This window comes from Gopherus evgoodei, chromosome 10, assembly GCF_007399415.2.
Source record: "Gopherus evgoodei ecotype Sinaloan lineage chromosome 10, rGopEvg1_v1.p, whole genome shotgun sequence".
Taxonomy (NCBI): Eukaryota; Metazoa; Chordata; order Testudines; family Testudinidae; genus Gopherus; species Gopherus evgoodei.
The window spans coordinates 35250599-35538956 of NC_044331.1; the positions used below are offsets into that span (position 1 = coordinate 35250599).

The 288358-nt window shown below is 43.5% G+C and overlaps 5 protein-coding genes and 1 pseudogene across 12 annotated transcripts; 3 read left to right on the forward strand and 3 right to left on the reverse strand.

The window, feature by feature from the left end:
* The first annotated feature begins 18069 nt into the window (after positions 1-18069).
* IDH3A (isocitrate dehydrogenase (NAD(+)) 3 catalytic subunit alpha) lies at positions 18070-40331 on the forward strand. 2 transcript variants are annotated; one of them, XM_030576700.1, is made up of 11 exons: positions 18070-18187; positions 21913-21975; positions 24112-24195; positions 27480-27594; positions 29503-29690; positions 29959-30092; positions 31703-31805; positions 31884-31948; positions 34941-35025; positions 35695-35847; positions 38636-40331. In XM_030576700.1, the coding sequence occupies exons 1-11, from the start codon at positions 18161-18163 to the stop codon at positions 38717-38719; spliced, it is 1101 nt and encodes a 366-aa protein (XP_030432560.1). In that variant the 5' UTR covers positions 18070-18160; the 3' UTR covers positions 38720-40331. The 2 variants fall into 2 exon arrangements, with proteins under 2 accessions (XP_030432560.1, XP_030432561.1); XM_030576701.1 differs by having other exon boundaries at positions 21913-21951.
* ACSBG1 (acyl-CoA synthetase bubblegum family member 1) lies at positions 40118-164330 on the reverse strand. Of its 4 annotated transcripts, XM_030576694.1 has the most exons (15): positions 123983-124205; positions 120853-120945; positions 110603-110685; positions 79092-79309; positions 76754-76842; positions 75094-75214; positions 71465-71545; positions 68215-68364; positions 64930-65106; positions 63886-64067; positions 59768-60001; positions 57031-57248; positions 49501-49640; positions 47689-47935; positions 40118-42633 (listed from the first exon to the last, which is right to left on the reverse strand). In XM_030576694.1, coding segments are annotated over exons 1-15 (2112 nt in total). In that variant the 5' UTR covers positions 123985-124205; the 3' UTR covers positions 40118-42556. The 4 variants fall into 4 exon arrangements, with proteins under 4 accessions (XP_030432554.1, XP_030432557.1, XP_030432555.1 ...); XM_030576697.1 differs by lacking the exons at positions 120853-120945; positions 123983-124205 and adding an exon at positions 164118-164330; XM_030576695.1 differs by lacking the exons at positions 120853-120945; positions 123983-124205 and adding an exon at positions 136018-136261.
* DNAJA4 (DnaJ heat shock protein family (Hsp40) member A4) lies at positions 163361-172117 on the forward strand. The gene is made up of 8 exons (XM_030576699.1): positions 163361-163492; positions 163785-163922; positions 168043-168223; positions 169155-169259; positions 170026-170253; positions 170437-170667; positions 171326-171426; positions 171515-172117. Exons 2-8 carry the CDS (start codon positions 163791-163793, stop codon positions 171728-171730), a joined length of 1194 nt encoding a protein of 397 aa, XP_030432559.1. The 5' UTR covers positions 163361-163492; positions 163785-163790; the 3' UTR covers positions 171731-172117.
* A 3631-nt stretch (positions 172118-175748) lies between these two features.
* WDR61 (WD repeat domain 61) lies at positions 175749-189226 on the reverse strand. 4 transcript variants are annotated; one of them, XM_030578222.1, is made up of 11 exons: positions 189142-189226; positions 185955-186000; positions 185845-185872; positions 184262-184367; positions 183704-183876; positions 182295-182443; positions 181450-181543; positions 180406-180499; positions 178908-179000; positions 178132-178210; positions 175749-176247 (listed from the first exon to the last, which is right to left on the reverse strand). In XM_030578222.1, the coding sequence occupies exons 2-11, from the start codon at positions 185964-185966 to the stop codon at positions 176158-176160; spliced, it is 918 nt and encodes a 305-aa protein (XP_030434082.1). In that variant the 5' UTR covers positions 185967-186000; positions 189142-189226; the 3' UTR covers positions 175749-176157. The 4 variants fall into 4 exon arrangements, with proteins under 4 accessions (XP_030434082.1, XP_030434081.1, XP_030434083.1 ...); XM_030578221.1 differs by having other exon boundaries at positions 189101-189209; XM_030578223.1 differs by having other exon boundaries at positions 189168-189191.
* A 32556-nt stretch (positions 189227-221782) lies between these two features.
* CRABP1 (cellular retinoic acid binding protein 1) lies at positions 221783-236739 on the forward strand. Its single transcript, XM_030578397.1, has 4 exons — positions 221783-221941; positions 222610-222788; positions 225752-225865; positions 236427-236739. Exons 1-4 carry the CDS (start codon positions 221872-221874, stop codon positions 236475-236477), a joined length of 414 nt encoding a protein of 137 aa, XP_030434257.1. The 5' UTR covers positions 221783-221871; the 3' UTR covers positions 236478-236739.
* A 15424-nt stretch (positions 236740-252163) lies between these two features.
* Positions 252164-273154, reverse strand: LOC115658802 (annotated as a pseudogene).
* Positions 273155-288358: the final 15204 nt, after the last annotated feature.

Consider the following 288358-nt stretch of genomic DNA (forward strand, 5'->3'; position numbering starts at 1 on the left):
CTTTGACTCCAGTGAGATCAGCATAAAGTTATAATGGAAGTTTGAGAATCCTAGCAAAAGAAACCATAACATGGATTCTCATTCTCCATTGTGCTGACTAGTGTGCATATAATCCACTGGTCAGTGTGTTACTTGTCCCCCTCTGTGCCCAGTGCATCACAGAGGGTGTGTCATGTAACACACACTGACCAGTGGTTTCAGAGTAGCAGCCGTGTCAGTCTGTATCCACAAAAAGAACAGGAGTACTTGTGGCACCTTAGAGACTTACCTGAGGCATTCAAATACAGTGCACCAGAACAGGTAGCAAAAGGTCACACAGGGCTTTTTTGCCATAGACAGGTTCCCCTTAGTGGTAGCTCTTTAGCTCAAGCTGTAGCAATTCATCCTTTTAGCTCCAGAAGTCACTGGTTGAATCCCTGATGCATCAGACAAGATAGCAGCAGGCACGTAAGTGGGAGCTTGCCCAGTATTTGAACTGCTCTGGACCTCAGGTGCTTGGGAAACACTTCCTCAGACATGAGGAAGTATGAAGTTCACTGGTCAGTGTGGTTTAGGTAGCATATCCCCTGTTAGTTATTCAGAGAGGGGGAAGGGTAACACGTACTGACCAGTGGATTACATATACAGAGCAGCTTTCTATTCTACACAACAGGCATATTCCTATCTGCTACTGTGCAGCACTTAATGCTTGTGTATATGTCAGGTGACACAGACCCTTTGGAGGTCATGCACTCCCATTCCAGTTTCCATAATAAAGTAAAATATTAGCTGGGATAAAAGGACTCCAGGAGAAGCTAGGCCCCAGAATTCCCTGCAAACCCAAAGAAACTTGATAGAGAACACCTGAATCCCTTGGTTTACAGTGCACTGTAACAAAGGGCTTCTAAGGGGATGGCAGGCTCTAAGGAAATGGGCTAACTCTCTGTATTTTTGCAGGAAGTTTAAGGAGACCTGCTAATCAAATTTCTCACTCTAGATTGCTTTGTTTGAGAAGCCAGTCTAGACGTATGCTTTGTTTGAGCTTATCTCAGTCTAATAAATGAGACGTTTCAGTGAGGTATAGCAGTGTACACATGGGTGATTACTGTGCAGCAAGTTGGTGTGCTCTAGATTCACACCCTGGCTTCTGTGTAGTAACTTGCCAGGTCAACAAGAACTAAGTCAATGCCACTGGACTCACTGAGGCAGGGCCTAAAAGAATTTCAGTAAATTTTAGAAACATATCTTGACTTTCTAGAACCCCTGATGTTCCCAGTGCACTGATTTAGAAAAAGGGGTATGAACTTGTCTTCTAAGGGTGCAAAGAATGTGGTTATTGAATCAAGAACACAGCTGGCAAAAGGGGTGCAATTCTATTGACTTCAGTGCAGTTGCCCCACATAAAGCAGGCCTGAATTTGGTCCTTAGGTGAAGGATGTTCCAATAATTCTCTGCCTTCAAATGAAATGTGTCCTGGGGTTAATTCATGAAAGCTAGAGAAATTGTATCTCTGGGGCTTCTTTCCACAGTCTGAAGAGTCTCTTCATGTATGCAATAATAATTAATAAATAATAATAATAATGATAAATATGTAGATAATTATTTAAACAAAAGAACTCACAAACTGCAGAAGCGGTGAAGTCCTATTGTATTAGCCATCTCTTCTCAAGTATCCTATTCTATAACACTGCCACCTGTTTCATCATTGCATAGTTATCTTGCTACATTAACTGGGTAGGTTTTACAGACTTTGGCATAAGGTACAAACTTCTTATCACTCCCTCTGTTTGTATGTACCTAAGAGGGCTTTAACTGGTCATTTGGACTATTATGCAACATTTATCTCTATTTGTAATGAGATACTACATGAAATCAACATACTTATGTACATAAGGCTGAAGCTGTATAGTGTTATCAATACATGTCTTTCATTACACACTTTTTCCAGTTTAGTATCTTTAAAATATTTGCCAAGTAAATTGTCTTTAAACTATCTAGCAAGGTAAAGTTTATCAACCACAATCAAACTTGGAAAGTGCCATCAGCAAACATAACTGAAAAGAATGGTACATAGAATAATCAACTTACAAACATTTATACTGCAGAGCAGAGAGCATTAGTCATCTGTTTTAAAAGTTTCACTCATTTATTCAGAGAGCAGAAAATATACTACTTGTCTACACATATACCGTGAATAGCAGATAACTAAAGTTAACAGCAAGTAATTAATGTTCTTTGATTGTACAGTGCCTACCACAACGGAGTCCCACACCATGATCAGCGCTCCTAGACGCTACCACAATATAATTAATAAATAATAGTAAAATAATTTAAGCAAGCAGTTACAAATAACCTAGAATTTGAAAATTATTCATCCAAACTATTTATTAATACTAACAAATTCTGATGACAGTTGCAAAAGTTAGGATCTGTTAGGATTTGCAAATTCAACAAACTCTGGCAAACCTGGATGCTGTTCAGTCTCACTCAGAGTAGAGTATGATGTGTTAATTATAGTAGGTCTTTTAACAGCCTGTATCTCTTATAAGACAATGCCATGCTGGGGTGCACTGGTTTGTGCGTACTGGAGGGAACACACTAAGCAGTGCCTTTTGCTACACCTTTTGAAAAGGCATAGCAATTCACAATTTGAGTTAATTACATATTGCAGCATGCACCCCTGGCTAGTGGTAAAACTTAAGGTTATTTTTCACAGTCTAAGGCCTTGTCTTCACTAGGGGAAAAAATGTTTTTTAAATTGAACTAGCTAACGTGGTAAAATCCTAGCGAGGACAAGACAGTTTGTAGTTTCCACACAAGTAAGCAGGTCAACCATAGGCTCCCTCATAGTCTTTATAACTTGATCTACTACTAATTTGTCTAAACAAACCGCCTTGTCTTCAGTGAGATTTTGCCACGTGTTAGCTAATTCAAGGTAAGATCACATCTTTGTTCTTAGTGAAAATGCACCCTTCAGCTTTAACTCCTTAAAACCACATGCACAGTAAAACCTGGTCCCTTCCATTACACTATATTAACATAAATGTGTAGGTTACAACTTTTCTGTCTTCAATTATGCTGATGTATTCTCAGTTTTCTCACAAGCTTAGTTTTATCATGCAATTTCCCCTGACAAACATATAAAAGAAAAATAGGGCTTCCTTTTCATGGTAAGAGATACCATCAGATACCGTGATTGGATAGTCTTGTTCTCTCTCCCCTGGCAACAGAAATCAGTAGAAGTGTCAGAGGAGCAGGCAAAGTCAAATCCAGGTGCATCTAAGCTATGTTGTTAAATGCGGAAACATCAGAACCTGAGGTACAATAGGATATAGGGCCATTAGACCCACTATTCCATGAATTTCTCTCCCATCCTTCTCTTCCTTGCAGAATTATCTCTTCCATGCAAGGTTTCATCCTGCTGACAAATTCTGTTGGGTGGCCCTGCGAAAGAACAGTTTTGATTTAGAGAGACTTTTTGTATATTTATCCTGTCCCTACTTTACCACAGGATAAACAGATCACAGACAAGTTTGATATTCTTAGATAGACACATGGCATTGGGGTGATAACATGAAACATTACATTTCAGTTAGGGATACTGTCCATCGAATCACTGTCCACTAGCACAATTTACAGGGCACCTAGAAGCCCTGAAATATATACAGTACAGTCTGGTAATGATTACTGGATTTAAGAACAAAATTACACTTCTCATACTATAAAGCAAGGGTTCTCAAGCTTCATTGCACTATGATTCCCTTCTGATAACAAAAATTACTACACAACCCCTGTCATAAACAGATAGCTAAGGGTTAATGTCTCTTTCACCTGAAACACCTGACCAGAAAACCAATCAGGAAACCGGATTTTTTCAACTTTGGGTGGAGGGAAGTTTGTGTAAGAGGTCTTTTGTCTGTCTGCCTGTTTTCCTCTGAGCTTTGGAGAAGTAGTTCTATTTTCTAGTCTTCTGTTTCTAAGTGTAAGGACAAAGAGATCAGATAGTAAGTTCTATGGTTTCTTTTCTTTGGTATTTGCATGAATATAAGTGCTGAAGTGCTTTGATTTGTATTCTTTTTGAATAAGGCTGTTTATTCAATATTCTTTTAAGCAATTGACCCTGTGTTGTATCATCTAAATACAGAGAGCGCATTTGTATGTATTTTTCTTTCTTTTTATATAAAGCTTTCTTTTAAGACCTGTTGGAGTTTTTCTTTACTTCAGGGAAATTGAGTCTGTACTCACCAGGGAATTGGTGGGAGGAAGAAATCAGGGGAGAGCTGTGTGTTGGATTGCTAGCCTGATTTTGCATTCCCTCTGGGGGGAATAGGAAAGTACTTTCTGTTTCCAGGATCGGGAACAGAGAGGGGGGAGTCTCGGTGTAGTTTCACAGAGCTTGTGTCTGTGTATCTCTCCAGGAGCACCTGGAGGGGGGAAGGGGAAAAGGATTATTTCCCTTTGTTGTGAGACTCAAGGGATTTGGGTCTTGGGGTCCCCAGGGAAGGTTTTTCAGGGGGACCAGAGTGCCCCAAAACACTCTAATTTTTTGGGTGGTGGCAGCAGGTACCAGGTCCAAGCTGGTGACTAAGCTTGGAGGTTTTCATGCTAACCCCCATATTTTGGACGCTAAGGTCCAAAATCTGGGAATAAGGTTATGATATGGTGTGCAGCGTTGTGGGAAAGATACAATCCAGAAGCCAGTAGGAATATTATATTTTTCTTTTCTCTGCTAGGGGCTTTTTAGCAGAGAGAAACAGTTTGGTTTTAAAAGGGAACCAGAGAGAATTTTTTTTTCTGCTCTCTAGCAGTTTGTGGTTTGCATGTTAAGCGAGAAGCCATTACCAAACTGTTAAGGGTCTTTTGTCATGCAAAACCCTCCCATAAGGTGGCAAGTACCAGCACTTATATGCATGCAAATAAAGTGGTTTTTCTGGTTTCCCTTCATTGAACATTAGCTAGAGAGAGAAAGGGAAAAAAAGTACTGTTGCTAGGCAGACTCCAGGAGGGAACAGAGCCTGCAGTTCAAAAGAGAAACACCGGAGGGCACCCCAACACAAGAAAACAGGAACCATGTCTACCAGGACAAAAATGGAGGCCGAAGACCAGTTCAAAGAAGCTGAACACAGGCGAGAGATGGAAAAACACAAACAGGAACTAGAAATAAAACAAAAAGAGATGGAGATAAAAGAAAAGGAAGAAAGCCTCAAACTGGCAGCCTTCCAAAGAGAACAGGCAGCCCAAGAGGCAGCACACAAAAGAAAACTAAAAGAAGAAGAGGTGGCCCACCGCCGAGAAATGGAAAAACAACAAAAAGAAATGGAAAAACAACAAAAAGAGAATGAAGAGAAGGAAAAACAGAGAAAACATGAACTGGAGTTGGCAAAAGCTGGGCTGCATGTGCCAGCCAACCCTAACAACCCGGCGCCAATTATTACTCCACAGCACAGGAAATTTCCCACCTACAAGGCAGGTGATGACACCGAGGCCTTCCTGGAAAATTTTGAAAGAGCCTGTCTTGGGTACAGCATCCCCGAAGACCAGTACATGGTAGAATTAAGGCCACACCTCAGTGGACCTTTAGCAGAGGTGGCAGCTGAAATGCCCAAGCCGCAAATGAATGACTATAAACTTTTTCAAACCAAGGCCAGATACAGGATGGGGATAACCCCAGATCATGCCCGTCGGCGCTTCAGAACCCAAAAGTGGAAACCAGAGGTGTCATTTCCCAAACACGCCTACTACATTGCAAAAAACTATGAGGCCTGGTTAACAGGAAACAACATTCAAACCTTGGAAGAAGTGAACCTCCTCATACAAATGGAGCAGTTCTTGGATGGTGTTCCTGAAGACATCACACGGTACATACAAGATAGAAATCCCAAAACTATCGCTGAGGCGGGGGAGATTGGAGCCAAATGGATGGAACTGGCAGAAAGCAAAAAAGCTACTGTCAAGGGGAACGATTACCCCAGGGGGCACACAGACCATAAACCCTACAACCGAGGACAGCCAAAGACCCTACATACCACCCAAGTAAAGCCACAGATACCCTACTCTTCAACCTCACCAGTCTCCAGTAACTCACCTCGGCCCAGTGACCCATCAGATGGAAGATGCTTTAAGTGTAATGAACTGGGACATATCAAGGCCAACTGTCCCAAGAACACCATGCGAGTGCAATTCATTACACCACCATCACCCCAAAGATCCCCAGGCCCAGATGCCTCTCAAATACCCTTGGAGCGAAGGGAAAATTTGAGAGTGGGCGGAAAGAAGGTTACTGCGTGGAGAGACACGGGGGCACAAGTGTCAGCTATCCACCAATCCTTCGTTGACCCCAAATTCATCAACCCAAAGGCCAAAGTTACAATTTACCCCTTCATGTCACAAGCTGTAGACTTGCCTACAGCTCAACTGCCTGTCCAGTACAAAGGCTGGTCAGGAATGTGGACTTTTGCAGTCTATGACAATTATCCTATCCCCATGCTACTGGGGGAAGACTTGGCCAACCAGGTGAGGCGGGCCAAGAGAGTGGGAATGGTTACCCGTAGCCAAACCAGGCAAGCTTCCAGACCCATTCCTGTTCCTGAGCCGTCCACAGAGGCCCCGTCTGTGTTACCAGAGACCCAGACAGAGGTAGTGGACCCGGATTCCATGCCTACCACTGAAACAGCCACAGCATCTCCAGTCCCAGGCCCGGAACTGGAACAGCAACCAGCACCAGCAAGTGCAACCACATCTTCAAACTCAACGCCAGAGGGCGCCAGCGAGCCAGAACTGGCAGAAGCACACGACAGCCATACCCAAAAGGCTCAGCCAGAGCCTGAAATACCCTCAGGTGCACCAGCGGAGAGCGGTTCACCAGCAACGGAAACAACCCCATCACCTACATCGCTTCCAGAGGGACCAAGCCCAAGTCCACAGTCTGAGGAAGAACTGGTGACCCCAGCCTCAAGGGAACAGTTCCAGGCTGAGCAGGAAGCAGATGACAGCCTTCAGAAAGCGTGGGCGGCGGCACGGAGCACCCCACCGCCTCTCAGCTCTTCTAATCGATCCCGGTTTGTTATAGACCAAGGACTTTTATACAAGGAAATTCTTTCTGGTGGACACCGGGAGGAATGGCAGCCGCAAAAACAGTTGGTGGTTCCAACTAAGTACCGGGAGAAGCTCTTAAGCTTAGCCCATGATCATCCCAGTGGCCATGCTGGGGTGAACTGAACCAAGGACCGGTTGGGGAAGTCCTTCCACTGGGAGGGGATGGGCAAGGATGTTGCCAAGTATGTCCGGTCTTGTGAGGTATGCCAAAGAGTGGGTAAGCCTCAAGATCAGGTCAAGGCCCCTCTCCAGCCACTCCCCATAATTGAGGTCCCCTTTCAGCGAGTAGCTGTGGATATTCTGGGCCCTTTTCCAAAAAAGACGCCCAGAGGAAAACAGTACGTACTGACTTTAGTGGACTTTGCTACCCGATGGCCAGAAGCAGTAGCTCTAGGCAACACCAGGGCTAACACTGTGTGCCTGGCCCTAACAGACATCTTTGCCAGGGTAGGTAGGCCCTCCGACATCCTTACAGATTCAGGGTCTAATTTCCTGGCAGGGACCATGGAAAAACTGTGGGAAACTCATGGGGTGAATCACTTGGTTGCCACCCCGTACCACCATCAAACCAATGGCCTGGTGGAAAGGTTCAATGGAACTTTGGGGGCCATGATACGAAAATTCATCAACGAATTCTCCAATAATTGGGACCTAGTGTTGCAGCAGTTGCTGTTTGCCTACAGGGCTGTACCACATCCCAGTTTAGGGTTTTCACCATTTGAACTTGTGTATGGTCACGAGGTTAAGGGGCCATTACAGTTGGTGAAGCAGCAATGGGAGGGGTTTACGCCTTCTCCAGGAACTAACATTCTGGACTTTGTAAGCAACCTACAAAGCACCCTCCGACACTCTTTAGCCCTTGCTAGAGAGAACCTAAAGGATGCTCAAGAGCAAAAGGCCTGGTATGACAGACATGCCAGAGAACGTTCCTTCAAGGTAGGAGACCAGGTTATGGTCTTGAAGGCGCAACAGGCCCATAAGATGGAAGCATCATGGGAAGGGCCATTCACGGTCCAAGAGCGCCTGGGAGCTGTGAACTACCTCATAGCATTTCCCAATTCCTCACTAAAGCCTAAAGTGTACCATGTTAATTCTCTCAAGCCTTTCTATTCCAGAGACTTACAGGTTTGTCAGTTTACAGTCCAGGGAGATGATGCTGAGTGGCCTGACGGTGTCTACTACGACGGAAAAAAAGACGGTGGCGTGGAAGAGGTGAACCTCTCAACCACCCTGGAACGTCTGCAGCGGCAACAAATCAAGGAACTGTGCACTAGCTTCGCCCCATTGTTCTCAGCCACCCCAGGACGGACTGAACGGGCATACCACTCCATTGATACAGGTAATGCTCACCCAATCAGAACCCCACCCTACCGGGTGTCTCCTCATGCCCAAGCTGCTATAGAACGGGAGATCCAGAACATGCTACAGATGGGTATAATCCGCCCATCTACCAGTGCCTGGGCATCTCCAGTGGTTCTGGTACCCAAACCAGATGGGGAAATACGCTTTTGCGTGGACTACCGTAAGCTAAATGCTGTAACTCGTCCGGACAACTATCCAATGCCATGTACTGATGAGCTATTGGAAAAGTTGGGACGTGCCCAGTTCATCTCTACCATAGACTTAACCAAGGGGTACTGGCAAGTACCGCTAGATGAACCTGCCAAGGAGAGGTCAGCATTCGTCACCCATACGGGGGTGTATGAATTCAATGTCCTTCCTTTCGGCCTTCGAAATGCACCCGCCACCTTCCAGAGGCTGGTAGACGGTCTACTAGCTGGACTGGGAGAATTTGCAGTTGCCTACCTCGATGATGTGGCCATTTTTTCAGACTCCTGGCCCGAACACCTACTTCACCTGGAAAAGGTCTTTGAGCGCATCAGGCAGACAGGACTAACTGTTAAGGCCAAAAAGTGTCAAATAGGCCAAAACAGAGTGACTTACCTGGGGCACCAGGTGGGTCGAGGAACCATAAACCCCCTACAGGCCAAGGTGGATGCTATCCAAAAGTGGCCTGTCCCAAGGTCAAAGAAACAGGTCCAATCCTTCTTAGGCTTGGCCGGATACTACAGGCGATTTGTACCACACTACAGCCAAATCGCTGCCCCATTGACCAACCTAACCAAAAAGACCCAGCCAAATGCCGTTAAGTGGACTAATGAGTGTCAAAAAGCCTTTACCCAGCTTAAGGCAACGCTCATGTCTGACCCTGTACTCAGGGCCCCGGATTTTGACAAACCATTCCTAGTAACCACAGATGCATCTGAGCGTGGTATAGGAGCAGTGCTCATGCAGGAAGCAACAGATCACAACTTCCATCCTGTCGTGTTTCTCAGCAAGAAACTGTCTGAGAGGGAAAGTCACTGGTCAGTCAGTGAAAAGGAATGCTATGCCATTGTGTACGCCCTGGAAAAGCTACGCCCATATGTTTGGGGACGGCGGTTCCAACTACAAACTGACCATGCTGCACTAAAGTGGCTTCATACTGCCAAGGGGAACAACAAAAAACTTCTTCGTTGGAGTTTAGCTCTCCAAGATTTTGATTTTAAAATTCAACACATCACAGGAGCTTCTAACAAAGTTGCTGATGCACTCTCCCGTGAGAGTTTCCCAGAATCCAGTAGTTAAAAAGTGTTCTTAAAATGTAAAAGTCTGTTAGTTATATACTTAGTAGTATATGTAAAGGTGCATGTGTTGTATTAATCTGTTTATTTTCAAGTTCTAGAAGGAAATTGCCGCCAGTGAGCTTCCCCACTGTCTGCAATTTGGGGGGCGTGTCATAAACAGATAGCTAAGGGTTAATGTCTCTTTCACCTGAAACACCTGACCAGAAAACCAATCAGGAAACCGGATTTTTTCAACTTTGGGTGGAGGGAAGTTTGTGTAAGAGGTCTTTTGTCTGTCTGCCTGTTTTCCTCTGAGCTTTGGAGAAGTAGTTCTATTTTCTAGTCTTCTGTTTCTAAGTGTAAGGACAAAGAGATCAGATAGTAAGTTCTATGGTTTCTTTTCTTTGGTATTTGCATGAATATAAGTGCTGAAGTGCTTTGATTTGTATTCTTTTTGAATAAGGCTGTTTATTCAATATTCTTTTAAGCAATTGACCCTGTGTTGTATCATCTAAATACAGAGAGCGCATTTGTATGTATTTTTCTTTCTTTTTATATAAAGCTTTCTTTTAAGACCTGTTGGAGTTTTTCTTTACTTCAGGGAAATTGAGTCTGTACTCACCAGGGAATTGGTGGGAGGAAGAAATCAGGGGAGAGCTGTGTGTTGGATTGCTAGCCTGATTTTGCATTCCCTCTGGGGGGAATAGGAAAGTACTTTCTGTTTCCAGGATCGGGAACAGAGAGGGGGGAGTCTCGGTGTAGTTTCACAGAGCTTGTGTCTGTGTATCTCTCCAGGAGCACCTGGAGGGGGGAAGGGGAAAAGGATTATTTCCCTTTGTTGTGAGACTCAAGGGATTTGGGTCTTGGGGTCCCCAGGGAAGGTTTTTCAGGGGGACCAGAGTGCCCCAAAACACTCTAATTTTTTGGGTGGTGGCAGCAGGTACCAGGTCCAAGCTGGTGACTAAGCTTGGAGGTTTTCATGCTAACCCCCATATTTTGGACGCTAAGGTCCAAAATCTGGGAATAAGGTTATGATAACCCCAGGCCGGGGCACTGAAGCCTGAGCTCACCCTAGTTCCCGCCACCCTGGTGGGAGAGGGGCAAAACCAAAGCCCCACCGCCCTGGGTGGAGGGTCCCAAAGCTGAAGCCGAAGGACTTCAGTCCCAGGCAGCATGTAACCTAAGCCCCACTACCCAGGGCTGAATCCCTTGGGCTTTGGCCCCAGGCAGTGGGACTCAGGCTTCAGCCCTGAGCCGCAGCAAGTCTCAGCCAGCCTTGGCAACCCCATTAAAATGGGGTCCCGACCCACAGTTTGAGAACTGCTGCTATAAAGGACTGTACTAGTAAGAATGCATGAACAAGAAAATTCTGTGGAGATAAAACAAGATCTAGTGATGCACTGAAGAAAAACAGTGTTCTCTTTTTAAAAAGCTGAAAAGGAGCAGATGGCATTTTACTATATATTAGTGCACAGTAAGGAGAAGGAATAAAAGGAGAGATAGGAGTGACCTTTGTCTAGTGGTTACAATAAGACTGGAGTGGAGGCGGGGACTCCCAATAGACTTCTTCTATTACAGCATCCACTCCAATCTTACTAAAGTCATACTGACTTACTGAAGTCAATGGGAGCTACTTGTATCCTGTGGCTGGGGAGAATAGGGTCCTTAGGTTCTATACCTGTCTGTGTGACATTGGGGAAATTTAGTTAACTTCTTTAGGCCTTAGTTTACCTAGTTGTCTCTTCTCTGTGCTGCTATTTGCCTATTAGTAATTTGGGGATAATAATATTTATCTCCCACAAACAGCTGTTGTGGGACTTAATTCATTAAAGTTTATGAAGTGCTTGGGAATGTCTCAGAAGGTGCTACAGAATGGCAAAGCATTATTATTATTGTACAATTATACATCAAAGTTTGCTTGCATCTATTAAATTATATCATACAGTAGTTTTAGAAATGAGGTGTGCACAATCAAACATCATCATCAAGGTCTTCTAGGATTTAGGCAGCAAAGCAGACTTTTATGATTGCATCACAGAGCTGAGGAGTGATTTCCTTGGAACAAACTGAAAGGACAGTAAAATTTGTGAGCAGAAACAGAGGATAAATGAAACAAGTATCTTCCCAGCAACCATTTAAAATGAGATTCAGAGACACACTTATGCTGCAAATGGCGCACAAAAAACAGGCTTTAAACACACACGATCCCAGAATACAAACTCAAAAATATGTAAAAGAAATGTTAAAATATCAAGAAATGCTTCACAGAACTGAATCCTGGTTAAAAGGTACAGAAGGAGAATCTGAAAGAAAAAAATCTTGCACTGACATGGTCTTTTGGTTTTGAAAATCCTCGGGATATAGTCCTTATATTCCTAGCGTAAATAACTGATGAATGAGACTAGGAAAGGTATTATCATAAGCAATGCAAAAATCATAACTTCTAAAACAAAGACATAAGATAACTGACTGAATCCACAAAAGAAACTGAAGAGAATAAGAAGCATCTCACTCTGCCCTATGTTGATACAGGCAATAGCTATACATGCTGCTCCCACACTGCCATTACAATGTGCTTCAACACTGATTGGAGAAACCATGTCTAAGGGTAAAAGGCTAATTCGAGCTCCATGACCATTCAGATACTTGACCTTTCTAATGATACTGCTACCAAAGGTTAAAATTGTGATGGCTATGTCTGAAATGTGGAGACCTTTCCACTGGAAATTGGACTGCAACCTTCAAATTCATTTCACACAGGCAGGGTGCTTACCAAACAGCTGTCACACGAGAACAAACTTTCAGTGACTACTGATCTAGACTGCATTTAAACCAGCGACCTGCAGGAGAAAGACCCTGTGCCATTACCAATCCCCTGAGCCCTGCTTAAATCAAAAAGAAAGAAGCCAAATTTCAGAAGTTTAATCCCAGAAAACTCTCTTGAATTATGTAAAAATGTTTACCACGGTAGTGCTTAACATACCTATATAAGGAGATCCAGGTTTCCCACTCCCCACCAATGATACAAAAGTAATGAAACTTTATTTTGCTATTGGATGATTGGTAAATTGTGTGGTTGTAAGATTTCTGTGATGGTTTTCCCCTTTTTATTATTAATAATTATTTATGTAAAAACCCCTCTGTTTTCACATAACATTAGATATGGCAAATTGACATTGTGATTGAAATTTAGAAATTCACTGAAAGTAATCTGCAAAAGAATGTTATAGGAATAGCATGATGCCTCTTTACATGTACTAGGGAACAGGGCAAAAAAGGTCCTAATTCACCAAAATCAGGGTGTGACATTCCCCAAGATGCAATCTGAACTGCTTCTGTCCACTGAGCTCTCCAACCTGTGATGCCTTTTACACTACTCTGCTGGTGAACAGCAACCCCTCCAGGCTCTGCTCACACACAACCAGTAGCAAGTGAAATCACTCCCAGCTGAACACATGAATGCTATGCCCAGCCATCCATAAATTACATACAGTTACTCCTGCATATCCTCAGTCCCAGCCCTATCCCCCAGAAATGTGCACTTTGTACTGTCCAGCACACTACTGAACAATACAAGCTCATAATAAGTCTGTCATTTCAACAAAGGAAAATGTTTATATGCACCAGCTTTGTTGACCTGAATAGATTCCCAAACACTTCAACCAAAACAATATTATATTTTTATTTAGCTATTATCTAATATTTTTATTAGATAAAACAAACAAGTTTATTAGATAGAGATTCTAGTGACTATAAGTGATAAGGCATAAAAGTTAGCATTGGTTACAAAAGAAATAAAAGGATAAACACACAAACTAATTCCCAAATTTAACCATGGCTAATAGGTTTAAAGGCAAAAAAGGAGTTTTTTTGCACTAAAAGCTTGCAGCATCTGTTCTGGCTGGAAGATCGTCAGGCAAGGACCACTCCCTAAGTTCAATGATGCTTCTTTTGTCTTTCAAGCAATCTCGTTGCCGTAAGAAGAGATGGAGGGGAAGAGGTGAGGATTACCTCCCACCTGAGTGCAAACAGTCTCCCATGTACATGAGGTTTGAAGCATTTTTTTGAGATTAAATGTAAATTCTTTGTTATACCTTCTGTCTTTCTCCCCTCCTCCCCCCTCAACTGGTGGATGACCAGTTAAACAGGTAATGGCTAACACCTTGCTGGCATGCTAGTGCATCTTTGTCTCTAAGAAAATGGTTTGTGGGCATTACCCAGAATTACATTTCAATAATAATCATATACCAAAAATCACATAATTTGACATACAGTGATGTTACACACATTTCAGCAGGATAATAATATTCAACAGATGAGTTTTCAAATACCACTTCACAGTGCATACTTTATACACAATATATCATAACTATATAAAAATGGTGAACATAGAGTACAGGGTGTTGTACAAGGATGTAGCCTACCAAGAAACAGCAGTTTGTGAAGAAAAATCCAAATGTACCAAATTTTTCATATGTGACCAGTTCCTTGTTCTGCCAGTGGGAGGCTTTCCAATGATTTCAGTCAGACTAGGATCTGACCCACAGTCTGAATTTAAGTTAGCAGTAACCAGCTACCATAGTGAAAAAGAATATATTATGGATTCAGAACTGAACCCACTAGCCAAATATTTATTCACAATTTTAGAAATTATCATGGATTTTAAGGCCATAAGGGGCCATGATGATCTAGTCTGAGCTCCTACATAAGAGAGGCCATAGAATTTCACTCAGTAATTCTTGTATTAAATATCTAGAAACATCTTGCTTCTCTCAGTATTCATTCTCTTGACTGGTTTCTTTGTCTGCTCCTTCCATTCTCTACAAAGGGTTTTTTTCTCTTGCTGTGTTCCATATCTGGAACTGTCACTGACCCAAACACCCTCCCTTTCCTCCTTGCAATCCTTCTATAAAATTCACTTCTCTTGTAAAGCCTTCTTATGTTAATCTACTTGTCAATGTCTCCTTGTGTTGTTTCCCTCCTTTCTTGTCTTTTACAAGGTTTATAAAACACTATGTACACTTTAAGATGCGCAACAGAGACTGGGAATGGTTGGATCATTACACTAATTGAATCTATTTCCCTATGTTAAGTTCTCCTCACACCTTGTATGGGTCATCTCAATTATCACTTCAAAAGTTTTTTTTCTCCTGCTGATGATAGCTCATCTCAATTGATTAAACTCTTCCTGTTGGTATGCATACTTCCACCTTTTCATGTTCTCTGTATGTATAAATATCTCCTGTCTGTGTGTTCCATTCTATGCATCCAAAGAAGTGAGCTGTAGCTCACGAAAGCTCATGCTGAAATAAATTTGTTAGTCTCTAAGGTGCCACAACTGTTCTTTTTGCGGATACAAACTAACACGGCTGCTACTCTGAAACCTATAAATAATAAATTAATGAGTGAATTAAAATATGCAAACAAAATAAGCTAGACAACCTCCCACTAGGAAGATTTCAGGCTGAATCTGCTGTAGAAAATGCTTCATTGCTACAGAATGTACTACATAGTGGGTATAAGATCCCAGGTTTCAACCTGCTTGGTGGCCATATATAGCAACTAATTTTCCAGTGCATATGGCACTGTGTACTCTATATATTGGAGGACAGAATCAAGTCCTTACTGGGTGTCGCATACAAAAAAACTAATGATTATGAAAAGGAAGTCTAGCTACATTGTTGTTCTCCTTATATGGATGGAAAATATTTACTATGTAAACTCTACTGCAGTTTCAATTATTTGGAACTTCTATATTGGCCTTATATGCTAAGCAGATATCAGAGTAAGTAGAATGGTAGATTTTGTGCCAAGTTTTTTGTCTTTTACAGTAATTCTCATCTGGCCTAATAAAATTCACTACATTATCTTGTGCTTTGACTGCACTTAATTAAGCCTAATTCAACCATAACATTTAATGTAAAATGTAACATTGTTTTGTCCCTGGGGCCAAACACTTTCTTGTGCAAAATATCCTTTAAAAAATTACAGATAAAGTCAATGGTTGCCCAAAGCAGACTGAATTTGTTATAAGTTCCGCACCTAATGATGCCCTGAATGCAATGGTCATTAGAAGAAACTATAGCTCTCTCTCCACTGGGATTTTTTTTCCAGGGAACCTCCTACCACTGTTGCACAGTACTGCCATTGGCATAGCTGCACCAATGCTAGCAACTGCGGAAGTGCAAGGACAGACCAGCCGCTGGAGCTTTTACCACCATGTTGTTTAGCCTTATTCAGAGCAGATATGTTGTTCTACCCTAGAACTCCTGTTGCTGATGCCACTGCAGCACTGTGTGAGCTCCCCACGACTGTCAACATAATAAGCCCTTCTGGCCAATTCTGCTCCCAGTAAAATGCATCGTGTAAAAAAAAAAAAAAATCATTGGATGCTCACGGAAAATAATAAACTGAACATGTAAAAGCCTGTTTTGTTAGCAGGAAACTATTTGGATCCCCACTGCCGCTCTGCACCTCAGAGAAAGTAGCAACTGGCTTGCTTTCCCCATGAAGGCAGGTGAAATCATAATTATGTTTGAATACAGAACTCCTTCTGTGTTTTTTCTATTCATTCACACTCACAAATAGCCCTACTTCTTTTAGGACAGAACTTTAAGGCTGACTCCTTAAGCACATGTAGGATGGGATGGGGGGAAAAAAAGAATTAAAGATGCTAATATAGTCTTGCCAAGGCCAAGCATTCAAAAACCATGAATCAGGCCCCAAACATAGCATGAGATTGTAAAAAAACAACACATTTTAGGTTCTTTTTGTTTGCGTTCTAAGTTTTTGAGTATTTAGGATGCATTCCTATGTTTTCAGGCTTTTCTCTCAACCTTTGGGGCTAAACACATTTTAAATTAAATGAAGGCTGAAATTCTCAGTCACATGACTCCAGGACCTTGGGGCTTTGAGAAAAATAACCAAATATCATGTAGTCCTGATAAAATTCCAAGCAGTGTGAACACTCTTTGATCAAGGCCTGACTGTGTTAGGCATTGTAAGAATTGTCCCCCAGCCCAAATAGCTTACAGGTGCGAAGGAACTGTGAGTTGGTTGTAGAATCTTGTGGGGGCACAGATCCTGGTCTCACTCTAGTCCTCAAACCAACCCAGGGCCTGTTCGTGTTCCAACTGGTGGATCCCAGGCTCAGTTCATTGCCAGGGGTCACTGTAAGGTGGTCCAGGCAGGGGCTCCTAATCATTATGTTGTCAGTACTGTACCATCCCATTTTTCCTGCTGGCTGGCAGGAAAGCTAACTCCCTACAAGCAGCTGAATCAGCCCAATACAGTGATTCCTTCAATAACAGCAAGGCAGAATCCCCATACCTACCTCCCCACTGTTGGAAAAAAACATGTCATTAGACTAATTTCGCAATGTCACATGGTTATTTAAACATAGCTTTACCCATGGATAAACCCTAGGTCAGGGCCTTTCACAGGGACCGTGTGCAAGGCTGTGCAGTGCTGCTCTCCGGTATGGCGGACAACCACATTTAAAAAACCACAAGTTAGGCCCTTAAGTGTCTTACAAATTATGAGGTTTAAAAATGACATTTGGATTGTTTTTATGTGCTGTCTGGATTGGGACCCTGCAGGACTCTGTTTTCAAACTTTTGTCGCACCCAGGAAGGCTTGAAACTCACTTTTTTTGTTGTTTTAAATGAAAGTGAGCTTCTGCGGTAATGAGCTGAGTCCAGGAGACAAACTCCAGCTGTTGTGAGGTTTGCACTAAGTCACAGCAAATCCCTGAGCCAGGCCCTGGTCTCTCACAGCCCATAGCAGCCCGGCAGGGCCTGGGCCCGCTCCGTGCCCGTGGCTGGGTGGGCTCACGGGGCAGAGGCTCTCTGACTGCAGCTGCACCTTGCGCGGGGCTGAGAACATCCTGGGTGCTCATTAATAACAACACTGGGCGGAGCCCCCGCTGGGGGTTGCCGCTGGCTCGGGCCGCCATTCTCTAGGCCGCTGACCGTCTCCTGCCCACCCTGCGCGAACCGGCTAGTTCTGCTGCGGGAGAACAGCCTGCGCCCCCCCCCCGTTACCCCCACCAGCGCCTAAGCAGCCCCGCGCTGTAAGCCCCGCCGCACTCTGGGCACCGCGTCCTGCCTGGGCGGGACTGACGCGCTCGGTCAGGCGAGACAGGCCCCCCAAGGCGCTCTCTCTTTGCACTGTGCTGGCTGACAGACCAGGGGCCTTAGGCGGCGGGAACACCGAGACCCCCGCGCTCTGCGAGAGGCGTTGGTTGGTGGGGCCTCAGGCTGCGTCACTAGCCCTACCCGGGCATCATCCATTGTCTGACTGACAGCCTCGCTCTGGGGCGGGCGGCGTTGCGCTGGGCGGGTCAATTGGCGGTGGGTGGGCGTGTCCTCCGAGGCGGGGCCGGTGCTATTGCGCGTGCCGATTCCGGCCCCTCAGCAGCGGGAGCGAGCGGGGAGGGGTCGGCTCTGTCAGCGCGGCCGGAGAGCGGAGCAGGCGTCATCATGGCCGCCACCGCATGGATGCCCACGGTAAGCGGGTCCCTCGTGCTTGCCCTCTCCGCTAGGGGGGCCGTGATCCCGGCGAGGGGGGGGGGGAGTGACCCCGGCCCTCCTGCGTCCCGATGCTCCCCTGGCTGCTGCCGCGCGCGGGGGCCTTGTCCGGATGCCGGGGGCGCGGCCCAGTGCTCACGCTGCGCTGCTCCTCGGCCCGCTGTCCCCAAATCTCCGCCGTTGGGGGAACGGGGCCCCAGGCCTGCTAGTGCCCTTGAGTCCCCGGTGCAGGGAGCTGGGAAGCCGCAGGCCCGGCGGGTGGGAGCGGGAAACGGGCCTGGCTCGGCTTTCGCGGGGGGGTGTGCACGGTTCTGAGATGTCAAACGCCGCGGTCTTTGGTTCAGTCCAAGCAGAGCCTGTTTAGTGCCCTTGAATCCCCTTGCCGCATCTCTGGGTGGAGGGAGCTAGGACGGCGGTGACCTTTCCACCCTGCACTGTAACGCGACAGAGGGAGCCAGACAACCACCCCGCTACCTGCTTCCCCGCACCTGCAGATCTTTACAAGAAGACGTTGGATATTTTATTTCATAATTAGCTTATTACTGAGACGAACACTCTTACCTGCCTATTGAGCTGGACTTGCTTTCCTTTCGCCTCCTGATTGTATCTTACAGTACTTACTTTTGTAAAAGCCATTTGTTCTCAAGTTAGTAATGACATTGTATTTCCCATTCTTTATCCATTACAGGCCAAGGTCCTATTCCCTACTGTTTGTGGCCATTAGCCAATGGTTTTCTGAGAGGCTGCTACACTTGGACAGTGTGGGGCTTCTGAAGCATGGCGGTGTTGTCCATGGACACACACTTGGTTCTTGCCAAAGTTAAATGTTTTTAGGGCTGCTGTACCTAGGAAAATTGCACTGTTAGTATATAGGGAATCTTCAGCTGATATTTTAGCTATCTGTCAGGCATCAGAGGGGTAGCCGTGTTAGTCTGGATCTGTAAAAGCAGCAAAGAATCCCGTGGCACCTTATAGACTAACAGAAGTTTTGGAGCATGAGCTTTCCTGGCTGAATACCCACTTCATCAGATGCATGTCACATCTGACAAAGTGGGTATTCACCCACAAAAGCTCATGCTCCAAAACGTCTGTTAGTCTATAAGGTACCACGGGATTCTTTGCTGCTTTAGCTATCTGATTCTTGTAAATTTGCATACATTGGTGTTTGCAGGTAACAGAGCAGTAAAATCCTTATTCTTCAAACTAGCAGCAATGCAAATAGAGTTCATCTTACCTCTGATGTGCCTCATATTTTAGCAGTAAAATGGGAGATAATTAGCTTTTCCTGAAGTTCAGTAATGTGCATTTTTAATGCATTTACTGCTACGTGTGTTTTTGAATAAGCTACTAACAACTTGCTCCCATATACTCCTTTTATTTAATATTTTAGCGTTAGACTAAAAATGGATTCTAGTGATAGGACCACTTTCACAATGCATTAATGTTATCTCTTTCATTCTGGAGTCTGGAAAAAAAACAAGCTTATTAATACTTTGTATTTATATTCTAACTTGCAGTCCTCTGCACTCATGTCCACCAACACTTTGTTTTTTGAAAATTGTAGTTATTCTGGAAGCTGTTCTGCAGAAACGGTAAATTGTGTTATACAAACAAGAAAAAAGTTCCTCTGATCTTCTTGAAAGATGCCCAGCCTATACTTAATAGCATCCATTTACTGTCCACAACATAGTGAGCAATACTTTTCAGTATTTTCCAGCAAACAAACTTTTACTATCAGACCTGCATTCAACATAGCATAGGCTGGATCATTGAAAAATTCAACTTCTTTGTGTCCTCTGTTAAATTTTTACTAATTTGGACAAAAACAGTTCTAATTCATTGAAACATAATTAAGGCCATAACAGAACAATCTGATCATCTAGTCAAAGGCCCTGTTTAACACAGGCTATAGAATTTCACTATGTGAATCCTCTGTCAGGCTCATAACTTCCAGTAAGCGCAGGTCTGATTCCCAGTCCCCTTCTCCAACTGCTATACTACACTAGCTGTCTATAACAGAGTCCTGTCTATAATTTTCACTTGTCTCTAGAGTTATCCTTTGGTACCACAGGCAAGAACTATGCCATGAAGACACCCTGGTGTTTATGTAGCTAAGCCAGTTCACCTTTTCTATTGTGCCTGCTTCTCTCTCAGGTGTGCAGCTTGTTATGATATGCAGCACTTGCTTGCTGTTATTACATTGTAGGTTTCATGTTCAGTTACAGGTCAGAATGAATTACCTTTTCTACAACATTCATTACAATATCCTAGATGAGAACTACATCATTTCTAATCATTTTGCTTACACTCCGTAGTCCTTGTCATACAGTTATGTTCTTAATGCCAACTCAGCATAAGTGTCAAAAGACCTATGGTGGGAGGTTACAGTAGTAAGTTTCGGGTGAAATGTGTCTGTCTTTTATCCAGTCCTTCCAACTGATACTTATATCAGTATGACACGATGTATCTATATTTTAGTCTGCCAATATACTACTTTTTACAATAAATTAGTTGTTTTTCGTTTGAAAAAGAACTATCTCTTTAGTATACATCCTTCTTAAGAATTGTCTAAGTATCATTGCATCAGCTACTTTACTAATAATATCACCACATTTAAAATGGACTTGTAATTAAAATTTCACCATATTCACGAGTGCAATCCAGATATGAAGATGCCAAGAGGGCATTTACAGAAGTGCTTACCATTGGCCTGACTTTGCTCCCATTGAAATCAGTGGTAAAACTTCCATGGGCTTCAATGGTGGTAAGGCCAATGCTGAGTGCCTTTGAAAATCCTATCCCAGGTATTTACGTGCCATCAAGGCTGCTACTAATCAAATCTTGCAGCAAAATCCTTGGGCTATATTTTCAGTACTTGTAACACTTCAGTGTTTTCATATTTCATGACTTGTTCTGTTTGTCACAAATTTTGCTGTAAGTTTCATTGCAGCTTTGTATCAGCTCTCCACTTGAAGGGATATCTTCAGCTTATTGTCTTATGTCCTTGTACTCTTCCATCTGTATCCATCTGTTGTCTCTTTGGGGCAGGGATCATCTTTTTATTCTGTCTATGCAGTGCCTAGCACAACAGGGTCTTGGTACTTAACTAGAACTATTAGGTGCTACAGCCATACACACACAAAAAAGTAGTCAATCATTATCCATATAACTAAAATTATTGCATCTTTTGGTCCAATGTGTAATATCTGAGTGTGTTCCCTTCATTTCCATGGCTTTCATGGACTGTGCCTCTACAAATTTTTGTTCTTATAATAAATCACAGTTTATTGGATACAAGGACAAACATTTAATGGAGGTTCTAAAGTTCTCTTATTTTAGATTTAGAAATCCACATAGTGTTTGTGGTGGAATTTACTCTTTTCCTAACATTCAGTCAATATATTACAAGCTCATTGTCAAAATTCATAAAGAATGGAAGAAATATTTGTTGGTAGCAGAGTGTACATTTAAAACTCTTGCAAATACAAGAGAAGATAATTAAAATGTTTGCAAACTGAAAGTTTTGGTCATCTGAAGAAAATATTTACATACTAAATGTATGACAACTAATGTTAGCAAGGACACTCCTAGTATAAAATATGAACTGAAATAAATGTACTATAAAATGCAAACCTGCTGCAGTGTTATAAATTTAATATTACCTTGCTTTCTGTTCACACACTAAAATATCTTTGTTTTTACAGGTGTCTCGGTTGCTAGGAGTTTTCAAAAACCAAAAACAGGTGACCAGATGTTTTAGTAGTGCTGTGAGTATAATAGTGTTTTCTTTTTCTTTTGAGAAGTTTCTCAATAAAAGTACTGGGCAACTTACTGAATAAGATAGGGTTGCTACATTACCTTTCAACACACTTTTAAAGATAAGCTGCAAGTACAGTGGCCATATGCTCTTATGCCATGTTGGATTTCTGTTAACTAACTTTAACACCAATATCTTTTGACAATTTCACATTCAAAAGAATTATATATTCTTAGACTAATAATTTGAATGACCCCTTATGAAAAATGATAGCAATTGCACAGAAAATTCACATCATTTGATCACATTAATAGGATAGCAATGACTTAGAAATCAACCCTTCTGAAACTTTTACAGAAACTTCAATGGCAATGTTGTTGAGAAGCTTCCAAGCATCTTTTTAATTTTGCGAACTTTTCTATAAGCAATAGACTTATTGCTGTTTAGCAAATGTCTTGTAGCTTCATTCAAATCTATACCTATGAAGTCTTTAAAGAATTCTGTAAACACTTTTATACCAGTATTAATATTGACATTTAAAAACTGCTGCTTTTAGAATATCTAGACATCTGCCCTTTTGAAGTCCCTCTGTAATGCTACATTTTAGTTTACAATATGATTGTGTGATTTTTCTCTTGAGCTTGTTTTTGTAAGTGATTTGATTATATTTGGGTTTCTTACCCTCTGTGTGTAAGTACAAAATACACATAAACATGCTCTTGAAGCCTCATTTAAAGAGGCTTTTGAAAACTGCTCTGGCTGATGTATGTATCAATGCAATGCCTACTCTTTTATGGGTGGTGTGAATTTCAGGAGAGACTCTGGCTTTTAATGCTATCATTATAGCTCTCCACTGTGCGTTATAAAACATCTGGGAAAAAGAGAAACCAAGAAGTTGCCCATGGCTTGTATATTAGTGAAATAATTAAGAATGAGTGTTGCACCTCAGGCTCTATGTACACTAAAGTTGGCATTTCAGACTTAATGCAAGATCTTACATCCTTCTTTTGACTGTACTACAGCCACACATTGCTATGTAACCAGTTATATCAGTGGGGGAGAAAGAAAACACAAGCATAACAGCCGAGCAGTCAGCTGAAGTGTCAGAGGGCATGGCAATTCTTGAAGGCATTCAAATAATTGTGTATCTGACATAACTGATGAGCCTTATAAATAGCAGTCCTCACATCCCCATTAGTTTGTTTCCTTTTTCTGAATCTCCACTTTCTCTTTTCTTTATAGTTAACCTCAATGACTGTTTCATTCAAAAGATATTCAGATATTCACCATTTCAGTGTATATTTTGTATCTTGTGTGACCAACTGGGAAACACGTTTTGTGTTTTCACAGTTGATCCTAATCAGGACTTTTTCAGATAACGTATCTGGGGCTGCTTTTATTGATTTTAAAAGACTCCTATGAAGGTTGGTCTGAAAACTAAATGCCTATTTCTAAGATTCAAAAGGAATGGTAAAAGTAAACCCAGAGTAGCAGTTCTTAGATCTTTAAACCAAGTTTGATCATTTGCTTCCCTAGATACATGATGAGTCCAAGCTGTGCAGTCAGTTTCCTCTGCTTCAGGGATTTCATCAGAAACAAAGTGCTGGGGACACTCAGCAGAAATTATGGTGGAAAAATAACTTCATTTTGCTAAAAATAAGTTCTAGAAAGCTAAATAAGTGAAGCTTTTTTAAAATCAATGTTTGACTTCACAAAATTAGGAAAATAACCTTCGAACAAAATCTTCTCTAGGAATAGCTTAGCATGACTGGAGCCTGTTGTAGTGCAGGACATAACTGGACAATGCTATCTCCTGTACAAAGTGCCAGGAAGAAATAAAATACCTGTATTGTACTGGGGAGAATTGTGAATAGGAAGGCTGCCTTTCCATTAGGTTAGCCACCTTTGTATTTCAGAAAGACTGAGGCACCAGGTGGATTATTTGGAACACTGTGCAAGATGTTTGTCTGGGAAACAGATTTCCTGCTTGCACTCCTCTTTAGTGCAGTGCCATCTTTTAAAGTGATTTTGGCAATTGAGTGATTGTGCTCTGTTCTAGCAACTAGCTTGATTTTCACCAAAAACACTTGTAAATGCTCTGATAAATGCAGTGTTCCTTAGGTGTACTATCTGACTTCTTGCATAGGTACAGACAGTAACCTTAATCCCAGGGGATGGCATAGGACCGGAGATTTCTGCTGCTGTTATGAAGATTTTTGATGCTGCTAAAGTAAGCAATTCATTTGCCTTGTTAATCATGTACATTACAACGTGAAGTGAGTTGAATACTACTACTTCAGCTTACCATATGCTGTATAGAGATTTTACTTGTGACTCCTGTTCAAATTTGTGGTGGTTCCACTTTGGAATTTCACCAAATTTTCAAGTGTCTGGGTTGTATCTTTAGCCAAAGAGAGAGAAATTACTGAAGCTTCATATATATAACATAACAGAGTGGTTAGGTTGCAGTATCAAGACTGGGCCTGTACCTCTTGGGAAAGGAATGGGAAGCTCACAGCACATACTGTGTTTTTAATTCTTAGAAATATAAGCTACAGTATTTCGTGTGAAATAATTATCTAATTGAGTAAATATGCAGCTACTGATAGAAAGGTGTCCTTTTGTCCACTTTGATTTGTGGATACAAATAAAAGAAAAGCGTACGTTAAAAAGATTGGCTTGTTCTTAGCAGTGTATCTGAAATTAATCCACTATTGCTTTAAATGAGGGCTGTCGATTTAATTGCAGTTAATTCACCCGATTAACTAAAAAAAATTAATTATGATTAATCACGCTGTTAATAGAATACCAACTGAAGTATATTACATATTTTAGATATATTTGAAAATGTAGAAAAACATCCATTTCAATTACAACACAGAATACAAAGTGTACAGGAATCACTTTATATTTTTATTACAAATATTTGCACTGTAAAAATAGTTTTTTTTCAATACACTTCATACAAGTACTGTAGTGCAATCTCTTTATCATGAAACTGCAACTTTCAAATGTAGGGTTTTTTTGTTTTGTTTTTGAGTGCAGTTATTTAACAGTGTAAAACTTCAGAGCCTACAGGTCCACTCAGTCCTTCTTCTTGTTCAGTCAATTGCTAAGAGAAATCAGTTTGTTTATATTTACGAGAGATAATGTTCCCACTTCTTAATTACAATGTCACCTGAAAGTGAGAATAGGCATTCGCTTGGCGCTGTTGTAGCTGGCGTTGCAAGATATTTATGTGCCAGATGCGCTAAAGAATCATATGCCTCTTCATGCTGCGGCCATCGTTTCAGAGGAAATGCTTCCATGTTGATGATGCTTGTTTAAAAAAAAAGCGTTAATTAAATTTGTGACTGAACTCTTTGAGGGAGTATTGTATGTCTCCTGCTTTGATTTACCCACATTCTGCCATATATTTCATGTTATAGCAGTCTCGTATGACGACCCAGCACGTTTGTTTTAAGAACACTTTCACTGCAAATTTGACAAAATGCAAAGAAGATACCAATGTGAAATTTCTAACGATAGCTACAGCACTTGACCCAAGATTTAAGAATCTGAAGTGCCTTCCAAAATCTGAGAGGGATGAGGTATGGCGCATGCTTTCAGAAGTCTTAAAAGAGCAACACTCTGATGCAGAAACTACAGACCTCAAACCCCAAAAAACAAAATAAACCTTCTGCTGGTGGCATCCGACTGATGATGATGAAAATGAACATGAGTTGATCTACCCCGCTGTGGATGGTTATCAAGCAGAACATGTCAACATGGGTGCATGTCCCCTGAAGTGATGGTTGAAGCATGAAGGCACATATGAATCTTTAGTGCACATGGCATGGAAATATCTTGCGACACAAGCTACAATGGTACCATGCAAATGCCTGTTCTCACTTTCAGATGACATTGTAAACAAGAAGCAGGCAGCATTTTCTTCTGCAAATGTAAATAAACTTGTCTGAGCAAACTGGCTGAACAAGTAGTAGTACTGATTGGACTTGTAGGCGCTAAAGTTTGACATTTTTTTTTTGAATACAGGATTTTTTTTGTACATAATTTTACATTTAAGTTCAACTTTCATGATAAAGAGATTGCACTACAATTCTTGTATTAGGTGAATTGAGAAATGATTTTTTTTACAGTGCAAATATTTGTAATAAAAAATAGTGAGCCCTGTACACTTTATATTCTGTGTTGTGATTGAAATCAATATATTTGAAAATGTAGAAAACATCCAAAAATATTTAAATGGTATTCTATTATTGTTTAACAGTGCAATATATTGAGATTAATTGCTTGACAGCCCTACTTTAAACCTATTTATCTTCTCAATATGGAAACCTAACATATCCAAAGATTTCTCTGCATATGTACTATAACACTTACTCAGAATTTGAGAGAAGATGCATACAAAATCAAAATGTACCTCTTCTGAAATAATCTTGGTAAGCTAAAATGGTTCCTCACCATTCAGGGCTTTGGAGTTGTGCTCTGGTTCTGCTCCAGGTCCAGGCAAAAACCTGCAGCTCCACATTCCAGCTCTGGTCTCCGCTCCAAAGCTCTGCCACCATTGGTACCAAAAAGGAGTTTATCCTTAAAATTCTACTTTCCACTACAAGATATCTAACATTGAAAAAGGCTTAGATTAACTATTCTTGATTATATGGGGTACAACTTCATATTAAGGAGCTCATATGTAGTTCAGTTTTGAGAGGCAGGGAATAGACTTAAATACAACAGTGATAAGATTTTATATAACACCTGAGAGAGATTGAAAGGGAATGTCTAATTTGGATTACTCCTGATAGGAAATCAGCTGATTCAAGATTAAAAAAGCATGTTAACATAAACTGGAAATTCTCTAATTTGTTCAGTTTCAAAGGTGGTGGTGGTTTAATGAGCATAACATACAGTTATATTGTTCATCTATGACAGCATAATTGTATCTTTCCTTTACACTCCTTCCTTAAAAAAAAAAAAAATAACCTGTGGTAACCTTTTGTAAGAGGGAGATTCCCTAGATAAATGAAAATTAAGACAGTACTGATGAGTGGAACTGACTGAAACATTCACAGCATTCTATTTAGACATGCAGCACAGTCAGGTCTGTTCCTCTCTGTTAGGAACTTTTGATGATCTTGTTTAATTACTAAGTTTAATTTTAAAAGTCTTTTTTAAAATTCATTTTGTATTTCTTGAAAATATCTAACATGAGAGAGATCACCATACTAAAAACACAAGCTGAAAGTGTTAGTATGGTGGAAGTAGTTCTAATGATACAAGTCTGCAAAAATATTATAGTAGGCGTCTCATAGTGCCTTCAGTAGTTAGTTACATTGGGACTCTCCTTTAAAGAGTTAGCCCATGCTTGTCAGCTCAGAGATAAATTACTGTGGGAGGTCTGAGTAAAATCCCTTCAGCATTTCTTCTTGTAAGAAATTAGATATAATATGCGCACACACACACACACTTACAAAATTCCTAATGCAGAAGATAATGTGGAACAAATGTGTTTAGGTTCCTATTCAGTGGGAAGAGAGAAATGTTACAGCTATCCAGGGACCAGGAGGAAAGTGGATGATTCCTCTAGATGCTAAAGAATCCATGGATAAAAACAAGATGGGACTGAAAGGTACTGCAGGGTTCAATGTTGAGCTATTAAAAGCAACCGTTGCTTGTACTGTGGGGAAGGTGTTCTTGGAAGTATGTGTGGCAATGTAAAAGACAAAGTACTGTACACCATAATAGAATGGTTAATTCTAGGGTACACATTGCATGATAGCAGTCGTTTGAAACGTCAAAGCATGACTTTATTTCAACTTTTAGTGCAGCTTTCTCATTTAATGAGTGAACATACCTACACATTAGCCAATTCTGGCTAGGAGAATATCCTTTAAGTTTCCCTGTGTGAAACCCACCCACACCATTTCATAAATGGCATTGCATTTCAGTAAATTAACATAGCAATTGGGGTGTGTTGAAGAGCTGAGTCACCGGTGGCATTACCCTTCACGACTGGGCATTGCATACCAGGCTTTCTTCCTCTAGTGCTCCCTGTCAACAGCTGCTCCAACTCTAGTGGTCTGCCACTTCTCATGACTTAGTACTCTGACCAGGTCACTTATAGTCCCCCTTCCAGAGTAACAGTCCAACAAACAAAAGTCCAGTGTCCTTACATCAGGTCTTTCTCCCTCCAACTCTGGGCCCTGAGGTCCTTACACTCATCTCAAAGTTTCAGAAGTCCATATTCCCTTGTAAGGGGGCTTCATGCCACCTTCCCTGGCAGCGGAACCCAGGCCCTCGTGCACCTTTAGGTTCCAGCTCAGGGACTGTTTAGTGAGCAGGCAAGGTCTGTCAATTCTGACCTACCCCCTGCCACCACTCTGGGTTTCCTTCTGCCCCATCAGAAGGAAACCCAGCTCCTTCAACAGCTCCTTGGCTGAGGTGCCACAACTTTTCCATCTCCCTAAGCTACATGACCTCGCAAGGTGCACTTTTTTTTTCTTTTAAGGGCCATGGCTTGGAGTCTCCCAACAAATCTCAACTGAAAAAAATAAATGTAAGCCAACTTTTGCCATCCTCAAGCTTGACCTTTTTGTTCAGTTTTCCCTGTGCTCCATTCCCCAGTTAAATGCCTCCCAGGGCTCTGTTCCAGGAAATCTAGACCCTGCCCTTTTATCAGAGTTGCTCCACCATGTCTTTGTGTCCTTTGCCAGATCTTAGGAGAGGATCCCAAGACCATCTCTCCTCCAAGTCTCCTCTTCCCTCTACTGCCCTGAAGTTCTTCCCTGGACCAGCAGACCTCTCTAAGTTCTTCCCTTTTCTTCCTATAGCCGTCTTCTGTTCTGAGCTTCCTCTTTTTAGTAACCATCCAGCTCTTTCCCATCTGGGACTCATCTTTAATTGAACCTGACCCACCCTGCAGGTGCATTAATTAAGCTCTCTTTAGTTAATGCTTTTGGTCTCAGTGGGGGTATCCCCCCTCACATGGTGACATTTTGTGAAAGCCCAAATGAAGGTGCATGCCATATGTGAGTCAGAGCTCTGTGGAGGCTCAAAAGCTTGTCTCTCTCACCAACAGAAATCTTCAATCTTTACTGTCAGACTTTTCATGGGTTCACTAGGAGGACTATTAGAGATGGGAATATTAGTATTAATAGAACCCTGAACTGGAGCCCATGTCTAAAACAGCACAAACCAGTTCCCCTGCTGCTGGAATACTTCCTAGCCAGAATGTGATACCTGTTGTTCTCATTGAGTAATACCTTACTCCCCAAGTAGTCCTATTGAATTCAGTGAGAATGCTGGTGGTGTAATTGCTACTCAAATGAATAGAGGGGTCACAAATTGGCTCTTAAACAGCAGAATCACTTCACTCTTTAATGGTCTTCAGCCTTTCAGCTCCAGCCAACACAAGACCCTAACAAGGGAAGCCAGGTCTCCCATGAGACTGTGCCTAGATCTCTCTCTGATGGTTGTAGGGAATTTAAACTCTAGATTGGTGCTTTTCTATCTCACTCATTCCTGTTGTGTATTATAGGACCTTTAAAAACACCAATAGCTGCTGGACACCCTTCGATGAATCTGCTGCTGCGTAAAACCTTTGATCTTTATGCAAATGTTCGTCCCTGTGTTTCAATTGAAGGATACAAAACCCCTTACACAGATGTAAATATTGTCACAATTCGAGAGAACACAGAAGGAGAATACAGTGGAATTGAGCACGTGGTATGTTATTGGGAAACAGTTCATTTTCTGGCAGGTTTTCTTTCCTCTGCGAATTGCAATCTTGTATGGCAAAATTAGGGAGTATTATTTTTTAAATTAACTCTTCTCATTCAGAATTTATTTTTAATGTGAAATACCTTGTGTACAGTACTCTGCAGAAACTTGCCCATCAGAATTATGATGCTATTCCAAATCTTCACACTATCAACTCCTGCTTTATAAACCAGCTTAAGTTTTTACTTGTGATGACTGTCTATCTGTTTTTCAGATTGTTGATGGTGTTGTACAGAGTATCAAACTCATCACAGAAGAAGCAAGCAAACGTATTGCTGAATTTGCTTTCGAGTATTCCAGAAACAATCATAGAAGCCATGTTACTGCAGTGCATAAAGCAAACATTATGTATGTTGACATCATAAAGTAACAAACTCTTACGAATGGATTTTAAAAACTATGGATTTTGAGCTTTTAAAGATGCAAAGTAACGTGTGAAATCTCCCTCAGATGTGTAATACCCATTAATGCTAGTGGGGGAAAAACATAAGCAACATGGGGAAAATTGACCCAGTGTTGATGGGATTGCATTAATTACATATTCGAATCACTGACAAGTTAGTATGCTCCTTCTCTCTGTGCTGTTACCTACTTTAATAGTAAATGTAAGAATAAAAACACTAAAAGTGAAACTTGCATATATAGGCCTGGTCTGCACTTAAAAATTAATTCAACCTAGCTGTGTTGCTCATGGCTGTGAAAAATTTTGCACCCTGTGCAATGTAGTTAGGCCAGCCTAACCTCCAGTAGAGGCATGGCTAAGTTCACAGAAGAATTTTTCCATTGTCTTAGCTATGGCCTCTTGGAAAGGTGGTTTACCTGCAGCAATGGAAAAACCCTTTCCGTAGGAAGCAGCTGGGCAACAGTGGCGCTGCTACAGTGCTGTAGCTGTGCTGCTGTAGACAGTGACTTTCACCCAAGGATTTCAAAGCACTTCACAAGAAGCCTCAGAACTGAGTCACAATACGTATGGAATTATATAACACTTCTTTGTCTATTTGTATGCACAGGCTTTAATTACAAAAGTGTCACTTTTGTTTGCTTTAGTAGTGCATACCAGAGGTGGATATTAAAGTGTTTTGACCAAAAAAACACGTACTTAGTGAAAAATGTGCTTGTTGGGAGGATGTACTTTTCCACATCTAATTTCTAATTACTGTCAGTCTCACTTCTGTCTTCGATGCCACTGACAAGTGCAGTTCAGCTCACTGAGGTGTCAGTTCAGATCAGTTTTGACAACCTAGCTCTCATTCTGTATAGTAAACATTTTTGAGAAGTTTGATGTGTATATTAAAACAAAACAAACCTTTGCTTCCAAACTGTCAAAGATAAGGACAAAGACTTTGCTCTGAACATATAGCAAATTGTAAGAATGTTTGTAATGCAATGAAATCAGAAAAGTTAACATGTGAAGTAATTTTTTGATCTATTGCTAAATTAGACTGTTAGGGCCAGATCTTGGCTTGGGGTGACTCTGGTTTGAGTCATGACATAAAACAGCCTTATAGCTGCTTTAACCAGGTAGCTGGGAATCCCCCCGCATGTGAGAGGAATTCCCAAGTGGTGTAAGGCTGGTGGAGCCAACTCTGTGCCATCCTTTTCATACATGCACTTGCCCTCCCAAATAGGGGTAGTGTTGGGTGCAGGAGTGGGCCATGGTCAAACATGCTTCTCTCTGGCTATTTCCAGCCTCCTAGGGGGCCATTACAAGCCAGCCCAAATTAGAAACTGCCCTCATTTGCTCAACAGTTGAACCAGCTCTTGGCTGACTCTACAAACAAGGAAGTGAAAAGCCATCTTTGGATTCCCCAGTGGTTCCTTAGTGAGAATCTGGCCTATATTTTTCTATTTATTCCTTGTTTCCAGAGGTACAACCATACTTACCTTGATGCAGTTGCTTTTTAAAACTTGTTTACTCAGCCATGCTCTATAACATTCTTCTCTTTGTCTAATTGCAGGCGAATGTCTGATGGGCTTTTTCTGAGAAAATGCAGGGAAGCTGCAGAAAACTATAAAGATATTAAATTTAATGAAATGTACCTTGATACTGTGTGTCTGAACGTGAGTACCTAATCCATTATATCCAGCTTTTTATAGTTACAATACATGACCTTAAAATTAAAACAATTTTCTTCCTAGATGGTACAGGATCCATCACAATTTGATGTGCTTGTTATGCCAAACCTGTATGGTGACATTCTGAGGTAAGCCGAAGTGAGCTGGTTATAATGTAACTCTTAAAATACCATCACTTTCAAGATTACCATTCAGATTAAATGTTAGCCAATTGGGTGTCTGTTTTCAGCATCCAGAAGGTTAAAACATAACCCTTTCAGATTCTCAGTTTCCTAGAAAGAAAAGCTGCAATTGAGAACCAACACAGAATAACTTAAGTATCGAGGGAGCTGTATGATGAGGCTGTGCTTTATGGCATAGGAAGGGATGGTGTTTGTCTATATACCATGTAAATGTGATTCAGATATAAAATGGAAGGATGTGTGTGAAATGAACGTCTGTATAAATACTCACTAAGGTTTCTTCAGTTACTGTTTTCTCAGACAACGTCATTTTTGAGGAATGTTGACACTTAACACTCTGCCATCAAAACAATTAATTTGACTTGTGAAATCAACTGCCAGACCTATTTGCCATAAAACACTTACTTAATTGAATTTGAGGCTGTTCTTATCACCTAGCAAAAACTAGTGTCTTTAATCTGAATTCTTAAATGTGCGTGCATATAACTATATAAGAATTTGGTCCTTGCTTCTCTTGTATCATCCAGGAAATCTCATAATGTTGTTTATCTTACTTTTCAAGAGTTTGACCTGAATCAAAATATCTCTCTGCAGTTCTAGGTGTTAGAATGTGTTTTAATATATGTGATCCTAATACAAACAAATAACTGCAGTCACCCCAGAACCAGAATGGGGGGGGGGGGAGGGAACCCACTCCAGTCACAGCCCTCAGTGCACTTTGCCGCCCCAAAAGCCTTGGAAAAGAGAGAGGTTTACTACAGAATAGCTTACTTCCAGATGTGGTTGGAATATGTACTCAAATGTGCATACACTTCAGAACTACAGATTTTCTAGACTACAACTGACATACAGTAAAGTGAAAAACACTGAATGGAGGATTTAAGCTCCTTACCAATCATAAATAAATGAAAATTATTTTTAAAACATATTTGTGTATGTGTGTAAAATACTTTAAATAAACTCCTAGGATTGCAATGATTTCTCAGCCTGTTGCTATTTGAGTTGCATGTGGCTTCATAGCCTTGTATTGGTTCTCTTCTAAGTATTAAGAAAGGAATCTCCTGGGTCCAGATTCACACAGGTGTTTAGGCTCCTAACTGCCATTGAAATCAATGGAAGTCAGAAGCCTATATATCGTTGTGGTTCTGGGCCATGATGTCTTGATTGTGGGATGGCAGTTGCCTCAGGGAGAACAGAAATACCCACACAGGTGTCAGTAGCCAGATTTCTCAGAATTGGTATGAGGTGTTAACCAAGGTTCCCTCAATGGATCCTAGTACTGCTCTGGCTGTAATTTTGTTTTAGCTGTGTAGATGTAATTAAGGAATTAATTCAATGTGTTTGTTACAGGCATTTTTGCATTTTAAATAGGTTAAATTCTTTTTGTGGCTCTTGGCGTCCCCCTGCAATGACGAAGTGGCTTGGCTGTGGCAGTTGAGTAAAGCTGGTGTAAATACCATTGTGAACTAATTCATTGTAGAGTCCATCTTTCACGTTCTGTACAGATAGTAAAGAAAAGACCACTTAGCTCAACAAGCAGCTCTCCTTTAGGTACCTAGAAGCACACCATTTTTTCCTTCCTACTATATTCCCTAATCACCTTCTGGTTGAACAAAATATAGAGCTCAAACTAATACTACGTGCTTCAACAGCTGGTAGTATTTTCTCTGTAGTCGCTGTTGAAAGTTTCTGCCTGATAGCTCTGCTTACTTTCCTGAGGTTTAGCTGGCATCCTAGTTTGATTCTCCTCAACATTGTTGCTTATGTTCTTTTTACTTAGTATAGATTTCACGATCAATTTGAGGTCTAATGAAAGTTCCTTAAAACGTTTTACATTTGTGCTCAGTTTTGATCAAGCACGGTTTCTTCATAAAGGTAGGTGGCTCCACCACACTCACTTCCCCGTAAACTGGTTCTCTGCTGTTATGGCTTTTTGAAAGTGCCATATGACATAGTGCCCAAAATGTTCTACCCTCTGAGTAGATATTGGATGACATTCCCTACCTTGAAGTGTGTAATACCTAAAGTGACAAACGAAGGATAGAGGACGGGGATACAACATACAGGCAAAGCTAGTACCTCTATTTTAAATTTTAAAAAACTGTTATATAGACTGTTCCCCACTTCCTGTTTGTTTAGCACTTTTTGGGTGGCTGATTTCTTGTAGGCATTGGTACAGAAGTGGGTTTTGAATAGTTTTCTAAATATCAACATTTGACAATGCTGCTTTAATGTCTTTCCCTTTCAGGATTGTGTTTTATGGGCACTTGTTGGCTTAGCCCTTGCTCACATTGCTCTTGGAGGAAACCCCTCTAAAACCAGACTTTTGTGTTGCTTTCTTTAATTCTTTCACAGATCATATAGGCTGTTTGGTAATGAAGGAACAAAGCAATCTTGCGTCATTTAACATCTGTTTCCTTCAGTTTTGCATAATAGTTGTTAGTAATTCAGATTTCTTGTGAGCAAAGTTCTGGCATCTTTATAGGCAGCTCTCATAAGGAATTTCTCTAATTTATTGGGGAAAATGTTGGATTATACATTGAAAGACTTCCAAATAATTACATAAAACCCATAAACTGTTATTTCTTTGAATTTTTGAGATTTGTAATGGTATCATGGAGGGGGGGGTTAAGTTTGTAGTATTTTCCACCTTGCCGTATCATTTTGGTAAGCTCTGTCTTGGAATTTGAAGTTCCCCTGTCATTTTCCTCATTAAACTGTTTTTGTTGGTCCTGCTTGTCTTCAAACATGCCGCTGTAGTATAGCTAACTTATTACGTGTCCTTTTTGCCACAGGGTTAAACACATTAACCACTGGCTGTGTTGGCAGACAAACTTTGTTTTATTAATATGGAATAAACTATTAAAATAATCTCTGTATACCTTGTTGGCAGGAGGTTGTACCTTTTGTAATTTACATGAAGAATTTTTTCTTCCAGTGACTTGTGTGCTGGATTGATTGGGGGCCTTGGAGTAACACCAAGCGGGAACATTGGAGCTAATGGAATCGCAATCTTTGAATCTGTAAGATCTCTTTTGCGGGAGGGAATTCTATTAACTAACTTTGCCTAGAAACCTAAAACTACAGGATAATCCTGTAGCCATTACAGAAATACATTCTCTGCAAAATGTCCAACTGCTTAAATTGTGAAGCTTACTTACATTCTGCATGAAAAGAGACGTTACTTTTAAAATGATTAGTTATTTCGATTGGCTTTTAACAATCAAGGAAATAATGCAGTCAGTGCAGTGTTTTAAACCAAGATTTCAAACACAATAGTTTTATAGGAATTGTAAAATATTTATTCACCTACTTTAGAAAGACTCTTGAATAATTTTTCGTTTTATGGGACATCACCTTTTAGGATATCCATGTCCTCTGGATTTTTAGGGGAAAGACTTTTGAAGAGTACGAAGGAGGTAGGTGTCCAGTTCCCAGTGCAAGCAAATGGGAACTGGACACCTAATTCGCCTTTCTTTGTCTTTGAAACTCTCCCCCCCATCTTAATCTATTATGGTTTTGTACTCTGATTGGATGAATACGCTTTGTTCAGAAGAATTACATTTGAAGTAGCTTACAATATTAACTCAGATTAATTTTTCAATTGTCTAAATTACTTTAGACAACAAAACAGACACTAAACACTTGATGTATCGGCTTCATAATACAGCTAATTTCATTTTTATCTGTAGGTTCATGGAACAGCACCAGACATTGCAGGAAAAGATTTAGCAAATCCAACTGCCCTTCTTCTGAGTGCTGTGATGATGCTGCGTCATATGGGACTGCATGAATATGCCTCAAAAATTGAGACTGCATGTTTTGAAACAATTAAAGCTAGAAAGGTATTCTCAGGGTTTACAGACAAAGTATTACCTTATCACTTTTCCTATCTCTACAATAATTAATATAGAACACCAAAGCCTAAACTACAGATTATGAGGAGGATGCAGAGGCTCACTGTCTCAGCAAGAGTGGGCACACTGCCTTGGGAAACGCTGGGGGAAATGTAGATTCAGCTGTCTGAAAAGAGCACTTGCACTCCCCGAAAAGGTGCAGTGTCTCTCCACCCTCATGTTGGGACAGACTCCGCTTATGAAGTCCTAGAATGGAGATTGGGCCTGGCCCCTGTAAGCACAATGGAGGAGTTGGCTTTAGTTGGCCCCTATGGAATCTAAATTATAAAATACAGATTCTTTCTGTGTGTATATTTGGTGCTCAAGAAGGTAAAGGAATCGATTTTTCTGTCTGTGGTTGTCTCTAGTGTTGTCTGTATGTCTTGTATAGGCGTCATCACGCAACTTTCCCAAAGCATTTCATTCATGACCTATACCACCTTTGTTCCCATTCTGGACTCAGGTCTTTTCTGAACTTCTTCCCTGCAACCTCATTGACTTGGTAGGGTTACTTAGGGTGTAAACGAGGCCAGAATTTGACACACAAGCTAGATTTTGCTCAATTGTGTTCATGGCTTGTCTTATGCTGTCAGTGCAGGGGCGGGCAAACTTTTTGGCCAGAGGGCTGCATCACGTTTCATAAATTGTACGGAGGACTGGTTAGGGGAGGGGGTTATGGCCTGGCCCCCAACTCCTATCTGCCCCATCTAACCCCTCCTGTTCCCTGACGGCCCCTCTGGGACCCCTGCTGCATCCACACGTCCCTGTCCCCTGACTGCCCCCTGCCACCCCATCCAACCCCTCCTTCTTCCTGACTCCCCCCCCTCCAGGACCCCTGCCCTCATTCAACCCCGTTCCCCCTGACCGCCTCGTTCCATCCACACCCCGACCACCACCTCACACTCCCCTGCCCTCTATCCAACCCTTCCCCCACCCGCTCCGTGCTCCCTTAGCACGCTGCCTGGAGCGCTAGTGGCACTACGGCAGCGCTACAGCCACGCCACCTGGCTGGAGCCACGCCATGCCACCGCTTCTGCCACCACGCAGCGCAGAGCACCAGGTCAGGTCTGGCTCTGCATCTGCGCTGCCCCAGGAGCTTACAGCCCCGCCCCCACAGAGCACAATGGCAGGGCGAGCTGAGGCTGTGGGGGGGGGGGGGGAACAGCAGGGGAGGGACTGGGGGTGAGCCTGCCATGCCAGGAGCTCAGGGGCCAGGCAGGACGAGCTGGGCCACGAGCCATAGTTTGCCCACCTCTGAGTTAGTGTCTAAGATTTGGAGACCATCAAATTGATTTTCACTTGTAACTTGAGTAAAATTTGAATTCATGTTTCCAGAAGTTGAGCCTTAACAACTCTTTTCACTGCCATCTTGGCTTTCATCTTTTTAAAATGCAGGTAGGTGGAATCTAAAGATTGTGCTTAAAAAAAGGAACATTACTTAGCCACGCTAGTGACATTTCGTTGGTCCAGCAGCATAGGAGGATGTTTTGTAATTCCTCATAAGTGGATTTTTATGCAAATATTGAACAGGATAAAATGAAAAGATGTTTATTTTATAAGCCTGTTTGTGGAGGCTGCCATACTGTACATAGGAGACACTTACAAATCCTATTTAAATTACAAGTAAATATGAAATGCTTCTGAAAAGCACGAGATCTGCTGTCTGGAGTGGAAGTCCTTTATCTGTAAATCAGCAACACAGTGGTTGATAGAACAAGCATTTGTTTGCTAATGGCTCACTATGTGATGGCTATATATGCTCACAATGGAGAGAACTCAGCTTTCACTTAGAAATTGTGCAGTGCAGTGAAAATGACAAAACCCTAAAATTATAAATTGTCCTCTCTTGTGCCTGCAGGTCCCTCCATACACACTTCTTTAGGATCTTGCTGTATATGTCCGAGACCATTAGTCTCTATCGTGCAAATTGCCCCATTATTGTGCCTTACCAAAGGGGCCAGGCAATGCCATTATCCCACATTTGCCCACCATTGTATCTAGTCAGCACCTTTTTCCCATCATTTAACTTTTTGCATTCTTCCCCTTCCCAATTAAAGATCTTACTCCTTGTAAGCTGGCGTGGCCTTCCCTCCAAATTCGCCTCTGAGGGAGGCCACATCTCCATGCAGTCTGGTCTGCTAGAGTACTCTCAAAAACAAGGAATGGGGGAATTAATGGTACTCAGTGGGCCCCAGCCTTCAAGCAGGGCAGGGCCACAAGCAGTCTGGGCTCTGGCTTGCAGTCAGGCAGAGCTGTAGTACCAAGCACAGACTATGGGGCTCAGACCGAGGCGAGCACTAGAGACAGTCTGTGGGGCTCAGGTGAGAACCAAGCACAGTCTATGAGAACCAAGCACACTAATCATAGAACCATAGAGTTAGAAGGAATGGCAAGGGTCATCTAGTCTACCCCCCTGCCAAGGTGCAGGATTTGTTGTGTTTAAACCATCCATGACAGATGGCTATCCAGCATAATGCTGCTGCTAAAGTCTTAGCGTGTGCTAACCTACTACTATGATGAAAACCTGCTGTTTGAATTTGCCTTCTGTCCGTGCTGCAGTTTGCAAGCTCATTTCTGTTAAAATTGTTGTATTACAGAGAACCTCAGACAGTTAACATTGTTCCCTTGCATGCATAGTATCTCATACTCTGTTCGGAATGTAAAATTAATTTAGAAGCTGCAATAGTCAGATTACATTTTTTTTTAAAATTAAAATGTCTTTTTTTTTTTCTCTCAGGTCCTAACAAAAGATTTGGGAGGTAACGCTAAGTGTTCAGACTATACAGCAGAGATCTGTCGCAGAGTACAGGATATTGACTAAAGTTTCCTCATATCACTAATGTTGCAGTCACTCCAAATGGACACATTACAAATACATTATATAGTCATCTGCAATTCATATACATTTGGTTTGCCTATCTCAAGAGAGCAAACTTTTTAGATGGGGCTATTTTGTTAATAAATTTAGCCCAAATGGATACAAACAACTCTTGTGCCTGCTTTCAGTGGACTTTTTACAAGTGGTTTGTTTTATTTATTATTTGTCTCTGGTGAAATTTTTTTGTATAAGTGGATTCCTTTATTGTATCACTTGCAATTGTTTACCATTTTACATTTCAATTAAGTGGTTTTTACTTCTCAAAAGACTTGCTGTAAATATCAAGATGACTGAATTAGCATGATTATAAAAGCACCTTTAAAGAAAGCTTAAAATCTATTTTATTGGTCTTAGAATGGAACAAAATAGGCTTTTCGGCCTTAAAATAGCACAAGATGACACTTTTGTAAACAAACAGGTATGAAACTTAGGAATGTTGTATCAAAAGCAATGAAAAGACACTTTCAGGTGCCCTGAGGTTCCAAGAAAAACAAAGTTCTCTCAATGCATGAATAAAGACCTAAAACTCTACAGATATTTAATGTTAGAATATTTTTCTATCTAAAAATCAAGGCACCAAAACAGGTGTGAGAAATAATACTAGTAAAGTAAAATCATATGAAGCTATGTATCCAAATATTCTTGTAAGGTGGCTCTGAGAGGAAGTCTCTTATTTATTTTATGATAGAGCTGTTCTAATGAGTAGATAAAATTCCTTGACTTCCACTCTATAGTGTGAGGGGGAAATATAAATTTTCTGTAGCTTTGTACTACAATTTTTCTGTTGTACTTTGTTTTGAGATGTTTAAATGTACTAATTAGTAACTTTCTCAGATTCTGACTGTAACTGACTAGATAACAAGGGATTGCTATAGAGCTTGAAACTGGGTATTATCTAGTACAGTGATCTATAATTTTGGCTCTGATTAATATTTCTGGAACCTATAATCTGTCTTCACTGTATGGATGGATATGAGGTTTCCAGGCGTTTGCTCACTAAGCCTAGCAAAGACCATGAAGTTAAGTCCCCTTCTTATCTCCATTTGGTGATATTATGGCCACACATAATAGATACAGACCTAAATACTGTACAACCTTTAACATACATATAAATCAAATTTCCTGGCTATGGTTCTGATCTGTGCTCCAACTGTAGTCATCTTAATTCTTTCTATAGGTCCCATACTACTAATTTAATTTATTTCCTCATTCAGTCTGGTGGTTTCCAAAGCAAAACCGAGTGATGCAAAGTCACTTAATTTTGCCCTGCAAAATAAGCATCCCAGCTTTTGTTATACCTCTGCTACCCTACGGCAGGGATAGGGACAAAGATTTTTTTTTCCTTGTGCATTAATAACTGCTTCTAGTGATAAAGGTACTTTTTCTTCTCTTGGCTGTATCACAGGACAAACTCAAACTCTTGGGAGCAGAGGTTGAGTGTGATTTGAATGTGCATAGTGTGGTTGCTTCTCCCTTGATTCATTTGTATTATGCTAATTGAGCAACTGAGTTACTATTACGCACAAAGTGAGAAAATAAAGACTTCCCAAAGTCATACCATTTGTTGTTTTTTTATAAGTCTAGGCTGCTGACTTGTTTAATGCTTTGAGTACATTACTGAAAATCACGTTACAGCAAGTAGGTTGTAAGAAAACATGCTCAACTGTACCTCCTCTGTACATACATCTTATTGCAAATATCAGTTAAGGACAAACTTTTTGTAGAACTTTGAGTTGCTTCAGCTCGTGCTATCTTCTTCCATTTGATAAGGACTAGATATCAAAATCAGGCTCTTTAAGCAATTTGGTTTGGTGGGGAGGAGGAGCTGTACCACAGAGGTTTGTAAAGATACAATATGTAAATAAGATTTCAAACTCTTAATAAGCACATGTTTAAAACAAACGATGTTGTTGTTGGGACATAGTAGCCAAACACACACACCTCAAAATCCTATTTGTAGGCATTTGTGAAGTGCTGCAAATAGATGAAAACTTCAAGATGCCTGGTATTCCAGTTAGTTTTCTGGCCTATCTGCGCAGAATTGATTGAGTTAAATCACTGATTTTAATTGTTTTGCCTTAGTATTTCAGTTATTTTCCTAAAGAACGGGTGATTCTTGTTGGTAACCATTAAAACATTGATTCTCAAATAGAACCTTTTACTCTAAACTTCCTGCTTCTTTTTGCTAAGCAGGATACACTAGCTGTACACTTAAGCAGTTGCATTGTTTAATTTAATCAGATTCTTAAATTTTTACTTGCAATTTGTGTCAGAATTTATTTAGATGGAAATTAAAATTCAATTAAATTCACAAATAGCAATTTAATATTTTTACTAAACTACCTTGTGATGGGTGCAAGCTTTTTTTCTCGTCAAAACATGTTTTGCATTTAAAATGAACCATTTATTAAACAAAGGAAGTATCTGTAATTAGTGAATTGAACTCATTGTTTCTAGTCACCATGAGCATCAAGATTTAAGTACTAGCAGAGCTCATCCTCTTACACCTAGTTTTTAGTCAGACTGGAAAAGGAAAACAAGTTTTTGTTTTGTTCCCCCCCCCACTTCCAATTAGTTTCTTAACTTTGAATGAATTAGTCATTAAACTGAACTAGCTGAATAAACAGAAATGAAGAAAATATTCCCTCTACACCTGCAGAAAAGACTACTGCTGTCAAAATCTGGTTGAGCATTTTAACAAACTAGTTCCAAGTACATAAAAAGAAATTCCCACCAATTCAATGCTTTGATTGTCTTTAAAACTCAACAGCAAGTGTACTGCTTTGTTTTTAATTTAAATGATTTATAGATGCATTCAGGCTTTAGTGGCTGTCAATCTCAAATTTAATTTTAAATAGTTTTTTTTAATAAACCATTTATTTTTTTTTAAATCATTACCTTTATCCACTCTGATTCAGGTCCCCTGCATTGAGTGAGACAATCTTTGCCCTGGTCTAGGTTTTGATCTTGGGCTGTTATTTCTGATCATGCCCACCAACTGTCATCACTTGACTCTGGGAAATGCTAAACTAAAGTGTCTTTCAGCATGAACCAAAGATTGAAAAAATCTTCATTTTTTTTTTTTGGGGGGTGTGGGGATGGTCAATCCAGAACTCGCTTGACAAACTACAAGGCTGGAAAGAGGAATTAATAAAGCCACACTGTGTAGAATTTCTTTTGGTACAAGACTATTTAGATGCTCCTCACTGAAGACATTCTAGAACTGTTGATCTTTTAATTTCAGTTAGGGCTCAATGGCCATTGATACTACGAGGATGTAGCAGTTTCATTAAGCAGTGCCACTTGATTAGTTATATCTACCAAACGTTTGAACTATAATCAATTTAGCCTATTACAGAACTATAAAAACTGTAAGGAAATATCAATTAGGATGTTGATTAGTCTTCTCTTATTCTTTTACCCAACTTATAAGAATGTGAGCTATATCTTTACTATAAACAGTTATACCCACATGAATGTCGTTAAGTTTAACTCATTTAAGACCCAAAGTAAAATATTCACAATGACAGGGCTGTAGGAATACTTATCTGTATCAAGAAATTTTATTACTTTGCAGGCAGAATTACAACTAGATCTTTATATGGATGTTTCTCTTCTAATGTCTGTTGCATAGGGTGCAAAACAAATGGTAGGGGTGCCAGCCTAGAACAGTAAATCCTCAAATGCATTTGTTGGGAGCTGTTTCCTGCAACACAGAGTTGGTGAATTTGTTTTGCTTCTTGGGAAACTTGCAGACAATACTTGGCATGAAGTCTAGTTTTATTCTTTGTAAAATGAATTAATTTCATCTTTGTATTTTTCAAGCACAGCTGGTCGTTTTAATTTCATCGTAGGGCCTAAAACAAAAAACATACCACCAAAAAACAAAAAAACCAAAGTTGATTACAAGAGGAGAGAGAAATCACAGCAAAGTTTCCTAGCTGGAGGATTAATGAGTCCTAGTACATCATTCCTCCAAAGGGACTGACTAGTAGATGTGCCTGTAGCTTCAATGGCTGATCTCTCATAGGAACTGTAGAATAGCTGGGGCAGAAACAGAAAAGTTCAGTCCAAATGACTTGTGGACAAAGCAATGTCAGGCTTCATGAGCACAGGTAACAAAGTAGCTACTGCCCAGTTTAGTAATACTTTAAGAGGACTAATTGAGCTTTCTCCCTTTATGTCCTCAGTTAAAGAACCCTCTCTTATGGCAGGCCTACACTACTGCTTAAGTCAATCTAATTTGTATTGCTCAGGGGTGTGAAATCCCCCTGAGTGATGCAAGTTACAGCAACCTAAGTGCTGTTTGCACCAGCACTATGTCGGCAGAGATGCTCTCCCACTGACATAGCTTCTGCCTCTTGCGGAGATGGATAATTATGTCGATGGGAGAGAACTCTCATCGGCATAGAGCATCTTCACCAGACGCACTACAGCAGTGCAGTTGCACCAATGAAGCACTTCTGGTGTAGACTTGCCCTTAGCAATGTTGTATCTACTTATTACAAGAGGCCTGGACTTGACATAACCTGCAGCCATCTGTGCACTTAGCCAATGTGGGCTGGAAGTGAGGACACCACATAGCGAGAAAGACTTTGGCCTTGCTTAGGCAGACAAAAACATCTGCACAATTGCAGTGCTACTAAAGGATAGCTGACCTTGGTCTGCGTGCCTGTCTGCAAGGTGTTTTTTTTGCTAGAGTTGCTTTACTGATAAGAAAAAATTGAGAGTTCTTTGTTGTTGCAAGGAAACGGTCAGCCTATTGGGGGTTATTTTGAGTTATGCTTTGTTTTGAATTACATATAAGAGTTTAGTTAGTGTGTGTACTTTGGAGAAGTTCTCCTGAGAAGATTTCTATGAGCTTGCAGTGTGACAGCTACCTCTCCAGTGCCTAGGAGGAAGGCCAGCCGTCAGAAACCTGCTGCTGTACACTGGATAACACCTCAGGCTTCAGATAACTATATTTGGGGGGTGATCTAGGTTATTTCTATTTTAGATGTGTGCTTTGTACTCAATAAAAACAAGGATTTTGGGGTGGAAGCATTTGTGTGTGTACCAATCATTTATCAGAGGGAGGTGCTATCCCCCCCCCCACCACCACCACTGATTTGTTTCCTGACACCACCTGGGAAACTGAGATTAGTTTTGGGTTCAAATAACCCCAAGTAACATACAGGGTCTTCTCAAAAACTGCATCTTGCTTTGGGTGAAGTTTTTTTTTTTTTGGTTAACTTTTCTCTCTAGCCCCTCCCCCCCATCTTGTGTGCTATGCATTAAAGACAAAATCATAATACTGAAAGGAGCAAGGAATGTAATAACTCAGCATTACTGTAGTCAGGGCTCAGATGGGTGTTGGCAGATATAGGCTTACTCCAGTCATGGGGCTATAGGGGATAGCTGAGTCAGAAGGGTTAGAGAGAAGAAACTGAGTATGCCCTCAGCTACGCTGGTCAGGAGCGTGGAAGGACGCAGATGCAGCCATAGCAGATACTGCTATGAAAAAAGGATCCAATCTTACACGCATGGGATGCATGCCAAGAGTACAATTGGTGTAGATAATCATTGATGATATAAGTACAGAGCCTTAAAGGAGAAGCATTGAGACAGAATGAGTCAAGAAACTATTGGAGGGATTTAAGTCAGTGGGATGAGATGTAGTGGACAGGGAAGGTAACTATAGCTACAGTGTGGATGGATTTGAATGGAAAAAAATTAGTCATCAGGGCTGTAGAAGTGGATGCATTATTCCCCAAACAACTGCCTCAACTTGCGGTAGGCCCTACTAGACGGGCCCCACAATTCATTTATACCCAAGACACTTTATTTAAAAAAAATCAGCTTCTTGGAAAAAGTCATATCTATCTACTTCGTAAATGTGAACCCCGTTCCTATAAAGCACACTCCACTGTTATAACCCTATCTGGTTAGAGGAAGGACGACATGCTGTCTGCAGTACTAAAGAAATAGAATGTAATGGATACCACACTGCTATTTTTCTGACATCTCAGTTCAGCCACAAACTAGAATATGGAATTTTGCTGTTCTTAAATAATGTTGTGGGTGAAGGAATCAAGGCCTCAAACTTTTCATCCACCAGCACAGTTCAAATTCACTTGATAGACTCACTCTGGTATTGGACAACTGGCACTTGACTTTGGCACTTTTGAAACTATTACCCCTAGACAGTATCCAAGATGCTGCTCAAGGCAAAGTTTATAACCTGGAAGAAACTAACATTGACAAAAACAAGCCCCCACATGTATATTAGCCTATCGCCTTTGACATGTTCCCTTTCTTCCTTTACTAGATGTTCTGTGTATTTGGCAACAATGTAAATCTTTCATACAATATGTGACACTGTGGCCAGAAAGGGTTAAGCATCCTGCAGGATAAATGACCTAAACTGAACCTTTAGAGACATGTTAGAAAAGTATGTAAATATTCATTAGGGCCACTCTATGTCAGATAGGCTAGAACTCTGAAATGCAAACCTGTATTGTTAGACATTAGAGGTGATACTAATTGTATGTGTTTACTTATATCTTATTAGAGGTTAACAATGTAACCAAATGGTTCCCGTCTATGCTGTATTCTGTTAATTCAGAGATCAAATGGAGATCTTAACATTCAAATGATCTGTAAACATAGCAATATCACTGCATTCATCTCTCTTTGAAGGATATAACAAATCGTCCATTAATATTGGAAAACGGGCAATTGCTTTATGTTAATCCATGTAGCTAATTACCAGTGATGCTTAGGAAACAAGTCTACTTCTAAGTCTCTATGATTGTCTATTGTTCTCCTAAGGACTCCATGCTGTGAAGAGAAGGCCTGAAACTTATGAAGATGTCTCGGGTCCTGATCCTTTTTATGTCAGATATGCTTGATGCTTTATGCAGAGAATCTTGAGTCATAAGACAGATCTCCAGTCCCACCTGGATCGCCCTGAATATGAACACTGGACTAATTCTGAACTACCATGCTCACAATCTCTAGTATAAAACTAATCTCAGAATGGTACTCATGTCTGTATGTATGCTGATCTTTTAACCTGAGGCAGCCAACTTGAGCCTAAGAAGGAGCCAGAATTTACCAGTGTACATTGCCAAAGAGCCAAACTAATATGTCAGCAGCCTCCCATCAGCTTCCCCCCACTCCAACCTGCAGCGCCTCCTGCCCGCTGGCAGCCCCACCAATCAGTGCCTCCTGCTCCCTCCCCACACCTCCCGACCACCGCGATCAGGTGTTACGCAGTGTGCAGGAGGCTCTGGTTGGGAAGGGGAGAGCGAGGGCATGGCAAGCTCAGGGGAAGGGGTGGAGTGCGGGGAGGGACTGGGGCAGAGCAGGGGGTTGAGTACTGAGCACTCCCCAACACATTGGAAAGTTAGCACCTATAGCTCCAGCCCCAGAGTCAGTGCCTATGCAAGGAGTTGCATATTAACTTATGAAGAGCCACATGTGGCTCTGGAGCCATAGGTTGCCCCCGCTGTTTTAATAAATTTTAGTTTAGTTAATAAGGATTGGCTGTAAGCGTGTATTTGGGGAAGATCTGGAATATTCATTAACCTGAGAGGTAATGTGTCTGATCTTATGGGATTGGTAGAACTTTCTTATATGATTAATAAGATTTTCAGTAATCCCCATCATATTTGACTTAGGTATCTCAGTGGAGGCCACAGGCTGGGTTACTTTAAAGCAGTGTTTCCCCAACTTCGGACGCCACCTGTGTAGGGAAAGCCCTTGTCAGGCCAGGCCGGTTTATTTACCTGCCTCGTCCGCAGGTCGGTCGATCGCGGCTCCCACTGGCTGCGGTTCGTTGCTCCGGGCCAATGGGAGAAGCTGGAAGCGGCACAGGCCGAGGGATCTACCAGCCGCCACTTCCAGCAGCTCCCATGGAGCAGCGAACCGCGGCCAGTGGGAGCTGCGATCGGCCGGACCTGCGAACGCGACAGATAAACAAACCGGCCTGGCCCACCAGGGGCTTTCACTACACAAGCAGTGTCCCAAGTTTGGGAAACACTGCTTTAAGGGAACTGTGTTGTTGGTTTCTGGGTAACCAGTGAGGTATTATAAAAGCTGTTTTGTGCTGGCTTGGTAAATCTAAGTTTTGGAATATCCACCAGCTTTGGGGATTGCCTGCCCCATTCTTTGCAGTTTGCCCAAACTGAGCAACCTCAGTGTGGCTCCCCTGAGATCCCGGTCACACAATATATCTTTAAATACTTACAGGAGTCCGCATAAATATTCTGTATTTCATTAGTTAGAAGTTTGGTGAAGCAAGAAACTAGAACATCTTTCACCAACAGATCTTTAATTATTGCTCATAATTTTCCCTTCCCACAAAAGACAGGCCCTGGCTGCCAAATGACCTTGATTTCCTGGTTAATTTTTATGCAAGGTTTACAATAAGATTTTGTGTTCTCTGATTAAACTGACTTCATTTGACTTTCTTCTAAAAAGAGAAAAAGCTGTGGACACAATTAATGATTATTAAATAATTTGGCATATAGATTATTTTTTTTTTGTATTTTTGGTTTTTTCTCTGGCACTAAAATTGCAGGACTTGTTGAATTTCTTAATTTAAAAAAACTGAACAAACATAACTTACTAGTATGTTATATGAAGGTTTTTATGAAGCTCCCACATTTCACCAACCATAGTTTAAATTTCAAGTTGTAATATGAATTGTTTTTATCTTGGAGTGGTTGAGATCCCTAAGATTGTAACAATATCATTATTCTGTAATCTGACTGTGAATTGTTATCAGATAATTGCCACTTGTTTGGGAAGAGCTATATAAGTCCCATCTCCATCATTCCTGAGAAATAGTCACCCCAAACTTACAGTACTCAACACCCCTCCTGTATTCACTAAGTATCTCACGATAGGTTAGTATGCAGAGGTCTTACCAAATTCTCCACCAGAAATGGAGAAATCTCTTTCCAGGAGTGTCCATTTCTGAATATGCTGAACACTGGCAGTGGACTTCATGTTGACTCTGTCGATTCCTTCTTGAATGGCCTGGTAAACAGCCTGATCTCTGGTTGCCACAATCTCTGACACTGTAGTGGCTTTGCTGCCAATTTTCTGGCAGAATTCTCTGGCTTGCTCAGTCAGATTGTCAGTAGGATCGGATGTATCTGGGTCCAGAGTACTCTACAATATGAAGTGACAGAGTTTCAGTATTAATGGCTTGCTCCTATAGGGCACTAAGTGTCCTCAATCCCTGCTCAAATCAGCAGGATTTGAGGGCAGCTCAGAATATCAAAATTTAAGTGAAACAGTGCAAACTGCAGTCCTAAGTCTACAACATGGGACCATTTGTAGACTGTTGCTAGATAAGATATTTTGACAATTTGGCCACATAATGCGAACATGCTGGCTAATATGTGATCGTCATATACGTGATGTGATCACATTTGAAACATGTCAAAATATTTAACATAGAAAAATCTCTCTATATACTCTGAATAAGTTACCACTGTGGGTATGTCTACACTGCATTAAAAGTCCTAGCCTGGGTCACCTGACTTGGGCTTGCAGGGCTCAGGCTGCTGGGCTATGAAACTTCAGTCTAGACATATGGGCTTGGGCTGGAGCCCAGCTTTGACACCCTGTGAGGGAGAGGGAGTTGCATGCCCTGGGCTTCAGCCCAAGCCCAAACCTATTTTTAATCCCTGCAGCCCAAGCCCTGCTGCCCAAGTCAGCTGATCTAGGCTCTCAGACTGGGTGCTGTGAGGTTTTTAATCACACTGTAGACATATCCTGTGTTTTTCCAAATCAATTGCATTGTTATGTCAAGAAATGTATTCAAGATACTATTTACAAAAATGGATTACTGAAAATTGTATAATTCTGTTTGATCTCTCAAGATAGGGCTGCTGTTTAAAATTAGAAAAAAAATTTTTTACAATTGGTGGTGGGGAGGAATCAGTGACAGAGATAATAAATGTAAAGGGTGACTAATGCTGGGACACCTGAGACAAGAAGTATTACATAATAACATACAGGGCCCTTGTTTTCATTCTGTTACTATAATATTTGCATTTTAACAAAGGATGATCTTTCAGCTGGGCTTCATCCTATAGGTCAGCTATTCATAATCTTGTTCCTAAATTCATTCTTAGATTTCTTCCCAAAAGGAACAAATAGGTGGAAAATAGGGTCTGTTAGAACGCAAACATTCTCTGTCTTAAGCATAAATTGTAATGAGCAAACATGGCCAAAAAAGCCTCTTGTGTAAGTAGCTATGAAACTGTGTTGCCTTTTGTTTTGTATGTATTGAGACTTTAAACTTCTAAGGCCTCTGCCTGTCCAGAGTGACAACAGGCAGTATGGAAAAGGCAAATGCTGTACTCTCTGATGGAGACTTCACTTCTGCTCTTTCAGGTTTTTCTTAATGAAAGTGAATTTGAATTTTAGACTGAAAGTAAGTCTTTTTTGTTTATGGAAGAATATTAGAAATGAATGTGAAGTATTTCTTCTGCTATACCGCATAAGGGTTAAATCCTGCTTGCTCACAGCAAATCTACCCATGTCAGTAAAGCCAGCACACTTAGCTCTGTAATTTGAACATTTTTCCCAATGTGGAACCCCCCCCCCCGCCACACACACACACCCACACACACACACACACACACACACACACACACACACGGTTTAATATATCAGGAGTTTAGTGGGGTGTGATTTTGTCGAAATCAACAGTAAAAGTAGTTTACCTTTAAGGTCAGTAATATTGATAAGAACTTCTTTTGATCTCCAATCAACATAGCATTGCTAACAATGGGCAGTTCCTTTTTGACCTCATCTTCAATTGGGATTGGAGGCACATTTTCACCTCCAGCTGTAATAATTAACTCTAGGCATGAAAAGAAACTTATTAGTTGAATTCAAATAATTTCCTCACAACTGTCTAAGTGGTGGGCCAAACCATTTACCACATTCCTGCTAATAGAAGATACCAGGAATACCAATAGCTTTTAAAGAGAACAATACTTGTTTAGATGTGAAAATTAACCTTCCTGAAAGACAGATATATCCTTTGCAATATCTCTAGAGGGCTCTCTGGCTCTCTTTCTCTCTCTCTCTAATAAACACAAACACACACTATTGTGTATACAAAGCAAAACCCTTTATGCCAGACTTGATTAACTGGAGATTAATTATGACTCTCAAGGTGTTACAGATAACCTGGGATTTTCAGCAGTTAAGCTCCCTTCAGTGCTATCTGGCATTCATTCTCTTTGTGCTCTAGTGTTGGTGAGCTGCGAAAATAAAGCCCTTTTACAACTGGCACCATAATAAAAAGCAACCTTAAAACGACCAAGAGGGGGCAGGCCAACACAAGCAAGCACATGGAGAGGGATCTTCAGAAGAAGCAGATTGTACAGAACAGCCAGGGAATAATTGAGGCAGTCCAGAGTAGGGCTGGATGAATAATAGATTTCTTGGTTTGCAACCAATTAAATAAATAATAATTAATAATTGTTTAGGGTAAAATGAACAATTAATTTTTTTGAAATTTTCAGTGAATCAAGAAGTCAAAATGTCATTCCACTCTGATATTTCATTTCTTTCAAAATCAAAATGACTTGTTTTGTTTTTGACCACTTAAAAATGTTTTAATTAGTTTTATTTGAAAAGCAAAGGACATTTTAAAGTGAAGAGTCATTTCAAATTAAAAAAAAAAAAGATTTAAAACAGTCTGTGACATGGCCAGAAAGGGTTAAGTAGCTTGCAGGCTAAATGACCCAGGGTCAACCTTTAGAGACATGTTAGATAGGCTAGAATTTTGAAATGCAAACCTGTATTGTTAGAAAATTAGAGGTGAGACTAATTGTATGTGTTTACTTATATCTTGTTAGATGTTAGCCATGTAAACAGACAGTTCCTGTCTATCACTATAGCTATTGATTCAGTGATCAAAAGGGAATATTAACATTTAGATGAATCTTGGGTGAAATAATGTCATTGTCTATATGTCTCTTTAAAGTTTGTGGTAAAATGTATATGAGCTGTTTAATGGATAAATTACCTTATGTTAATCCATGTAGTTGATTACATGATGTTTGGGAAACAGAAGGTTACATTAAAAGCCTATTGTTCACCCAGGATTGTATGGTGAAGAAGATGCTAGAAAACGGTTTAAAAGACTCTTGGGACCTGATCCTTTCATCTCAAATCTGCTTAATGCTTTATGCAGGGGAAGCTTGAGTAATAAGACTGAGATCTCCAGTCCTTCTGGATCACCCTAAATATGAACACTGGATTATACCTATGGACTAATTCTGAAAAAACTCTGCAACTACAAAGCTCACCATCTCTACTATGAATCTGATCTTAGAACTGTACTCATGTCTGTATGTATACTGATCTTTTAACTAATATTCTCTCACTTTTCTTTTTAAATAAATTTTAGTTTAGTTAATAAGAATTGGCTGTAAACATGTATTTGGATAAGATCTGAAATATTCCTTAACCTGGGAGATAATGTATCCGATCTTTTGGGATTGGTAGAACTTTCTTATATGATGAATAAGATTTTCAGTAATCATCACATTTGACCTGGGTGTCTGGATGGAGGCCTAAGGCTGGGTTGCTTTAAGGTAACTGTGTTTTGGCTTCTGAGTAACCTCTAAGATATTATAGAAACTATTTGAGGCTAGCCTGGTGGATCTAAGTACTGGAATGACCACCAACTTTGGGATTGTCTGCTCCATTCTTTACAGTTTGCCCTAATTAAGTAACCTCAGTGTGGATCCCCTGGGATTCCAGTCACATAGTTTATAAATGTTTTGCTTTTTCAGAATTTGGGGGTGGGGGAGGTTGACCAAAACAATTTGTCAAATTTGACAAAATTCACAGAATGTTTGTGTTGCAAATCTGTATTCTAAATAGAAAACAAAGTTTTGACTGAAAAATTGCACTGAGCTCTAGTCCAGAGGACCAGCTCTAATCCAGAGCAGGGGCGGCTCCAGGCCCCAGCACGCCAAGCACGTGCTTGGGGTGGCATGCCACAGGGAGCGCTCTGCCGGTCGCCAGGAGGGCAGCAGGCAGGCTTCCTTCGGCGGCATGCCTGCGGAGGGTCCTCTGGTCCCGCGGTTCCGGTGGACCTCCTGCAGGCGTGCCTGCGGAGGGTCCACCGGTCCCACCGCTCCACCGAAGCCTTAGGACCAGCAGACCCTCCGCAGGCAAGCCTGCAGGAGGTCCACCGGAGCCGCGGGACCAGCGACCGGCAGAGTGCCCCCTGCGGCATGATGCCGTGCTTGGGGCGGCGAAATTTCTAGAGCCGCCCCTGGTCCAGAGGAGGGTGGTGCTTGCCTTCACAGCATGTGTAAAAATAACTTTAAAAATACCAAACAAGTGCAACATTCTTGTGCTATTTTGCTGATTCCTCTTGATAAGGAAGGAGTGTACATTTTTATTTGAATATCTGTCAATTAAAGTAAAATTCTTTGACTATTACAATTCTTAATACATTGCACCATCCTGTAAGCAAACTACGAGTGCTCCACTGCATTAAACTTGTGTCCTCTGCCTGTACCTAAAATAAATTATGTTCTTTTAAATATATTAAGAAATAATGTACTCAGTACAGAACAGTGCAGACAAATGGACTTCTGTGTATTATTGTAACTGAAAGTCATACATTAAGGGACCTGACCCTGGAAATACTTATATGGAAGTACTCAACTTACGTACTTCTGTCATGGTATAATCCCCTACTCTGAACCTTAGCATCCAAAAGATGGGGTACCAGCATGAATTCCTCTAAGCTCAATTACCAGCTTAGAACCTGTAGCGCTGCCACCAACCAGGAATTCCAGTGCCTGGTACACTCTGGTCCCCACAAAACCTTGCCCAGGGACCCCCAAGACCCAGACCCTCTGGATCTTAACACAAGGAAAGTAAACCCTTTCCTTCACCATTGCCTCTCCCAGGCTACCCCTCCCTGGGTTACCCTGGAAGATCACTGTGACTCAAACTCCTTGAATCTTGGAACAGAGAGGAAAATCCACCTTCCCGCCTCCTTCTCTCTCCCCGTCCCAGACTCTCCCTGAGAGAGAAAGTGATCCTAACACAGAGAGAAAATAACCTTTCTCTCCTCCTTCCCTCCTTTCTCCCCACCAATTCCCTGCTGGCTCCAGACCCAGTCCCCTGGGGTCTCACCAGAATAAAAAAACAATCAGGTTCTTAAACAAGAAAAGCTTTTAATTAAAGAGAGAAAAACAGTAAAAATTATCTTTGTAAATTTAAGATGGAATATGTTACAGAGTCTTTCAGCTATAGACACCGGGAATACCCTCCCAGCCTAAGTATACAAGTACAAATAAAAATCCTTTCAGCAAAATACAAATTTGAACTCCTTCCAGCCAAATACACATTTGCAAATAAAGAAAACAAACATAAGGCTAACTCGCCTTATCTATCTACTACTCACTATTCTGGACATATAAGAGACTGTATCAAAGAGATTGGAGAGAAACCTGGTTGCACATCTGGTCCCTCTGAGCCCCCAGAGTGAACAACAACCAAACACTAACAGCACACACAAAAACTTCCCTTCCTCAAGATTTGAAAGTATCCTGTCCCCTGACTGGTCCTCTGGTCAAGTGACAGCCAGGCTCACTGAACTTCTTAACCCTTTACAGTCAAAAGAGACATGAAGTACTTCTGTTCTATTAACCCTTAACTATCTGTTTATGAAAACTTCCATTTAAGTCAATGGTACTATTGCTGCATGTGAAGCTAAGCAAGTAAGTATTTGCTGAATCAGTTTCTTAGTTGCCAGTAACATATTCAGTATGAACTAAAAGAACGAGGAGTACTTGTGACACCTTTGAGACTAACAAATTTCTTTGAGCATAAGCTTTCATGGGCTAAAACCCACTTCATCAGATGCTTAACTAAGAGGCTTCTTGTCTGTATTTTAATTTGGTTCCTTGCCAGAATCTGTGGTATTGAATACAATAAGATGATAGAGACTTGACTAACTGTTTCAGTGGAATTATGTTTTTCTAGATTATCAGAATTTGCATATTGAGTAGATATTAAGTGTGGCATACAGATGAGTCTAAGAAGGAAACAGAGGAAATGAGATGGAAAACTGATGTGTCTTATTTCTTACAAGAAACACTAGATTGTCTGACTCGTGTGCTGTGTTATGGTAAAACTACCATTTGGCAGTGAGTTGTGAGATAGGGAGAAAGTAGAATAGAGAGGAGAAAGAGGTTACCTCTGATGTTCAATGTTTACTTTTAAACTTATTGCTCCTTACGCATCCTCTCTGAGATATCCGATACTTCATGGATCAGCATTTCTTTCAAACTCCCTAACCACGATAATCTGTTGTCTTAGTGTTTTAACACTCTCTGATACAAAAATAGTTCATCTTTATTAAGTTTTTTAAAAATTTGAATGGGGGAAAGCTTAACAAAGGTAGCACAATTCAATAGCTTAGTACCTGATCCCATTTGTTACTGAGCTTTATTCAATTCAGTGGCACTTGAGGGAACTTAGGGGAAATTGTTACTCACAGGTTTGGGTCCTAACTTCACTAGTGTTCAGCAACAGCTTTGGACACTATAGGGTCTATGATATACTTTCCCTGCCCATATGTATTTTATATACAATAGCCGTCGACTAAATCCACATAAATTGGCACAGTCAATACTGCACAATTATTTTCCTGGATAATATGATGTGTGTACAGAAATATTTTATGAAGTACAATTTATATTTCTAGGATGAGAGATTACACTAGGCTTTATCATATCTTAAATGTATGACTACCCTTCCACAAATCAGATGTTGATCTAAACTTTAGAGATTTCCTCCTCCTCCTCCTCAACTTTTCACTCAACTTTTCCAAACCCACCAGAGCGCCTGTAATTTTATGACTGCTTCTGCCCCACCCGCAATGAGGTTTCATTAAGGGGGTTGTCTTATCTAGCTGTCTCTGATATGCGACTATTCACATTTTAAGAGCCACTCTGGCTCAGAGATATCACAAAATAGCATAATTTGTCCCTCTCATCCTTGATGCATTGAAAGTCCTGTCAGAACTCATGAAAACTGAAGACACCAGCCAGACCTGCTGAGATGGATGTCAGCAAACGGAGGAGATCTGTTTAAGACTCAAGGAGAGATGGGGGGTAGGGGGATTTATCTGAACTTCCAACATATTTTAAATGGTTTAGACTTGGGTTTGAAGTTTGCATGGAAATTCAGGCAGTATTTATTTTATCCAAACTGGCTCACTTAGCCTTAATTTATCTTTAATTTACAGTATTTATTTATGTTTTAAATGGCACTCCCATCACTGAAGATATAAGTGCAATGCAAACATTACGATAATTGAACTGGGCCACTTTGTTAAAGAATAACAACGGGGGGAAAGGAAAAGTAACCAGAAAAGGAAAAGGCAGAGAATTAAGGGAGACCAAAATGATCACATTCAGTGCAGGCTAATTATAGCATCTAATAAAGCCCACCAGGACTGACTGCACATGGTAATGTTATCCTGTTACAAATTCACCAGGAAGTACAGCTACTTCCCTCATGATTCATCTTGTCTTCTGGGGTTACAGTTACTCATTACACAAGATAGTTTAGGAAGCATCTGAACTCTGACAAACTTTCACCCATCTGAGCACATATCTTGGAAGAGAGCGTCCAGGCAAACAAATTACCAAAACCTTCCCATGGCTACATTTCAAGCAAAATATTGTCACCAGACCCAACTATTCTTCTTTGTTTTAACTTATCCTTCTACCCTCAAAAATTAGAAGAATATTGTTCAAATGGTCTGGAAATGCAGAGCTTACAGCCATCTCAGATGTCCAGCTCCCACATGGCAGTAAGAGTGCAATGAGTTTTCCTATTTCACTAGGCACCCTCTTCTAGCATGTAGCCCCATGATTCATAACTTAATACAAAACATAGTGATTGTCTAACATTATTGTCTGAATATTTTGATCAGTAAGTCAAAGAATTTAGCAAGATTCAAATCGGGATTGAACATTTACATGGATAACAAAATATCCAGAATTATTGTTAATGCTAACAAAATGAATATTGGAAGGGAGATTGTTAGTGTCACAGACCTAAGCAGCTTTTGCCCTGGCCTCCATGTTCAGGAAACGAGCATGCACGTACTCTCAAGCGAGAAACATTTCCGAAAGTTACCGTTGGGGTTAGGCAAATTTTGTGGTCAGCCATTTCCAGGAACCCCCCCCCCCAAGGGTGGTAACGAGGCACCTGTAAATCTCCTAATTAGGAGAAACCTGGCCAAAAAACTGAACACATCATTACCCTTATAAATTGCCCACCGTGCAAGGGTGGGCAGGGAGAAAACGCAAAAAGCTGTACCTGTAACCGAGCCTGATCAACTCGAAGTCTCCCTCGGCTACGTGTTCTCAGAAGCCTACCCGTCTGCTGGTGATGATGAAACTTTTGTGGTTTGTGTGTGTGAGTATGCCTAACTGCTGATTTTGTTACTTCTGCTATTTTTGCTAGCTAACTGAGCCTGTAATCATGTTGTAAGCCGGAGTCTCACGGCAAGCTTTAGTTGTCTTATTGCATTTTGTTTTTATTTAGATGAGTAATTGCATTTATGCTTAATAATAGCACCAATAGCACCCTTACTAACCCTTGGAAGGACCTGAATAACTACTGGGACCTAGAGCGGTACCAGGGTCAGCTTCTGTTTGTAATTGCAGTATTTTTGTTATTTGTTCTGGTATTATATTGTAAGCCCAAGTTGTAACTAGTATTAAGTTGTTCCTCATCCTCACTTGTGACCCATTCAATAAACCCTCAATTTTAACCCCACGACTGATTGTTTGCGTTATCCCCACTGCTACCTTCGGAGCACTTGTCACCCCTCCTGAGGACATCCAGTGATCGAACCTCCGCCCTATCCCAACGCTCATTACCCGGTAGATAACGGGCATCTTGTGACCATATCAGTGGAGCGAGGGGCGAGAGTAATCGGTAATCAACAGAGATGAAACTTCATGTTGCAATGAGTAAGCCAATCTCTAAAGATGAGACCTTCCTGGGAGCAGATTCTCTCATATCTACTTTTTGTGAGGTTTCCGCTAAAGCACTTGGTGCTGCAGTTGGAGGCACTAAACCAGGTGGACCACAAGCCTGATCCAATAAGGCATTCCTATGTGCTTATCTGTTGTATGACTGAACAACACTGAATAGTTACTTTAAAATGTTGGGAGGAGACTGCTTTTTACCTTTAATTCTTCCAGTAACATAGAGGAAGCCGTCCTTGTCTAATCTTCCCAAGTCTCCAGAATGCAACCACCCATCATCATCAATGGCTTCTTTTGTTTTATCCTCCATATTTAAATAACCCATGAAAACAGTTCTTCCCCAGAAACAAATTTCTCCATTGCCATCTGCATCCTCATTCACTAGTTTTACTTTGCAGCCAGGAACTGCTTTGCCACAGCTACAAGGGAACAAGAAAAAAAAGATTCATATGGAATGCTAGAAAAGCCAGATAAATTATAGAGCGAACCTTTACAATAGCTCCTCTCTAAAACCTTGAGAAGGTATAAACAAACACATTTCCATCATTGTTAGAAAGTTATGGGCCAGAATCTCAGCTGATGTAAAGCAGCAGTGTAAGTGGAGTTCTGCACATTTACATCAGCTGAGGATTTTGCCCTGTGTTGCTACTTAAGTGGACTTTTTGTTTCTTTTGGAGGATTAAAACACTTCTCTGTTTGAAATTTCACATTTGCACATTATTCCCTCCTAAATAGGCCAGCCCTTCGGTTTAATAGTTGTGCTCTGCACAGCATGCAAGAGACTGGGTTTGACTGACACCCTGGGCCAAAGTGCAGTGGAAGCAACATGCTCAGATTCTGGCATGAAGTCTATCTTGAGCTGGAACACAGAGCCTTGAAGATGGGGAAGCAAAGAAAAGACCAAAGAGAACCTACATCTCCCAAGTCTCAGTCCAGCACTATATCCACTGGACAACACTACTTCTCAAATTCAAGGCTCAATGGACACTGTATCAAGATGAATCTAAATTTTACAGCAAAGCAACCTGGAAATACTGTAGCAGCTTTTCATACATTAAAAATAGAGTATTTTACTGAATTGCATATATATTTGATATTCAGTTCATTCTGTCTTTTCCCAATTTTCTGTTTTCAATTTGTTGCAGATTTATGTAGTAAAAATGCATAAATATGTGGCAGAAATTGACAAGGGTGAAACTAGAAGTTTTAGCAGCTGGGTCCAGTGCAATAAGGGCTTTTGCCACCTAAGTAGATGTGGAAGGCAACTTGGGACTGTGGGATAAGAGCACATTGACGTTTCTGTCAAAATGATCAGCAATGAAACAGTTAACAGTCTCAGTGTTGGAATTGTGCCTCTTTAAATTAATCAGTAGGAGGGTGAGAATTAATACTCTGGAGAAACTACAGAGTCCTTGATAGTTGTGTGGATATGCATTAGCCAGAGCTATAAATAATTACGAATGCAGACTGAGTATCAGCTCCAGATTTTTTCAGAATTTGCTGATGAACTACATTGTTGCACACAACTTGACTGCACTCATCTCTTCTTGACAGAGGCTAAAGAACATTTCTACTTTGGAATCTGGTATCTGCTAGTAATTTATATATCAAAAGCCTGATTCTGCATTCACTGTACACTCAATTTCTCTTGGGCAACAAAAATGTATAGCAGTGCTGCATTTGGACTGAATCTTTCCTGAAGTCTGATATTCATATGCTAGTGAACATCATATAAAACAGAATATCCAGAATATCACCCCACATTCATTCTAATCTTTCATTTACATTTAGGATAATTGGTTGGTAAAATAAGGTTCTAGGAAGGCGCCTAGTTCACAAATCACTCAGCAGCATAAATCACGCAGGACTCAATTCCATAATCTCGCGTGAAATCTGATCAATCAGGCTTTGCGCAGCTGCCCTGTTCAGGAAGTGGAGGGAAAAATGCAGCCTACTCCAGGCCAGTCTCACCCTTTTCTCTTCCTATATGAGGTTCTTGGCCAACTGAACCTGGGAAGAAAGACCCAGTAGCTTCTTCCACTATCCAGCCCAACACTCTTTTCTGTATCAACATATTCAGGGCTGGTCTGCTCACATCCTGGGCCTGCAACCCCTATGCAATCATTCTACTTAGGTTCCTCAAAGGTTGGGCAAGTGTTTGGAGTGAAGGACGAGTACCACCTATCAAACTTTTGTAAAGCTAGTATAGCAAACCATGTGTTAGCCTTTTAATAATGGGTCTGTTTTAACTTCACAGATGTGTTATTGGGTCTCAACAGTTAAAATTACAGCAATAATAATCATACATGTAACAGAATGATTCAAATCTGCATTAATGCAGGGCTTCTGCAGCATGCAGAGCCTTCTGCCAAGGGGTGAATATCATCCATATAGGATTAAATCTAAGCAGCTTGAAGATTAATAATCATCCACCTGGTGTTACTGCTTTAAACAAGGTTTTCATATTAATATTTATATGAAAGCTAGATAAAATCAATACTGTCTTTGCAAAGGTATTACAGACAGGTAAGCTCATTGTCTGGGTGCACACAGCATTCTGGTTTTTACAAAGAACTCAACAAAGCTGAATGCTGAGGAAGAATCAAGAGCCCTGGTTTAAGCAAGGAGGATACTTGCTAGCCTTATAAAGAGTGTTTCATAGGATGTGGTTTTTATTAGACTGTATTTATTTACACTGTGTATTTATTTACACTGAAATACACAGATTTTGACTCTAAAAGAGAAGACAAAGACTTGGCAAATTCACAGAATAATGTGTAATTCTGTACCATAACTTAATTACCCAGAAACTGCCATAAAAACAAGGAGGTGAAAGAGGGAGTAGGAAAGAAAAACAGTGGGAACAGGAGGCATCATGGGCATTCTCATGTTGACGGGATTGTTTGGTTTCTGCGTGTAAAAGGTTCTGTAAAATTACCTGCAACGTCTGTAAACATATGGCCCAGACATGCAGTGTGGGCCTGTGGTCTCGCTCATCCCATACGCCTGGTACAACGGGATGTTCAGACTCAAGAAGAAATCCAGAGTTTCTGTAGTGAGAGGAGCAGCACCAGAGAAATGCTTCTGACAGTGGGAAAATCCCAGAGCACTGCGGATTTTTGCAAGTACTAAGTAGTCTGCTAATCTTGTTCGAAAGGGCTTCAAGTCACTGCTGAGTGGAAAACACACAGAGAAAGACAGGGGAATTCAGAGGAAATGTAAATAATTTCCAAAACAAACCAACGTTGTGTTTCAATTACATGTTCATCACTTGATTTTGGATGTCTAGGCACATTATTTCCCATTTGTATCATTTACAGGATGTCCTTCCCTGAATGCTAACTCCAAATACCAGGGTTGTTCCAATTTTGCATTCACTGATGAAATGCATTATGGAGATCACTATTTTCACTATTCCTTGATTCTTTACCACTTAAATATGTGCTAATTCCACCAAAATCTATGATCATTAAGATAACAAGAGCCTCGTTGTTTGGGAAATTTGAGAAACCTATCTGGGAAACTGAAAAGTCATACAAGTACATCAGTACAGACATGCAATGCTTTTTGAAATCTCTATGGGCATGTGTACATGCAAAGAAAAACCTGCAGCTGGCCCATGCCATTCAACTCAGGCTCGTGGGACTCAGGCTGAGGGGCTGTTTCATTGCTGCGTTGACTCCAGCTGGAGCCTAAGCTCTGGAATCTTCCCACCCCTTAATTCTAGAGCCTGGGCCCTAGACCCGAAGTCTATCCAGTAATGAAACAGTCCCACAGCTGAGCCCCACGAGCCCAAGTTGGCTGGCATGGGCCAGCTGCGAGTTTTTCTTTGCTGTGTAGATATACCCTACAGGATCTTCTCCTCTGCTGTACATAAATTCATAATCAAGTGCTATCGTGCCTCCGGCCTCTATAAAACTGTTTCTTTTTGGTGGGGGAGTGGAGTGATTAATCCTCAGGGCTCTGTAGATAACATAAAACATTAGGAACAGCCATACTGGGTCAGACTTATGCCAAAAGCAGACTCCCTCAGGGAACTGATGGGCAGGATCCACTGGGAGGCTAATATAAGGGGGAAAGGAGTCCAGGAGAGCTGGCTGTATTTTAAAGAAGCCTTATTGAGGGTGCAGGAACAAACTACCCCGATGCGCAGAAAGAATAGCAGATATGGCAGGTAAGCAGCTTGGCTTAACAGAGAAATCTTCGAAGTGCTTAAAAACAAAAAGGAAGCGTACAAGAAGTAGAAACTTGGACAGATGACTAGGGAGGAGTATAAAAATATTGCTTGAGCATGCAGAGGTATACTCAGGAAGGCCAAAGCACAATTGGAGTTGCACCTAGCAAGGGATGTGAAGGGTAACAAGAAGGGTTTCTACAAGTATATTAGCAACAAAGTAGGGGAGGGATAGCTCAGTGGTTTGTACATTGGTCTGCTAATCCCAAAATTGTGAGTTCAATCCTTGAGTGGGCCACTAAGGGCTCTAAGGCAAAATCAGTACTTAGTTCTGCCTAGTGAAGGCAGGGGGCTGGACTCCATGACCTCTCAGGGTCCCTGCCAGTTCTATGAGATAGGTGTATATCTCCATATATTAATATAAGGTCAGGGAAAGTATGGGACCCTTACTGAATGGGGGAGGCAAACTAGTGACAGATGATGTGGAAAAAGCTGAAGTACTCAATGCTTTTTTTGCCTCAGTTTCACAGTTTCAGTTTCAGACAAGGTCAGTGCCCAGACTGCTGCACTGGGCAGCACAGTATTGGGAGGAGGTAACCAGCCCGCAGTGGTGAAAGAACAGGTTAAGGACTATTTAGAAAAGCTGGACATGCACAAGTCCATGGGGCCAGATCTAATGCATCCAATGGTGCTGAGGGAGTTGGCTGATGTCATTGCAGAGCCATTGGCCATTATCTTTGAAAACTTGTGGTGAGCGGGGGAGGTCCCAGACAACTGGAAAAAGGCAAATATAGTACCTATCTTTAAAAAACGGAAAAAGGAGAATCCAGGAAACTACAGACCGGTCAGCCTCACCTCAGTCCCTGGAAAAATCATGGAGCAAGTCCTCAAGGAATCCATTTGAAGCACCTGGAGGAGAGGAAGGTGGTCAGGTAGAGTCAACATGGATTCACCAAGGCCAAGTCATGCCTGACCAACCTGATTGCCTTCTATGATGAGATAACTGGCTCTGTGGATATGGAGAAAGTGGTGGATGTGATATATCTTGATTTTAGCAAAGCTATTGATAAGGTCTCCCACAGTATTTTTGACAGCAAGTTAAAAAAGTATGGATTAGATTAATGGACTACAAGGTGGATAGAAAGCTGGCTAGATCGTCAGGCTCAATGGGTAGTGATCAAGGGCTCAAGGTCTAGCTGGCAGCTGGTATCAAGTGGAGTGCCCCAGTGGTCTGTCCTGGGGCCTGTTTTGTTCAACATCTTCATAAATGATCTGGATGATGGGATGGATTGCACCCTCAACAAGTTTGCAGATTACACTAAAATGGGGGGAGAGGTAGATATGCGGGAGGGTAGGGATAGGGTCCAGAGTGACCTACACTAATTGGAGGATTGGGCCAAAAGAAATCTGATGAGGTTCAACAACGACAATTGCAGAGTTCTGCAATTAGGACAGAAGAATCTCATGCACTGCTACAGGCTGGGGACCAACTTGCTAAGCGGCAGTTCTGCAGAAAAGGACCTGGGGATTACAGTAGACGAGAAGCTGGATATGAGTCAACAGTGTGCCCTTGTTTTCTAGAAGGCTAATGGCATATTAGGCTGCGTAAGTAGAAGCATTGCCAGCAGATCGAGGGAAGTGATTATTCCCCTCTATTCGACACTGGTGAGGCCACATCTGGAGTATTGCGTCCAGTTCTGGGCCCCCTACTACAGAAAGGATGTGGATAAATTGGAGAGAGTCCAGCGGAGGGCAATAAAAAGATTAGGGGGCTGGGGCACATGACTTATGAGGAGAGGCTGAGGGAACTGGGCTTATTTAGTCTGCAGATGAGAACAGTGATGGGGGATTTGACAGCAACCTTCAACTACTTGAAGGGGGGTTCCAAAGAGGATGGAGCTTGGCTGTTTTCAGTGGTGGCAGACAACAGAACAAAGAGCAATGGTCTCAAGCTGCAGTGGGGGAGGTCTAGGTTGCATATTATGAAACACTATTTCACTAGGATGGTGGTGAAGCACTGGAATGGGTTACTTAGGGAGGTGGTGGAATCTCTATCCTTAGAGGTTTTTAAGGCCTGGCTTGACAAAGCCCTGGCTGGGATGATTTAGTTGGGGTTGGTCCTGCTTTGAGCAGGGGGTTGGACTAGATGACCTCCTGAGGTCTCTTCTGACCCTAATCTTCTGTGAGTCTACGATTCCATCAAGCCCAGTATCCTGTCTTCCAGAGGCAATGAACAGAACAGGCAATCATCAAGTGATTCATCACCTGTCATCTACTCCCAACTTCTGGCAAACAAAGGCTAGGGACACCCAGAGCATAGCATTGCATACCTGACCATTTTGGCCAATGACCATTGATGGACTTATACTCCATGAACTTATCTAATATTTTTTTAAACTGCATTATAGTTTTGGCCTTCAAAACATCACCTGGCAATGAGTTTTAGGATCCTGAAAAATCAGAGAAAATGCATTGATATACTGGGAATGGATGCCAAAGCCTGAAACATGCATGCAACAAAGGTGGAGAAAATCTCCAGTGGAAAACTATAGTAAAGCCCAGAGCAGAACCTTGGATGCAAGACATGGGATAGTTTGTGCCAGACACAAAACCTATCTTTAAAAATCCAGTCAAAACTAGATACCCCAGCAGACACTGAATCCAAGATCAGTTTTACGAGATTCTATTGAACATCTTTTGTCGCCATTGATTTCTACCAAAATATAAAACTACAGTGCTGAATGCAAATTATCAGGCAAAATATCTGTGCTAGTGAGAAAAGAAAGGCAACCCCCCTAAAGTCAGTAGGGCTACTTTGGAATAATTGAGGGCAGATAAAGTTCTTTGGGCATCACTAAAGTAGTGTTTGTTACTAATTATACCTTCCTGAGCAGCTTAGGTTCCTCTCTAAGCTAATGGACATGGCCCATGATAACATTTTCTTTTTCATAAATCCCGACTGAGCACACATGTCCTTTAATTTCTCCATGATTTTCTCCCATACTCGTGGAACTCCCATATGAGATGTTGGCTGTGCTTCTTTCAGTGTATTGACCAAGCTGCCCTGTTAAAATAAGAGAATATATTGTAAAGGTCAGGATTGGTGTTATGGAGGTTTTTTTCTTCCTAATGGATTAAGTCTTGCAGCATTTATATGTATAATATCATTGAAGTCAGAGCCTGTTATTTCAGCTAGATCCCTAGGTGAGCTAGACCAGTGCTTGACACAACTGTGTCTGTACTGGGTGTGTGTGGGAGTGCGCACAGTTGGCTTTACTCCTCCTTTCTATCCCCTCTGTTCCTGCCTATCTGAAACAGCGCTTACACTCCCTCCTGTGCCAGGGGAATCCTCAAGCTGCTGCCTTAAAAAGGGCTCAGGTTCTGGCCATGTTATTTTTTCATTTTATAATGTAATGAACTAACTTTGTGTATAGAGGGTAAGAGACCCACTATTACTACCAGTTACACGAACTCTTCTTTAGCTAAAGGAGGGATGGATAGCTCAGTGGTTTGAGCATTGGCCTGCTAAACCCAGGGCTGTGAATTCAATCCTTGAGGGGGCCATCTGGGACAAAATCAGTACTTGGTCCTGCTAGTGAAGGCAGGGGGTTGGACTCAATGATCTTTCAGGGTTCCTTCCAGTTCTATGGATAGGTATATCTCCATATATTATATTATAAAGTGATAGACAACTGTGATTTTGGAGCTGACGAACCAGAGTTCTAGTCATGGCTCAGGGTTAGGGTAAAATGGGGCCTTTGGCCACTGGAATACTGGGCCTACATCTCCCATTGAATTCACTTTTCCAGAATGGTTACACAAAACTTGCAATTATCTTGTGCATCTCCTTAAAACCAAATGCTCTATTTAGTGCTTCTGCTGGTGAAAAAAATAACTTAAATGTAAATGTAAAGTACTACAGGTACCTTTAAAGCATCTGGCTCAGCAAAATAAACTTGCTCTCCCCACTTGATTCCAGTCCAGAGGTCATATATCTGAGCAGCTATGTGGCTGAGCGGGAGGTAACTGACTATAGTCTCCTGTTGGATTTCTGCTGGTTGCATATCCCCTGCTCTGCTGGCATGTGCTGCCGTCCAGGTTATCTGTTCACATAAATAACAAGATGTTAAATATTATTTTTGTTTTATTTTAATACAATTTAAGCAGCCAGTCCTGGTATATTAATAAACTCTGACTCTGTCTGTATAATACACATGTATTATTAGAAGCGACAAAGAGTCCTGTGGCACCTTATAGACTAACAGATGTTTTGGAGCATAAGCTTTTGTGGGTGAATACTCACTTCGTCAGATGCATGTCATCTGTTTAGATATATCACTACCTCTAATAACATGTAGATTGTCACTCATCTATAAAACCTATTTAGAGCAAATGAACTGCGAGGAATATAATGAAATGGTGGCAGTCTGTTTTTCCCCTGGCAGCACTGTGAGCACTACAGTTCTTGCCTTACATATGCAATTGGTATTGCTGATACAATTAACCTCACCAGAGGGGCCATGGACTGAACAGATAAAGGAACTGAACTACACCTTCATAGGACTGGAAGGGACCTTTATAGGTCATATAGTCCAGTCCCCTGCACTGAGGCAGGACTAACTATTATCTAGACCATCCCTGACAGGTGTTTGTCTAATCTGTTTTTAAAAACCTCCAATGACAGAGAGTCTACAACCTCCCTAGGTAATTTGTTCTTGTGCTTAACTATCCTGAAGATTAGGAAGTTTTTCTTAATACTTAATCTAAATCTTCCTTGCTGCAATTTAAGCACACTACTTTTTATCATGTCCTCAGTGGTTAAGAACAAGTTATCACCCTTCCCTTTATAACAATCTTTTATGTACTTGAAGACTGTTATGTCTCCCCTGTCTTCTCTTTTCCAGACTAAACACACCCAATTTTTTCACTCTCTCCCCGTTGGTCAGATTTTCTAGACTTTTAATCATTTTTGTTATTCTCCTCTGAACTTTCTCCAGTTTGTCCTCATCTTTCCCACAGTGTGGTGCCCAGAACTAGTCACAATATTGCAGCTGAGGCCTTATCAGTGCTGAGTAGAGTAGAAGAATTACTTTTCGTGTCTTGCTTACAACATTCTTGCTAGTACATCCCAGAGTGGTATTTGCTTTTTTGCAACAGTATTACATTGCTGTCTCATATTTAGTATGTGATCCACTATAACCACCAGATCCTTTTCTGCAATATTTCTTTCCAGGCAGTCATTTCCCATTTTGATTATTCATTCCTAAGTGTACTACTTTGCATTTGTCCTTATTGAATTTCACCTGTTTATTTTAGACTATTTCCCCATTTCACTCCTAAAGATGGCCCTTCCCAGTCAGGCTTGAGGTAAACTGGGAGACCCATGAAGGGAAGCTTGCACTGTCCCTGCTCTTGCTGCTGTCCCATAGGCGCCAACTCTATGGATGCTGCACGGCTGGAGCACCCACAGGGAAAAAATAATGGCTGCTGGGGACCCACCGGCAGCCCCCCTATCAGCTCCCCCTCAATCCCCCCAGTGCCTCCTGCCAGGTGGCAGGCCCCACAGATTGGCGCATCCCACTCCCTCCCTACACCGCCTGCCTAACGCAATCAATTGTTTCGCAGCATGCAGGGGGAAATGAGTGAGGATGTGGCACGCTCAAGGGAGGGGGCAGAAGTAGGCAGGAAGAGGCAGGGGTGGAGGGGGGCCAGAAGAGGCGGGATGGGGTGGGGATAGGACCTGGGGCAGAGCTGGGGGTCCAGCATGCCCCAACATTTGAAAAGTTGGTGCCTGTGTGTTGCCCTGCTATTGGTAAAGAGGACTCCAGTGTCCAGGAAGGTCAGTCTGTTACCTTTCATCAGCAAAGCATTTCTAGGATGCAATTTGAAACAAAATAGCAATAAATACTATAGAACAGTGAGTTCACATGACAGAAAGGGGAATTTACCTACACAAAATCATTCAGTATCACCAATGGTATTTAGCATCGGGAATACTAGCCATCGTGTATAGGTTCAGGGAGGCTGACCTAGGTGCAGAAGGCACTATTGGGCAAGTGCTTGTGGAAGAAGAGTACACAGAGGCTTGACAAGATATTTTCTAGATATGTAGCTGCATTACCTGCTTAGCATCCAAAAATCCCTCAACACAGTTATGTTTACACATCAGTTCAGGGTGGGGATGAAGGGGATGAATGTCTGACCCAGCACAGATTTAGAATAAGGGCAGAGGGAAACGTCTTTTGTCTAAAGAAGGCAGCAGCACAGTTACAGGCAAAGGATGTTTTCCACTGTGTTGATCAGCATAAAAATAGCCTGCTTGTGCACAGTAGCCAGAAATAGTTTGACAGCAAAATAGAAACTATACCAGATTCCTTTGAGACAGAAGAACACAGGATTTGCCATACCAGATCAGAGCTTTGGTCCATCATGTCCAGTGTATCCTACTTCCAGATATTGCTCTGCCTACTCCCTACTTTAAGATGAATCGCTCTCAGTATCAGTTCCTGTGCTCCATCAAGAGCAGAAGCTGCAATTCCAGCCAGGTCCTATTATGGGCTACACAAGTGTTCATGCAAGTTCCTTAATCCTTTCCCGCACTGCATAGCCATGTAAGGGCCAACCACATTCTAGCCCATGGTGAGCAGACTTTTGTGTAAAGTCCTTTTTTCAGTGGACTTTTTGCCTCCCTTTGGACTAGAGAGTTGGCTGTTTGCAGCAACATAGACTCAGATTTTGTGAATAAGAGGGCTGTAGAATATACAAAACTTTTGCTATTCTTTACTAAATTGGGAAGAACCAAAATGAATGTAATTGGAAAGGTAATAATGTTACAGATAAAGGGCCAAGTTTAATAAAACCTTGCAAAAGCTTCTAATATCAGGCTGCTGTGACATTGGCTGGCTAAGGTGTATGATTCTTCTGAAGATGATCTTGAGAGGTCATTTGAAGATATTTGTGGTAATAGCATTTTATCACACAATCAACTGCATGAACCCAAAAATGTCACTTATATATTCAGCTATGAGAAGAGCTTGTAGTTTTTCAGAAATATATAGTTTGGATATAGTTTCTTTTGCTATTGTGTCCTTAAAACAGAGTGCCACAGTGCTTGGAGACTCCACCATGATCCCATTTCTTTCCAAAGCACAGAAATAAACACCCTCATGCTTTGAGAATCTTTATCATAAAGCTGTGTCTGGAGTACATACATTGTCATGACTCAGCATGGCTCCTTTTGGCTTCCCAGTTGTTCCAGAAGTGTATACTAGCACACAGCATTGGTTTGGCTTTTGAGAGCTAATAATGTCATTGAGTGTAGCATCTGGTATCTCATTTCCCAACTCCATAAATTCTTGCATCTACAAAATGAAATGGGGAAAAACAATTAAAAGAGTCAGCTAATAGCAAGTGTGGAAATTGCAACATTTTAAGAGTCTGGAAAAAGGACAGAAAAATTAAGATTGGCCTGGTTCTTCTGACCTTTCTTAGGTAAAACTCCCATTCAGGTAAATTGGAATTTTGCCTGTCTGAGGGGTCTAAGCCCAATATAGGACCACAGTTTTGATCTGTATGTCATACAGTCCCTTCTCTACTAGTTATCCCAAAAGTTTGTGAATCAGCACCACTAACATACAGCTATTAGAAGTGGAATGTGCAAAAGCAGTGAAGTTTTATCAATTCTTTTGGTGACTACTTAGAGAATAACATTCCTATTCACTTTTCTAGTCAAGTGGGCTGAAAATGTGATTCAGACCTCACGTTAGAAATGGTTTTGATTCATAAATAAAGTAAATTGTATCACAGCTTATAATTAAAACACCAAGCAAACTGTCCAATTCTGTTGGGTTTCCAATAAATTATTTCTTGTCTATTCTATATGTAAAGCACTTTGAGATTCTACAATGAAAGGCTCTATGTAAATGCTAAGTATTCTTATTATTTAAATGTATGAACAATGGCCTTAGTTCTCCACTGCCTAGGGAAGACAAGCAGATTCAGGAAGCTGGCTGAAGCTCTCTGATTCAGGGCTGTCCAGTCCCTGAACAAGGGAGAACATGAAGGGTTCTAGTCTAACTTATGCTGCAAGCATATGGTCACTTTGTGCAACCCAAAATTGTCTTAGCAGAATGGAGAATCTGGGCCAATATGTTCTATTGATTACTATCAGATATGTCTAGGTAGAATGCATTTATATGGGTCTGAAAGTAACACAAAAACATTAAGATCCCATTATTTCAATGTTAATAGGTGATGGAGTGAGGTAATCACAGCATGTGGGAAAGAGAACCAAAAGGGGTTGTTTTCCCACTGAGACTGGATTATTCATATAATGTTTACACAGCTCTACATGAACAGTGACTGAGGGCAGCACCCCAGTTCTATACCTGGCAAGGAATCTCCCCACTACAGTCTTAGGGCCAAATCTTGGACACTGCACCAAGCCTGTAATCAGCAACTGGGCTATAAGGTGGCGGTGCCAAGGGAGAGTTTACATAGTTGAGAAGAATGGATCCTTCCCCTCAGGATATACTCTGTGATTAATACCTCAGTATTTAACCTTCAGTATTCTTCATGGCAGAGAAGCTGCCCCTCCATGGGAGAGTCTGTCTTGGGATTCCTTTTTAATCACTGACACACCAGTCATGCTCCAAACCCCCACCTGTAAAAGCATGCAGGAGCCCACCACAGAGCACAGTTTCATGCATATAGAGGGTGTGGACCCCTTCATGGTTTCTTCACATCCTGCTCCTTCCCACATAGTGAACTGTATCAATTCCACTGGCAATGTGCAGGCTCGGAATTTATTCCTATATGACCTGACTCTTCATGCTTTGTATTCTTGACCTTCCTCTCTTTCATACCACAAGGCATTAATCTCTGTGCGCCTGTTGCCTAGGCTTTGTTTACTTGAACAGCACCTTCACTAGGATAGTGTTTCCATTCCACAAAGACTGAAGGGTAAAGTCTGCCGTAGCTGCAGCAACTGCTCATTACTGTACGATTATCTCAACTTTCAATATATTACACAAAAACCTTTTCCTATCATCCTGTGTTTTATGTGACTAGATTTGTATCAAAGCTAACAAACAACTATCTCTACCATTGGTGATTCGATCTCTGAGTGTCTCTGTACAGAATACAGACATGGCAACTGCTAATTCTTATCATCACAACTGATGTAAAAATTATCCTCTCGCTGAAAAAAGGTGGCAGATCTGTCACTGGATCAGTAGCATTTTCAGTTACATTTTGTCCTCCACTGTTAGAAAATATAAACCATGTCATTTATCTCTTTCAAAGTTCTCAGACACTTGGAACTCAGTGTGAGTTAATCTCTAATGTTTACTGTTATTTAATAACAAATGTATATGATTAAATAAGATCTTCTTTACACCGCAAATTAATTTTTCTTATTATTGCACTGCATTTTATATAGCACACTCTTGATATCTATGTGCCTTTGTATAGTTAAGTGTTTTATACTATGAAAATCAATACAGAGAGAAGGAACAATGTTGGCATAAATATGTTAAACATTTTCTCCTCACTTCTGTTACTAGCAAAATACTTTCTGTTTTGATATCTGAACCCTTAAGAGATTTGTTTACTATTCACTCTCTACTGAATGCTGTGTATTCTTTCTGCAATTCATTCAGTGTGGGCAATGAAACTAAGCAGGGGATTTCCACTGTTAATTCACAGTCAGTTCCAAGCACCATGCGGATTAGACATGTCACATTAGAAAATTGTCTTCAGTGACATTTTAAAAATAAATAATGAAAATTCTTCTACACAAATTAGGCTTTGTAAAACCCTATTTTTAAACCTAAATTTGGGGCCTATAGCTAACAGTAAGTCTGATCCTTAATCTTGTCCCAAATCTTGCTGTCTAAGTATTGCATGGGCTAAGGAAGACCCTGAATACACTAGAACAAGTGTTTTATTCTTTGCATATGTAATAGTTGCTTGTATTCAACAGTTGCTTGTGGATAGAAATATTTGCTACAAATACAAAGATTAGCAGAATAGGAGGTTCCATAGGACAACAAAATATTGACAATGGATTGTGGGAGCACAAGCATTTTCTAGTTCCCAGATAAAGCATAAAAGACCACAATTCACTAGAGCTGGGCAGACAATCTATTAACAATACAACAACAACAAAAGATCTGCAAGTATAGTCTCACCAGAACTCCGGTAAATATTATGTTAATCCAATCCAGTAACTGAAACAATAACACATGACCAAGCCAGCCAACCAATGCAGCTCTAATTTTGAATATCAACTATGAAACAAACTGCAGAGTAAATGAAATTAATGAAAAATTACACTGAAGTATATTGAAGAGCAAACACATACGAAAACATTGTGATCCTCTGGCAGACATTCCACAGACAGAAAAGAAGGTGAAATACATCAAATGAATGAATTGTTACACTGCTCTAAAATTCACATACCGTATATATATTGGGATGTCTCTCTGGCAAAGAGTCATTGTATAGCACAACTGCTTTCAAGCACGGTAGATGACTCCAGATCTGTTGGGGTTTTAAAATACAACAGCATATAATTTATGATTCACTTGTTTCTGATTTAATTAAAAGTGTCTATCAAAAGATTCCAAAAATTGAATTAGACTGATATCCACAAAAACCCTCAAATCCACCACAAATAATACCCCTCCCTAAAGCTACTCAGACCCAGTTCATCCCAACACCCCTGGGGAAACACACAGGCCTTGCAGCATGCTCTGGAGGAGACTATACCCATGCTATGTTGGGCCAAGGTGCTCCAGCTAAGGTCCCTCCTGAGTTGAGGACCTTAATTTAAAATGACCTGCCACCAGCCTCTTTGCATTTCAACCAGTGAGAGTAATGCTTTTAGGGTGGGATGTGAGCAGATTACAGCTGCTCTGGTTATCACATGAAGACAGAGATGGTCTCTAAAGTAGCCAAGCCTTGGTTACGTTTTTTATAATGTTCTGCCTCATTTTAAACATATATAATTTTAAAAAATAACAGCAATTTGGCAATTTCAAAGAAATAGAAAAAAATTGAAAGAGCGCTATTGTATCTGAATACTTAGTTGGTGTGTTTAGCTTGTAAAAATGTTAGGTTCACCACTAGATGCCAGTGCTGCTGCTTTCACTTCCCATGCTGTAGTTTTGCCTATCCTTGTCAGAAGCATTTAATTGCATCATGGTGCACTGCCAGCCAAAGCTGCACCTATATTATTGATCTGAACTATGGATAGCTGAACTGGTGAAATTGTACCTGTGTGAATAGCAATGGTTAGTGTGTGACGGGTTGGATCACAAAAACCCCCTTGGGGCTGCCAACTGATGTGCCAAGACTACTTCATTCCTTTGTCGAGAAGCTGACCAAATGCTTTACTAAGGCTACTTAGAAATCAAGCAAGTACACAGCCAATATTCATAACTTCGAACACAAAAATGACACATACCTACAAATAGGGATGAATAGATTCAGTAGATCATAACCTTTGCAGAGATATGTTAAATAGCATATGTAGCATAAAACATATTCCAGTTATGTCATATATACATTCATAAGCATATTTCCATAAAGCCTTATGGGATGCAACATCACATCCTCCTCCTGAAGTTACTGCCAGAGACTTGGACACTGACAATGGCGGACGCAGTACATGTAAAATCCCTGTTTGTCTTTGGTCACACTCCCTTTCAGTACCTTTAAACCATATGATGTCATATTCATCAGAAGTATGTTTGACAAGACCCAGGGATATGTTATCTCTGGCCAGGCAGAGTATCTTGGAGTATCCAGAAAAGGGGTGAACTCCATCAGAGGCAGAGCAATCAACATTTCATTTTCAGCAAGGGGACTTCAGGGACACCTCTCCTCCTCCATTCCCAAGAGCCTCCTCGAGCATATCACCGAAAGAAACACCTGACCTAATGCTGTTCTTCACTTGGGCTCAATCCAAAGCCCACTGAAATCAGTGGAAAGATCACATTGTCTTCCTGGGTCATTGGATCAGGCCCCACAGGGAGAAGCAGCATAGTCCCATTTGTAGCCTCCAATGAGTTTTGCCAAAATTGTGACACGTTCATTTTAAATAAAGAGCTTCCAACTCTGTCCATGTGTTTATATAATGTTAGTCACCATGATATTGGATTGAGGCAGGTATGAACTGCAGTAGTTAACATTACAAGCAGGAAGAGATGTTCTGGAGAGGGAAGATTCAGTCTCTAAACACCAATATCTTGAATAATTGACTGGATGTCTGTTATAAAATGAATGCACTTAAAATTTTCCTCCAGTATGATAATCCCTTCTTTTACCAATACTTCATTTGCTCATTGGAGACCAATTGGGTTTACCACAGAGTTCAATGCAAACTGAAACTGTCTCAGTCTAAATGGAATAAATTCACTGGGATTGAATGGAAGCCCTGGTCTGTTTCATTGCTCTGCAATGTGCAAGTTGTAATTTCAGTTACAGTGAGGTAAATCTCCAATGATAGTGAAGTTGTGTTGGGAAATTGTAACTTCTCTGTAAGAAGTCACCATTGTGATGCCTGAAATCCAGATCCAAATAACATGAAATGCGTCAGCCCATAAAAGGTCACCCTGCTAACCAGAACTCAGCATTATTACACTAGTTAACAGGGCCAGCTCTAGGCACCAGCCCAGCAAGCAGGGGCTTGGGGCGGCCAACGGATAGGGGCTGCATCTCTGGCTCTTCGGCAGCGGGTCCCTCACTCCTTCTGGGAGCGAAGGACCAGCAGCCGAATTGCCACCGAAGACTCAACCAGCGGTGGTAGTGCGGCAGATAGCGCTTTTTTTTTTTTCTTCTTTTTGCTGTTTGGGGCAGCAAAAATCCTGGAGCCAGCCCTGCTAGTTAATCCTATGGTGAAACCATTATTGCAATGAATTTTTGCCATTCTAATCACTTGCATTGAAGCAGACTGTGATATTCCACTAAGAATTAAGATATGATGCTCATCATCAGAAAATGGCTTGTCAGATAACACTGTAATAAACTGGCTAGTGTGCTATCTACTGCATAGAGTGAGAACTTGGCAGTTGCATGTCAGAGGCACTGTATTTTTTTAATAGCTATGGAGATTATCCTTTAGCCAGGGCCGGCTCTAGGTTTTTTGCCACACCGAGCAAAATAATTTTTGGCTGCCACTCCCCCCACCCCGCCCTGGGCTCTCTCTCCTGCCCCCTACACCTCCTGCCACCCCAGCCCTGGGCTCCCCCCACCAGTGCTGACTCCGCCTGCTCCCCCCTTGCCTCCAGCCAATCCGGCGCTGGCAGGGTCGAGGTTAGCAGTGGGGCACCCGGGTCGTGCCTCAGCCCAGGGTCCCACCAGCCAGGGCTCCCGCCTCCTGGACTGGCTGGGACCCGGGAGGGCAGAGCTGGGGGACCACCCCAGCAGGGGGTTGAGGAGCCAGGGCAGGGCAGCCCCAGAGGGAAAGGAGCCCCGGAGAGCATGACGCAGGCGCCACATGGCAGCGCCCCACCCTCGATGGCGCCACTGCTGCTGCTGCTTCTGGTTACCCTGTTGCAGTCCCTGGGCAGCTTTGCCCAGCCCCAGCTGTGGCACTGGGGGGAGGCCGCCCTGCGGCACCTGCAGGCTGCTCCATGTGCCCAGTGGGGTGGCCCCCAGCCTGAGTATCCCCCGCTCAGAGCCTGCCCGGTCCAGTCAGAAGGTGCAGTGCTGCTCCCCCGCGGTGTGAACCACAGCAGCCCCAAGGCGCCCCACACACACAATGCGCTGCTGCTGCCAGGGTCAGATCTAGGCTTTTGCAGCTGGAAGCAAAAAAAAAAGGATGGCCAGAATGCCACCCTTGAAAATGTGCCACCCCAAGCACGTGCTTGGTTTGCTGGCGCCTAGAGTTGGCCCAGCCTTTAGCTCAAATATCTCAAGTGGCAGAGGCCTGTGATTTCAGGACAAAAAAAAAATTAGTTCTGTCCCTAGTTTTATGAGACGTTCCAAATGACCATTATACAGCTAAAATATTTGATATTTGGCCTTTCACAGCATCATGAGCAGTGGAATTACACCTCAGAAGTTACAGAAGCAACTCTCCATACCTGCATTATCTTGTCCAATTGTTTTTTATTTTCTACCACAATGATATTGGCTTTGCAGTCATAAGCAATGTAGTGGCAGACCTCAGGAGAGTTGGTTGTATAGATGCCTGTGACAATTCCTCTGTTAACAAAAAAAGGTGAACTGGATGGACAAGCAGAAAAACACAGAGCATGATACACTTTCCCCTTCATACTACAGTTAAGAGGTGCTGACTTCCCTAGTTCCTGGAGGTGTTTGATCCCCGTTTTGCCCCAGGCCCTGCCCCCACTCCACCCTTCCCCAAAACTTTCACCCCCACCCCACCTCTTCCCACCCCCACTCTGCTCCTGCTCCTCCCCTTCCCCCAGCATCTCCTGCACACCACTGAACAGCTGATACTGGTGGGCAGGATGTGCTGGAGGAGGAGTGGGAGGAGCTGATCAGTGGGACCCACCAGGTGACAGGAGGGTTGTGGGGGAGGGAGAGGAGATGATCGTTGGGGCCTGCCAGTGGGCAGGAGGGCTGGGAGGAGAGGGGAAGGAACTGATATGCCGGGCTGCCGGTGCGTGCTGAGCACCCACTATTTTTTTTCTGTGGGTGCTTCAGTCCTGGAGCATCACTGGAGTTGGCACCTTTGCTACAGTTGTTCAAAAGGGAAGAAGAATTTAAGATTGGATGAAACCCAGTGGAGTGCATAGGGGGATGGGTACACACACTGTGCAGCATAGATGTGGCTGTCAGGCTTGCTCCAGGTATTCTGCACAGCTAACAGTAACAGACAGAAGAAAAGAGTTCAGCACTTAGTCTGAAAAACAGCACCATTATGTGGTGGTGTGACTATCAAAGCACCTAAGGCCTTGTCTACGCTAGGGAAATTCATAATGGATGCAATAATAGCGGAGGCTGTAGCGTAGGACTCAGCACTTTTGCCTAGAGTAGGCTTAGACCATGCAGTGGAAAAATGCCTGAGTCCTCTTTACAACAGGACATCCCCCACTATTTCTGCCACTGACAGAGCTGCACTGATGGTGAATTACCAGTTTGAATTTTGCTGGTGTAGGTGCACCCTCAGAGAGACCAAATTGAGAAACTGATTATTGGAATTAGACAGACAGACACTGCGACAGACAGAATTCTGCTGGTTAGTGCTTTGCTTGTCACGTCATCAATGTATTCTGCACTGGAATCAGGCCAGGAATCAGTTCATGGGCAGGCTCAGCTGCACTAACAGGAAATTAGTGGGCTTTGATCCATATCACTCAAGGAACAGAGATAAGAGACAATACAGTATATTGTGTGTCTAATGCAGTTGGGGCTTTAGCAAAGGGGCTCATTGTGTGAGGTTTTGGATTGCTTTACTTTAGATACAGGGAAAGTAACAGGTCCCCACCATGTGACTGAACATACTTATGAGATGGTAATATTTGCAAATGAAACAATACTACCGGTCATAGTTTACTAGGTCTTTAACTCACCCCTGGAGGCACTGTGAGACACGATAGCTCTAATATGTTTAGTGGCGTAAAGAGAAAAGAGGTAGTTTATTTGGAGTGCAAGAAGAGCATGAAATGTGATTTCTCTCCTCCCCTTTTCTACAGGAGGGGATGGTCGCACTCCACAGAACCAAATGCTACACTGGAAAACATTCATTACTAGACCTAGCACTAATCCAAAACTTACCCAGCAAAAATAGCCCCAACAGCTGAAATGAACCATTCTGGAGAGTTAAATCCAAGTATTGCTACGCTGTGGAATCGTTCAAGACCAAGCTTAAAACAAAAGAGCAAACACTGAGATATGTAATGCAGGCATATTAGAGAGAAAGATATAGTGAACACAAAAAATAGATTTGGAACTCTTTATTATTTATGCATTTAAAAAATGGACCCATGCATAGCTCTAGGCATTTATACAAAATGTATTAATAGACCATATACACAATACAAATGGAACTACTGTCTGCAATTAACACTCCCTAAGTTCATGCAAACATAAGAGTCTCCCATCCCTCACACCCAAATTCCCAGCCCAGCCCAGTCCCTCAAAGAAGGTCTGAAAAACAGAAGGGCTTTGCAACAAGAACCAAAGTTCAACAAATATTAGACTTATCCCACACTCAGAATCTTTACTAAATACTTTTCACCCTGCCAGGTTAGTTTTGTTTAGTTATACTTAGGGCCAGATTGTGGACTTAGTACATAGCCCGGAATGAGGAGTGTTGCATAGCTGTATGGCCCTGGGTCAGCTCTGTGAAGGATTAAACTTCAAGTTCCCTGGAGAACAGGGAGAAATATGCATGCTGCTCTATCCCTTCAGAACGTTTTTCCTGCATGCCCAGCCCTCTCTGTGGGCTTGTGCAAGGTGGCCCACGAATCATCCCCCTCTATGACCCTCTATGTCAGTGTTTCCCAAAGTGGGACGCCACTTGTGTAGGGAAAGCCCCTGCTGGGGTGGGCCAGGCCAGTTTGTTTACCTGCCATGTCCACAGGTCCGGCCGATCACGGCTCCCCCTGACTGCGGTTTGCTGCTCCAGGCTGCTGTATGTAATTTGCAGCCCCAAGGAGTTAGTCCCCATTCTCAGGAGCACCAGGTCTGAGACTGTATCCTTTCCCTACCTTGGGCCATACATGAGGAGAAGGTTCTGTGTGCCCTCCTCCTGTGGCCATGAGGAAACAGAGAACAACCTAGGGTGCTCATGTAGCACTGCATTGTTACTATCTATAGAGACAGATGTCACCAGTGCCAACTTTTGTTGGCATTATTTTCTTTTGAACTCTTTCTGAAAAATATGCACTAGTTTCTAAAACATAATGAAAACTAACTTACTTGACATTTTAGCATCCAAAGATAATCTAAAGGCCATGCCAACAATCTGCATCACAGGCTCTAAAAAGACAGTCACTCAAGACGCCTGTATTGCACCTCTGTGACTACCATCCATGTCTCCCTGATTGCAACTGCTTTCACAAGCAGAGTCTCACCTATTGACTTTGCCACTGTTTCTGCCAACACCTTTGCAAGCACAGGCATCAGTGCCATCTGCTACCCTTGAAAATACTAGTATTTGTCTAGTATACAACTAAAATAATATAATAAATATAATTATAACAATATAATGTATTAAATAGAAATATTTACTAATCTGCCTCTCATTGCCTTGGTCAATCATAAAAAAGAAAATTGCTAGGCAATTCAGAAATTTATGAGACACAACTTGTTGGGGTCATCAAATATACTGCACTTAAAAGGAAAGTAAATCCCACGAGGCATTCCAGGATGACACTGATCCTCTACTATGGATTGAGAGGGTCTCATTAATATTTGAATGGTACAGTTACTGGAGATTTACCACATATACTCGTTCATAAGTCGAATATTTTTGCTAAAAAAGTGACGCATCAAAGAACAGGGGTTGGCTTATAAAAGGGTCTACACCAAAATTTGATAATTTTAAACTCTATGAAATCGCTGAATTGAGTATCTAATACATTGTCATTTTGTTTTCCTGGAGCATCTGCAGGCATGGAGCTCCTCAGCTCCCTCTGGCCGCAGTTCACCATTCCCAGCCAATGGGAGCTGTGGGAAGCGGTGCCACTTCCCACAGCTCCCATTGGCTGGGAGCAGCAAACCGCCACTGGGAGCTGAGGGGCTCCATGCCTGTGAACGCTCCTGGTAAACAAAATGTCCAGGCACGCTAGCAGCTTACCCTAACGGGCCAGAAGCCAAAGTTTGCCAACCCCTGAAATATAGGGTCAGCTTATGAAAGGGTCATACAGTTTTTGCTATTTTTACCTATCCATCTTCGGGGGTCGGCTTATAAATGAGTTAATGAACAAGTTAATGAACAAATATATACGGTACTTCAAAAAAGGCTGTGTTGCAGATTCTAGCAGTCACATGTGATTGCTACTCTTCATAAGGACTGCAAACCCACAGGAACGTTTTCGTGCTATGATATGTAATAAAAAAAACTGTATAACAAATCTGAGTTTGGACTGTTGTTTTTTTAAACACTTACCTTCAAAAAGCTTTTGGCTGCTTTCAAGGAAAGATTGTAATACTCTGCAAATGTGATTTTTTCCCATTCTCCATTCTTTTTGCTGGCCATAGCATTGAGAGGCCCATATTTATCCACAGTCTCTTTGAACATCTGATGAACTGTTATTGGAATTTGTGAACATGAGTGATCTATTCTGAGCTTGACCACACTATCAGCAAATGTAGTCCATAAAGGTTCTGAAAGGCAAGTTATTATCAAGATAGTAGATCAGTGAAAAAATAGTGTGTGATCATGTAATTAAAGATTTTTATTATAAAGCATATGCACAAAGGATCAAATTAAGGTTGCACGGGCAACCTTAATTTTGGCATTTCTAAACTTCTGCATGCTTGACTTTGCAACCTTACAGTTCTTTTAACATAGGGTATTTTTTTTAAAGTATAATTTCCTAATTTTTTAAAAAACTTAAAAATTGGAATAAAAGGTCATAATGTAGAACCATATTCACCCTCCACATGATTCATCATCAGAGTTGCAATCTTTAGAGCCAAAGCATAGTCCATTACGACATTCGCTAATGGAGTAAGTGGTAGCACTAGATGGCTGTACGTGGACATGAAAGTAGAAGGGGATGGACACACACTTTGGATTTAACTACACAGGATTCAGTCAAAGCTTTTAGACGAGTCAGGTAACTCGCAAATTTAAGTCACACCTATAGTGTGCACACAGAACACCTGTTCCATTTTCAATTCACATAGTGTGAATACATAGCAGTGGTTTGCTGAGAACTGAGGGCATAATGTCCTCAGTGAGTATTCCATGGTCCTTTATTTCACAGCTGTGATTTGTGGGAAGCCAGGTGATTTCAATTTTTTTTTTAAATCCCATGTTTCCACTGTCTTCCCCCCATACATCCTTTCTCGGCAGTTTCACACCATTTTTTAAATTGCTATCTTCTAGCATGGACCCAACAATGCTCCGTATTGTTATGGTGACAAGCACATATGCAGAGGCTAGTTGGGCTGTATTATAGCAGTTAAAGCCAGACATATTCAGCAGTGGACTTTGCCCAACACACCACTGAGCAGATTATGTGGGAGCAGGAAACTATTCTATGGCAGCCATAGCAGCTTCTCCAGCTGCAGAAGAACACCGTGAGGTGATGGCAGCAGGATGAAGAAGAGGACAATGTCAAGTTGTTGGAACTAGAACACTGGTTCCTGGATCCGCCACGTGGCATTTAGCACTGTTTCAGGGCCTGGGAAACCAGCATGGATTGGTGGGAGAGGATCGTTCTGCAGACCTGGAACAACCAGCTGTAGTGAGAGAACTTCAGGGCAGGAAGGATTACCTTTTTTGTGATCTGTGCAGAACTGACCCAGAGCTGCAGCTACAAGTACTATAGTACCAACATGCAGTGTGCTATCCCATAGAAAAGCAGTTCACCATTGCCATCTGGAAACTGGCCACCCCAGAATGCTACTGGTCTGTAGCCAGTTGGTTTAGCATGTGGAGATCAACTGCTGGGGCCAGTCTCATGCAGGTTCTATGACACCAATAAGGTGCTGTCCAGCCAGGTCAAAGCTAGGTAGCGCTCCAGAGATTATTGATGGCTTTGCATGCATGGGTTCCCAAACTCTTCTGGGGCAACTGACAGAACCTATGTGCCAATCATTTGACACAAACACTCGGGCATGCCTCCTCCTGTCAGGATGCAGAATTCATAAGCAAGAAAGAGGTATTTAACCATGGTGCTTCAAGACCTGTTTGACCACCACAGTAGGTTTACAGACATAAGTGCAGGCTGGATTAGAATGGTCCACAATGCTAGGATTTTTCAGAACTCAGTTCTATTTAAATTAATAGGAAAAGGACTGAGGACATTAATGGTGTAAACAAATATATAGAAATATACCTCTCTCACAGAACTGGCAGGGACCCTGAAAGGTCATTGAGTCCAGCCCCCTGCCTTCTCTTGCAGGACTGAGTACTGATTTTTGCCCCAGATCCCTAAGTGGCTCCTTCAAGGGTTGAACTCACAACCCTTGGTTTAGCAGGCCAATGCTCAAACCCCTGGCTATCCCCTCTCCATTAGATATAGGTCCAGTTATTCCTGGGAGACCTGACTTATCCTCTGATGCCCATTATGGTCCTTTGGATGATAATTTAAGTGAACTAGAACATACTGTCATCAATGATATATAGTCTGTGGACATCATATCTCGATGCCACTGTCATGCTGTCTGGAGTAGCTCACAGCTGTGAGTGCCTACCTCAGGGCAGAGTGTCAGAAAACAGGACAGATGCCCCAAATTGGTGGTGTATTCTATAATTAGATTTTCCAAGCTAATAACAACTGTGAACTCCTGGACCACTATAGCAGTCTTACCATGGAGTCACAGACAGTCCTCTTAGATGCTCCAGTCTATCTTTCCACTGAGACAGATGGGACTTAGTGATAAATGGTCACTTACACCAAAGATCACATCACATTTAGGTTTCTTCCAGTCCCAAAAGACCAGTCACTTACCCCAGATCAACTGGTACTCTAGATCTTACACCAAAGACAATACAGGTAGCCAGTCCCATAAAAAACTATCTAAAGGTTTATTAACTAGGAAAAAGAAATAAGAAAGTTATTTACAGGTTAAAGCAAACATATATACACAAATGAGTTATCTAAATCCTAAGAGTGCCAGAGTTTTAGTGATCTGTCAATTGAAAGTCTCTTTCAGGATGGACCCAAGAGGCAGCCCCAGGGAATCTGTTTTCAGTTTGGTGTCTCTAGCCCTGTGAGAGTTCAAACAGCCAAAAAGATGGAAAATTTTCATGTGACTTTGTTTTATTTCTTTCATCCAGCTTCTAAGACACAGGGCACATAGCATTTCCTGGCCATTAACCAATCTTTTTTATTGCAATATTCCTTGATGGCCCAACTGATTTTGATAGTCCTTTTGGATGGATAGGGAACAAGTCCTGTGCCTGGGTTCACAAGTTCAGAGCAAACATTCTCAAAGTCATAAAGCAAAAGTTACATGTTTTCTTATAGCATAGAATACTGACATTATATGTGAGATTAATAGATGCAGCAACTCACAATCATTTCATAGAATCTAAATACTAAATATATTCTTATGAGATTAATGCCTATTTTGAGCAAAATTAACATACAGGTGAACTGATCTGGTTTCCAGCTATAAGTTTGTTAGGTCTTAGCTAATGCCTGCAGTCTGGTTGGCAGGTGGCTTGCCAGCATCACAGCCTCCTCAACAGGAGCTATTTCATGTCGGTTAGATTTGAAGTCAACTCTAAGAGGAAGTATCTGATACTCATTTTGGTTTTTTATATACTATCAAACAAGATTCAGAGAATGGAAATTAGTTTGCTCTCTTCTTAATACTAGGTTACGTTTGGCACAGGCCAGTAAACAATAGGTTGCTATTTGGCATGAATTATTATAAATCCTAACACTCTGCTAGCAATTTTTGTTATAAATACTTCAAAATAAACAAAATGAGCTCTTTGCACATGCCAGAGCTTTAATGCTTTTGCAGTTTGATTGCTTTGCAAAGAAACAAAGGAGAAAGCAAACCTTAAGCTAGCTTGCACGACTTATTCTGAAACTTTGAGCTTTTTTTCCACAATACTGCCTCATAACACAATATTAAGCTTCAGGGCCAAAAAAAATGAGTTTATTATCTCATATATCTTGGCATCTGGAAAACTGCCAGAAGGTGGAACAGCCCAGCACAAGCACTGACTAAGCAGGGCCTTTCAGTTCCCTGACAGCAGGATATATTACCACTCCTGTGCTCCAACTGCTGTAATTGAATAATCTATTTTTTTATTTTCACATCAAATATCATTTGGGGTTGCCAAAGAACTGACCTATCCTTTTAATGGGAAAGTCACAGATCTAGCAGTTGATGGGGTCAGGGGAAAGGGAGGCAGAAAAAGATTAAGCTGTGACTGTGTTCTTCCATAGTTCTTGCACAGTTGTTTCATTCCCAACAATGACTCCGCATATGCCAAATTTGAAGCTGACATGAAGTCTGTTTCACAGTCTGGACATGATTGCTTCAGAAACAACATTTGTGTACACAGCCAGATATGTCCAAAAATGGGTGGGAAAGCAATCCACAACAGTGTAAAGATGCCTTAAAGCTGGCAGAGTTTGTATCCTGAATTTTCCATAGCATAAGGAGATTTCCCAGATGTGGTAGAGTCAGTGTGGAAGTCATAGTCTGAGAAAAGAGGATGTGGCCAGAGAACAGCTGCACTCTACTGCTGGGGAAGCTGGGAGCAGTCCTGAGCCCTGGGGCTGTTCTAAATTGTGTCACAACCAAACCAGCCTTCAAAATGCCTTAAGATAGAGAAAAATGTGGGACAAAGATCCAAAATGAGGGGCACATAAAATTATTCTTGCAGAAAACTTAAAATGTTGAGGGATTCATCCCTTTAGTGTAAACAGGCTATAACTTCAGTTCCATGATTCTTTAGTTCTGATGTAAATAACTTTCAGCAATAAAAGTGAGGGGACACCAAATAGGTATGCAGCATAGCTAGCTTGGGAACTAAAATGAGCAATGCCTCTTGAAACAAAGTACAACTGATATATACGGATTGAGGAGCCACAAAGGTCGCATAAAAGTGACTTTGCCCCCTTGGTTCCACGCTGAGCCCAGATTAATCAGACCAGAGGATCCAGCCCAGCTGTAGAGAATTATAAAAATTACAGATAAAGGTAGTAGAGAATAAAGAAAGACTGCAAAGGAAATTAAGTTAATGAGAGTTTTCAAGTTCACAAGAAGTGAAAGGTCACTGATGGAGACATGGGGCCTGAAAGAGAAGTCAGCAATCACTGCCTGAAAAGTGTTAAACATTGCTAAAAAGTTAGTCATTTGCCACAGTGTTAATTTAATATACTGTTTCTTCTTCTTCCAAGAACAGTGTATCACTTCTGACACCAGTGTCACCTCCTGCTTGGCAGGAGCAGATACACCAATATCCAGTTCCCAGGAAGCTACTTTGTCTCAGGAATTGGCTCCAAATAGAGAGTAAAGAAGAATGAAAACTGTCTGTTATCTGCCACAGCTTCTCTCAAAGGACCACTACATAACAAAACAACACAACAATACAGCATTTCTTGATTAGAAATGTGCTCTCATTCTAAGAAAAAAAGCTTGAAAGACTATGTCTAACAGTACCAACTGATAACCCCTGCCATAATATTTAACTAACATATCCCACATTAATCATAAGGCAGCACCACACAACTGTGTCATTTCAATTTATGTAAGAACATAAGAACACCTATACAGAGTCAGATCAATGGTCCATGTAACTCAGTATCCTGTCTTTCGACAGTGGACAGTGCCAGGTGCTTCAGAGGGAATAAATAGAACAGGCAGCCATTGAGTGATCCATGCCCTGTCATCCACTCCCAGATTCTGGCAGTCAGAGGCTAGGGACACCCAGAGCATGGGATTGCATCCCCGACCATCTTGGCTAATAGCTATTGATGGACCTATCCTCCATGACCTTATCCAATTCTTTTTTTAACCCCATTATATGTCTGGCCTTCACAACATCCCTGGCAATGAGTTCCACAGGTTGACTGTACATTGTGTGAAGAAGTACTTCCTTCTGTTTGTTTTAAACCTGCTGCCTCTTAATTTCATTGGGTGACCCCTTTCTCTTGTGTTATGTGAAGAGGTAATAACACTTCCTTATTCACTTTCTCCCCATCATTCACGATTTTGTAGACCTCTATCATATCCCTTCTTAGTTGACTCTTTTCCAAGCTGAAAAGTCCGAATCTTTTTAATCTCTCCTCATACAGTAGCTGTTCCATACCCTTAATTATTTTTCTGCCTTTTCTGTACCTTTTCCAGTTCTAATATATCTTTTTTTTTAGATGGAGTGACTAAAAATCATTGGAGAATTTTAAAAGCTGGTTACACAAACACCTGTCAGGAATGGTCTAGACAATACTTAGTCCTGCCATAAGTGCAGAGGACTGGACTAGATGACTTCTCGAGGTCCCTTCCAGTCCTATGATTCTATGAAAAGAGAACACTGTATTCAAGGTATGGGAGTGCCATGGATTTGTATAGTGGCATTATGATATTTTCTGTTTTATCATCTATCCCTTTCCTAATGGTTCCTAACATTCCGTTAGAGTTTTTGGATTGCTGCACCACATTGAGTGGATGTTTTCAGAGAACTACCGACAAAGACAATAACAGAGGAGGAGAAGGACCTTGGAGTATTGGTTGATCACAGGATGACTATGCGCTGCCAATGTGATATGGCCATGGAAAAAGCTAATGCGGTCTTGGGATGCATCAGGTGAGGTATTTCCAGTAGACACAAGGAGGTGTTATACAAGGCATTGGTGAGACCTCATTTGGAATAGTGTGTGCAGTTCTGGTCTCCCATGTTTAAGAAGGATGAATTCAAACTGGAACAGGTACAGAGAAGGGCTACCAGGATGATCCGAGGAATGGAAAACCAGTGTTATGAAAGGAGACTCAAAGAGCTCAGCTTTTTTAGCCTAACCAAAAGAAGGCTGACGGGAGATATGATTGCTCTCTATAAATATATCAGAGGAATAAATACCAGGGAGGGAGAGGAATTATTTAAGCTCAGTACCAATGTGGACACAAGAACAAATGGATATAAACTGGCCATCAGGAAATTTAGACTTGAAATTAGATGAAGGTTTCCAACCATCAGAGAAGTGAAGTTCTGAAACAGCCTTCCAAGGGGAGCAGTAGGGGAAAAAAAGACATATCCGGCTTCAAGACTAAGCTTGCTAAGTTTATGGAGGGGATGACATGATGGGATAGGCTAATTTTGGCAATTAATTGGTCTTTGACTATTAGCGGTAAATATGCCCAATAGCCTGTGATGGGATGTTAGATGGGGTTGGATCTGAGTTACTACAGAGAATTCTTTCCTGGGTGTCTGGCTGGCAAGTCTTGCCCACATTAGCTGATTGCCATATTTGGGGTCGGGAAGGAATTTTCCTCCAGGGCAGATTGGCAGAGGCCCTGAGGGTTTTTCGCCTTCCTCTGCAGCATGGGGCACAGGTGACTTGCTGGAGGATTTTCTGCACCTTGATGTCTTTAAACCACAATTTGAGGACTTCAATAGCTCAGACATAGGTTAGGGGTTTGATACAGGAGTGGGCGGATGAGATTTTGTGGCCTGCATTGTGCAGGAGGTCAGACTAGACGATCATAATGGTCCCTTCTGACCTTAAAGTCTATGATTCTGTGACTCTAAGATCTCTTTCTTGAGTGGTAACAGATAGTTTAGAGCCCATCATTTTGTATGTATAGTTGGGATTATGTTTTCCAGTGTGGATTACTTTGCATTTATCAACATTGAATTCCATCTGCCATTTTGTTGCCCAGTCACTGTTTTGTAAGATCCCTTTGTAACTCTTTGCAGTCTGCTTTGGATTTAACTATCGAGTAATTTTGTACGTCTGCACATTTTGCCACTTCTTTGTTTGCCCCTTTTTCCACATCATTTATGAATATGTTGAATAGCACTGGTCTCAGTACAGGTTTCTGGGGGACACTGCTATTTACCTCTCTCCATTTTGAAAACTTACCATTTATTCCTACTCTTTGTTTCTTTTTAACCTGTTACTAATGTATGAGAGGATCTTCCCTCAACGCAAAACTTCTTACTTTACTTAAGAGCCTTTGGCAAAGGACCTTGTCAAAGGCCTTCTGAAAATCCAAGTATGCTATTTCCACTGGATCACCCTTCACCACACATTTGTTGACCCCCTCAAAGAATTCTAATGGATAGGTGAGGCATGATTTCCCTTTACAAAAGCCATGCTGACTCTTCCCCAACAAATTGTGTTCATCTGTGTGTCTGATAATTCTGTTCTTTACTATAGTTTCAATCAATTTGCCTGGTTCTGAAATTAGGTTTACTGTAATTGCGAGGATCACCTCTGGAGCCTTTTTTAAAAATTGGCATCACATTAGCTATCCACTAGTTATGTGGTACAGAGTCTGATTTAAATGATAGGTTACATACCACAGCTAGTAGTTCTGCAATTTTATATTTGAGTTCCTTCAGAACTCTTGAGTGAATACCATCTGGTCTTGGTGGCTTATCACTGTTTAATTTATCAATTTATTCCAAAGCCTCCTCTACTGACACCTCAGTCTAGGACAGTTCTTCTTCGAGTGATTGCTCACATCCATTCCAGTTAGGTGTGCGCGCCGCGCATGCACGTTCGTCGGAAACTTTTTACCCTAGCAACTCTAGTGGGCCGGCAGGTCGCCCCCTGGAGTGGCGCCGCCATGGCGCCCAATATATATCCCTGCCGGCCCGCCCGCTCCTCAGTTCCTTCTTACCGCCGTGTCGGTCGTTGGAACTGTGGAGCGCGGCATAGCTGTCCTCCACGTCCCTAGCTCTCCTAGTTATCTATCGTTATCTATCGTTATCTCTAGTTCCATTATAGTTGTTAATTAGTTTGTTAAGTTGATAGTTAAGTTAATTAGTTGTAAAGTACTTCTTCGCCGGGGGCTTAGCCCTTCCCGGCACCCGGCACCGGGCTCATGCCTGGTTCGCCGGGCTTCAAGCAGTGTGCGGCCTGCAAGAAGCCCATGCCTACCAGCGATCCCCACGAAGCGTGCCTGAAGTGCCTCGGGGAATCGCACAGATCTGACAAGTGCCGCATCTGTAAGGCCTTTAAGCCGAGGACAAAGAAGGAGAGGGATCAAAGGCTCCGAACTCTCCTAATGGAGGCGGCACTTGACCCGACGGCTTCGCAGGCCGTGGTATCGGCACTGGCACCGGATCGCTCCGGCACCGAGAAGACTCCTCGGCACCGACCCTCTCCGGCACTGGAGCCAGAGCCAAGGCCGTCGAAGTCTAATACTCCGGCCAGGCAGACCCGGCTAGAGCGCCCGGCCTCGACATCGGCCGCGGCGCCGCCGGCACCGTCAGCACCGTTGACTCCGGGCCCGGCGGGTCCGTTGAGTCCGGTGCCGCCGAGCTCCCCCATGAGATCTGGGGTTGAGATAGTGGTCCCATCCACACCGGAGACCTTCGCCTCGGCTCGGGACCTTATTGCCCTGACTGAGCCTACTCGGCTGCCACCCCCGGTACCTCCGGTGCGGGTCGTGTCCAGAGGCAAGCCCATGATGTCGGCACCGCCCAGAGACAGTCGTTCCCGATCCAGGTCCCGACGTCTTGGGCGCTCCAGATCCCGACGCCGCTCGCAGTCCCGGCACCGCTCCCCTCAGCGGTACCGGTCGCACTCGCGGCACCGGTCGGCATCGAGACGGTCGCGGTCAGGCTCCAGTCGACACCGGCACCGCGACTCCAGGAGCAGGTCCCGACGCTACTCGCCGCACCGGTCGACCTCCCGGCACCGAGCTGGTGGCAGGTCCCGGTCCCGGTCTCGCTCGACCTCCCGGCACCGAGCTGGTGGCAGGTCCCGGTCGACCTCCCGGCACCGAGCTGGTAGCAGGTCCCGGTACCGAAGCGGCGCCCGGCACCGAAGCGGCGCCCGGCACCGATCAGGCTCACGGCACCGTGACAGATCCCGGTCCCGGTCCCGATCCCGGCACCGATATGACTCCCGGCACCGGTCCCCGGCACCGAGACGATCCTCCGTGCCGGCCCGCGCAGACCCGTACCATCCAGGGTCGGCCCCACCGTGGCCCTCGAGACAGCCGTCCGTATCCTCCCAGACGGACAGCGGCTATGCGCTGGGCACCGACCGGCAGGCGGCGCTGTTTGGTGATCCGCCGCTGCAGGACCAAGGCCCACAACAGTGGGGATTCTGGACACCCTGGGCGTACCATCAGGCCCAGGGCCCCCAGCAGCTCCCTGCTAGGCCGGCGACTGCGGAGCGTAGGGCCCCTGAAGCCTCCTTGTCTCGCCCCCCTCCCTCCCCGGAAGGGGACGAAGGGTCCAAACAGCAGGACTCCGCTGTGGCTCCGGAGGCAGAGGCGAGGGCTGAGGAAGACCGTCAGTTGGACACTATCGTGCCTGGGGTCTCATCATCCTCCTCCCCGGATGAGGCGGTGGCGGGTACCTCCTCCAACAGTCCCCCCCCGCTGGATCTCAGGGCGCACCAGGACCTCCTCAGGCGATTGGCTCAAAACCTGAGTCTGCAGGCAGAGGAGGTCTCGGAGATAGAGGACCCAATTGTCACCATCCTCTCTTCTGATGCTCCCACCAGGGTCGCCCTGCCCTTCATACGGACCATCCAGGCCAATGCCAATACTATCTGGCAGTCCCCGGCCTCCATCCCTCCGACAGCGAAAGGAGTCGAGAGAAAGTACATGGCCCCTTCTAGGGGCTATGAATATCTACATGTTCACCCGACTCCCGGTTCACTGGTAGTGCAATCGGTGAACGATAGGGAGCGTCACGGCCAGGAGGCTCCGGCCCCCAAGTCCAGAGAGGCCAGGCGGATGGACCTCCTTGGCCGTAAGGTGTATTCGGCTGGGGCGCTGCAGCTCAGGGTCTCCAACCAGCAGGCCCTGCTGAGCAGATATGCCTTTGATTCCTGGGTGGCAGTGGACAAATTTAAGGAGCTGCTGCCACAGGATGCTCGCCAAGAGTTTACGGCCATCTTGGACGAAGGCAAGAAGGTCGCACGCACGGCCTTGCAAGCCTCCTTGGACGCTGCGGACTCGGCTGCCCGTACCCTTGCGTCAGGAGTTACGATGCGTCGCATCTCCTGGCTGCAGGTTTCCGGCCTTCCGCCGGAACTCCAGCATACTATACAGGACCTTCCTTTCGAAGGCCAGGGCCTGTTTTCTGACAAAACAGACCCCAGACTCAAGAGTCTGAAAGATAACCGAGTCGTTATGCGGTCCCTCGGGATGCACACTCCCGTGACGCAGCGTAGACCCTTCCGGCCACAACAACAACAACAACAACAACGCAGGCCGTTTTCCCAGTTCCGCCAGCGGCAGGACCTTTACAGGCGCCGCGGCAGGAACGGGAGGCGCAGGCAGTCGGGGAACCAAGGGGGGCAGAACCAAGGCTCCTCAAAACCCCCGCCTGGTCCTAAGCCTTCATTTTGAAGGTGCGCTCGAGGGCGCAGTAACAGTTTCCCCTATGGATCCTTCCCCCCCGTTTTCCAACCGCCTTTCGTTTTTCCTCCCGGCGTGGTCCCAAATAACATCAGACCGCTGGGTCTTAAGCGTGGTGCAGACGGGATACCGCCTGCAGTTTGTTTCGTTTCCTCCTTCCCGCCCTCCTTCCTCGTCCCTCTTCAGGGACCCCTCTCACGAGCAATTCCTTCGGCAGGAGGTGCAGACGCTCCTCAGCAAAGGAGCTATAGAGGCGGTTCCGAAAAACGAGAAAGGCAAGGGGTTTTATTCCCGCTACTTTCTGATCCCCAAGGCCAAGGGGGGCCTCAGGCCTATCCTCGACCTGCGAGAGCTCAACAAATACCTCGTGAAGTTGAAGTTCCGCATGGTATCCCTGGGGACCATTATTCCATCCCTGGATCCGGGAGACTGGTACGCCGCCCTCGACATGCAGGACGCGTATTTCCACATTGCCATTTGGCCGCGCCACAGACGCTTCCTCCGCTTCGTTGTGGGGGCTCGTCATTATCAATTTGCAGTCCTCCCGTTCGGCCTGTCCACGGCCCCGAGGGTGTTTACAAAATGCATGGCAGTTGTCGTGGCGCATCTTCGGCGCAACCGTGTCCACGTGTTCCCTTATCTGGACGATTGGTTGATTCGGGGCACGTCGGAACAGCAGGTGAACAGCCATGTCCGCGTGATCACCGGCATGTTTGCGAGTCTGGGCCTCTTGATAAACACAGACAAGTCCACCCTGAGGCCCACTCAGAAGGTGGAATTTATCGGGGCCGTCCTGGACGCCACTGTGGGCAGGGCCTCGCTGCCTCTGCAGCGGTTCCAGACCATGGCGGTGGTCGTTCAACGCTTGCGGTCAGCCCCGTTGACGTCAGTGAGGACATGTCTAACCCTGTTAGGCCACATGGCGGCGTGCACCTTTGTGACCGACTACGCTCGGCTCCGCATGAGGCCTCTCCAGCTGTGGCTTATCAGTCATTACAGGCCAAGGCAACCGTTAGACATGTTAATCACAATCCCCCAGAAGGTCTTAGATTCCCTCGGCTGGTGGTTGGACCAGTCCGTATTGTGTGCGGGTCTTCCCTTTCACCCGTCTCAGCCCTCGGTATCCCTGACAACGGATGCCTCAGATCTAGGCTGGGGGGCCCACCTAGGGACCCTGCGGACGCAGGGCCTGTGGTCCCAGGAGGAGGTGGGGCTACACATCAACATGAGGGAGTTGAGAGCGGTCCGCCTTGCTTGCCAAACGTTTTGTCATCAGCTTCAGGGTCGTTGTGTAGCCGTGTTCACGGACAACACGACGACCATGTATTATATCAACAAGCAGGGCGGCACCAGGTCCTCCTCCCTGTGCCTCGAGGCGATACGACTCTGGGACTTTTGCGTAGCCCACTCCATTCACCTCAGGGCTTCCTTCCTTCCCGGAGTACGGAACACGCTGGCGGATCGATTGAGCAGATCCTTCCTGTCACACGAGTGGTCCCTTCGCCCGGACGTCGCTCTCTCCATTTTCCGGAGGTGGGGTTATCCCCGGGTGGACCTCTTTGCGTCCAAGGGGAACAGGAAGTGCCAAGCGTTCTGCTCCTTTCAGGGCAGGGAGCCGGGGTCGATAGCGGATGCCTTCCTCATCCAGTGGTCGACCCACCTGTACTATGCGTTTCCTCCGTTCCCTCTGGTTCACAAGGTCCTCCTGAAGGTGCGCAGAGACAGGGCTCGTGTGATCATGGTGGCCCCGGCATGGCCCAGACAGCACTGGTACACCATGCTGCTGGACTTGGCCGTAGCCAACCCAGTTCCCCTGCCCCTTCATCCGGACCTGATTACCCAGGACCACGGGTCTCTCTGTCACCCAGACCTGCAGTCGCTGCACCTAGCGGCGTGGCTCCTGCGTGGCTAACTGGTTCCGAGCTGCGCTGCTCCACGCCTGTGAGAGAGGTGCTCTTGAGCAGCAGGAAACCGTCCACAAGAGCCACATATTCGGCGAAATGGAAACGCTTCTCCTGTTGGTGCGTAGAGAGAAATCTCCGCCCTATGGAAGTTTCGGTAACCGAAATCTTAGACTATGTTTGGTCCCTCAAAGAGCGAGGTCTGGCCTTATCGTCGTTGCGAGTCCATCTAGCAGCTATCTCCACCTTTCACCCGGGTGCGGACGGTCGCTCCGTTTTTTCTCACCCGACGGTGTCGAGATTCCTTAAAGGGCTGGAACGGTTATTCCCTAACGTCCGTCCCCCTGCTCCAACCTGGGATCTTAACCTGGTGTTGTCCCGGCTCATGGGGCCCCCCTTTGAGCCGTTAGCTACTTGCTCCCTGCTTTACCTCTCTTGGAAGGCTGCCTTTCTAGTAGCTATCACCTCAGCTAGACGGGTGTCGGAACTCCGAGCCCTTGTGGTAGACCCCCCATATACGGTCTTCCACAAAGACAAGGTGCAGCTTAGACCACACCCTGCCTTTCTACCCAAGGTGGTCTCAGCCTTCCACGTCAACCAAGAGATTTTCCTCCCGGTTTTTTTCCCAAAACCTCACTCCTCAGGCAGGGAGCAGCAGCTCCACTCGCTGGATGTCCGTAGAGCTCTCGCGTTCTACATAGAGAGGACCAAACCCTTCCGCAAATCCCCCCAGCTTTTCGTGGCGGTAGCGGACCGTATGAAAGGGCTTCCTATCTCCTCCCAGAGGTTATCCTCGTGGGTTACGTCCTGTATCAGGACCTGTTATGACTTGGCCCATGTCCCTACGGGCCGTGTGACTGCGCATTCTACCAGGGCGCAGGCGTCGTCGCTGGCTTTCCTTGCCCGTGTGCCCATCCAGGAAATCTGTCGGGCAGCGACCTGGTCATCGGTCCACACCTTTGCTTCCCACTACGCCCTGGTACAGCAGTCGAGAGAGGATGCGGCCTTCGGAACTGCAGTGCTCCATGCCGCGACTTCTCACTCCGACCCCACCGCCTAGGTATGGCTTGGGAGTCACCTAACTGGAATGGATGTGAGCAATCACTCGAAGAAGAAAAGACGGTTACTCACCTTTGTAACTGTTGTTCTTCGAGATGTGTTGCTCACATCCATTCCACACCCGCCCTCCTTCCCCACTGTCGGAGTAGCCGGCAAGAAGGAACTGAGGAGCGGGCGGGCCGGCAGGGATATATATTGGGCGCCATGGCGGCGCCACTCCAGGGGGCGACCTGCCGGCCCACTAGAGTTGCTAGGGTAAAAAGTTTCCGACGAACGTGCACGCGCGGCGCGCACACCTAACTGGAATGGATGTGAGCAACACATCTCGAAGAACAACAGTTACAAAGGTGAGTAACCGTCTTTTCCTCAGATTTGTCACCTAAAAAGAATGGCTCAGGTGTGGGAATCTCCTTCATATTATCTGCAGTGAAGACCAATGCAAATAATTCATTTAGCTTCTCCGCAATGGCCTAAGCTTCCTTGAATGCTCCTTTAGCACATTGATCATTCAGTAGCCCCACTGATTATTTGACAGACTTCCAGACTCTGATGTACTTAAAAAAAATTGCTGTTAGTTTTTGAGCCTTTAGCTAGATGCTCTTCAAATTCTTTTCTGGCCTGCCTAATTATACTTTTACACTAGACTTGCCAAAGTTTATGCACCTTGCTATTTTCTTCTGTAGGATTTAACTTCCAGTTTTTAAATGAAGCCTTTTTGTCTCTAACCACTTACTTTGCTTTGTTATTTAATGATGGTGGCACTTTTTTGTCCTCTTACTATGTTTTTTAAATTTGGGGTATACATTTAAAATGAGTCTCTACTATGGTGTTTTTAAAAAGTTTCCATGCAGCTTGCAGGCATTTCACTTTTGGGACTGTACCTTTTAATTTCTGTTTAACTAGCTTCCTCGTTTTTGTGTAATTCCACTTTCTGAAGTTAAATTCTACTATAGTGGACTTTTTTGATGTCCTTCCTATCCATAAGGATGTTAAATTTAATTATATTATGGTCATTATTACAAGGTGGTTCAGCTATATTCACCTCTTGAACCAGATCCTGTGCTCCACTTAGGACTAAATAAAGAATTGCCTCTCCCCTTGTGGGTTCCAAGACTAGCTACTCCAAGAAACAGTCATTTATGGTGTCAAGAAACTTCATCTGTGCATCCCATCCTGAGGTGACATGTATCCAGTCAATATGGGGATTGTTGAAATCCCCCATTATTATTGAGTTTTTTATTTTTATAGCCTCTCCAATCTCCTAGAACATTTCACAATTGCCATCACCATCCTGGTCAGGTGGTGGGTGTATATTCCTACTTCTATATTCTTATTATTCAAGCATGAGAATTTCTATCCAGAGAGATTTAATGGTACCATTTGATTCACTGAAGATTTTTATTCTATTTGATTCTATGCTTTCTTTCACATATAGTGCCATTCCCCCCACCAGCATGACCTACTCTGTCATTGCTATATATTTTGTACCCTGGTATTACCATGTTCCATTGCTTATCATTTCATCAAGTTTCTGTGGTGCCTATTATGTTAATATTCTCACTCATTTTACTGTTTCCTTGTCTCTCTCTCTGTCTCATGTCCTTATCTAACTATTACATGGTACTAATCTCTAACAAAGGGAGCTCATATGTCTAGTTTTTAGAGTAGGGGAAGGACATCTGAGTTCTATTCCTAGTTCTGTCACAGACACACTTTATGACCTTAAGTAAGTTGTTTAACCTCTATGTGCCTTAATTTCCCCGTCTGTAAACTGAGAATAATAATCCTTATACCTCAGAGATGTTGAGATGTAATTAATTAAAGCTTGTAATGTGCTTTGAGATCACTAGGTAAAAGGTACCAGAAAAATTGAAATTAATAATCAAAATGAAGATTGATGTCAAAAATTTCAACTGTAATGAAAAATGGAAAATCAAGGTGAATAATGACCAATACTATCCCCAAGGATACACCTACCACAGGCTATAATAAAATAAAAAATATGAATATATCATCTAGTGGTTATAGTATGTCTGGACTCCTAGGTTCTCTTTCAGCTCTGCCAACTAACTCACTACGTGACATTGGGTTTAACCTCTTTGTGGTTGGGTATATCTGTAGAATGAAGATAATATTATTTGCCTACCTCAAAAATGCTTTGACATCTTCAAAGCATGGATGCACAATAGAAGTACAAAATATCATAAGGTTGTCCCTTAGAGCGCAGAAAAGTTCATCTTCAATTATTCATTTACATTTTGTGCTGTTACTCTTGCAAAGTCTATTATTGCCTGAGACATAATTGTGAATCTGTGCGCTGGCAATGTTTATTTTCAGTCTGATGTAGTAAGTTAGTATGCATTGTTTTTTGCACTATCTGCTGTACAAATATCAACAGAATAGAAAGTGTTATTCAAAGAGAAGACTGGAAATTCAAATTAACGTTACTTTGAATAAACAACAAGACTCCCATAGATTTGTGCCCCCATGCTTCACTTGGGACGCTCTTTCCAGAGATGGCTCTGACACAGCTCTATGAAGCAATGTTCCGAAGACTAATACAAGAGCAGAAGGAAGTAGGAGATAGAGAGTCACTCATAGCACAACAATTCCAATGTCCTCTGTTCAGTTCTGACAAACTCTTCTTAGAGCATCCAACACTATTAGACATTTTATGGGTATTCATTACAAAACCAAGTATTTAAAAATTGGGTAGGAAGTCCTCCATTACAGCTTGCTGTAGAAGTGCCATAATCTGGAAAAAGCGAAAGAGAGTCCTGTGGACCTTATAGACTAACAGAAGTATTGAAGCATACACTTTTGTGGGTGAATATGCACTTCATCAGATGCATGTGGTGGAAATTTCCAGAGACAGGTATAAATATGCAGGAAAGAATCAGTCTAGAGATAATGAGGTTAGTTCAATCAGGGAGGATGAGGTCCTCTTCTAGCAGTTGAGGTGTGAAAACCAAGGGAGGAGAAACTGCTTTTGTAGTTGGCTAAGCCATTCACAGTCTTTGTTAAATCCTGAGCTGATGGTGTCAAATTTGCAAATGAACTGAAGTTCAGCAGTTTCTCTTTGGAGTCTGGTCCTGAAGTTTTTTTGCTGCAGGATGGCTACCTTTAAATCTGCAATTGTGTGTCCATGGAGGTTGAAGTGTTCTCCTACAGGCTTCTGTATCTTGGCATTCCTAATATCTGACTTGTGTCCATTTATCCTTTTACATAAGGATTGTCCAGTTTGGCCAATGTACATAGCAGAGGGGCATTGCTGGCACATGATGGCATATATTACATTGGTGGATGTGCAGGTGAATGGACCGGTGATGTTGTGGCTTATCTGGTTAGGTCCTGTGATGGTGTCGCTGGTGTAAATATGTGGGCAGAGTTGGCATCGAGGATTGTTGCATGGATTGGTTCCTGAGTTAGAGTTACTATGGTGCGGTGTATGGTTGCTGGTGAGAATATGCTTAAGGTTGGTGGGTTGTCTGTGGGTGAGGACTGGCCTGCCTCCCAAGGCCTGTGAAAGTGAGGGATCATTGTCCAGGATGGGTTGTAGATCGCTGATGATGCGTTGGAGAGGTTTAAGCTGAGGACTGTAGGTGATGGTCAGTGGAGTTCTGTTGGTTTCTTTCTTAGGCTTGTCTTGCAGCAGAAGGCTTCTGAGTACATGTCAGGCTTGTTTGATTTGTTTCCTTATTTCCTTGTGTGGGTGTCGTAGTTTTGAGAATGTTTGGTGAAGACCTTGTAGCTGTTGGTCTGTGTCTGAGGGGTTGGAGCAAATGCGGTTATACCTCAGCACTTGGCTGTAGATGATAGATCATGTTGTGTGTCTGGGATGGAAGCTGGAGGCATGACGGTAGGCATAGCGGTCAGTGGGGTTTTGGTATAGGGTGGTGTTAGCATGGCCTATGCTACATTGAGGACATCATCTGGACCCATGGGAAGGAGACTCTGGAAGAATTCCACCACAATTTCAACAGCTTCCACCCCACCATCAACCTCAGCCTGGACCAAGCTACATGGGAGGTCCACTTCCTAGACATCATGGTACAAATAAGTGACGGTTATGTTAATGCCACCCTATTCCTGGAGTCCTGGAGTCACTAAATCATAAAATAGTGTCAAATCATTGCTGATACCTGCTAAAGATTAAGCATGATTTGCAGAATGCGTAAACTCTTAGTCAAGTATCAGAGAGGTAGCCGTGTTAGTCTGGATCTGTAAAAGCAGCGAAGAGTCCTGTGGCACTCTTTGCTGCTTAAACGCTTAGTGACTTCCAATATGATACCCATGCTCTTTGAATGGATTGGATGACACATAAATCCTAAGAGCATCTTGACATCCTGCAAGGGCAGAACAATCCTGACCCAGGAAACTTCAGGAAGCAGTTAGCTTGATGAACCATCTGCTTAAGCTGGACATTCTAAATCAATAGATGCTCTTGTACTATATACTTGAACCATCAGGGAGAACACTGAAAGATACAACCTCATGTCTATGATGACAAGATGCAAGACTCAAGGTTTCTTCTCCACCAGTCATAATCTTTATTGTCAGTCTAATTCATTTCTCCTATCTGTTGGAGTTGGCCACTTAGGAAGTTGTTGATTATGCAATTATGGGTCTCCTGCTGCTACATATCACTAGCATATAGGAGAAAGAACAACTATACTGTGTTCTGGTTTTCAAGCAGGTGAAGAAGAGCTGGATTTCTGGAGCAGATTGATTCCTTGCTGGAAACAAAATTAGACAATACAGAGCCAGAATACGTTTTTTCTAATCTATTGTATTCACAGAGGTAGCACATCTTTAAGGGAAGAGAACATGTTAGCAACACTTCTAGATCTGTGTCTCAAAAGAATAATCCAAATTTCTACTCACTGCAGACATGGTATGTAGCTCAACAGTTCTCCAAAAACAAGAGTTAAATGTCACATTACTCTCTTTATTATCCACACCAATTAAAATGTATTTCAGAATATTACCAGGACTCATTTTGCTTTTACTTGTACAAGTTTTACACTGGCTTTGGTGGGGTCACTTCTGATTCACACCAGCATAACTGAGAACAGAATCAGGCTCACTGAGATTAAGCTGAGTCACTGCAGTGCTATGACATATTCTAAGGACCCAGGGACTGGAAACCAGGTCTGCAGAGCCTGGGGTAGCTAATATTTCCACAGTGCCACCAAGAGGCCATGGTCAGGAGAATAGGTGCTGCAGGAAATACCACCTATGAGACCCAGAGTGACTGTATCCTGCTGCCTTCTGATTGGTCAAGTGCCTCTACTTAACCCCAGGAGTTGCCCCAGGAAGTTGTCTGGATAATCACACAGACCTTGGCCTGTTGCAACACCAGACTTTGCCTTGTCTACTGATCTCTGACTTTAGCTTGACTTCAACCCTGATTCCTGCCTTTTGACTGTAACCTGATACTACCTCTGATCTCCAGCCATAGGTGACTGGTAACTGCTGATTGGGGACGGGGGACACAATGGCAGAACCTCCCTCCCCTTGCCACCCGAGCTACAGTCAGCTTACTGGTGACTGCCAAGTAGGGTGACCCGATGAGATGAAGAAAATATTGGGACACATAGGAGGGGTGTCCGCCAGCAGAGCAAAAACAAACAAACAAACAAAACAGTGCTGCCGGTGGAGCGAAATATCGGAACAACCCAAATATCAGGACGATACTGATTTTACCGGGACATCTGGTCACCCTACTGCCAAGGTACCCTCCAGCAACACCCTCTTGACCCTGGCACCCCCATAACCACATCATCTTTGGTGGTTGCCCGCCCTTAAGACCAGCCCTGCCAAGGTTGGTCTTAGGGAAAATGGCATCCTGGGCAAACTTGTATTTTGACACCCTGGCCCCCACTGCCTCCCCCAGCCCCCCAACCATCCCCCCTCATAGTCCCTGGCCCCTGCTGCCTCCCCTAGCCTCTTACCCATCCCCCAATCATCCCTGGCCCCAACATTCCCTCCCTGGGCTCCCTACCCAACTCCCCATTCCTCCAGCCCCCGCTGCCTCTCCCAGACCCCCACCCATTGCCCCTGGCCCCTGCTACCTCCTTGGGCTCCCCTCCCACCCCTAGTTTCCCCGGGCCCTACTGCCAACCCTCTCCCATTGCCCCAAGTGACTCCCTGAGCTCCCTTCTGTGCACTCACAGCAGGCTAGTCCAGACACATACTCAAGCAAGTAACTGTAGCTGCAGGCTTCCCTGTGCCCTCTCTGGCAGAGAGCTGTGCTGTCAGTCCGGTCTTGCTTCCCTGCTCTGGGAGACAACTAGTAGGACTCAGCAGGAGCGCTCACGGCTAGTGCCTTTCCCAGGCATGTCCCTTTAGCATTGCTCAGCCCAACTCCCATCCTGGCAGAAATCTGGGGTGGCATGTGACCCCATGTGTTGCCTATGCCAGTCTCTGACCCAGGCCTCTGACCCTGCCTCTTGTTTATGGGACCTGACCTTGCAATTCCTCCAACTCTGGCCTGGTGATGCCTGTCTCTGGTGGGTAGGCTTGAGCCATTTGTGCCTGTATCTCGGTCCCTTATACGTGTATACAGGATAGCTATATGAACTTGAATACCCTTTCAGTGTCTGTAATGTGACTGCCTATAGAAAAAGAAAAACTGAAAATAGTTCTGCATGCTGGAAATAAACCAAAGGATTCTAAAGGAGCTGATTTTATTCCATTTCCTACATGGCTTTGTAAGAGCAGCAGCAAATGAAAACAACTTTTCTGCTCTCACATAGCAGAGGCATGTGGTGACAGAAAGAGCCTGGGAAGGAACTACTGGCTAAAGGCTGAATGTGATGATTATTCATTTTCAGAAAAGCAAAGTAAGTACCACGCATAGCTGAAAAACTACTATGCATAGTCTGAAGATCAAATTGAATTAGAGGTATAGACGGGTGATGAACTCAGAGCTCTAACTGAAACCAATGTGGAACTAAAAAACGACCCTTTCATATTGTTTTTTTTTAAATGCACCATGACATAGCAAATTGTACATGTAGATACATTGAGCACATCAGCAAAGTAAATGACCTTTTCATCTCAAAGGGGTTAACACAACTAAGTGCAGCCTAAAATTCCTTGGTGCAGCAGATGGAAAGGTTTTTGTGCCCTCTTCTTGCAGCTCTGATTGCTCCTACCCCCTTTGGCACTTATCTATGTCACTTTTTCCCTACTGAAGCATGACACTGATTAAGATTACTTGTTTGGATTCTGGGCGCTGCTGGCTGAATCATTCACTGCATATTAGAGCTTGTCAGAATTTTTTTTTCCCTATAGGAAGGATTTTTCCCCCAAAAATATTAGAAAAAATATTTTGATTCAGATATGCCACTGCGGTGCTTTATAGGAACTGCAGTTTGGATGCCTCATGCCCCTTCCCCCGCCCCATTCTCCACTGTGGGCTGAGCTCCCTGGTTGGATTAAATTTCCTGGGCTGTACCCTGGTCTCTCCTTCCGGTGGGGAGGCAGTGCTTCATGGAAGCCTGATCCTAGAGGTGAATGGGAGACATAAGGCAAATGAACTGCAGCTCTCAAGGCACCACAGTGGCAGATCCATTTACAAATATTTCCGTTTTCAGGCAGTTGGTTTTTCAACAAAAACAATAATAATTTCCCATGTAAAGCAGATGCTTTTTATGAAAAATGCTGTTTAGCTGAAAACCCAGTTCTCCAGTGAAAAACAGTTTCAATAAAACAAATTTGAACAGCCCTCTAAATTACGTATTTTCTGACCACAAATACTAGATCCCCATGCACATGCTTGTCAGTTAGTGAAATGCCTTTAAGATTAAAAGCACTGCATATATAATAGTACTTTGTACACTTATATAGGAGTGGAAGGATTCAATTTTTATCCGTACAGTTAACAAACATCATTTCACTGTACACGCACAAACCAATGACAAAATATTTCCATCAATGATCACTGAAATTTACAGACAGGCAAAGTAAGAAATTATGCTTGAGAACATATCAGAGTCTAATTTAAGGCTATTTACTTTGTCTAGTTTGACATGTGATGTAGACAATTTATGTTGTAATGGTTATAAATCTTTAACTTTTTGAATCGCAACATCAGTCATTAAATAATTGTCTGACTCTTTCCCCGCCTTAGTTCCTGCAACTATGAAAATTTAAAAATAGAAAAAATGCTTAAAAATAAACATTGATATTTCTATTGAAATTACAGTATAACATCAGAGGTAGGAACTGACTGGTCAACCACACACCTTATTTGGAAGTGGCAAAGACAAAAAAAGCAAATACAGGACAGTACTGTCTTAAACATAAACTACTAAAAAAATAAAGGGAAAGCAGCATTTTTCTTCTGCATAGGAAAGTTTCAGAGCTGTATTTAGTCAATGTTCAGTTGTAAACTTTTGAAAGAACAACAATAATGTTTTGTTCGGAGTTATGAACAACCTCCATTCCCAAGGTTCTACTGAATAAAAGAATAAAAATCTAATTCTGTCAAGCCTATATTTACAGCAGCTTTAATCCAAGGATCTCAGAGCATGTTACAAGCTTTAATTAAGTTGGACTGACACACCTGGGGAATAAGAATTATCCCGTTTTATGGTAAGGGAAACTGAGGCCCGAGAGAGCAGTAAGAACAGGATCAGGCTGTTAAAGTCAACACATGTTTTGGCATTGACTTGAATAGGAGCAGTATCTGGCCCAGAGGGACTGGCTCAGCTTCAAACAGGAAATCTGTGATGGAGCTGGCATTAGAACTGAATTATTGTTACTCCCAGAACTGAGACTTAACCAAGAGACCATCCATTCTCCTTTAATATGGTCTGACCAACAAAACCATAAAACCCACTACAACAAAGCATGAGGCTTAACAAGCTGGCAAAGTGTTACTTCCCTGGTTGAAATTTCTCTTAAGACCTTTTTACTAACTGTGGCCCTCATGAAAGAATACTCTGTTCTGTACTTACCAGCCCTTATCCTTCCCTCAAGTTGCTGCTTGTCTCTGTACCACTCCTTTTAGCCCCTACTGCTATCTTATCAATCCTCTCTTTATAAGCCTGTAGCCTGGAAAATTAAAACAGAGGTTTTTCTAGCCTCCAAAAGAAAATATATTTAACAAACAGCAGACATCATTTTCAAGTAAGCTAAAAGTACTAAAATATTTCAGCATGTGAAACTCCCTTATATCTATTTCTGTGGGGGAAAATGCAGCATTAGCAAATTATAATAGAATGCATTGTTCACTAACTGCAGTGAACTACTACTAAGGCAAAGGTTGTCTGTAAGCATTGAAATAAAGAAATCCCTTATAGAATGCCTCATTTGGACTCTGCCATTAAGTAGCCCAGTGATTTTCAAACTTTTTGTATTGGTGACTCCTTCTACTCAGTAAGCCTCTGTGTGTGACACCTCCCCCCTTATAAACTAAAAATGGGGAGAGGGTAATTTAATTTAATAGGGGTTTGGGGCTATCAGCCCCACAGAGCTGACAGCTCACGACCCCACTGTAACCATCTTGCAATCCTCTGAGGGGTCACGACCTCCAGTTTGAGAATCTCTGTAGCCCTATGAAAAAAGGGAAATTGTGAAGGGATGCAAATAAGTTAAAAACAAATCTTATAATATTATATTAGTCAAGCTGGATGGCTTCTTACAATTAAGACAAATTTTAACTGGATCTTGGTCCCACTTTGAGATAAATCAGTAGTAACTCCATTAATGTCAATTATGTTACACCAATGTAAAACTGGCATTCGTGAGAGGATAATCAGGCCAATTATGTTAGAATTGGACCCCATTCTCATTCCACTTACATACATTTTAAGCCAGTAAGCAACTCTCACTGACTTCAGTGGAGTTACTTGGATTTACATCGGTTCAGTGGATATCAAAATCTGGGCCTGGCCCCAAACCCTGTGGGATTGGGAAGACAAGATGGAATAGATCTGCTGGCTCAGCAATAAAAAATGAATCCGTCTTTTAATCAGCAGTTTTATCCCTCAAGGTTATAGCTCTGAACTTTCAGTGTCCACTGATTATAACAAGAGAAAAACTCACCAAAGGGTTCTACTGAAAAACAAACAGGATTCCCTCCTACTCTCTAGGTATACAACCTAGTCCTAGACTGTAACAACTGAGTGTGGTGCTCTCCCTTCTTAAAGGCTTCCTTCTCTTACTATGTGACTGTCATTATAGTTTTTTCCTATAAACTTCTGAGAACATTCTTGAGCATTCAGTCCCCAACCTTGCCTTGTCACTCAGCACTTGTACTTGTTATGATCTCAAAGCACGAAGTTTGTTATCTGTCAAACAGAAAGTTAACATGGACTCTGGACCCTGCTACAGGTTCATTGACACAAATGGAAGAACAAAGCTAACAAAAATTTAGATAAGACCCTGATTCAGCAAGGTATATGGACAACTTGTGCTTAAAGTCAGGAGCATGCAAAGTACATGGCTAAAGCAGAGCCTTAGTAAAAGACGGTTACTCACCTTTGTAACTGTTGTGCTTTGAGATGTGTTGCTCATACCCATTCCAGTTAGGTGTGTGCGCGCCGCGTACACGTTCATCGGAAAACTTTTACCCTAGCAACACTCTGCGGGTCGGCTGGGTGCCCCCTGGAGTGGCGCCACTATGGCACCAGATATATACCCCAGCCGACCCGGCCACCCCTCAGTTCCTTCTTGCTGGGTACTCCAACAGTAGGGAAGGATGGTGGGTTTGGAATGGATATAAGCAACACATCTCGAAGAACAACAGTTACAAAGGTGAGTAACCATCTTTTCTTCTTCGAGTGATTGCTCATATCCATTCCAGGTAGGTGATTCCCAAGCCTTACCTAGGCAGTGGGGTCGGAGTGAGATGTGGCAGAGTGCAAAACTGCTGAGCCAAAGGCTGCATCATCTCTAGACTGTTGGACCAGAGCATAGTGCGAAGCAAAGGTGTGGACCGAGGACCAGGTAGCTGTGCGACATATCTCCTAGATTGATACATGGGCCAGGAAGGCGGCTGATGAAGCCTGAGCTCTGGTAGAATGTGCAGTGAAATAGCCCGAGGGAACATGAGCCAGGTCATAGCATGTGCGTATGCACGACATCACCCAAGAGGAGATCCTCTGGGCGGAGACAGGAAGGACTTTCATCCGGTCAGCCACTGCAACGAAGAGTTGGGGGGATTTCCGGAAGGGCTTTGTCCGATCGATATAAAAGGCAAGCGCCCTACGGACATCTAAAGAGTGTAACTGCTGTTCCCGTCAAGATGAGTGAGGCTTCAGGAAGAAGACCAGAAGGAAGATGTCCTAATTGGTATGGAAGGCCAATACCACCTTAGGGAGGAACGCTGGATGTGGTCGCAACTGTACCTTGTCCTTGTGAAAGACAGTATACAGTGGGTCCACCGTGAGCGCTCAAAGTTCAGAGACCCGTCTGGCCGATGTAATGGCTACTAGAAAAACTGTCTTCCAGGACAGGTATAGCAGCGAGCAAGTTGCCAACGGCTCGAATGGTGGAAGCATAAGCCTATTTAGGACTAGGTTGAGGTCCCAGGTAGGGGCAAGGCGGCATACGTGGGGGGTAGAGGCGCTCTAGGCCTTTAAGAAATCTGGTAACTAAAGGGTGGGAAAACATGGAGTGGCCACTTTCTCCTGGATGGAATGTGGAGATGGCTGCCAAGTGCACCCTCAAAGAAGATATTGCCAGGCCCTGCTGCTTAAGGGACCAGAGGTAGTCCAAGATAGCGAGGATCGAAACTTGAGAGGGAGCAGTATTCTGTGTTTCATGCCAGCAGGAGAAACGTTTCCACTTGGCCAGATATGTTGACCGAGTGGAAGGTTTTCTGCTACTCAGGAGTATATGTTAACTCTGACCTGTTTAGCCACGCAGGAGTCATGCCGTGAGGTGAAGGGCCTGCAGGTCCGGGTGACGAAGATTGCCGCGGTCCTGCGTTATGAGGTCTGGGTGGAGAGGCAGGGTAATTGGGTTGTCTATGGACAGATTGAGCAGTGTGGTGTACCAGCGCTGTCTGGGACACGCTGGCGCGATCATGATTAGGTGTGCTCTGTCCCTGCGGAGTTTTATCAGGACCTTGTGAACCAGTGGGAACGGAGGGAAGGCATAGAGCAGCTGGTGCTTCCACGACATGAGGAATGCGTCCGCGATCGATCCCGGTGAAATACCCTGGAAGGAGCAGAACGCTTGGCATTTCCTGTTTGTGCGAGAGGCGAACAGGTCTATGTGGGGAAAGCCCAACTTCTGGAAGATGGAATGAATAACGTCTGGTCTTATTGACCATTCGTGGCAGATGAAGGATCTGCTCAGCTGATCTGCTAGAGTGTTCTGAATCCCTGGGAGAAAGGACTCTACCAGGTCTATCGAGTGGGCTATGCAGAAGTCCCAGAGTCAGATAGCCTCCTGACAGAGGGGGGAAGATCGAGTCCCTCCCTGTTTGTTGATATAATACGTGGCCGTTGTGTTGTCTGTAAACACTGAGACACAACGGCCGTGTAGATGCTGCTGGAATGTCTGGCACGCCAGGCGGACCGCTCTCAGCTCTCGGACATTTATGTGCAGCGTCAGCTCCTGTGATGACCAAAGGCCCTGGGTACAAAGGTGTCCGAGGTGAGCCCCCCATCCGAGAGATGACGCGTCCGTCGTCAGAGACAGTGAGGGTTGTGGTGGATGGAACGGTAACCCTGCACATACCAGGGAGGGGGTTAGCCACCAGTCGAGGGAGCGTAGGGTGCTCAGGGGAATGGTGACTATTGTGTTTATTGAGTCCCTGCCCGGACGGTAGACCGAATTGAGCCACGTTTGGAGGGTCGGAGGTGGAGCCTAGCATATTTGATCACATAAGTACAGGGGTTGCCATGTGACCGAGGAGACCAAGACAGGGGCAAGCTGAGGTTGTCGGGAAGTTCTGCAGACCTCGAATGATCGTTGCCATTGCCTGGAATCGTGGCTTGGGTAGGTAGGCCTTGGCTAGATTGGAGTGCAGGGTAGCTCCTATGAAGTCTAGCCTTTGTGTGGGGACCAGTGTGGATTTCTCCATATTGAGCATCAGGCCTAAGCGTGTGAATAGGTCACTGATGATGCCTATATGCTGTCTGATCTGTGCCTCGGAGGTCCCTCTGATGAGCCAGTTGTCCAGATACGGGAATACATGTATCTGATGGCAGTGGAGGTGTGCGGCGACTATGGCCATACACTTTGTAAACACCCTTGGGGCCATGGAGAGGCCAAAGGGGAGGACCGTGAATTGGAAGTCCTGGTGGTTGGCTACAAAGCGAAGGTACCTCCTGTGTGGAGGAAAAATGGCGATGTGAAAGTACACATCCTTCATCGAGGGCAGCATACCAGTCTCCAGGATCCAAGGATGGGATAAAGGTCCCCAAGGAGACCATGCGGGACTTCAACTTTATCATGAACTTGTTGAGGCCTCGCAGGTCAAGGATGGGCCTGAGGCCTCCTTTTGACTTGGGGATCAGAAAGTAACAGGAGTAAAACCCTTTGCCCCTTTTGTCTTGTGGTACCTCCTCTATTGCTCTTATGGCGAGGAGCATCTGCACCTCTTGTAGGAGGAATTGCTCGTGAGAAGGGTCCCTGAAGAGGGACTGGGTTGGAGGGTGGGAAGGCAGGGATGAAACAAATTGGAGGTGGTATCCTTGTTTCACTGTGCATAGGACCCAGAGGTCTGAGGTCAATTGGGACCACGCCGGGAGGAAGTAGGAGAGAAGGTTGGAGAAGGGAGGAAAAGGATCCTGTCTTGAAACTGGTACGCTGTCCTCGGGCGTACCTTCAAAAGGCAGACTTAAGCCCCGCTGGTGGTTTTGAGGGGCCGTGGTTCTGGCCCCCTTGGGGTCTGGACTGGTGTCTACGGCCACCCCGCCCGCGCCGTCTGCTAAAGTCTTGCCTGTGTCTGGGCACAAAGTACGGGCAGTGAGTCTGGGGATGGAAAGGTCTGCGTTGGGTCACAGGTGTATGCATGCCCAAAGAGTGCATGATGACCCTGTTGTCTTTCAAGCTTTGTAGCTTAGGGTCAGTATTCTCCGAGAACAGACCCTTACCATCAAAGGGTAAGTCCTGGATGGTATATTGCAACTCAGGCGGGAGGTTGGAAACCTGTAGCCATGAGATGCATCTCATGGTGATACCAGAGGCCAGAGTTCTGGCTGCTGAGTCGGCCGCATCTAGAGAAGCCTGGAGGGAGGTTCTGGCCACCTTTTTCCCTTCCTCTAGGAATGCAGCGAATTCCTGGCGAGAGTCCGGGGGGAGTAGTTCTGTAAATCTACCCACTTCCGCCCAGGTGTTGTAGCTATAACGGCTCAGTAGAGCCTGCTGATTTGCCACCCGGAGATGTAGGGCGCCTGCCGAATACACCTTGCGGCCGAGTAGATCCATTCGCCTAGCCTCCTTTGACTTTGGGGCTGGTGCCTGTTGGCCATGGCGCTCCCTCTCGTTGACCAATTGGACAACTAGCGAGGAGGGAGGAGGGTGGACATATAGATACTTGTACCCCCGAGAGAGTACCATGTATTTGCACTGGACCCCTTTTGCCGTAGGGGGGAGGGAGGCTGGGGACTGCCATAAGGTGTCTGTATTGGCCTGGATGGTCCTGATAAAAGGCAAAGCCACCCTAGTGGGGGTATCTGCCAACAGGATGCTCACTACAGGGTCGTCGACCTCCAGGACCTCCTCCACCTGGAGGTTCATGTTGAGCGCTATTCTCCTGAGGAGGTTCTGATGGGCTCTTAGGTCTACTGGAGGCGGCCCCGAGGAGGAAGTCCCTGCCACTGCCTCGTCTGGAGAGGAAGAAGATGAAATGCCGGGGACGAGCGGGTTCTGTATGGCCTCTTGCTCATGCACCAGTTCCTGCTCCAGCGGCACCGGGGAACCCCGTGGGTGGACTAGTGGCTCCTCCATCTCGGGTGGAGGAGGACGGCTAACTGTGGCCTCTGGTGCTCGGTGCTCTGATGAAGCGGAGCGGGCCGGAACTAGCGGAGCATCTTGGGCCTGGTGGTACGCCCAGGGTGTCCAAAAGGACCACTGGTGAGGTCCTGGGTCCTGACGCCGGGCTTCTTGGAACACTCCAGTGGGCACGTAGGAATCGCGGTCTTGGCCATAGTAGCTTCCGCGTGGGAGGACACCGACGTATGTCTGGATGGCCATGGAGGAGCGGAAAAGCCTTGTGCAGATGTTCCAACAGACCTGGTTCCCCTACGAATCGGGGACCGGTGCCAGGACACATATCAGTACAGGGATCGAGAGCGGGACCTGCGACCAGATCGGTGCCGGGAGGTCGACCGAGATCTCGAATCCCGGCATCGTGACTGGCTTCGGGAGGCACGGTGCCTGGAGCGGTGCCAGGAACTGGAGTGGTGCCGAGAGCTGGAGCGGTGCTGCGGGTAATGAGTCAGTGAACAGGAGTCCAACCAGTGCCATGACTCTGACCGGTGCCGTGTAGTAGAATGGTGCCGGGACTGCGAGCGGCGTCGAGAGCGGGAGCACCGTCTGGACCTGGAGCATCTGCGGGACCGTGAACGTGAGCGGTATCGGTCCGCTGCTCTGACAGAGGGTGGTCTAATCAAGGTCGTCTTGCCTATGGAGTGGATTACCCTCACTGGTGGTGCCGGGGGTAGAGGAAGTGCCGAGTCTGTCAAGGCAATCAGGTCCCGTGCCGCTGAGAATGCCTCCGGCGTGGATGGCATGGTGAGCTCTACCACGGCACGCGCCGGGGAGCTAACAGGCGCCGGACTCGATGGCCCTTGTAGGACTGGAATCAACGGTGCCGATTTAGTCGGTGCCGCAGTGGATGTCGGCGCCGGGCGATCCGACCTAGGTGTACTCTCTGGCTGTGGTGCGGGCGGTGCCAGAGCAGCAGGAGTCTTGGCCTTCCTTGACCTCGGGGAGAGGGAGCGACATGGAGCCGACTTCAGCACTGGCAACGACCGGTGCCGTGAGTCTTTGGGTGTACCGGTACGGTCCGGTGCCACGGAGGCACTTCTGCTCACCGACTGACTAGCGCTCGGTGCCGAAGGTGGAGGGGTGAGAGCCGCCTCCATGAGGAGCTGTTTAAGCCTGATGTCCCGCTCCTTTTTTGTTCGTGGCTTGAAAGCCTTGCAAATTGGGCACTTAGCTGTCAAGTGCGATTCCCCGAGACACTTCAAACAGGAGCCGTGCAGATCTCCTGTTGGCATCGGCTTGCGGCAGGCCGAGCACGGTTTGAAACCTGGTGAGCCGGGCATGGGCTCCGGTACTGGGTGTGGGGAAGGGGCTACTCCCCGAACCCCGCTAACTATTACTAAACTAAACTAACTATTTAAGGAAGAAACGTATAACTATATATATATATAAAGAATTATAACTATATACACGATAATAAGCTAGAAACTACGAGTAGCTAGGGGAATGGAGGTCAGCTAAGCCACACTCCACTGTTCCAACGACCGACAAGGGCGGTAAGAAGAAACTGAGGGGTGGCCGGGTCGGCTGGGGTATATATCCGGTGCCATAGCGGGGCCACTGCAGGGGGCGCCCAGCCGACCAGCCGGATGTTGCTAGGGTAAAAGTTTTCCAACGAACGTGCACGCGGCACGCACACACCCAACTGGAATGGATATGAGCAATCACTCAAAGAAGAACTATCTATACATGTAATGTGTCCCAAAAGGTCCCATCAAATACTTCTGAACTGTGAACATTGGACAGTTAGGGACCACATTTGACTATTCTTGTTTGTTATTGGCTTTACAGAATGAATCTGCCAGCTGTCCATGCCTTTGTTAAATAAAAAACCTTTTGTGTGAGCTTAGAATGGCTTTTCTGTAGCTAAAAGTCTGCATATAAGATTCCTGTGGAGCATTGTAATTCTTCATCTTACAGCCTAGTGTCATTGCCTAACACACACAGTTCTACAAGGGTTCCCATTATTTCAAAACTTGTGAACAGGCTGCCGTGGTAAAGCTAACAGGGGACCCCTGTGAGATTCTGCCTACAATTAGATTAGTTTTTTCACTTTTATACAGTAATTCTCTCAAAGCCAGATGAAGGCCACTCTAGAGCCTGGTGAAATTGGTCTGGTCACGTAGGTTTACACAAACCTCCAAGCAGTTTTGAGTCACTCTGATTTACCGCAGTTCAAGTTTTATTTTCATTCTTCATCACTCCCCACTACCCTATCAGCCATGCACGTCACACCCACCCTTGAACTTTATTCAATACAGTTTGCAAGAATATACAAAGGCCAAATGAACACACTAGTAGGAGACTACTACAAAAGGATCCCTCAAACAGACCTTAAATATGGAGCAGCTACCACTACCCATAATATGCTACTAAAGCAAATTTCTCTCTCAATTCAAGTTTCTTTCCCTATTTAATAAATCATGCAGAATATCATGACTTCCCCAGTCCCTACTATCACTGGAACAACTGAAATAAGCTGTAATGACCCAAGTTTTCAAACAAATATCCTTTATTTGCTTACCTGAGGGTTCTTTGCCTTTATCTTGGATCTTCTCCGAATAAGTCAGTGATTCTTTTGAGATGTTCTGTTTATCTGTCAGTGTTCTAAGACAGAAGACACAGTTATAAAAAAGTTATCTATAGGGTACCTTTAAAAGTCAGCTAGTAAATACTACATACTACAAAATGGAGAGATTATATGGCTCCTGGGAATGGAGAGCCTTTTCACTTCTTGGTCACTGGTTCTAATATGACCATATTAGTGACTGAAAGCATTTCCTATCTGATGGCTGATATTCTCATTTCACATGGTGTAGATTATGAAATCTCAGTCCAAATCTACTGAATAAAGTTAATATCACCAAATACATCATCACACTGGGCTCTAATTGACCTGTTGTTGGCAGTCACGGACATGAATTGTATGAGTATAAATTTTGAGCATGTTGGCGATACAGTATGTGGAGGATTTCACTGCTGATATCCGTACTATACCTGTTAAAGGGATTAGAAACAAGGGGAAGAGACTCTTAGTTCCAAGTTCTATTAATCTAGCACCTGTTACAAACAATAAAAAAACACTTTGTCAAAGCAACAGAATCTTTATCACAAGGATGAAATTCACCCCTCCACAGAAGTTTGTTGCAAGGTTGCAAACAACATATACTCACCTTTGCACACATGTAAAACACAATGGCCACCAGAACAAAAACCAGCTGGCTACTTCAAGTATTTAGGGTTTATTTGAGCCTTTAACACTCTGCTCCAGGAGGCACTGTGACTGACTCAGGCCTGGTCTACACTACACGTTTAAACCGATTTTAGCAGCGTTAAACCGATTTAATGCTGTACCCGTCCACACAACGAGGCCCTTTATATCAATATAAAGAACTCTTTAAATCGGTTTCTGTACTCCTCCCCAATGAGAGGAGTAGCGCTAAAATCGGTATTACCATATCGGATTACGGTTAGTGTAGACGCAAATCGACGGTATTGGCCTCCGGGCGGTATCCCACAGTGCATCATTGTGACCGCTCGGGACAGCAATCTCAACTCAGATTCACTGGCCAGGTAGACAGGAAAAGCCCCGCAAACTTTTGAATTTCATTTCCTGTTTGCCCAGCGTGGAGCTCTGATCAACACAGGTGACCATGCAGAGCTCATCAGCACAGGTAACAATGCAGTCTCCTGAGAATCGAAAAAGAGTTCCAGCATGGACCACACGGAAAGTACTGGATCTGATCGCTATATGGGGAGAGGATTCTGTGCTAACAGAACTACGTTCAAAAAGACTAAATGAAAAAATATTTGAAAAAATTTCAAAGGCTATGATGGAGAAAGGCCACACCAGGGACTCAGTGCAGTGCAGAGTGAAAGTTAAGGAGCTCAGACAAGCCTACCAGAAAAGGAAAGAAGCAAACGGAAGGTCCGGGGCAGGGCCAAAAACATGCCGCTTCTAAGCTGAGCTGCATGCAATTCTAGGGGGGTCCGCCACCACTACCCCACCCCTGTCCCTGAATTCTGAGGTGGAGGTGGTAATCTCAGCCGTGCCTGAGGATTCTGTGGACGGGGAAGATGAGGAGGAGGAAGAGGAGGACGAGCTTGCAGAGAGCACGCTGCACTCCGTTAGCCCCAATAACCAAGAGCTTTTTCTCACCCAAACGGAATTACCCTCCCAGCCCTCCCAAGACACTAGCCCAGATAATGGAAGCGACCTCTGGTGAGTGCACCTTTGTAAATATAAAACATGGTTTAAAAGCAAGCATTTTTAAATGATTGATTTGCCCTGAGGACTTGGGATGCATTCACGGCCAGTACAGTTATTGGAAAAGTTTGTTAACATGTCTGGGAATGGAGCGGAAATCTTCCAGGGACATCTCCATGAAGCGCTCCTGGAGGTACTCCAAAAGCCTTTGCAGAAGGTTTCTGGGCAAGGCAGCCTTATTCCGTCCACCACGGTAGGACACATTACCACACCATGCATGTAGCAAGTAATTGGGTATCATTGCATGACAAAGCATAGCTGTGTATGGTTCCGGTGATTGCTGGCATTCAAGAAACATCTGTTCTTTATCTCACTGTGTTATCCTCAGGAGAGTGATATCGTTCATGGTAACCTGGTTGAAATTCAGGAATTTAAGTAAGGGGACAGAGATGGCCATTCCTACTGAGCTGTTTGTCTGTTGCTTAAAAGAAATCCTTCCTTGCACATAGCCAAGCCGGGGGAGGGGAATAGCGCTGAGCTTTTCCGCGTTTGGCTATCATGCGTGGTGGGGGAGGGAGGAGGGGGGTAATTAGCAGTGATCTTCCATGATACAAGCCATGCGGTGGGTGGAGGGGTAAAGCGATCATCCCACAGAATTGGAGGGGGGGTGGCTTCTGCTGCTGCATGTTAACAGGAAAGAAGCATCACTGAACGGGATTTGCTTGGTATTTGGGAAAGGAGGGCACTGTGTATATGAAGGCTGCAGAAGCCGAAACACAGTGGCTTACCATGGCCACATGCAAGCTGAATTCTGATGCCCGGGCCTGCGTCTGTGAGATCTGTAACACCAGAGCCGCAGGCACTCAATATTAAGATGCAAAATGCGACCTTGTAGTGAAATCACATGTGCTATGTAAGGTGAATAGTGTTGTTCACTGTGAAAGAGTATAACCATTGTTCTGTAGAATGTATCTTTTAAAATACTTCTCTCCCTTTTTTCCCTCCCTCATGCAGCTGCACATTTTTCAAGTGTCTCTACTCCATCCCGAAGGTTATCTCAGATAAGGCGGAGGAAAAAGAAGACACGAGATGAAATGTTCTCGGAAATCATGGAAGTGTCCCGCAATGAAAAAGCTCATCTGAATGAGTGGAAGGACTTGGTATCAAATTACAGGAAAGATGCCAGTGAACGTGAGGACAGGAGGGACGCTCGAGATGAGAGGTGGCGCCAGGAACATGAGGTGTAGGCAGGAAGATATGCGGTGGCGGGATGCAACACTGGGGCTCCTGCGTGATCAAACTGATATCCTCCGACGTCTGGTGGAGCTTCAGGAAGAGCAGCGGGGTCACAGAGTGCTGCTGCAGCCCCTGTGTAACCACGCTCACCACTCATCATGTTCCATATCTTCCTCACCCAGACTTGTAAGAACGCGTGGGGGAAGGCTTAGTGCACCCGCCCACTCCACCCCTGTGGATAGCCCAACCAAAAGGCTGTCATTACATAGAAATGTTTTTAGTAGCCTTTTCCTTCCCTCCTAATCTCCTCCCAAACCACACCCGGGATACCTTGTCATTTCTCTCTCTCTTTTTATAATGACTTTTAAAGAAAGAATACATGATTTTTAAATGATAGTGACGTTATTTCCTTAAGCAAGCTGTAATCGAAGGGGGAGGGTGGGTTGCTTACAGGGAATGAGTCAATCAAGGGCCGGGGGTTCATCAAGGGAAAACAAACACAACAGTTACACCGTACCATGGCCCGTGATGAAACTCATTTTCAAAGCTTCTCTGATGTGTACGGCTTCCTGGTGTGCTCTTCTAATCGCCCTGGTGTCTGGCTGTGCGTAATCAGCGGCCAGCTGATTTGCCTCAGCCTCCCACCCTGCCATAAAGGTCTCCCCCTTACTCTTACACAGATTGTGGAGCACACAGCAAGCAGCAATAACAAAGGGGACATTGGTTTGGCTGAGGTCTGAGCAAGTCAGTAATGTGCGCCAGCGCGCCTTTAAACGGCCAAATGCACATTCTACCACCATTCTGCACTTGCTCAGCCTTTAGTTGAACAGCTCCTGACTACTGTCCAGGCTGCCTGTGTATGGCTTCATGAGCCATGGCATCAAGGGGTAGGCTGGGTCCCCCAGGATAACTACAGGCATTTCAACATCCCCAACTGTTATTTTCTGGTCTGGGAAGTAATTCCCTTGATGCAGCCGTTTAAACAGAGTAGTGTTCCTGAAGATGTGAGCATCATGAACCCTTCCTGGCCATCCCATGTGGATGTTGATGAAACGTCCCTTGTGATCCACCAGTGCTTGCAGCACCATGGAAAAGTATCCCTTGCGGTTTACGTACTGCATGCCCTGGTGCTCCAGTGCCAAGATAGGGATATGGGTTCCATCTATCGCCCCCCCACAGTTAGGGAATCCCATTGCAGCAAAGCCATCCACTATGACCTGCACATTTCCCAGAGTCACAACCTTTCGTAGCAGCAGCTTAATGATTGCTTTGGCTACTTGCATCACAGCAGCCCCACAGTAGATTTTCCCACTCCAAATTGATTCCCGACTGACTGGTAGCTGTCTGGCATTGCAAGCTTCCAGAGGGCTATTGCCACTCGCTTCTCAACTGTGAGGGCTGCTCTCATCTTGGTATTATGGTGTTTCAGGGCATGGGAAAGCAAGTCACAAAGTTCCATGAAAGTGCCCTTACGCATGCGAAAGTTTCGCAGCCACTGCGAATCGTCCCACACTGCAAACTATGCGGTCCCACCAGTCTGTGCTTGTTTCCCTGGCCGAAAATCAGCGTTCAATAGCTAGAACCTGCCCCATTACCAGCAGGATCTCCAAAGCGAAGGGGCCCGCGGTTTGACAGAATTCTGTGTCCATGTCCTCATCACTCTTGTCGCCGCGCTGCCATAGCCCCTCCTTCTCCTCGCCTGGCTTTGCAGGTCCCGGTTCAGCATAGATTGCATGAGAATGCCCGAGGTGTTTACAATGTCCACGATTGCGGTATTGATCTGAGCAGGGTTCATGCTTGCTGTGCTATGGCGTCTGCCCAGTTCACCCAGGAAAAAAGGCGCAAAACAGTTGTCTGCTGCTTTCAGGGAGGGAGGGGTGAGGCTGTATCCAGAACCACTCGCAGCAATGATTTTTGCCCCATCAGGCACTGGTATCTCAACCCAGAATTCCAAGGGGCGGGGGAGACTGCAGGAACTATGGAATAGCTACGGGATAGCTACCCACAGTGCAACGCTCCAGAAATCGACACTAGCCTCGGACCATGGATGCACACTGCTGAATTAATGTGCCTAGTGTGGCCGCATGCACTCAACTTTATACAATCTGTTTTACAAAACTGATTTATGTAAAATTGGAATAATCCCATAGTGTAGACGTACTCTGCACAATGAGATGATCCTCCATTGCCTCACACTTGTGTAGTCCATGATGCTTGTGCCAGGTGGATGCACAATGCTACAGAACCAGAATTCTCCCTTCATTACCCCAGTGATAGAATTGTAAATGAGTGGAGGCTTTGAATTTGGGAGCTTTTTATGCCCACATTGCACAGGTGTAAATGATGGCACAAGCTGCAAGGCACTGGAGAATCAAGCTCATTGCATCACACTTGGAGAAGTTGCAGGATCTGCTCTCCTATCTGCCTAGCCTGATCTGCTGGCTGGCATAGTTGGTATAGTGCAATACTTTGTAAAAACTGATGTCAGCAACAATGCTCATATTTATACTTAAAAAAAAAACAGACAATCCAAATTGGGAGCAAAAGGCTTTGGTGTCCAGTGATTCATGAACATCACTAAAATGGTTTCAGAAACATTAGAATAATGCCAGTAAGTATTACTTTTCTCCTAATGCCAGATATTCCAAGCAGCAGTGCAGGATTCCCATCTCTTTCTCATCACATAGAAAGAGCTTATGTAGTAGCTAAACCTCAGCAGCCTGCAGGGTCTCCATGAGCAAAACTCTGAATGGTCAATGAGTGGAGCCTTTCTCAAATGCAGCCTGTCATGGTATAATTCCCCACTCTGAACCTTAGCATCCAAAAGATGGGATACCAGCATGAATTCCTCTAAGCTCAATTACCAGCTTAGTACTTGTAGCGCTGCCACCAACCAGGAATTCCAGTGCCTGGTACACTCTGGGCCCCCCAAAACCTTGACCGGGGACCCCCAAGACCCAGACCCTCTGGATCTTAACACAAGGAAAGTAAACCCTTTCCCTCACCGTTGCCTCTCTGAGGCTTCCCCTCCCTGGGTTACCCTGGAAGATTACTGTGATTCAAACTCCTTGAATCTTAAAACAGAGAGGAAAATTCACCTTCCCCCCTCCTTCTCTCCCCCCCTCCCAGACTCTCCCTGAGAGAGAAAGTAATCCTAACACAGAGAGAAATTAACCTTTCTCTCCCCCTTCCCTCCTTTCTCCCCACCAATTCCCTGGTGCATCCAGACCCAGTCCCCTGGGGTCACACCAGAATAAAAAAACAATCTGCTTCTTAAACAAGAAAAGCTTTTAATTAAAGAAAAAAAAACAGTGAAAATTATCTTTGTAAATTTAAGATGGAATATGTTACAGGGTCTTTCAGCTATAGACACTGGGAATACCCTCCCAGCCTAAGTATATAAGTACAAAGTAAAATCCTTTCAGCAAAATACAAATTTGAACTCCTTCCAGCCAAATACACATTTGCAAATAAAGAAAACAAACATAAGCCTAACTCGCTTTATCTACCTAATACTCACTATTTTGAACTTATAAGAGCCTGTATCGGAGAGATTGGAGAGAAACCTGGTTGCACGTCTGGTCCCTCTGAGCCCCCAGAGTGAACAACAACCAAAAACTAACAGCACACACACAAAGTTCCCTCCCTCAAGATTTGAAAGTATCCTGTCCCCTGATTGGTCCTCTGGTCAGGTGACAGTCAGGCTCACAGATCTTGTTAACCCTTTACAGGCAAAAGAGATATGAAGTATTTCTGTTCTATTAACTCTTACTTATCTGTTTATCACATAGCCACCAGCAGTTTTTCACAGTAACAGATTCCTGGGCAGTGATTTGCAGGGGCAAAGCAGAGGCAGGGCCAGCTCCAGGTTTTCTGCTGCCCCAAGCGGCAAAAATAAAATAAAATAAAATAACCCCGCAGCAGTGTGATTGTGTCGCTCCACTCTTCGGCAACCATTCAGCGGCGGGTTCTTCGCTCTGAGAGGGACTGAGGGACCCACCACCGAATTGCCGCTGAAGACCCGGATGTACCACCCCAATAGCAGTGGAAGGGCCACCCCTTGGTATTGGCTGCCCCTAGTACCTGCTTCTTTAGCAGTGGCTCCTCCTCCAAGGCCACCAGCAGGGGTTGGGCCCTGCCCCCCTCTGGAGCCACAAACACCAAAGGAGCAGGGAGCTAGTGTGAATTCTTCATCTTCCTGGGAACAGTGGAGCTCAGGCTTCAGGTTTCAGCTCTGTGGTGGTACGCTCCAGCTGCCAAGCCCCAGCCACATGGTGGCAGGTGCCACCATTCTGGCTCTGGGCTCGCCCCTCCCAGCATCACTTCTGGCCCCATTGCCTCTTTCAGCCATGGGACCCCATCCCCAGCCATGGGACCCCATGATCCGATCATGGCTTCTGACTCCAGCAGGGCTGCCCAGAGACGGGGGGCAAATGGGGCAATTTTCCCTAGGCCCAGGCCCCACAGGGGCCCCGCTAGCCCTGGCCCAGCAGCGGTCCGGGTCTTCAACGGCATTTTGGCAGTAGGGGGCCCTCCAGTGCTGCCGAAGACGCAGAGCGAATGAAGAGCCCCCTGCCACTGAAATGCCGCTGAAGACCCAGACCGCCGCCAGGTAAGTACAAGTGCCACAGCTCCCCAGCTTTGCCCCAGGCCCCCTCAATCCTCTGGGCGGCCCTGGACTCCAGACCCCAACCACAAGTCCCAACCCTCGGCTCACCACCCCACCCCATCGCTCCTAGCCCCTGCTGCCTCTTCCAGCCCCTCATTGATTCTCCCATGGCCCTGCTGCCTCCCTACCCACCTCCCCAGCTCCCCCTAGGCCTTAATTTGTCCCCAAGCTTGATGGGGCTCAGTAAGTCTGCTCATGAAAATTGATATTTGTATGTTTGTTAATATCCCTCTTCACAGCAGACTTAGTAGGTAGCTGAGAGGCTGTGAAAAGTGATATTAAAAAACATACATATATCACTTTTCACAGCAGCAGACTTACCAGCTAGCAAGTTAAAAAAGCAACCAAAAAAGCTAAAGAAACAAGAACAACACAAAAGACAAGAATGTGGCAAAGCACCTTATTTGTGTTTCTATTCGTTTTAGGTCCAGTGAAGACTAAAGACAACTGTATATTATTTTTATTATTGAGTCTGCAAAAAAATACCCTGCATAAATAAATTATAATGATTTGGACATGTATATGTATGTATATTTGTTTTTCCTAAAGTTAATTAAGAATTTTAGGAAAAATTGTCAGAGCTGCCACCAGCAAGAGTTGGTGGCTCCACTTTGAGGCTACCAAAAAATCTGTTGTGAGAACCCCTGCTTTAGAAGTGACTGACTGCACAATGCAATACATTACAGAAAAATTTTTAATAGCTTTATTGTATTTCCGATTTTATTAATATTTCAAATTCTAAACTAAACCATGTTACTAAGAATCTCTTAACCCTACTCCATTCTCACTCTCTGGACAGATCCACTAGGGGAGCACTGAAGGAAACACAGGCTAGTTTTTTAGAGGAGTAGCAAAAACCCATTCCTCTGTATTCACACACCCACATCCACAAGCCCTGAAAGCAGTATGCACTGTACAGGCTTAGCTCCTCCCACCACTGCAGAAGCACTGGAAGTGCTTTCCACCCCACATGACACTATAATTTTGTTTTAAAAGTCAAACGAACAAAAACAAAACAAAAAAGCCCACCAACAATTCATGAGTGAATTTCAGATACCCCTGTCATGTAGCACCGAGCCAATGTTCAGTCCTACTGTTCACTGCCTATCTCAGTGACTAATATCGTTTATGTTGATAATCATACTTCATAGTACAATGAACAACCATATGATAAATAGTAATAATGATTTCCAAGATTATCATTCACAATGAGTTAGCATTTAAATACTTCAACCAGGGTGGTCCTCACTGTACAAACATATAAGTGAAAGCTCCTATCTTGGAGTTTATCATTTAAAAGACAAGCTATAATAAGTGGATGAGACAAAGAAGCAGACCAAGATGTGAGAGACAGGTTAAGAAATATCATAGAATCTGTGTCCAATTCTTTGCTGTCAGTATTAGTGATCACAGCTCACTTCCTCCTTAGCCATTTGCAGTTTTCTATACGTACACAGCAGAGGTGAGTTTTAAGGAGGGACTTTGAGAATAAGGAAGTGGCTTTATTAATTGTTTATTGACTGGGAGCTTTTTTCCTACTCTTAAAGAGCAACATGTGAGAAAGCATGAAAGGACTTGTCTGAGAAGCATGGGTATCCTCAGCTGCACAAGGTGGGAGATGCTATGATAAGGTCAGATATGTATGGTGGGACTAGAGTGTGGAAGGCTTTGAAAGTAGAGATTACAGATTATATGAAAGAGGGGGAGTCCATGGAGGGACTTAAAGAAAGAGGGGAGGAGGTTACATATATAGTTGGGTGAAGAAAGGTACTTCCATTTTGTGGATGATTTGAATATTTAGAGATTTGGTTTTATCCTGGTAAAGAAGAAAAACCAAAAGTTTCAAAATTTTTCCCAAAAAGAAATGGAACCCCTGCTCTGCAGTCTGCATGGTGGGCTGCTACAAAGTCTAAGACCCTAGAAGCCCAAGTTGACGAGGTGCTGGGCTGGCAGGAAACCAGGCAGGTTTTGAATCAGAACCATGTCTGGGTTGTGTGGGAACTCTGTCAAAATAGAACTGTCTTCACAAAATATTTTTGTTTCAATGAACCAGCAAAAATCCCAACAAAAAATATTTTGTCAGAATTTTTCCAGCCAACTCTAGTTACATAAACAGAGTGATGGGCCAGGAAGATGACTGTAGCAATTTAAACATATGTATTTAAAAACTAAGAATAAGGAATAAACTATTTTTAAAATATGTATATTACTATAATTTCAAAACATCTAAAATATATTGCTGATACAGTTCTTTTGTTCTCACATTTTAACAAAATATTTTAAGTTTTAAAATGTTGCTCAATAAAATTTCTTTTATATTTAAATATATTTTGAATATTAAGATCTTTTAAACCATATTTATTTTACATCAAGAAACAAAATTTAAACAAACGAAAACTAAGTCTTAGTAAAAAGGTAATTGAATGTTACAAATGTTCCTCATTATTGCATAAACCAATACCAAAAAACATTCAGAAAACACAGATCTGAATAGCAGGATGTCAGAAATACCAGGCTAAAAGGAAATTAGATTAAGAATCAAGAATCAGGTGTTCATTAGAAATAGAAGAGAGGTTGTAATGTATCGCCTTGGTCTGTACATCTTGTAGTTCACTCCAGACCTCCAAACCAAATGTGAAAAATGATCCTCTTTGTAAATTACCTTCTTAGTATATTTATTCCTTTCGGCTGCAATGTGTTCAAAATGATATTTCGAACATTCACAATTCCAGCAAGTAGAAGTCTTTTCCGGAACCTAAGATTAATGTCAAAGCAATAGATATTAGAATGTCAATAGCTTTTGGGGGGCTGGCACCACAGATGCTAGGTAGCACTGCAGATTTCATCTATAGAATTTGGATACCCAAATCATTGTCTCATCTGTGGACCCCTAAGTAATTAAACACCTACCTTGTTCCAAGAGCTTTGGGATGTAGTTGCTAAACAATGACTTTCTGCTTAACTTTGTGTCAAAATAGTATTTTGTACCTATTCAATGCCTCATTTCAACTTCTGTTTCAATTCTATTTAAGATTCATAACAACCATCATTCTCAGGGATCTTAAGTGTGGGAAGCCCTTTTTTGGGGCAGGTCACTTTTTGCTCCTGCCTGTTTAATACAAGACACTGTCCAGATTTACAGTATTTTCTCTAGATGATTCTTATTATACTAGAAATGTCAATCAACAACTATTGTCCAGATCCTTGGACCTGCTCCTCCATTACCTCAGCATGCAAACCTGCCTTGTCTTTGTGATGAGCTACATGCATCTAAAGGACAGAGTGGTGCTAAGTTAAGTAGCTCAATGACTTAACCCAGTTGCTCTCCCTTTTTGGTAAGTCCTAATTTGAGTGTTTTTCTATTCTGAAAAATGCAGTTGTAAAAATGGCATTCTCCTATTCAAAAACATCTGGTGTGTTTTCAATGTCATAGTTGCTGACTTTAGAATAGAGACATGGTTACTGCTCTTACTTCTTTTAACCATGCCTAACATTATTAAGGGCTTGTCTTCACTATAGAGTTAACTCAAGTGTTGCTCCTTACTCAAGTCCTGTCCACAAACAAAAAAAGCTTAATCTGCATGTGCTGGCACTTCTACCTTGAGCTGGCAGGTCCATGGTAGGGTTTAGGCTAAAGATTGAGTAGCACTTGTCGGTTGTTAACACAACCACTGTGTTGCTTAAGTGTTACTGCAGCATGGCTGCTCTCACCTGACCTAGCTCAAAAAAAATAAGAGATAACTTGAGTTAACTCTTCAGTAAAGACAACCCTTCTTTCTTGTGCCTAACCCACAGAATAATTAACAAAGTTCTAATTAGTTAGTTACACTTGTGCAAACCCTGTGCATACTCAGGGAGGACAATGGATTGCACAAGTGTAACTGATAGCTCAAACAGTCCTTTAGAACCTTTGGTACTGATGATGATATGCAAGAAGGAAAATATGCAGCATGAGTTTGGAGGGCTAGCAATTTTCAAAAAGGTGATTTAAAAAAAAATCTCATAAATTGAGCACATTTGGTGGACTCAGTTGCAATATGTAAAACCTTGCAATACTGTTTTTAGAGTCACTTCAGACTAGAACAGCACTTTAATGAGTCTGATGAAGTTCCAAATCATTCCATCAGTCCTACTGTATGATCATGTTGGTTGGCTGAATTATATGCATCAGAAGGTCAGGATTAGTTTCTACTACTATAATACCAGTACTAAGGGTCTGATTACAAGCCCATTGAAGTCACTAATGAAGTGAAGACTCCCACTGATTTAAAAGGGCTTTGGTTCAGGCCCTTGGTTCCCATAGATTCTGGATTTCTTTCCTATCCTGTGTTTTTGATTTCTAAGTAATTCTCTTTTCTCCCAATCAAAATAAAACAGATCTCTAAAGCAGTCAGGTCATATGTTCTCTTCTAACTTTCCCCTTATAGAAAAGTTCTATAGTGTATAGGGATCAAAACCAAAACATATCTATGCACATAAATCTAAAACACTAATCACAGATAGATTTTGACACATTCATTTAGATATGAGGTTTTATAGAGATTCCATCTTTTAAAAAAAATGCATAGCAGAATGTCCTAGAGAATTCTTTTGAGTTTTAATTTGAGCAAACACATTATAAATAATTGTACATTTCTAAGTTCAACCTGCTTTCTGATTTTGACTTATTTTTGTGTACTGCAGTTCCCAATATCTGTGCATAATAAGCACAAGATAAAAAGAACTGAACTGGTGAGACAGCATAGAGGAACCCAATCCTGAATTAAAAAGAGCATTGCTGCTGCGTGCCAGTTATTGCAAGACATCAAAAAGGAGTGGGTTGCTAAGCACCTTGGTTTGCATGTTGAGTATTGCACTTTAGCCTCGTAGCCCGCCACCATTCCTGTTCTCTTCCCATATCCTCATATTTATATAACTTTGCAAGAGCTATACCAATTTATACCAGCTGAAGATTTGGCCCTATACATCTAATGTTACAAATTAAACAACCATGACATGCAACTTTCTATAAACTGTCAAGAATATACGTGTGTTTACAGGTGCTAAATACCTAATTGTATTAAACGTTATGTTAATGTAAAACTGACAGTGTCGTAGTTACCTAAAGCTTCATGATATTTAATTGTAACTCCTTATATATATACCCCAACACAATACTGGTCACTATTGGTCAAATTCACCACCCTTCACACAAAGACCAAATAAATAGATTTTGTATGAGAACTCTGCAGGAGTTTGAGGCTTTAATCTACCCCCCCAAACCATTAGTATTCTGAGCCATACATTGATCAAGTGGTCCTTATCTTGTGTCATAGACAATGCTAGCCTCTACACCAGCTGATTTGGACCCAGCATGAAGTGCCTCACATCCCCAGCATTTAGGTGATATAGAGGCTTCCCTCCCCAGCATAGCTTCTCCACTCACACCTCCCGATGTCTGCATACTGCCCACAGTTCAGAAGGCATTGATCCTGTTTTACTTAGCTGTACTAAGTTGACATATTACATACATATGTTATTGGAGAAAGAGATATTATAAGGTCTCATTTCAATAGTCCCCACTGTGTATGAAACAAGCAGAGTTGAGGCTACATGGTCAACCATAACATTTGCATTTCCTAACTGCTGAGTTCTAACTAGAGTAACTTTATCCTTGCACTAGTGTGGGGATTTTTTTGTTGTTTGTTTTGTATTAAATTACATTACCCTGAAGATGGGTTAAGACGGAAAGTGCGAGCTTCTAGTGTGAGGTCTCTCAGTCTCCCAGTTCACAAATTTCTTCTATCACTCACATGTTTCTTCTAGAAGTGATTCCGTTTGCTCCTCCTGGGGGACAGTTGCTTCTCCACTCAAAGATTTGCTTGTGTTTTGCTCACATCAGGTTCCACAGTGCAGCAGCTCTTTCATTTACTCAGCAGCACTTGCTGCTAGCTCATTTACTGTCTCACCCTACAATCTGCTTTCCTAAAGGCAGTAAGCTTTTGACTACTGATTGCTATATACTGTTAACAGCAAGTGTACCTCCTCTGCACTAATCACTCCACTCCCTTATCGTACCTGAGTTATTGTGCAATGTCTAGTTGTTTGTCTTTAGTAATTTAGGATTGGATCCTGCAAACTTCTACTTATGCAAATAGTTTCGTCATATGTGCATTCCTGTTGCCTTCAGTGGGGCTCCCTGCATGAGTGAGCATGTGCGTATAACTTGCCTAGTAATGAATGAAACTAAATTAGAAAATATGCCATTTTTATCCATTACAGAACTTTTGGATCAAACATGGCTTTCCTATCCCACTGCTTTCTTCTCTTGAGGACAATTTGAAATATTAAGTCTCTCAAATTGTTCAGAAACCAAAATGATTTAAGAGACCAATACTAGAATACATGAAAAAGATTCTCCCATGAACCCAATTTCCCTGGCCGATGTGTCCTAATACAGCAAAAGATCAATTCTTAAGAAAATATCATTTGACATCAGCTAAGCTCCTAGTACATATGTTCCCCAACATTTATTGTCTATGTCCATTCCACTATTCACAGTCCAATAGATTCAGGTAGAATATCTGGGGCCAAACCTGCAAGGTCTGTAGTGCCTCCCACCAGATAGGGATGAGCAAATAATTGATTTTTTGGTTCGGTGGTTGAACAGAAAAATGTAAAAGAATAAATATTTTAGTTAGTTTCAAACCTAAACTGGATTTAAAAAAATTTTTTGTAGAAACAAAAAAAATAAAAATAAAAATACTAATTTGAGTCAAACAAAATATTCTAAATATTGATTTGAATCAACATTGTCAAACAAGTTCATTTAGAAAAATTTTGGAAACAACCTTTTGACATTTCTGAAATTTTTCTTCCCAGTTTTTTTCAGCCAAAAATATTTGCCAAATTTTACCCAAAATGCAGATAAGTTTCAATGCCCCCCAAAATGCATTAGTTCTAACTAGAGTACTGTTGTGGCAGAACAAGGGACAGCCTTAGTTCCCTTTTCTTCAGAGTCCCCAGTAACTCCACAACAGCTCCCTTGCCTCAATACTTCCCCTCTTTGGGAATAGTTTATTATTAAAAGTCCTACACATAGTCCATAGTCTCACAAAACTGAGTGATTGGGCAACAAAATGGCAAATGAAATTTAATGTGGATAAATGTAAAGTAATGCACATTGGAAAAAATAACCCCAATTATACATACAATATGACAGGGGGCTAATTCAGCTACAACGAGTCAGGAAAAAAGTCTTGGCGTCATCGTGGATAGCTCTCTGAAGATGTCCACGCAGTGCGCAGAGGCGGTCAAAAAAGCAAACAGGATGTTAGGAATCATTAAAAAGAGGATAGAGAATAAGACTGAGAATATATTATTGCCCTTATATAAATCCATGGTATGCCCACATCTCGAATACTGTGTATAGATGTGGTCTCCTCACCTCAAAAAAGATATTCTAGCACTAGAAAAGGTTCAGAAAAGGGCAACTAAAATGATTAGGGGTTTGGAGAGGGTCCCATACAAGGAAAGATTCAAGAGGCTAGGCCTCTTCAGCCTGGAAAAGAGGAGACTAAGGGGGGATATGATAGAGATATATAAAATCATGAGTGATGTGGAGAAAGTGGATAAGGAAAAGTTAGTTACTTATTCCCATAATACAAGAACTAGGGGTCACCAAATGAAATTAATAGGTAGCAGGTTTAAAACAAATAAAAGGAAGTTCTTCTTCACATAGCACACAGTCAACCTGTGGAACTCCTTACCTGAGGAGGTTGTGAAGGCTGGGACTATAACAATGTTTAAAAGGGAACTGGATAAATTCATGGTGGCTAAGTCCATAAATGGCTCTTAGCCAGGAAGGGTAAAGAATGGTATCTCTAGCCTCTGTTCATCAGAGGATGGAGATGGATGGCAGGAGAGAGATCACTTGTCCATTGCCTGTTAGCTTCACTCCCTCTAGGGCACATTGCATTGGCCACTGTCAGTAGACAGATACTGGGCTAGATGGACCTTTGGTCTGACCCAGTACGGCCGTTCTTATGTTCTTATGTTCTTATTTCTCACACCCAGTTTATGCAGTCCTTAAAATCCCACAATCTTTACACTATTGTCAAAGCCAGGACTGGCTTCAGAGAAAATGGCATCCTGGGTGAACTTGCATTTTGGTGTATCAGCCCCCTCTGCCTCCCTAGAGTCCTCACCCAGCGCACCCCCATAACCCCTAACCCTCACTACCTCCCCAGATTCCTCATCCACCCTGCCCCTGTTGCCTCCCTAGGCTCCCCACTCATCCTCTCCATCCACCCCCTCTTGCCTTCAACCCCTGCTGCCTCCTCCAGTCCCACACCGATTGTCCCTGGACCTGCTGCCTCCTCTGGTCCCCCCACCCATCCCACACATCATCCCTGCTCCCCACTCATCCTCCCTGGCCCAAGATGCCTCCCTGGATCCCAGTGCTTAATTTGTAATGCAAGAGGTGCCAGGACTACAGCAAGAAGTCCCGAGGCTCGAGAAGTTCCTCTGGCCGCTGAGTGATGTGTAACTGACAAGGCAAGCCCAGAGGTGCTGGGGCTAACTGCCAAGCCTAGAGGTGCCAGGGCTCAGCCCTGGCAAGCCCTGGAACAAATTAAGCTCTGTGGGCTCTCCACTCATCCCCCCCTCACCCCCACTGCCTTCTCAGGGCTCCCTAACCCTCCACTGCCCCCAGGCCTCACTACTTCCCTTGCCCCATTGCCCTAAGCTCCCTTCCACAGCCTTGCAACTGAGGTCCACCCCAATCTTGCCTCTGGACCATGGCACTCCCTGACCATAGTGCCAAAGACAGTCACCCATTTGTGAGGCCAGCCCTGGACAAAGCATCTATCAGGCTCCAGCATCCTCCACCACAGGTGGGCTCTTCTTCAGTCCTCTCCTATCTTTCAACCAGGACCACGAGTGCTGAAACAATTTTTATAACTGGGATACTGAAAGTCATTAAACCAAACAGTAAACTCTGTATATAATGGAACCACTTCAAGCCAGGGAGTGCAGCAGCACCCCTCACACCCTTAGTTCCAGGACCTATGACCAGGACAGCCACCTCAGCCCTTCCAGGTGCATTGCAACCTGCTCTTCTCAGCAGGAACCATCACAGCCTCTCTGCTGGAGCTCATCCTCACCAGGGGAGCATCTCTCACCCTTCCTGTCCTTCAGCTCTCCCACATGGAGACATCAGTGGCAGGGGTGGCTCTAGGGATTTTGCTGCCCCAAGCACGGCAGGCAGGCGTGCCTGCGGGAGGTCTGAAGCCGCGGGACCAGTGGACCCTCAGCAGGCACATCTGCGGGAGGTCCGCCAAAGCCACGGGACCAGAGGATCCTCCGCAGGCAAGCCGTCGAAGGCAGCCTGCCTGCCTCCCTTGTGGTGACCAGCAGAGCGCCCCCCCCCCCCCCGGCTTTCTGCCCCAAGCACATGCTTGGCATGCTGGGGCCTGGAGCCGCTCCTGATCAGTGGATAAATATCTTCACTGTTCTCTCTGACATCAGCCCTCTCCGGCCCTCAGCTTTGGCTCTCCAGCTTAGAAGTCAGCAGGCAACTTCCTCTGCTGCTCTCTGGCCTTCAGCCATCTCCAGCCCTGGTTGGCCAGCCTTTGCTAAGAGGTATCAGCCAGCAAACCCCTCTGCTGCTCTTCTACCTTCAGCTTTCCCCCAGGGGCCTCCTGCAGCTTCTTTTTATAGTCTCCTGGCTCTCACCTGCCAATCTCTCACCCCCATGAAGCTCTCACCTGCCCTTCTCCAGACTGAACTCTCCACTTTCTCAGTCGATCCCCATTTTTATGGCTCAGATGCTATCCCTTGAAACTCAACTGGGAAGCAGCTGATGAGTCAAAAGGCCATTTCCACCCTGTAACAATGCATTTTTCGGTAAATTTACTATTCACCAAACATTCTCAACTGCCACTGAGGCAGGATTGAACCCTTAGATACATTAAATAAATACGCAAACATGTTGGAGTCTTTAGATAATATTAAGGATTCAATTGTGCCCATCCTTATGAAGGTACAAGTAGTGCAAGGTGCAATTCCAGGAGGAAATGTGACTAAATCATCTTGAATTCTTCTTGGTAATTCCTGTTGTAATGTTAGCCCCTCCTGCAAGGACTGTGGTTTAAAGACCACAAGTTTTCAGTAAGAATTCTAAACACTCAAGACAGCAGAGTCACCCTAACTTTACACTAAGGCGAGATGAGAATATGACTCTGAGGCTGCCAAGTTGTATAACCCCTTATTTGTGTCTCATCACTGGATATATAGACTCCACGTCATTAAAATGGGTTATGGTACCAGAGAATACACTCTCAGGATGTGGAAAGCTGTGAATGCACCCACTTATGCCAATGACTGAACTCACTGGACATTATGTCGTGATGGGTTCGGTCACAGAGACCCCCTTGGAACTGTCACCTGATGTGCTGAGATTACCCCTGAGCCTGTTCTCCTTGCTAGCCTGGGACTTCAGAACCCTGCCTTGTTGAACCATACATGCTAGCCTGTTGCAACATAGACCCAGGTCTGGTCCATGCCCTCAAAGCTGTAGGCTTTAAATGAAAACAGCTCAGCAGGCCACCTAGCTCCAGCACAGGGATGTACAGTTCCCAATGGGATCCAAACCCCAAATAAATCCATTTTACTCTGTATAAAGCTTATTCAGGATAAACTCATAAACTGTCCACCCTCTACAACACTGATAGAGAGATATGCACAGCTGTTTGCTCCCCCAGGTATTAATCACTTACTCTGGGTTCATTAATAAACAAATGTGATTTTATTAAGTATAAAATGTAGGATTTAAGTGGTTTCAAGTAATAAACAGACAGAACAAAGTAAGTTGCCAAGCAAAATAAAGCAAAAACACACAAGTCTAAGCCAAATACATTAGGAAACTGATTACAGATATCTCATCCTCAGAGATGTTCCAATAAGCTTCTTTCACAGACTAAAATCCTTCCTAGTCTGGGCCCAATCCTTTCCCCTGGTACAGTCCTTGTTATTTCCAGCAGACATCTTAGGTGGAAAGCAGGGGTGTTCTCATGATTGGCAGCCACCTCTGTCCTGCTTCACCCCTTTTTTATAGCTTTGGCACAAGGTGGGAATCTTTTGTCTCTCTGGGTCCCCACCCCTTCTTTTAAATGGAAGAGTACCAGATTTACAATGGATTCCAGTATCAGGTGACATGATCACATGTCCTGTGAGACCCCAGCTTCCATTCTTCCTGGGCTGGCCCACACATACACAGGAAGGTTTGTAAGTAAACAGAGCCATTTACAACCTATTGTCCTAGTCAATGGGAGCCATCAAGATTCTAAACCACCGTTAATGGCCCACCCTTCGATAATTACAATAGGACCTCAGAGTTATACTTCATATTTTTAGCTTCAGATACAAGAATGATACGTACATACAAATATATTCAGTAGGTTATAACCTTTGTTATGATACCTTACAAGAGACCTTCTGCATAAAGCATATTCAAGTTACCTCATATTCACATTCATAAGCGTATTTCCATAAAACATATGAAGTGCAACATCAAAATGTAATGGAGGAAACCCACATATTGGCCACAAGATAAATAAATGATAAGAAATCCAGCTAGATTCTACAGAGGAGACAAAGTTATGCTAAATAGGCTTCTCGCACACTTGCACTAGTCCAAAGAGCCACCCCTACTAATCCTAACTGCCAACTGTCTCAGCTGATTTACAAGCTAGGAGGAGAAAGAGGAGTATTTACTGCTGACTGTGCAAACTTGTTTTTCATAAATACTGAACCAAACTTTCTCAAACTACTAATGTAATTTAAAAGCCACATTAAGCTTAAAGAACAAAATACAATAAAAAAACATTACTGCCTACTAAAGTTCACAGGTAGCTGATAGTTTTTATAAAAGGGTGGCCGCTAATCATAGGCATAGTTTGACTTCTATATTTGAGGGGGAGGCACGAGCCACCGCTCCCCAGCAACCCCCCTCTGAAGGCAGTGCTGCCGCCAGCAGAAATTTAGAGCTGGGCAGCTAGAAAGTGGTGACTGCTGGCTAGGGTGTTCATGTGTTTGCGGCATGGGAGGATTATATTTTGAAGCCCACTCCCACCCAGTCCTGGATTGATTCTTGAATTTTTATCTTGCTCCTGCAATTATGGCAGCGGGTCCTGCAAGATCCATGGGATCCCAGTCCCACTGCAGGGCTCTACCTCACATTAGGAATTAAAGGTGCATAGAAAATGTTTTTTTTTTAAATCTGAATTGTAAACTATTGAAAAAAATCATTGTATATAGTTGGGGGGGACAACACCTCTGCATACCCTCCAAATCTACACTCCTGCTGCCAACAATAGCCTTTCCTGAAGTGGAAATGGCTATCTTGACTTGCAAGAAAAGGACCAAAATCTCTTTTGTAGTGACTAAATATAATCAAGAATCAGTTGACTTTTTTCCTTTTAGTTTGGTAAACAGACAAATTTAGCATATGATTAAAAACTATATGAGAACATGGAGAAGTAGGAATAATACATCAAGCTTTTTAGTCAAAAAAGACTTTACTCAGCAGATACAGTGTATGACACAACCCTAGAATGATCTTGGAATAGACTAGCTTGCTTCCTTCCGACCTATATAGCAGAAATCCAGCTCTCCATTGGAAACTTTCTAGTAATCACTTCTGTATGCCATTTGTAGAGGATACAATGAGGCTGAGTTGGATAAAATTCATTCTACTTTTTTCTCTCTTTCCCATCCTTGTTCAAGTAACTCCAGTCCAGTTTCCAGACTCAAAAACATGTCACAGAATGTATTTTTTCCCTCCATAAATTCTGTACTTTTTCATCTTCCTTAATATCAGAGTTCTGTTTCTAGATATCATATCAGCCTAGAACCCTGTGTCCAGCATACACATGGCTATGTATATTATTTAGCTGCCCAACTCAAGCCCATGTACATGGATTTGATCGGATCAAAAGTACTATGCCAGTTTATTTATAAACGCCACCACAGAAGCATATCTATCTCAAGTATTTCAAATGACTATCTCCAGTCCTTGAAACTCCAGTGTCACCAATATCCTTTTAACAGAAAATCAACAAAGACCAAGCAAAACTCCCCTTTGCCAAAATGAAAACAAAATTTGAGAGGGTTGAACTGCCCACACAAAGTCCAAGGGTAATATAAAAAGTCACAGATCAGCATCTTTTTCTTTTGATCCATCTCCTTTAGTATATATCTATTGACCAGTGTGAAGAAAATCTCTTTGCTTATGTATCAATATCCCTGACATCTGTTGAGTAAAAGTATGCAAAGACTGAACAAGTCTTTATCTATAATTTGCAAAAAGCACAGATTTTATGAATAATCTATAATATGGATATTTGCAAAAGTCACAAACCTCTTATTTTTATTTTTTGACAAAATATAAATTAAGAGAGAAATTCCTGGTTTAGCTACATTAAGATTCAAGAAGACAATCCAATTGAAGGCCCATGAACAGGTTATCAATATTACTTGTCAGCGCAAAAGGTTAATGTGTAGTTTGCCCTTAAGAGAATGTATAATTTCTGAATACATATTATCCTTGATACAAGAAGGCACTAGCCTGAAAATGGTCCAAATTAACAAAATTACCTTTGATGGTAAAGTAAATCTACCTGGCCACATGAGCACACAAATTATCATCTAGAGTTTTACACTTATGTTTAGTGGATGACAGAGGAAATACAAAGTCCCATTTAATTTTTACAGGAAAGGTGAGGCTGTTGTTCTAATAAAATGTTGTGGAATTCATATTCGTGAATTCCATCACTTTATTTTAAGCCTGTAGTGGTTACAGTAATGGACTTTACAGAAAATAATAGTAAAATAAATAATTAGTACAGTAATAATATAAACACTATGTTAAGAAAATGTCTTCAGTGTGGTTTGTGCTTATATTACATACCTCCCAACCTTTCCAACAGATAAGCAGGATTTGGTCACTGTCAATCCCTGTGGGCCCATCTGCACTGCAGCCCCTGGCTACAGTGCCTCTTTTACCATGTCCATGCCAAACTCAGCCACCACTTTCCAGCCCACGCAGGTGCAATGTCACTTCCCATCTCTGAGCTCCCTGCAACCATTGAACATGCCCAGGAGCAGCTGAAACCACTTCCCTCTCTAGCTCTGCCCCTGCCAATGATACGCACCATATGTACGGCTGTGGGTGCCACTGAATGCAGGAAAGGATCTACTTCAACTAGGACATGGAGTTTAGTTGGTCAAAGTGGGACAGTCCCATGGAACCCAGGACTGTTGGGAGGCATGCCATTATTAATTACTAATAATTATTACACATACTTCCAAAGAGTCTGGAGAAAGAGAGAGAGAGATGTATTCCAGAAGAGCCTCATTACAGTAATAGTAACAGTAGTAATTATTCCCTTCTGCTCTGACCAGACAGGAAAAGAGGTAATGACTAATAATAGTTGGAATAGTCCACCGTCTTTAGTGGGACACAACAAACTTCTAGTAAATGTCACTCATTTCACAATCTTCTCTTAAATTAAGTTTCAAATTTCCCCATGAAATCATAGTAACAAGTCATAAAACAGAGACTGGTGAACTAAAATTAATAAACCTGAGGTAAAATTCTTAGGATGCCCTTGTTGTCTTTTCTTATATGCAATTTTCCCATCCAAGAGATGGATCAGTCTGTCTGCTCCTGTTCTACTGCAGGCAGTGATCTTGGTGCCAGTCTACTAAAAGTCACTAAAATCCCATTACTTGTGATCAATTTGCAAGAGTTGGCAATGCTGCCTTCCCCTGGCTGCTCGGAGGGGACTCCCCTTACCCGCCTCCACCACCATGCTGTAGGAGCTGGCATCCAATCCCCTCTATTTCTCACTTCATCATTCTCTGCACCACAACTTCTCAGCTTCCCTCCTGCCCCACATCCCCCTGCATCATGTTGCTGCAACCCCTAAATCTGCCTCCGGCTCCCCCTACTGATCCCTTCCCCTCATTCTCTTCATTTACCTTTCAGTGGCTCTGCGCCTCCTCAGAGTCCATATCCCATCTAGCCCCCTAAACTGTACAGTGACAGCCATTTTGCCTGTAAGCATAGCTTCAATCTCATTGAAAACAGTGAGAGGTGACAGACAGCTTTATTAAGGGCAGCCTCACTTCTACAAGCGATAAACTGCAGGGGAGTGGTGGCAATCTTGCTGGCTTCAGCCCCATTGACAGTAATGGGAGATGGTAGCCATTTTGAATATGTGAAAATTCATGAGTTAGCAAGCTTTCCTCATGTTTTCACATGAAAAAATCACCCCAAAATTGCTAGAGTTGTGACAAAAATCACAAGAGCTGGCAATACTGCATCCTGTTAGTCACACATCATAACACTCTCAGAGAATCATATATTCACCCATATCCCCATCCACTCTGTAGACATTCACAGAGGCCCCAGTTCAGCAAAGCACTTAAACATACACTTAAATTTAAGTATGTACTTATGTCCCATTGACTGTAATGTTAAACATGAACTTAACTGCATTGCTGAATACAGAACAAAATCCAAAATCAGGGCTCATTCATCTAAACAGGCAAGATGGGAAAGGTCTAGTTTAAGTTTATCCACAGTCACAGTCTGGATATTTCCAAAGGTCCACATTCAAACCAGAAAAGTATAGGAAATGTAATATGTCTACCCCAATAAATATGGACTTCTCATAGAGTGGAATAGGAGGGATTCAAAATATTCCCAGCTGCTATTATATAAATCAAAGATACATGAAAATGGTACAGGTGCACAGTTAAGGTTTTCTGGACTGTCTTAATTGTGCATTTCCTATTTCCAGAAACTTGGAAGTTGAGTTTAACCTCATTAAATGGTCAAAAAGTCAGAAGATTTTCAGTGCAGGGCTCTAATAAAGATTCTTTTACCAAATTAATTATACAAACTTATTTCCATTTTACTGAAATTTTTGATCTGGGAATTTCACATAGAATTATATACCTTTGTCTAGCAGTTAGCTATGAATTTCTGCAGTTGACTATCTGAATCATAATTGAATTTTTAGAACTGTTAGACTAAGCTATTGATTGTGGGGAAGTTTCTGTTTTGTTTTGTTTTTTACAATGCAATGTACTGAGTTGCTTTCCATTGCCAGAAGTCAGCACCTGATGACAGGGTATAGATCACTCAACAATTGACCTGTTCTGTTCATTCTTTCTGAAGCATCTGGCACTGAAGACAGGATAGTGGGCTAGCCAGACCACTGGTCTCACACAGGATGACCATTCTTATGTTTTTATGCACTGAGTTATATTTCCTGGATTTTGTGCCATTCATTTGGTACATTTGTAATAGACCTGAACCTATAGTTTATTTACTGAATCCCAAGTCCTCTGCATCTTCATGGAACATGGGTAAATATTCTGAATACAGTAAAGATAGCCTTTTTGCAAAATGTCTTTAAAACCTTACTTCACATTAAACATTAAATGCATTGCACCACCAAGTTGTCTAATAAGAAGCGTATTGAGAATGTTGTGGCTGGATGGTGATTTCATCCACCCTTGAGACTAAGTCCCTCATGTGATACGTCTAATGCCAGCTTAGAATATTTAAGTCCACTGATAGGTTCCTAACCTGAATTTCCTTCCAATTATATTTAATCAAGTGCTTGTTGCCATGGCAGATTGGTGTGAAATTCTGTTCCTATTAAGTCAATGCCAAAACTTCCATGGACTTCAGCAGAACCAGGATTCTACCCTACTCACTTATGTACAAATTTAAAAACACAAGTTACATTATAAGTTACCACAGAAGGTACTCCAATGTCAAGTGTGAAATAGAGAGAACCACTGCTTCTGCCTCTAGAAATATTAGCAGTCATGTATTCTAGATGAAAAAGAAATAAGAACTTAAGGGGTGGGAAGAAAAATAAATCTTAAAAGGGAAATACAAATGGATCTTATTTAAACAAAGTTTTAAGGTGCTGATAATGATTTGTCAATGCTTAGTGTGAGTCTAGAATAAGGTGTCTATCAGGAACCAAGCTTTCTCATGTACTGGAAAAATCAAGAGAATTAATTTCAAGATTCTGAAATTAATTGATATTGGCTGTTGCTTACCCTGAGCAGGCTGCTAGTTCAACAGTACTATTTGCCTCGCTTTACATATATGTATGCTGAAGGAGAAAAAAAATCACATTACGCTGAGAGTGACTGCTGCCCTGAGGTTGAAGTAACTTTTAAGCCATTTTTCAACTCAATACTCTTTTTTTTAGAAATGTTTTGAGTTTTTGTAGAACTACAAATCTTCACGTCAGTATTCAGATCACTGCTTTCCCCCAATCACTGCTGCACCCATTTCTGGATTTAACAGTTTCTGTCTTATGCAGTGAACACTATGCCACTGGACACAGGTGTTAAAATAAAAAAGCCAGAGACTGTGCAAACTGACCATTTTTGTAAATAAATTCACAATATACACTACAAAGGGACATTCTGCATTACTTCCAAAATAGAATTGGTAAAATTTTGACAATTATGATACTGTGGATAGGACATAGTCTGAACTGAATAATGCTAGTAGCAATAAAATTCAGACAGTCTATGGACTAGCAAAGGAGATTGTCAATTCAGAATCATTGGCACAGTTTTCTTGCTTTCTAGTTTCAACAAAGGACTTTTGTCATTCTGCATTAAATAGTAAACTTAGCATTGAGTGAATATGGTTCTTATTGATTTTCGCAGTAGCAGAATCAGGTCCCTAGTTTTAAATTTTGTGGACTAAAGATATTGTTTGTTAGTATAAATTCTCAAGTTACTTTACCTGGTTTTGTGGCTTTCTGCAATTTCATTTTCATCTTGCAATTTTTTCTTAAGAGTCTCTTCGCTGCCAGCCATTCTGACAAGCTCTCCACAACAAATATGCTAAAAATTTATCTGGATCAGGCATAAATAAGCTACGGAGACCATTTAAGAAATGAACAGTAACAGGATACTTGTTCAAATAAAGACGTAATGCAGGAGGAGGAGACTAAAACTTCATTTCTCTCTGATTTTAACATGCTTGAAACGTTTCAGTGCCTGCCAGTTGCTTACTGTTAAAACTTTTCTTTTTTTATACAGTTTTCTGTAATTATACGTGAGAAGAATTTCAATGAGACCATAGTTCTTTAAGATGCAAATTTTCTCTTTTGCTAGGATATCTAACCAATCAGTTCACAGCTTACAACAACTGAAGCAATTCTTATTAATTCTAGTTTCAAAATAGAGCATCCAAGTAAACTATTTTCTCCAGAAAATGCAGATTAATTAAATTAGGATATGACTCTGACTTTCAAGTCAATCAGACATAAGAAACCCTTTCCTGTAAGTGGCAGAGTGCCAACAGCTCCCTTTTACTTCAATTCACAGGACCAGGCCTACCATATATATTGAAAAGGATTCTATTCATCACTAAACTAACATCCCGCCAGAATTTAAGAAAACTGTGTTTGGCCACTTGGTGAATAAATGTATATTGACCCTTTCCTAAATTTATATTATCTCCTTTGCTAAAAGTGTATTATTCCTGTAATACATCCCCAGCACATTGACAATGCAGCACAGTATTCAGCATCATTCTATCAAGTGCCATTTGAAATGGGTGGCGGGAGAGAAAACCTTGGAGGTGGGTCCCAAGATGTCTCATCCTAACCACCCCCAGAAATTTGTTTGAAAACATGTAATAGCACAATATAAAACATTACAAAGGCAAAAAAGTGTACATTTATGGGGCCCAGGATTCAGAAATAAGTATTTTTGTCCAGAGTGATTAAAATCCGTCAGTGCCAGAGAAATCTCCCTACTTCTTCCTTCAGTTTGGTGACCGTTTTCAAAAGGGCTCCTGTAGGGCACTAGAAAGCCCACTTAAGTTTATTACTGGTTTTCCTAAGCATTACAAGGAAAACGTACATAACCCTGGGCTGAAACCTTATGTGTTAGTTTCAGCTTGGATAATTTTTATTGTAGAATGTAACAAAGCAGCAGGTCATTGCAGACTAAGTGGGCCCTTTGCTTTTGATTGTGGGTGTTCAGCTTATTAGAATCCCAGAGTCAAGAGGAATAAATTCCAGACATTTTTTCCCCTCTAAGCGTAATTTTTTCTTCCTCTTATCACCTAAAATTTCTTATCTTCTATGGGAAGTGAAGGAGTCCTGCTAGCTGGAGGATCACTGGCTTCTATGGGTGTCTGCTGTCTGTAGTTTTGAGTAGTCCAATGACAGGAGTGGACCTCATAGAGGGAGCATAAGTTCTGATTAGAATGCTCTGAAACTAGTCCTCTGAATGAGTGCTAAATTAAAAAAAAGAAAAAAAAGCCACCTCAGAGATCTGGTCTTTAAAATATTTTATTTTCTTCGGGTCAGAAGAATAACAGGGAAAACTTGATAAGCATCCCCAAATTAAAAGGAAAATACTGTACTTGGGAAGGAAGCTAAGGGCTTAGTGAGTGGCGAGGGTGAAAGGAACCACAGACTTGTCAAATACTTGTTCTTTTCCCAAGCTCAAGCCGTGAGAAGCACAGTGACAAAGGTAGCTAAACCACTACAGTAGAGAGGATTTGTCTGTTTGTTTATTTGTTTGAGAGGTATTTGGTAGAGAAAACTTGTTTTTCTATGGGAAATATAATTGGACTGTATAGCTTTATAGTAACCTCTGCAAATTTCTTGCAGTCTCCAGCTAGAGAGGGACCTATGTCAGAATTGCCAGGCAGGCAGCTGAGGCAGGAACAGATATAAGATGGAACAGGCTGGATAGCATGGGAAAAGGAACAGGCTAGAGAGTAAGAGCAGGCTGAAGCATCAGCAATGGTGCAGAGCAGTCTGTCAAAATTGCTAGGCAATATGAGTACTCCCAGCCAAGTAGCAGGGTGGATTTGATTTAAATCATGATTTAAATGACTAGTCAGGAAGACTTAATTTAATCATGGATTTCTACATAAAAGTGCATTCTTGTTGGTTGTTATAATCTTAATACATATTCTTCACAACTCAGAGATAGATGTAGGTTTCATTTTTAGAAAGTACACACTATACATTTTTAAGTGATTTATTTTGAACACTTTTCAGATTAGTTTTACAGCTATATTAGAAAATAAATTATTGTTTTGTTATTTTATTTACCAAAGGTAACTGAAGCAGATATTTATGAAGTCATTAGGAGGTGAACTATCTCCAATTCAACAGGTTAATCAGTAATATTTGGAGGATTTTCTTGCTATGCTGTATTAGGAGGAGAACATCACCAGACAGACATTTAAATTGTTTTATTTAACAAAAACAATAATGTTATGTATTCTGGATTTTTTTCTTCAACAGCAAACATATAACATTTTAACAAAACAAGTACATAATTTTTTGAATTTAGTTAAACATTCAAGTTTTTTAAAATCAGGTTTGTTTTTGTTAAAATTGTTTTAAACTAAAATAGTTAAATGAAATTTAAAAAAAAATTAAATTGACTATGTCAGCCAGGTCAACATGAGAAACTTAAAATATTGGCTTCTGCAGCTAACTCAGTTATCTTCATCTTCATTTTCCTTTTTGTTCATAATCTGGAAAAGAAAAACAGGCTTTCCTGCTTTTTCAGGTCCCAAATGATTTCTCAATTTGGAATGAATTACTCCAAAGGAAGAAAATATCTTTCCACACTGGCAGAAGAAGCTACTGCTGTTAAAAGTGAGATTATCATTTTAACAGTCTCTGAATCCAAGTGCTTAAATGATTTCCACCAGTCCACTGGTGTGACTTTCTTTAAAACATCATTAGCAAACATATATTTCTTGAATGGTTCATCCTTAGCTCTGAAGTTTAATATAATTGGCATTATGGAGGGATGATTGCTGAATGTCCATGTCATAGCCAACTCCTCTTCTTCAGCAGTTAAGGTTTGACCCTGATACCGAGTAGTATTGAGAATATTTGCAAGAAAATGAGCTGGAGATATTGCTTGTCCCATTCGTTTTTTTAATGCTTGTAATTTAACTCTGTCATTGCATATTTTTCTTTTTAAGATCTCATTCAGTTCCCTCCAAATTTCAACAGTGTCAGCAATAAAACAGAATACTTAGCATGCGTTCAACATTTCTGTTATGCCCAATGTGGAGAACTTTGGCTGTGACAGTGCCATCTATTTTTTTCACGATTTTGTTCACAAACTGTCATCAGATTAGGCCAGTTCTTGATATACTGCTCAAAACAGTCCACTAGTGACTTGCATCGCACGTCTTACAGGAGAGTTATCTTAGTTCCTCCCACTTTTTTCAGAGCAGCTGCTGCAAAGTGGTTGTTAGGGAAGTATTTTGCAATTTCAGCAACATTAGCCTTTATTTCTGGAACACTGAAGTCTTTGGCTAGGAGATGCATCAAATGAGCACTGCAACCGTATGTTATTAGCTTGGGACTCTCTTCACTCTCTTCTAAATTTCTTCTCATCTTGGATATATTTGCAGCATTGTCTGTGACCAAGCTGCATACTAGACATTTGAAATTTTTTTTCACAGTTCGTTACAGCTTTTACTGCTACTTCTTTTAAGTATTCTTCTGTGTGTGCATTTCCTGATGTATCAATTGTTTCTGTAAGGAAGACATTCCCTTCTTATGTTATTACACAAGCACATACAACAAGATCATTGTGGACATTGCTCCACCTATCAAGACTAAGGTTAACAATTTCACCCTCATAGACTCATAGACTCTAGGACTGGAAGGGACCTCGAGAGGTCATCGAATCCAGTCCCCTGCCCTCATGGCAGGACCAAATACTGTCTAGACCATCTCTAATAGACATTTATCTAACCTACTCTTAAATATCTCCAGAGATGGAGATTCCACAACTTCCCTAGGCAATCTATTCCAGTGTTTAACTACCCTGACAGTTAGGAACTTTTTCCTAATGTCCAACCTAAATCTCCCTTGCTGCAGTTTAAGCCCATTGCTTCTTGTTCTATCATTGGATGCTAAGGTGAACAAGTTTTCTCCCTCCTCCTGATGACACCCTTTTAGATACCCGAAAACTGCTATCATGTCCCCTCTCAGTCTTCTCTTTTCCAAACTAAACAAACCCAATTCTTTCAGCCTTCCTTCATAGGTCATGTTCTCAAGACCTTTAATCATTCTTGTTGCTCTTCTCTGGACCCTCTCCAATTTCTCCACATCTTTCTTGAAATGCGGTGCCCAGAACTGGACACAATACTCCAGTTGAGGCCTAACCAGCGCAGAGTAAAGCAGAAGAATGACTTCTCGTGTCTTGTTTACAACACACCTCTTAATGCATCCCAGAATTACATTTGCTTTTTTTGCAACAGTATCACATTGTTGACTCATATTAAGCTTGTGGTCCACTATGACCCCTAGGTCTCTTTCTGCCATACTCCTTCCTAGACATCTCTTCCCATTCTGTATGTGTGAAACTGATTGTTCCTTCCTAAGTGGAGCACTTTGCATTTATCTTTATTGAACTTCATCCTGTTTACCTCAGACCATTTCTCCAATTTGTCCAGATCATATTGAATTTTGACCTTGTCCTCCAAAGCAGTTGCAATCCCTCCCAGTTTGGTATCGTCCGCAAACTTAATAAGCGTACTTTCTATGCCAACATCTAAATCGTTGATGAAGATATTGAACAGAGCCGGTCCCAAAACAGACCCCTGCGGAACCCAGGAACCCTCTAGACCTTTTGCTCACTGCTCAATTTCTCTTTCATACACTTTATCCAGAAATTTGCCTGCGACATTTGCTGTGTTGGGTGGACTGTATCCTGGTCTTAATGACTGAACCATGTTAATGAAGTGTAGGTTCTCAATCATACGGAAAGGAGAGTGTGTTGCATAAACAAATGGGGCAATTTTTTCATCAGTTATCTCTTTTTGTAATCTGCTGGTTCTTATCACAAACTTATCTATGGTTGTTTCTGGATGATGGAGATTTTTTTTTCTTTTTGCTACAGGTGATATACTGTGGCTATGTGACATATATGATGTGACTGAAACACAATCATTGGCAGATAACTCTGAAACTATAAAAAATGATGATGATCTTGAAGGCGGATAGTCTTCAGAATCCTGTATGTTGAGGATGGATTCTCCTAAACAAAATAAGTCAATGCAGTTATTTAATTATTATTACCATACTGCTCATTTAGTATTACTTATTGTATTCACTGACACTCAGTACTACTTTAAAGGTGAAATTATAAAAGGAAGATCTGACTATTTCAGCTATTTTTTTTATCACAACTGCATCTAAAATGGTAGCTCCATAGAGTAACAACTACATTTTTTGCTCAAACATGAGAATTCAAGAATAGTCCAGAAGGAAGACAAGCAGTCCTTAAGGAAGAAGTATGAAATAAAAAAAGTGTACCAACCTGAAGATCCTGCATGTTCAGACATGTTCCTTTCATCATCTTCAATGCAGCTTCCTCCTGAGAAGGAACACTTCCCATGATGTTATTTCATTTGGGCAACCAGGCCTTGCATTTCTTTGTTGCACTGTTTGCATTTTGCACACATGCCTGTCTTATCCACAAGTAGAGGAACTTCATTAAAATATTCCCAAACTGGGTCTCTTTTACAGCCTGCTGCCATTATAGGTTTTCCCTTCAAGTGAGAGAATGGTATGATAGATCTCAAATCAATGAAGGCTACACTCAGAAAGACCTCAAGACTTCTGGAATATGCTGCTCAAACAGTTTCACTTTTGTTTCTACTGCCTGTCCCTTCTTTCTCACATTTATTTCCATACTTCATCTCCTTGTCCAGATCTATTCTATCCCCAACAATCTTCTAGTCATTGAACTTTTAGAAACTTTGCACTTTTAGAGAGAGGTACACAAATTTGCAGAGGGACAATAGGGTTGAGGTCTGTTATTTCTCACCTCTATATATTATTTATTTATTTATTAAAAACATTTTTGCTGTTAACAAGCATGTTATCTCTGGAGACACAAATCCACAGTTTTAGAACTGCAAAACTAAGTATCTCTGATGGTAGCTTCTAGACTGAGCAACTGAATCCTATTGGGTAGACATAAAGATTAACCTAAAATAATCTATACAGAAGCCCCTGAAGCCCCATAAAATTGAGTCCCTAATCCATGAACTATTGGAATTCATTTACAAAACTTTTCTTAAACATTACACTAATATATTGTCTCATACTATAGAATTAGAATTTATAATCCCTATTCCATAATGAGATATCTTTGAGCTATAACGTATCTTAATAAAAAATATCTTTAGATAGGTGTTTTTGCTTAAAAAGCATTTTATCAAAAAATCTGATTTAAATAAAAAAATTAGATTTTTTTTTATTATTATTATTTTTAAATAATTGATTTTTTTCCACTCCACCAAGTAGTCACATTTGAGTAGCCTAAAGAGACTGTTTCCGTTGGGATCACCTGCCCTGAGGGGAGACTGGGTGAACACTGGTTGAATGGGGAAGGGTCTATCACAAGAGCTGCAGGTAATTGCCTCTAATGACTCATCACACTCTCTGGCTCTAGGATAACTCTGAGGCTTAAGCAGATTTAGGCTGAGAGGTAACTGAGGGATGATTCACCAGGTTTAAGACAGCTCAGGCTCAACAGATAGCTCAGGTTTAAGAATCTCACAGCTTGTCTACACTTACAGGGCTACAGCGGCATAGCTGCAACGTTTAGTGAATATGCTATCTATGCCAACAAGACAGCTTCTCCCATGAACATAGGTATTTCTCCACCTCCTTGAGAGGCAGTAGATACGTCGATGGGAGAAGACCTGCCATCGACATAACACTGTTTACACTGGGTGTTAGGTCAGTATAACGGTGTCACTCAGGGGTGTTAATTTTCCACACGTCTGAGCGATATAGTAATACCAACAAAGTTTGTAATGTAGACCATGGCTCTGGCTCAAAGGTAATTCGTCACATCCTGACAGCTCAATCAGAGTGTCATGAACATGACCATGTAATAGTATGAACAATACAAATCTGTACTTAATTTGCTAGTGTAGTTCATATACCATATTTCTAGCTCCTCTTCCAGTTGTACTAAATAATACTTCCTTACAAACAAGGGTAACCTGAAGCTTTCAAGTTAGGACCTGTACCTTCACGCTTTACATGCAACAGTCTATGTTATGTGACTAGCTTGGTCATTTTGTTGTATACCTGTATCTGTCCATTTTAGATATTTCCAAGGCACTTATTTTAGCAACTTGATAGCTAAACAACAGACATCAGAATAAAATGAGAGTTATCCTACATGCATCAACTGCAAAATAGACTCTTGGACTGCTTTATGTACATCTGTGAAAGCTATAAAGAGAGACATTTGGGGAGACAGACAGGGCCAGTGCAAGGATGTTTCGCACCCTAGGCGAAACTTCCACCTTGCGCCCCCCTGCACCCTGAGGCAGCTCCCCCACCTCCACCCTGAGGCACCCCCCTTGCAGCAGCTCCCCATCCCCCACCCTCAGGCACCCCTCCACTCCAGCTCACCCCTGCTTCATGCACAAGCACCCTGAGCATGCCATCACTGCTTCACTTCTCCCACCTCCCAGGCTTGTGGCACCTAAGCTGATTGGCACCGCAAGCCTAGGAGGCAGGAGAAGTAAAGCAGCTCACCCCTGCCCCACCTCCTCCCCGAGCACGCCATGGCTGCTTCACTTGTCCCGCCTCCCAGGCTTGCAGCGCTCAACAGCTTAGGCGCCGCAAGCCTGGGAGGCGGGAGAAGGGAAGCAGCCACGGCATGCTCAGGGAGGAGGCAGGGCAGGGGTGAGCTGAGGCGGGGAATTCCCCTGCATGCTGCCCCCCCCTACTTCCTGCAGGCAACCCTCCGTGCACTCCCTTACCCCAGCTCCCTCTGCCTAAATGCTGGCAGCAACCGGGGCGGCTGAAGATCCAGCTGCTGCGGTCGCTGCCGAAGAAAATGGCGCCCCCCAAAACCCAGCACTTTAATGGTTGCACTGGCCCTGGAGACAGAAGCTATGTTCCTATTTCCACTGAAACACAAACTGGACTCAAAGAGCTTTTCAGAGGAGCAGTATGATAAAAATGATAGTTTTGCTTAAAAAAAAACATAGGATTCCCTCTCCTAAACAGCAATAGTTAACATGTACATTTATGTAATTTGCATGAAACTGCTGATGGTGTCGTTGCTCTCCGATTCCTGCTCTTGATAAGCCAGTGGTGTATATGAACTACAATAACTTGCAAATACTATATACATGCAATAGAGGATACTAACTCTGAATGTTCCCTGCTCTTCATCTGCGCTAATACCAGCACTGTGAGCCCCCTGGTGCTTTCTCTATGTTAAAAATCCCAGTTAATATTCTGTGGTATCAGTCTGTATTATTTTAGCATGAATGATTAAACAATGCACAAAGGATTCATTAAGGCTAAATTTTCTGCTGTTTGAAAACAATTGCGAACAGAGATTTAACAAATAAAAACCTATGGATTATATTTACCCTGGTGTAACAGTAAAATATTGCTAATTTCACTGAAGTTATGCCAGGACTGAGTCTGGTTCTTATGGATTTTAAAGGATTATTATGATAAATATTATTGTACATAGATGTCATCGTACAGATTAATTTTATTTTAAATTAAAATGTCTACAACATGAAGAAATAATCACTCATTAACCAAATTACTTCTTACAAAGATATTTAATCATATTGGGCTATATCCCCAACTGGCATGGCCTGGAGCCATGGCTGAGAATTGTCCATTAAATATATGGCTTTGTGCAGAATTTTAAAATATATTTTGTGTTTTAGTTTGTTATAAAATAAAAGCATCAACCCTGAGCTCTAGACAAAATTAAAAATACAATCAAGTCAAAAGTAAAAGCCAGTAAATACTCTTCACCTAGAAAACTTAAAAGCTCTCAAACAAACAATGACATCAAAGTGAGAAGAAAAACTTCCCTTCAGAACTTCAGTCCTATTTGTGTCACTGTGTCCCCATCCAAGCTCTGGTAAACAAATGCACACAGTACCTGCCCTGAAAGTGAACAAATCTGGGCTATTTGGGACCAAGTATGGGAGGACACAATTAGGTTGCAAAACTCAGGGACATCTCTGAGAGAATGTTGTGCCACCAGCACAACCCGTCACCCTCTTCTTTTACGCTAAGGGGGATCCAGCTCAAAAAAGGCAACTCCTCTCCCTAGCTGAATCTCCCACCCCTAAAAAAGCCCCAACAACCTACCCTCACCCATTTCTACTACCCTGTCACTGCAGCTGGAACACGTGGATGACCTAATAGCCATTAGTCAGAAGATGCATCTTTTACCTCACAAAATTCACCTTCCCAGCCACAAGCATATCCAGCCACACCTACGAACACTCAGTAGCTCACTTCCTATAACCTGCTTTCCTGCCTCACCATGCCTCTAAGGCAGGAACTGCAGTGCCCTTATGAAGTGCCTTGTGATTTCCTGGGAATTACTTGGAAACAAGTTGCAGAGGTGCTGGAACAATTTTTATAGTGGGGGTGCTGAAAGCCACTGAGCCAAACTGTAAACCCTGTATATAATGGAAACCACTTCAAGCCAGGTGGTGCTGTAGCACGCCAAGCATCTATGATAAGTTGAATTTTAAAAATAAATAAATGACCACAAAACGTCCTTGGAGTTGAGTATCATTTACAGTTCACCCTAATTAATGAAGGTTATATTTCAAAGAAAAAAAGGTACTATAGAGTTATATTTATTAAATTACATATGGCATCATGAAGAAGAAAAAGGAGATGTGTATGTAAATCTGGGGAAAGAAACAGATAGTTTTTTCTAATCTAGGCAATTGGAGAGGGAAAGAACATTCTGTTAGATCAGAGTGGCAGTTGGCCTGAGGCGAGAAAGGCCTAGAAGACACAGCTACTTTGCGCTGAAGGGCCTGAGGGCTTGTCTACACTTACCGGAGGACTGATGCTGCAGCAATCGATGGATCAATGGTTGATTTAGCGGGGTCTAGTGAATTTTGGCCCGCTAAATTGACCACCAATTGCTCTCCCGTCAACCCCTGTACTCCAACTGATCAAGAAGAGTAATGGGAGTTGACAGGAGAGCATCTCCCATCAACGTTGCGTAGTGTGGACCCTGCGGTAAGTAGATCTAAGCTACGTTGATTTGAGTTAAGCTATTCATGTAACTCAAATTGCCTAGCTTAGATTGACTTTTCCTTTTAGTGTAGACAAGGCCTGAGTTAGTTCCAAATAAATAACCTGAAGTGAATCTTTAGATTTGTCTTCAGTTATTCATTCATCTAGTTACCCTGTCTACAGCACTAAGCCACTTACGGGTATGTTTCAGCAGTTCTTTGGCCAGTAGAACTCACAGTGTGAAAGCAGGCATGTTTTCTCCCAGTTGTTTTATTATTATTAATTATTTATTAAAGATTTTCGTGCACTTCAACTAAAACTTTCCTTAGACCAGTACTTTTAAAGATGGTAGTCATACATCTTGTATTGCTTTAAGTGTTTTGAATCAAAGAGCATTGTTTGATTGATCTTAAAGCTATAGTTTTGACCTTCCCTTCAATGCTGGTTGCTTCTAAACAAACAGCTTCCATAAGAGAGCTGCCTCCTGATCAAGATGTCCTTTTCTGGTATTTATCCAGGGGAAATACCCCATTTGCAGTACCACTACAGATAACGAATCTATCTTTTTATAAGATCTTTTCTAGTCACTCTAAATTGAGGCTGAAAAAATGTTCACAGCTGGAAAATAATATTAGAGAGGTTTTCCGCTCAAATTGTAGAATTACTCTATCAGTTCAGATTTGGACTGCAGAAGCAACCATTCACAGAGCAGGGAGGTTGCTCTAAGTGTCTGATTCTAAGAGAAGGTTACTTACCTTGTGCAGTAACTGTGATTCTTGGTTTCAGAGGGGTAGTCGGGTTAGTCTGTATCAGTAAAAACAAAGAGGAGTCCTCGTGGCACCTTAGAGACTAACAAATTTATGCCCAAATAAATTTGTTAGTCTCTGTGATTCTTGGAGATGTGTGTCGCTATGGGTGCTCCACTCTAGGTGCGCTTGCACCCCCTATGCTTCAGATCAGAGATTTTAAGTAGCAGTGTCCACTCAGCTTGCATATCCACTCTCCCCATCTCGTGCCCTGCATCAGGACTACATAGCACTGTATGGGCAAATCATGCTCAGGTCCTTCTCTGCCACAATGCTCATTGGAAAGAACTCCAAAGAGAGAAGGAAGGCCGGTATTGGAACACTGTGGTGGGGCGGCTGCACCATATAGGTAGATGGAGGGTTAAAGCAGTCCTCAGGGAGGCTGAGCAAAACCCAACCAATGAGAGGAGGGCTTATAAAGAGCCAGTCAGGAGAAGGTTTGTTGGAGCAGTCAATCAGGGCCAAGGAGGGCCATATAAGAAGGGCTGCTCAACAGAGCAGAGTCAGTCTCTCCCTGAAGTGCAAGGAAGAAGGACTGGCTGCCTTAGAGGAGTACTAGAGATAGAGCAGGACTGCCAGACTGAGATCCCCTGATACAAAGGGCCAGGAAGGTGCTAGGGCTACGGGAAAGTGGCCCAGGGAAATAGGCGGTGGGAGTTGGAGGAGTGGCAGCACGTGGCTGCTGGCTATAGGGTTCTTGGCAGGGACCTGGAGTAGTGGGCAGGCCTGGGTCCCCCACCCTCCTTGCCCGCCCCCCCCCACTTGCCACTGAGGGGAGTGTCCAGTGCATGGACTGCAGTTTACCACTGAGGCAAGTGACCAGACCAGAGATTACAGCGTTCCATTGAGGCAAGTGGCTGGACTGAGGACTGTTGGGTCCCCCAGAAGGGAGGAGAGAACCGAGTGGGGCACAGCCAGAGGGCTGTGTCCAGAAGAGGACATTGCAGTCCGGGTAGCGATGTGGGTCTTAGAGGTGGAGCAGAAGTGATGGTGGTGAGACACCACTGGAGGAAGGCGCACTGGCAACCAACAGCTAATTCCCAGCACAGCCAGCAGGAGGTGCCAAGGTGGTGAGTCAGGCCCCTATCAGAAGCATCCATAGGGACACACATCTTGAAGAACCACAGTTACTGCACAGGGTGAGTAAACTTCTTTCTTGAGTAGCAATCCACTCTAGGTGACTTTGCAGCAGTACCCCTAAGGGAGGAGTGGGGCTTTGGAGTCAGGTTTAGAATTGAGACTAAAACAGTGGAGCCAAATATGGCATTGGACACTGAGTCGTGAGTGACAGCATAAAGTTCAGCAAATTGTATGAGAGCAGATAGATGTCCAAGTAGTGGCTCTACATATTTCTGTGACCAGAATGTTTTTGAGGAAAGCTTTGGAAGTGGAGAGAGATCTCGTGGAATTAGATCATACTCTAGAAGGACGCTGAAGATTATGAGACCAATAACAGTAGGTAATGCAGCTTGATAGACATCTAGAAAGGCTCTGTTGGAGACTGATGATCCCTTAGAACGGTCTGCAATGGAGTGAAATAGTCTAGGAGATTTCCTGAAGGACTTAGTCTTATCTAAATAAAAAGCTAGTGCTGTCCTAACATCCAGCGTGTGCAATGTCACATCTCTTTTGTCTCAGTCTGGTTTCGGAAAGAAAACCTAGAGGTGGATAGTTGACTTATGTGGAAGTATGAAGATATTTTTGGTAGGGACTTGGGGTGCAGTCATAGTGTGACCTTCTCTGTAAAAAAGACTGTAAAGGCGGGTGTGCACCATTTGAGCCCCTATCTCTCCCACTCTTTGAGCAGAAGTAATGGCTACTAGAAATGCAGTTTTCATAGAGAAGGGTAAATGGGAGCAGGCGGCCATGGGTTTGAATGGAGGTCTTATAAGACACCTGAGGGCAAAATTGAGGTTTTGTGCTAGTGTGGGGCATCTGATTTGTGGTAAAATGTTACCCAGACCTTTGAGAAACCTTGTTGTGGGATAAGCAAAAACAGTCTTATGATGGGCAGTCATGACAGAGCTTAGAGATATCCTGACCTTTTTAGCTCTAGGATGTAACCTAGCACAAATGATAGTGGAGAGAATGTAAGAGGAATGTGTCTCGAGTCACACCAGAGTTTCTCTCTTCCACTTTTAGAAATACGTGTTGTGAATAGTTTGCTTCCTGCCACGTAACAGCACTGCATTTACATCCTCGAAGGTCATTTCTAACTCCTCGAACCAACAACCAGCCATGCCTTGAGCTGGAGAACCTGGAAATTGGGCTCATGGACCTGATGGCATCTTCAGAGAGGAGATGAGGAACAGGCTGGATAACAATTGGTTGGCATACAGCGAGCTCAGTAAGGTAGGGGAACTACATTCATCTTGGCCACATGGGAACTATAAGTATAATCCTGGCTTTTTCTTGGTTTATTTTGATCAGGATCTTGGATATTAATGGAATTGGTGGAAATGTATACAACAGAACTCTGTTCCATTGGAGAAGAAAGGCATATCTGAGAAAGTGTGACGCAGACCAACCCTAGAGCAGAACTGGGGGCGTTTTTTGATTTTGACTATGGCAAATAAATCTGTTTTTGGGATGCCCCAGTGTAGAAATATCCAGTGGAGAATGGAGGGTTCTATTTCCCATTTGTCAACCTGGGAGAAGCATATGCTGAGAGCCTCTGCCACGATGTTTTGTGTATCCAGAAGGTAAACTGCTGATATGTTGATGTAGTTACGAATGCACCAATTCCAGAGTTTCACTACTTTGGCGCAGACGTTCCTCCCTGGTGGTTGTCCCTAATCAGTGGGACGAAACGTGTACAGCCATTTCTAACTGCTCTGAGTTGCAGCAAGTTGATTTGTAGCATGGACTCAAGTGGAGACAACATACTTTGAACACTGTGGGTGCCCAAGTGGGCTCTTCATCCCAATAGGGATGTGTTAATTGCTAATACCAACAATAGGGGTGGTTCAGCAAAGGGAAACCTTGCAAAAACATTGTGAGGGTCCTTCCGCCAGGTCAGTGACTTTTTTACTATCAAGGACATAGACAGAAGTTTGTTTAAGCTATGTTTTCTTGGTAAGTAGACAGTTCTGAGCCACCCTTGAAGGCAGCACGTGTGAAGTCTCACCTGATTTATTTCAAAGGTGCCCAATGCCATGTAAGCCAGTAGCTGGAGACAGTTTCTGGACAATGTCTGAGGGCTGACCTGGACTGATGAGATGAAATTGATCAGAGTTTTGAACCTGTGTGAGGAAAAGAATGCTTTGGCTGCTACTGCATTGAGGTAGGCTCCTATGAGCTCCAGATGTTGTAACTGTAGTTCCAGTCGGAGGAATAGGTTCATGGCCTTTTGTGTGGCCATCAAACCCTCATTGAAGGAGCGTGCTATGAGCAGGCAATCATCTAAGTATGGGAAGATTAGAATTTCTTCTTTGTGAAGATGTGCCACTACCACAGAAAGGACTTTTGAGAACACTGTAGGCATGGATAACAGACTGTATGGGGGCACCTTGTATTGAAAGTGATTGTGACCCAGAGTGAATCATAGAAACCTTTTGTGGGATGGGTGAATCGCAATATGGAAGTAAGCATCCTGTAGGTTGTGGGCTGAGAACCAGTTCCCTTGGACCGGAGATGGAATTATTGCTGCAAGAGTTACCATTTTGAACCCCTGAATCTTTACAAATCTGAGTGTTCTTTTTTGGGACCAGGAAGTACTTGGAAGATATCCCTCCCTGTGTGGGAACTGGTTCTATAGCAACCAGGTTCAGGAGAGAGTCGGTTTCCTGTCATAAAAAGTGCTCGTGAGAGGGGTCCTTGAAGAGGAATGGGAGGTGGGAGGGAAAATGGGTAGAACAACTTGTAGAAATTATCTCCAGCATCACTTATCTGTAGGTATGTATTCCCAGTTTTGACAAAAAAAGAGTCAGGCAGTCGCTGAAACAAGGGAGACTTGGATTGTTGCAGAAGATGAGTGGGGGTGGTAACTCAGGTCCTTGACCAACCCAGCAAAATTGATGATTAGATATAGTGGGTTGTGTAATGGATGCTTGTGAAGCATCTGGTTTCCTTTTCTGCAATTGCTGTCTTTTGCACTGTGTTAACAATGCCTTGGAGTGGGGGCGGGGGAGGGAATTGAGTAGGACAGGGTCTCTCCATCATCTCGGGTTTACTGAATCTTCTTTTTGTGCTGGCATGTAAATTCTCAGTGAGCACAAGATGGCTTTAGAATCTCTTAATGTGTGGAGGGATTCATCAGTTTTCTCAGCAAACTTTGATTTTTTTTTTTAATGGAAGGTCCTTGACTGTAACCTGGACTTCCTTTGGAAAGTTGGCTAGCTGAAACCATGAAGTCCTCCTCATGACCACAACCATGGAGATAGAATGAGCGGCTGTGTCAGTGGTGTCTAGAGAAGCCTGCAGAGATGTTCTTGCAAAGAGTTGGCCTGCAGCAATTATCACCTGAAATTGCTCCCTGAGGTCTGTTGGAAGATGCTCAATAAAGGCATTCACTATTCTAATAAGAAAAGAACATTTTTTTAATTGTTTGTTTTAGAAACAAAAAGGAAAAAGGGGATACTAGCACTAACTAACAAACTCTATGAACTTACACTAACTATCTTGAACAAGAGGAAAAAAATACGAGTGAGAATTTCAGTTTGGACATTCCTGAGGCTCTGTTTCAGGCTGACACGTTTGAGAAGGAACTCAGGGCTGTTCGCTACAGCCAATTCTTATTAACCAAACCATGGGTTGGCAACCTTCAGCATGCAGCCCATCAGGGTAATCTGCTGGCGGGCCATGAGACATTTTGTTTACATTAGTCGTCCACAGGCACGGCCCCCTGCAGCACCTAGTGGACGCGATTTGCTGTTCCTGGCCAATGGGAGCTGCAGGAAGCCACAGGCCACAGGGACGTGCTGGCCGCCTCCTCCCACAGCTCCCAGTGGCCAGGAATGGCAAACCTGGGAGTTGGGGGTGGGGGCGGTGTCTGCGGACGGTCAATGTAAACAAAATGTCTCACGGCCTGCCAGGGGATTATCCTGATGGGCCGCATGCCAAAGATTGCCGACCCCTAAATTAAACTTTATTTAAAAAGAAAAAAGAAGAGAGTATTGATTAAAAGATCAATATACATGCAGACATGAGTACAGTTCTAAGATTAGATTCATAGTAGAGATGGTGAACTTCCTAGTTGCAAAAAGTTAGTCCATAGGTGTGACGATGTGGTTCTGGCGGGACCCAACTCAGAGTGCCAATTCAGGACCAATTGTTCAAACAGGGCAGTCACAGCCCAAGGCTGGGGGTTTTCCACCTCTAAGGCAAACCAAACCAGCCAGACAAAAAGGACTTCGGTTTTACCCCACTGGCTAACCACAAGTCACACAAGCAATTTCCTTAGACACTCCAGTCTCCCAGTGTCACCACCAGTGCCACCTGTCCTGGGGATGAATGGTTATGAAAACCAACACCCCAGTAAAAGAAAAAGGTTCTCTCGATCCCAAAGGACCAAGCCCCAGACCCAGGTCAATATACACATCAGATCTTATCCACAAATCACGCTGTTGCCAATCCTTTAGAATCTAAAATCTAAAGGTTTATTCATAAAGGGAAAAAGGTAGAGATGAGAGCTAGAATTGGTTAAATGGAATCAATTACATACAGTAATGGCAAAGTTCTTAGTTCAGGCTTGTAGCAGTGATGGAGTAAACTGCAGGTTTAAATCAAGTCTCTGGAGAACATCCCCCGCTGGGATGGGTCATTCAGTCCTTTGTGCAGAGCTTCAGTTTGTAGCAAAGTCCCTCCAGAGGTAAGAAGCAGGATTGAAGACAAAATGGAGATGAGGCCTCTGCCTTATATAGGCTTTTCCAGGTGCAAGAACACTTCTTTGTTCTTACTGTGGAAAGTTACAGCAAAATGGAGTCTGCAGTCACATGGGCCAGTTTCTGCACACCCTGCTGAGTCACAGGGCGTAACTGCCTTCTCTCGATGGGACAATTGTGTAGGTGATGGTCCTTAATGGGCCATCAAGCAGGCTAAACAGAGCTGACACCAACTTGTCTGGGATCTTTCCCAGTAACACAACACAAGTTTGCAATACAGACAGCATACAGCCAATATTCATAACTTCAACTACCAAAATGCTACAGACATACAGACAGCATAATCATAACCAGTAATCCGTAACCTGGTCTTAGACAGCTTATATGACCCCCTTTACCTAGGATTTGGTGCCACTACAGGACCTTGGTTGCAACCCATGTTCTATATGGTCTCAGTTTATATCAATAATGTCACAATAGGTTATAGTCCAATGTTCATAATCAGGGTGATCCAGATAGGACTGGAGATCTCAGCCTTATGATGTAAGCTTTCCCTACATGAAGCATCAAGCAAATCTGAGATAAAAAGGATCTGGACCCAAAGGGGTTTTATACAGTTCCAGGACTTCTCTTGACAGGTCGGACTATTTAGGTAAACAATAGGCAATCATGGAGACTTTGAAGTAGACCTATTTCCTAATCATCACTGGTAATTAGCTACACTGATTAACATAAGGCAATTGCCCATTTTCCGCCATGCTCAGGTGATTTACTGTACATTTCGAAGAGAGATGAATACAGTGATATCCTATGTTTACAGTTCATTTAAATGTTAATTCTTCCTTTTGATCTCTGAATTAACAGAATACAGCATAGACAGGGACTGTGTGATCACATTGTTAACCTCTAACAATATATGTGTGAACCCACAAAAACACAAACATTATCTACCAATATGTTCCTAAAGGTTGAATCTGGGTCAATTAGCATGCAAGCTGCTTAACGTTTTCTGGCCATGCATCAAACTTTGTATAAGATTTGTTGCAATTATATAACAGTGGTAGCAACAATGATTTGCACAGTCATACTCTAATCAGATAATGTCACAGCATCTTACTGATAGTTGACTATTACTGGTAAGAAATTACTTAAAAGTTTGAATTCACGTTTAACTGTATCTAACTGCTCTTGTATAGTTATCTTTAATTACACACACACACACACACACACACACACACACACACACACACACACACACACACACACACACACACACACACACACACACACATTCTTTTCTAGTTCCTTATTCTATAACTTATATTGACCTTTGAAATTAACTATCCAGTGAAGTTCTTAGTGATCTTCATGGTTAGTCCCTAGCTATCTGCTAGACAATCCAGCCAGTCTGTGTTAGATTTCTCATTCATTCTCAGACAACTGTACTATCCCAAGGCCATATCAAACCACTGATTTTTAAGCAGAATTCCCCCACTTTAACGAGTGGAAATTTTGTCTTATTAAAAAAATAGCATATTTAGCATAATAGTCTTCATATTTACAAAATACATGACAGTTTTTCTGCATTTAGTTGCCTATATAACTTCATAGCTGCTATGTACATTATTTGAATTACTAGCAATGTGATTTTTAAGTATTGAATTGTGCCCTTGATTGCCATTTTGGATTTTTTCCCCATTTTATTCAGTACACCTACACAACTTAACCAGAAGCAGAGAGTCCATAAAGGGCACAGACAACTTGAGTTTATGTGGTAAGACAGCTTTACCATATTTCATGCAACTCTTGTTTAACCTAAAGGGGCACTCACATAGCCAAATACCATATAGTTTAAGTATACTGCAAAACGACCACATATATGTAGCTAATTACACTAGATTTTTCAACCAAACAGATATTTATTAAAATTGAATGGATTTTTAACATCAAAATTAATTTAAAGTTTATGGTATTTATATTGTGCATTTTGCAGTTTTCCTTATAGCCATTTGTAGTGAATTTCATTTTTTAGCTCTAATTGAATGTTGCAATCTCTGTATTGCAAAAACTGGATGGGAATTTCTTTTTAAAAAGCTGTTTCCATTAGAATGAAAAAAATCCTGCAAACATTTCTATTGATCTTAGGTTTGGACAAAACTTGTTTTTATAAAGCCCTGTTTGTACCTGAGAGTGTCCCTTTAAATTGCGATTTTCTACGCTGAATTTTTGGTCTTACCCTCTTTTGGTGAAATGATTTACATAACTTGTCTATACTAATAGCACAAGTTATCTAAACATTGCATCTGTTTAGTAAATTATTCATAGAAGTTTCTAGTTGCCTGGGGAGAGATGAAAACCAATTCAGATATCTAAACTCTTCTAAGCAGAATGGAAAAAGAATAGAACAAATGAAAAATGTACATCCAGTGGAGGCACCATCAGAGATTGGTTATATTAAAAATGCCCAAAGTATTTAAATTCTAATGCAAATCCAATACAATTATTTATATAAATAGAAAAAATAACTTACCACTAACATGTAACATAACATTTGCTTCTTAATAGTCTAGGAAGAGTTTGTGTCTGACTACTCATGAATATATTCAAAAGCTATATATAAAATAATAAATTCTACAGGAGAGAAGGACTATAAATTCTGCAAAACATTCTGCAACAGCAACATTGTAGTATAAGGCCTTTCTGCAGTAAGGAGCCGCAACGATTAGATAAAGGTGGGGAGTCACATTCCATCAAAACCAGTGGTCACCAACGCGGTGCCCGCAGGTGCCATGGTGCCCACCGGGGTATCTTTCTGTGCCCGCATACTGGCTGGCGAACAAGCATCTGCCGAAATGAGGCCAAAAAGCAGCAACGTCAAGAGGCACCACCGCTGAAAAGCAACAACGTCAAGAGGCGTAGCCGCTGAGATGCTGTTGATTTTTGGCGGCATTTCAGCGGCGACGCCTCTTGATGTTGCTGCTTCTCAGTGGCATTTCAGCGGATGCTTGTCTGCCAGCCACGGTCCTCAGTGGCTCGTCATCCAGTGTTCACCAGATGAAAAAGGTTGGGGACCACTGATCTAAACTGTACAAAACAATAGAATATCTGGTTGTTAAGAAAGCATTCCTGCCCTAAGAAGACATAGCACCAACAAGTGACCAAATTAACAGACAGACCACAAAGGTTTAAAGAAAAACTTTGCAAGATAACATTGTCTGGCAGAAACACTTAGCAGTTTAAGCTGGGAAATCTATAACTGGGGCCCGACTAAGTTCACGGCTGTGAAAAATGCATCACGGACTGTGAAATCTGGTCTCCCCCATGAAATCTGGTCTTGTGTGTACTTTTACCCTGTACTATACAGATTGCATAGGGGAACCATCATTTCTCAAACTGGGGGGTCCTGACCCAAAAGGGGGTTGCAAGCTAGGTTCCCTCTAAGCTGCGTGGCCATGCAACTGCCTATTAAGCCCCATGCAGCGGTTCAGGGCTGCGGCAGTGAGAGACACCCCTCCTCGCCGGCCAAAGTTCGGACCTGCCACAGCGGGGAGAGGGGCCCCTCCCTGCCATCCCTAGTGTGGATTTGCCATGGGAGGGAGAGGCACCCCTCTATGCTGGCCAAAGCACAGACCTGCCGGACCCTGACTGGCCATCAGGAAAAGTTTGTCTGCTTTATTGGGAGTGGTGAGCATTGTATGCTTAGCACATGTATTCTGTTGATCAATTGCTAATATATAAAAGTTAAGGATATTATTGGGTAAAGACTCTTTCATTGGGAAAAGGTCCTGCCAACCCATAGAGGGTTACACCTGGAGCCCAGGCAAGGGAGGAGTGTAAATTGATTGGGTTACACCTCAGTCCATGGAAGGATAGGGGTGGCTGCCCTCGAATGTGTGGATAACAACAGCAAGAGGCATTTATGTGGCATTAGATATTAGTGACACTAGCATTCTTCACTAGCTGATAAAGGAAAACAGACCCCTTAGAATCTGTATTCTTCAGGAGGCAAAAGGAAACTTCTGTTATGTTCACTGAGTGTTGCTTTGGCAATTTACAAAACTAGAATTTAAACAGAATACACAGAACCTCCTCAGGCACCAGAAGGGTATTCTCATCAATCTAGTTACTAAAACATTTGCAGTCCTCAGTTCAAAACAGATGAAATCATGATTGCTAGTATACAAAGAAACTTATTATGTATCCAAAACTTTATATTAAGTAAAAAAAATGCATATCACTTCCTTTTTGCTTGTTAATAAGCAGCCTGAAATTATTGCTCCTTTTTTCTGGCTTAAAGCCATAATTATTCATTGAACTGCTTGCTATTTTAAACCTGCAGGGATTTCCCAACACTTCCCATTAAAATATTATTCACTCTGTTTGTAAATTTATTTTTTCTAGCGTTGCCAAACAAATAATGTTTGCATCTCTACCCTAAAAGCAAACTGCAGAACTTTTTAAAAAAATTAAAGTAGTTAAAGTCTTAAAGTGCAAATGGTTTACATGAATGAACAGACTATGAGAATACCATTCCCTCCTTCATTTACCCTCAGAGACCCCAATGCTCAAATGCTAGATGAACACAGTGATCCCTTCTAGACTTAAAATCTATGATTCCAAATACTGTACTTGTGTAAACAGAATCTTAAAAAGCAAAGTGGGTGTAATTTTGGTACCTGAGAAGCATAACTGAGAACTGTACATTAGTATAGCAAATGCCTGATTTTCAGAGGTGCTGAGCATCAGCAAGTCCCACTGAAGTCAATGGGAGTTGCAAGTGTCCAGCATCCCTAAAGTTCAGGCATTCAGGCATCTTGCAGCAGTGTAAATGGCCTTTTCTATGAAGGTTAAAGAAGGGAGATTCTGGGCTAGATTCTGATTTTTATTACCACCAGTGTAAATCCAGACTACCTCTTTTACTTTAATGAAGTTTCTCTGGATTTAAATTGATGTAACTGAGCTGAAAATCAGGCATAAATCCAGACATGAGCATGACTGGTCAAATAGGAAACACGTCTTATGCAAAGTCCACTTAAAAGCATCCTTTACTGGAGTAAACGGCACCTAAGTCAGTGAAGTATGTTAGAGTAGTTCCAGCACTGCACTGGGATACTTTCCAATTACAGCACTCATCAAAAGACTATGCAGCACATCCAGCCAGCCAAACAGAAAACAGTCCCAGTAATATGGTAAGGAGCAGTGTGCTCCAAACTTCACCCTGTTGCATTGTTACTATCTGTGGCCACACGGCTGACCAAATTTCAGGTCAGGATCTCTCCCAAAGTCCAAGGGCTGGTCCCTTTGTCCTCTAAGGTGGTTGGGTCGGGGTGAATAGGGAGAGATGACCTGGGGTGTCACCTCTGTCCAGTCACCTCTGAAGTGGATTTTTCTGCAGATTACCCCTCAAAGCTAAGTTTATTCAAACAATAACCAAGGTGACTATCTGGAGGTGAAGGCAGCCCCTACTCTTTCTTCTCCTCTCTGTATGCTGAAATGCAGATTTGGCTTGTCTCCCTCTTGTAGTCTCAACAAGCCTGTTTATTACTTATATGTAAACTGAGGTAAACACACATTTCTTTGTTTAACTACTCCTGCCTAGACAGGGCAGTGTGGATTTGAGCATGTGCCACCAACATCATACAGGGAGAATTCCTAAGTTTACATAGAGCAGGCCAAGCACAGAAAGGATCAGAAACGGGACCAGCTCTACTGACTACAACAGGGGATGGCAACCGTTCAGAAGTGGTGTGCCGAGTCTTCATTTATTCACTCTGATTTAAGGTTTTGCATGCCAGTAATACATTTTAACGTTTTTAGAAGGTCTCTTTCTATAAGTCTATAATATATAACTAAACTATTGTTGTATGTAAAGTAAACAAGGTTTTTAAAATGTTTAAGAAGCTTCATTTAAAATTAAATTAAAATGCTGACCTGCCTGGACTGGTGGCCAGGACCCGGGCAGTGTGAGTGCCACTGAAAATCAGCTTGAATGCTGCCTTTGGCACACGTGCCAACAGTTGCCTACCTCTGGACTACAAGTTTTGTGCCTTAACTCCAAGATAATTTATCCTCAGACAGGTGGGCCAACTACAGCATCAAATATATAGCCGTCTCTTACAAGGAAGGGGCCGGGGGGGGGAGGAGGTTTACAATGCTATCCAGACCAAAGCATAAGTAATATCTATGAATAATGGTTAGTTTGTACAGCATTTATGAATAGTTTGTTGTGAGTTTTCGATATTCAAAAGTCAAGTTGTATTGGTTAATTTCAATTGGGCACAATTGTTCTGTGGTATTGTTCTGTTTCCTGGTTGGCTGAGCATAACTCCTAGAAGAGGATTTTGGTGTGTGAATACTCATATTTACAAATTTCCATGAGTATTCTCTTGAACAATGCTGTTTCCACAAACATCTCTGCTACGAAACTCACAATCCTGAAGTTTTGAAGAGTTGGGGAAGACTGTGATTCTTCAAATATTTTAATATACATTAATTGAAGACTATACATTCTGCTCTACATCAGCAACTTCAGTATAGGCCTTCTGAATTTACAACAGTGTAACAGAGCAGAATTTGGCATAAGAACCTGATTTGCTGAGGCCCTGAGACTGCGTGGCCCTACCAGTGAATACTCCCTGGTTCAGAATAAACCCAAACAGCTTTGTGACGCTCCCAAAGAAGCTCCTGGCACAAGGGACATTTCAGGGCAAACTGATCAGGTTGAGGTTGATCAGAATAGGAGGTAGAGGAGGGTGTTACAGCAGGAGGAGTCGCAGCCCAGACAATCCTGCACCCTGGCTATTTCATAGCTACTCCAAAACCAGGGCTCAGTTTAGCCAGTGCTAGGGATTGAACTGGCCCCTAGCAGCCCTAGAATTAGGAAAGTATAAGCCACTTCCCATCCCCCTCTGCACAACCACAGAGATGAATTCAGCACTAGATGTCTTGCCTTTTATCATGATACATTGGGATTATTATCAGGAGAATTTTTTATTAGACATTCCAGTTGCTTTGTGCAATCATTAACTTCATCTTTATTTTTATTATTTTGTTCCTGGATCAAAATTCTGTCTTGTGCACTCTTTTTTTAAAACCTGTGTTTTTAAGGGGTAGCTCCCTCCCATCCCCACGCATCTCTCCTTTTTGCTTGCTCACTTCTTCTTTTTCCATCCACCACTGTTCTAGGAACAGTTCATTGTTGAATGGTGGAACTTTGGAATCAGACGTAGTTCTTCCTCTTCAGGGTTCCTTCCTCTGCAGCTAACCTATAAATAGTGCAGCTCATCATTCAGTGTTGGGATTTACAAGTGAGAAGTGTGTGACCCAGTTTCTAGGGATGGATGCCAGAAGAGAGTGAGTCACAAAACAGATCACAAAACTGAGGCACAGAAGAATAGTGGAAATAAGAGTGATATCAGAGGGGAGGTGATGTAGAGGACATAGATGAGATAGCGAGGTTAGAGGTGGGTGGACAATGCAGTGGGTGGAAGTGGGATAGTGACAGAAGTGGGGTATTGATGTGGCAGGTGGAAGATGGACTCCTGGCAGTATGAGAGGTGAGTGTCAGGGCAGCGGTATAATGACTTGAGGGGGTAGGTGACATGGGAGGGCAGGGAAGAAGCCTTGAGGGCAACCTGGGGTATCGGAAGGAAGGAAGGAAATGTGGAGAGTACTGGGCATGAGTTTGTCAGAAAGAGTTGGAGTGTGTGTGTTGCATCTTATCTCGGAGGGTAGGTTTACAATGGCTCCAGTGACTCTATGGAGCTGGGTCCATGCTCAGAAAAGGCCCCGGCCTGCTCTGCTTGCACTGCACCCTGACACCCCGCTGGCTCCCCCTGCCCACCAATTGCTCCTCTCTGCCTGCCTGTTGGCTAGCCGAGGGATCCTCTCCACCCGCTGGCCCCACCCCCTGCTCCTCTCAGCCCCCTGGCCGGACCCCAGTGCAGCTCTGGGCAGTCTCTGCTTCCCACCACCTGTGGGGCCCCACCTGTCTCCCTGGATCTGAGCTACCTGGGATTGGTGCAGGAGCCTGGCCAGTCTCAGCCAGGTGTGTGGGGGGGGGGGAACAGTGTGGAGGGCTTGGCTAGGCTCCTCCAGGCAATTGCGTCTTAATGGACCCCGGCCACAGCAGGCCCTGGCCTGGCTGATCGCACCACTCCTGAAGGGAAAGAGTGATTCCTGGCCCTGGGACCAGCCCTGGCTGCGCTGCTGGCTCAGCCCAGCAGACACAGTCACCTCCCAACAGGGCTGGTGAGTGCAGCCGGGAGGCAGGGCTTGGGGGAGTGGGTCTGTGGGGCATCTGGGGGGGGGGCAGTGCTGGGCTGTGAAGGGGCAGGGAAGATGTGTATGTACTGGGGCACTAGGGAGTGAAGGTTCTGTGTGGAGTGCTGGGCAGTTGTGGAGCTGTGCACAGGGGGCACTGCGCAGGGGTGGTGGTGTGCAACATGCTGTGCATTCATTTGTGGGTGAGTCCAAGGGGCCTCTGGCCATAGGGAGTCGGGGGTGTTTGGCAGGGGGGCTGTGTGACACGGCATGGGCCCACTCCCCAGGGGAAGGGGCCTCCTGGCAGCAAAGGGCTGGGAAGGCCACTGTGCATCTGGCAACTGCTGGTTTGTAAATAGTGCCCTCGCATTGGGTGGAGTGGGGCCACCCCTGCCATGCCAAGCCCCATTGCCTCTGGCTGGCCCCTGAAGCCCAGGGACTGACCTCCCAGTGCTATGCTCCATTGCCTTCATGGGGGGGCCCACAAAAGGTTAATCCGGCCCTGGCGCAGCTGGAAGGAGGCAGGTGGGGGTGTCTATAGTGGAGGGGAGGCTGGGTTGTACTGTGGGGAGGTGAGCCCTGGAAGTGGCTTAGCAGGGAGGGTGGTGAGCAAGCAAGCAGAAGGGCCCGTAAATACTGCAGTGACTCGCTGGTCAGTCTAGTCTGGGAGAGGCGGAGATGGCCATGTGGGCGGTTTCTCTGGGGAAGGGGTCTGGCTGTGTGGTGGTATCGGGGTGGGGCACAGCTAAGGCCTTGGCTACACTAGCGCTTTACAGCACTGAAACTTTCTCGCTCAGGGGTATGAAAAAAACACCTCCCTGAGGCCTTGGCTACACTGGCACTTTACAGCGCTGCAACTTTCGCGCTCAGGGGTGTGAAAAAACACACCCCTGAGCACTGCAAGATACAGCGCTGTAAAGCCTCAGTGTAATCAGTGCCGCAGCACTGGGAGCCGTGGCTACACTTACAGTTCTGCAGCGCTGGTAATTACAGCTGTGTTCGTACAGCTGTGTAGGGCCAGCGCTGCAGTGTGGCCACACTGACAGCTACCAGCGCTGCAGTGTGGCCACATTTGCAGCATTTGCAGCGCTGTTGGGAGTGGTGCATTGTGGGCAGCTATCCCAGCATTCAAGTGGCTGCAACGTGCTTTTCAAAAGAGGGGGGGTGGGGTGGAATGTTACAGAGAGCGTGGGGGAGACAGAAAGAATGGATTTTTGGAGCTGACACTGTTCTCAGCTCCCTGCCTTGCAAGTTCTAAGGACTGGAAGACACACAGTGCCTACCTTCAATCATTTTAAAAGTTCTGACCCCTTCACCCACCCCTCTCTCATTCACTAAATGCAAATTATGCACTCCTAAATAGCAGTCAGACCAGATAAGCATCTGCTCAACATGGACTTCCCCCTCCCCCTCTGCCGTGTGAGCGTGCTGTTTCTCTCTTCAAGCAAACAGCTGTGAACATTCCAAAGTAATTCCCCTGCCTGCCTCCACTCGCTCAGCAAACAGGAGCTGTGTTTGTTTTTTAAATAAGCAGTTTGGCTGAACTCCGAGCTCCCCCTTTCTTCCGGTTTGTTGTGGACAGGAATTCTGAGATACCTCCTTATACCCCGGAGGTCAATAAAAGAGCTGATGGGGTCCACACTTGCTGACCAGTGCTGGACCACCAGCGCTGGAATCACTACACCGGTGGCACGACCGGGTATACAGCCAGCGCTGCAACCAGGGAGTTGCAGCGCTGGCTATGCTTTGCAAGTGTAGCCATGGCCATAGAGGATGTGGTTTATGTGCAGCGCTGGGAGAGCTCTCTCCCAGCGCTGGTGCTGTGACCACACTCACACTTCACAGTGCTGCCGCGGCAGCGCTTTGAAATTTCAAGTGTAGCCATATGACAGCTGCAAGATACAGCGCTGTAAAACGCCAGAGTAAACAGCGCAGCAAGCTAATCCCCAGCGGGAGCTGGAGTACGTGCAGCACTGCCATGTGCTCCGACTGTAGCCAAGCCCTCAGTCTCGTTCAGTGCCGCGAGAGCCGGTAGTAGCAGCGGTTGCCTGGTAACAGCCCGCGGAGCCTGCACAGCCCGCCCCGGCTCCTCCTACTACAAAGGCTGGGCGGTGATGTCACGCGCGGGAATTCTAGACCGTTCCAGAGCTGTGACATAGGGTGGCGTCATTCCAGAAGGTTCGGCGCTGCCGCTATAAAAGCCGCGGAGCCGGCCGGGCGCTGCGCTACAGGATCGCACTAAGGCAGTTGTTTTTGGGGGGCTCGTGAGTGTGAGAGCGGTAAGAGCGGCCGGGGCCAGCGGCGCCGGGGTCGTGTGGGAGGCGCGGCGGGGAGCAGGGATGCCCACAGGTCTGCTGGGCGCTGGAAGGCTCAGCCGGTGCCTGGCCTGAGGGAGCCGGTCGCCACCCGGCCGGCGTCCTCTGTGCCCTAGGCAGTAGCTGCCCGGCCGTCCCGCGTGGCGGTGTCCGGTAGGGGTGGGGGCTGGTCCCTGGCCGGGCCTGGCAGCGCCGTGACGGAGGCGCTGGTCCCCGGCCCGCAGCCCCCTAACGCTGGTGTCGCTCTCCCGCCCAGGGCACCATGGTGAAGGAGACGGCCTACTACGACATCCTGCAGGTGACGCCCAGCGCCTCCTCGGAGGAGATCAAGCGCGCGTATCGCAAGCTGGCGCTGAAGTACCACCCCGACAAGAACCCCAGCGAGGGCGAGCGGGTACGTGACGGAGCGCGCGCACGCGGGAGGGCTCTGCTCCAGTTCAACGGCCTGCGCGGGGGGGGGCGCCCTGCAACTGGCTGTGAACAGAGCTGAGGCCGGGGTGTAACGTCTCGCCGATCAGTCTGGGGCCCGGCCAGAGAGACCCTGCTAAGGCGGGGGAGGCACCTGCCGCCCGGGGCGGGCCTTGCTTACCCTGGGCCCTGGCTCGCCGGAGCCCTGGTGTTGGAGGATGCTGTTACTTCTGCCCTCGCAGCCAGCGGGGCCAGGGACGGACCCGTTTGCCAGCCGGCTGCAAACGGACTTGCATGGCTGCTGGTGTTCCGGCTGGCCAGGCTTTGCAGCGTGAGGACTGCCTCCCACGCTGTGTTCAGAGAAGCCACTTGTAATTGAAAAGCTCTTTTGAAAAAAAGGCTTCAGTTTCGGCATATAACAAATGCTGCTTTCGGCAAGCTTCTAGGGTGGGCAAGATGGTTGAGCTCACATGAAAACTAACTTTATAACCTGGTTCTGCATTTCTACCTTAAAACCTTTCTACAGGACCACCTACTTGGCTGTGTCTAGGGCTTTGCCTCGGTTGACATGAATGATGCCAGTTACATTTTAAACAAATGGCTCAACTGTCCAGTATCTTGATGTCTATGGTATCAAAAGAATAACAATTAGGAGCACTTGGGTATCAAGATTGTTGATTGGTCTCTAGGGTGACCAGACAGCAAGTGTGAAAAATGGGGAGGGGGTGGGCAGTAATAGGAGCCTATATAAGAAAAAGACCCAAAAATCAGGATTGTCCCTATAAAATCAGGACATCTGGTCATCCTATTGGTCTCTGAAAAGCAAGTTAGTTATATTTAGCCAGGTGCAGATGAGTGACCATTGCCTTTGTAAATAGCAGATGCTATCTACAAGTTCCAGGATTTAAATCACTAGTCAGGAAGACTGGATTTAGTCATGGATTTCTACATAAAAGTGCATTTTTATTGGTTGTTATAGATTTAATACATATTCTTCACAACTCAGAGATAGATGCAGGTTTCGTTTTTAGAAGGTACACACTGTACATTTTTAAAGTGATTTATTTTGAAAACTTTTCAGATTAGTTTTACAGCTATATCAGAAAATGAATGGTTGTTTGGTTATTTCACTTACCAAAAGTAACTGAAGCAGATGTTTATGAAGTCATTGGGAGGTGAACTATCTCCAATTCAACATTAATATTTGGAGGATTTTCTTGCCATGCTGTATTAGGAGGAGAACATCACAAAACAGACATTTAAATTGTTTTATTTAACTAAAACAATAAGATTATGTATTCTGGATTTTTTTCTTCAACAGCAAACAGTATTTTAACAAAACAAGCATATGAATTTTTGAATTTAATTGAACATTCAAGTTTTCTAAAATCAGGTTTGTTTTTGTTAAAATTGTTTTTAACTAAAATAATTACATGAAATATTTAAAAAAAAAATGACTATGTCAGCCAGGTCAACATGAGAAACTTAAAATATTGGCACCCTGGAGACTAACAAATTTATTTCAGCATAAGCTTTTGTGGGCTATAAAACCCACTTCATCGGCTGCATGCAGTGGAAAATACAGTAGGAAGATGTATATACACAGAGAACATGAAAAAATAGGTGTTGTCATGCTAACTGTAACAAGAGTAATCAGTTAAGGTGGGCTATTATAAGCAGAGAAAAAAAACTTTTGTAGTGATAATCAGGATGGCCCATTTCCAACATTTAACAAGAAGGTGATGGGGGGCTAGCATGGGGAAATAGGTTTTACTTTGTGTAATGACCCATCCATTCCCAGACTTTATTCAAGCCTAATTTAATGGTGTCCTGTTTGCAAATTAATTCCAATTCTGCAATTTCTTGTTGGAGTCTGTTTTTGAAATTTTTTTTGTTGGAATATTGCAACTTTGAGGTCTGCAATTGACCGGACAGTCTCTACACAAAAGAATAAATGGACACAAATCAGACGTCAAGAATTAAAATATTCAAAAACCAGTCGGAGAACACTTCAGTCTCCCTGGTCACTCAATTACAGAGCTCGAAGTTGCAATACTCAAACCAAAAAAAATCAAAAAAAGACTCTGATGCAAAATTGCAGAATTGGAATCCATGAACAATTGGAACTCATTTACAAAACTTTTCTTAAACATTGCATGAATATATTGTCTCATTACTATAGAATTAGAATTTATAATCCTATTCAGTGATGAGATCTCTTTGAGCTATAATGTATCTTAATTAAAAAAGATAGGGTATTTTCCTCAAAAACCATTTTATCAAAAAATCTTTTTTTTAAATCATTGATTTTTATCCACCCTGACAAGTGCAGAGTAAAGGATTATTTAGTTCCTCTGTTATCTTCTGTTCTATATTTAATGAATGAATATAGTGTTCTTATTGCAGTAAAGGGAATTCCCGATTAAGCATAATACATTTTCCAGACCCTTTAGAGACTTAACTTTTTTGCTAATATCTTTGGAGCATATAATCTCATGCTTTCATAAACTTTAAGGGGTGGGAGGATTGCTATCTCAGCTGTCACAATCTTGTGGAAGAAGTAGATTGACACCACTGTTGTTCCTATAGTCTCTCTTGATTTGTGGGAATTGTTGGTGCTATCCTGTTGCTAAGAAATTCAGTTCATCATTGTTAGTTCTGCTGTAAACAAGACTGGAATGACTGCTATGAGCACTTTAATCACTGCCATGCAGTGATAGATGGCATGATACTTAAAACACTGGCAGCTGCTACCAGTATTGCTGTACTACGCTACTTGTAACAATTGGTGAAGCTGTGCTTGTGATGGCGACAGCAAAAAAAGACAATGGAGATGTGACTTAATTGTCCAGAGGGAGCCATATCAACTCTCCATGTGGAATTCATTCATTAATTTTTTTTTGTGGATGGTCAGAAATAAAGCGCCTTTCTCAAACATCATCTGATAAAATGACAAGAGCAGTGTAGTTATGTGCTCAGAAAACTAGCTGTACTCTGAGTAGTAGGCTTATGAATTTAGTGAAGCTTTTGGAAATGGCTTTAACAAAGGGCATAAGTGAAATCAGTATCTCTAGTCTTAAAGAGCAGTGTGCAGAACAAAAATTGAAATAGCAGGGTCTAGCATGGAACTACTGTAATGTGGTCTGCTGTGTCTTCCATTTTTGGAATTTTGCCATTTTATTAAATACATTGTAATCTAACACCTCTGCCTCCGTAGCTATTAAAAACCCTTTCAGGAACAGTGTAGAAAGTCTTTTCTCTAAGAAATTAACCTCGTATCAAAAAGAATGCAAGATTAGCCTCTTTACTTAGGAACGCTAACTGCCTTACAGTGGAGTCTTGGTCAGGGGAAAAGAACTGCAGGTGACATACAGCAGATCACGAGGAATACAGATCATAAAATTAATAGTCAAAAGAACTGACATGAGAGTCAGGTCACTAGAAAAAAGCTTTTAAATGGTTCATCATTTTGTCTGCAGCCTGTTGCGTAGTAATAGGAGAACTGTAAGTCTGGAGTCATATAATAAAATCTCCCTTGAAACAAAGGGATATATCCACTTCTGGACAAGGCATAAAACTGACTTTCTGACCACTTAATGTCAGTGAAGCACCTCTTTTCTCATAAAAGAAGGGTTGTTAAGCTTAATTTGACCAGAATATTAGGGTTAAATCCTGCAGGTTTAACTGGATATAAAATCCTTCATTGCTGCTGTTAAAGGTCAGTGGTGAGTGAAATAGCTATCAAAGGCCAATACTTCAGTCCTTGATGATAAAACTGTAATGGAAGCAAATAACACACAAACCGAATGTATAGCTGTAGGTGGAAAACATTTGAGAAGGCTTGATGTGACTTTGTTGTAACATGTACTTACCATCTCTTTGTGCAGCATAGAAATCACGTAATATGTATTGGGGAAAACTTTGCAAAAACACAGGTAATATCTGTACATTTTAACCAACTTTCTGTTGACAGTGCTTTCTGCTACAAAAGGATTACAAGTACTACAGAATCTTGTTGCAGTTCAAATTTTCTTGAGATTCACTTGTAGATTATTCTTGCCATTGGTCATAGTTGCTCAGAGCTTTTCTCTTTTCTCTTTTTTTAGTTTAAGCTCATATCCCAGGCTTATGAAGTTCTGTCGGACCCAAAGAAAAGGGACATCCATGACCAGGGTGGGGAGCAGGCTATTAAAGAAGGAGGCTTGGGTGGCAGCAACTTCTCTTCACCCATGGACATCTTTGACATGTTCTTTGGTGGTGGAGGCCGAATGAATAGAGAGAGAAGAGGTACATAGCTCTAAAGAGAAGTTGTAGAAACTTAACATGCACTAGTGCGTAAGACACCTAACTGTGCTGCAGTATTGCTATTTTTATTAAAATGCATCTAGCGTGGATATTGTTAGTAGCAACAGCATAGGTCATGTAAAGTATGAGCTGATCTGTTGTTTATAGAAACAATTTTCTAACGTGTAGCTGATACTAAAAAAAAAATCAGTGACATGGCTAGGTTATGTAAGTGGGACATGGATAATATAGAGGAGAAAGACAATTTAGTGGCTAGAACAGAAGCATGGGAGTCAGGATCTATTTCTAGGTCTGCAACTGACTTGCTGATACACCTTGGACAAGTTGCTTAACGGTACTATGAGCTTGAAAATAACACTTCAAAGTGTAACATCTAACACTACAAACAAAAGATTGGAGGGGGTAGGGAGAATAAAATTTAAAAACTAAGAATTCTTGTGTGCTTTTGATGGCAGTTTCTGTATAGTTGGTTTTACTATCTTTGCCTATCCCTCATTTTTATGGGTTTAGTAATAGGGGAGAGAAACTTCTTAAATTATGCCACAAACTGGTGAGGGAACATGAAGGCAGATCTAGTATTAAAGTGCTTCTAAACTGACATGATTGCATGTTGACAATGTCCCTATAATGTCTTGCTGTCTCAGTTAATCTACAAAGTGAGGTTAATAATGGCTGCCTAATTTATGGCCAAATTAAATTCTCATGTAAGAGGATGCAGCTCAGTGGAAGCTAACAGGAGTTGTTTTTGCTTACACCAGAGTTGAATTTGGCTTTTAAAATTTGTAACAAACAGATTCCTCAGTTAGACTGACCACATACTAACAAGTAGTCTGCTTAGAGACCCTTTAATAAGAAATTGCCATTAATAATGTTTGTATTGGCCTTTAATATTTCTAAACTCTTTTCCTTGAAGGCAAGAATGTTGTGCATCAGTTGAGTGTCTCTCTTGAAGACTTGTATAATGGAGTTACAAGGAAGTTGGCACTACAAAAGAATGTAATCTGTGAGAAGTGTAAAGGTATGAACTTCAGTAATGTGGATCATCTAAAATTCAGCTTTTTAAAGTACAAAGGGAAAGAAGCACTGAGTGCCTACATGAATCTCTGTAGAGCCCATCATTGTCATGGCAGCTGGCAATCAATGAAAGAGTCTGAAAACCATTTTTACACTATACTTACCCATGAATAAGGCCATTCCTTTCAAATAAAACTGTGGCCTTATTGTATATTAGTGACCAGAACCTAGATTTCTTAGTTCCCTAAGGAGCAATAATAAAATTAAGATACAGGATGTTAAGATGGTCACTCATTTAGAACATTAAACAACCAACCATGTATGTTCTTAAAATCTTCTTTATATGTCCATTAAACATCATATGCTTACATAGTTGTCTGGACTTGTTGACTAGCATAAATCTCTTGATGTGTTAAGACACTAAACAATTATGTAAAATTCTAGCAGACAGCTTTGTTTTAGAATGCTGCTGGAATGCCAAATGGCTACATTTCCAAGACATGATAAATATGCTGATCATTCATTGAAAATTGCTAAAATGTGAAGAGAGGGTGAAATTAAGTGTGTGCAATTGGGACTGTGCCAAATGGTCTGATTTAACATGCAGTAACACTTGGAAGCGGGGGGGGGGGGAGTGTGAACTAAATTCAGAATGTGGATTTGGTAATTCTAATGCTAAGAACTAGGGTCAAGCAGTCTTTATTCCAGAATAGTATTGAATGAATAGCTTTCCCATAGGTGTTGACCTTAGATTTTCTTTCTGCCTCAAGGATATGGTGGAAAGAAAGGAGCAATAGAAAAATGCCCCATGTGCAAAGGAAGAGGAATGCAGGTTCTTGTTCAGCAGATTGGACCTGGCATGGTACAGCAAATTCAAACTATGTGCTCAGAATGCAAAGGCCAAGGTGAACGAATAAACCCAAAGGACAGATGTGACAAGTGCAATGGATGTAAAGTTGTCAGAGAGAAAAAGATCATAGAAGTTCACATTGATAAAGGTAAGAATACTTAAAATGGTAGCTCAATCTCAAATTAGTGTAAATCTTTGAAGCATACAGATTTGTCCCAGAAATTGAGCTGTGTTAAAATGAGTTCTGATGAGCTCTTAAAACATGTTACAATATTCGTATCTTACTATATAACTGTTTTGTTAGCCTATTAATTTAAATTACCATTTATAGGTATGAAAGATGGGCAAAAGTTGGTATTTCATGGAGAAGGTGATCAGGAACCTGACCTGGAACCTGGTGATGTTATAATTGTACTGGATCAGAAGGATCATAGTGTCTTTCAGAGGCGAGGACATGATTTAATTATGAAAATGAAAATTCACCTCTCTGAGTCTTTATGTGGCTTCAAAAGGACCATTGAAACACTGGATAATAGAGTCCTTATTATAACGTCTAGACCAGGTAGGCTTTCAGAGTTATGCTTGTTCTTTTAGAAATTGCTGGTTAGTTGGCCGAAGTCACACTTCACGGTTTAAGGTTCCACCGAATGTGTTACAGGAATGGGATTTTAGAAATCAGTCAACCCTGATTTGATTGAGTTATTTCTCTCACAGTTCTTGCTCCTGTTCTGTTTCCAATTCCAACTTGTTGGCTTCCTTTATTACAGGTGGAGCTGATAGCACTGCCTGTAGGTGAGGTTGCATGACACTTTCCAGTATAAAATCCTGGTTTTAATTGCTTTATAATTTTGCCAAAACTAAAACAGGAGTCAAACATATATGAAGTTAAAAATTAGAGTGAAGAACCAGAAAGCTACTGAGTCCATGTGGAGCTAAAACACTTTCTGCAAGAAAATCCCGGAAAGGGAAACCAACTAAAACTCTTCCCCCTTGGATTTTCACCTACAATTCTTTAAGGGTTACTTTTAAGATTGGAGAACAGACATTTGTTTCATTACACTTTGTGTACAGTCAGCTGTCCCTTGTGTTTGTATGGGCTTTCACAGCAATGGTGAAGAGAAATTCATAAACCCAGGACTGTTTCCTGTTACAAAGCTTTGCTTTTATGGCTGTAAAGATACCAAAATGTATACTGATTCCAGATCCCTCTTTGTGGGCAGGTGAAGTGATAAAGCATGGTGACCTAAAATGTATCCTTAATGAAGGGATGCCCATCCACAAGTCTCCACTGGACAAAGGTTATTTAATTATACAATTTATGGTAAGTTCACTGCTTCTAATTCATCTTCATATTTAATGGAATATTTAAGGCAAGGAATTACTTACAGGGAAAACATTTTTATTTGTAGGTCATGTTTCCAGACCATCAGTGGCTTCCCAGGGAGAAACTGCCTATATTGGAAGCTTTGCTTCCTCCACGAGAAGAAGTAATGATTACAGATGACATGGATCAGGTAGAACTTACAGAGTTTGATCCAAGAGAGAAAACTTGCCGTAATAGTAGAGAAGTATATGAAGAAGATGAAGAAGGCCCCAGAACAGGAGTGCAGTGCCAGACCTCTTAAAATGAAATGGAATGGATGAGTCATCGGGAACGTAAATTTTCACAATGAAAACTGCATGGCTTTAATAGCCACTACCTCTTACTTTATCTTCAGCAAATTTAGTTGCTGTGTTGCCCATATGTTTGTAACCAATTCATATTTAAGTATTCATAGTCTTTATATGTAACTTAGCACTTCCTAGTTATGCAGCTGAGCAAATTGACTCTGCATATTTAAGTTGCTATAAAGGTCCACAGCTTTAGTGAGGTGCCGCTCAAGAAGCAGAGTGACTTCAATACTACTTATGTAAGACTCTTGCAATACCAGCTTAGTGTCTTATGTAAATATTTTTTCATATGGTAAAGTTAGTTTGTTTCCTATAATAAACATCTTAGGTCCAAGCAGAAATCTGTCTTAAAAGTACAATCTTATGCGCCTTTCATCATTAAGCCTGTTAAGAGTCTACAAATGTTAGTTCAGTATGCCAGCCCAGAACCAAATATTGAGCTGAGGCTGTCTTATGTCCAGCAGCCAATCTCAGAACTAGCTTGCTTTAGTGTCTCCCTGTTAACTCTTCAAAGTCTCTCCCTCTGTTGCTATGCAGTTCAGGCTAGGGCTTTAAGGTTTAGTTTAAACATGCCATTAGACTGTTTAGTATACTACTATTTTTCTACCCCCTCAGCAATTTCCAGAAGTGTAATGGATTCTGGGCAAACATGCTGCTACACAAAACAAGCTTTCCATTAATCATTTACTTGAGCACCAGCTTGGTCTGCCTGTCTTACCACCTAGCATAAGTATGGTTAAGTAGCAAAAACTCAAATAGGATAAGGCATAGTATGTCTAAAAGTTAGTTCTAGGAAAAACTTTTTACTAATATAATTCCTTGTGATGAATACATTTAGTCTGGTAAGTGATGTCAGTTTAGCTGGAACACTTTACAAAGTGATGAGCTAAATTGGAAAAGAGAAAGCTGAGTTCTGGCTATAATACCCCCTGAGGGGGTATTATAGCCAGAACTCAGCTTTCTCTTTTACACAAACCAAGTACAAGACCCTACTTCCTCCACTTCCCTGCCTCAAATAGTGAGTAGAAGGCCCTAAGACTTCCCAAAATCCCCTCTGTAATTCACAGTACCTTTAGAGGGAGTGGAGAAATTAGTTTATCTGCCACTTGTACTAACAGGCCAAGGGAACTTAAGTGCTGTATTTTCAATAGGTACCTATTTTTTTTTTCTCCCCATACTGTCTAATTTATTCTTCCACCTTAAGATCCGTTCTACTCTTCCTTTAGGCTGTAGAGTAACTATAGTAGCCTGCCTGGTATAGTGATCTCTAGGTTTTATTCCAGCACCAAGTTAAAATAATAAACTGTAAAATGTTAGTGTTACTGTGCCAGCCTCAGGTAGATGTTGCCCTATCCTGTGTTTTAGGTCCTGTCTTAGCTCAGTGACACATTCAAAGCTAGGACAGTTTCAAATTGCATCAGCCTACAATAAGGTAGCAGTTAGTTTTCTGAAGGGGGAAATCATACCAAACAAATCCCTATTCAGAATCTCTTGGTTCTAAAAGCTCCAGATTGTATTAAGATTAAATGCATGGGGGCTATCAGCACTTGTCAGTTATATTTCTAGAAGTAGTAGAGGCTGTCCATACTCACTAACTACAATCCTTTGGCAGTTTGTAGTCACACAAGAGCTCTATAGTCTAAATCAGTGTAGGATTTATGTTCTACTGCTGAATGGGAAAGGGGTGCTTCCTGTAGCTGAGCTTTTCAAATTTCATTGATGTGCAGTAGTAAATATGTAATTTTACAAGCACAAATTGACACCAGACAGGTTGAAGTTCAAAGTAGCTAGCTGTTTTTATTTATGCAGCTGATAGGGCTGCTTGTGTTTTTAGTAGTATACAGCTCTGTCCAAGGGTATTTGTATGGAGAATCAGCAAGACCTGAGATGGCACTAGAGGTCATCATACAGCTGCTGTTTATATAAAAGCATTTGGCAGTGTGGTATAAAAAGGCAAGCCCTTTGTACGCAATTTGATTTAGTTTCTGTATAATAACCCCCTACTCTGTTCTATTTACCTGCCTTTTACACTAAAGGAATTAATAGCTTCAGAGAAGGAAAGAGCTGATCTTACCTAAGACTTCCACCTGCAGAATAAAGGCTTGAACCTTCAGCTCTTGCTTTCAGTAGGACAGGTGGGCAAACAGCCTGTGGGCCAGATGCAGCCCACCAACTGTCTCAAACTGGCCCTCAAGCTCCCACTGGGAAGCGGGGTTTCAGGCTTGCCCTGCTCCAGCACTTGAGCAGGGTAGGGTCCTCTCCACATGGCTCCCAGAAGCAGCTGCATGGTCCTGCTACAGGGCACAGGGCCAGGGTCTGCACCATGGAGCTCCTGGAAGCAGCCACATGACTCCACTCTAGCACTCCATCCGGGGAGCAGGGTCAGGGCCACTCCACACAGCTCCCAGAAGCTGCAGCATAGCCCCACTCTGGCTCCTACATGCTCCCTCTGGCACTCCAATGGGAGCTGCAGGGATCTTGATTGTGGATAGGGCAGCATATAAAGCCACCTGGCCACAGCTCCACATAAGAGCCAGAGAAAGGACATGCTGCTGCTTCTGAGAGCCACTTGAGGTAAGTGCTGCCTGGAACCTGCACCCTTGAGTCCCCTCCTGCACTCTGAACTCATTTCTGGTCCCTCACCTGCACCCTCAACCAGTGCCCTCACCCCCTCCTGCACCACAACCCCAATTTTGTGAGCATTCATGGCCCACCACATAATTTCTATTCCCAGATGTAGCCCTCAGGCCAAAAACTTTGCCCATCCCTACAGTAGGAAGAGGAGCAAAAAAAACCAGTCCCCTTTGAACATTACCACAGAGTGCCATACTTTGCTTGTAAGTACTTGTCTACCACTACATGAAGCACGCTATAGTTTTTACTGTTAGCCCACTTTATAATTAAAGTAGCTGTCTTACACATTTGGGATAGCCTATGCCTGTAACACGAACTGTAAGCAGGCTGTTACTTAGACTACATAGGATAGATGCTACAGTTAAAAACCTATACCTAATCCTGCAATAGAGCTAGGAACAGGGTTTTTACATAAAGAGGGGAAGAATAACATTTATAGAATGTGAATTATGGAAGTTATTTTACTGTAAAGATTTTGACACAGCATTAAGTGTCAATGATAAAACTTAACAGGGACACTTAAAATTGTCTTACATACTGCCTGGAACTGTTAAACATTTAAAGGTGAGATGCTCTATTAGTATTTCCTCAAACTGGTAGTTAACACACACAGTGTGACCATACATACTTCTCTTTGTCTAGAGGATATATGATAGGGGAAAGAGTGAAATTAAGCTTTTATTTTATAAAAGTAGCAAATGGTAGCATCAACCTTAGAAAGCAAGAGATGGTATACTTTGTAGATAACTATTCAGCATTGAGGTAGAATTGAAAAAAAAACTCTAGTAAAACCTACAGCAGGAGAGAAATTTGAAGCAGAAACAATCTGCATCAATAGCTTACATACCATATGCCCTACAATAAGACTGTATTTAAAGAACTCCCTGAAACAGGTCATCTAAGCAGTGACATGAAAGGAAACTTCCCCTCTACAGCTTGCTTTGGTTGTATAGGTTTTAAAAAAAAAAGTTGAATTTTAAACTGGAACACTGAGGAAATGTTTTCCCATGTATCAAATTCCCCACACCTCAAGAATCAGTTCACAGTCAGGACATCAGGCTTGGAAATGGGTTAAAACTTTTACAGCTAATACACATCCAATAAAGAGAGAATCTAAACTTAAGTTGGGGGTGGGGGTTAAATTTAAAGTCGATACACCATGACTAGTGAACTATGTGCCCTGAGCACAGGTGCTAGAGTATGTTTAACTTAAATGACCCTGTCCCACATCACCAGGACAACTATTTAGCACCAGCATGCCAGTTGTCATGTCTGACATGTAGACATGGTTTAAGAGCCAGTAATGTTTCCTAAATTAAGCCTCAGCCAGAGCCAGTCAACAATTTCAGATTCAAATTTATTTATATAGTTCTGGAGAGAAAAATAGGAGGTAGCTTAAGTAAGCAGTTACTTCACATGGGTACATATTTCCAAATACATACTGTTCCAGAAACTGCTTAAGAGAAAGCAGTGAAGTTATATGTAACTACAATAGTAACTTCTATTTAAAAATGCAGAGTTCTTTCATGCCAAACGTAAAGTGATAAAGATACATAGAAACCTTATGTATATTTTGATTTTTCTATTGTAGCAATAGTCAAAGATTCAGCTCAGCATTGCTAAAATGCATTATCACATTAACAAAATAATCAGAAGCATCTTTAAAGTAAGTGGCAACATATGAGAAGTGCAGTAATCCTGAAAACCTATACATACATAATTAACCAATATGTCTGACTCGGCATATTTAAATTGGACAGTCATAGATATGGATTTCCTGGTCGTCTCCAACAGATACAATTTTGGAACCATTTCCATTGTATTTCACTCCCCAGACCTGCAAATAGAAGAGGGCAAACAATAGCTCATTAAAGTGGGTAACAAGATGCCACTGTTTCACATCTGAAGTAGTCACCAAGTAGTGGGGATGATATATTTAAACTATCAGTTCCACTACTAATGCAAAGCTGTTGAGATAACCAAGGCACAGTAGAGACTGCCATCTGTCTGAAAAAGGCACTAGCCTCACTTTCCATCTTCTGAACCCTGATATTGTCAAATACTATGAAAACCCAATAATCTTCCTATTGCACCCATCTAGCTGAATATACAGTTTGTTCCTGAACAGCCTGGATGAATAATGAATGAAAGGCGATTTGTATAAAATGGTCATTCTAATGTGAATCAGTTTCAACAAGTTTGGTTCTCTCAGTAGCTGTGTTAGCCTATTCCATTCCAAGCCAAACTAGTTTTACAGTAATTTCAGGAAAGGAAAGGAAAAGGAAACAGCATGAGAAATGCAAGGCTGAAAGGAAATGGAAGGTTGCCTCAGGCTGAAGGATGGCCACCTTCAGCAGCAGGTAAACCCAGACAGCCAACTAATGACTTATGTACTAATACAAACCCTAGAGAGGTTTGGTCAGTCCATAAACTATTCCTAGTCATGTTACATGGTCTAAGATAAAAAATTAAAAATAGCACATTAGCCTGTTATTGCCAAAAGGGCTGTCTTCAATAGTCTATTTTGGGAAGTCTGTCATTTGCATCACCACTTTTCATTAACACACCTGGAAGGGCATGCCTGTGTGTTAGCCTCCTGAGAGCAAGACATCAATACAGACAGTTCTCAAAAAGAAAAAGAATCATTTATTTTACCTTTTTTAAAAATTAGAACTCCCTCTTAATTATCAAAGACTCCCTGGAAAATGGGGAATTTAGTAGAGTTGACAGCACAAACTACCAAGGAAGTGAAACCTGACTAATAGGGGAAGAGAGGGTTGGTTTATTTGTTTTTAATTATTTTATTTTGAATTAAATACACTCCCCTTTTTGATTTGTTTTTGTTAACACTTAAATTCAAATGCCCAAAATGTTTGGGAAGAAAGAGGTTAGTTTGGTAAAGATTTAGCTCCAGCCTGGTCTCAAAAGGCAGCTACCACTTCAGTGAGAGCTCCAATTCCAAGAAGGCCTCCCAGCAAACGAGTTGATAATCCCGATTTTTGAGAAAAAACCTCAAGAAGAAATAAGCTTTCAGAATTTCTTCCTACATAATTAGGGGGGAAAAGACACCAACCCACTGCCTTTAACAGTCTATATTTTTTCTTTACATACAGAGCACCCTCACCTCGTTTGCTATGAACCAAAATAGGAGGGTAGCAAAGATGTATTGATTTGATATAGACTGATGAGATTCCATTTCACCACCCTGTGCCTCTTGTTTGGGGCTGTAAAAAGTATTACAGTACTTAGAAAAGGTCAGCCTGGGAGCTTGGGGGAAAAAAAAATAGATTCTAGGATAGCGATTCTCAAATACCATCAGAGCTTTAAAATGTTAGTGCACTATCCCAAGGGCTAGTGGTGAAATCCTGGCCCCACTGATTTCAATGGGCTTTTGACTTCAATGGAGCCTGGATTTCAATTAAAAAATGTAAGAACCTGCTTATTAAAAAAAAAACAAAAAACTTAGTTTACAGCAAGACAGGGTGTAAATCAACCCCACCCTAGCCTGCTTCAAAACTGGAGTAGATTAAAGCGTACTAGGGAACTTCTGGTGTATGGCAGCAGGGTCCACACAGACACTTAGCGCGCAGCAAGTTCACACTCCAGCTTGCTGCAAATTAAGCATTTGGACAAGCCCGAAGTGAAGTTTTCATATTAGTAAATATATCTCGATAAGATGACCAGATCTGAGAATTATACATGTTCTACATTCTTAATATACCTGATCCTGATGATCAAAGAAGGTATGAACACAGGTCCTTGTTCCAGCATCCCAAACTTTTACGCTTTTGTCAGATGAACTGGAAAATATTTTAGATCAAATCTGAATTAGTAGCAATTTGATTATACTGTAATTAAGAGACCAAAGATCTGATACCACAGTATTAAAACAAAAAAAACACACCACACCCTCAAAATTAGGTGGAAAGCAACAGAACAAATGAAGATCTACCAGCAGGTTCTAGAAACACTGGCCTCAATTTGCGATTATTTTAATATGAACAGCGTATAAAATAAATGAGAATGCCAAACACAGCAAATCACCAATTTTCTGAAGCATAATGGTTAGCTAAAGAAAGCACAGTTGAGTAGTCTGCAGTATTCCATTAAATAATGAGAAGGTAAGCTACAATTGTTAAAATAAATTAACATGCATTTTGAGAATCAGCATCTTTGCCTTCAGTTAGGTATGTTCACTTACTTGCTACTTTACAGAAATTGAGGGCCAGATTAGGATACTCTTGTTTACAGGCAGAAGTATCTCAACTGCACAAGAAGTCCCACTGATGTCAATGAGATGGTGTGTATAAAGCACTATTCTATGTAAGTATGGGTATCAGTCTGGCCCATAGTAATTTATAACAGATCTTTCACTCATTAATACAAGTTATCTAGGTTCCACTCTTAAGTTATCTATGTAGTGTGATCAACCTTCATTTATAAATGGAAGATTAAGTTTCTTTACAAAAATCTACAGAAATTAAAAATGCTAAATACCTGGAAACAAAATGAGTATCATCTGGACAAAATGCTACATTTAATACCCAGGATCCATGACCACTTAGTGTGCCTGCCAAGTTTGCATGTTGTCTATGGGAGACAAAAAGTTTAGAGTTAAGCCACCATATAATAAAAGAATTGCATTAACATTTCACGTGCTAATTTCAGGCAAGTTCTTGGGGGCTTAGGTCACGGTTATCTGAGACATAGCATCTCCTCCAGTCAGCGTGCTTGAACTAACAAGGCCTAGGATTTGAGCATAAAATACCTTTGACTTAGCTAGGAAAAGGTAGGTAGTGATTTTGAGAGATGTTTCAGCAAAGGGGGAAAGACAGAAGCCAGACTGGTGGGAATCAAAGAAAGCCCAGATAGCAGGAGGAAGAAGATATTGCCACAGAGAGTCAGGAGAGTGATAGACTACAGGAAAAGAGGGCAGCAATAGGGAGAAAGCCAAGGGCTCAAGCGGAGTGTGAAGACAAAGACAATGAATGAGGCAGCATATCTTAGGCATGAAGCAGAAATTCTAAAGGTGGACCAAAAAAAATAAGGATAAAAATGAGGCTGGTAGGTATACTGAACTACCAGATACGGCAAGCGGGGCATCAATTTTCTGAGCCTGATCTGCCATCCACATTTGTACCCTTTTAAAAGAGTCCAAGTTCACAGGATTTAGTGTTTTACAGTTTAAAATGTCAGATTTAAAAAAAATAAATAGTTGATTCAACTACACTGTTCAAGATAATTCCAGACACTTGAATGCTTGGTTTCTTACTCCTGGTGGAATTCTGCGCCAAAAATTTAAAAATTCTGTGCACAATATTTTAACATTCTGCAAAATTCTGTATTTTATTTGTCAAAACAACACAATATAATTACACCTGTTTCAATTATTTTTGGTCAGTTATTTCAAAATACCTGTCAGCAAGTATGTCTAAAACAATATAGACAACAAAAAAAATGTTTTTTGACAAATAGATTCCTTACTTGGCATATTGAAACAGAACTCTGAGTAATAATTCATTTAAACTACAATACATAACCATATTTCCCACACCCCTCAGAATCAGAGCAAAAGCTTGGGGGAGTCGGGGTAATGGAGGGGCTGAGGGAGAGGGAAGTAAATTGCTGGGAAGGAGCCTGGGTGTGAACTTGGAAGACCATTGAGTATTGGTGGGAAAAGTTTGGAACTTTTTTCTTTTTGGGGGGGAGGGAGGGCAAGGGAGAGATTGTTAGGAAGCTTCCCACATGGAGACCGTGGATGACCGCTCGCTGCAGGGAGCTGCAACTTTGTTCTATCGCCACAGCGCCCTCTGATGGGCAAAGGGCAGCACTGCAGCAAAGTTGGCAGAAGCTTTTTTCTGTGCGAAAAATTAGAAATCTGCGGGGCTTATTACATATGTGCAGTAGTGCAGAATTCCCAGAGGAGTAGTTTGTTCTGGGACACTACAGCTTCTTAGAATATTAGTTTTATATCATGTCTTGTGAAACAACTTACACATCATAGATTTTGATATATCCATCGTCTGAAGCTGTAACGAGTAGTTGGGAATCAGGAGAAAACGTCAATGAGCGAATTGGCATTGCATGGCCTGAAATTCAGAATAGGCATGCTTGATCTGTAAATACTCTATCATTGGTAAGAAGAATGATTAGAGAGGGTTTAAGTCAGGATAATATCTTTCCTCAAAAAAAGCAAGGAGATACTCTTCAGTTTAAATATTTGAACAATTGTTAAGTTCCTCATTCTTAGGCTACTTCCACCCTTGCCTCCCAAAACTCTTCTGAATACAGTCAGGGTAAGTGCATCAGGAATCTGGAAGGTTCCTGAACACTCATGTCCCTCATGGCAGAGCATATTCATGTCCACACAGGATTACCATGTTTTTACAGCTATGGTTCTTACTTAGAAGAACTACAGAAAAAAAATCAGCACCATGGTATCAGAAGTCATATCATGCTCTGTGTGTGATTTATCTTTAGTCTTTTACATATTTTCTAAGATTACATTAAAAAGGGGGTTGCATAAACTACTTAAGAGAGTCTTCATCCCTGTTAGAGAGTTGCAATATTCTATAACAAGAGGGAAGGTGTTCCATCTCTCTTCTACCCATGGGAACTAACCTTTTAATATCAATACAATGGGGGCGGAGGGGGAGAAGGAGTTAGGCAGCATTGACAGACCAGCTTTATTTGCTAGCACCGGGGAAAGTTAAACTGATTTGTTAGGAAGAATCCAGCTAAGCATTACTGAATATGCTTTCTAAGACACATCCATGGTGCATGTTGAAGATTTACAATTGGGTCCCACTCATACTTCAGCATTTAGAACCATAAAAATGATGGTGGCTAATTCAGAGCACAGATATAGGTGGACTATCTTGGAAACCTGGCCATCAGTATAAGCTTGTAAGTGAACATTCAAGATGGACAAACTAACCTGACATTGCAACCCATCATACAGTGTTAAAGTGTTTCTTAACTAACATTTTAATCAGGACTAAAGCTATAACTTGCACACTGCAAACATTCCAAGACTTACCTTCTAGCGTATGCAGAAGTTTTCCAGTTGCAATATCAAAAATATTGATGATGCCATCTATTGCTCCACTGGCTAAATATTTTCCATCTGGACTCTGTAACAATAGATGTGTTACACATTTTATAATTACTCTTATTTTGTATTGGGAGAATGGGGAAGGTGAAAAGAGACAAGATGACATCAAAACAATCTGCCATGCAAGATATTTAGTATGGTGGGCTCAGAAAAATCTGAAGATCTAAGACTGAAATTCATAAGCAGCACATGAGCAAGAGCAGGAGTGACTTTTCCAGATAGACATTAAGGACATCTGCCTGATTCTTTTACTAGATGCATTATTCATTCTGATGTACAGCAATGGGGGATTTTCTATTGTGATAATTTACAGTAAAGAGTGTGCACTTTTCAATAATTTTCTGTCTCATCTAGGCAAAGTTATTCAAACTTATTGTGCCTCAGTTTCACCATCAACAAAGTACCTCCTAAAGGGGAATTCAGAGATTTAATTGGTATCTGTAATGGTCTGATATCATTGCTGGAAGAGCAAGAGCATTATAGAGAGCTTGTATTACCTTTAAGGCTGGTCCAATTCATCAGTTAAGTTGGAACAAAGGACCATTATATATACACAGGAAAGGCCAATGGCAATTAGAAGCAGAAGTAAAGTGCTTTCTTTAGGAGGTTATTGCCTAGAAGTGGATGATGGGTAGGTAGGAAGTCTGTGTTATTGTTTTTTAAATAAGGGTTCCTGTTAACGTTGTGAATACAGCATCAGAAAATGAGTGATTTACAGCAGATTACAAGGATGATACTTTAACAGAAGAGAATATCAGTTAAATTCTTACATATGCAATGCTAAGGATGAATTTCCCTCTAGTGTCCAGAGAATATTCCTTTTTTCCGGTTTCAACACCAAAAATGTTCACTTTTCCCACATGACTTCCTGTTGCAAGATACTGGGAATCTGGTGAAAAAGCCAATGACCAGGCATCAACTGTACAAAAAAGAAAAAATATTTGGTATATTTAATCCTGTTTATAGTTTTTAGCCAACAATGTTAATTCCACATATACCTGTTCACAGATAGTTTATTCCCTGCACTTCAGCCACAAAAGTTAAATTCACACCAAGCTAACAAAAGCTGACAGAACAAACACTTAAGGGGCTGGTTTTTCAGCTTAATCACAGATGACATTTTCCAGGAAGATCTTAGTTTAGGGCATCCTCCTAGAACAGCAGCACATTAATACTGTTAAATGGCATTAGCTGTCGTAGCCTTTCAAAAAAAATATTAAAAAAAAAATCCTCTTATTTGCTTGAAAACCATTAGAAGAAAGAACTGTTGCCTTTGTCAGAAGTAGCACTGGAGAGCTGGCCCAGCAACAGAGACAGAAAGCACTTACAGACAGAAGGAAAGAGTGCAGAACAGATCATTATTCGCTGAAACAGAATTACATGGTGACTTCTTACAGTTATCTACTTAGCCTGGTGCTGTGTGCCTCACAGATTTTTATATATGTGCTTAGTCATTCATTCTCCAACCCTACAAGGTTGATCTACCAACATTCCTTATTATAATATTTAAATCCTTTGGTTAAGATCTCATGCCCTCCAAATTGGAATTCAGTGCTTGTCAAGGTTTATCTAGACGTAAGTCTTTTTTTTTTTCTTCCTGATTTGCACCTTCGGACATAGCCATGCATTTCATAAACAAGCACCCTCTGTACAGTACTGAGTTTCAAAGTGCACCTGCAGCAAACCTGGGACCTTCTTAATAGGCAAATCTCAGCCATCACTGTATATTTGAATAGGGTTTTGTTGCCACCACTAGACTTTCTGATCACTACACCTATGAGATAACTGGATTCGATTCTGCCTTATGCATCCTCAACAAAAAATAGTCACAATCGAGAGAGTGAATAAAGCCAGCTGGATTACATGGAAACCTTGTCAACACCTAGAAGTTGCACTAGTTTAACTAAAATCAGTTTTTAAATAGATTGTTATCAGTGCAATCCCAAACAGAGACACATCAGTTTAACACTGGTTTATACCAGTATAGTGTGCATTGGTAAAGTATATGCAAGTGAATGCCTGTTAATCTCATATCCTTGTTTTACAAAAGGAAGGAGACCGTTGTGACACTATTAAAAAAAGCTATTCACTCCCAGCTAGTATGTTTGTTCTGTACTGTACTGTACAAATACACACATTGCAGAGATTACAAATAACCAATTTAGCACCAAGATCTTACCAGGACCAGCATCTATGGACTTGATCTGTTTGCCGGTTTCTAAATCCCAAAGACGAATATGAGCATCTAGGGAACTGGATGCTGCAATGGTACCTGTGTGGCTGATATCTACTGATACCACACCCAGTTGATGGCCCTCTAAAGTCCACTGTAGATCTAATTTTTCATCAGTCCTTTTGTTAAAAACACAAACAAAAACAAACTAATTAAGAGTAATTTCAGGTATTGCACCCACCTCCAGCTTCCCCCCCTTCTTTTTTTTTTTTTAAAAAGCATTTCTTACCTTTTGCACAGCAAAAGGGGAGAACTGACTGCAGGTGAAGAGTGAAAGCAGACAGTTTGTGCATAGCACTACTACAACCTTTTTTTCCAGCTTGTTTCCCCAGCCCTAGCCCCCATTTCAGCAAAGCAAAGTGCTCTGCTACTTACTGTGCAGTGCACAGCTACTGATGTTCTGGGGGCTAGAGAAAGGAAAGAATACTGTATTTCTGCACTACTTTACATTGTATTTCCAATTGTTAATCAGTTTAACCAATGTTTACTGAACCCCTCACTTACCATTTCCAGACCTTCACTAGATCATCTAAAGATCCAGAGATTACGGTTTCAGAACCATCTCTTTTATTCTTTCCCCATGCAACTGACCAGATGGCATCATCATGTGCTGGAAGAGAGCACAAATATTAGAGAGAAAACAATGGTGTTTCTTGGAATCAAGCAGGTGTATTTACCCACAGCAGTTGCTTGTTCTTACTTCCTGCTATAAGCAGAAGGAAGCACTAATAATGTGCGGAATCAGCTAACAGTACCTTCCCCTCTCCCCTATAATTCTCATGTCATACTGAGAACATATACATAACAGAAAGAACAGAATGGAAAGCTAGCAAGCACGGTATCTGACGGCAGCAGCCATGTAAGACTCTACCTATAGCACAATGCAAGTCCTGGTCAAGGCCATGTGAACCATGTAGCCAGCTGGACCTAAATTCTGCAGCAAAACTTCTGGTTATTGCCAGCGGCGTATTATCACCTAGGCCAACAAGGCATAGGCAGAGGGCAGCAAATTTGCTCGCGACCCCTCCCCAACTGCGCCTCTTCCTCAAATCCCCAGCCCACTTCCTCCCCTAGGCACGCCGTTCTTCCCTCCTTACAGCTCCCTCCCAGGCTTGCCGCGCGAAAGCGCTGGAAGGGAGGAAGAAGCGAGTCATGGTGCGCTTGGAGGAGGCAGAGCAAAGGTGAGCTGGAGCCCACAGGTGCGGGGAGTAACCCAAGGGGGCCGGGAACCGCTCCCTGCCCCAGCTCATCTCCGCTGCCATCCCCAGAGCGTGCCACAACTCCCCTTCTCCCTGCTCCCTCCCAGGCTCGCTGTGCAAAAATGCTGGGAGGGAGGGAGAAGCGAGTAGCAGCACGATTGGAGCAGGCGGAGCAAAGGTGAGCTGGGGCCGGCGGGCGTGGGGAGTGACTCTTGGGGGGCAGGGGGAGGCAGGGAACCACTCCCTGCCCCAGCTCGCCTCTACTCCACTGCTGCCATTCCCCGAGCATGCCACAACTCTTCTTTTCCCCCCTTCCTCCCTGGCTTACTGCGGGGGAGCAGAGGTGAGCTGGGGGGGAGCAATTTTTTGAGGGTCTAGGGGCACCAAATTTATTAATCCACCACTGGTTACTGTAATATTTCAGTCCAACAGACTTTGAAATTCTGTGTCAGGTTCAGGTAGTTTACAAAACAAAACAGGGAAATTTAACAAAAGCAATCAGATTCAAAAATGAAAAATCAGTATAGTATAGTATTCATTGTGTTAGAAATCTAGGAGCTCAGTAAATCAAATGTGATACAGACGTTTGTATTGACAATTCATAACTACAATGGAAAAGTTGTCAGGGAGGAAGCTCATGGTATCTGCAGTTGGGAATACTGTTACTCATGAAAGCATGGGATTCTGCTGCAAGATTCTGTGGCACATGTTATAGAACCACAGAATCCAGGGAGCTGTGGTCACAGCAAACCCACTCAGATTTAGATTTAATGAGAATGCAACATTTCACAAATCTATCTGTTAGTACTCATTTTAAATCATCCAAGGAAATAAAAGATTTTAGCTAAGAAAAATTAACAGCACAATACCACGTTAGTATCGCCTCACCTTGTTCTTGCTTGAAGAGAATACTGTACTGAAATGAAAAAACATCCATGTTATAAAAATGGTCACATATCAAACTAAAGAGATTAGTTTAATTACTCCTGTGTGTTTACCTGTGTGGTCATTTCTTTATATAAGTTGAATATGCATAGGAATACTCTGGAAACAAAAAAACCCAAACGTTAGGATCAGAAATAAGAATTAGGGCTGTCAAGTGACTAAAAAAATTAATCGTGATTAATTGCGCTGTTAAGCAATAGAATACCATTTATTTTAAATATTTTTGGATGTTTACTATATTTTCAAATATATTAATTTCAATTACAACACAGAATACAAAGTGTACAGTGCTCACTTGATATTTATTTTTTATTATAAATATCTGCACTGTAAAAAACAAAAAACGTATTTTTCAATTCACCTCAAAGTACTGTAGTGCAATCTTTTTATCATGAAAGCTGAACTTACAAATGTAGAATTATGAAAAAAAATGCATTCAAAAATAAAACAATGTAAAACTTTAGAGCCTACAAATCCACTCAGTCCTACTTTTTGATCAGCCAATCACTCAGACAAACAAGGTTGGTTACAATTTGCAGGAGATAATGCTGCCCGCTTCTTGTTTACAATGTCACCTGAAAGTGAGAAAAGGCATTCGCATGGCACTGTTGTAGCTGGCATTGCAAGATATTTACGTGCCAGTTGTGCTAAAGATTCACATGTCCCTTCATGCTTCAACCACCATCCTAGAGGACATGCTTCCATGCTGATGATGGGTTCTATTTGATAACGATCCAAAGCAGTACAGACTGACGCATGTTCATTTTCATCATCTAAGTCAGATGCCACCAGCAGAAGGTTGAGTTGGGCTTTTTTTTTTTTTGACAGTTTGCGTTCTGTAGTTTCCGCATCGGAATGTTGCTCTTTTACGACTTCTAAAAAATAAGTTCCACACCTCGTCCCTCTCAGATTTTGGATGGCACTTCAGATTCTTAAACCTTGTGTAGAGTGCTGTAGCTATTTTTAGAAATCTCACATCAGTACCTTCTTTGCGTTTTGTCAAATCTGCTGTGAAAGTGTTCTTAAAACGAACATATGCTGGGTCATCATCCGAGACTGCTATAACATGAAATATATGCAGAATGCAGGAAAACACAGTAGAAGACATACAATTCCTTCCCCCCAGGAGTACAGTCACAAATTTAACTGATGCATTATTTTTTTAACGGGCATCATCAGCATGGAAGCATGTTCTCTGGAATGGTGGCCAAAGCATGAAGGGGCGACCAAATGTTTAGCATATCTGGCATGTAAACACCTTGCAATGCCAGCTACAAAAGTGTCATGCAATTGCCTGTTCTCACTTTCAGGTGACATTGTAAATAATATGCAGGCAGCAGTATCTCCCATCAGTGTAAACAAACTTGTTTGTCTTAGCGATTGGCAGAATAAGTAGGACTGAGTGGACTTGTAGCTCTAAAGTTTTACAGTTTTGTTTTTGAGTGCAGTTATGTAACCAAAAAAGAATAATAATCTGCATTTGTAAGTTACACTTTCAAGATAAAGAGATTGCACTTCAGTGCTTGTATGAAGCGAATTGAATAATACTATTTCTTTTGTTTATCATTTTTACAGTGCATATATTCAAACGGTGGCATATAAAGTAGTTTCAGCAATAAGAAGCCTCTAGTAATCATATCATGTTCTGATATGCAGTGAGATACTATTTTTCCAAGGCCACAGTCCTGCCTCAGGATCCAGTACCATATATCTCTCCACCTATACAGCATCCCAATTAAATCAATTGGGCTTTGTACAGGTTCATGGGACCAGGACAATGGATCCTGCAATACGCATCCTATGGGAAAGAAAGTCGACCCACTTGGAGCTCATTCCAAGATTGAGGCCTTAGATCGGGGTGGGCAAACTTGTTGGCCCAGGGGCCACAGCTGGGTATGAAAATTGTATAGTGGGCCATGAATGCTCACAAAATTGGGGGCTGGAGTGCAGGAGGGGGTGAGGGCTCTGGGGTGGGGCCAGAAATGAGTTCAGGTTGTGGGAGGGTTTGGACTGAGGAAGGGGGTTAGGGTGCGGGGGGGGGGGGGGGGAAGAGGGCTCCATTTGGGGATTCAGGCTCTGGGGTGGGGCTGGAGACGAGGGGTTGGGGGTGCAGGAGGGTGCTCTAGGCTGGGACCGAGGGGCTTAAAGGGCAGGAGGGGGATCAGGGCTAGGGCAGGGGGTTGTGGCATAGGAAGGGACCATGGGTGCAGGCTTCAGGTAGTGCTTACTTCAAGCAACAACCATAAGCAGCAGCATGTCTCCCCTCCACTCCCATGCGGAGGCATGGCCAGGCAGCTTTGCACACTGCCCCATCCGCAGGTGCTGCCCCTGCAGCTCCCATTGGCTGCGGTTCCTGGCCAATGGGAGCTGCAGAGCTGGCGCTTGGGGCAGGAGCAGCATATGGAACCCACTGGCTGCTCCTACTCATAGGAGCTGGAAGAGGGACATGCCGCTGCTTCCGGGAACTGCAAAAAGCCGCAGCACATTTGGAGCGAGGCAAGTGGGAGCTCAAGGGCCGGATTAAAATGTCTGAAGGACCAGATGTGGCCCCCGGGGCCGCAGTTTGCCCACCCCTGCCTTAGACTGTAAACACTTTAAGGCAGAGAAACTTGAAAAAAGTGAAAGATGAAATACAACACCCATGTATGGCCCTGAAGAAACAACAGCAGAAACATGACAGAGCTGTGTGAGTGGAAGTAAAGCAAACATGAAATCCATTTTCCCATTACTTAAATTTTCTAATATCAAGATTTGGGATTTCCTGCATTGTCACAGATTAAATGGGTACTGTCATCTTGAAATCAAGCTGATTTTTAAAAGTGAGCTTAAACACTTTCAAGCTACACCTACCCTGGGTCCCCCAGCCACTTCTCTGGGTTTGATAATTATATTTTCCTAATTGTTAAAAAATGCTTCTCTCCCCTCTGGCTGGGTGAAAAGTTCACGCAAAGAAGGGGGGGGCGTGACACCGACTACGCAGAGCGCTGCCAACTGTGCGGAGGAACTGACCAGTCTGGGCCAGGCCAGTTACTGGGATCTGGGGGCGGGAGCAACAGCAGGGTGGTGGGCTCTGCCCAAGAGACATGGAGGGCACGGGACCCGGGACAGCCTGTACCACCCCCACCCCCGCGCCCCTCCCGGGTCCCCGGCCGCGGCGCCAGCTCCCCTCTCCCGCACCAGTTAACACCCCAGCAGGCACCTGGCGCTGGCCCCACCCCCTCGAGGCCCCGCATCTCTCACCGGGCCGCCGCTCCTGCACCTCCCACCCGAACTCGCGGCCACCCAACCAGCACCAGCGACGCCGGCGCCCTGTGATGAGGTTTCTTACCATAGAGAGAAAGGCTGGAGCGTCCGTCTCCAGTGCCTGTCTCCCCGCAGCGACCATAGAGGAAGGCGCGGCTGGGGCCAGAGCGTCGTGCTGCCACCTCGTGGCTGAGAAGGCCCCTTGAGCCTCCCTCCACCTGCCTGGGGGCTCCCACCGCGCCGCCCCCGCCGGCTCCCCTTTGCCTCGGCTCTCGCGCAGGGGGTGGGCAGCCAGGGGCCTCTGCACACAGGCCCAGCCAGGTCCATGCGGGGCAGTGGCCAGTCAGGAAAGTCCTGTCACCTTTGGCCCCTCAGTCTAGCCAAGATGTTGCCATGAAAATCCTCCCCAGCCTCTCACCAATCCCAGCCCCTTGCCTGCACTTCACACCCAGACACCTGCTCCAGGCCTCCTGCCAAGCAGCCTGCTCCCTGCAGTCATTCACCGCTCCTATAGCTAGCGCCGTCCTACCACTCTCCTCTCTGCACCTGCCTCTATGGCTGCCCCATTCCTGGAACCCCTCTCTGGCCTGGCTTCCACTTTTCCTTGGTCAAGTAAGTTCCCCCACAAAACATTTCTTCAATGAGGCCTAATCACCCTCTCCAAAAACTGATAGTGAAACCGGTGGTAATATCCATAATCCTGCTGAACCTAACTGCTTAGTTGCTTGCTGCACGCCACATCCCTTCCCCCATCCTTCACTAAAATATTACCAATGAGATTGTAACTGGGGGCAGGGACCTTGCCCTCATATTTGACCATAAAGCCCTTAACACATTTTGGGCTCCAAATAAAGGAACTAATTATTTTTGTTAATAATAAACAGTAACAAACATTAAACTTCATTAGGACATAATTGGCAGGATATGAGAGTGGCTTCTTAAAAGGCTGATTTGGCAGTTTGGGGAGTTGCTGGCTGTGAGTTCTACCTGGCTGCCTTTTGTCATGGTTAGGGGAAAGTAGTGAAGATCAAAGTTAGGGAGGAAATTGTCCAGAAATTTCTTCTTGCCTTTGATTACTCTGTGTAGTAGAGACTAAGGGCGACCAGACAGCAAGTGTGAAAAATCGGGACAGGAGGTGGGGAGTAATAGGAGCCTATATAAGAAAAAGACCCCAAAATCGGGACTGTCCCTATAAAATCTGGACATCTGGTCACCCTATAGAGATTCTACATACTCTTTCAAATGTTCTAGTAGAGGGATCCATGCACCTGACAGCTTATCCAAGGAAAATGCTGTAGCTTCTTTAACTTTACTGAAGGAAGAGGAAGTTTCCTTGGTAACCATCTATGATCATACAGAAGAGTTAGGCTATTCTTTCTAACAAGCTGGATCATTCTCAAATTTTGTTTACTAACTCTCACCCCTGTGTTAAGATTGTAGAAAAGCTGTCCAAATTAACTTATACTGGGACATTAAGTTAAAACCGCTGGATAAGATTCAATAGACATTCTGCAATTTGTAATCAGTCTTTACTTGTCAAATTTTGCCTGAGTAAGCAAAGTAAAAACAGAGGCAGGACCTTTCATTTGTCCCAAGTTCCCAACACAATACTGGAGAAAAAGAATGAAAATCTAGAAAATATTATTTAGTATAATTTCACAATCCTATGGTATCCTGATTATTTGTGGACTGACTTTTAAGAGATACCTCCTTACTGATTAGTATCGGAGGGGTAGCCGTGTTAGTCTGGATCTGTAAAAGCAGCAAAGAATCCTATGGCACCTTATAGACTAACACGTTTTGGAGCATGAGCTTTTGTGGGTGAATACCCACTTCATCAGATGCATGTAGTGGAAATTTCCAGGGGCAGGTATATATATATGCAGGCAAGCTAGAGATAATGAGGTAGTTCAATCAGGGAGGATGAGGCCCTGTTCTAGCAGTTGAGGTGTGAAAACCAAGGCACTGCATTTAGCCATATGGAGTGGAAATCCATCAACCTCATGAAGAAGCGTGCACAAATACAGACAGATATCATCTTCCTTTCCAAATGCAAACGGATGGACATCATACCAAATGGACTAAAGGTAAAAAATCCACTGCTATCTATATACTACACAGACCACAGTGAGAGATTATGCCATACTCTATCAAAGAAACTGAGGAACCACCTGATCAGCATCCTATACAGCAAACAGGAAAACATCAAAAAAGAGCTCTCTACCCTGGAGACTCTCATCAATATCCAAACTTCCATACAAACGGACTTCACTAAAATAAGACAGGAGATCTACATTACTCACTTCACCTCTCTACAAAGGAAAAAGAACTGTAAGCTGTCTAAACTCCTACCTACCTCATGGGCCACAACCGTGGTACCCCCAACCCACCCAGCAATATTGTCAATCTATCCAACTACACACTCAGCCCAGAAGAAAAGTCTGTCCTATCTCGGGGACTCTCTTTCTGCCCTGCCACCCCCACAAACGTGATACAGTTCTGCGGCGATCTGGAAGCCTACTTTCGCCATCTCCGACTCAAAGAATACTTTCAGGACAACACTGAACAGCGCACTGATACACAGGTACCCTCCCACCAACAGCACAAGAAGAAGAACTCCACATGGACTCCTCCTGAGGGTCGAAATGACAGTCTGGACCTCTACATTGAATGCTTCCGCCGACGTGCACAGGCAGAAATTGTGGAAAAACAACATCGCTTGCCTCATAACCTAAGTCGTGCAGAACGCAATGCCATCCACAGCCTCAGAAACTGCCCAGACATTGTCATCAAAGAGGCTGATAAAGGAGGTGCTGTTGTCATCATGAACAGGTCTGACTACCAAAAGGAGGCTGCCAGACAACTCTCCAACGCCAAATTCTACAGGCCACTTCCCTCAGATCCCACTGAGGAATACACTAAGAAACTGCAACACCTACTCAGGACACTCCCTACACTAACACTGGAACAAATCAACATACCCTTAGAGCCCCGACCAGGGTTATTCTATCTACTACCCAAGATCCACAAACCCGGAAATCCTGGATGCCCATCATCTCGGGCATTGGCACTCTTACTGAAGGATTGTCTGGGTATGTGGACTCCCTACTCAGACCCTATGCCGCCAGCACTCCCTGCTATCTCTGTGACACCACTGATTTCCTGAGGAAACTATAATGCATTGGTGACCTTCCAGAAAACACCATCCTAGCCACCATGGATGTAGAGGCTCTCTACACGAACATCCCACACACAGATGGAATACAAGCTGTCAGGAACAGTATCCCTGATGATGCCACAGCACAACTGGCTGCTGAGCTCTGTGCCTTTATCCTCACACACAACTATTTCAAATTTGATGACAATATATATCTCCAGATCAGTGGCACCACTATGGGCACCCGCATGGCCCCACAATATGCCAATATTTTTATGGCCGACCTGGAACAACGCTTCCTCAGCTCTCGTCCACTCACGCCCCTTCTCTACCTACGCTACATTGATGACATCTTCATCATCTGGACCCATGGGAAGGAGTCTCTGGAAAAATTCCACCACGATTTCCACAGCTTCCACCCCACCATCAACCTCAGCCTGGACCAATCTACACGGGAGGTCCACTTCCTAGACACCACGGTGCAAATAAGTGATGGTCACATTACCACCACCCTATACCGAAAACCTACCGACCGCTATGCCTACCTTCATGCCTCCAGCTTCCATCCCGGGCACATCACACGATCCATTGTCTACAGCCAAGCACTGAGGTACAACCGCATCTGCTCTAACCCCTCAGACAGAGACCAGCACCTACAAAATCTCCACCAAGCATTCTCAAAACTACAATACCCGCACGAGGAAATAAGGAAACAGATCAACAGAGCCAGACGTGTACCCAGAAGCCTCCTACTGCAAGACAAACCCAAGAAAGAAACCAACAGGACTCCACTGGCCATCACATACAGTCCCCAGTTAAAACCTCTCCGACGCATCATCAGGGATCTACAACCCATCCTGGACAATGATCCCACACTTTCACAGGCCTTGGGTGGCAGGCCAGTCCTTGCCCACAGGCAACCTGCCAACCTGAAACATATTCTCACCAGTAACTGCACACTGCACCATAGTAACTCCAGCTCAGGAACCAATCCATGCAACAAACCTCGATGCCAACTCTGCCCACATATCTACACCAGCAACACCATCACAGGACCTAACCAGATCAGCCACACCATCACCGGTTCATTCACCTGCACCTCCACCAATGTAATATATGCTATCATATGCCAGCAATGCCCCTCTGCTATGTACATCGGCCAAACTGGACAGTCACTACGGAAAAGGATAAATGGACACAAATCAGATATTAGGAATGGCAATATACAAAAACCTGTAGGAGAACACTCCAACCTCCCTGGCCACACTATAGCAGACCTTAAGGTGGCCGTCCTGCAGCAAAAAAACTTCAGGACCAGACTTCAAAGAGAAACTGCTGAGCTTCAGTTCATCTGCAAATTTGACACCATCAGCTCAGGATTAAACAAAGACTGTGAATGGCTTGCCAATTACAAAACCAGTTTCTCCTCCCTTGGTTTTCACACCTCAACTGCTAGAACAGGGCCTCATCCTCCCTGATTGAACTACCTCATTATGTCTAGCTTGCCTGCATATATATATATACATACCTGCCCCTGGAAATTTCCACTACATGCATCTAACGAAGTGGGTATTCACCCTGAAAGCTCATGCTCCAAAATGTCAGTTAGTCTATAAGGTGCCACAGGATTCTTTGCTGCTCCTTACTGACTGAATTTTAAAAGTATAGGCTAGCTACAAGGGTGCCCCAAAGCTCACAACATATTTTACACATGTAGCCCTAAACCAAAACTGTTCCCTAGCTACGCTCCTATGACCACAATTTCCAGAAGAGCTGTGCTCCTATTAGGTATACTTCATAAACCTATTAGGTTTCCGTGGAGAGAACTGCAATGTGAGGTAGGTATGTGTGTCTGTGTGACACACAGAACTAGAACCAGTTGTGTTAACAAATGCAAAGAACAGTGCATAAGAATAAATTTGTTAGTCTCTAAGGGCTTGTCTACATCACAAAGTTGCAGCGCTGGTGAGGGGGTTACAGCGCTGCAACTTAGGAGGTGTACACATCTGCAGGGCATCACCAGCGCTGCAACTCCCTGTTTTGTCTCGGGTGTAGAGGATCCAGCGCTGGTGATCCAGCGCTGGTAATCAAGTGTAGACACTTACCAGTGCTTTTCTTGACCTCCGTGGAATAAGCAGGTATCCCAGCATACCTGAGGATACCTCTCTGGTAATCAAGCATGTCTCCTTCCCCGCGGTTTGCTCGGGTGTTCCCCGAATCCCCCCCCCAAGCGGGTCTCCTTCCGGCGGTTTGCAGGGGGGTTCGGGGAACGCGAGAGCAAACCGCGGGGAAGCAGATCTCCTTCCCCGCGGTTTGCTCTCGCGTTCCCCGAACCCCCATGCAAGCAGGTCTCCTTCCCCGCGGTTTGCTCTCGTGTTCCCCGAACCCCCGTGCAAGCAGGTCTCCTTCCCCGCGGTTTGCTCTCGCGTTCCCCGAACCCCCGTGCAAGCAGGTCTCCTTCCCCGCGGTTTGCTCTCGCGTTCCCCGAACCCCCGTGCAAGCAGGTCTCCTTCCCCGCGGTTTGCTCTCGCGTTCCCCGAACCCCCGTGCAAGCAGGTCTCCTTCCCCGCTGTTTGCTCTCGCGTTCCCCGAACCCCCGTGCAAGCAGGTCTCCTTCCCCGCGGTTTGCTCTTGCGTTCCCCGAACCCCCGTGCAAGCAGGTCTCCTTCCCCGCGGTTTGCAGGGGGGTTCGGGGAACGCGAGCGCAAACCGCGGGGAAGGAGACCTGCTTGCACGGGGGGTCGGGGAACGCGAGAGCAAACCGCGGGGAAGGAGATCTGCTTGCAGGGGGGTTCGGGGAACACTGGAGCAAACCGGGGAAGGAGACCTGCTTCCCCGCGGTTTGCTCTCGCGTTCCCCAAACCCCCCTTGAAGCCGCCCAACAGCGCTGCTGTGTGGCCACATCTAACACCACTTGCAGCGCTGGTTGCTGTAAGTGTGGCCACTCTGCAGCGCTGGCCCTATACAGCTGTACTAATACAGCTGTAACAACCAGCGCTGCAAAATTGTAGATGTAGACATACCCTAAGATGCCACAAGTACTCATGTTCTTTTTAAGAATACCCTGTAACTTGCTATATATAGATCAAGCACAAGGGGGAGCTCTATAGCATCTTGACCGGCACCAGAAGCGGTTTGGGCAGGCCCAGGTCTGGTTCTTATGCAAAAGGTGAAAGGTCAGCTATATTGGCAGTAATGGGCAGGTGAACTAGAGGATAGTCTGTGGGCCAGGAAGAGTGAGTGGTGGGTGGTGTGAATGTGTAGCCCATGGTAGAGATATAGTGGAGAGTAAATGGGCATGAGCAAGGCCGGCCTTAGGGGTGAGTCATCCAGCCAACTGCCCAGGGGAGCCATCCATGGTCAAGGGGGCACTGTGTGGCAGCGCAAGCACTCTGCTGGTGTAGAGTAAAACTGCTCTTGGCTGGCAGGGGAGTGCCGTGTGGGTGGGGTGCTGGATTACTCCCTGCTTTCTCCTGGTGGGCGGGGGGTAGCCGTGCTGATATCAGTGGCAGCTCCAGGCACCAGCGCTCCAAACGTGTGCCTGGGGCGGCAGGCTGCAGGAGGTGCCCTATTGGTCCTTGCAAGGGCGGCAGTCAGGCAGCTGTCGGTGGCTTGCCTGCGGGAGGTCCGCCAGTCCTGCGGATTCAGCGGCAATTCAGTGGCGGATACACCGAAGCCACAGGACCAGCGGATCTCCCACAGGCAAGCCGCCGAAGTCTGCCTGACTGCTGTGCTTGGGACAGCAAAAAAGCTAGAGTTGCCGCTGGCTGATATACAGATACTGCTCACACACACATCCCAACATTCCTCTGCACCACCTTAGGGGGCTGTAAGGAAGGGAGCGAGGAGCAACACCAAGCACTCCGTACATCCAGGTCACTTTCCCCACCTTGGATGTGCTGTGAGGCAAGCATCAGGAGCTGCTGCTCTGCTGCCCTCCCCTTACGCAGCCCAGGTGGGGAAAATAGCCTGGATGCAGGAAGCCCTGATATTAAAGTAGCAGCAATAAAGGAACACTAAATAAAACATGTTTTTTGTTGTAGATAAACAATTTTAACCTATGTGGCTAACACTTTAAATATGTTAAAAGAGAGAGAAACCTAAAATCCAATTTCATTTTCATTTTATATGAGATTTGTTCTATTACTATTATTATCAATTATGTTGTTATGGTGTTGCCTAAGGACCAGTCTAGGACAGGATCCCATTGTGCTAGGTTCTGTACAAATAGAGCAGCAGACAATCCCTGCCATGAAGAGCTTAGAATCTAAACAGATAAGACAGAAAAGGTCGGGGCCGACCAAGGGTACGACATGTGAGCAGAGTGAAGTGAGTTTTCTTGCATTCCTGTCAGCTTGGACAATGAAAATCAATGAACTATTCCAGCAGTTTCAAGTTCAATTTCCCTACCTAGAGAGAGCTTGGCGGACTAGAAAGGGGCCATTGACAGAAACTGTAGCACCTGTAGCCACTGCAGTGACACAGGGTTCCTAAGCGTAATGTTTAGAAACAGTGCGGATTTATACTAGCTGTCCATTGTGGGGCAGCACTATCAAGGTTATTTCAGCCTGTCCCTGGTAGCACACATGCAACCCTCACAGTGAAACATTAATCACTCCGAGACAGTCAGTGTTCTGGCAGTGGAGAAGCAGACTGTGACCAGTTGTGGCAGGTGGAAAGAGTCCTCAGCTGGAGTTGCCTGATGTGCCCCCAGGGAACTCACCCCTGCTGGGTAAGGAGCTGTCATCTTGGGAATGAATTGAGGCAATATTTACCACTGTTTTCTCATTCATTTCAGCGGTATCTATCCCTTTCTCTCAAGTCTCATCCAAGGACTGGATAGTCACACAGAGAACATGTGTCTTTCTTGACAAATGCAGTATAAACATAAAGTCAGCAGCACTGCAATACACTTGGGAATGAAGGGAAATGAATACAATAGGAAGATTTTGGTGGATGCAAACATAATCTCCAGTGCCATGGCTCCTCTTTTGAAATGTGCTGGTTGGGGCAGACAAGAGGCAAAATAACCTCATCTTTTTCCTGCGGCTTTGCGTCCTGTTTCTTTCTCTGCTCACTTCTTTTGTCTTTCTTCTTCTACGGTTTTTCCTTTGTAGTCTTCTCCCTCCCTCCTTGTCCATTCAAAATTCCCAGGCTATTCTATTATAGGATTTTTCTTGGAGCTAGTCCCAAGCTACAAAGTTGGCAGCCAGGTTCAGATCTGAAGTTTTCTAAAGCTCAAGGAGGTTCAGAACTAGGGTTTTGCTTTGAGCCCATCTCTTACTTTTTCCCAAACTTGTGATTACCGACAAGACCCTTAAAACTAGCCAAAGCTGTTACACCTTCCATATGGTGGTGCCTAGTCCAGTCATAACAGACATTATGGAATACATGGGGATCTGATTTGAAATCACAGCTATTCTCGCTCTCCGATTTCAAGTTCTGGCACAGCCAAAGAGGAGGATGATATAATACAAACCTTTCCTCCATGAATCTGGAACAACATTACAAATATCAGTGCAGCCTCCTCACCCTGTGAGGTAGGGAAGTATCATTATCCCCATTTTACAGATTGGGAAGACTGAGGCCCATCAAGCTTGAGATATACCCAGAGTCACAAAGAGAGTCAGTGACGGCACCAAGAGTAGAATCTAGGAGCCTTTTTTCTCAGTCTCCTGCTCTAGGCCCTGATTCAACAAAGCACTTATGCATGTGTTTAACTTTAAGCATATGTCTGGGGTTTTTGTAAGTGATTACTGAATTGGGATTCCAGCCAGTGGACAAATCCTGCCTCCTATTCAATCAATAAGCAGTTGCAAGTACATAGGGCAGACAGCAATGAAAAAGAAAATGAACCTCCCAGAGGCTGAGACTGAAGCAAGATAATAATAATAATACTTAACTCTTACATGGTGCTTTTCATCAGCTGATCTCAAAGCACTTTTCATACCATTATCCCCATATTACGCATGGTGGAACTGAGGCAAGGGAAGGAAAATATTAGTAAGGTTTATTATGTGGGTGAAGCTAGGATGACACTATCCAGAAGTTCTGAAGCTCCATGAAGAGCGTGTTGTAATATACTTGGCAGATGATAATATCAGAAAACTATATTGAGACGGAAACCCTGTCTGGGAAGGCATAAAATATTTGGACCCCTGAACCCAGGGATTTGGGGCTGGATACAGTTTTGTTCTAGCCCTCTCTCCCCATTTTGCCTCCCCTCACACCAGCATTCTCCTCTACAAATAGATAGCTGTGCCTAATGATGACAACAATAACACAGTATTTGGCACTTGGGACAAATCATTTTCTGACTGGCATTGTGTGCAATCCTGCTGCAGTGTAGTTGCATGGGGTGTAACTCTGAGAAGAACTTGATCTGTAGAGTCCCTTCCATCAGAGGGACTGATGTGGGCAGTGGAATTGGAGTGACTGAACAGCTTGGCCTGGGAAGAAAAGAGGAAAATAAAACAGTTAATTAAACAAATAAATCCTAGAAACTAAACTCCATCCTCTAGTGGAAGTATCCACATCCCTCATATTTCCTACAGGGAGAAGGGGCCAGACAGAAGTGCAGGCCTTTCATTCTCCTGTTTAATGGCCTTTGTAGGTCACAGGGAGCCTTTAAGAGCTGAATTGTTTTGGAAGAGGATTAAAAAGTACCAAGAGCAGCATTCCCCTGTGTGAGATACTTTCCAGCTATTAGTCTGTACTTACTGATAACTAAGTCCAGTTAACATTCTCTCCCCAGCTTCTCTCTCCTTCCAGTATTGGTTTCTGGAAGGAGAATTCTTCTGTTCTTACCTTCCCTCCATTGTTCATTGCTTTTGATAGGATTGGTCCTTTCTTGTGGGGAGTGTACTTGGTTTTGTTCTCAGTTAAGGCCACTTTTGCAGAAGGGGTTTAGAGAAGGTTTTTAAAATATTCCCCTAGCCTAGGGTGACCAGATAGCAACTGTGAAAAAACGGGACGGGGGTGGGGGATAATAGGTGCCTATATAAGAAAAAATCCCAAAAAACAGAACTATCTCTTTAAAAACGGGACATCTGGTCACCCTACCCTAGCCCTGAAATGCTGAACTGCTGCAAAATGCAATAGTTCTCAAAGAAACATCTGGTGTTTATTTGTCAGTACTAGAAGAAGAAAATGTCATGAATGTGTCTGTGACTTGCTCTTAGAAGGCACAAGATGTTAGCCTGTGATCAGAGCCGGCGCTTCCATTTAGGCGACCGTAGGGCACCAGCATTTGGTGGGGTGGCAATTCGGCGGTGGGGGGTCCTTCTGCGCTCCAGGTCTTCAGTGGCAATTCTGCGGCGGGTCCTTCACTCGCTCCAGGACCCACTGCCGAAGTGCCCCAAAGACCGGGAGCACAGAAGGACCCCCCGCCGCAGAATTGCTGCCAACGACCGGGAGCACGGAAGGACCCCTGCCTAGGGTGCCAAAAACCCTGGCGCTGCTCCTGCCTGTGATCCAAAACTAGTCATGAAACATTCCCGCATTGTGATGAGTCTTGTGTGCATTGACATTACAGGAACTTTCATGTATCGGAAGGTAGTGTGTTGGCTTCTTACATGATGTCTTCTCAGCACCCATCTGAGGTAAAGTATTGTCCCCATTTTACACATGGGGAACTGAGAGATTCAGTAAGGTGCCTGAAGTCAGACACAGTCAGTGGTAGACATAGAGATAGAATCCAGCAGTCTTTACTGTAAATCTATTACCTTACCCCCAGGACCATTGTGCCAGGCTGGTCCCATGGTCCTGTATGTGTAAGGCCCTGATGAGGGCACGGAAAGAGAGAGAGAGAATTATTGCCTGACCTCTGCAGGCATACATCTTAAAACACTAGACTGGTTCTGGGTCAGTCCCAGAACCACCCTGGCCAGGTTCTCTGTCTGGCCAAGCTGCACTCAGCCCTGAAATGGAAAGGGAGGCAAAAGTAGCTTTCTGCGGGAGGCAAAAGTAGCTTTCTGCCACCTTTACAGTTCCTGGATGCTGGGGCTGGTTCCTAGCATAAGAGCAGCTACACTAGCTCTGAGCCACTTGGGGATTCCCTTTCATGAAGTACTCTCCTGTGACAGGGTGACTTAATGCATGTGACATGTCTCTTATATAAAGCAGATGAGGTGGGGGCCAGAATCTGACCCCACAAACATGGCATCTCATTGACTTCAGTGGACTATCTGTGTGCAGTGCCCAGAGTACATAGCCCTACAGCAGCCCAAGGCACACAGCATGTGCAATACATCAAGATCTGTGTAGAAAAACTCAGTTAGAGCCTGTCACAGATTGGCAGTGAGTGCAAAGGTAGGCTTCAATAATTAGCTCAGCCACTATCAAAAGCCTCCCAGTTTTATTTGGTAAACTCAGTATTTTGTGCCAACACTTGGGTAATTTCTAGAGTAAATAGACTCTAGCCTTAATACCCAGTGCCCATTTTTGCTAGCAGTCTGAATATAACGACACACACTTGGCTCGACCAGCCAGTTTCTCTGCCACTTAACTCCGTGTCACTGCACTGCTTTATTATTGCAGCCTTCAATGCCACTTTTGTCTCCATCAACACTGTCTCATTCATGCTGTCTGCTTTGATAACTTTACTGGGCAACCACCACTTCCACGTACTCATCCCCAAGTGAGAGAGGCTCATTCTTCTCCAGCTTGTTTGTCTGGCTTGCACATCTTTGTGAATTTTATTGACAGTATTAAATTTGCACAGAGGAGCTACCCTGTAGGATAAATGCCAATGCAGTGCCTGCTCTGGTTCCCATTGAAGTCGGTGGCAAAGCTCCCATTGACTTCAACGGGAACAAGACTGAGCACAGCACATCGACGTACCATTATGTTAAGCTGCCTTCAGATGAGGCGCTTGCATGAAAGCATATTATTACAGGGCTAGTACATGCCCATGCCATCCCTCTCTGGCTGTGGAGATAGGAAGCACTGTTTAAAGCCCTGACTCAACAAACCATCCCGGTGAAGCAAAGCATGCGCTTACATCTTATTTATTTTAATGAGACTCAGGCACGTGTTTAAATGCTGTGTTGAATCTGTGCCTAAAATACTGCATATTGGTGTGTTGTACATTTGTCCCCACTAATGTGAGTTCCTGCCAGGATCATTTCAATCATCCCCAGTAGCGTGGTGGCCACAGCTGTTTGCCTTTAGGTTTATAAAATTAATAAAATACCTGACCTTGAAGAAAGTGATGGCTTTGTGTGTTCTGGGCCAGTTGGTGGCTACCCTTGTGTGCTAGGGAGAGAGAAGGTGTAAAGAGATTGCAGTTCTTGTACATGGGTCCCTGCGCTGTATGGGCCTGATCTGAAGCCTATTGAAGTCAATGGAAAAAGTGCCATTGACTTCACTGGGCTTTGGATTAGCCCTAGTGAGTGGAGAGCTCTTGCCAGCAGCAAAGACACTCCAGAGTTTGGCATCAATGAACATTGCACCTCCTGTTTTATCCAAAGGCAGGATTTGGTCCTGTGAATGCTCTGATGAGAAAGTACATTTTCTAAACAGTGCAGTGTCTGAGTTAGTATATTGGGTGGCCAAGGGAATTCCAAACTAGTGGTGGGAGACCTCTACATTTGGAGTTTGGCTTGGGTATACACTCAGAAGTTCAGACGGTCCTCCTAATAGGACTGCAGGTCTACAAAATAGCATAGGAAAACCTATGGGAATAGGCTAGCTTGTAATGTTATTAGCGTTTTCTGCTTTGTGGGGTGGGCTGAAAATGCCCTAAGGGCAGCTTTTACCATGGGATTTGGGCACTGCTGCTTCCACTGTCTAGATAGAACAAAGATGACTTGGGGTAAGATAGCTTGTGTACCTAAGAGACCCACTAAATATACTTACCATGTTGCTGCTTGAAAGATATGAGCAGGATCCCTAAATACAGTACTTCAGCTTAGTGACCTTCAGAAGCTATTTGAAAGAGAAAAAAGTGTAGCTGCACTGAGCAGGCTAGGGAATGTTAACACCATGTTGCATTCATACCCCAGTTAACTCAGCCGCAGCTTCCCTGCACTTAGTAATGGAAAGAAGTCATGCAAGACATTCCTGTAATGACACCTGGGGATACGGAAGAGCACGTCATCAAAAACATCAGGCCAGTGTTGGTTCTGCATGAAAAGTGTGACTCATTGACCCCAAAACTGCTGAGATTGGAAATTTTGCAAAGTTCACTAAATCATTAACCCAGTTTTCCAGCCTTAATTCATTCCCTACTTCCTTTACTACCTTTGCTGGTAGGGGCCTGATCCTACACTCCTTACATCCGCAAATCTCTCAGTGAATAGACTAGGATCTGTGTCTGATGAATAGTGCAGGATTGGTCCCATACCCAAGACATTAGTCTTCAGACAGAAGCTACTTTCTTCCTAATTAACTGCTTGGAGCGAAATTTGCCCATTTGCAGAGGGGCTAGGACAAAGCCTAGGCACCACCTAAAGTCCCACTTCGACATTCAGAACAGAGCTTAAGGTGTGCATAACCTTTGTGCTGGCCCCTCTGGGTATATCTATGCTGCAAAGAAAACCCAAAGCGCCGAGTCTCAGAGCCTAGGTCAATTGACTTGATCTTTCTGGACTGTGGAGCTAAAAATAGCAGTGTTGATGTTCTCACTTGGGCTGGAGCCCAGGATCTGAGACCCTCCCTTCTTGCCAGATTTCCAAGCCCAGGCTCCAGCCTGAGCTAGAATGTCTGCACTGCTATTTCTAGACCCACTGCCAGAGTCCCACAAGCCCATCAATAGACCCAGGCTCTGAGACTTGGCACTGCAGTTCTTTTATTGCAGTATAGGCATAGCCTTAGTGCACATGTTGAATTGCGCCCCGTGATGTATCAGTGAAGTGTCTGAGATGCCACTGTTGCCATGGAAATAACAGAGATGTCTCAATCCCTGAAATGACATCATCAGATGAATTTGGGAAGAGCCTTTGTCTACACCATGGAAACCCCAACCACACATTTCAACACTGGTGTATCTCCAGCAGTGGTAGCAACGGTGGAAGCTATACTGTAGCCACTTAGCTACCAGAACAAAGTTACGTAACATGGAAGGGAAAATATTTAAGCCCTGCTACAATACAGCTTCCATTATTGCTACTGTGTTGGAGAAATAAGGGTCTGATTTTTGCCAATATTCATAGAGTGTTAGAAAAGAGGAAGCTTCTGTTTCTGACACACACGTGTTCATTATGAAAACAATGGACAATGGAGTCCAGGACAAATATTCTAGGTGGGGATTTTTGCAAAGGCACAAGTCACTATCTGACGTTCAAATTAAGAGCACACTGGAATTAAGCAGGGTTTGTTGTTTGTGTGTTTGCTTTGTATTTTTATACTATCGGAAAAAACTAGCACACCTGCGTGTAGAGGAGTTAGCCTGATCCAGCAAAGCACTTAAAAAGTCAGTGGGATTATTAAGCATGTGTCCAAGTGCTTTTGCTGGATCTGAGCTGTAATAACAAGAGCTGAAGTTAATAAAAGCTACATCCGTGTTTCTCAGTGCCGAAGATTGCTCAAGCCCTGAAGAGTCAATTTGAGGGGACATGCCTTGGGTGTACTCCGTATCAAATGGGCTTTTACTGAACTTGCCGTAAATGACTATGGATTGCTGGCAGTTTATATAGGACCAGATTCTGAGTAGGAGCCTCCCACTGAGGTCAACTGGAATTTTGATTTAGGGCAACAAGGTTTGGCTGTTTGGCTCTTAGAGATGATTTGTTATATTTTGGTGTGTTAAAGGTGCCCTGTCGTACATTAGAAGAGAGAATGGAAAATGCAGCCCTGGCAGCTTGATGGTCCAACAGCTGGTATGTAAGCTTTGGTTTGTGCAGCAGCTTTAGATTTTGAAAAGCAGCTTTTCCAACACATGTTTAGAATTGGAATGATTTAAAATAACAAAAAAAGAAAGATTTCCCAACATAAGAAATAAACACCAGTCAATTCTCATTTCCTTATGCTGCTTTTTATATCTGGTCTTCTCCTGAAAAATGGAGTAGGGCTCCAGTAGAAGGGCTTTGCTCTGAGGTTAAGATGCTAACACACAAAGGGGGCTTGCCTGACATATGCTTAGGATCTTGAGGACTGTATAACTAGCGCATAGTCATCTATCTTCAGGTCCTAGAAGTACAGGAGCAGCAAACAGCCCACTGCTCCTCCCTTGCACAGTATGAACCTAGTCTAGTTCTGCTGTGGAAGTACATTGCCTTCAGCATCCCCAACCACTTCTCTTGGTAATCTGCAGTTGCAAAGGACTCTTCTGTGCAACACACAAGAGGCCAAATTCTGCTCTCACATCCCTGGAGTTACTCAGAATTGAGAATGGTGTAAATGAGACTCTGATCTAGTAGGTGCAGAATACCTAGATTAATTACTTTTGTTAATGAAAATATATTAAGGCAACTGCAGGCAAAGGTGCTACTAACAATGGGGTAAATTCTGAAGTCCTTACTCATTGACTTCAGTGGAAAGGCTTGCCTGGGTGAAGACCAAACAAAAACTGAGTATACACTTCAGGATTTGGCCTAGTTGTGGTGACCAAAGTGTTGGATCTGAGGACCAGATTCTCTGCTGGAGAAAATAGGTGAAACTCAATTATTAATGGAAAGAATGTTAGTCAGAGTATTTATTTTACAGCTCATATCCCCATAAAGAAAATCTAATCTTGTCAAGCAAAGGTGTTCTGTTTTGAATTGCTGACTTTCTCCCCGTGTTTCATGTGGGTGTCTGATCAAGTTGTTTTTCATATGAATTGGGTCATTTTCTGCTGCCTTATAAAGTCATGTTGCATTAAGACTCTGTAATGAAATCCAATATGACAGTTCTCTCCATTGAGTGGCAAAAGGAGGCTCTTCCCTTAAAGGAATTAAATCTCTTGGAAAATGCATTCTTGTATCTTTCCAAATGCAACTTCTCAGCAAAATGCTAGAAAGATAATTGGACTGTGTTTTGACTTGTAAGTAGGATCTGCAAGGCAATCAACAAAAAGCGGGGAGATGGGTAGGGATCTGAGATGCACTGTGATAGGGAGGGAAAATACCCTTTCCATGTGGGGATCCAGACCTTCTCAGACTGTTACACTCAATACAAGGCACATACAACCTCTTCACTGGTATTGTCTTCCATGCTACTATGTTACCCTTTCTTCTTTCCCTTTCCATCTATGGTGGGGGCTAGATTGTGCCATTTGCAGAGAGTCTGGTATAGGGAGCAAGGTGTAGCACCACCACCTCATGGAGCATACACAGAGATTTTGCCTAAAGAAAAATATCTCTTTGATGCTTTGTACACATAGCGAGGGGGTGGGGAAGGAGTGTACTCTCTGCCATCCGTTAGGATGGTGCAGATTGCTGTCCTGGTACACTTCCCCCACTCCACAAGGTGGTATAGAGGGTATTGGAATCATGGCCTTCCATCTTTCCTGATTCTCTCCAACCCCTTTCAGGCAATTTGCTTGTCAAGGGGCAAGGTGGTGAACAATCCCTGCACAGAGGGGCTATTATTGTTCCCTGCCTTTGGGCAGGCCAGGCAAGACCAGGAAACTTCTGACCCCCACACCTTATGGGCCCAGGCAAGAACCTATCAGAACCCTGCCCTAAGTGGAATGGCCATCGTACCCTTCCTCCGGGGAAAATGAATTCCATATTCTGTAGGCAGTAATTGAGACATGGCTTGAGATGAATAATTAAACTTGGGGGTGGCTTTATATTTTAGAAGACAGGATTAAGGAGATAAATAGATTAGCAGACTGAAAACAAAATGTGCTAACTAGGTAAATGGGTCAGTGAACCAGAAGACAGAATGTCTGAACTAACTAACAGCCAGGGAAATTTTTACAAAGAACAAGATAAAATGGACAAAATAAGTCAGAAATGTAAAAATGAAGTAAAGAGTAAGTCAAACACAGACAGTGCATAGACAGAGTATGCTGTACAGGGATTGGTTCCTACAAAGTCAGTCCTAAAATGTAGAGTGCAATGTATAGTAAATGTAGTAAGATGTGTAAACATATGTAAATGGAGAGGGTTTCTGTGTAAGTTTAGATCTGTAAAGTATCCTGCGTCTATGCCCTGCATTGAAGTCTAATTAGTTCAGCATAGCATTGCTGTATGCCAAATAAAAATACTTGCGTGATGAAGTCTGGAATCAAACTGAGCTCTTGGAAAGCCGAGTAAAATAAAGTCTCAGAAGCAATCCCAACATAGTAGTGCAGTGACTCAATCCAACAAGACTGATCTACCATGTAATGTATCAGAAGGGTAGCCGTGTTAGTCTGGATCTGCAAAAACAGCAAAGAGTCCTGTGGGACCTTATAGACTAACAGACGTATTGGAGCATGAGCTTTTGTGGGTGATGCATGCATGCATCCGACGAAGTGGGTATTCACCCACGACAGCTCATGTTCCAATACGTCTGTTAGTCTATAAGATGCCACAGGACTCTTTGCTGCTTCTACCATGTAATGAGATCTAATCAGAGAGCTATTTATCTTAACGTTCGGATGTTTAAAATATTAATATTATTGTAATATATTCCAACACAAACAAATGTGTTAAGGTGAAGTTAAGGTTTCATGCACATTATTTGCAGTTTGGGTGCATGTTACCTTTTAAAAATGATGGAATTATCCCCCCCGCTTACAAATATCGGAAGCCCAGGAATGCTGAATTAAAGTTGTACTTCAGATGATGCACCAAAATAATCTTAACTCTGTCTCTACAGAGATGCCTGGCTATCAGCTTCTCTTCTCTTTGCTTCAAATATAGAAAATGTGCACCATGAATTTACAGTCTGTTTTACATACAACTGTTTTCAGTTGCAGGTATGGTGATTAGCACTACACTATCTTTTGTTCTTTTCATCTATGAGTATGATGTGAGATTTATATATGCAGACATGCTAGCTCTTTATCTAATGGCAATTGGAAGACGAGCTGCCATGTGTGATTTTTTTTTTTAGGGCCTGATGCTGAAAAGTGCAGAGCATCATCTATAAGGCACTGCGTTCCCCAACATCAAGGGTATTTGCAAGTGCTGAGCATTCTGAAAATCAGGGCACTTTCATTTAGGGCCTATGTATGGATTAAAGAGACTAACTTGAGGCACCCAGGTTGGAAAATTTTTTCCTTACTTTCTGAGTGCCCCTATTTTCCTGTGTGTAAAAAGGGGAAAATAGTATTTACTTACAGATCTCATGTGGATGTCAGCACTGATCCTGAAAGGGGATCCTCTAACAAAAACCCTAATTCTTTGGAAATCTATGGGATTCATGTGGGCTGATACAGTCAGAGGATCAGCACCCTACACAAAATTCTCATTGCTAAGCTGGTGCCTTGAGCTGGCCCTGACAATGGGGTCCTGTTCATGACTGGGCTCACAGGCCCTATGGTAATACAAATAATTATAATGATTAGTAGTTAATAATTCTGGGCTAGATTCTACTTCTCTTACTCACATGAAGTAGTACATTACTCCTCAAGTAGCCCGGTTGATTTCAGTGGGAATACTTGAGGAACTGGGTACTTACTACCCACTGTGAGTGAGAGTGGGAGAATCTCACCCTCTATTATTATATTTAAAAATCCTCTCCAGATCTCAGTGTGACTGTTCTCAGCCCAGTCTGCTCTTTTAGAACAAAGTAACAGGAACAGACATGTTGACTTATTGACATCTGCTGTGAATCAAATGTATTAGAAAGAGCCAGTGGATAGAAGTCTTGACTACTAACATATCAATTTCCTCCTGTTTCCTAATAACTTGGTTCAGAAAATTAGCAGGTAGACAAATTACATTTGAGGTTATTTGATTATGTTTAGAGAGAATTGCAATATTTCTCCGTAGCTGCTTCATTGTACATTCAAAGCCGGATCTAGAGAGAACTAAGTGGAGTATTATTAGACCTATACACTGGGTTTTATTATTCTTTGTTCTCTCCCCTTTCCACCTCACCCCAGCGATACCCTATTTGCAGTTGCTAGTAGTAGTTATTCTTGATAAAGACAAAGCTGTTTCAAAAAATGAGCACTAATAAGCACTTAATTAAGTTCAATTAAGTGAATTAGAAGCAGCCATTGTAGCCCCAGCATAGCGAACAAATGTTGAGAGATGATTGAAAGTAGCAGTTTTACTGAATGAAAAAATTTCCATAGAATCCATGATTTGGGATCTTTCTAGAGTAGCAGCTGAAATGCATTGTTCTGAGTCTTTGCATGGTGAGAGAGAGAGCTGTGCTCGTTTTTGTTCTTATTGTTTTCACATTTGATTTTGATAAAGGTCTGTTTCTGTTGGGACTCTCTATATTAGACTTTCAACATCAGCTTGTGTGGAGAAGATAATGTGTAAAGATGGTAGATCATTATAGTTTACTTATAATTGTGGTTCTTGAAGAGTGAGCTTTCTAGTAACGTGGAGTGAAAGACCTGTGCATGTAGAATCTGTGGTACAAGAAGACTCATGTTCTTGGGCTCTGTTGAAAGTGCTATAGGTAAATAACCAGCCACTCATTCTGATTTTTGCCCTTTAACTATATTCCCCCATTCTGTCTGTGTTAGAAGTTCATTCACTAATGGCTGCCTTCTTAAATTGGTGGAAAAATATATTAATTTGATTGGTGTTTTATGAATTTGATATGCACTTACTGGAAATGATGTAAAGTTGGCCAGTTTTCATGACATTCTAAATACATTGTTGGAAATATGAATGCTGCTTTATCAAGCAAATCAGAGAATTTTAATATTATTCCACTTGCAATTACATGATTGTATAAATTAGGGAAATGAGAAAATTAGGGAGACAGAGGATTTTGTGGCTGAAACATCTCACCTGTATTTTATGGTGGAGAAATTTAGTAAATACTGATACAGTGGCACGTGTTCTGAAATGAGCTGATCTTAGTAATACTGTTCCACAAGACAAAGAATCAATGGCTTCCTAGAAAGGCAAAACAGACTAGTATATGGGGTGAAAAATTGCGTTTTTGACACATTGCATCTCAAGTATTTTATACTGCTGGCATTCAGCAATATTAAAATGGGGTAGCCCCTATCGTTTTTTATTTTCTTCTCCTATCTGACCCAAGGCTCATTTTGTCAACATTTCTTGTGCAGGGATGATGGAATTATACTTCTTTCTAAAATTCTGTTTCCAAATACCCCCTCCTCTCTATTGAATTCAGAGTCTAGCACCTACTGTAAAAGTAAGATTTTTTGTTGTTAATTTTCTCTGCAGATAGCATCCTCTTGAATATGTCCAATAAAGAGACATAGTTGGTTTGAAACCATATCAATTTCATATAATGAGTTAAAACCCTTTCAGAGGCTTCACTTGTCCTGGAGTCCCCCTGCCACTTTTTTTTTGTGGTTTCACAACCACATTTTCCTGACTGGTTTTCTTCCCCATACTACTGTGTGAAAGACACAGTGGAAGAAGCTGAATAACTGAGGCCATGATCATGCAGATGGATCCATATGAGAGACCCTTGTGCCCATGCAGAGCCCCACTGAAGTCATTGGGTGTCAACCCAAGAGCGAGGGTCTGCCCATATGAATCTGATTGCAGGAATGGGGCCCAGAGGACAAACTAGGAGAAACTCTGAAATTGACTGTAGAGTAAAATGCATAGAGTAAAACTGTAAAAATATCAGAAGAATATTTTTTTCTCCACCTCCTTTCAGTTGCAGTAATCTTAAGTGTTTACTTACTTGATAACTAAAAATCAGATACGAGTGTGATTTCTTTTCTTTTTTTTTAAATTGATGGTGCCTTTTAAAGTGTAGCATTTTAATATGAACACAAAATTGAAATAAGAAATTAAACACTAGATCCTTGTTACAGTAGCAATCTTTATGATTCAGGATATTGGGTCAGGTTTTATTTATATTATTTTTATAAAAATCTAAATATTGATTCTGCCCAAGAATGAGACAGTAGAACTGAGAAAAATAACACAGATTCAAAGATTGCTCCAATAGAGAGGTCTGTAGGCTAGATGGCATTGTACAACAATTGTGTCCAGCACTTTCACACTCTTTTTACACACACACAATGCCTTTCTGACTTATCATCTGCTACCACGCCACATGATGTCTAGAGGCTACAAAGAGTCAGTCAAGCAGAGTTGCTTCATAGCAAGCTGCCATGTCAGGAATAAATGACCTTCCCTTTTCTCTTGCTGTCAGTGCTCAGGGCCAGGAAATGAAAGGTTTGAATCTATTCTCAAACCGGGGTATTGATGTGCACCTGCTGCTCTGCTATTGGACCAGTACAGCAGCAGCAAACAGTCTTTTAAACATAATATTCAGACCTATAATATGCTTAAATCCCGGGTGATTCCCAAGATGATGCCCAGCTGGTTTTATACACTGTTTATATTCCATGGTGTATACCATTCAGAACTGCGAGACCATGGCTCACTAACTGATGCAATGATTGGAGTCCTTTTATAATGCAAGACCCAAGCCAAATCATTAGCCAGAAATCCTGCCAGGTGCTGAGCACCCATGACTCCCACTCAGATGTGCTAAGTACAGTCATTGACTTCAAGTGATTCCACTGGTACTAGTTGGGTGCAGGCTTTATTTGGCTCTTCAGCTGTCTAACCTTCTTCCCTTTAAGCATATCTCTCTTCCCTCCATTCTGCCCCTTCACTCGTCTCCTCTCATTCTTACCTTTCCTTTCCCTCCATTTCAGTCTGTCCGAATTCCACCATGGTAGTACACCTTCCCCTGACATAAAAACGCTTGCTAGAAGGAATGCCACTAGGTATGTAGCTGTGTTGGTTGCCTCCTCCTCCCAAAATGTTGGAGATCCAACATGCCACATCAGATGCTCTGCCACTGCACCCTTTCCTTGCCTCCTCCAAGATCAGGAACTCCATGCAAGGTGAGTGCAAGTTCATTTGGAACTGTGTGTCATTTCAGTCATGTGTGAAATAGTGCCTAACTTTAGTTACTCGTATTGGACTCTGTTTTTCTGCTCTCATTCACATTGGGTAGGACCTTTCTGTGTGCTAGTCCCCTTGACTCTAATTAGTGTGACTACCCACAGAGTAAGGTGCTACTCCAGATGAGTAAATGTGGCAGAATCAGGTCCTTTAGAACTGTTAAATAGGACAGAATTCTGAACTGTTGTCCAGCAGTAAACCTGCTTGCCACAATCATTAAAACATTAATACAAGGAATGCCTTGGAGATTATTGTGAAAGTACTAACTGTCCTATCATACCCAAAGGCACAGTTGTCTGAAGTGATGACTATATCAGTGTAATGCAAATCCGATCTAATAGTGAGTCATGAAGAGTTTGTATGTTTACAATTCACCTTGACAGTAATGGTGGATTGTATATTTTTCAGTAGGCAGTAATCGTTATAATTGGCCAATGCAAATGTTCAGTATTGGGATGTGATGATCAACCAACCAGCTTCCCAGGGGCAAGCCTTGTTTGTAGAATGCCATTAGAGCTAGTTCCATTTTCACACAAAGCAGGTATGGGGTTCACTTTTGTACCAGCAAAATTGTCCGATGAGCAACAGTGGTCAAGAATAATTCTGGGTGTTTTCACAGCCTGGCCCAGTCCCATCTCTGGATGGACACCAATCTGTTGTGAGTAGATCCAGCAGCTGGCTCCCACATGCTTCTTTTAAGCCCACTGGGTCTGGACAGTGACTGGTCACTGTTCCTAGTCTGGGCTTCCCAAGTACACTTCCAGGTGAAGACCTTGTGTCTGACACCCTTCTTGCATAGTGAGGTCCTGCACTCTGGCCACCTAGAGCCCAGAACCAGTACCATAGCCCTCCCAAGCCCTGAATTGCTTAGACATGTTTCCCCAAGAATGCACTTGGCTGTGGGAGTTCTGTCTCTGAAGGGTGTAACTAGAAAACCAACTGGCAATAAAGCAAAGAACACAGACTTATCAAAACAACTTCTTATTCACAAACACGTTACTCTTTAAAAAGCACAAGAGAAATACAGATCTGTGGAAAACAAGAGACACCTGAATGCAACCCCCCTGGGTCTGATCTTGTCATAGCTGTGTAGCTATGGTTTGGGCCAAGTCCTTAGATCAGGCAGCTATTCTGTCCTTCTTGGCTTGGCCATCTTGCTTCTGGAGGTAGAATGGCTTCCTCCTGTCCGCAGAAGAGCAGCCTCCTTAAACAAAGTCTCTCTTTTAGTCAATCTGGGCCACTGCAAGTCTCCCAGCCATGTGCTTTTACTGGGGGATTCCAAACCCCCATCAGAGATAGATTTCTATGTAGAGAGATTTCAGAGTAGCAGCTATGTTAGTCTGTATCCGCAAAAAGAACAGGAGTACTTGTGGCACTTTAGAGACTAACAAATTTATTTGAACATAAGCTTTCGTGGGCTACAGCCCACTTCCTCGGATGCATGCAGTGGGAAATATAGTAAGAAGATAGATAGATTAGATAGATAGATAGATAGAACATGAAACAATGGGTGTTACCATACACACTCTATGTAGAGTTCTTTTTATGAAGAGAGAGTCCATTCAAAATCCGTAGCTCTGTTAGTGGAACCCCCTGTTGTTCCAGTAGAAAAGAACCATTCATTGTTGATGACCCTTGATTGCTCTGTCACAGCTTCTCTGACAGTGGATCCACATAGTCAAGTTTCTGCTACAAAACAGATGCTTTAATCACAAGGAAGGTCATAAATGGTGTTCATAAAACAAAATGGAATTCTTAGTTTGACACAGACATATCCCCAAACTGTCACAGATGCAAAGGAGGGTATGGAGAAGACAGAGGCAGATGCAATCAGTTTTAGATGTGTACATGGATTTGCTTGTGCTGACAAAATAGCACTTGCTGCTATTTGTGGATGCAAAATGGCAGAGAGATATTTGTATAGCACCTAGCACAATAGGGCCCTGATCCTGACTGGGCCCTTGGATGATACTGTAATGCAAGTAAGAAACAGCAATTAGGGTTTACACTGTATCTGCCCATAGGCTAAAAGTGTCTTTTGTGTGGAAGTATGCTTGATTGATGTACAAAAGTAGTTAACTCTTATTCTCTGGTAAAGAAGGGATTTGGCTTTTAAAATGTTCAGATTATGCAGATTCCTCTTTTAAAATTGATTTTTAAAGCCACAAACAAGATAGTAAATGTACTAAGCAATCAAACAGTCTATCCTATACAACATTCACATTGCCTTGTTTCTATGACAGGAGGAGCAGACACTGTTGCATTGTCTGGGAAGCTCCAGAAATTTCTTGTGAAATCATATCAGCGAAGTTTCGTTTTTAAAAACTGGAGAAAAAGTTTTGATTTTTTTTGTTTCTAAACGACTTTTGGTTTTGAAATTTAATTTTATTTAAACACATTTTAAAAAGACCCCAAACTATTTTTTTTCTGAATTTCATTTAGTGAAATATGTTGAAATTTTGACTTTTCCATCTCCAGTGAAATTTTTCATGGGATGAAATATCAATTTTCCAGCTAGGCTAGCTCTGATTACAATATGATTACAGCATTACAATACAATAACCCTGGAGTCTTCTCATAAGGTTCTCTCCAGTTGTGTTGCAAATACCCTCCCAAAGAGTCGAGCCAAAATCTCACATCTCCCTACAGCTAGAGCTGATGTCTCTGCCTAGGAGATTTTACTTACCCATTGAAATTACACATTACTAGTTCCTGTCCACTCTCCTATGAAATATCACCCACAGAAGATACATTTTACAATGAAAGCAATCCAGGGGCATTTTGAAATATGGATTGAGATATGAATAATGCAGTACTTAGACTTTGGGTAGATTCTTTTGAGGAAGTGGCTTTTGATAAAATGAGCCCTCTGGAGTGTGGCTTCCATCCACTAAGTGGCTGCCTGAGTTTCAGAATATAGGTGTATTGTCCTATGGGGGATGAAAAACCCTCAGTGTATTCCCATGTCTTGGCCAGAATGTTCTGCTGTTCTACGGTATGTAAGACAAAAGTCCCTATTCAGATAGGATAGTTCACAAGATCTGACCTGTTGGATCTTTGTGATCCCTTAGCTAAAACGGAGGGTCAGTGATGCCAATTCAGATATTTCTTGAGGCAGAGGTGGGAGGGAAGAGAGAATTCCAGTCATCCCCCCTGCATGGACCCTGTACAGAGGGGCAGCTGGGTCAAATTTCAGTGGTGGTGTGATCACACAGTGATATGGACTGCTCTGGCAGCAGCCATATCAATTCAGTACGGGACTGCTGCTTAAAAGTAATCCCCCTCCCCCCACCCGCCCAGCTCTATGGTCTGTGGAACTTTGAGTAAGTGCAGAAACCTTGGGGGAAAGAGGGATATTTGCCCTCCCCTAATTGGCACCACTGATGAGGGTCAAGGTTTTTCGAAAGTAAGTGCTTACAGTTAGAGTGGGATTTGCTGGGTGCTCAGCGCTTTTGAAAATCAGGCAGGTGTTCAGTGCCTCTGAAAATTGGGCCCTTTTAATGTAGGCTTTTGTTAAATAACTTTAGGCATCAGAGCTTGAAAACTGTGGCCATAACCACTGGGGCCTTTAAGAATGACTCTTCAAAACCAAAAGACAAAGAAGTGGCTTGAGTTATCTTGATGCTCTCCAGATAATGCTTAAACAAACAATGCCTGCCTTATTCTATTTCAGTCTCAAATCTGCCAGCCCAGTACTGAGGGAAGGAAGCTTGGGCAACAATGACTTCCTTGTTGGAGACTCTGAATTCAGTTGGAAATGGTCACTCAGTCTGTTTAGTTAATAAGACCCAGAAACTTTTCCTAATAGAAAGAGCAAAGGATGTTAGTTTAGAAGGTCAAAGAGTTAACAATGGAAGGAGCTGGTTTTCTCCAGGCTATTTTCTGAGCAATCATGAAATCGTGGCAATGCAAAGATGGAGAAGAGTGAATAGGAGTCAAGACACCAGCAACCTGGAGATACCTAGGGCTGTATCCTCAGCCGGTATAAATCAGAATAGCTCCATTGAATTTGTCAGAGCTACACTAATTTATACCAGCTGAGGATTGGGTCCTTACATCTTAAACTTATTAGTGCTTTGTATTAGGATGATGAGCAATGTTCTAAGGAGCATTTATAACTCTGTAAATTAAATTAAAGGATGGGATTCCTGTTTATCGGTTCCAGTTTATATGGAATGCCTAAGTACTCAGTATTATCAGGAAATTAAAAACAAACATTTTCTCTTGGTCTCTCAGTGGTAGTGAGAAGCTTTTGAATCTGGTATATTCACAGCAAGGAACAGGTGGCAAAGGAAAACCTTTTAGGTTTGTACAAATGGTTTGGGCCACTGTAGATTCACAGCCTCCTTCAGCTACCATTGAAGTCAGCTGGAGTCTTTCCACTCACTCCATTACCTAAGCAAGGATATCTTCCTTTGGGTTTTCACTCTTTTTCTGGTCAGCTGGAAGAAGTCACGTGATCTTTTTATCTCTGGAGACCAAGATCATTTGAGAGTTCCAGTAACTAAGAAAGTCAGTAAATTTGTATCCATCTGCCTGAGAAAGTGAATCTTAACAGATATGGGGCCTCTTCAGAGAGAAGTTGACATGTTTTGATCATTCTTACATCAACAGCTCCAGTTTTATTAATGCTATTTGTTCAACCATTTCTGCAGAGTAAGACAAATGAAGTCAAATGAGTGAAGTGACTCCATAGAAATCTCTAAATGTAGAAATCTCTAGTTTCTATTGTAACTGTTATCACCATTAAAAAACCCTCACTTTTCTGTCTTGGTACCCATAGAAAGACAGACATCTCAATTCAACAGCCAAATGTTAAGCGATGTCACAGCCTTAGCTCAGGGTTCTATAAACATCCAAAGCAGGAAGTCTCACTTCCTCCAGGATCATATGAGGTAAGTTGCCCACAGTGATGATATCAGATGACTTATGTGAGCTCACTCAGTGAGTTCACTGCTCTTTGCCCAAAGGAAGGGGATGGCTTTCAAGGGCTAACTGGTTGTATATCTCCATCTCATCTGACTCAAGGACACACAACCAGGTTTCTATTTAAAAACACCAGACTATGTATTTATTAAAAGTCCACTGATTGGGGAACAGTCACTTGGCCACTAGCCATTAGATACTTCTGGCAGCAGTTCATCCAGCTCAGATATGGATTTATTTTATTTCTTAGAAGCATATGTCAGTATCATGTAGAGTCTTTCATGGGGCTTCCTTGAATTAGGGGTGTGATGGGGGACAGAGTTGGAGGCTAGAGACTTATCTCTACTACATGCTGCATGGCTTACATGTTCATTTAGGGAGAAATTCACCCATGTAGACAGCCAGCAGATGCACTCCTTCAGACCCACATAACCCCAGTAAGTGGTGAACAAGCCTTGTGCTGGCTCTCTACAGGGGTGACTTTCACCCTCCAGCCATTCCTGAATACGGATATGGGAGGGGAGGCTTTCTGTTGGGGGCTGGAGGTGCACTTACAAGGAGCTCTCAGCTTCCTTTGTTGGCCAGATAGATGGAACCAGTTTATTTGGAACCCAGTGAGTCTGATCTCAGTGGTCTACTGACGTAAGCTTTAAAAGGGCTGTCTACTGAAAATCTTTATTAGATGTTGGTCATAAAGCAATAATTATGGCTCTGCAGCAGCAGTTTGGTATCTCAGCAATTCCACAGAATTCTGCTCCCCTACATGGGCACCTCACAACAAGCCCCTAGCCCTTAAAGGTCGGTATCTTTGTTCATGCTAACCAACCCAGTCCCTAACTCAAGGACACCCAACTCAGTGCTGGTATTCTGGCTGCCCCCTGGAAGGCTCTGGCAGTACTGGAAAAGCAGTGGTGCTGCATCTCAGTGCTGATGTGCATGAAGAGAGCTGGCAGAAGAACCCTGTATGATGCCTGCAAGCGTTAAGCTGGCTCTAACCAATGCTAACAGCCCTTCAGTGTCTTGGACTCTGAAATTCACTAACCATCCCCTCCCATTTTTTAAGCACATTATTTACCCAGCAGACCATAACAGCTCTATTTAATTATGTAAATAAGCTTCCCTAGTCTTACAAAATTGTATTTTAAAACTGACAGACTGTAAATGCTCCTTCAAAATCATTCTGTTCTGCCTTGTTAACTTTTGCTTTGTTTAACCCAAGGATTGTTGGCCTGACAGACAGACAGACAGCTCCTTTGGAGCCCAGCAGTCTATGGTCTCAGTGGTTTTCTGTGCATGGTTGTTAAACAGGATGTCTGCTAAAAATTATTAGATATTGGTCATATATTACTATGACTCTGTGTCAGCTCCTCTCCAAAGCAACTCAGCAATTTGTAGTTGTTTCTCCTAGATAGTGAATGTTATAGAAAGACTCCTGCAAATTGGTAGTCTGGGAAGGGGATTGGTCCTGATTTTCCTCTCACTGGTTTTACACTAATATAACTGCATTGACTTCAACTGATTTACTCTGGTGCTGATCCAGCAAAGCACATAAGTGCATGAGCAGTTCCTGGGGACAATTCATGCTTAAAGTTAAGCCTGTGCTTAAGTGCTTTGCTGGATCAGGGCCAGAGTGCTCAGCCTCTCGTGAGACTGAGCACCAAGTGAAAAGAGAATCAGGCTCCCTGTTCTTAAGGTTGAAAGACACAAAATAGTAAGGGCAGTACATTGTGTTTTCTTTTATAAAAACATATGCAATTTCATTGTATTCCCCTGGCAGAAAAGGGAGGAGACAGAAGGAGCAGGTGGCCAGTTTGAGGCCTGACTTTGGGAGAGAATTGGGGTCAGCTGCATCCCTGGTAGGGGAGGAGGTGACATGGAGAGAATATTGGGAAGATCATAGCCATGAGGGCACATAATCACATTTATTTTTCCATTCATAATGTAGGCTTCTAATAGTATTTTAAACGGACGGACTTTTTACTGTCCAAGCGCTTGCAGTGCAGGGATCCAGCCACCTTGCTGCAATAAGCATTGCATTGTGGGTGGGGGGTATTTCTCCAGTGCTTTAGCTTAGGGAACAGTGGGTATCCTGTCAGCTGATGCTAAACACCAAACTAATGATGCAGTGACATTTTAATGAGAGTGTAATAGACAATATAAGGCCAATCTGCAGAAATGCTTTTTATTCTACATACATTTATGTTACATTCCATCTAATCTCACACTGGGAGCCTCATTGTAAATTAATTTGGCAGATAAATTTACGACAGCAATTTGCCTTCCAGATGTATAATTTATTCATGTCAGAAATAATTTATTATATATTCCCTCAGATCAATCTTTTTTTCCGGTGCCACCTTAGTAAATAAAATTTATTGTTTCCACTGAGCCTTATGTGACTTTGCAGTGGTCAGACAATAACCACAGGGGGATAGTTTTGGTCACATTATTGGTCACTTATTTGGATGGATGATGGAGTACCTTGTCCCATCTGTACATATATTACTTTCTTTTGTCTTAGGGGCACTTTTGGGAAGATTAATTAGGTCCATCTGCAAGGAAAGATCAGCCTTAGGGGATTCAGGTAGCTAAAATAAATGCCATGGGGAAGAACTGCTGAAAGAGACACTTTGAAAATCAAAGCTATTTTCCACAATATTAATGGTGAAATATATCTATATAGATTGAAAGAAAAATAAACCTGCTGCTTAATCTGGGTCATTTTAATACCAGCATGATAAATGCCTCTTACAGAGGCTGTGCTAGGGTAAGGATCTATGCACATAGTTAGAGTACATGGGCAGTATTCTCAGCTGTATGTCACCATAGCTCCAGTATTGTCAGTGGAGCTACCCCCAGTTCACATCAGCTGAGGATGTGAGCCATCACCTGTCAAATATATTCAAGGCAGCATGTACACTGATCAAGATCCATGTGTATACACCTTGTTTGGCATGAGTTGAATGCAAAATACATGAAATTTGCTGCAACTTAAGTAACAGCTATTGCATTGCTTGGCCAGTATAAGCTGGGCTCCATGCACTCTGCAGCATAATGGGACCAAATTCTGGAGCATCTAAATAACATCTGGAGGAAAAGGCAAAGGATCATTTTCCTCAGCAAGGCTCAGCCTTATTGTGGACTTTGGAATGTGGTAAAAGCATTGTATTGCTTGAAGGCCATTTTGTTAGAATGAAGTAACTATACGTGTAGATTTGGGGCTACATTCTGCCCTCATTTACATGAATACTACTCCTATTGACTCTGAAGTGAATCAGTGAAGGCAGAGGAATGTGAGCAGGAGGAGATTAGAAAGGAGAATAAGAGAGAAAGGGAGGAAGTAAAGGAAATAAAAGGGAAAGGAAAACAAAAAGCAAGAAGGCAAGGGAAAATGCCAGGCAGCGTTTGATTTCAGCATCCCCTCTACTTGGAGAATATTTGAGGAGGAGGAGGATGAAATTTGTTCTGGAAATGCTGATGCCTGTCTCCCTCTCTGTGCTATGAACAAAGCCTCTGCATTCTCAAATCTGGGCAATTCATAGGATGTCTGGATCTTTAGGCTTAATCCTACACAGTTGTTGATCCCACACCATACAGTGCTTCGAGGAAATGGGGCCTTTTGTACAAATGAGATGTTTGCCTAGGAATGCATAGACCTTGCCAGATGAAGCTGATTAGATAGTTTATCTGGGCTTTTGTTTTATGAAGGACACTGTATAAATGCATAGGCACTCAGCAGCCTTTGGGCATGATCATCATCTAAATAAAAGTGTAATTTATTATACTTGCATTGAGAAGGACTGGCATTTCCGTGTGTTGCTAATGCAAAATGGAGCCTTTAACTGCTAAGCTATTTGTTCTTTCAATTCCGTTTAAAAGTCATGACACTCTGAAGGCTGTTTTGTGGTCTCCATGACATGGGTTGATGGCTTCAGTACAATACCTAGTAGACAAATACCACATCCTCAGAATAATGTCACAGCTAGCATCAACTGAAACCCTTGTTGGCAGCCTCAGCACAGCAGCAAAGGAATGAACGGGCATGGAAACTAAACTCCCCTCTAAAGAAAAATACTCCCTCTCCCTCACCCCCTTCCCCCCCAAAAATCTCTAGGCCAGTTTCTGCTCTCTAATACATGTGGGTGATTCCCATCTATTTGGGTGGGAGCTACACATAATAGTTTTCTTAGACATCTAAGGCCCCAGTGCTGCAAACAATGGAAAATGTGAGTTATCTCTGAGTTCTCATATGTGGCTGTGTGATTCTGAATCCTGGAAGCAAAGTTGCGTCACATTACAATGGAGCCATGCAGCCAGGATGCTGGAGTTGAGAGATGAGGGAGGCTCTTCTGCACAGGTTCCTGGGGAACTGCTAGATCACCTAGTGGACCCTGCAGCCTTTCCCACAAAGGGACAAAACCAGCCTGCTAGAGCTGCTCTGGAAATGCTTTGTGTCCCTTCTCCCTCCACTCTCATAAAATTAAGACAAAAATAAAGTTTTTCTTCAGAAGTTTTCATTTTCATTGAAAAAAAAAATTCTGACATTTTTCAGGTTTTGGCCAAATGTTTGGTTGTTACCAAAAATTGGGAAAAAATGTTTTTGACAGAAGGTGAAAAATGTGATCACAAATGGACATTGCTCATACGAACTTCTATCCTGACTGGAAAAAAAAAAACATTTTTTTTCTTTGAAAAAACCATTGTGGACAAAAAGCGTCAACTAGTTTTACTAATTTCCCTTCGTAGAAACTACATCTAGAAAGAAAATATCTGTAGAATAGTGACCAAATGCAGACACATATCAGCCCGGTCCTGCAGCCCTTACTTGGACAAAGCTTCCTATCAGTTTCACCGGAGGAGGAGCAGACCCAGTCTGTGACTGGTGACTCCCCATTTCTACACATTTGTCCGGTTCTGGACTCTTGCTTTTAAATATTCCAAATAACCAAATTATTGTTTTGAACTATTGTTTTGAATTATTTGTTTTGAACTGAAACTGAATTTCTTTAGTTCTCACTGAAACAAAAAACCGGGGAAAATCGGTTTGTGTTTGGTGTTTTGGGTTGTTTCTCAGGTGTGTCCTTATCTGTCTGTAATTAGCTACATTTCTGAGTCAAGGCCCGTTTCCGTGTCTAGGTTTTCTGGACCAGAAATATTTGGCTCGGTTCATCCCATTACACCCGGCATGTGTTTGGCCCATATGCCTGCAAGATTGCGGAATTATAAAGGGATCTTTCCCGCTTTGGGAGGCTGAGGAGCTGTCACTGGAGGAAGTAATGTATCATTCTGGCTAATAGCCAGTGGCTATACCCTGCCTTCCTCCTTTGACAATGCCCCAATTAAAGTCCATCCTGCGCACTGTTCCTCTGCGGATCGCCTTCTGCATCTTGCTCCTTTCAATAGCTGGCGACTCTCTAGCCGGCTCCCAGCTGCAGGGCGAGTGACAGTTGTGGGCTCCCTTTGGGGAGCCCCAGGAGGTGGCGAGCTGGCTGCAGGCAGGGCGGGATGATGGATGGAGCGGAGGGGGGAGTGGATGAATGGATGGATGGATGCTGCCGAGTCCCAGGGGGGCGAGGTGGAAGGGGGGGGCAGTGACTAGCTCACACAGCCAGCGCTTCAGCCCGCCCCGCTCACAAGGTGCCGCAGCTGACAGCAGCCAGAGCCCGGGTCGCTCCCTCCAGCCCCGCCGCCTCCGACATGCCCAACTTCGCCGGCACCTGGAAAATGAAGAGCAGCGAGAACTTTGACGAGCTGCTGAAAGCGCTGGGTAAGGGGCAGGCGGAGGGGGGCGCGTGTCGGCCCCGCGCCGGGCAGCCGGGACACGGGCTGGGCTGCCCAGCCCTGGGGAGTTTGCAGCGAAGTCAGTCACTCTGCGGCCGTGGCTCGGCTCCGGCTGCGCTGGCGGTGCGGGGTCAGGCGGCTGCTGCCTTCTCGCAGCAGCCGCTGGGCCGGGGGCCGCGGAGACCTCGCCGCACGGAGCGGCCTGGAGAGGTGCTCGCCTGGGAAGAGACGTGCCAGCAGGTGGATACCAGCCGCCTGGCACATGCAGAGCCGTTCCGCCTAGCCTAGCGCCACAGGCATTGCCAGCTTGGTCCGTGCAAACCTGCCCAGTGTCTGAGCCATTAACGCACCTGCACGGCGCCGGCAAACGCCAAGCCACCACTGCCAGCCCGACTGATAAACGCCGCCACCCCATTAAACCCGAGCAGCCAGGGCAGACCTATTCATCCCAATGGTGAATGGCACATTCATAATGAATAGTGCCGCCGTTTAACTAGCGATCCCGCTACTAAACGCAATCCTCTTAATAACAGCTCCATTGCGGTGCATGCCCTCTGGTTAACAGTGCACCATGCCGTACAGCAGGGGGGTTACCGGTCCTGGAGGCGGATGGTTGGGTTAATGCTCAGCTTTCTGGTCTCCCCCTTTGTCCAGGTGTCAATGCGATGCTCAGGAAAGTGGCAGTGGCAGCCGCCTCCAAACCGCACGTGGAGATCCGCCAGGATGGGGACCAGTTCTACATCAAAACGTCTACCACCGTCCGCACCACTGAGATTAACTTCAAAGTAGGGGAGAGCTTCGAAGAGGAGACTGTGGATGGCAGAAAATGCAGGGTAAGGGCGAGAGAGAAAAGAGTGTGTGTGTGTGTGTGTGTGTGTGTGTGTGTGTGTGTGTGTGTGTGTGTGTGTGTGTGTGTACACAGCCTTGGCTGATTGTGTTTTCCCAACAGAAACCCCATCCTGGTAAAAGTGGTAATGGGAGTGCAGTAAGAGTCTGAATAGAACATACCAGACCAGAGGTAGGAGACAGCTTCCCCTGTGTCCTAGGAAAAGCCTTTTGCTCTCCCAGGGTGGACTTCTCTGAGATCTCTGTAATTTTTATATACGGCAGATGGATACATTTCCACTAGCTCAAGACAATAGCATTTCCGACTTACTCCTTTACTCGTCTTCTCTGCCTCATCCATCCCTAATCTGAAGTGTTTAGCTTTTGGCCTTAGTCTGGCATTGTTCCTCAGAGAAGGCAGTTTAAAATTAAAAGCAGCAAAAAATATCAGGTCCTGAAGTAAGAGCTCAAGATAATTTTACACAATTCTTCTCATGCAGCAATTTTTCTGACTGCTTTTCCTTCTCTCTATTTTAACATGTCCCTATTGGTGAAAGACATTCCTTGATTTACCATAACACAGACTATGGATGAGCAACTAAGATCTCAGCCTTGAGTGCTGTGCAGAATTTAGTGGCACAAACTTGCTCATAATTTTTATCCTAAAACAAAACAGCCTACTCTCAAATAAGAATTCCAGGATATTTTTAGCGCTTTGTCCTGAAATTCTTTTATCATAGTTCAAATGTATATCTTAATTGCTTGCTTAGATATTAATTGCTTGTACTTTGATCTAATATTGCATTGTGGTTCTTAATTTTATGAGTGTAAATTTCAATGGCCGTCCATCCTCATTACACCACTTTCTTTGTTCAGTGTGTTATCTTTGAGATGCCTCATCTGTTTGTTTTGGTTTGGTTTTTTACACTTTGATAAGAAACTCTGGGCCTGATGTTTCCATTGTTCTGTACCTTGTATATTCATTTACACTTGTGCAAAGTGGGTGTATAATACTACATTCTGATTTAGATGCATCTTACATCCACTTTACACTGATATCAATACACAAGGCATAAGGAAATAGAGAATTGGGACCTCTGTGGTGGGAGGAGGGGGGTGTATGAAAAAAAGTTCACACAGGACCAGGTTCTGATGCCCTTTACTCACACTGAGTAGCATCTTCTTCCTAAGTAGTTCCACTGATATCAATGACACTACTCAGTGGAACTACTTTCAAAGTAAGATGCAACTCAGCACGAGTAAAGGATTTCACAATCTAGCCCCAAACAAAGAGTAATATTTTTAAAAGGCAAAATAGTAGCAAAATATTCCTGATCATCCCAGGACCAACTTCTGAGTTCATTTGCATTGATGTAAATCCAGAGTAACTTCATCAAGTTTAGTACAATTACTATGGATTTAAACTGGTATAACTGGGAGCCTGATCCTGGGAGGTTTTGAGCACCCGCAAACTCCCATTGAATCTCTAGGATGAACAAAGTATATAGATTAAACGGCTAATTCAAGAAATATCTCACTGGTTTTGTTAATTTCTTTCTCTTGGTGAAAGCAAAATTGAATTTGATCATCCAGAACACATTTGACTCCATTTTAAATGAAAGTTTTATTGCTACATATAGAAAAACAATAATTGTTGCTTTGAAAGTGAGCAAATTTTTAAAAATGAGTTTTAAGATGCAGTACATTTTTCCATGTGTGAAATTATATGAGTTATACTGCTGAGCTCAATATAAAATTGAGCTGTGGCTATGATACAGAAATTAACAGAAAAATAACATCATGATGTAGTTTGCAATACCTGACAAAACAGCTGAATATTTATAGATTCCGAAACACTTTGCAGGAAAAAAGGGTCTTATTCTGCAGTCTGACTGATCTATTGTTCACACAAACAAATAAGGATTCAGGATAGTTGGAATGAAAAGCATAACATGTATAACTGCCATATTGTTTTTAAAAGGCTATAATTTTGAAAGAATCATTGTTTTTTATATAAAGGAAATGGCAAATTTTGATATAAAAGAAAAGTTTTTCCTTTGGAAAGTCAGGGACGTGATGACTTTAATTTTTTTTTTTATCATCACAGACTAATGTATGTCTCCCATGTGCTAGTTGTAAAGCGATTACTTGTACATTCATTACGGGGCATCCTTCTGCACGGCTGTTCCACTGCATTGTGGAATAATAATTCAACACTAGGAGGAAAAGCAATGGAGAGCCTGTGCTTGCCTGCTTGTTAAAACAGTATGAAATACCATGATTTCTCACCTCAAAATAGCTTTATAGTAATAATTCCAAGTGCTCTGAAAAAATGTCCTAGTGTATTTCAGTCTTCACACCGTTCCCCATATTAATTTAAAAAAAAAACCAAAATCCAAATTGTAGTGCTACTACTTTAATTTAGTTGCTGTGTACCTTGCTTGTTAGAACCGTATGTTAAACATACAAGTAACTTAGAACTGTGCCATATAGAATAAAGGTTATAAGTGGCAACTATTGCATTATTTATTATTCCAAAATGTTACATTTGATTCTAGCTGCTTTTATGCCATGAGGTGGTAAATAACATATCAGCTCATGCCAGATCTTTACAAAGATGCTGAGTTATTACATGTTAATTAATAAAGCTTCTCAGTTCTCATCATTAAGATTTTTATGAGAATTAAAGGACTTCTTCATTTGGATGCACGGAAATAAACACAGAGTTACACTGAGACATCAAATTTGCAGTTATTCTTGTTAATTATATGTATGTATCTCCAAAACAGCCATCCCCAACCTTCTTTTTGATTTTACCACTTTCTGTTGATACGCCTTTCTCCCTTGCTATTATCTCCCATGTGTTGCTCTTTTACTGCAGCAATTATTCTCTGTAGTGTTCATTGTTGTCTCTCTGCCTCATGCTGCCAGGGAATATAATTAATGTTACTAATGGTTTTCTTGCCTGCAGAGTTTAGCCACTTGGGAGAATGAAAACAAGATCTATTGCAAACAAACTCTTATTGAGGGAGAGGGCCCTAAAACATATTGGACTCGGGAATTAGCGAACGATGAGCTGATTTTGGTAAGAACCTTTCACCCTTCCAGTGCATACATTGTACTAATAGGTTTTGTTGCTATATAATTGGACTGTTCCTTTTTACCATTGATTATTGTGAAACACGCTGTTTATATTAAATGCATTTGAAAGGCCAGGATGCTCCTAACCCTCTTCAGTGCAATTCACAGACAATGGCTTTTTAAAATTGTTGTTCTCAAATAACTTACCAAAATATATCATGTTCTTCTGTTTTAGCTGCCTCTAAATACTTAGTGATAAAATAACCATAATGGGACAAATCCAGTTCTGTAAATACAGAGTAACTCCAGTGATTTCAGTTGTAATTGCAGATTTTATCAATGTAAGTCAGAGCAGAGAATTTGACCTAATTTCTGGAGAACTGCCTGCTTTGATTTACCTGGAAAAATATCCTTTTCCTCATCCTTTTTTTGGTACATGTGTAATAAGTTGCTTCTTATCACATGATGTGTGACAAAGGAATGCCTGGCATACTGTTAGCACTATATAACCTCTCTCCAATAAGAAGGAACATGTCACCCCATGCTCTTATCATCTCTGACTTCCTGCTTATCTCTGAACTCCATTCAGAATTGCCCTCTGTTTTCAAGGTTCCTGGACTTGCTCTTCCTTATGTTTGAGCTTATATCTACGTATGTCCAGCTCCAATCAATCTGCTTCTTCAGTGCTTGCGTTCCCTCTGTCCACTCCTATATAACACTCCACACCAGGCAGGAGTAGGTCGGCAGTTCTGCCTCATGGATCTGGAACTGGATCCCTCCACCTGAGCCAGTGAGGATACATCTACTCAGGATACACCAAAGACCTGTGGCACAGCCTCAACTGCACTGTCAGCTGACTTGGGTTTACAGGGCTCAGACTGTGGGGCTAAAAATTGCTGTGTAGATGTTCAAGCTCAGGCTGGAGCCCAAGCCCTGGGACCCTCCACCCTCGCAGTAGGGTGTAGATGTACCCTCAGTCACATTCAGTCTATTTATTTCTTCTCCAGTTATCATCTTGGTACTGATATCTCTTCTCTGAATCTCACCTCAGTGCTCAGCCCTGCTAGAACTGCAGCTGTGATCTGTAACTGGCTAGAGACATGGTCCCTTTAACTTGATTACAAGTATCACAATTCAGTTTGTGCCCACACAGTAGCCTTTCCCCCACAATAGCAGTCTGCACACCCAAAGTCACTGCATTGCCTGTTTGTATCAGTGCATTCTGGGTAAATCCAGCAAGCTATCCCAAGGTTTGTCCAGTGGTTAGAGCACTAGTCTCTGCTGTGGGAGATCCAAGGTAGTTCTTGCTCTGCCACAGACATCCTGTGCAGCTACGGTCAAATCACTTAGCCTCTCTATGCCTCAGTTCCCTATCTGTAAAATGGTGCTAACAGCAGTGCCTTATCTCACAGGAGTGTTGTAAGGATATGTATATTAAAGATTGTAAGGTACTCAGATACTACAGTGATGGGGACCATGTAAGTATCTTAGATAGACAGACAGAATAGTACCTCAGCCAGGGCATAGAGAGTCTGGAGGACATGCTGTCTGGGATGGAGGCAGTCAACTGACTTATAGCAAACACAACAATGAGGAGGGGATTTTTAGTCCGGAACACGGGGCTTACCTCTGCTCTGATGAAAGATACCAATACAATCTAAACTTCATGTAATCCAGACAGGAGCTCTGTTTTTCAAGGACTCATCGGAAAGAGGAAAAAAAAAACCTAGATCTGACCCTGTGTAGACAAGAAGCTTTTAGAATGTTAATGTTGTTATATCAGACAGTAAGGAACAGTGTTTCTAGGAATGGAGTGGATGTTATTAGTGAAATCACACTGGTTTCCATAAATATGAACACCCAGATTCTTGGTTATTTCTATTTGTTCAACCTTAGTAAGCCTTTATGTTACCCAGATAGCTTAGGAAGCAGGGAGCTCTACCCTCTGTTTCATATCTTTTTTTTTTTCTTTTTTTACTGATACAAACAGAATTTATTTCCAAGTGTCATTTTTCCATCTCTCCAATAAAGCATTTTTGGATTTTGTCATCTAAGCAACCTGCTCATGAGGCGTCTGCAAAACCAAGGCCAACTCTTACAGTACAAGCAGGCGATACAATTGTAATGCTGTCACCTCCTGCAGCCACGAAACAAACTGACCCAACTGGGAAAGGAGAGTGAGATTAAGAAATGCAATAGGGACTCATAGAATGGAACCATTGTACTCAGTCTAACCTCCTCTATAACCAGAGGCCATAGGACATCCCAGAATTAATTCCTGTTTAAACTAAAGCAGCGGTTTTCAAACTTTTTTCATTTGTGGACCCCTAAAAAATTTCAAATGGAGGTATGGACCCTGCTGGAAATCTTAGACATAGTCTGCAGACACCCCCGGGGTCCGCAGACCACAAGTTGAAAAATCACTGAACTACAACACATTTTTTTAGAAAAATATCCAATCTTGATTTTAAAAGGCTTTCTCTCTTGAAGGTTTTTGCTTGAACCATAATGACTGGGAGCTAAAATTCACCCTGGTGCCATTTTCTGCAAGCATTGGTCTAAAGCTTAATGTTTCCCAGCTCCAACCTCCTTTTCAGGCCTCCCTCCTCTTCAAGAAACACCTCCTTCTCCTGTAATCCTTCCCACTGCTCCCCCGTCAGCCTACCCCAGCTCCCTTCTAGCAGAGCTCAGGAGATGAGCTGGAGGGAGCCCCATTCCTGTGCGCTTGGGGGTCTCTGCAGCTGGGACAGCTGCCTTGCATGGAGCAGAACCTGTGCTGGTAGTGTATGAGCCATGCAGGGCTGGTACCTGATCCTTCGAAAAGAGACAGTATTGAGTTATTTCAATTATAGAATCGTACATTTCACTACCAAGATGATTTTTTTTTTTGCATCTGTGTTTTGTCTTCCCCAGAAATCATCTTTGCTCTTCTTTCATCTTGGGAAAATTTGGGAAAGGTGTTTTTGGCACATCAAGAATAAATCTTGTTCATCTAAGCCCTGATGGTCTATGGAGGCAGGATCAGACGCCTCTTTTGAAAAAAGTCATGTTAACACTTTTATAAAGAGTTTTAAAGATGCTTTCTCCACTATTATTTATAGTAATCCCATTGGAAGGGTGGCAATGGCACCTTCATATTTCATAGTATTATTATTCTCCATCACAGATTTGTTAGTATAGGGTTTCTCAGAAATGTTAGATGGGTGGGGGAGATGCTTGTTTGGTTTTGGATTTTTCTGAGTATTAAAAACTTGGATTTTCAAATATTTCTGAATTAAAATGGATATAAAGGATTACATGGGATGTGCAAACAAAAAGGGAGGTGAGGAGGGAACGTGTCAAAGTTCAGATTTCTTACCTTGAGAGTATTCTTAACTATCCTTAACCTTTAAATTAGAATGCAGATACTGGGCCAGATTCTGATCTTAGTTACACAAGAACACCATTCACTAGAGTTACTCTGGATTTGTACTAGTGTAATCAGGGCCAGAGTCTGACACAGCATGTGTATTTCATGTACAAGTCTGAAAATAAAGATTTATGGTTGAGGTTATTTTAAAATAAGGTCTTTTTTCCTTACTCTCAAATTGTGATTCTATTGTTTTTTGCTCTTATTGCACTCTTCTGTGACATTAATGAGCTGTCCATCACTCATGCAAATTAGGAGGGACAAAGGGTCTGCTCTTACCCAGAATTAAAGGTTGCTGCCTTCAAATATTAGCTGTTCAAATTAGAATAATTTATCTTCTATCTTTTCTGTGTTGCTTCTTTCATGACCGCTCAGCCCCTTATAATTTTTAGTATGGTCTGTATCGCAAATGCTATATAGTAGATGATTTCTGAAGCATGGCTTTAAAAAACAGCTTCAAACCAAATTTTGCACAGTTCACGTGTCACACGGGGGTTCTCAGAATCAATTATAGCACGGGTCAAAGATCAGAAGTTTGAGAGGTCTGAAGCATGGTTTCCATTCCCCTTCCTCTCCCTGGAAAAATCATGCCATAGTTGATTAAAACTGGTGAACTGTGGAGCATTGATGAATGATTGAACATTTTTAAAATGATATTTCTGGATTCTGAAATTAAACATGGCAGGTAAGATGACCCAACACAGATTGGAGAGATATTGCACAGCTGAGTGCCAAAGTGTGTCTGTGTGGGTTTTAGCCTTGGAATTAAACCACTTAAAGTTTTAATGCTTCCTATATTTACAAAAAGTATGATCTTAAGTAATCAAGTGGCGGGTCGGCTCCCCAGTGCTTAATTTTTGCCAGGGCTTGCCAGTGCTACGCCCCGGCACCTTGAGGCTTGGCAGTTTATGGGCTTGCTGCATCAGTTATGAAAATAAAAAAGATTGCTTGAGCCCTGGCACCTCTTGAATTACAAATTAAACATTGCTGCTCCCACTGAAGTCAATGCGGGTTTTGCCATTGGCCTCAACAAAAGCAGGATCAAGCCCAGAATCCAATATCCATACATGTTTACGTACTGGAGATACCTAAAGCATTATATGAATACGCACCCTGTTGTAATACCATCTGTAACACAGCTGACTGACTGATATAGGTATTTAGTGATACAAGTTAGGAGATAGGGTTGTCCATTGGATAGACCATTGGACTGCAAGTCAGGAGATCTGGCTTCTATTCTTTCCTTTGTCACTTCCTGTGTGACATTGGACAAGTTGCACAAGCCAACAATTTTCAAACTTGGGTATTCTAAACTTAGGCACCCAAATAAGTGGCCTGATTTTGAGGGATACTGAGCATTGACTTTGATGGGCACTATAAATGGTAAATAATAAAGAGGACGGTCACTGATGCAGAGCAATCTAGCTCACTTGATAAGCTGGTCACAAGCAAACAATATACCTTTTCATACAAGTGAGTGTAAATGCATATATCTAGGAACAGAGAATGTAGGCCATGCTTACAAGGCGGGGGACTCTGTCTTGGGAAGCAGTGACTCTGAAAGATATTTGGAGATCATGGTGGATAATCAGCTGAACTTGAGCTCGCAGTGTAATGCTCAGGTCAAATGGGCTAATGTGATCCTTGGATGCATAAACAGGGGAATCTTGAGTAGGAGTAGAGAAGTTATTTTATCTCTGTATTTGGCACTGGTGTAACCACCGCTGGAATACTGTGTCCAGTTCTGGTGTCCACAGTCCAAAAAGAATGTTAATAAATTGGAGAGGGTTCAGAGAAGAGCCACGAGAATGATCAAAGGATTAGAAACTGACATTAGTGACACAGTGATAGACTCCAGGAGCTCAGTCTATTTATCTTAACAAAGAGAAGATCAAGGGTGATGTGATCAGTCTGTAAGTACATTCTTGGGGAAAACAATTTGTCTGCTAGAGGGAAGAGCCCATTATCAAGATATACAAGACCCAGTGGTTGGAAGTTGAAGCTAGACAAATTCAGACTGTAAATAAGGTATATATTTTAACTGTGGGGGTAATTAACCATTCGAACTGACTGATCAGGTCCTGGGTGAAATTGCAGAGTTCGAATTGATGGATTATCCCATTCTGTAAGGAATTAGGGCCTGCAGCAGAGCCAGGCTCCAAACAGCCTCATCATTAGAGCTGCCCAGTAGCAGGCTGCCTGATTGGCTAGGCCATCTGGGGGCCACCAGACCTGTTTGTAAGCCAACAGCAGCTCATTTGCTGCTCAGTGCTTGTGCCCACCACTGTGCTTGCTTCTATGTTATCTGACTCCTGCTGCTCTTGGGTGCTTGCACTCAGCCTTGCCTCTGTCTCGCCCCGCCTTGAACCCTCCTTGCTCCACTTCCTAACTCCCTCGGCTCTGGTATCTAGCTCCTGACCTCCAGGTTGATGCTTGGCTCCAGCTTCCAAGTACTGACTGCAGCTCTGATCCTAGTCCTTGGTTCCTGATGCCTGCTCTGACCATTAGGCCTGATACATGCACTGACCACTAGACTAGACTGCCCTTGCCCTGGCTGCCTGACATAGGCTGTGTTTGCATTGAATTTTCTGCTCCTTTCAGGTACAGGCTGTGACAAGGGAGGTGTAGGATCCGGGCTGGCTCCAGGCACCAGCAGAGGAAGCACGTGCCTGGGGCGGCGCATGCTAAGGAGCGGCATTCCGTCCATTTTGGGGCAGCACAGTCTGGGTGCCTTGGCAGTTTGGGCGGTTTTTTGTTGTATGTTTTTCTTGGGGCAGCAAAAATGGTAGAGCCAGTACTGTGTAGGATACTGTATTGTAATTTCAGAAATAATAAACTTAAGATGCTATAATAATTTACACTTACATACAGCACCTACCCCAGCTCTTTATAAATATTAAGCCTCACTGCACCCTTGTAAGGAGAGTTTTATCCCTATTGTACAGATGGGGAAAATGAGACAGAAAAAGACTCATGACTGTCTGAAGGTTATACACTGAGCCAGTGGCAGAATATATTAATATAAACAAAGTCTTGAATTCCACTCATTATGCTGTTATGTCTAGACAGGGCTGATTCCTGGCTTCCTATGTTTCACATGATAGATCTCCTTTAAATTTGTACTTACTAGACAGAAGCAAGAGAGTGGTTAAAAGGCAATTATTTGGGTTTGGATCCAGATTAAATTTAGATGAAAGTTTAGGTTTGAGGCTAATGAGAAAGGATGGAAATATCAAACGCATCTAAGGGAATTGTGTGCCCAGTTCCCATTGATTTACAATGGATGTTAGGTGCCTTTTGAAAATCCTACCCTTTGTCATTAGCATGGTTTCAGATTTGACAGTGCTGGACTCTTCCAAGATGCTTTTGAAGATTTCAGTCCCCAGAACACACTGTACTGTCTATCTCGATTTCTACCCTCTTGCATAATAATATTCTTATGAGATCGGCTGTTCTGGTGAGATTTCTTCTACATCTCTTCCAATCTAGTACCAAAAGCTTAGGGGCAGATTCAGATAGAGGGACTCTTCTGTCTCCTCAAACCACTCCCAATCCCTAAATCCAATGAATTTTAGGGCAGAGGATTGTTAGATTAGAATCCCTCCATCTGAATCTGTGCCTAAATTTGAGCCTCTCTATCTAGCCATTTCAGATAGAAAGTGAAGGATTCTGCAGTAGCTGAAAAGTTTATTTCCCTCTGTTTCTCATTATACGGCTGCATTTGATAAATTAAACTCCATGCAAGCTGGTTGTTTATATTTTTAGTGTGTAACTTTTTAAAGCAGACCTTCAAAAATGGGCTGAATTAAAGAGCAGTGTTCCCATGATTCTGTTGTTGTTGTTGTTCAGTGGCAGCAGCTCAGCAAGGTTGATTGATGGTCTTCAGAAATTACAAGGATTTCACATCGCTGAGTAAATTCGACAAGATTTCCAAGGACTAATTGCTGGCATTTCATTTTGCACATGTACAGCACAGCAGTGAGGCTAATGCTCCAAGGATCCTGCTAGCTGCCAAGTGAAATGCTGGCACATACAGTTTATATAACATGTTTTACTGTCTTATACATTATAAGGTTTATTCCGGTCTGTGCCGAACATGCTGTTCAGATAATATACTGGAATCATAGAGACAGAGTCCTGCCTTTCCTGAACAACAGAATTGCCCATTGAAGTTGATGTGTGTTCTGCTCATGAAGTGGCTGCAGGACTGGACCTGAACTGTGCAGAAGTCTAGTCAGAGCTCTTCTGAGTCTCCATTAAAATTTATTTTCCTCTGTCTAGGAATGATCTCCTGGTCCAACAGTGTGCAGAACTCAATGGGCGTTACATGTAGGGAAGGGCTTCAAGATCTGGGGGGTTTTTTTTGGTAGTTTAGAGTGGAAAGTTAAATTGATTTAAGGCTTTATTGTGCCATTCTTGTGAAGAGGAACACTTATATGATCAGTCCTGTTGATTTTAATGGGACTTCTCACAAGACTAGATGCCCACCAATGTATGAGGTGCACAACTGTGTCCTTAACATGTATCTGTGAAGCAAAGTCATATGTAACTTCAAAGAAAAGGAGTGCAGCAAGTATGAGTATGTCCCTCCAATTCATAACTTTCACTGCTCAACAATATGGTTTAATGCCATTCACTAATAATGCTACTATGCTAAACTTTTAGGCTTTTCAAAATTTTCCAACATGGGTGCCTAAAGTTAACAACATAAATCCACATTTAGGCACCTAAATAAGTAGCTCTACTTTCAAAGGAGCTGGAAATCAGACCACTTATTTAGGCGTCCAACTGTGGATTTAGATGGCTAACTTCAGGCACCCAAGTTTTAAAAATATGACCTTTACCTATAAAATATAAAACATCAGAGCTAAAACATGCACCATACTCCTACAGCGTCCGAGAAACCACATAATCCAGTCTAGCTCTTCAGGGAAGGAACGTCTAGTTCTGTTTGAATGGTCATGTCAATAGGTGACTATTAGCAAAGAGTCTTCTAAATCCTGTGGAAACATGTTTTTGATCTCTTTGCATGTGTAGCTAGGGAAGAAGTCTAGAGGACTTTTGTCCCCTAACTCTTGCAGAGAATGTGTGATGCTCAAAGTCAGTTTTATTTTGTTTTATTTCTGTTAATATTATTTGTGTTATTGTAGCACCTAAAGGCCAACCCCCATTGTGTTGGGCACTACAGACATATAAAAAGGAAATCCAGCCTCAAACTCTTACAAACAAAATAAAATTGCTTAAAACCATCACAGCAATAAAACCCCTTGGGGGCACTATTCCTACTCTCCTTTCTCTGGCCTAGCTCCTGCTGAAGTTATGTGGCATGTGTGCATATTTTTGCAAATGTTATCAGAAAACCATGTTAAGATGGGGTGAATCTGGTGGGGTATTAGCGTGCGACGCTGGGTTATATGGCCGTGGGGAACTGGCTGAATCCTTTAACTGTTCATTTCCAGCCATTTTAATGTTCAGATTTTTAAAAAGGTATAAAAGTTTATACGATAAGCTCTTTATACATATAAAACAAACCTTTTTCACTCCCCACCAGCCCTCTGCTCCTCCCTCCCAAAACCTATTAAACATTTTTCTTCTCATCAAGGCCAACAGAAAAAAAAAGTGTGGTTTTTAGGCCACACTGTTTTGAAGAGATAGTGGGCCAAAAAAAGCATTGGAATTTTTTTTTTAAGTAAACCACAGCTAAATCTTCATAACCCTGGATCCAAGCCCAATTAGCTGGCTTTAGTGGAGCTATGTCAGTTTACACCAGCTGAGGATCCTACTCCATAACTTACTAAATGCAGGCCTGAAAAATCTCCCAGTTTAGATTACTAAATGTACAACATGTCTAAGTGAATATTGCATTTGAACTCTTTATTGTCAGTATTTTCTGACTCTTCTCTGCTTGAGTCCTTCACCAGTAATATTTTATTTAATCTTTAGCTTTTGCAATTAGTTAGTCAGCCTGATCAGTCTCTGCACTGCAGGTGTCTTCAAATACACTGGTGTTTACACAGGTCCCCCAGCTGGCCCCCACAATAACTATCCTGCCCCCAATGTCCTCATTAATCAACATGGTGAAATCACTCCAGTAGAATTACCATTTAAGTGCACTACAGTACTACTGGTAACTTAAAAAACAACGGACATCTGGGGGCCTGTCTATAACTCCAGTCAAACACTAGGAAAACGGCTCTTGGTACCCAGTGCTTCCATGAACTGGTCAACTACTGAGGCTGGGGTTGGGGAATTGGATGTTTTAGGGAATTGCTCATGGGATATAGAGTCCTTGATCTCTAGGTCAGTGACCCTCGGGTATGATCAAAAGTTGATGCCCTCTGATGGCTTTTTGGTGATGGGGAATGAGTTTGCCTCAGACAGATTCCAAGTGGATAAGTGTCCATGTCAGAAATCATTAGCAGAACTGGCAAGTTTATTGGTAGACTCAGCAGAAGGGCCGAGGATCGAATGGGTAATGCAAGGAGACTCAGCTATCCTCTCACTCCCAAAGGAGAAAGATCCAGGTCAGGGTCAGGACTCCTGGTCAGAGCAGTGTGGGGATACTCACACTGATGCAGTCTACACTATAGCTGGAAGAAGGGGATTTCAGTCTGTAGGTCTGTCATGGCAACATCTTGCAGCAGCATTATACATTCACAGGTTTTATATATATATAGTATATCTGGACCAGATCCTCAGCTGGTGTAAATCAGCATTGCTCCATTGACCTCACTGTAGCTACACTGATTTACACCAGCTGAGGAACTGGGCAGCCTGAGGCAGTCAGTCTTGTACGTGCAGTCAAACTGATCTGAATCCCACCCTGAGCACCCTTAATTCAGACAAAGCCATTCAAAGATTGTGACTGTTTTCAAATATAAAAGCCTAGTACATTCCAACTTCTCTTACCATTCACAAATGCAAGCTAAGAAACAGTAGAAAAATTATGAGGTTCCAGGCTATGCTCTCTCTGACAAACTTCATTGTGTCTGGGAAAGAGGACTCACTTCCAGTACATTACCCTTTGCTTCGGCAAAGCTGAAATTTAATGTGTGCTATACCACTAGCTACTATGGTAAAATTAATATACTCCTAAAAATTGTATGTAATTTTTGCGTATTACCTCTCTGCTGATTGATTTCTGTTTCTTTTCAAGACTTTTGGTGCCGATGATGTTGTGTGCACAAGAATTTATGTAAGAGAATGAAGAACACCAATTGACTTGTCACCTGGGATGGAGTGGAGGATTAAGAGGCAGCCGTTGTGAGAAATCCTGCATAATGAATATCTATGTGTACTGTTACTAATGCAGCATTGTATGTGACCAAGTGTGTCATATCAGAATCCCTATCTGCTGTTAAGTGTATTTTGCTTTTGTTTTGCATAACAAACACTGTTCCTTTTGATTCTTATGCCATCGCTTTTCTGTCTACTTTGTATTTTGTAGTTACAAATTTGTATCAGTTATTAAATTTATTGGGCATAACACAGTTGTTTTGTTAGGTGTTTTGGATTGAAAATCCAACAAAACATCTAGGGCTAGTATGAGCCAACTGGGCACAGCCCATGTTGGGGGCAGTGCAGCACCCCACTGACCCTGGGAAGCACTGGAGACTCTGTGCATGCCTTCCAGAGCTCTCCAGTGTGTAAGGGGAGTGCACAGTTACTCCCCCTTTTTACGGGATACAGCATGCTCCTGCAGAGAGCCATGGCTCTGCTTACTCTCTACCCCTCCACACCCCCTTTAGGGCACCACAAGGGAACAATCTCTATGCTGCTTTGAGTGGAGGGACTGCCATTCTGTTGCACGCCATGCAAGGTGGGGAAAACTCCTCCCACTACATGTCCACAATATAGCTAGGCAGAATCTACCATTTTAACACTGGCATCAGTCCACTTTCCCCAGTGGTGACAGCCATTAGCCCAGAGGTGGGCAAACTACAGCCCGTGGGACTTTCCTGCCTGGCCCCTGAGCTCCTGGCCTGGGAGGCTAGCTCCCGGCCCCTCCCCTGCTGTTTCCCCTGCCCCACAGCCTCAGCTCACTGCACCACTGGCACAATGCTCTAGGCGGCTGGCTGCGAGCTCCTGTGGCAGAGCAGTTGCAGAGCCCGGCCTGACCCGGTGCTCTGAGCTGTGCGATGGCAACCATGTGGCTGGCTCCACACAGGCGGCGCGGCTGTAGCGCCACCAGCCACCGGTGCTCCAGGCAGCGCAATAAGGGGGCAGGGAGCAGGGGGGGTTAGACAGATGGCAGGGGAGTTTGGGGTGGTGGTCAGGGGGCGGGGGTGTGGACAGGGGTCAGGGCAGTCAGAGGGCAGGTAACGGGTTGAATGGGGAAAGAGGTCCATGGGGGCAGTCAGGAAGGAGCGGGGGTTGGAATGGGTGGCAGGGGCAGTTGGGGCAGGGGGTCTGGGGGCAGTCAGGGGACAGGGAGAAGGGGTAGTTGGATGGGGCAGGGGTCGGGGGGGCATCAGGAATGAGGGAGGGGTTGGATGGGGCAGCAGGGGGCAGTCAGGGGCGGGGGTTCTGGGGGCGGTCAGGGGACAGGGACAAGGGGTGGTTGGATAGGGTGGGTTCCAGGGGGACAGTCAAGAATGAGAGGAAGGGTTGGATGGGACAGTGGGGGGTAGTCAGGAGTGGGGGTTCCGGGGACAGGGAGTGGAGTGTGTGGATGGGGCAGGGGTCCTGGGGGGGCTGTCAGGGAACAGGAGGGGTTTGGATGGAGAGGAGTCAGGGGGAGCTGTCAGGGGGCAAGGAGCAGGGGGGGACCAAATAGGGGGCAGGGGCTGGGCCATGCCTGGCTATTTGAGGAGGCACAGCCTCCTCTAACTGGCCCTCCATACAATTTCCGAAACCCGATGCAGCCCTCAGGCCAAAAAGTTTGCCCGCCCCTGCATTAGCCACTCACAATAAAACCTCAAGCTTGATTTAAAGGCAAACAATGTTTTTGTAATTTCTCACAGTGATTGCTATCACACCAGGACATCTTGGATCTGTCCAGAGAGCAGTCAGACCATAACACACCTTGCTTACTGTCCTTTGTCATTAAAGGGTAGAGCGGAGGAAAGCTACAGAGACCCCCTACTGAACTTTTCCTTTTGTGAGTCACTTATAACGCTGAGCATTTCTAATGGACCCACGGCGTCCTGTTCACTGCTTGTGCTTTAATATTTCAATCTGTGAGGAGCCAGAAAGGGCTTGGTGGACCATCGCTTGAGACCCACAGAAAGTTTCTCCATGCCTACTGAGTGGAGCTCAGACACTAGCACTGTTATGGTTTAGATCCAAGTTTGAAGTATCTTCAGAGCACTAAGATGCAAATGAGCCAAGCACCCCATTTTTCTTCACAATCTCCCCCTCCAGTATTACCACAGCAAATGTTACTCTTTCACTTTAAAACATACATAATGAAGTATCCAGAAAAATGAGAATAGAAAAACTGGCTATTTCTGTTCCAGGGAGTTCTTGAGCACAAAACTGCCAACACCTGTTAATTAGTGTGGTGATTTTCAGATGGGGATAAGAAAATAGTAGCTGTTAGAAATGCATCTATGGGTAAACCCTGCTACAACCAATACCCCAAAAATGTACAGAGTTACATACTGCTGCAAATCTTGCATGTATTGTGTGGCTTTCAGAGCATCCCCACAATGTGCCAGGTTAAAATATCTGTCTATCTGTACAGAATCTCCCATGTCCTCAATGTTCCTCTGGAATCTGAATGAGGAATTCCTAGATACTCTATGTCTGTGAAGATCCACCTTCAGGTACACTAATAATCTGAACTGCAGTATGAGTAACTTGCTTCCTGCAACATGGAGAGAATGCATCTTACAGTTACATGGAACAAACATTTGCCCCCAGTGTGACAATGATCAAAACATGTGGCTTTTTTTACAATAATACACACCACTTAAAGACAGGAAGTGAAGAAGAGCACATCCATTTACTTGCAGAGAAAATGTAGGTGGGCTGAATGTAATTTCCTTACACTGGAATTTGATATCACAGTTAACATCCTTATTTTGCCATACATACATACATACATACATACATACATACACCATAGGGTTTTTAATAAGCACAAGTAGCCAGGAACCTGGTTTTAAAGAATGGTCCAGCAGCATAGTATCCTATAACAATGTGCTTGGGGCATGGTTCAACGCTAAATCAGAGGTGAGAGTCCCATCTTTCCATTGCTATCCATTGGCTTAGCTAAGGAAAAATTGCTGAGGGGAAGAAATATTTTTTAAGAAATTGCATTAGTCCACTATAATGTCCCTTCCAACAGTAATCCATGGGAGAAAGAATAAGTTTTGGCTTTAAGGCACTGGGGTAGGATTCAGGAGAGCTGAGTTCAATTCCTAGTTCTGCCATGAATATGCTGTGAGAATTTTTGGGTGAGTCACTCATGACCTGATTTTTTCAGATATATTGTGCACCTTGTCTCCAGCTGAAGTCACTAGGAGGTGCAAGAGGTTGGCACATCTGAAACTCAAGCCATTAGTTTCTCAGTGCCTCAGATCTGTAAAACGGGAAATAAACTGCCCTATTTCACCAGGGTGTGGTGATGGGGCAAACCTGATAGAGCGGTCCATAAAGATAAAAGAGAAGATTTATATGGGCAGAAATATTCAGACCTAATCTGCACCAGAAAAGGTTTGCCTGTATAGTTATACCAGGAAACTCCCTAGTGTACACGCAGCTTATACCTGAAAAAGGGAGCTTTTGCTGATTTAGCTTATACTAGTTCCATGAGTGAAATCAGCAATACTGGCAAAAGCACTTTTTTGTGTTATAACTGTGTCTTTATTAGGGCCCAGATCCTTGCTTAAATCAGGGGGAGTTAGGCACTTAAAACACCTGTGAAGATCTTGGCCTAGGGCTTTTGCCAGAGTAGAAATGTTGTAAAAACAAAATCGCATCCCTACTTAACATTGCTTTACCAGGAAAAGCTTCTAGTGTAGACCAGGCCCTGGTCGTCCATCTTCTGGAGCCTTGACCAGCCTTGTCTCACTCTACCTACACCTGAACGGCCTGGAATCTACCTTTGTAAGAGACCATTTCTCTCTCGCCTCACAACATATGGCCACAGTATGTAGCTCAGCAGAATGTGGCCCAGCATGTTCTGGCTCAGCTGGACGTCACACACTTGTCTGGATGGGACATCAGAACTGAGGCTGATGATGACAACCAGTATATTTTATCCAGATCTTCTTAATTGTTTTTAAATGTGTCCCTTTATAGATGCATCTGAAGAATAACCATGGCCTCCTAGTCCTGCACTCAGCTATGCTCCTGGGGCTGCTCCCCAGAGCAGGATTCCAGCCATTGGATCTAGCAGAAGGATTGGGGCCATCACTCTAACTTTCCCTACAACAAGTGCATGTATTTAATGGAAGCCATGACCCGTGAGACTGATTTCTAGGAAGGATAGTGCTAAATGACTCTGCTGTTCCAGAAACTATGCTTTTGAGAGTTTTCATGCTGATTGTCAAAAATGGTCAGATATCCATCAAGTTGGCAATTGCTATGTAGTAAAGCACAAGCAGTAAATCTGAGTTGTGAGGTTATGATTAAAAGCAGATTCTTGAGACATGGATTGTTTTGTGTAACAGGTAATTTATCTACTTTAGTGCTGGAAACTAGCTGCAGAAATGCAGTCTTGCCTGCAGCTTGGCATTGCAGCAGTTCCCTACTGCCATAGTGCTATCACAGCAACTTTGCAACTCTATTGATTTAGGGTTACCAATTTTGGTTGGACATATTCTTGGAAGTTTCATCACATGACATAATCTTTCATTAAAGATTAATCTTTAATTCCTGGAGACTCCAGGACAATCCTGGAGGGTTGGCAACCCTATTATGTGGTGTTGCATTAGATGTATGCGGGTGTAAATTGAGACAGACTCTGGCTACACTCCAATCAGAGGTGCAACTGCAGCAAATACCCAAGCTGGCTTTGCTCTAGCTAGCTCAAATAGCAACAGCAGTGAAGCTGCAGGAGCACAGGTGGCAGCATGGGCTATAAACACCCACCTAGGGTCCTGGGTACATAGTCAGGTGACTAGCCCATGCTGCCATGTTGCGGTCACACCTCTGATTGCAGTGTGTAGATGTACCTGCTGACCCAAGGTGTTTGTTTTATTCTTACAACAAACAGTTAGAAGATCACAAAAGTCAAACAGCATTAGTGAGTCCCCTGTCTCTTACAATACAGCAATGTTCTAAATCTAAGTGCATGGGATTTTGCACAACCATTGGCCAAAAGCTTTTTTTTACTTGCTGCAGTTAAGCCACTTTTGGGAATGATACAATTTCAGTATAGCAGTTACAAATAACCAGCACGTCTCTGGCACGTTCCATCTCAGTGTGCTGTACAAACATCAGTAAATGAAGTCCTTGAGAACATCTCTGTGAGGGAAGGCGGGAGGGTATCATTATCGCAGCCTTACAAAGCACAGTTACTAAGGGCCTGATCCAAAGCCCATTGAGATCAAAAGGATGCTATTTACACTGACTTCCATAGGCTTTGGCTCAGATCCTCAGGGACGTGCCCAAAGGCACACAGCAAGGCTGTAACAGAACCAGGACACAGTTCAGTGCTTTAGCCAGCAGGCCATGCCCCTTCTGAAAGCAGAAGTTACTTTTGCCATCACCAAGCTATATTCTGCAGGCAGCAAGTGTCGAAGGGCTTAGTAGCATTTAAGGTGAAACATGCAGTTTGCCATGGCCATCTGGACACGTGGGTGGCTGAATGATTGCAATAAGCGTAACTGTTCATGGTGTGTCTGCTGTGTTTCCAGTCGACCTCAGCCTGAGGCAGTCCTACTTCTCATCTGATGACCAGTGCCTGTTGCCAATTGTCCTTCTGCTTGTGTTGCTAGGAAATGTCTGTCAATGCAAGTGAATGTGCCAGGGAAACAGTCTCTCATGAGTTGTCACATCTGATGATGGCACAAACTTGGGGCATTACTACTGAATAAGAATTGCTTATATGGGGCCAAGAGAGAATGAGGTGCTCCCCAAGCCTGTATGACAGGGCTGCCCAGAGGGGGGGCAAGTGGGGCAATTAGCACCACGCTTCAGGCCCCGCAGGGGTCCCCACGAGAGTTTTTCAGGGCTCCTGGAGCAGGGTCCTTCACTCACTCTGGGGGCCCCGGAAAACTCTCGCAGGCCACCGGAGCTTCTTCCGCTCCAGGTCTTTGGCGACAATTTGGTGGCAGGGGGTACTTCCACTCTGGGACCCGCCACCTAAGTGCCTCGAAGACCCACGGCGGGGGGTCCTTTCGTCCTGGGGCCCGCCGCCGAAGTGCTGGGTCTTCGGTGGCAATTCGGCAGTGGGGGCCCCCCACCGCCAAAGACCCCAGGCCCCCTGAATCATCTGGGTGGCCCTGCAGTATGACAGACAAGGTCCCTGCCTGGGAAGTTTGCAGTCTAAGGACCTGATCCTCCAAACACTCGACCAGTCTTCTACTGATTTCATTTGCACTACTCATGTGAGTCAAGTAAGTATTTGTAAGCTCAGACCCACCATGTTCATTGCATGGAATACTGAGAATGACATGCTATAAAGGCATCTATAAGTGTTATCCTGATCTTTACAGAGCTCTCCAGTTAACTTGTGTAACTTTAAAAAAAAAATATTCTGCATAATTCAACCCTTGACAGGCTGGGACGCACTGGGATATCAGGCCACATCATCTGCCTCAGGACTAGAAGGGTTCAGACTGGGATCTTTCTCTGGTTTTGCTGCACTTGCTTGTTATAGTGGTGCTCTCATAAAACTTTTGTTTTCTTTTCTACAGCAAAAACAAACAAAGAAGACAAGCCAATAAACAGAACAGGCAATGATGTTGGATTCAAACTGATTCACACTGGGCAAGCCAAAAGAGAAAAGGAACATTTCAGCCAGAGATGTGATATTGCAATGAATTGCTTGGTGGAGCAGTTCTCAAACTGGGTCCGCGGACCCCTGGGGATCGACAAGTCACATCCGACTCCACAGGATCTGAAGACATGTCTGGGGCCACCAACCTCACTGATCAGCTCCTTCCCCTTCCTTCCAGTGCCTCCTGCACACACAGAACAGCTGTTTCAGTAGCATGCAGGAAGCACTGGGTGGGGGAGGAGTGGGGATGGGGCATGCTCAGGAGAGGGGACAGAAAAAGACGTGGAAGAGGAGAGGTAGGGGTGGAGGTGGGACGGGTGGGGCATTGGGGGAAGGAGTAAAGTTGGGGCTAGGGCCTGGGGCTGAGCATGGGTTGAGCACCCCCAGCAAAAGTTAGAAGCTGGCTTGGGTTTCCATGAAAATTTTAAAATCAAAATGGGGGTCCTCGGGTTGCTAAAGTTTGAGAACCGCTGGGTTAGTGTACAAGTAACTGCATTTTTGCTCACTATTGGACAGAAGCCAAACTGTCCAACTATATGTTCAGGGTGGTTCTTAGGTTCTGTACCAGTGAGTTTCACAGTTTTGGACCAGCCCTTGCATCTCCTGCACAGAGTAGTACCCTGGCTGTAGATAACTCCATGGTGCTAGAGGAATGGGATTGACTTTGGCAGTTCTGTTCTACTCTGCATAGGTTTTTATACTGCTCGCTGTGATCTTGAAGCTCAAGATAATCTTTTTGGTTCTCTGGACCCAAATTGTTAAGAGCCTTGAAAATAAGGACCAAGATCTCGACCTCAGTGTGCTATTCACTGGAGTATACAGATTGGAGGACAGGTCTGATGACCTTGCAGTACATTTTTCCAGGGCAGGAGTTTTCATGCCCAGGTAGATTACATTGCTCAAAGGTGATAAAAGCATGATAGAGGTCAAGTGATCTAACAGGATTGCCCATTTTATGCAGCATCCAGTACAGCAGGACGCAGGTTGAGGATACACATAGTGGTGTTCATTTACATGAGTTCCCTGCTCCCCAAAAGTTCTGCAATTCCTTCCTGTGCATTTGGTGCATTCTTTCCCCACCCTCAACTAGGCTGACGATCCCCAGCGGCTACAGTAGCTGAAGAAGAGCAGCTGTGTAGGACCTCCAACCCAAACTGCTGAATTGAGGGAGAGGAAAGGTTTCTTCCTCCTAATCTTCTGTAGGCAGTTTCCCAAGACTTTGCATTGAGAGAACAGAAAGCAGCACTGAAGTCAATGGAAGTTTGGTGCTGAATAAGGACTGCAGGAGTTGACCCAATATAAGTGAAATAAACAGCAAAACAGGTCTGATGCCTTTTGCATGTTTAGATTTCATTCAGCTATTACAATGAAGGCCTAAAACATGCACTAATGGGATTATGGTCTAATAATATCCAGCTCTTACATAGTGCTTTTCATCAGTATACCTCAAAGGACTTTACAGCTGAGGTCAGTATCATGTCTCCATTTTACATGTGGGGAAACTGAGGTGCAGAGAGGGGAAGTGACTTGCACTAGGTCATCCAGCAGGCTATAAGCAGAGCTGGAACTAGAACTTAGGTCTTCTGAGGCCCAGCCCAGTATTCACTAGATCACACTGCCTCTAGCATGCTACCTCTGAAGACAAAATGATTTACAGTGGCAATTCCTTATAGCGATCTTTAGCCAGTATTTTATTGCCAGTGTCAATGCAGAGACGTTCATATTACCAGGAGGTTGCTGGTTATTGAAGCCATTTCTTTTGCTATATTTAGGAACTTTTAAAATGTTGTGTGTGTGAATATCTGTGCAGAATATGTACTGTGCCACAGTGACGATTAGTGAATCCGTCTACAGCAGGGCAATTTGCAAGCAGTTAGATTAGCTGCACATGACTCTGCAGGCCATAATCATAAGAAACTTGCAGTGATCTAAAGGAGACTTCTGCTTAAGCCAGAACTGCACATTTCCAATGTGAGTACCTAATAATGTTAGTTTCCTTCGTTTTAATGCGGAGTTCAAACTCTCTTTAGCAGGACATTGCCGGAGGAGTCGGTCATATTGCAGATATTAGAGAGCTGGAAGTCCAAGTTCTTTTCAGGCATGCCAGCAGACAATGTGCTTATATAAAATGTTGTGGTTTAGTGAAATAAATTGGAATCATCTGGAGCTGACTGGCATGATAATCTCTGAAATGTCATTATTTCCCAATTCCAGCAACTAATTTGACGTCAACAGTTTAGTGCCGGCACGAAGGATAATAAAAGTCTGCAACTGGCCCCTTAGGACAGATTACCACAGAAACATCATGGTTGGTGGCTTCATGCAACAGCTGTTAGAATCTTCAAAACAGGCCATGATATAATTCAGCCATTGGAATGCTGAGAGTGCCATAAATGGACCACTTATATGGACAGAACTATTGTTTCATGTTTTTATTTGAGTAACTGCAGGAAGTATCAGAAGAGTAAATAATTCGTGGTAGTTCACTCTGCTGGAAAAAATACCTGAGACTCTCTCAATACCCCAGCAGAGGAGGGCAGGGCTGTGCCTGGGGGTTCTCTGGCTTCTCTGCTCCACTACCTGCAGCTGGCTGCATCCAGGCCCCACACAGCACCCTCTACTGCTGGGCGGGAGGCCCAACGCAGGGAGGTGTCACTCTGAGCTGCTGTTGAAGCCACTCAGGAGTGGTGCCAGGGTTTTTGGCACCCTAGGTGGGGGTCCTTCCACGCTCCCGGTTGTTGGCGGCAATTCTGCGGCAGGGGGGTCCTTCCATGCTCCCAGTCTTCGGGGAACTTCGGCGGCGGGTCCCGGAGTGAGTGAAGGACCCACCGCAGAATTGCCATCGAAGACTCATAGCGCAGAAGGACACCTCACTGCCAAATTGCCGCCAAGGGCGGCAAAATGCACCCCCCCCCAAATCCTGGTGCCCTAAGCTACCGACTAGGTCACCTAAATGGAAGCGCCGGCCCTGTAGCCACTGCCAAAGTTGTCCAAAATGCTGCCACCTCCCTCACCACAACATGGCACCAGAGGCCCAGCTCCTGCTGTGGAAAAGCAGAGAGACACCTTGTCAAGGCTGATTCCCCACTCTGACACTTCGATTGCAGAAGATAGGGACCCGCAAGCATTCTAAAAATTAATACTGGCCACTCCAGGCTTGTATTAAACTCCCAAGATAACAGCTGCTTTCTTACCTTGGATGGTTAGATGCTGCCACCACCCAAGTGCAAAAAAAAAACTTGGGACCCAGAAAGGTGCACCTGGGAATTCCTCCTTGTGGGGTACCCTCAAGCCCTTTCACACACACCCCTGACACCCCAGGGAAGAGCTGAGAAAGAAAACAAGGAAATCAGTTATTGCCACCAGCTAATTAAACAACATATGCACAAACCTCTTAGGACACCAAAAATCCAATCCTGTCCTTAAAAAGTGTAAATTTAATTAAAAACAAAAAGAAAGAAAATACATTGGAACCAGGCTTTTGCTAGATTTAAAAAAACAACTCACAAAAATTGAACATCAAGAATAAACTTCTTGAGGTCTAACTTAAAGGTTACAAGCAAAAAGCATTTGGGGTTAGCACCAAGGAATCCACAAGCCAATAAGAAATAAACAGAAATAAACCTAATTGCGTCTTTCTAAACCTTCCTGATCTACTTACATATCTGGGTTGTTAAATAAATAGTTCTAGATATGATCTGATGATTTTCATATCTGGTTTTCAGCTTCTCACAGCATAACTGCACCCTGTTCCCTTCTTTTGCGGAGAACTGCCTGTGAACTTTTTAACCTTTTACAGGTAAATTAAGTAGAGAACAGCTACTAAGAGGAATTTTATAGCTAACTGGCTGGGCTGAGTGTCCATAAAAGGGAGATACCCTCCCTTTCTTCATTTATCACACACCTGGCCAACCCCTCCCACAGCACAATGAGGTGGCCTCAGCCTGACTCTGTTGCAGTCACACACAGGCCCAGCAAAGGGACTAGGAGAAAATCAGGCCATCACGAGTGCTATTCAAATGCACTGAGGTACTTGGAGAACAGCCCTTTAAATGGAGGGACTGCCCCACAAAGTTCAGGCTGGGCAGCAGCTGTAGTGAAAAGGGGAAAGGGAACTGCACATTGTGGGGCGAGGGAGAGGATGGGCTGGAATGAGGAACCGCATAGCAATGAGGGGTAGGGGGAACTCCATTGAGAGGGAGGAAACAGAGAGGAAAGGGGAATGTTACAGTGACTGAGGAGAAAGGGGAACCCACAGCAAGGAGGGATATGTAGGAAGGAAAATCCACCGTGATGGGGAAGAGGAAACCCTGCACTGGGGGCGGGAGAATACAGGAGAAGGGGGAATCTCAAAGCAATGGAGGAGAAAGTGTACAATGAAGGGAGAGGGGAGGAGACCCATTAAACGTATCAGAAGGACATGAGAGCGAGGAACATTAAGGAGTGTTTGAGAGGAGAGATGCTCCATGAAAATACCAGAGGAGGGAGCAGGTTTGGGGTAGCAGGGCCAGTGAGCTTTTCTCCAAAAAGGTAACAGTCAGGGAACAGAGGAAGGGTGGTTTTTAATAGAAGGCTCATGGGCTTCCTGTAGTGTCTCTAGTTTCTGATAAGTATTTGTAGTGTAGATGGAAAGGAAGGGTCGCTGGATGGTTCAGACTGGGATTTAAGACACTTATGTTCAATTCCCTGCTCCGCCACAGACGTCTTCGGTGACCTTAGGCAAGTTACTTAGTGCCTCAGTTCCCCATCTGCAAAATCAGGGGAATAGCACAGCCCTGCCTCACAGTGTTGTGAGGATAAGCACACTAAAGATTGTGAGGTACTCAGACACTATGGTAAAAAGGCCATATAATCACTTTAAGGTATGTCTACACAACAAACAAATAACTTGCAGCAGCGACTCTTAGAGCCAGAGTCAACTGACTTGGGCTCATGCTGCAGGGCTAAAAACAGCACAGTAGATATCCATGCTCGGGCTCAGATAAGGCTCTGAGACTCAGTCAGGGGGAGAGGGTCTAGGACAGTGGTGGGCAACCAATGGCCTGCAGGGACGTGCTGGCTGCTGCTTCCCGCAGCTCCCACTGGCTGGGAACAGCGAACCGCAGCCACTGGGAACTGCGGCGTGCCATGCTTGTGGAAGGTCAACGTGAGCAAAATGTCTTGCAGCCCGCGGTCAGATTACCCTGACAGGCTGCATGTGTCCTGTGGGCTGCAGGTTGCTCACCACTGGTCTAGGAGATCAACTGCAATTTTTAGCTCTACAGCATGAGGCCAAGTCAGGTGACACAGACTGCGAGACTCTCTGCCACGGGTGTTTTGTTGCTGTGTAGACATACCCTGAGATAGATGGGACTCTAAGTGAGCTTTCCGGCCTCTCGTTAGTTTCATGGTTCCCCATCAAGATCATCCACAAATTAATTTTATTCCCTTTAAAATGGATTCTGGCAATCACCTTAAAATAGGTCTCGTGGCAGCATGCCCCTACCTCACTGACATAGTACATTTTACCAGCACATTGTTGGCTGTCTGGAGAGTTAAAAATATGATGAGAGATTTGTGACAGACACCATTTTGTTAACAGAGGGGTATACTGTACAGTCTAGCAGATTTTAACGATGGATAGCACTGCCGAAATGTACAAGTAATCCCATGATTTTCATAAATCATTTACATTTGGCTGTGAAAACCGACATTGTTGCAAAGCCGTTTTATATGCTTCATTTCTGTGCAAAAAAATCCACATATACCCCTCCCCAAATAACAGCCACGGTGGGAATTAAGTGCATTTGGTACTGCAGATATATGTGCAAAAAGTCAGACTGTAATATCTGGAAACACAGAAGGGTTTTCCTTGTGAACAAAACCCCTAATCAGCTGCACAGAAGAAGAGTTTATCATTTCTTCCATCCGGATTTTTTTTCCTTCTTGATAAATATTGGGTGAGAAACAGCATTTTAGGAGCAGTTAGAATTCTGTGCGATAAATTAAAGGCCTTGGAATGGCTTTATTGAATGCCTTTAAATTACAAGCATGTGACCAGATTGCTGTATAGCTCCCTAAACCATTTGACATGTCCTCTTGTTAGGGCAAACTGCTGCTTCATCTACTTTTGACCCTGATATCTTATGAAAGAGCAAATTGCTCTCAACTAAGTTTAGACAATTGCATGTACTAAATGCTCATAATAAGTGCAGTGGCCTGTTAAATGACGTTTGAATTCATTCAGGATATGTTAATTTTATGAATACTTTTGAATAAGTAATTATGATCTTTTTGCCTGAAGCTTGTCGTTGGGATGCTGAAGTAATGAAGGTGCTACTTAGCCAGTTTTTATTTGTATGCTACAGCAAACCAAAGGAAGGGAAATGTCTAGGTGAGAAATATCCAGTTATATTTTGGGAAAGGAGAGGACTTGGGGACAAGAATTAGAAAACATTTATCAACAGGCAAAAAGTGAATGATATAAATTCCTGGAGCTGATTAAATAAATAAGAGATGGTGGAAGAGTTCTGCTTACCAATAGCACTCATTGCAGCTGAGTGAGGAGAAGCAGAAGCACCAAATGATCCTTTGGAGTGGTTGGGAACAATTCTTTCATGTGGAATGGAGCATGACTGTCTCATGGTAGCTCACTAGCATATGTCTGGTAAATGGGACAATTCACATCAGCTGGTCATAAACAGATGAGATCAGCCTGCTGTCTAGAGAAAAGGGTGAGACCGTGGAAATACCCTGATGCTCACGGGCTGAGAATTTAATGCATTTCCCTCCTTTTTGACAAGTGCTGTGGTGTATCCACTAAAACCTGACAATCTATTTTTAACAAATGCTTGTTGATGTCTATACTCTGTTGTCATAATTTTGTTAGCTCCTTTTCTCAAGCTTCCTTTATCTGTTTATTACCATTTGACTAAGGCCTCCGTCCTGCAGCCCTTACAATGAGTAGTGCTTATTCACACAAGAAGTCCCACAGAAGACATTAGGGTGACTTGCTTAAATGTTACTCAAGGTGAGTAAGTGTTGCACAATGAGGCGCTTATATTATTGGGGTGAGGGGTCTTCAGTGGTGAAAGTAAGCTGGTATGAGCTGGTATGAGCCGGTATGCCGTGCTGGACCCGACCAGCTTCCTCAGGCTAGTGATGTAAAGGGTCAGAGCCCCTGCAGGGGCCAGAGCCCAGAGCCCTTTAAATTGCCTCCTGAGCCCTGCCGCTGCTCCCCGGGGCTCAGGCAGTGGGGCTCAGGTGGCACTTTAAAGGGCTGGGGTTCCTGCCACTGCGGGGAGCCTCAGTCCTTTAAATCATCACCGGAGCCCAGCTGCCGGAGCCCCGGGGTAGCAGCAGCAGTGCTCCATCGGAGATTTAAAGGGCCCGGAGCTCCGCTGTGGTAGTGGCAGCCAGAGCCCCGGGCCCTTTAAATCTCCCCTGAGTCCCAGGGCTCCCAGCTGCCTTTGCAGCTAGGAGCTCCGGGGGTGATTTAAAGGCCTTAGGCCTCCCAGCCACAGCCAGAGCCCTGGGGATTTAAATCTTGATTTAAAGGCCCCGCCTCTTCCAGTTGAGGTCCCACCTCTTCCGGTTGAGGCCTTGCCCTTGCCCAGGACTCTTTGACTTACTTTCACCTCTAGGGGTCTTTCTGTTAAGAATCCAACTCTAATGTCTGTAAAGTGCCATGCACAAATCTGACTGTAAAAGTAACAGAGAGACAAGGTAGGTAAGGCAATACACCTCTACCCCGATATAGCGCGACCCGATATAACATGGATTTGGATATAACGCAGCAAAGCAGCGCTCCGAGCGGGGGGGAAGGCTGTGCACTTCAGTTGATCAAAGCAAGTTTGATATAACGCGGTTTCACCTATAACACCGTAAGATTTTTTGGCTCCCTGTAAACAAGTGCCGCCGGGCCTCGACCCTCCCCGGGCGAGGAGGGGAGCCACAACGGCTCACTACACACCGGAGGATCCGGGGAAATGGTCCAGCGGTCCTCGTGGCAATTGCCTGCTCCACGGGGCAAGGGGGCTCAGGCCCTGGGGCAGGGCTGAGCAACAACAGCAGTTAAAGGCTCTGGCCCTTGGTCAGGACGGGGCAACAAACACTGAGTCAGTAGGCTCAGTCCCTCAGGCAGGGCTGAGCAGTAGTGATAGGCTTTGGCCTCCTCAGGCCAGGAAGAGGGGGAGTCTGCCACCCAGGAGTTGGGTGGCTGGGGGAACGCAGGCCCTCCCACTCAACTGCGTCCCAGCCATGGCCCTAGCAGCAGCTGAGGATCCGCTGCTTAGTCATTGGGGATCCTGGCCGCAACACACTGACATAGGCTCCGGTAAGGCTGCAGCCAGACTGGGGTTGGCTGCCCCTGGGCCACTTCCGTACTTCCCCTCGGGGCTTACCTGGGTCCCGACGTTGGCCTTGGCAGGGTCCAGGAGCATGGGCTCGTTGCTGCCGGGGCTGGGTGGCAGGTCCAGCAACTCCTCCGGATAGTCGGCCCAGGGTAGCTCCAGCGGTTCCTCTGGGTAGCAGCAGGCGCGGGGAAGCTCTGGCAGCTCCTCTGGGTAGCAGGCGCGGGGAAGCTCTGTCGGCTCCTCTGGGTAGCAGGTGCGGGGAAGCTCCGGCGGTTCCTCCGGGTAGCAGATGTGGGGGAGCTCCGGCGGTTCCTCCGGGTAGCGGGCGCAGGGGAGCTCCGGTAGCTCCTCCGGGTAGCAGGTGCGGGGAAGCTCCGGTGGTTCCTCCGGGTAGCAGGTGTGGGGGAGCTCCGGCGGCTCCTCCGGGTAGCGGGCGCAGGGGAGCTCCGGTAGCTCCTCCGGGTAGCAGGTGCGGGGAAGCTCTGGTGGTTCCTCTGGATAGCAGGCGTGGGGGAGCACCGGCGGTTCCTCTGGGTAGCAGGCGCAGAGAAGCTCCGGCGGTTCCTCCGGGTAGCAGGTGTGGGGGAGCTCCGGCGGCTCCTCCGGGTAGCAGGCGCGGGAAAGCTCCGGCGGTTCCTCCGGGTAGCAGGTGTGGGGGAGCTCCGGTGGCTACTCCGGGTAGCGGGCGCAGGAGAGCTCCGGTAGCTCCTCCGGGTAGCGGGCACGGGTAGGCTCCGGCAGCTCTTCCAGGTAGCGGGCCCAGGGGAGCTCAGGCCAGCCTGGGAGGCTGCCTTTGGGTCACAGGGGGTTCCCAGTCTCGAGCTCCCTGAGGGAAGTCTGCTCGCTCTGGCTGCTGGGGCCTGACTGAGCTCTGAGGGCTGGCTTTTATAATTTCGGGTCTTTGCCTGACTCTTTGAGCAGCAGGCTCAGATCTCCATAGCTCCGCCCACTCTGGCCTCCGCCTGGGCTCTTCCTCCTCTGGCCTGGAGGGGAGCCATACCGGCTCTCTACACTCCCAAGGACAGTGTTCTATTGGGGTAGAGGTGTATCTTCTAGTGGACCAACTTCTATTTCTGAGAGAGATGAGCCTTCAAGCTACACATAGCTCTTCTTGATCTCTGTGCAGCTCGAAATCTCATCTCTCTCACCAGTAGAGGTTGATCCAATGAAAGATATTGCCTCACTCACTTTGTCTCTACAATATCCTAGGACCCACACAGCTACAACAACAGTGCATATAAAATTAACAAACAATTCTAAATGCCCTGGCGTAATACAAATAAATAAATAATAATAATATAATGTGCTAAGTGTGTATGACTTTAATAACAATATTTGCCTTATATTAGCATAATAAATGCTCTCCTCCAATTCTGGATGTGGCAACAGTAGCCAGAAGGCACTGATTGGAGTCTGCAAGAAGTCTGCCTCCCAGACTTTGTCTTGTCTGTGGCATGTGATGAAGCACAGTACACTGTTGTTTCTGGAAATACTTAGAATCTGGATGTCTTGTTCAGTTGTCTGGTCATCTGTGACCACTGAGTAATTGTAACCATTACTGAGAAAAGAACTATGAAAACAAAGGAGTAGTTTTTCTCTTCAGATTGAGGAATAGGGTGATTTATTTCTGAAATTCCAAGAGTTGAGGGGAAGCCATAGAAAAGTCTCACAGCTGAGGTAAAGAGAGTGTTGTCAGATATTCAGTGAATAATACAAACCACAGAAAATAGAGGAAGGGAAATGTCATAGGTTAGCTGGTCCCTGTTCATAGACTAGGCCCAGCAGCCCTGGACCAGAAGAGGTGTATCCAATCCAGCCAATTAAAAAGGGTTGGGCAACACCTGGGCCTATAAAAGGCTCTGGCCAGGCTGTCTGGCCAGGCCTGATACACTTCATGTAGTGGAAAGCAAATGGCCTAAAGCAATAATTGGGGCTTTTTAATTGCCAGGCGATGTGAATCAATATGGAACATTGCATGCTAGAATCTGTGGTCTCTATGGACCTCAACCTCCATATGAAAGATGAGGGCAGCTGTGACCCTTTCTCTACCCAGCCCTACTTCAATCAATACCTACCAACATTTAAGTCCCAAAAGGTGTGATTAAGACACTGCTGCACCAAGTTAGGATTCCCTTCTCTACAGCCTATTGGCTGTAATGAAATGACCTGAAAATCCTGCTCCCGGGAGGGTCAATGGCCAGATGTCCCTCGGAGAAAGCTCACCGCCCCTTCCCCATGGCTCCAATTGTTACTGTAGTTGGTTTCCCTGTGCCTTAGCTTTAGTGAGTTGCATTGAGCTCTCTCCTGGAATAAGTTACTTTGCAGCAATAAACCCAATGAACTCACAAGCAGATAATCTGGATGCTAGCTTTTTCTTTACAGTACTAACACACACCTTTCATGGGTGCTCTTGGAGGTGTCACATACCCTTGAATTTGTATGTACCTGCAGAACTGCCTGGAATAGGGTGAACAGAAATGTGTGTCTTTACTAACCCATGGGTAGGAGCTCGGCTTTCCAAATCCATGTTCAACCGGATTCTATCTGGAGAGGTTCAAGGAATGGGGTGCTAGCTCTTGTAAGTCTAGATGTACTAGCAAGTCTTTAATTGAGCCCTTCTCTCATGAGATTAAGGATCTAAGATCTTGCAAGCTGAACATTCTGTTGCCAGGAGTCTCTGCTCATTTTCTAAAGGAGGGGAACTACCACTGTGGAGGGCTGGGAGGAAAGGCTTCAGGTTCACTGTGGCAGAGCTGATTAGGAAAGACACTAGATAGGTGAGGAGAGGGGTTGGTTTGGAGAAATGAATAAACAAAAAGCACAAGTTGCCAGGCATGTTAGGTATGGCTTATAGTTGTGTATAAGTAGTGTGTTTAGCGGTGTTAAATACCTGCACATTCTTCCCAAAAGGCTGTTTCAAGATCATTATTTCCATGAAGAAATATTAAAGACTGCATCAGGTTAAAATGGTTTATAATTGGAGGCTCTTTCTATATATATTTTTTCCCACCATATCGTCATCAAATAACCCAAAGGAAGAGACTAATGCATGAATCTTGTATTCTGCATGGTTGGATTATTATTGACTATATGTCATTCCACACAGAATATGCGGTTGGATTGTCATATTGTTTAGCATAGTAACGCTGGGGTACATGGTAATTGATGGGTCATGATTAACAATCTGTGTAATGTTTTTTGTGATTTTTATTATTTTCTACTTGCAGGTTCAATATTATTTATGTTTTAAAATTCTGGAAATCTGGAAGAGGCATGTATACATCTATGGCTTTGCGACCAGTGGCAGATATGATCTTGGCGAAAGAAAGGACCTATGAATATTGTGGCTCATGTCCATGATTTCTCCCTTGCACATGAGTCTGTCTCTAAGAACAAGTAATTAGTTGTCTGTTGTTCAAAGACAGACACACATTAAGGGAAAAATAGAATTACTCATGCACAGATCAAGGAGCTGGGGGATGAGTGGAAACCAAGGTCAGTCTGGCCACAGGTTAGGCTCTAGATTAGTTTCTGCTGAAATGCCATGAGAAACCATTTGCTGCTAATATTATGGGAACACAATCTAGGAGGTCACAGTCAGGGAGGGAGACTATTTGAGGGAGAGACTGAAGGCAAAAGGGAGTACATCAGACAGATGTCTGGAGAGGGAATAAGGTTCAGAGTCTAGGCATCAGGCTTGAAACACTTGGACTCCCTGGGAGTCTAGGTTTGTACCCCAGCAGAGCTGACTCAGCCATTCATCATTCTTTGACTGGTGAGTAACTGAGTTGAAGGAAAGGTGACCAGATAAACCCAAATGTGCATATGTCTAAACAATGGCCTTGCAGTTGCACAGATAAAATGTGTGCTGTCATCAGAAGATCTCTACTTCTGCTCATGTAGTTTCAATACTGGCAAATATATGGAAAAATAATGAGACTCATACAACAACCAAGATAAAGTTTCACAATATTATTGAGATCCCCACATTGTTACATGCTTCTGAAACTTAGCCAATGCTAGACACCCACAATAGGAAATGTAATGCACATGTATGCCATCAGAGATGCTTGCAGAGAAGACTTGGAGTTTGCAGGTGGGAAAAGGTAACTAATGCTGATGTTAGGACTGGCCCACAGACTGTAGGGATAATGATCTGAAAAAGAAAGCAGAAGTGGTTTGGGCATGTTGTACAGATGTCAAAAAAAAGTATTCCTAGACAAGCCCTTAACTGGGTACCACTTGGTGGAAGATGGAAAAGAGGACAACAGATGACACATAAGAAAACCATTGAGAAAGATGTCACTGTCATGGACACAGACACAGTGGAGTAAGAAATGTGGCACTAGACAGACAGAGTGGAAAAACTGGGTTGCTTTGTGTCACAAGGCAGGAGAGCATCCAATAAAAATGTCTATCTTAATTAGAAGTATGCACTTTATTGAATATCATATCTCACACTTGTTCTTATGATTTTTTTCCAGTTTCAACAGTGTGGAACATTTAAGTCCTCCCTTTATCTGAAACAAGCAAAGAAAGATCCTCTGAAATCATGACTGTGAGCCAAAAGATGATACACAGTAATGCTACTAGAGTTTACAATTCTGGGAAAGCAGAATATTCAGCATAATAAATATTTGGAGCTACATTTGCCTAGAAAGCCATGTGTTTGCTAGCTGTGACAGAGATGCAGCAGAGATGAAAAAGAAATGGAGTGAGCCATGAAGCTGCAAAAGAAAAAGAAACTGGCATCAGGGTAAACAGATTCAGAATCCTAATTCTGCAAAGCTCCCAATGATATCAGCTGGAACTGAGGGCTCTTGGCATTTCAATAAGTGAAAGGGTAGGCTCTGGACTTGCATAAAGCCACACATTCATGTGGGAAGGTGCCTCAAAAGCCACGCATAAAAACAAGCACTTGTGAAAGGAAAACATTGATAGAATGAATGGCACATTAACGTACCTTCTAAAAATTATTCCAGACATGGCAGCAGATAATAGAGCCAGACTCTTCCCAGAAAATATCAAGAAAATAATGAAGGACCAAAAGAGCCTGGAAATGAACTAAGCCTAGAATTCATCTCAAATGTCGATGACAACTGCAACAAGGATAATAGCATAATGGAGTCTATTAGTGCAGTAGGAGGCAGAAGTGCAGGGACAAAGAGTCATTTAAGATTACTTTGTGATCTAGTTCAAGAGAGACAAGGACGGTAATCATAGTTGTAGTCATGATAACATAAAGAGAACGTGCTGAGTTACTACAAGAAATTATTTTCCTTTGCATGCGGAGTGGTCGGGGTAGGGGTGGTGAGTGGCATCTTTAGTGCCGTCTCCAAAATGAGAGTTCTCTCCAACTAGCATTTGTTGCAAAACAATATGAAGCTCGGTGTCTAAACACGGGCTGCTACCCAAGCAGAAAGGAGAGCTGATTCGACATTCCCAGCAGGAATATGCCAGTGCTGGGCAGCCTGAGAGCATTCCCAACCTTTCTTGGACTTCCTGGGATTGTCTTTCAATGTTCAGGAGTTTGGATCAGTCCTGTTCCTAGGAAGTGGGGATTGTGAAGCTCCTAAAGAAAAATGGCCAAGGTGGAATTGTCTCATGTTCTTTCGAGTTCATCAGAGTGAAATTTTATAATGGTATTTCCAGAGCCACCTGGTTCTTCCTTCTTATGCAGAAGAGCAGTGCCACCTGCTGAAAAGAGATGTGTATGTAATGACTTGTGACTCCAGAGACCAAACACTCAGGGCCTGATTCTCCACAGCCTTGTACGTTGCACCTCATACAATAGTGAGGGTGAAATACTACCAAATCAGAGTGGTAGCACTTTACATCCCCACAAAGTGAGTGTAAGAGACAACACAAGGTGCAGAGAATTACACCCTAGATTATTGTCTCATGAACAACAAGATCCCCACCCCTACCACAGTGATCACCTTCAGAAGAGGATATAGGTGCAGCTCATGATGAGATCAAGACAGTCTGCAGCTAACCCCTGGGTCTTTATATAATTGAGATGGTTATTTAAATTCTAGTTGAATTTATTAAAGCTGGAGATGGGTCTGAGCTACAAGGCTGAGACGGATTCAGCCTCTCCCAAATTCTCGTGTGGAGAGATGAAGGTTTGGCTACACGTGGAACTGGGCAGCAAGATGTCTTCTTCCCCCACCCTCTCCACCAAAGGCTGATTAAAATTCAGTCATTATAGAACCTTGGAACATAAGAAGCCCTCTTGAGAGAATTATCAGCTTGGTGTTGGTCCAAAATCTCCCCAAGTGTTTCTCTACATAAATATATCCTGGTTTAGAGTGGAAGGGAAGGATTGCTTTGCCATCTTCTATGATAGGGCCTTCTGCTACTGAGGAATGGGTCTCTGCCTTTAAGGTTTTCCAGAGATTTTTCTGGTTCACTAATTAGACTCCTCTTTGAAAATTCTAGAATTCAGGGCTTTCTCACTTTGGTATTTATAAATACCAGGTCCCCCACCTAAATTCCCTTCCCCACCTTGCAGTCCCAACAGTGCAGCAGTGATGTCATAGTGGCCTAACCCATCTACCTGCCTTTGTCTCTCACCTGAATGTAACCAGGAAGCTCCTAGCCTGCCCAGTGCTTTCTAGGAGGTGGAGGTGTGAGCAGCACTTCGTTGCTTTTGAGCAACTTGAGACATTTGGAAAGGTTTGCCAGGTTCTCTTGTATCTACAAAAATAATCTATCAATACTCTCAATAGCATTAGTAGTCTTCCAAACAGTCTAGTGCATCTGGACTAGCTACTGTTTTATTATTGACGATAGTTGCATTGTTTCATCTCATACTGACAAAGTGAGTGAAATTCTAGAACTATGGAGAGATAAAGAGTGAAGGCATTTCATGTTAGTGATTAAATGTGAAACTTTCTTGAAGCTGTGTGAATCAGCTGGGATCCTCTCCAGCAGGGGGCAGTGTAAGTGAAGCTTGCCAGAGAGGAAGTTGTCCTCTTTCTTACTTCTGCTGCACTAAAGTTCCTCACCGAGACCTTGTGTCTTGGCTTTCTGACCATGAGCGGAGGCCACAGTCACCAGCAGTAGATATTTCATCGGCTTGACCTTAAATGGCAGGGCTGATCTTCTTCCTTACTAAGGTTTAACTCATAAAACCGTCATCTTCTACAATTGACTGACTGCTGCTCTTGGCTTCCGTTGTGTTGTTTGCTCATGGCTTACTCCTAGGGAACATCTGTCTGATCAATAACACACTAATTACAGGTGAGAATTCACTGATCTTATCAAAATTCTGTAATTTACTTGCCAGACAGCCCCCATAATCTCCAGTGTCCCATAAGAGATCATCTCTCTGCCCCAGCCAGCTTTGCTTTTATGTGCTAGCCCTTCCATTCATCTCTAAGATCTGCTCCTATGAGTTGCTATGGAATTTTGGTCTAACAAATTTATTGCTTTAAATATGGAGCATTAGCTAGAATATTAAGATCAGAGTCTGCCCTGCCTATCACAGTGACCCAGTGTCTATGTTGATAGTGACTGGGCCAGTTATTTATATGATAACGCCTAGAGCAGATGTGGGCAAACTACAGCCCATGGGCCACATCCAGCCCGCGGGGCCATCATGCCCAGCCCCTGAGCTCCTGGCCAGGGAGCCTAGTCCTCGGACCCTCCCCTGCTGTCCACCCTCCCCCGCAGCTGGGCTATGCTCTGGCCTGCCGCTCCCGCTGGGCAGCATGGGGAATGCAGCTGGCTCTGGCCGAGTGTTGTGGCTGCTATTAAGGGGGCAGGCAGTGGGGCGGGTGGATGGGTAAGGGAACGGGGAGTCCTGGGGGGCATTCAGGGAGAAGGGGGTGGTTGGATGGGGTGGAGGTTCTGGGGGGCAGTCAGGGGATGAGGAACAGGGAGGGTTGGGAGTGGGAGTCCTGGGGGTGCCTGTCAAGGGGACGGGGATGTGGATAGGGGTCAGGAGGGCAGTCAGGGGACAAGGAGCAGGGGGTTTGGATAAGGGGGTGGGATCCCAGGGAGCAGTTAGGGGTGGGGGATGGTCAGGGGACAAGGAGCAGAGGGCGGTTGGATAGTAGGTGGGAGTCCAAGGGATGCTGTCAGAGGGCGGGGGTGTAGATAGGGGTGGGGCAGTCAAGGGAAAGGGGGCAGGGAGATTGGGTAGGGAGTGGGGGTCCCGGGAGAGAGCGGTCAGGGGACAAGGAGTGGGGCGGTTGGATGGGTTGGGAGTTCTGAGAGGGGCAGGGGCCAGGCTGTTAGGGGAGGCACAGCCTTTCCTACCCAGCCCTACATACAATTGTGCAACCCCGATGTGGCCCTCAGGCCAAAAAGTTTGTCCACCCCTGACCTAGAGGCTCTAAACAAGATCAGAGACTCATTGTGCTAGAAATTGAACAAACGTAGTAAAAGTCAGTTGCTGATCTGCAGAGCTCACATCTCAATAGGTGGCATAGACAAAGGTTGGGAAGGGAAACAGTGACTTACCCAAGGTGACTCAGCTTCAACCTTCTCCATGTAAAACTTTTAGGCATCTCATGTAAGAATCCTCATGGTCTCAGGATAACTCTGTTCTTTCAGGACCCCTCCAGTCTTTGGTTTCATCACATCCATTAGAAGATTTGTCTGTTTCACCACTATGTAAACTTGTGGGCACTCAGCATCCTGCTGTTCAGGCTTCATCTCAGCCAAATTGTAGAGAACAAATTTACAGCCTTAACAATTAGTATTTTACCTAGCCTATTTGGGATCGGGGAGAGAAAGCAAGGGGGCAATGCTGGATCAAACTTTAAGATAGAGTTGTTCGTTTGCCACACATCAGTGCCTTCTGCCTCTGGTACTCTTCCATTAGAGGGGACTTCACAATCACAGACTCAAACATCTGATAACCAGGAAATGACGATGGTCTCTTTCTATATCCCTTAGTGTATGGGAGGGGTTTCCCCCCTGGTCTTCTCTCTTAGGACCTGGATTGAGCAAGATTCTCTGCACCAAGCTTTCCCTCCCATTTAACTAGCTAGTGGTTTGAGCATTGGCCTGCTAAACCCAGGGTTGTTCAATCCTTGAGGGGGCCACTTAGGGACCTGGGGCAAAATCAGTACTTGGTCCTGCTAGAAGGCAGGGGGCTGGACTCGATGACCTTTCGGGTCCCTTCCAGTTCTATGAGATAGGTATAACTGTCTTTAAATAAAAAATGTAAGGTTGGGGTGGTTACTATGTGCAGAGAAGAGGTAAAATGTACTGAATCCCAAAATGAGGCAGTGAAGAAAAGTTTCCTAGATGGCTGGATCTCCTGCACATTCCCAACCAGAACTTTGGAACAACTGAAAGGGCCATTTGCAAAGAATCCATCCTATGTTTTACAGCAACACCCATGTATGCTGGTACAGCACTTTGGGAGTTTTAATACTGTCATCTCTAGCCTCTATAAAATACCATGTACACCTGCTGAAGGAATGGTCACCATAGGCACAAGTTAGAATACACCTTACAGAATTTCCCTCCAAATAACACCTTGGATATTTTTGTTCAAAAAGATAACTGGAAAGGTTATTAGTAAACCAGGCACTAAACTTGAACCCAAAGTAATAAGGCCTGGAACAGATATCAGAGATACAGGATCAGAAGGCTCTTGGGGCAGGGACCATCTTTTTATTCTGTTTGTACAACACCCACTGCAATGGGATCCTAATCCATGACTAAGACTCCTAAGCGCTGTGCTAATACAACTAATCAATAATAACAACTCTAAAGAATTGGTATAAATGTTATTTCTGACTGGGGTCTTAATTCCCTCTGATACAAATTGGTTACAGGAAGAGGGGCATCTAGATTCTAAGTGTTCTTTTCTCCTGGATATTCCTTAGCAGACAGTTTCGACATGGTTTTTTTCCCTTCAGAAACACAGTTTAGTCCCCTGTAGCTCTCTCACTCCTGGCTAATCCCCCCTCCCCGCACAACAGAGAAAGAAAGCATGTGACAAGTTACACAACCTCGGGGTGAGGAGGCTCAAATCAATCTCTCTGAAGACTTCCTGATGTCATTGGGGGTGTTAAGCCTGTGTAGCTGCCCTCACACTAGATAATACATACAGTAGTGTCAAAGATGCATATTCATTTTCTTTAATTCTTCCTACTATTGTCCAATGACATGAGACTTAAAACTCTTGATCATCTTACTGATGGTTAACTGTCACTGTCAAATCGGCTCTTCCTTCTTTTTTAAACTAGCATGTCTTTGAGCAATGTCTGCGTCATTGTTTCCCTAAACACAGATTTCTGGTCCTGCCTGTCTGTGTAGATTTGCTCATGTGCCTTAGATGGACCATTGCTAGATTGGACTGACCTTAATTTCTTACATGAATGTTCTACAGAAGTTTTTAAAGCTGTGTCATCCTTTATTCTGAGACTTCACTTGTTAGTGGAAAAAAATTCAGTTGCTTTATTTCTGTACTGTAGCTAAATACTGCCTGAAGAATAGAAATGAGAAATAAAAGAGAGTGATTAGGTCCCATCTTGTCCTTCTCCGGGGAACCATTGTAGCATAGCATGTTCTCCAGTTCTTTTCCAGTCTTGTTTTCCGGGGCTCAAGCACTGCAGCTTTTGCCATTTCCCTAGAGTGACTATCTATAATCTTCTGGATACACAGATACCACTATTATTTGTATTTTTGTAGTGCCTAGAAACCCCACTCAGGGACCAGGACCCCTCTGTGCTATATGGTTTCCTGTAAAATACAGATCAAATTGAGGGAATCTTTCCTGATGTGTATTAGTAATACCTTGCATTTCCTACAGCACATTCCATTCATGGATCTCAAAACACTTAAACGTGCACGAAATACCCCTCCCAATGACCCCTTTGTGAATAATACTTATCTGTTACCCCCTTTTACAGATGAGGAAACTAAGGCTACGTCTACACTACAGCATAAAATCGAAATTACTAAAACCGGTTTTATAAAACCGATATTATAAAATCGATTTTATGCGTCCACACTAGGGCACATTAATTTGGTGGTGTGCATCCATGGTCCTAGGCTATCATCGATTTCTGGAGCGGTGCACTCTGGGTAGCTACCGTAAAAGAATGAGACCAATAACTTCGATTTCCGTCCACACTAACCCTAAATCGATATAGTAATATCGATTTTGGGGTTACTCCTCTCGTTGGGGAGGAGTACAGAAATCGATTTTAAGAGCCCTTAAAATCGATTTAAAGTGCCTTGTAGTGTGGACGGGTACAGCGTTAAATCGATTTAACGCTGTTTAAATTGATTTAACTGTGTAGTGTGGACCAGGCCTAAGGTACACAGAGATAAGGGCTCAATTCTGCAAGCACTGCACATTTAGATATCCCAGTGACTTAAATGGGATGGCTGTACAAGGAGGGAGTGCTGGATTGGAACCCTAAGCACTCCAAGATCACACAGGGAGTTTCTGCAGCTCAGATTAGGACATCGACTTCAACTCACGGTCCTATGCTTTAAGCACTAGGCCATGCTTTCTCTCAGAAGAGAAGACGGTAAGGGGAGGATGTGGTTTTATGGGTGGTTGATTGGTAACATTACACTCTTTCATCTGGTTTTATGAGCAAGGGACCCAAAGCAAATAAGCACACATATTGTTCTGCTCTCTCCTCCCCCCTTGTATTTTTCTTTATTTACAGTGTAAGCTCTTTGGAGCAGAGACCTGAGGGTGTAATGTGGCTCAGTCTTATCCAGTAATAACCATGCTTCCTGTTTGGGACTTGGAAACTATGGTGAATGGTACTCTTAAAATCCCTTCTATTGATTTAGATACAGTAATAGCCTTCCTCAGACTTTTGCACAAGCACCCTGGAACGCTCGCCTTTGCTTTCTATGTTTCACCAAGACACTTCAGTGGGCTTCTGTCAGTTCTGATTACAACGCAGAGGCAACTGACCTTGCTTTTCTTCATGGTTAAACTCCCTTGAATTCAACTTCCTCTAGGATACTGGACCCAGCTGGGAAACTAGGAAAGAATTCTGAAAGCAGCAAACTATGCTCAGAACATTATACAAACATACTAGAGGTATCCGTTAATTTATTTCTAAGGCTCCTTTCAGATTCTGATAGAGCCATTGAAAACCACCGGGCAGAACTATGGAATAGGAGGAAACTGCTATGTAAACTAACAGACAGGTTTTCCACCTGAATTAACATCAGGAGCCCATACACCTTACCCTGCCCAAACAGCTTGTTAAAAATGTGGATGTTTGTGGTTTTGAAAACTGCCTGTTTGTTTAGGTGAAGGGTATTAGAAAAACAGACATCCTGTGACACTGGAAAAACATTTCAATAAGTGGCCTAAAAAGATTTAAAATAAACACACAAAAATTCCTCTGACTTGTTTTGCCTCATCCACCACAGCCAGCCCTCAGCCAACTAGAGATGATCACCAGAAGTCACACTGACGTTGTCCTTCTGCAGACCGCTCAGGCCTCCTTCAGAAAAGAAAAACAAAACCAAACGGTCAGCCAGAACCCGCTAGGAGTCAAAGGAAAGGATCCCTCTGAAGACACGTCTCATTTGTCTCCTAGAAAGAATGTCTGCAACTACCTCTGCAACGTCCAGCTGCCAAGCATTTACAGATCACTTCATCAACACTGGGCTCTCCTTCTAGACGCTACCTGGAGCAAATTGCTTCTAGCTTGCAGGTGTCACATTGCCCTGTGTGATGGAGGGAGCAGAAGGTGATAACCTGTCCTCTGCCCCAGGTTATTTGGCTGCAGCACACGATTCTTGGATGAGGCTTATTAGAAAAAGCTACTACAGAAAGCCAGTCAGCATGAAAGCAATGAATAGGACACTGAATACAGCAAATATATATAAAAAAGAGACATGCCTTTGACCAGTCTGACATGTAGGTAGCCTGGATCTCTCTGGGCACATTCACACAGGGATAAAAAAACTGTGGCTGGCCCAAGTCAGCTGACTTGGGGTTATGTTTGAGAGCAGGTTGGGAAGGGCACCTGCTATAAATTGTCAGTTTGAATCCTGCCCACAATAGTAATAATTGCAAATGGCTACTCTTAGACAGGGGTTTGGAGGCCTTGGTGAAATGAATTTCTGGTCTTAATTTAGCTTCCCGTGGGCAGGTGTCCATACTACAAAAACTAGCATCACAACTAGCACCCTCAGCAGAGAACTGAAAACCAGCTCCTTCAAACCACAGCTGAGGCACATACACCTACACTACCCTGTCAATCTTAAATGATATATAAACATAATGGTAAAATCCTGGCCCCAGTGAAGTCACTGGGAGTCATGCTATTGCCTTCAGTGGAGCCAGGATATCACCCAATATGTTTCAGAATATTCACTGATTGCCCAGTAGAACTGATGGCAAAAATAGATCCCTATGTAATATATTATGTATGCTAAACTTTCCCTCTTTGTACATGCTTAATTAATGACTTTCTTATACTTGGTTGTTCCTGTTTTGTGGACAAAAAACGGTCATCAGTCTCGGGGCTGTCAGTACAGCATCTTCGACTGGTATTAAACTCACATAAAAGATGTCGACAGCTCTGATGAATGATGAAGATGAGTGGAGATCTTTCTTCCCCACAGCAATGACTCTAGAGGATGAACCGTGGAGCGTGCAATCTAAACATTTGTATAGCTCAGGGGTAGGCAACCTATGGCACGCGTGCCGAAGGCAGCACACAAGCTGATTTTCAGTGGCACTCACACTGGCCACCGGTCTGGGGGGCTCTGCATTTTAATTTAATTTTAAATGAAGCTTCTTAAACATTTTAAAAACCTTATTTACTTTACATACAACAATAGTTTAGTTATATATTATAGACTTAGAGAAAGAGACCTTCTAAAAACGTTAAAATGTATGAATGGCAAGCGAAACCTTAAATCAGAGTGAATAAATGAAGACTGGGCACACCACTTCGGAAAGGTTGCAGACCCCTAGTATAGCTAATGCTTACTCTGCATTTCCCCATTCTGAAAGCCACATCGGGAATTGTCTCTGAGGCTTTTTCAGCACTATGCCTCCCAAAGAGGTTTGCCATTACCTGAACCTCTCCCTAGATGCTATTGTTTACCAGTGAAAGCCATGGCGGTGACAATAGACAAGTGTAGAAATCATCTTAATAACATTTTTAAATCTGTTCTTATCAGAATACTGAGAATCACTGCATGCAGCACTGAAGGTAAGGGGAATTCCAGGGTGCTATCCTAAAGGTGCCACACAGAGCTGGGCAATCTCACAGACAGGCTCTGGAGTGGTTTCTCTATGGGAAAGGGGTATACTTACTTCCATTTGTCCTAAGAGGCTTGTTTTGGTGGATTGGAGGAGTGGTGGTTTGGTTAACTAATGTACATTGGCTGAAATATTGGATATTTTTACTGCTCATACTGTATACATGCCTCGAGACTGCTGATAGGCAGATTTTAAATGACAACAATTAGTATAGTTCATTTTACTCTTTCTGAGTAAATCTCACCTCGGTGCAAATTTTAAACCCTATGTTAAGTACTTAAATGGGGCTGCAGTCATACATAGACCTTATCCTTATGACTGAATATAACCCAAACTCTAACATTACATATAACAAACTAATTTAAAAGCTGTGCAAGTTTCTGGCCAAAAATTTAGCCAGTTTTCTTTCCTTTTACCACTGCTTTTAGTTGAAGAAACATGAGAGAATCAATTATTTATGATTTTTGTATACATAGATAGGAAGTTTATTGTGAACTAGAGAAAGCACTTTGAAGTCTCTAAAACTTAGCAATGTTTCAGCATTCATTTATGTTGGTCGTTGTCAATTATTTGACCGCTGTCAGTTTGCTTATGGAGACAAGGTGGGTGAGGTAATATCTGTTATTGGGCCAGCTTAGAAGTTACCTCACCCAGCCTCTCTCTCTAAACGGCTACATTACTTATATTAAATAGTCACAGACCTCCCTCTTGTGGCCAGTTTAATACAGTCAGGGGTCGGCAACCTTCCCCTGGCAGTATTCTGCAAGTCACCTGTCTAACAGCTTGTCCATGGTAAAGGTGTTGTAGGCATGAATGGTGAACATCTCACGCAGAGAGTCCTCATACTGGGATGAATCCATGTTGCCATCTAGCAGGTTCTGCACCATATCCAGGAAAGCTGGGTAGTAATCCTCCACCTCAATACCCACTAGAGGAAGTGAAGGTGCAACATGGACTACATTGTAACACCCCTCAAAGGCAGTTCCTACAGGCCCACTATGAGTTCTGGGAGCAAACAGGCCACATGTTGAAGGTCTCAGACAAATTGATGTATTACCAGAATGGTCTATAAAATGAGGGACAACGTTGTAAGACTTTAAGTGAGAGCTTTTCAAATTAATGCCAGGTCTGTAACCTGTCAGAGGCCTCACGGAGGAGGGCAGAGGTGGTAAATTCCCAGAACTAAAGAGGATCTTGCTACCAAAACACCATTATGCACACCATTATAGCAGAGACCTCACCAAAAAGATATGAATGCAGATATGTCCTAAGGCTCTTATGAAATATACCCATTGCACATTATTATTAACTTGTATTTCAGTAGCACCCAGAGGTCCCAAACTATATCTGGGACCCCTCTGTGCTTGGCACCATTCAGACACATAACCAATGAGTCCCTGCCTTGAAGAATGTAAAACAGAGACCAATAGGGTTGAGGGAAGTAACTTGCCTGAGGTCATATAGCAACTAAGTAGCAGAGCTCAGACTAGAACCCAGGTCTCTTGTTTCTCCAGCATCTTATCCAGCTACATGGGCAGTTACCACATTTCCAAGCAGAATGTGCCAATGTAATGTCTAAAAGGTTTTGTGGGCTGTAGCAGAAACCAGCAAAAAGAGGAGAAAAATGAAAAAAGCCAGAGTACACCCAGTTTTGAACTAACTCTCATCACTGTGGTATAGGTATCAAGGGAGGATGAAAATAAAGTTTTTGAAAATACTGGTTAAGGAACAGTGCCATTTTAAAGGAAATTTGAAAAGTTCTCTGTGTTTTTTGTTTTTTTTTAAATTGTTATTAGTTCAAATGCCTCTGTATCCCTCAAGGCCAACAGAGACTGTCCACACTTCCTCCTTTGCTTTAATCCAAATTAGCTACTTTACTCCAGTTTTAGCTGGCAGGAAACAGGCAGCTATAGGTAGTTTAGTACTGTAGCATTATCACCACTAAGGAATCGCCACACTTCCTCTTTCATCTTTAACCTTAGCAGCAAGAAATAACAAAATATACATTTCTTGAGACCACTCAGATCACACTAACATTGTAACAGAAAATGGAAGATCAAGGAGGCTCTTTACTGGTCTACATACGACTGCCTAGACTTGGGTTTGCCCTGCCCTGCTTTCTTTAGTCAGTAAATCATTTGAACACCAGTTTAAAAGGACCCACACTTTTTAATACCAGAGCAAAACTGACTGACTGTCAATTGCCAGGGGCTGACTCCTCCACTGAGACATTTTATAACAAGCTTGAGGCCAGATAAGATTTTTATCCAACTTGTAAATTCATGAGGTAGAAAAATAGCACAATCCAAAATTAAGAAATTCAGCTGTCAAGGAGTGGTAAAGCAAGACAAAATACCGCGCCTCTCCCCTCCAGCCCCATGAAGTAGGATGCTCCAAGTCCCAGGGTCAGGTCTAGAAATCTCCTCCTGGATAACATGCTGGGTTACATTCAGTGCCCACCAGCAGCCTTATATTTCACCTTTTGGAAACTACCAAAATGCAGGTACCGGATTTTACAGAGACAAGACCTAAAGGCAAGTAAGGGGGAGGAACACAGATTCCTCAAGACACCAGGAAACAGATCAAGTATCAGATCCACACACTGCAAATTAACTCACCTGTCACAATTGCCCTCCCCTACTCAGACCCATGGAAGAGAACACTCACTGGGCTCTTTCAGTCGCAGCTGAATTGCTGGGCTGTCACTCTTGTCTCGTTTTATGCCTAGCACTCCCTGCTCCCACTACCTTTCCTGGTTCCCCTCTTCGATTTGCCGCTTGGCCTGGGTACAAATCCTCAGCAGCCGCAAGCATAGGATCTGGTGAAGCCGCATGAAAATGTACCAGTTGTTGTTGTTGACACAAAAGAGGTTGTACACTTGGCCCACGCCCCGTAGCGTCTGGGCCACTGTGTTGCTGAACAGCAGCTTGGCTTTAGGGAAGCTGCCCCCAACTTCATTGTGCTTTTTTGCAGCCCCAGTGGCTTCATCCACATCCATTTCCTCCTCTTCTTCCTCCTCCACGTACATCTGAGAGCTCGCCCCGCTCAGCAAACAGCAGGTCTGGAATGAAATGAACACAATCTGCTTGATTCTGTACTTGTCCTCATTCTGAATTCCTGTCTGCCATTTCACATGGTGGATGATAAAGAAAAGCAGCATCCTCCAGGATTTACTTGTCCTCATAGGCTAGTGACAGGTGTGGGCCTATGGGAACTCCAGCATTATCTTCTGATGCCTGCTTTTGCCTCTGAGGGAGGAAGAACAAATACACAGAGCATGGGTGAGTCTCACATATGCAACTTCCCACGTCTTTAAGACCCTTGTACAAAGCACTGGCAGTGAACTGGATTTCCTCTCTCATTACAACCCCAAGCCCTATGGGGGAAGGACCAGAGTTCACATTATCCATCACAACAACCCAAGTTCTGGTGTCAAGGGCCTACATATATTGAATACAGGACTTTGGTGTCATTCTGTTTGAAGCTGATGCACTGGTGATCCAGGGATTTCAGGTAATTTTTCTCATTCTGCTCCCTCCAGACATTGTTAATTCCTCTCCAGGCTTTCTCGCCACACTTCCTATTTCATCTTTAACCTTAGCAGCAAGAAAAAACAAAACAGGAGCTAAGAGATGCTAAGATACCACCGTGATGGGTGTAGCATAAAAACCTAGACCAGGCAAGCTGGAGGCAGTAAGGCTTCTGCTCAGTGCCATCGCCCACTGAAACAGCAGAAAGTTTCAGGAGGAGTTCAAATGAGGTACAACGTGCATAGCAAAATTCTCCAGAAATGGCCATGAATCTTTAGACTGGTTTTGCGGCTATGTTATTTTACAGAAGGTTAAATAGGCCACAAATGCATGGCTATACCCCACTAACCAGGGTGATGAGGGCATTCAACAGAACATAAACCAAACTTTATTTCCCCCCCGTATACCTCCTACAGAGTCCCAGGACTGGATCTGGGTTCACTGTCAATATCGCAGAATTCTGCTTTGTGAAGAGTTACAAACCACAGAAATCTCAGCTGTTGTAACCAGCTGGCTCAAAGAGTCCCTGGTATCTATGACATCCCATAATTTATTTAATACATGGATTTAACCACTTGCCAGACTTTTCAGAGCTCTCAGACTTCTCTGATACTTGTTATTGCTAATACTTGTAATTGCTGAACATTCCAGGAGTCTAGAAGCACACACAGATCCCAGAAGTACCTCTTACGTGGCAGTCCCTTCTCAGACCTGTATCCCTCCTCTGACGGGGACATCAGGGAGCCACCATAATAAAGATCTGACAATCCACAACTATAATGCTAAAGGGAACTACTTTTATTTCTAATTATCCTTTCTTCTACATTGTTAGAGATGTATCTGGAAAGTGGAAATGTAGTATGATGACATGGTTCCATCAAAACGCTGTTGTAGCCTCTTTGTGTGTAAATCCAGAACCTGCCAGGACGACAGAGAAACTATAAAGAACACAAAGGTTAGTTTCCATTCATTTATGGACTGTCCTCTTCAGCCAGTTTAGTAGGGCATATTCCACACATTCTTTGAATAGTTCAATTTCCACCTTTTCTTTACAGCTCATCTGTCCAGCTCACTGGCCATGCTCAACAAGGAACTGGGTGGAAGACAGCACTTAACTCAGGAGTGACACGTAGTGACCACTAGGGGGCTTGGCTCTTACTCCACTCTACCATCGCTGCCCTAGGGGTAAGAAAAGGAAGAGCTAGGGAAGTTGTGAAAGCCTTGTGCTAAGGGTCTAAGGCACAAGAGAAAAAGCCCTACACAGATGGTACTAGAGAAGAGCTCTTCCTTTCATCCATTTCACATTTCCTGCCTTTCATTTTCACATTTCCATATCCCCTTGTCTGTATATGAAAAGGTAAACAGCAGCAGCCAGCAGATTTTGTACGCCTCTGCAAAAACGCCTCTGATACCATCATCTCTCAAACCGGAATAGTCTCATTACCAGCAATCACTTCTCACAATCTTCCCATGCCTCATTTCCCCCCCACCCCCGTACTCACGTCTAAGCCCTTTATTACTGAAATGTCCTTCTTGGGATAGGGTGACCACAACACAGAATTCCAGCTAGGTGGGGGATTTGCTAGTTTTTTCAATATACAGTAATGGCATATTTGCTTCAATTCATAGCAGAGACTGAGGATGTAGAAGAAGATTCTGTCAACCACCTCTCTTTCTATTCAAGACCACATTGACGACCTGTAGTCTATAGATCAGGAACCTATGCTTTAAACACTATAAAACTGTCCAACTTTTGACTTAGCTTCCACTTTCCTAAGTCTTATCGCACAGTGCTTATTTCTGGTATAATCCCTTCCACCAAGGATGCTGGACAGTTATATATTGTGATCGCTACCACTCAATGGTTTGACCATAGTTATTTCTTGATTCAGTATCTGAGTGTTATTCAGGGCTAAGTCAATAACCTCTCCTCTTGTGTAGCTACAGACTAGCTATTACAAGAAGCAATCATTTAAAATATTGAAAAACTCCTTCTCCTCACCTTCTCCAGAGGTTGACATTTTATATGTGAGGAGTTGAAATTGCCCATTATAACTATTATTCAAGAAAGCGGTGTCACAGAGTGTGGGGGAGTCAGAGCCCTGCACCTCCCACTTCCTGCGATTCACCGTGACTCTCAGCCCACCAGTAAAACAGAAGGTTCATTAGATGGCAGGAACACAGTCCCAAGCAGGGCTTGCAGGTACAACCAGGACCCCCCATCCAGGTCCCTCTGGGGGGCAAGGATCTTAGACCCCAGACTTGAGATTCCCTGCCTCTTCCCAGCCAGCCCCAAACTGAAACCAAAAACCCCTCCTGCAGACTCTCTCGCGCTCCTTCTCTCCCCCTGAGCAACATCCAGCTGAAAGAGAAGATGTGTTAGCCATGGTACAATATTACTTTCTGGAAATAAAGGTTGGATCTACACTACAGACCTATATTGATGTAACTATGTTGCTCAGGGGTGTGAAAAAAAGAAAGCTGTGCCAAAGCTACCGACCACGATCAAGTCAATGGGTTGGAGGGGAAGGAGTTGGTGATCAGAAGCAATTACTTGGACTTTGCTTCTTGTATTCACGGAGGCTGAACAGTCCTTAGGTAGAAGCATAACCATGTCCACCAAAGGCAGGACAAGTAGTAATGGGCTTAATCTGCAGCAAGGGAGATTTAGGTTAGATATTAGGAAAACTTTCTAACTATAAGGGTAGTTAAGCACTGGAATAGACTTCCAAGGAAGACTGTGAACTCCCCATCATTGGAGGTTTTCAAGAATAGGTTGGACAAACTTCTGTCAGGGATGGTCTAGGATTACTTGGTCTACTCAGTGCAAGGGGCTAGACTTGATGGGTTCTTGAGGTCATTTCTAGCCCTACATTTTTATGACTCTATGATCCTATAACCATATGAGAAATGGGTCACCCAGAAAAAACAATTCTGGGCATCAGTATTTAAGCAGTAGTATACCATACAGGTAACCTGTTCATTGAATCCCAGGCTTTCCAAGAAATGATTTTGAAAGAATTCTACCTCAAAATGCTTGTCCTCACATCTATAGATAGGTTTTTCATATTGTGTCTTCTTGGAGCTAACAAAAGTAGAATCCTCAGACTGGGAAGGGAAGAAGACCCAAGTATCATTCAAAACCTTACGTGAAGGAGAAAGGCAGAAGACTGATGGATCTTTTCTCTGAGACATCAGAGAAGCAGACACCCAAATGTAAATTATCACATGTTTCTCTGACAAGGAGTCTCAGATTCCCTACATCCATTGTCTCTTTTCCTTGGTGAACATTCTCTCCTGTACATACCACAGCATTCCTTATAGTCAAAACTCGACCTTCTGGCCATGCTGCAAAAGCCATTGATTTGACATTGTCTGGGGGAAAGTTAGAGGTTTTTCTCCTAGGGAAGTCACAGAGAAGGGTGAAAGTGAAAGTTTTTCTGCTGCTTTGGATTTATTGGCTGGCTGAGTTAAATCTGTTCTGTGAATATGATTGTTTAATGATGCTGGGTGGTCTCACTGGGCTATTGTAAGCATGATTAATGGTTAAGGTGCCTATGGCTTTATTAGGGACTTTATATTTAAAGTAGTGCAGTGTTCCCTGATGAAGTCATTTGGCAGCCGCCTGCTTTGTCCACTGCTTGCAGGAAGAGCAGCCCATTGCAGCTAGCTGGTGGGGGCTTGGAACCAGGGTGGACCGGCAGCCCCCCTAAGTTCCCTGTGCTGCAGCCTTCCAGCAGAGTATCAGTTGCGGGCAGTTCAGTTGTCCTTCCTCCCACTGCCGTGTGCTGCTCCTGCCCTCTGCCTTGGAGCTTCTCCCAGAGACTCCTGTTTGCTGTGCAGCATGGAAGGGGGGAGCTAATGTCATGATGTTCCCCTCCCTCCGCACTCCGCTTACCTCTTCTCCATATAGAGCAGGGAGGGGACACTGATAGAGAGAGACAGAGGGAGCTTGGAGCAGCAGCTGCTGTCTCAACATCCTGATCCACTTTAAAAGACAATGCACTTAAGAGTGGGCCAGCTTACTTAGAGAGGCAGTGTACATCTCTCTCCCTCACACACACAAAAGGTGTGTGTCTGTCTCTGTCTGCTATGCTGTCTCCCCTCTCTCATGTTCATGCTGCCTTGTGTGAGAGGCTACATTAACAACAATGTGTTAACCCGTGAAGGCTCAGTCAAGTGCTAGTTCATCATTTAGCAGCAAGGCATTCCCTGGGAAATATCCTTCCCCCTTCCACCCTCTAACTTCACCACCTCAACCAAGCTTCACAATCATCATAGCTGTGAACAGTATTAAATTATCTCACATCTAGCTTCCTGTGCGTGCATAGATTCAGGCCCCAATCCTGCAATTTATTTTAAGTGGACAGGTTGCACGGCTACGCAGAAGCCCCATAAACTTCAGAGGGGCTCAGCCTCGCCACTGGGGTCCTCCTGAGTGGAGCCAGTTGTAGGAGCATCCTTGTATGACAGCTGCCAGGAACAGATGCAGTCACGGTAGGGTCTATGAAAACAGTCTGAGTACAATAGCTTTTTCCACATCCTCTGTCACTAAGTTGCCTCCCTCATTCAGTAAGGGGCCCACACTTTCCTTGACTTTCTTCTTGTTGCTAACATACCTGAAGAAATCATTCTTGTTACTCTTAACATCCCTTGCTAGCTGCAACTCCAAGTGTGATTTAGCCTTCCTGATTTCACTCCTGCATGCCTGAGCAATATTTTTATACTCCTAACTGGTCACTTGTCCAGTCTTCCACTTCCTGTAAGTATTTTTTTTGTGTTTAAGATCAGCAAGGATTTCACTGTTATTTACTATTCTTTCTACACATCAAAATGGTTTGTTTCTGAAACCTCAATAAGGATTCTTTAAAATACAGACAGTTCTCCTGGACTCCTTTTCCCCTCACGTTATTTTCCCAGGGAATCCTGCCCATCAGTTCCCTGAGGGAGTCAAAGTCTGCTTTTCCGAAGTCCAGGGTCTGTATTCTGCTGCTCTTCTTTCTTCCTTGTGGCAGGATCCTGAACTTGAACATCTTGTGGTCACTGCCTCCCAGGTTCCTATCCACTTTTGCTTCCTCTACTAATTCTTCCTGGTTTGTGAGCAGCACTTGCACCAGAAAATTGTCCCCTACACTTTCCAAAAACATCCTGGATTGTCTGTGCACCGCTGTATTGCTGTCCCAGCAGATATCAGGGTGATCGAAGTCTCCCATAAGAACCGGGACCTGTGACCCAGTAACTTCTGTTAATTGCCGGAAGAAAGCCTCATCCACCTCAACCCCGGCCTGGTGGTCTATGACAGACTCCCACCACGACATCACTCTTGTTGCTCACACTTCTAAACTTAATCCAGAGACTGTCAGCTTTTTCTGCAGTTTCATACCGGAGCACTGAGCAGCCATACTGCTCTCTTAAATACACTGCAACTCCCCCACCTTTTCTGCCCTGCCTGTCCTTTCCTGAACAATCCTTCCTTTGCCATGTCTCTACAATCCCCCTTGTCCTCTCCAGCCTACCTGCTCCAGGCCTTGATCACCCATCCTATTAACTCCGCTCTCCCCCCCACATGTCCTCTCATTCCCCTTCAGAGCCTGCTGTAAAATCATCTCACCCGTCAGACCAGCCCATTCTGATCCCTCCCCTGACTGCCTCACAGGTCCTACACTAGAGCTAGCAAATTCCCCAAAAATGCATCACTCAGGGCCACCCAAACCATGTGCGAATTCAGCAAATCCTTTCAGCCACACATAAAAAGGGAATGTTTTGTTTTAAAAGTCCAGCCAGTCTGTTTGGACCATTCCACAGCAAAATGTTGATCATTTTTCATTTTGAAATTGAGGCAACTTTAAAAAAAGGGGTGATAGGGTGGGGGTTGAAAAACATCCACAAACAACCTGAAACGAAAAACCCAAACAATTTTGTTTCAGACCAAACTATATATATAGTTTCTCCAGACGGAGAAATACAAATATATATATATATATATTTGTATTTCTCCGTCTGGCCCCCAAACTGAAAAGTCACTGATTCACTCAGCTCCATTCAGCACTCAAGTGCAGCTCCTTGTTGAGTCTTTGCAAACTTCGTCTCCAGCTAGCTCTCTGGGCTCATTCCCCCGCCACTCTCCCAGCCATTCCCTTTGTGTCCTTCCCTGGCTTTCTCTTGCCAACCCCCTGCCTTGCTGCTCCTCAGGCTAACATTATTCTGCCCTGCTCCTGCTCCAAACTTTCCTCTCTTCCTTCAAGTTCCTCCGTAAACAAGAGCCTGCTCAGGACAATGAGAAATCAAATAAACCAAGCAAGAGATTCACTGCCCTCCCCTGTGTTGTACAGCCCCCAGCATGCTGTTGGGACTCAAGAAATACACATGGGTCCTGCGCTCTCACTGCCTTTCATTGCAGCCTTTAGGAATGGGATTTAGTGTCTGTGTGTATCCTTAGGAAAGAATCTTCTCAGCCCTTTTATTCTCTCAGCCCTGGGCACCGATGTAGCTGTGTCTGGACTAGCAATTGGAGCACCTCATGCTGAGACAGACACCCAGTCCAATCTCATGCTTCAGGGATTCCATGGTCACTGAGGGCTGAGGAAGGAATTTTTTACCCATATGGCAGAGAACAGCAAAGCTGGCCAGGTGCATTTTGGGGATTTCACCTTCCCCTTTGCTGCTGCAAGAGACAAGATACTGGAGTGGACTGACACAGAATGATTTTGCACCTTGTGGTCCAATCTCCTTTTCTCATGACACATTATACAGACAGGGTTTGTGGGGAGGCCCCAGGGCTCCCTTGGATTAAAATTCCTAACAAAAGCCAAGACCAATCCTCCTTTAATCCAATCTGGGGGATGCAAACCCCAAGGGCCCTAGCCAGATAGCCCCAGCCCACCTTGCCTCTGTGATGTCAGCAGTGGCCCTGAGTCACAAATGGGGTAGGCCCTGTGTCACCAAGGGGGTAGGCAGCCTGTGGCTCAGTGTGCTCTGGGAGCTGGAGGAGGGAGCACACGGCTGTCTGGGCTCTGCTTTTCAGACAGTTGGGAGCAATTTTTCGAGTGTATAGCACCTGTTTATACAGAACTCGCGGAGGAATCCACATCCTCATTGATATCTGCGAATATATGTGAGACATCAACATTCTTCTGTGGCTCGACCATCCCAGCACTGGAGTGAGAGACCTTTCCTAGCGTATCCTCAGGGTTAGGAAAAAGAAGGGCAAAATTATAACAAGCTCTGACAATCAGCATTTCTTTAGGTAAATATCTAAAAAGCAAAAATGGGAAAAGGGGTAAAAATCACTGATTTCAATCACGATTTCCTGTGCTTGATTTGACTCGCTCTGATTTAAACCAGTCCGTACTGCCGTGAACTCAGTGTGGGGTGGAAAGGGGTCATTTTAAATTGTGTTGGATGTCAAGTAATTTTATCCCAAAACTTAGTAAAAATATTTAGTTTAGAGAAATAAGCAATGCTAGGCTAGCTCTTCCTATCTCTTTTTCTGACCATTCAGGGTGTGACTCCACTAGTTTAGTCACAGGGGCTCTTTTACATACCTTAGGGGACACCAGGATTAAAGCCAAGCAAAAGAATGACTGTTATTAACCATGGCTATTTTATTATTAAAGAAAAGAAAACACTAAACAAAACAACAAAAGAGAGAACACAAATGAGAAAAGGCTGATTTCTGTTCAGTCTCATCTGTGTGCTTCTCTCTGGAGCGCTTTAACAGATGACACCTTTGTGAGCAGCCCTGCCTTTGATGGGGCACTATTTTTTTGGTAAGTTGAAACCAAGGTCTTATTTCCCAAAATTATTGTGAGTCATAAATACTAAGACTGTTTATGGATGGGCAAAATAATTTTAAGAGCAGGCGGATCTTATTAATAACTAGACTGTTTATCTAGATGGGCAAAGTAAGCAATTTTAACTAAATCCTCTGAAATAGAAGAAAGTAGTAAAATTACTGAGTTAGAAGAAACCATTTAAGGAGCTGTCTTAAATTACAGCAGTATTTCTATATCACAACAAAACTGTTACAAGAGTTTATAACTCTAATCCCTTGGCCCTAGCCAGACAGCCCCAGCCCACCTTTCCTCTGTGATGTCAGCAGTGGCCCTGTGTCACAAAGGGGGTAGGCACTGTGTCACCAAGGGGGTAGGCAGCCTGTAGCAGGGTTATAGTTAACTTCTCTTACCAACACATGCTAAAGTTTTGGGGAAGTTTCCTTGGGCTGGTTTCTCCCCAGTCTTCTCTCTTCTATCTGTGTCAGCTTGCTTGTAGAGAGGGAGAAGATGAGTTGAGTTTGAGCAGGGCAGCAGAGCGTGTGCAGGGTGCTCACTTAGAGTTTTTATACTCACCTCTTCCCTATTACCGTGTAATTTTAGAAAAACACATCTCTCTCGCCCTTTCCTTGGCTCTGTACATTCATGGAGCCTCTTCATCTTATGCGTAGGTAGTTTGTTAATGGGTAAATGTGTTGGGGCTGTAAGTCTTTCTTGACAGTTATATTTCCTTTGTTTATGTGGGGGAGATTCTCAGGACAGCTTCAAATTTAGTCTTTTAACTCTTCTTATTCAGCAAAGAATCCTGTGGCACCTTATAGACTAACAGATGTTCTGGAGCATGAGCTTTCGTGGGTAAATACCCACTTCATCGGATGTATGATATTCACCCATGAAAGCTCATGCTCCAAAACGTCTGTTAGTCTACAGGATTCTTTGCTGCTTTTACAGATCCAGACTAACAGTTCATTTTCTGAGATATTTCTTCAGTTTCATTAAGGTTCAGTAGGAAATGAAATTCTGTTTTAAAAAAGTCCAAGCATGCCTGTTCTTTGTGTGAAGGTTTTTAGTTCTTGAAGCAGTCTTTTAAAATCAAATCATTCTCAGAAAGTCTTTAGCTTAAATAGTGATTGAAGAAGTTGTTAATTCTTTAGAACAATTGTTGGAGAGATGATTCTTCTTATGTTTCTGAGTTGGGAGAAGGAGTGGCTGGAGCTTTGCTAGTAACAAATTAATTCCCCATTAATATAAGAAATAGTCTAGACTTAAGTGTCTTCTTATATTGGTAATCAGCTGAGCAAGGTCATTTGATTTCATGTTAGTACATAATGCATTTTACCACATGTAGCAATAATATTAGAAAACCACATTAGATGCTTTTCATTCAGTTAAAATACTTTGCAAATATGCCCTCTAAAACAGTTTGCCATTTCAATATTTTAGAAATCAACAAAGGTTTTCTACAAAACTTTTTCTCAGCTACACACATTTTTCTCTAAAGTTTGAAGGACCCAAGCAGAGGGTTTTGTTGCAAAGAGGGGCTGGTAGAGTGCACTTTACAGCCTAGATTTATTGTTCTAACATATATGGAGCTATACCTATCTCACAGAGCTGGAAGGGACCCTGAATGGTCATTGAGTCCAGCCCCCTGCTTTCACTAGCAGAACCAAGTCTTGATTTTTGCCCCAGATCCCTAAATAGCCCCCTCAAGGAGTAACCTCACAATCCTGGGTTTAGCAGGCCAATAGCTCAAACCACTGAGCTATTCCTCCCCCCACAACCCAGCTCTTAATTCATTTTGGAATATCCAACATAAATAACATCCTCACCTTCTACAGGGCCAGATCTTTCCTAAAACATTTTTCTTTATAACATGTGTTTTATTGAGATAAAGGATTAGATCTATACTAAACTGGCAGCTTATAGAAGAGGGGAGTGTTCTGCGGTAGATAAAACATTCTTTTGGGTGCTTTGATTCTTGACCCAAGTTCCTTAGAGTTACAAGTGGTTTGTTATAGCAATTAAACTTCTATTCAATATTTTGTAGAAGCACAAATGCCAATAATCAGCACATATTTTGAACAGAGCACAAAAAGAAAATAGTATAAAAGTTAAAGCAAATTAAAATGAGTATAGCTGCCTGTGATGTTTGTACAGATACTCTTGCGGGACATAAACAGTTTTATGATTAAGGAGATGTTATTTTCTGAACATTTGCTTGTTTCTGGATGACAGAAAGCTGATGCCTCCTGCAATTTCTTTGATTAGCGTGAACATTTTATAACCTAGCTAACTAAAACTGGGCTACTGTTATATTTTCAAGCATCCTGATGATATTATACTTATAGGTATATTTGAATGTTCAGTAAAGGCACAAACATGTTTGTAATGATCTAATGTTATAAACATAAGTTATAATAATGCTATTCATAAAATGTTTACATCAATATTGAGGTCTCGCCACCTCATAGCGGTCTTGTCTCTCTAGCCAGGCAGGCAGCAAAAAACTTAAGTCTGGGTCTCCTTGGCCCATCTAGAAGCATGTGTGAGTATGGGGGGTCTGTGCCATGGGAAGGAAGCCTCAGGGATACATTCATGTTGGTTCTTGTCTTAGGAGCCAATATGGATCTTTATGGCTACCTTTGCCGACTGCTGGGCCCATCTGGAGGTGAGTAGGAATTCTCCCCAGAAATGGACCTTTCCAGAGCTACCTGCAGGGAACTGCTGGGAATCTGCATGGTATCTCCATGTGCTTGGGGAGTCAGGGTCTCCTGATGGAGAAGGTTTGTTTTCTCCGAGGTTCCTGGGAGCATTTTAGCTTTATTCAAACCCCCAGACATTTCTAGCCCTTCTGGATTGGCAGGGAATTCTCTGATGCGACCCCAGTGCAGCACTGCCGTCCCGGCCTTGTCTGCACTCTCCTTGTCTCCTGAGGGAGATCTCTTATTAATCAGAGTAGCGGGGGCAAGCATAGTTGGGGAAGTTCTAATGGAATCCTGCTGGTTAGGAAAGAATTTGGGGTAGATTCTCACAAATTTCCCCCGGCTCCTATTGCCCCTCCCCATGTTATCTCAGCTCCCTACCTGTGGGCTGAGGTGTTTGTCAAATGCCTTGGACATGGGTGTGCAGTATAAATGCTCTGGGCTGTGACTGGTGGCAGTCCCTCTCCAGAGGTGCCCTGCAGTGTGATTAGTTTCCCACACAGCCGTATTGTCTACCTCACCTCCGGGCGTTCTATCAGTGACCAGGAAAGGAGAAATGACCTCCTCCCCTTTGCACTTATCCACAGCCACCGACCAGGGGAATGAGGCTACGGCAGCCACTGGGTGTTGCAGCCCTTCCCTATCTGAGCCTGCTACTTCAGGTAAGTAGGAAACGGGTACAGACTCCCCAGATTCACCCTTTTTCCTGCGTCATCTTCTGTAACCTTGAGGTTGAAATGTTTCCAATTCATAGTAAGTTGTTACAGATAAGGCTGCAACAAAACTCAGGTTCAAGCATCTAGGTCAGTTACAGAAAATGTATTTAGGCTACTCTATGAATGATAAAACCAAACTTCATTCCAAAATAAAATGATTAGTTAAGCAAACAGGTGTGCAGTTACCACCTACACTGTCAACACTAACTGTTGCATTGTGGATCAGTGTGGGATCAGTGCACTGACAACAGCATGAAGTACAGCCTTAGAACCCTGGGACAGAATGGTACCTTGGGGTGTTAATTGGAGCGCTCACTGAATTAACAAGACAACTGCCAGTAGAAGCCATTCTCAGACTCTTGAACGTGCAACTGCCTCTTACACTACTTATATTTCCATCACCTCCCTATTGACTCTTTACATTACACGTGGTTTACATTAACATCTGCACCAATATCCTTCTCATACTATTAGTATAGATGACATTTTAATAAAACAGTCACAATTCTCAAAAAGACACATTAAAAACCCTGCTTAAGGCAGTTATAACCAAAACCTAACTGTAGCATAACCCCAGGCCATGTCCTTGGTAACTCTTACTTTCCCATAACAGGATCTCCAACTTATCGCTAACTTTCCTCACACTAACAACTTCGGTTTTCTAAACTCGTCTACACTTAAGCTAACTTGGGCCCCAAACCTATTTTCTACTTATTTCTTAACCTAATCCATCCCATAGGTAGGCCAAATTCACAGCCATGAAAAAGTTATGGACCATGAAATCAGACCTCCCCCATGAAATCTAGCTATTGGAAGGATGGGGAAGGGCAGGCTCCTACCATGGCCCAGGCTCCAGCTTCTAGTCCCCTCTGGGCTGGGGAGGGATGGAACTGGCACTTCCCCTGCACAACTGCCCTCGCGGGGGAGATCAGACCCCCCTCCGGGTACATACCCCACTTGCTCGGAAGGCAGTGCAGAAGGGAGGGTAGCAATCCCACAACCCCCTAGAACAGTTTTGCGACTCCTCCACAACTCCCTTTTGGGGAAGAATCCCAACTACAGCATTGTGACATTTCAGATGTAAACATCTGAAAACCTGAAATCGATTTTCAAATCTTATGGCCATGAAATTGATCAGAATCGACCGTAAATTTGGTAGGGCGCTACCTATAGGCTACACCTGCCCTTTGCCAACTCCCTCCAGTGGGTCGGCCCCCTCCTTCCCATTACTGAGGTTCTGCTTGTGCTTGGCATTCGACTTTTCCAGAGGCTTTGTGGTCTGCACTGCCTGAATGAGGAGGGCTCTTGGAGTCTTCATCTCCCTGCAGTTCTCCCTCCCCAGCACTGCACATGCAAGATTTCTAAATCCTCTAAGCTGTGTTTGCTGCAAGCTAGTCCCCACCCCCTGCACTGCTGAGACCCCATCACACACTGTGTGGGAGTCAGAGGCTGTGATTGTTGGCACCAACCTGTGACAGTGAGAAGGAGAACTGGGGTGGCTTTGCCTCTGTTTAGAGAATCGCTCCTTTCTGGGTCACACAGGTGTTCTCTGTATCTGAGAAAGTTCTTTGGTGACCCAGGTGTGACTGTATTTGTTACTCAGTGAAATCAGGTTCATTGAAGTGTCACAAAAGGACTGGAACCTGCTGCTTTGGGTACCAAAAACGCCCCTCCCCTCAGCACTATCATTCAGATCATTCCCCTGGGTGTTCAACCAGAGACCTTTAATGGAGAAGTTTAACCCTTCTCTTCTATTGACAGACACAGCAGTGCAAGAGACTTCAGTGTCAGCCAGAGGTGGCAACCCACCTGATACAGAGTCTCCTGGTCCAGGTAGGCAGAAAGCGGCTTGATACACAGCCAGAATTCCTTTCCGAGGCCAAAGTTGCTGTTCATCTGCAATGTCTTTTACAGAATCAACATAATGTATCTGGGGATAGCCATGTTAGTCTGTATCCACAAAAACAACAAGGAGTCTGGTGGCACCTTAAAGACTAACAGATTTATTTAGGCATAAGCTTTCATGGGTAAAAAACCCACTTCTTCAGATGCATGGAGTGAAAATTACAGATGCAGGCATTATATAATGACACATAAACTAACATCATGTTTAGTTCTAGCTTGTATAAACAGTATAATTCCCACGGGATCCTTCTGGGTGAACAGTGGTATATTAACACAGGGTGCTATATTAGAGAATCACAACTGTTATTATGAGAGTAAATGTCTCTTTAGCCTCAGAGTTCAGAGGGATGACCACAACTGCTTATTAACTCATGTGCGTGGTTGCAACAATTATCCAAGCAGTTGCAATGACTGCTTGTGCAAACGATCATTGTGATCGGTAACTGGTTGACTGTGTGTCAAGCGACCATGGCTGTGGCTGGAACTGTGGGTGCTACTGAGCCACACGCATTCCACTCCTGGAAACAGATGCCAGTGCATTTGTCTTGACTGAGATGCCCACGTTTTTCATATGTATATTACAAATGGCTTTGTGAGTCATGCTCAGATGCTGTCTCAAGCACTGTTGGTTTGGTGGCTGTGCAGTGAGGTGGGCCAGAACAGGTAACTTCTTGGTCAGAACATACCTCATAAGCTCAAATACCTCATGGAACCAAATGCTTTAGGTGATAGAGCCGCCTTGCTGAATCCCAAGGAAGAGGAGAACTACCACAAAGGTTTTATCCCCAAGAAAGGGGGATCCCACATTTCAGTGCTTTAGCTCTGTGCATCTACCTCCATCCGAGCCTCGCAATGTCTCTGGCTCCTTGGGGTTCTCCAGCTCATGAGTCACGTCCTTCTGGCTGAGGGGAACCCAATGTAATCCCCTTCAAAGTCCCTAGTCAAGCAGAGAGCCTCCCCATGTAAATGGAGGTTCCCCCCACCTGGAGCAATTCCAGCCATCTTGGGAGCTGCAGACCAGCACAAAGAATTGAGCCTGGGTCTTATTCCACATGGCAATGTCGAGCACCGGGCACCAGAGCACTAGCTTGGCCTCCCAAGAGTGACGTGTGAATATTAGGGTGACCAGATGTCCCGATTTTATAGGGACAGTCCTGATTTTGGGGTCTTTTTCTTATATAGGCTCCTATTACCCCCCACCCCCATCCCAATTTTTCACATTTGCTGTCTGGTCACCCTAGTGAATGTTCTGAGGTCTGTGCAGTAGAAGAGAAACTCTTGTGATCTGTTTACATTGGTTCTTGTCTTAGGAGTCAATATGGGGCTTTTGGACCGTCTCTACCAAAGACTTACTCAGACTATTGGTGAGTAGGAATTCTGCCCAGGAGTGTCCCCCACGATACAGATTTACCCCAGATCCCATCTGATTACCTATTACCCTGACATAGAACCAGTCACATGACACCTCACCGCACCACTGCCCTTCTGAATTACAGGACGGACACTTTTCCAAACAGACAGGACAAATCTGGACTCCAGCCAGCCAGGCCCCACTGACTCTTCTGTCCCAGGTAGGAGTCAACAGCATTTCGCTGTGACAAATCATCACATTTCTATTGCTGTCCCATCAGGAAGTTCCATCCCAGTGCACACAGGATCATTCAGTGCCTCAGTTTCCCTAGCTTCATAATGGGGCTAACAAGACTCACAACCTTCACTGGGGTCTGGAAGGTGTGGGTAATGTTTGTAAATAGACTAGAAGGGGAAATACCTGATCTCAGTGTTAAGTAACATGACACTGTCCGGGCAGTGATTGGTGGAAATCCCTCACCAGGGGTTCCATAAGGTGCAGACAGTTCCCACACAGCTGTATGTCCCTGTCACCTGCAGGGCATTCTATCAGTGACCATGAGTGCGGGAAATTAACCCACCATCTGCCTGTATCCACAGACACAGAGGAGCAGAAGGTGGCCCAAAAACAAGACTCGGCGCCACAAACCCTGGCTGCAGGAGCGGGCAGCCCCTCCAGCACTTTCTGTGCGGAGCCTCATGATCCAGGTAGGCCCATGCCCAGTACCGAGTGCCAGGAATAAAGAGGGGGAGGGGAAAGCAGCCACAGTGATAGCAAAACCTCAGTGCTGAGAAGGCAAGAAGAGACTCCACCCAGGCTCTGTGCCCAGCTCTGCACATGCACATAAGCCACTGCCCTGGGCTCCACTTTACAAGCCAGCCTCCATGCCAGCCCACACTGGCTAAAGCCTTGCTGCCATAGGGCAGCACTGGAATCACCACCAGGCAGCCTGGGTGCCAGTAAAGGGGGAACTGACCCTCCATGCAGCTCCCTCTACCAGCTCAGCTCCCCAGTGGCTCCTCATAAGAACATAAGAATGGCCATGCTGGGTCAGACCAATGGTCCATCTAGCCCAGTACCTTGTCTTCTGACAGTGGCCAATGCCAGGTGCTTCAGAGGAATGAACAGAACAGAGCAATTATCAAGGGATCCATTTCCTGTCATCTAGTTCCAACTTCTGGCCATCAGAGGTTTAGGGACACCCAGAGCATGGGATTGCATCCCTGACCATCTTGGCCAATAGCCATTAATGGACCTATCCTCCTTGAATTGACCTAGTTCTTTTAAAACCCAATTATACTTTCGGCCTCCACAACATCCCCTGGCAATGAGTTCCACAAGTCAATTGTGCATTGTGTGAGGAAATACTTCTCTTTGTTTGTTTTAAAGCCACTGCCTATTAATTTCAATGGCTGACCCCTGGTTCATGTGTTATGTTAAGGGGTAAATAACACTTCCCTAGTCATTTTCTACACACCATTCATGATTTTATAGACCTCTATCATGCCTCCCCTTAGTTGTCTCTTGTCTAAGATGAACAGTCACAGTCTTTTGAATCTCTTCTCGTATCGAAGCTGCTCCATCCCGCTCATCATTTTTATTGCCCTTCTCTGTATCTCTTCCATTTCTAATATATCTTTTCTGAGATATGGTGACCATGGCTGCATATGGCATTCAAGATGTGGGTGTACCATGGATTTATATAGAGGCAATAGGATATCATCTGTCTTATTATCTATCCCTTTCCTAATGATTCCCAACATTCTGTTAGCTCTTTTGACTGCCGCTGCACACTGAGTGGATGTTTACGGAGAACTATCCACAATGATTCCAAGATCTCATTCTAGAGTGGTAACAGCTAATTTAGACCCATCATTTTGTGTGTGGGATTATGTTTTCCAATGTGCATTACTTTTCACTCATCAACACTGAATTTCATCTGCCATTTTGTTGCGCAGTCACCCAGTTTAGTGAGATCTCTTTGGAACTCTTTGCAATCTGCCTGGGACTTAACTATGGTGTGTAATTTTGGATCATCCACAGATTTTGCTTCCTCGCCATTTTACTCCTGAACAGCAAAGGCCCCAGTACAGATCTTTGGGGACCCCACGATTAACCTCATTGTGAAAACTGAAAATAGATTCGTACCCTTTGTTTCCTGTCTTTTAACCAGCTACAGCCCATGAGAGGACCTACCCTCTAATCCCATGACTACTTACTTTGCTTAAGAGCAAACTTAGTTTCCTTCTGTTCATTTTAGGCACCAGGCGAAAGGCCTATTCATCACCCAGGGGAGAGCTCGCCCCAATCAGCAAGGAGGAGGAGGAGGAAAGGCCAAGGAAGACCAGAGTGAGTGAGAAGAGAGCGGTAAATCCACAGCACACTAGGAAAGTGCCCACAGCACAGATGGTACAAGGTTCCCTCCATCACCAACTCAGCCTGGACTCCCACCCGCTACTGCCTTCCCCACAACACACTGACCCTCTAAGGCTCTGACTCCGCTTCCCCATCCGCTTGTTCCCAGATTTACTGCCATTCTCTGGCCCTAGAGAACATGCTCTGACCCCCCTTGTCAGGGCAGGTGTTGCAGACGGGAGGAGAGAGGCGACTCCATTCCCAGCACCTGGCTCTGCTTTCTTTCTTCTTTGCTGGCTGGTCAGCAATGGGCTGCATTAGGGAACCAGGGAGAGAAATAATAACCATCGTCCTGAGCTTCACCTCTCCCCAGAGTGTCCCGCGCACTCACCTCTCCCTGGGCCCAGGGCAGGGTTAGCTGTTAGCCCAGCCTAGACCTGTGGAGAGCAAGGCTCCAGGAGGGAAAGTGGCTGGCCCAAGGCCAGAAAGCAGGAATATCCATCCCTGGTACACTCTGGAAGTGACCATTGTAGGAGGTGAGCAGGCAGAGACAATGGACCAGATCTTTGGCCCCTGGTAAGGCCACATGAAGGGACATTAAACTCTCCCTTCCAAGCTCCCACGTGGTTTCCTCACCCCAGCACGGGGGCAGGGAGGAGCCCTTGGATGCTGTATCCCCATCCCTGACCTGTCTGTGTGGATCTCTAGACTGTCAGCCCTTCAAGACACAGATTGTCTCTCTCTGCATTGTGCTGCACCCAGTACAACAGGGCCTGATCCTGACTGGAGCCTCTGGGCACTGCCATAACATCAGTAGTGATAAGAAATAAGGGCAGGCCCCGCTCTTCCAAACCAGGCCCTGCCATCCCTGCCATCCTCTCAGCACACACCACCCCAGCTGGCACCAGGTACAACTGTCCCGTTGAACCAACCATCAGTAATACTAGGCTAGTGCAAACAAAGGAGTCAAATGCCCCTCCTATTGAAGGGAGAGTCCGGCACCAGCTGGAAGCTGCTCTCCACCAGGGCCATAACTTTATTCCTTCCAAGTCTGGGTTGTGGTTACCCAGCTGCTGATGGAGACTCTACACATTAGGGCTTGTCTGCCTGACACGTCATCGCCATGTCCTGCCTTTCTTCTCTTGCACAGGGCCTTGCTTGTGTGAGGGATATGGATGAGGCTGCCCTGAGGAAGGACATTGGCACCCTCTTCCCAGCGCTCCACTCCATGGTAAGAGATGCTGGGATCACTCAGGCAAAATGCCAGGGCCTTTGGCTTAAACTGGGTAGGCTGTGGGAAGAGCTGTCCCTGCCTCATCCTGTTCCCACTGGGGGATGGATCCTGGATAACTCTCCTTTGGTTTCTTTTCCTCCCATCCACCCCAACCTCTTTGACCGGGAACATCAGCATCCCGCACCTTGTTCCAATGCTCCACATCTTCGGTTCCTGACCCGTCAGACTCTGTTTCTACATGAGCCATGGCCCCCAAAGCCTCGGCCTCACTCATAGACTGATCCAGCTTGCTGGCCTGTTCTTTAGATGGGAATTAGAATCTGCCTCTCCACCCTCATCCCTTCACTCTGCCATCCGAGGGCTTGGCCTGAGAGACACTGGATCTAGTTTACCTTTGCTGGTGTTGCTTTCTTCCCTTAGGTGTGTCATCTCCCCAGTGAGCACCTGGAGGAGCGGAGAGAGGCCCTGGACTCTCTGGTCCATCTGGGTAAGAAACCCATTCCCCTTTCCCAGAGAAGGAGATCCCAGCCTGTGGAATTTCAGAGCCCAGGCACAGAACTATACTCCCTTCCCCTTTACGATTCACCCCATTATGATTCACTCCTCTTCCTGCAGCTCGCTTCTTCCTGGTGGAGCTGCTTGTGTTCCTGTTCAGGAGGCTGAACAAGGACGAGGAAGAGGAGACCTGTGCCAGTCTCTGCATTCTGGACCAGATAGTCCGATCCAACAGTAAGTGACCCCACAGCAAAGCCTCGTCTTTTGATGTGTTATGGCCTCTTGTGCAATTAGCAGCGCTTAGCACTGGGCCTCATTGGGCTCATTTGTACCTGTCTGCAGTAGACAAGCCAAGTCCTGCAGCCCCTCAGCCGATGCCGTGGCAATGAGAGAGGACAATCACTGCCAGAACTGCAAGTGTGGGCAGATGCTGCTGGTTACACATGAGGGTAACCTGCCAGGAGGGTCATGTAGGGACACTGAGGTTGCGCTAAGGTTCCTGAAATCTCAGGTCCCTGCACACCCTGGTTTAACATCAGCCCTGCCAAGCCGTGTATCTGTGTCTCTTACAGTTTCCGAAATG

What these genes read in the sequence shown, in the direction of transcription:
- ACSBG1 (XM_030576694.1), bottom strand. An exon ending in CTGAGCCAGATGCTTTAAAG is followed by an intron (nt 64,068 to 64,929) that starts GTACCTGTAGTA and finishes TTATTTTAACAG; the next exon opens with GGCAGCTTGGTCAATACACT. An exon ending in CATTTCTGGTGGAGAATTTG is followed by an intron (nt 42,634 to 47,688) that starts GTAAGACCTCTG and finishes TTTTTGTTTTAG; the next exon opens with GCCCTACGATGAAATTAAAA.
- IDH3A (XM_030576700.1), top strand. Translation starts at nt 18,161, where the DNA reads ATGGCCGCCACCGCATGGATGCCCACG. An exon ending in AAACAAGATGGGACTGAAAG is followed by an intron (nt 27,595 to 29,502) that starts GTACTGCAGGGT and finishes TGTGTATTATAG; the next exon opens with GACCTTTAAAAACACCAATA. An exon ending in ACAGTGGAATTGAGCACGTG is followed by an intron (nt 29,691 to 29,958) that starts GTATGTTATTGG and finishes TCTGTTTTTCAG; the next exon opens with ATTGTTGATGGTGTTGTACA.
- CRABP1 (XM_030578397.1), top strand. Translation starts at nt 221,872, where the DNA reads ATGCCCAACTTCGCCGGCACCTGGAAAATGAAGAGCAGCGAGAACTTT. An exon ending in CGAGCTGCTGAAAGCGCTGG is followed by an intron (nt 221,942 to 222,609) that starts GTAAGGGGCAGG and finishes CCCTTTGTCCAG; the next exon opens with GTGTCAATGCGATGCTCAGG. An exon ending in TGGATGGCAGAAAATGCAGG is followed by an intron (nt 222,789 to 225,751) that starts GTAAGGGCGAGA and finishes TCTTGCCTGCAG; the next exon opens with AGTTTAGCCACTTGGGAGAA.
- DNAJA4 (XM_030576699.1), top strand. Translation starts at nt 163,791, where the DNA reads ATGGTGAAGGAGACGGCCTACTACGACATCCTGCAGGTGACGCCCAGC. An exon ending in ACCCCAGCGAGGGCGAGCGG is followed by an intron (nt 163,923 to 168,042) that starts GTACGTGACGGA and finishes CTCTTTTTTTAG; the next exon opens with TTTAAGCTCATATCCCAGGC. An exon ending in ATTTAATTATACAATTTATG is followed by an intron (nt 171,427 to 171,514) that starts GTAAGTTCACTG and finishes TTTTATTTGTAG; the next exon opens with GTCATGTTTCCAGACCATCA.
- WDR61 (XM_030578222.1), bottom strand. An exon ending in CTAGTGAAGGTCTGGAAATG is followed by an intron (nt 183,877 to 184,261) that starts GTAAGTGAGGGG and finishes TTTTAACAAAAG; the next exon opens with GACTGATGAAAAATTAGATC. An exon ending in ACTTCTGCATACGCTAGAAG is followed by an intron (nt 180,500 to 181,449) that starts GTAAGTCTTGGA and finishes TCTGAATTTCAG; the next exon opens with GCCATGCAATGCCAATTCGC.